At 37.7% G+C, this 284,304-nt stretch overlaps 31 protein-coding genes, 1 long non-coding RNA gene and 4 pseudogenes across 39 annotated transcripts; 9 read left to right on the plus strand and 27 right to left on the minus strand.

Moving 5' to 3' along the window:
• Positions 1–962: 962 nt before the first annotated feature.
• On the minus strand, positions 963–3,571 carry LOC145906974 (amine sulfotransferase-like). Its single transcript, XM_082994421.1, has 7 exons — positions 3,334–3,571; positions 2,843–2,956; positions 2,672–2,769; positions 2,451–2,595; positions 2,056–2,171; positions 1,250–1,472; positions 963–1,072 (listed from the first exon to the last, which is right to left on the minus strand). Exons 1-7 carry the CDS (start codon positions 3,569–3,571, stop codon positions 963–965), a joined length of 1,044 nt encoding a protein of 347 aa, XP_082850547.1.
• Positions 3,572–7,195: 3,624 nt separating this feature from the next.
• LOC145906975 (uncharacterized) lies at positions 7,196–11,598 on the minus strand. Its single transcript, XM_082994422.1, has 18 exons — positions 11,490–11,598; positions 11,373–11,423; positions 10,852–10,938; positions 10,451–10,665; positions 10,062–10,086; positions 9,695–9,843; positions 9,296–9,428; positions 9,139–9,230; positions 8,913–9,075; positions 8,689–8,846; positions 8,545–8,624; positions 8,384–8,489; positions 8,160–8,309; positions 7,923–8,044; positions 7,761–7,846; positions 7,504–7,678; positions 7,357–7,445; positions 7,196–7,299 (listed from the first exon to the last, which is right to left on the minus strand). Exons 1-18 carry the CDS (start codon positions 11,596–11,598, stop codon positions 7,196–7,198), a joined length of 2,094 nt encoding a protein of 697 aa, XP_082850548.1.
• Positions 11,599–15,018: 3,420 nt separating this feature from the next.
• LOC145905399 (CCAAT/enhancer-binding protein gamma-like) lies at positions 15,019–16,339 on the minus strand. Its single transcript, XM_082992589.1, has one exon. The coding sequence runs from the start codon at positions 16,198–16,200 to the stop codon at positions 15,706–15,708; it is 495 nt and encodes a 164-aa protein (XP_082848715.1). The 5' UTR covers positions 16,201–16,339; the 3' UTR covers positions 15,019–15,705.
• A 1,023-nt stretch (positions 16,340–17,362) lies between these two features.
• Positions 17,363–25,650, minus strand: LOC145905372 (RNA cytosine-C(5)-methyltransferase NSUN2-like). 2 transcript variants are annotated; one of them, XM_082992556.1, is made up of 19 exons: positions 25,528–25,650; positions 25,412–25,462; positions 25,136–25,189; positions 24,637–24,731; positions 24,293–24,397; positions 24,049–24,154; positions 23,905–23,976; positions 23,466–23,550; positions 23,129–23,265; positions 22,575–22,708; positions 21,880–22,043; positions 21,391–21,553; positions 21,055–21,186; positions 20,480–20,581; positions 19,985–20,120; positions 19,140–19,223; positions 18,584–18,722; positions 18,115–18,154; positions 17,363–17,704 (listed from the first exon to the last, which is right to left on the minus strand). In XM_082992556.1, exons 2-19 carry the CDS (start codon positions 25,460–25,462, stop codon positions 17,419–17,421), a joined length of 2,085 nt encoding a protein of 694 aa, XP_082848682.1. In that variant the 5' UTR covers positions 25,528–25,650; the 3' UTR covers positions 17,363–17,418. The 2 variants fall into 2 exon arrangements, with proteins under 2 accessions (XP_082848682.1, XP_082848683.1); XM_082992557.1 differs by having other exon boundaries at positions 25,534–25,645.
• A 59-nt stretch (positions 25,651–25,709) lies between these two features.
• LOC145905378 (di-N-acetylchitobiase-like) lies at positions 25,710–27,263 on the minus strand. Its single transcript, XM_082992564.1, has one exon. It carries the CDS (start codon positions 27,238–27,240, stop codon positions 26,134–26,136), a length of 1,107 nt encoding a protein of 368 aa, XP_082848690.1. The 5' UTR covers positions 27,241–27,263; the 3' UTR covers positions 25,710–26,133.
• A 343-nt stretch (positions 27,264–27,606) lies between these two features.
• LOC145906976 (di-N-acetylchitobiase-like) lies at positions 27,607–28,732 on the minus strand. Its single transcript, XM_082994423.1, has one exon. It carries the CDS (start codon positions 28,730–28,732, stop codon positions 27,620–27,622), a length of 1,113 nt encoding a protein of 370 aa, XP_082850549.1. The 3' UTR covers positions 27,607–27,619.
• Positions 28,733–28,769: 37 nt separating this feature from the next.
• Positions 28,770–29,759, minus strand: LOC145905402 (uncharacterized protein C14orf119-like). Its single transcript, XM_082992592.1, has 2 exons — positions 29,625–29,759; positions 28,770–29,388 (listed from the first exon to the last, which is right to left on the minus strand). The coding sequence occupies exons 1-2, from the start codon at positions 29,754–29,756 to the stop codon at positions 29,179–29,181; spliced, it is 342 nt and encodes a 113-aa protein (XP_082848718.1). The 5' UTR covers positions 29,757–29,759; the 3' UTR covers positions 28,770–29,178.
• Positions 29,760–29,820: 61 nt separating this feature from the next.
• Positions 29,821–31,760, minus strand: LOC145905386 (zinc transporter ZIP11-like). The gene has a single exon (XM_082992574.1). It carries the CDS (start codon positions 31,734–31,736, stop codon positions 30,768–30,770), a length of 969 nt encoding a protein of 322 aa, XP_082848700.1. The 5' UTR covers positions 31,737–31,760; the 3' UTR covers positions 29,821–30,767.
• A 3,034-nt stretch (positions 31,761–34,794) lies between these two features.
• Positions 34,795–36,871, plus strand: LOC145905384 (uncharacterized). The gene has a single exon (XM_082992572.1). It carries the CDS (start codon positions 35,262–35,264, stop codon positions 36,249–36,251), a length of 990 nt encoding a protein of 329 aa, XP_082848698.1. The 5' UTR covers positions 34,795–35,261; the 3' UTR covers positions 36,252–36,871.
• A 270-nt stretch (positions 36,872–37,141) lies between these two features.
• On the minus strand, positions 37,142–46,441 carry LOC145905370 (DNA repair-scaffolding protein-like). Of its 6 annotated transcripts, none has more exons than XM_082992548.1 (21): positions 46,237–46,441; positions 45,915–46,019; positions 44,980–45,063; positions 44,812–44,904; positions 44,399–44,511; positions 43,995–44,120; positions 43,332–43,573; positions 43,080–43,177; positions 42,634–42,707; positions 42,053–42,174; positions 41,719–41,821; positions 41,374–41,534; positions 40,638–40,805; positions 40,384–40,480; positions 39,556–39,782; positions 39,042–39,247; positions 38,766–38,963; positions 38,509–38,572; positions 38,033–38,105; positions 37,605–37,655; positions 37,142–37,509 (listed from the first exon to the last, which is right to left on the minus strand). In XM_082992548.1, the coding sequence occupies exons 1-21, from the start codon at positions 46,358–46,360 to the stop codon at positions 37,384–37,386; spliced, it is 2,655 nt and encodes an 884-aa protein (XP_082848674.1). In that variant the 5' UTR covers positions 46,361–46,441; the 3' UTR covers positions 37,142–37,383. The 6 variants fall into 6 exon arrangements, with proteins under 6 accessions (XP_082848674.1, XP_082848675.1, XP_082848677.1 ...); XM_082992549.1 differs by having other exon boundaries at positions 37,143–37,509; positions 38,033–38,102; XM_082992551.1 differs by having other exon boundaries at positions 37,144–37,509; positions 44,980–45,105; positions 46,395–46,434.
• Positions 46,442–50,505: 4,064 nt separating this feature from the next.
• LOC145906977 (carbohydrate sulfotransferase 11-like) lies at positions 50,506–53,213 on the minus strand. Its single transcript, XM_082994424.1, has 5 exons — positions 53,084–53,213; positions 52,594–52,733; positions 52,092–52,317; positions 51,651–51,819; positions 50,506–50,713 (listed from the first exon to the last, which is right to left on the minus strand). Exons 1-5 carry the CDS (start codon positions 53,211–53,213, stop codon positions 50,506–50,508), a joined length of 873 nt encoding a protein of 290 aa, XP_082850550.1.
• A 2,615-nt stretch (positions 53,214–55,828) lies between these two features.
• LOC145905396 (calcyphosin-like protein) lies at positions 55,829–57,118 on the minus strand. The gene is made up of 4 exons (XM_082992585.1): positions 56,931–57,118; positions 56,641–56,761; positions 56,441–56,582; positions 55,829–56,166 (listed from the first exon to the last, which is right to left on the minus strand). The coding sequence occupies exons 1-4, from the start codon at positions 57,044–57,046 to the stop codon at positions 55,919–55,921; spliced, it is 627 nt and encodes a 208-aa protein (XP_082848711.1). The 5' UTR covers positions 57,047–57,118; the 3' UTR covers positions 55,829–55,918.
• Positions 57,119–72,627: 15,509 nt separating this feature from the next.
• LOC145905377 (uncharacterized) lies at positions 72,628–75,702 on the minus strand. Its single transcript, XM_082992563.1, has 8 exons — positions 75,491–75,702; positions 75,124–75,244; positions 74,775–74,903; positions 74,232–74,345; positions 73,927–74,044; positions 73,595–73,691; positions 73,146–73,419; positions 72,628–72,894 (listed from the first exon to the last, which is right to left on the minus strand). The coding sequence occupies exons 1-8, from the start codon at positions 75,700–75,702 to the stop codon at positions 72,628–72,630; spliced, it is 1,332 nt and encodes a 443-aa protein (XP_082848689.1).
• A 798-nt stretch (positions 75,703–76,500) lies between these two features.
• On the plus strand, positions 76,501–77,253 carry LOC145906978 (uncharacterized). Its single transcript, XM_082994425.1, has one exon. It carries the CDS (start codon positions 76,501–76,503, stop codon positions 77,137–77,139), a length of 639 nt encoding a protein of 212 aa, XP_082850551.1. The 3' UTR covers positions 77,140–77,253.
• A 1,318-nt stretch (positions 77,254–78,571) lies between these two features.
• LOC145906979 (uncharacterized) lies at positions 78,572–81,774 on the minus strand. Its single transcript, XM_082994428.1, has 9 exons — positions 81,753–81,774; positions 81,396–81,612; positions 81,032–81,152; positions 80,714–80,842; positions 80,177–80,290; positions 79,872–79,989; positions 79,539–79,635; positions 79,090–79,363; positions 78,572–78,838 (listed from the first exon to the last, which is right to left on the minus strand). The coding sequence occupies exons 1-9, from the start codon at positions 81,772–81,774 to the stop codon at positions 78,572–78,574; spliced, it is 1,359 nt and encodes a 452-aa protein (XP_082850554.1).
• A 3,173-nt stretch (positions 81,775–84,947) lies between these two features.
• Positions 84,948–87,074, minus strand: LOC145906980 (uncharacterized; annotated as a pseudogene).
• A 798-nt stretch (positions 87,075–87,872) lies between these two features.
• Positions 87,873–89,857, plus strand: LOC145906981 (uncharacterized). Its single transcript, XM_082994429.1, has 2 exons — positions 87,873–87,938; positions 88,105–89,857. The coding sequence occupies exons 1-2, from the start codon at positions 87,873–87,875 to the stop codon at positions 88,774–88,776; spliced, it is 738 nt and encodes a 245-aa protein (XP_082850555.1). The 3' UTR covers positions 88,777–89,857.
• Positions 89,858–89,928: 71 nt separating this feature from the next.
• Positions 89,929–93,012, minus strand: LOC145906982 (uncharacterized; annotated as a pseudogene).
• Positions 93,013–94,172: 1,160 nt separating this feature from the next.
• LOC145906983 (uncharacterized) lies at positions 94,173–94,811 on the plus strand. Its single transcript, XM_082994430.1, has one exon. The coding sequence runs from the start codon at positions 94,173–94,175 to the stop codon at positions 94,809–94,811; it is 639 nt and encodes a 212-aa protein (XP_082850556.1).
• A 1,432-nt stretch (positions 94,812–96,243) lies between these two features.
• On the minus strand, positions 96,244–99,691 carry LOC145906984 (uncharacterized). Its single transcript, XM_082994431.1, has 9 exons — positions 99,595–99,691; positions 99,104–99,320; positions 98,740–98,860; positions 98,391–98,519; positions 97,848–97,961; positions 97,543–97,660; positions 97,211–97,307; positions 96,762–97,035; positions 96,244–96,510 (listed from the first exon to the last, which is right to left on the minus strand). Exons 1-9 carry the CDS (start codon positions 99,689–99,691, stop codon positions 96,244–96,246), a joined length of 1,434 nt encoding a protein of 477 aa, XP_082850557.1.
• Positions 99,692–100,128: 437 nt separating this feature from the next.
• Positions 100,129–104,411, minus strand: LOC145905391 (uncharacterized). Its single transcript, XM_082992579.1, has 9 exons — positions 104,285–104,411; positions 104,102–104,227; positions 103,423–103,541; positions 103,072–103,259; positions 102,231–102,390; positions 101,665–101,797; positions 101,466–101,569; positions 101,089–101,162; positions 100,129–100,925 (listed from the first exon to the last, which is right to left on the minus strand). Exons 2-9 carry the CDS (start codon positions 104,121–104,123, stop codon positions 100,805–100,807), a joined length of 921 nt encoding a protein of 306 aa, XP_082848705.1. The 5' UTR covers positions 104,124–104,227; positions 104,285–104,411; the 3' UTR covers positions 100,129–100,804.
• A 738-nt stretch (positions 104,412–105,149) lies between these two features.
• Positions 105,150–106,624, minus strand: LOC145905403 (uncharacterized). The gene is made up of 3 exons (XR_014402735.1): positions 106,510–106,624; positions 105,698–105,783; positions 105,150–105,538 (listed from the first exon to the last, which is right to left on the minus strand). It is a non-coding gene; the product is annotated as an uncharacterized LOC145905403 (long non-coding RNA).
• A 7,454-nt stretch (positions 106,625–114,078) lies between these two features.
• LOC145905389 (uncharacterized) lies at positions 114,079–118,017 on the minus strand. The gene is made up of 6 exons (XM_082992577.1): positions 117,841–118,017; positions 117,412–117,642; positions 116,976–117,094; positions 116,620–116,748; positions 115,611–115,770; positions 114,079–115,487 (listed from the first exon to the last, which is right to left on the minus strand). Exons 1-6 carry the CDS (start codon positions 117,950–117,952, stop codon positions 115,306–115,308), a joined length of 933 nt encoding a protein of 310 aa, XP_082848703.1. The 5' UTR covers positions 117,953–118,017; the 3' UTR covers positions 114,079–115,305.
• Positions 118,018–121,669: 3,652 nt separating this feature from the next.
• Positions 121,670–124,432, plus strand: LOC145905398 (uncharacterized). The gene is made up of 3 exons (XM_082992587.1): positions 121,670–121,829; positions 122,595–122,752; positions 123,234–124,432. The coding sequence occupies exons 1-3, from the start codon at positions 121,735–121,737 to the stop codon at positions 123,575–123,577; spliced, it is 597 nt and encodes a 198-aa protein (XP_082848713.1). The 5' UTR covers positions 121,670–121,734; the 3' UTR covers positions 123,578–124,432.
• Positions 124,433–126,491: 2,059 nt separating this feature from the next.
• Positions 126,492–127,278, minus strand: LOC145905401 (neo-calmodulin-like). Its single transcript, XM_082992591.1, has 2 exons — positions 126,967–127,278; positions 126,492–126,668 (listed from the first exon to the last, which is right to left on the minus strand). The coding sequence occupies exons 1-2, from the start codon at positions 127,276–127,278 to the stop codon at positions 126,492–126,494; spliced, it is 489 nt and encodes a 162-aa protein (XP_082848717.1).
• A 6,862-nt stretch (positions 127,279–134,140) lies between these two features.
• LOC145905400 (neo-calmodulin-like) lies at positions 134,141–134,870 on the plus strand. The gene is made up of 2 exons (XM_082992590.1): positions 134,141–134,452; positions 134,694–134,870. Exons 1-2 carry the CDS (start codon positions 134,141–134,143, stop codon positions 134,868–134,870), a joined length of 489 nt encoding a protein of 162 aa, XP_082848716.1.
• A 1,455-nt stretch (positions 134,871–136,325) lies between these two features.
• LOC145906985 (uncharacterized) lies at positions 136,326–142,189 on the minus strand (annotated as a pseudogene).
• Positions 142,190–147,922: 5,733 nt separating this feature from the next.
• LOC145905371 (NACHT, LRR and PYD domains-containing protein 3-like) lies at positions 147,923–155,240 on the minus strand. Of its 2 annotated transcripts, XM_082992554.1 has the most exons (10): positions 155,130–155,240; positions 152,182–152,291; positions 151,969–152,065; positions 150,572–151,891; positions 150,139–150,219; positions 149,809–150,041; positions 149,104–149,265; positions 148,419–148,580; positions 148,117–148,167; positions 147,923–148,049 (listed from the first exon to the last, which is right to left on the minus strand). In XM_082992554.1, the coding sequence occupies exons 1-10, from the start codon at positions 155,203–155,205 to the stop codon at positions 148,020–148,022; spliced, it is 2,322 nt and encodes a 773-aa protein (XP_082848680.1). In that variant the 5' UTR covers positions 155,206–155,240; the 3' UTR covers positions 147,923–148,019. The 2 variants fall into 2 exon arrangements, with proteins under 2 accessions (XP_082848680.1, XP_082848681.1); XM_082992555.1 differs by lacking the exons at positions 147,923–148,049; positions 148,117–148,167; positions 148,419–148,580 and having other exon boundaries at positions 149,111–149,265; positions 149,814–150,041.
• Positions 155,241–165,033: 9,793 nt separating this feature from the next.
• On the minus strand, positions 165,034–165,978 carry LOC145906987 (uncharacterized). Its single transcript, XM_082994432.1, has 2 exons — positions 165,436–165,978; positions 165,034–165,267 (listed from the first exon to the last, which is right to left on the minus strand). Exons 1-2 carry the CDS (start codon positions 165,976–165,978, stop codon positions 165,034–165,036), a joined length of 777 nt encoding a protein of 258 aa, XP_082850558.1.
• A 5,158-nt stretch (positions 165,979–171,136) lies between these two features.
• LOC145906988 (uncharacterized) lies at positions 171,137–171,955 on the minus strand. The gene is made up of 2 exons (XM_082994433.1): positions 171,720–171,955; positions 171,137–171,548 (listed from the first exon to the last, which is right to left on the minus strand). Exons 1-2 carry the CDS (start codon positions 171,953–171,955, stop codon positions 171,137–171,139), a joined length of 648 nt encoding a protein of 215 aa, XP_082850559.1.
• Positions 171,956–187,576: 15,621 nt separating this feature from the next.
• On the plus strand, positions 187,577–188,110 carry LOC145906989 (uncharacterized). The gene has a single exon (XM_082994434.1). It carries the CDS (start codon positions 187,577–187,579, stop codon positions 188,108–188,110), a length of 534 nt encoding a protein of 177 aa, XP_082850560.1.
• Positions 188,111–207,754: 19,644 nt separating this feature from the next.
• LOC145906990 (uncharacterized) lies at positions 207,755–218,319 on the plus strand. Its single transcript, XM_082994436.1, has 10 exons — positions 207,755–207,767; positions 209,108–209,230; positions 209,338–209,479; positions 211,511–211,855; positions 212,130–212,303; positions 212,371–212,529; positions 212,823–212,993; positions 216,125–216,197; positions 217,800–218,090; positions 218,230–218,319. The coding sequence occupies exons 1-10, from the start codon at positions 207,755–207,757 to the stop codon at positions 218,317–218,319; spliced, it is 1,581 nt and encodes a 526-aa protein (XP_082850562.1).
• Positions 217,979–221,877, plus strand: LOC145905376 (G-protein coupled receptor GRL101-like). The gene is made up of 8 exons (XM_082992562.1): positions 217,979–218,090; positions 218,291–218,422; positions 219,974–220,138; positions 220,212–220,508; positions 220,804–220,984; positions 221,053–221,230; positions 221,288–221,493; positions 221,551–221,877. Exons 3-8 carry the CDS (start codon positions 220,109–220,111, stop codon positions 221,868–221,870), a joined length of 1,212 nt encoding a protein of 403 aa, XP_082848688.1. The 5' UTR covers positions 217,979–218,090; positions 218,291–218,422; positions 219,974–220,108; the 3' UTR covers positions 221,871–221,877.
• Positions 221,878–225,188: 3,311 nt separating this feature from the next.
• Positions 225,189–228,576, minus strand: LOC145906991 (toll-like receptor 7). The gene is made up of 3 exons (XM_082994437.1): positions 228,339–228,576; positions 225,743–227,936; positions 225,189–225,402 (listed from the first exon to the last, which is right to left on the minus strand). The coding sequence occupies exons 1-3, from the start codon at positions 228,574–228,576 to the stop codon at positions 225,189–225,191; spliced, it is 2,646 nt and encodes an 881-aa protein (XP_082850563.1).
• A 6,640-nt stretch (positions 228,577–235,216) lies between these two features.
• Positions 235,217–235,659, minus strand: LOC145906992 (uncharacterized). The gene is made up of 2 exons (XM_082994438.1): positions 235,548–235,659; positions 235,217–235,446 (listed from the first exon to the last, which is right to left on the minus strand). The coding sequence occupies exons 1-2, from the start codon at positions 235,657–235,659 to the stop codon at positions 235,217–235,219; spliced, it is 342 nt and encodes a 113-aa protein (XP_082850564.1).
• A 43,322-nt stretch (positions 235,660–278,981) lies between these two features.
• On the minus strand, positions 278,982–279,934 carry LOC145906993 (uncharacterized; annotated as a pseudogene).
• Positions 279,935–284,304: the final 4,370 nt, after the last annotated feature.

Genomic DNA, 284,304 nt, shown 5'->3' on the forward strand with positions numbered 1-284,304 from the left:
CTTAAGGTCATGATTGTTTTAAAAGCAAATTCTGTAGTAAGAAATCAACGATAGATGCAGTACTTGACATGCTGTACAATACAGCGATAGATGAAACTTCGATCAAATAACTCAACATGGAAATGTAATATTAGTCAGTTTCTAACTACACTTGTACTTTTAAGCGAAAGATTTGTGTCTAGAATCGACCAAGATGAAACGACTAATAGTCACCAACATGTTGCAGTTCCGTGATTTTTTTCTTTACAAAACATACAGATGTTGGTCGGCATTCTCCCATTGCATTCTATATTTTGATTTCGTATAAATGTAAACAACATATGGGCGACACAATTTACGTCTTGACCTGCAAATAGTTTTCCAACTATAATGTAAACTGAATCCTTGCCACTAAAATGTAGAACGTTTAATTCGATCTTTCGAGAACCCGATGATTTTTAACTAGATAGGAATTTTTGGTTCGCATTTGAATATAAGCACATCAGCATTTGTAAAAGTAGCGAATATACAAAGAAAAACAAGTTAAAACAACCACTGAGTTTGTCTATGTGAAGTTTGGTGATCTTTGTTTTCGACCCTCTGTTATGTGGTAGTGTTGTGTGTCACGTGACACATTGACGTCAGCACCGGCACACACTGGCATGCATGAAAGATGTCTAAACTACGCCGAATGTGATTACTGGTTATTCGCTTAACCACCACCTCCATTACTGAAAAAAAAACTGTTTGATAATTGACTTGGAAGTGAGCATCGAAACGCGAGCGAAGTAAATTCTTTCAATTATCCGATAAAATTGTATTTTTTTATAATCTAACTTGGGACATGCCGAACCGAATCCGTTATTCGGATTGGTCCGAATAGCATGATTATTTTTTATTTGTTGGCCGTGAATTGGAAGGTGATCCAATCGTAAACGAACAATTAACAGTGCGTAAACTTGGTGCTTTATTGAAAATAGATATTATTCGTAGATAAATGTAACATTTGTTTGTCCAAGTATTTCCTCCACTTTTGCGTCAATCAGTTCCGATTGCTGGACTGTCACGTGATTTTTCCAGTCTCCATTTTGTCCTGATCATAGTAAGCTCGTTTTAGAAACAACAAAAGTTGTAGAAAACAATTTGTCTAAAGGCGAGCGAGGAGAAAATTACAACATACTTTCAATAAATTTTGATAGCATGATTTTTTCATGTCCGAGTGCTCAAGATTGGTTTGTAGAAATATTGACGTTTGCGAGATTTTTGATACCTTGCTGACTTGTTAAAAGGTAAAGTTCGGTCATGAGACACCGCTCATATAAATTTCGTAAAAGTAACATCATGATATGACCTTTTCTAAGTTTCGTGTTGTACGATTCTTTATCAGCAAACATTTGTTCAAATGACGTCATTTCAGCCACCTTGTTTACGAAATCGTCGTCAAGTGACACCCCAAGAAATTCGGCTATCCGCCGTATCTCCTTCAAGGGATTCTGAAAACAGATTTTAAAACAAAAGCCTAAAACTGTAAATTTGTTGTAAGCGTTGGTAAGAATCTCGCTCCAACATAATATTTTTTGCCATATTTGCAACTTGACATTTACTAAAGCTGACAAAATATGTTTGCAAATATCTTATCAGAATGAGTCGTGACATTATCAAAGTAGAACATTATTGAGTGCATACATAATGGTTTGAGTTTCAAACAACGTTGTCTGAAGATTTACTCACTGTTTCGACCTGTTAGGAATCAGAAATGCAGATGGGTACTGTGGCACAGGGCTAGGTATATCATGATAGACTAGCAGGCACACATAGACTAGCACGTCTCTGTTGATTGGCACCCAGGGAACCCAACGCACCGACGATTGACCGTGAGGTAGCAAAAAGTGGTAATCTGTGTACCTGCTGGTCTACCAGCTGGCCCAATGCCACAGACACTAGTTGCAATGATGACACCTTACAGGTCGAAACATTGCGTACACCTATAAGCAGCTTTCATTGATTATTATCGTCCTTTGCACAAATATTGTGTCTAAAAAATTTCTTCAAAATCCAGTAGCAACATTTTCTTACCTTAATCATTTCTTCGTAAACCAGAAACAATATATTTTTGGTGGGTTTGTGCCGATACCAACCCCTGACGTGCTCCAAATAACCTTCACATGGTTTAGCAAATGCCTGTAATTTGCCTGGAACAAACGAAACAGGTTATATAAAGTGACTGCTAGGACTGGGACTTGGGTTATTATACAATCTTCACACCTTATTATGAGCATAAATATATTTCGCCCTGAGGGCATCATAGTATTCTGAAAACATAAAAGAAGTGAAAGCACTAAAAACAAAATCAAACACTTATATCTAGACAATTTCACGAAGCGAACTTTTTTATATAAAGAAAAATATACAAACATTATTGACATAACATGTATCCGCTTGGTAGAAAATACGGGAACTAATATAATCACCTGCAATAAAGAGGTCAATGAATTCCTCTAAGTTACAATCCTGTAGAAGTCGAAGCAAGGAACAGTATTGTAAGAAACGGTGTTTTTTAACGAAACAAAACCAAGAAACAAGCTGATCTTTGGGGTTTCGTATAACATAAATAATCTGTTGAAAATACAACATATGTCATTAAATTAACGTTCTTTCAAACTTTACAAAAAAAAGCATTTTTTGTCCGAACTTTTGCAAACTTTTTCAAGTTGACCAACTCAGCTGGGAGATGAGTCGCAAACGTACGTCGCGGAAAAGGAAGATTTTCCACGACCTCGTACTTAGAAACTGCAGTGAAAATTACAATGCGATGAACACGACAGTGCCGACCTCTTGAAACACTTCAACTAGTTTTTCTTACCAGGACCGAATTCAAGGTACAAGTAAAAGTATGACAATGACTTGAGAGTTTCACACAGTTTTCTCTCGTCTTTGTAAAGAAGATGCTGCACAATCGATAACGTCCATGTCGTCCCTTTAAAATAGCGCATTTAAACAAGTGTTTTAAGCTAGGCGCAAATTAATTTCCAAAACACGAAAAATGTTGTGTCAACTAACACAAATGAACGTCGAATACTATTTTCCCAACAACTGACAATAATATTACTTTAAATGTTATGTTCTCTCGTTGACAAAAGCATTTCGGTAAACTATTGTAACCGAACAAAAATATGCCCAGGTTCGTGAGTTCGAATCCCACCGATTCCCCGAACTGTGTTATTTGGTGTCTTGCATTTACTAGTCTGGTAAAATCTTTTAAATCTACTTGTCTTGAGGTTTGATGCAGGATATTAAATTTTAATATAATTTGGAGATTTCCTGGAACACTAATGTTAGGAAAGAGTTTTTTACCTGTTCTGGGGTATGACGCAATCAAAACATCTCCTTTGTTGGGTGCGAAATTTTTGAAAGCGAACTTTGCGGTTTCGGCCTGAAAGCCTGGCCATAAACTGTATCCACTAATCTCGCTTAGTTTATGGTGGTGCAGTTTGAAATACTCGCGGAAGTCAGGTCTGTGATCTTCACTTACCAAGTTGAGACCTTTTGTCACTAACCTCGATATATACGAACTTATTTCCGAATCATTCATTTTAAATAGTTTGTTTTACAAGACAGAAACTACTTGATGTACATTCAAGAGAACACAATTACACTGTGGAATAGCACCGGAAATTGTTGAAAGGAGGCAAAAACACATAATTCATCTCTAGCCGTTGATGCATCTTTGAGTAGAACGATTGCGACCAGTAAAACGTAGGTTAGCACTTACTTAAAAAGTATTTATTGTAGTTATCTTGTTTAAAGTGATAGAAAGTGCTGTCTGGGCTGTCAGATACAAAGTTACATCAATATATTATTGTGAATGCTGCTATGTGACTACCAGCCCTCTTTGCAATACCTTGATGGAAGCATTTTATAAATATCAGCATGTTACTTTACACCTTATATCTGCAGAAACAATCTAACAGTTAAAACATCAACTCATTCAAAACTAGTTGTAAAATCCAATTGTTCGAGCATTAAAATAAGTAAACATTGCTTTTATTTACACACCCTTATGACCACATACTAATCAGTCAACTACTGCCGCGAGCCACTGAAGCGAGCTATGTTGGTAAACTGTCTGCCAAGAAGGACTGCATCGCTTGCGTAAATTTTTGCGTTTTTCTGTTTGGGTTCGTCAGCAGAATTCGGTATGAAACAGGTCAACCATGCAAATTTTGAAGCAATTATATCCACCATTGCAAGTTTTTACAAACGACGACTGTAGACTAGTTGTTTAACAACAATAGCTGTGCATTACATCTGGGCAAACTCGGAAATGATAACCCTACGCCGTTTAGTAAGCGTGCGGTTGTCACGTGATTGAGACTGCTTGATGTTTTTGCTCACTGTATGTGTTCGCTCGTTAATGATTACAGCGTTAATGGTCAGTCAGTTACTGTTTGCACTTTAGTGAGCAACGTGAGTTTTTCTTGAACAAACAAAGTCATGGTGAATTGAAGTACCTGAACAATCGGACGTAATGAAAGTGGAGCACCAGCGACTTCTTCTACGCCTTCCTCCAAACCCACAAGTTTTTGAACAAGCTGTCCATTGCGACCATTGTGATCACGTTGCAACTAAAAAACAAATATATTTTTACGAGGATTATCAAAGATGGTAACTCTTCGCTCCACAACCAGCATGGACTTTTTTCGAATAGCAGTTTCTCTGTTAAAATTACAAGGTTGTTAGCATGGTGCGATGTTTAAATAAGGTTCATGAATATAATAGATATTGCAGGATTCCTTCAATGACCAAAACACTGCTTGTTGTTTTCCATTTGTATTGCTTACAACTCACCTGCTGGAGTTGGGCGCCTTTTTCTAGCTGGATTGGTGCAGAGATTGTCAACACAAGTATCGTTTGAATGACATTTGCTACACACTGGCCCAGTAACATAGGGAACACTGCAAGGTAAGAATTTGTCCAAATGGATTTTTTTCTTGAGTCTATGATTTGATTTTGATGTTTAACATCACTACCTTGATATCCTTGCTGGCGGAACGTAGTTACACACCATAATTATAGCGACCTGTCAAAAAGCTACGTTCACTTGAATAGACGAGCACTTACTGATGCCACAACCCAATTTAAACGTACTTGCCCCTACAAGCTGCAATGTACTGTACAACATAATTTAGATCTTAATTACCCTTTTGTGTGTGTCATAAGCATAAAAATTATCTTTAAACAGCAAACAGAAATTTGCGACCTCTCGGTAGCGAGCGCATCTGTTACCCGCGCTGCAAGTGTTTTGGGTGTAGTTGTAGTACTGGCCTTCTTCATTCCAGCTTGTAACAGCTTGTAGCTTGTAACAACTCTGGCTGTAACTGATGCCTTGCGAAACATAAAGCATTTCTCCAATGCGAATGAAACGGGGTAATTTTTGTCCTACGATCATCATTAAATTAAAAAATACCGAATTTAAAAAATCTGACTTGTACTGTCGACCCATCACGGGCGATGGGCAAGAAACGACAGTCAAAATTTTTTTTAATCAAATGTTTGAAATTCGTAGCATCCACGTTACATTGTTAATAGCAAAAGTGGCGAAATTTTTTGGCATAGACGACTGCAATTGTTTCCATCGATGAATCCCACGATATTTTGCGCATGTCTGCTGCTGGTGGTAAAACTGACCTCCTTACATCGTTGTGAGATTGTACTATGGCTGTCTTTAAAGCGTCTACAAAGGCAATTTCCGGAAAACTGGTTTTTACTGATGAATTCAAGAACTGCCCCCTGTTTAGGCCACTTCCGTGCAACGTTCTGACGTTGTGAGGCCCTTAAAGTAATTCAGTGACCATTGCGGAACTGCATGTTTTGTCTCATACAGCAAGAAAAACATGCATTTTCCACAAACACGCTCTCATGTATAGTTATTTCAACAGAATATTTCAGTAGTGTTTAATGTTGTTGATGATTTATTGACATACATGGAACCATTTATAATGAAGGAACCGCTGGAAGTGCGTCCCGGAACAACATTTTTGAATTTATACTCATTGACGTATTGTTCGTATACCCCGTACGAAATCATTTCAATTTGTGGTTTGTGCAGTAATGACGTAAGCAGTACTAGTTTGTAAATTTTTATTTTATTTAAACAGACTTACTTGTCATTGAAAAAGTCCTGATCAACTGTCTTGGCGAATATTGTCTTCTGACGTTGGGAGCTTCGATTGACCACCTGGTATAACCAGTGAACAATGTTTATGTTAAAAATAAACAAAGACTAAAAAAGTTATGTAAGCGATGACAAACCTCAAAATCTTAAATGCTTACCTCACGGTCTGCGACGATGCTTTATCTGTATACATCAGTAACATTGCAATGCACATGGAAATGCTTTTGCACCCAAAAAGCATTTTCATATTCATCATCGGTAAAAATTAGTATAGTGTTTCAGGTTTGTATTTTCAAAAAATGTCACATACAATAAACGCAATTCTTCTGACAAATCATGGATATTCATTTACCACAGTACAATTTTTACATATTTCTTGAAGCTTTATTCCTCGCACATTAAAACGGAACATACACACGATTCCGGAGGAGGAGCGCACTTTTGAAAAACACTAAAGTAGTAACTCTCGTAATGAAAACTATAACAAGAGACAATAAAATTAAAACAAAAATAACAAGGAAATTGATGGGTAAAGAACGTGCACCAACAAAGTTAGTTCGAGTAAAATAAAACTTCCCTCAAAAAAATTAAGTATTTTGCACTGAAGTATTTTCGCAAAGTTACCCAAACATGACAATTATTAAGCGCGTTTGGCCGAAATTTTACTAACATGCAAAATACTTCTGAATGCTACTACAATTACGCGTGACGTAATGATTGACGCTTCTGAGGAACTGAAATTTATCTTAGCGCTACTGCTCAAGTGAGAAACCATGTCAGTTAACTTGTTATTTGTTTATCCACAAGCTAACATTCAAAATCATAATTTGAGAACTTGATAATAGACAATAATGAATAGACACAAAGCAAGTAAATTAGAAACATCACAGACTGCAAAGTCAGCGGGTTCGGTGCATAGTCTTATTATAATTATTATTAAATACGATTGAAATCACAATTTTGAGTATTATAAAATTGGTGGTTTGAAATTCGTATAAATTATTATTGTTTGGTCATGTCATTGTTCTTTTTACGAGTACTCTATTTGTAAAATATCATAATGGTGGAATCGAGATCCCTTTCTGAATGAGAGAATTCAACTGGGAAAGTTTTATTTGTTCGTGTACCTGGCATTCCGTTCCAATCTACGGTGAAAAATAAAACAGATTGAGTATTTTTCGAGAATCTGTTTAAAATCTTACGAGTAAAATCGTTGCAATCGTCCACAAGAGAATTAGTCGGATTCTTCATTCCTCCAATGCAGACGTATTCACTTCTCCAATCATTTACTCTGAGGAAAAAGTTCTCTAACAACAATTTACTTTTTGTCAATGTAATTTTCCAAGTACCTGACAGCAGGACACATGGCATATACGCTTCCAGAACTTCCGTAAGCTCGAAACTGAATAAAACCAGTTGGAAGAGGTTTTACGCTAGGTGGCAGCATCGAGTCAACTGTCGCATTATTACCAATGGAATACTGAACTGGTACAGCAAGAACATTTTGATAAAAGCAATCTGGACCTATATGCGGACGATTAATATCGTTTAAAAATCGTGGCAATAACATGCGTGAAGTTATGTGCAGAATGTTCAATTATCTTACAGAAATCGGATGATTCCGCCACTATTTCAAGTATTTTCGACATCGATGCTTGCAGTTCACTTTCCAGCATTATTTTTCCATCCTTTCTGAAAGGTTTATTTGGACATCACGAAGTTTGCGTTGGGAGTTTTAAGATGGTTCGAAAAACACAGCAATGTTTACCGGGATAACATGGTATATCCAACAATTATATTGGACATCGGTTCGTTTGATCGCATGTACACATAATAATCACTTGTGGTGTAGGAAGCATTAACATTCAGATTGCCAACCGAATTCCAAATCTGTAAATTCCGGTTTGTGAAAGCTATTTACCGTTGTTCAGAAACAATTTTATATCAATGCAAATAAGTACAAGATATATAATAAAATTATTTATAAATTCGACAGCATCATTACTTTGTTTGTGATGTAAAACATGACGTCACACATGCTCGGTGACGTCATATCATATCGACATCTTGCGTCATAATGCAAAGTAAATTCATTGATAGTTTGGTTTCCAGCGAGGATTATTTGAATGTCGCTGGCAGGTCTGTGAGAATGAACCTGAAAAAACGTCACGTCATCACACAAAATATAAATGTGTGATGACGTGAATTGGTCGAAAAACGGAAATTTACTCTCAGTTCGAAAGTTTCGAAGCAACCGTCAAAGTTTCCTACAGCAAGTAATCCAAAAAATGGATGAGTTTTTCGGCTTGACCAAATTGTATTTCCAGAGCTGCACCTAAACATTACTCAAAATAGAAGTATATTTGTAAACTATCGCAGAAAGAACTAACGTGTAGTCTGTGGCGTATTTCAGATACTCTCCAAAACAGTTTCTTCCGGAAACGCATTGTTGATTGAAATCCATGTGAAGCTGGGAAGAAATAAAAAATACAAACTAGAAGACATGTAATTTTCCCAGATAGTAACCGCCACACCTGCATGCCGTATGACGTAAACATTCCATTCCCTCCGTCTGCAAGTTGGTCATCAGCACTTCCGTAGTCATAGAAATAAAAGTCGGATAATAATCCTGAGATTTCCGCAGATCTGGCAGCAAGTCGGTACAGAACAGAGCTCACATCAGGGTAAACAACTGCGAAAATGGAAGACTTGCTTGAATTGCCGAAAAATCCAAGCAAGAAAAGTATTTGTAACAAACCGGTTGACGGGTTCAGTTGGAACTGGTCAGTGAAAATTTGCTGCAAATTTCCTCCGTAACCGAACATGAATTGATTTTCTGTTTGATATTCTAGAAAGCTCCTCTCTCTACTGACCTCCACTGGTGTATGATTGGGAACATGACGTATCATGACGTCACCACCCTGTGAATACGTAGTTTCAAATCACGCTTGAAATTGCTGGAGACCACATGCAACTGTAAGTACCTGATACTCAAAGAAGCCTTCGTTCTTGTAATCCATGCTAGTGCAAGTATCAATTGTCCCAAATGTGTAATTGTTCACCCAGTTCATGAAACCTTATACCACGTGATCAACACTTATTAAAACACAAAGGATTCCTTAACTTTTTAAGTTTATTTACTTAGAGCATTTTTTGTGCTGTCAGTGTAGTCAATAAACCAGCTATCGTCGTAATTCACTGAATTAGCAAATGTGTTTTGGTTAACAGTAGCAACCAACATCCAACCACCTCCCCCTGTCATATCGCAATAAACCTGAAAGGAAAAATAGAATGTACAAAAGGTTTATTGGGAATCAAACTAGATGCAACCCGCCGGAGACAGACGGAGGTGAAAATATTATGGCACAGCTATTAGGTCGAAACATTTTCTCTGTCTGCAACTCAATACAAAAACAGTGTCTATTTGAAAAAGAAACTAATGATGCTTACAGCGAAATCAGTTTTTCTAAACATAAATCTGCTGACATAAATTAGAGGCATGTTGCTTCATAATACATAAAATCTTTATATATTGCTTACCTCATGCAGTTTGTTACTAAACTGAACGGTGTAAGTTCCATTTCCATAGCCAGCGTTATAAAGTTCAATACACGAACTTGCTGGTTTACAGGGAGTTCCCCAAGATGGTTGGTCCGTTGAGACGATCGCGGTGGTTATTGATTGCGTTGCTAATATTATTCACACCAGTAATTTTAACATTGTAAAATACAAGAATTATTCATTAGTTTAAGAAGGAAGTTGATTTTGCCTCTGAATTGTTTGAACAAGACATAACCGTAACGATGCACAAGATTGCTACACGCATTCATGCCCAATGCTGACAAACACCAGTTAATTAATATCAGTATGTTTGAACTGACTTTGTTGGGTCAAAACAATAACTTACTTTCTTCAATACGATTTTCTGGATTCTAAAAACAAAAAAAATTGTTATTAACGACAAAAACTGTGTTTTATGTATTATTTTGGTAACCGCAGAACATGAAATTTTGCAAAAGATATAAAATAACACGCACTCATGGGTTAAAACTATGTGTTGATGTTAAGAACCCTATTGTTAAGACAATGAATACCTTGCTAAGACGATTCAAGACTTACACAGTGAAATGAAACAAGTTCTGTTGTGCAAGCAACCAACACTAACTAGAATGCAAATGAAGACACTCTGTAAATAACTAAAAAACTGAACGCGGTGACGTTCAACCTAAAGTCTACAAATGGCTTGGCATAATGTTAAGAAAATTCCAACATATACTGGTTTAACGCTACGCCTACCTCTTGTACGTTAATGTTGATGAAAGTAATGATACAAAACGTCAATGTCACGGAGACCAAAGCAACTAACAAGCAAATTAAAGCGGTGTTAATTGCTGCTAATTTGGGGCTAGGAAATTTGAATCCATTGTTTGTTGATTTGGGCATCCGAGGTATGATTTCGTCTGTTGAGAAAAGCTGTAAATTGTAAGTCCGAATGGTGCTTATGTTAAAGTCTGAAACATTTATTTAATTATTCATGTTATTTGTTATTATTCGAGATATGTTAGCAACAATTGCCAGTTGTAGGGCTTTACTTAAAACGTACTACACATTTAAATACTGTAAACAAAATTATTATTTTTAAAATTATATGCTGTAATATTTTCCTTTGTTAAAATGACCTCATTGTTGTCACCTACTTGTGTTTTTCAACGTTGTTAAGTCCTCTGGCGGTTTGTCGTTTTCACGAACGCTTTTGGAAACCCGAGTCTTAGTGTCTGAAAATCCTAAAATATTAAACCAGTTATTTAATCTAACGATACTTGTTGATCTGCCGGTTTATGTGAACGCAACCTTGTAAGATGCATAGGCAGCTTGATTCATTTCTACATATTATGCTGAAACTGATATATAAACAAAAGTATAGACTATAGGCTAGACACATCCATGTACAAAATATTGTTGTTTTCAAAAGGGTTACAATGGCATTGGTTCTTCGTAACGGCAATAATAAGGTAAACAGTTAAGTAACTTTTGAAAAATACTATATTGGATTGTCACTATCCGTAATTTATGAATCCAACTTAATTTCACGAAAAAGTGTCACTGAAACGAAACATAGGCTATTTTTGATTACATTTTATTTCATAAATAGCACTGAAAATATTAGTTTCCTGTAAGTTATGTCATATGGTGTCCTATATTTGTCAGCGATATATACCTTCTGTTTTTTGTGAAGGCACTTCATAGCTGACTTGCTGATATATGGGTCCTGGAAAAAGAACATTAGAAATAATGGTAGTTTTAGTTCCCGGGATTTATAGCAATTATATTTTACCCGAGTTGTCTTCAGTGATTGGATGCAGATTTATGTCTTGGCGTGTCGGTTGCGTGATCGACGTCTGGTAAGATTGACCAAATCCTGGATTTTTTGTAGTTTTAGCCATATTAGGTTAAAAGGTTACTGAATAAACAAACCAAGATTAAACTTCACTACACTTAGAAGCTACAAGAGCCCGTCACAAACTTTGCTATATATTTGTTTTGAACAATTCATTATTCGTAACCATAACAATCATCAGTGCAGAAAGTTTTGCGATTGTGCTCAAATTCACAAACTGAAAAATATTACTATATTAGGTTTCTGGTCATATCCTACACATCTAACTTAAATTACATGATAAAAGTGTTAATTCTACTAAGAAACGTATATGACCACAAAAAGTAGGTTACCATTAATAATGTTCAACGTGATAAACATATTTTTTGCACAGATTCTAAACTTCACAAACTATAAAAGCAATATTGCGTATCATCAGTATCAGGTAAAGCGAAAATGATTTGAAGTGTTGAGGAACCAGTACATGCAGTTATTTATTTATTACCACTAAGCAAACTTTGTTATATCCACGCGACGTCAAAATCCTTATCTTGCGCACATACCGTGAAAATAATTCTTCGAACTATACGAAATGTTAAGGGAAATGTCTTTTTATTTGGGAGGTAAAATCTTTCATCTTTTACCAAAGGGCTAAAATACGTTTCAGGCAAATCGCCGTTTGCCAAACTAAGTGGTTCCCCTCCTTTCTGTACTATTGTATCGCTTTAATAAAATCATCTGTTGTCACGAAATAAGTTGTACATTTCTTACAATAAAACAGGGATGTGACATTAGGTAATGGAAAAAAAATTTTTTTTTTGCATTTACGGATTCTCTGAAACGATCCCACGGACCCATTGTGTGCACGCGAACCACAATTTGGGAACCGCAGGGATTGCTGTTTGTCAGCTCATATGATGTTATTGCTGTAGACTCTCAAACTCCATTCGTTAATTTTTTGTCCGTGTGATGCTCCAAATGTGTTGCCTTTATTACACGACCTGCGCACATATCTGCGTTCCAGCGTTTTTTTTTGTTCTTTCGCAAACATTTTAGGTCAGAAAAGAATACAGGGTGATCCTTGCGCAATCAGTGTTACTGAAGGTAGTTGCTACTAAATTATCTGTGTACTTATTGGCTTGTGGCCTTTAATTCGAATAACAGTTTATTAATAGAATATAATGCAATGAATAGAATCGTATTTTTAATATCATCGAATAGGTCAAATAGAATCGAAATTGACTGGACAGAAAGACGAAAATATTACCGTATGAAACAGTCAGTCACGTGATATGCTAAACTTTTAGAGAAATACAGTGCGGTCATGAATAACTCCCTGAATGATGGGATACGAGCACAAATTCTTGTTAAAGCAGCTTCCAGCGGAGGCGATGCACGTGCGGCTTTGTTATGCAATTGCGCGCACATTTTCACTTCTTATTTCAATTAAATGTCAAGGGCGGTTCACATCACACGACCGAAATTAAATTTTTGCGTGACGCTGCAATTTCAATTTCGATTTTTCCTAATTGAGCATCGCATTTTTATTTGGGCAAAGCAGCCTAATGTGTCGTCCGCCTGTAAATGTAGCGAGGGGCAGACAATGCAATATTTATTGACATTTATTGACCAAACCCGCTTAACCAATAAAGAAAAAAACACCCAGGGCTTAATTAAACCAGAACATGCAAAACAGTGCCTGTCTTGAGTAAACACCACAATAAATTTTTTTTGGGTCGTAAAAGAGTGAACATATATCGGGGTAATAACCCTAGCGTAATTCATATCATGCTCACTACCCTATATCAGAACAACGCATGAATCATACACATGAGCGCAGACAGATCCTTGTTGTCCGATATCGTGTCATCCACGACGCTTAATCTCCAGACATGTTGTCTGTCGCAAAAGACAATTTTAGCGACCAACACGAGACGATACAAGGCCGCGGGGATTCCCCGGACAAGGTATTTTACGTCACAATTCGGTATTGTTAAAATACTTTTGCAAAAGTTTTACGTCTCCATCATCACAACAGGAAGTTTAGTATTAAGTTTTGTCGGTATAGAAAATTATTATCGAAAAAGTTAAGTTATTAGTGAAACAAGGATTTTCACTAATAATAAAGTTATACAAAAACAAATATGTGTATGGTTATATATTCATTAAATTCAGTAATTGTTGGTTGATTGTATATTTAACTATATGTATTCCTGGATGGGTTAATGTTGATTTTGACTCACTATACGTTGATTCAGCAAAGAAAACACTTTTTTTGTTTTTGTCACATAGAAGGGATGAAGAAACAGGGGCTGGATGAAATGAATGAATTTTGGCAGTAAAACAGCCCCAATTCAATGCTGACCCACAAACCCTGCTGTCGTAAACAACATACGATCTGCTCAAAGGCGTTGGGAAAATCCAGTACGTGTGGAAGAATCCAAACGGCAAGTGGCCACGTCCTATGATTCCTGCAAGCTTTTGGATAATATATCATGCGCTCATGCCCCAATGCTGATATACGTTGTGCAAACTTTGATCGCGGTTGTTTGTGAATCTTTAACTATTGTACAAGCAATCCCCAGTCATGTCCAATGTCCCCCCGTTACCTGGATGACTTCAAGCACCACGCATGTTTCCTGACATAAATTGTCACACAACCGGAACACAGACGGAAGGGAGGATGTAGTTGTAGACGGAATTAGACTTTCCTGTAGAACTACCACAGCCTTCTGGCATTCAGCTCGACGATAAAACCTTTTTATCGCACCTTGTTTTTGATACATACTGTTCCCGTTCGCACAATTCACTCTGCCACTCGACTAGACTTCGACTTTTACTAAAACTGGCACGCGCGACAGAAGTAGAAGTTATTCGCTTACAGACACTTCACGCGCTTGGAAAATTTAATGCAAACAAACTGATATTTGCAATGTGTCAATCTATTCAATAAAAGTCTGTTTCACGTAGTCAATTCAGAAGCCTACAGCAAAGAACACGCAAAGTAGACTTTCAGTTTCAGTTCAACATCAAGCAAAACTCAATTAAACGCTGCAACTTTTCGGACATTTGAGACCTGTTCAATAGACGAGCTTATATTAGCATGTTTAGTGCGAAACACCTTTTTTGGGCAATGCTTTTGATTACAACAAAAACAAATTGAGACAAATTTCAAAAAACAACCGAGCTATCCCCGGTCATCCTAATCCATAGCGGGGGATTTTCCAATGTCTGAGCTACCACACTTTTGAGAATGTGCCGCCAAATGTAATGGACTGCTGTTGCTCAATGTGAAAAAGTCCCGCAAACAATTTTCTCGGACTGAATCTGCCCAAGCAGGTTCAAAATGGCCGTAGCAACTGTACCACTGTCACACGTAATTTCACTTTGTTACATAGGAGTTCCACGAGAGCATTTCCCACCAAGTAAACTTTCTTTCACAGAAATCCACAGATTCGGTTTTCACATTCATTGTTTATTTGCTACATGTTAAGGGCAGGTCCGTAAAAACACCACCTTTTTCGTGGTGCAAAGAAGGACCTCTGCCTTAATCAAAAATTTTAAAACTGCTCCGGGGCCAAGAGAGCAACCAAAACTTTGCCTAAAATTTTTCCCAAACACATTGATGAAAGAATCATAAACTTACATTTAATGTTTGACTCATTGATGGAAAAACGTTTGTACGATACACATGTACAGCAATGCATCCGGTGATTGTCCCATGCAGTCACTGGATTGAAAGGCACATAGCTTTAAATATTGCTCATGGTGGAGTCAAGTGCAAGATCATTGTGAAAACAAACAGTCGCTGATTGATGGAAAATATTTTTATGTTTGAAGAAGCTGTTTTTGACAAATTCAGCAAAAAGCAGAAACACAGTAAATACTGTACATATTCTTTGACCATTGTGATTTCTGGATAACATTACACCAACACTTTTTAAACAAGTATAATATTAAAACAGAGACATAGCAAAAACTTTAAAAACCTGGTCTTAAAATGCAAAATTAATGCTGCAAAACAAATAGAATATATTAATTTGTGAAACTCCAGGTATTCAAAATTAAAAACTTGACAAAAGTAAGCAAAAAGATTACATGATTTCAATCTTGGATTTTAACAAAATTGATTTGAAACAAAATAATGTTGCTGATTATGACCTATGAAACTTTTTCATGATTGTTTTGAACTAGAAGTCGTTGGCCCTTCAGTCAATTTATGACCCAACAACTTTTCCAGTTGCTCTATATCAGGTACTTCTTCACCGCCAGTAAAACCCTTTGCATGGTCCATGAAAATTTTTCTTAGTGTCGTTAATTCCTGACTGAGCACCTCCACCTTTTGTTCAAGGTCCACATTTTCTCCTTTAAGTCTTTCAATGTTTTCCATTGTTGTCGTGGTTTTTTCTTTAGTTTTTTCCCGGCTCTTTTTTACCGCAACATTGTTTCTTTTCCTCCTTGTCGCGTATTCTTCAGTTATCTCCTGGGCATTGAACTTTGCTTTCTCTTTACTGGGAGCCATTGCTTTACCACCTCCAACATGGGGGACAGTGTCTTGTGGCAACTTGAACTCGGGCTCCAAACTTTGCCCATTATGACTTGTTGGGTTAATTGATTGACTTGAAGTTCCTACAAAGAATTCTGGCATTTCATTTATGTTTGGGTCCATTTTGGTGTATTTTGCCTTGTTGTCGGAGTAAAAAATTGATCTTAGTTATGTTGGGTATATGAATTCCAAGTGCATCAGACAGACAGTCATTTTCGATGAGTTCGTTACTTTTGTACAATTTTATCAATGGAGTTTTGCTTTTTCTGTGAAAAAATCAATGTTAGTTAAAATCACATACCTATAATACAGAAAACAATCCTACAAAAAATCCAAATGCTGTGACTGTCCTGGGCCTGTTAATATGTTTTCACAAATATAAAACATATCACCATACTTGTAATTTATAGCGTAAGAAATATTTGCGTTTTTTTCCAAAGACACTTTTACAAAAACGTAACAAACCGCTGATTGCATAACGTTCGGGTCTAGTGCGGAGTCGTAAGTACCTATGTTCCTGGAACATTATGCAATGCAATCAACGCTTTGTTACGTTTTTGTAAAGTGTCTTTCGTCAAATGATAAACAATCACCCCACAATCACAGCTATAAGCCGGCATTTGTGATTCTCGAATTGTGTTGATTCACTGTAATTTTTATCCGGTGCACTGGAGTAATATTAAAAAATCCCCACTCTGGTGTTGGCATTGTGACAAAGAGGTACCGGCACTAACATTTTGGAAAAAAAAATTGTTTCCTAATTTTGGTAAAAATGACGCCATGCGTTTAGCTGTACGTGGCGAAGATAAATACATGATTTGCACCATGTTGATTAACTGTTTAGAGCGGGGTTTCCCAAACTTTTTTATTTCACGGACCCCATTTTGTGAACCATGAATTAGCCTACTGCAGTGATTACTGCTTACGCACGGTATACAACGTACTAATTTTTTTTTTAGTATCATTACGGACCCCCTTGCAGTCGTTGCGGACCCCGGTTTGGGAACCCCTGGTTTAGAGCACACCGTAACAGTTAAGCAAAATTTTAAATTTTTTCTAAAGTTGCATAAAACTATCACTGAATAATCCTGAACGTTGACCTATTCCTTTGCAACGCTAACAAGAAAAGAACCAAGAAACACTGCTCCCAATTGTAAACTAACATAACACAATAGCAACTCAGAACAAACCGATCAATACTTGTTAGTGCTCAACAGATGGATAACTTGGTGTTATTTTACAATCGTTTGGATGAAGGTTAAAAGTAAAAGCCCGTCTTGGTGGCAGTGGTGTTTATTTCAGTAAAACAAAACATCAAAATGCACCATTTCAAACAAGACTTCACGCAGTCGATTCAGTTTCCAAAACATCATCATTTTGAATACGTCCAACATCCTCTACCGCTTCAGATATTTTGCCTTTTTCTTCGTTTTCTTCATCATTTTCTCGTTGTTCGCTCGCCTCTGCCCTCGTGCGGCGATTACTTTTATTTGGAAGCAAGTATTCTGGAACCTCTTCGCCAACCATGTGTAGGAAGTGCATGCGTTCGTTTCTACACATATACAACCTGGCGGACCGACCTCCCTTCCAACCGCACATGAGAAGATCGCACGAAACTGCAGCATCACTGTGACACACAAGATTTGTCAAATAGTGAGGCTGCAACTTTGTCAGAATACAGTTGAAAACGCATTTACAAGTATGGAACACTGATAACGGATTTACTCCGAATTCTGAAAATACAGGGACTTGCCTATATTTCAAATAACAATAAAACTTTTATTGCATAAAAACGTTTCGGTAATAGCTTGTCATTATGAGTTTAATAAATGGATTGTTTAGTCTAGTTCCACAGTTATATAGAGCTGAGTTGATTGAATGACGTCACAGACCGTGGATAATGCTCGCGTGGGTGGTGACGTCATGTACGTCATTTAAATACATAAAACGCGTCAATGTTTTTGGCAGTATGGGTCAATCTCTTTATTTTAAGTATATACAGGTAGTTTCGATTCCCTCCCCCAAAAAAATACTCACGGGCTCAATGGGACGTATTTGAACATCAGACTTCCAGGATCTGAAATAGTAAACATAGTAGATAACAAGAGCGGAAAGCATTGAAATAGTTAAAAATTGTGCTTGTCGCAGTGTCGTGCATTAGAACACAAAATATTGGGCACTATTCCCAAGGAAATCTGTACCTTTTTTCCAACATAACTGCTGTCCCGCATTTAAATCGTTCAGTGTTTTAATTCAGTGTAATTTACACCAAAACTGTTTGAATAAATCATTTGGATCTTTGTTCAGGTTTGACTATTATGCAACCTAATTTTACATCTTACGAATTACAATTTCTGTCCGTACATTGTTAACTATATATCAACAGGTTCACTAAATAGTTTCATGTTACTTCTTGTAACATTAAGTGAACGGGTAGGTTTTATCCGGATTACACGTTCACCAGCAGTAAAAACTTCTAAACCACACAATTTGTTGTTGGGCGTACCGAGTTTCTGAAGTCGATCTTGAAGTTCTTCAGTTAGTTGTTCAAACTTGGGTTGTTCTTCTGATAAAAGCGCCTTCGCGTCTTCTATTGTTATTTCCACGAGTCGATCGTGCATAAATTGTTCCATACACTCACTACCCTGCAACAACAGAAACATTGTTTTTTGTAAATTTAATAGTGAAAGTCGAAGCTGATACGCTAAACATTATAAGCAAAGGTTTCGAATACTTCTGTGCTCAACATTAGTTCTGTGAACTCACTTCGAAACATTTGCTTATAATGATGAGCATATTAGCATTGGCTTTTCTATTTCGTTTACCAAAGAATTTCGTACCTAATGCATAGTTTCATTTGTTAATGTTGATTGTACACCAAACGGGGTGACGTCACAAAAAGTAAAAAAAAAGTTTTGAATTTAGAGCAAGACTTCACGTTTGGATAAAAATGTTTCAAAAGCTGTGCTCAGATAAAATCACGTAAAAATATTCCACATACAAGAATAATGTGTGCAAAAAAACTATAGAAAACACACGAAATGAATTAAGGAAAAACTTACATCGTGTACAAGTCTGAACGCACACTTAAGTCCAGCCTGAGTGTTGGCAGCTCGACTCAAAACTCTCACTCCAGTGTTTATCAACTGAAAAAAAAATGGCAAGAAATAAAAAAAAAACACTAACAAAAAAGATAATGGAATCGTGTTTCAAGGTTACGTTGCTGGTTATAGAGATAAATTTTCCAGGATACTCAAGTAAACTTGCAACACCCCATAGAACAGTGCGTCGCGACGGATTATGCGGAAACTTTTTATACAGTGTTTACCATAGGCGCCTAGTTTTCATTTTTCCAGGGGGGGGATATATTATGACGTCACAATGTGTTACTATGACGTCATCAAGTATCGAAAAACTGTGTATGAATTTCAATGCATGAGGCGTATTAACCAAAAGGGCGACGTTAACGATGAACACACGAGGTCGGTCTACGACACAACCAATAAGTACCAGTTGGCATATCATACTGCGAGACTGACGTTGCAACAACCGATGTTAGTTACGCAAGCGAAACTAGGTCAACATGTTTTGTATGCGTTGTGTTTTTAGGTCTTTTTTTCTTAGAACGTTACGAATGCGACGAGTTACATGGTGCGGACAGACGCGCGTAATAGTCACTCGTTGTTTTTTTTGGAAAACCTGGGGGGGCGCCGCCCCCCCTGCCCGCCCCGGACTGGGCGCCTATGGTGTTTACAACACCGTAATTACTCCGTGTTGACTTTTCTCTGGCGAAAGTCGAGCGAAACTTCAAAATCCACACTAAGTTTTCAAAAACAAACGCTATATACGCCGTCAGTTTGAGGAGTTGAAGCATTCCTTTGACAAATATCATTAAACATAAAAGCACCTTCAACGTATCCTCATTATTAACCACAATATTCCGTACTATCTCCGACACAAAGTAGACGTGACGTTTTTTGCCAGTTTTTGTTCGACACATGAGTTGGTTGGATGGAAAGTCGTCACCCAGTCCGTAGAACGATCTAATAAACATGTTTACGTTTGCTTTACTATCTACAAATATGCATAGTTTTGAAAGTCCCTATAAGTTGTAACGCAAAGAAATGAGCGATAATTTTTGGACGAAATAATTTCCTTTTTTATTTCACTGGTTTCGGCAAAACTGGGGCAAATTTAACTGAAACATTTTAATTTCAATGCCTTCATAATGTGTACTGAATACAATACATTTAAATACAAAACCTGTTTAAATGAACTTTAATTATGATGCCTACTTTTTAAATCTGTTACTATGTCTTTATCGACCATAGAGCCAACAGAAGAGACTGACAACACAATGTTTTACATACAATAACACAATGATGAAATTCATATATCTCACTTTACTTCATCAGTAATGTTTTGTTCGTCTTCACCAAAAAATACGAACGGATCTTCTTTGAAGCCCGGACCCCATCGCTTCTTCTTCTTAGCTGGTGGAGGCCTGTTGACATAAAAACACATACTTTATATTTAAATGTTGTAAATAGGGGAAACTTGTTATCATAGTTGCAATGATAATCATCTATTTTGTTTTCCTAGAAATAATGCAGCAACATAGCAGAATCATGATTTTTATTTGCAATACATTTTGTTTGTAGATTAGTTGTAGAGAAATAAACAGTTGCATATTAAACAGTTGCATATTGACAGGTTTTACACATTGAACATTAGCTGTAGAGTTTATCGCTCTTGTCAAACCAAACAGGACCACTGTTTCGACTTAATAGGCCTTGTTAGTGCAGCTTAGATGCAATCTTACCAACTATATTAAAGGATGTGACTTACCTTTTGTATTATTCTATTTTTTGCAAAAAAAAGATTCAGCACATTCAAAAACATTAACAAAATAACAATGATTAAAAAGCAAGCACAACAAATATCCTGCAAGCATTTTTACATCAACACTCTGCTTACTTTGGTGAACCAGTTTGACCGTTTGCTTCTTTACTTTTTGTTTTTTCGTGTTGCCATGGAAGGTTGGATTTTTTGCGCAGGACAGCGACAAAAAATCCCCCTGTGTCTTGATGATGGGGCAACAACCTCATACTGAGCAACAAATAGGAGATAAATTTCCCGAATATAAATTTTGCACCTCAATATTAAACAAAAACATTATTACCGACATTATGAGCATTTTTATCTCAACTAAAATGTACAAATAATGTTGATTATTCAGTTGCACAGAGACATAAAATATGACGTAATGGCAATGAATTCAAACCAATGTAGATAAAATATTAATATTCTCACCATCTTTCCAGATGCATTTCTTTAACTTCCTCCGGATCCTCAGGAGGAAACATGGTCTTTGTGATATTCTTCACATTATCAGGAAGTTCTTCATGTTTTTCAAACCAATTCTGAGCTCGATCCATAACTCTCCACGATGTCGTGCCTGGACTAACTTTCAGACCTGGTAGCAACAAATATATTGCTAAAATCTTAAGAAAATTGTAAAATATTATAAAGCCTTTCCTTTGCTGTACAAAGAGGAATTGATTCAAATCGAACAGGCATAAATAACATGTGGTTCCAAGTGAAAAAAGTATATTTCATGTGCTGACAGAGCTACATATTTTAAAGCATTTAAAGACAAGGCTGGTACCAAGTAATCTTGATAGTTAATGTCCAACTCTTTGTTTGAATTGTTTTTCCAAAATCATGCCAGGCTATGATGGGAATGTTCAAATATATTTGTTTATCAGAACCAAATGAAAAATATCGAAATAAAATGTAAACCTGGCAGTTCCGCATTGATTAGTTCTACAGCACCAGCACATTTATGCAGTGCAGACGCTACAACAGCTTCATCCTCAATAGGATTCAGAGAACATGTTGAGTAGACCAGCTGACCACCAGTGGCAAGCAACTCAAGACCACGAATAAGTATACGAAGTTGAATTCTGCAAAACAACAATGTGTTATAAATGTTATATTTTAAAAATTTAAACTTACATTTAATTGTGGCAGATGGACAGAGCAAAAAATGCCTGACAGCAACAGCAACATAATATCAATGTTCTAATTAAAAAAAAATATATTGAATGCAAGATTGGAACCCTTTGTTGTGTTGTTAGTTGACTTAACTGAAAGCCGACATTCCAAATGCAAGTTAAACCTCAATTGATTGACTGAGTAAATAAACGACTTGCTTAGTAGCTGTAGAGGAATCTAGCCCTCGGTTAGGCATTGTTTTATTATAATAAATAAACATAGAAACAACCGGAGTTAATCCTCTGTATTGGGAAGTTAATTGCATTTTTATCATCCTCAAGAATATTGTAAGCACATACTGAAAGCTAAACACCAGATATACCAATGTCGGAAATATTTTTTTTCCCACACAGAACTTAACTGATTAAGACTTTTCAAAAAAATTTTTACAGGAAGCTAGGGAAGAAATTTCTTAAAATAACAATTGATGGAAATCTTACCCGTGCAAATAAATACAGTTTGCAATATTCCACTTGACCCAAACATCAGTGTTTTTTCGCAAAGTTCCGTCACCAGAACATGGGACGTCGCATAAAACTCGGTCGTAACGAAGAACTTCCTCCCCACCCTCCGACTTTAATAAAAATATTTGTCCTGCAAAACTGTGTTTCTTGCTATATTGTTTCTACTACATGCACAAAACTACATGCCATACACAAAAATGTAATTGTGCAGATAAAATAACCATAAAGCATGCCTGTAGCCAAATGTATTCTAATACAAATGAAAGCTGTACTTGACATTACAAATTGTGCCTTGTTTTTTTCACAAATTAATAATTAATGTTGTAAGTGAAAAGTATGGATCTTCACCACCTTGATCTAAATTTATCTATTTTTACATTATTTTGATAAGCTGCAGACAGGACAAGTGCAACTTTAAAATGCTTAATTCACTACTAAACATTATTGGCTCAAGAGCTTATAAAATTTTTCAACCGTTGATAATATTTACTGTTTGGTTGAATACTTTGTTTCCTTTCACAAAAACTTACATTTTTTAAATAAATATCTGGAAATGTTGCAGCGTCATGATTTACAATAATTGAAGATGGTGAATTGAGTCGATTGATTTGATGGACGAGCATGTAACACCTCTTGTTGTCCTTGTCATTAGCAACACACAAACCATCTACGACAAAAATGAATATCAAAATAAAGTTCATAATTTTAAATAATTGAAAAGTATAATTTGATGATCATTAGGTTTACAGGCTTCGCAGCCCAGGCCTTGCAGCCTACCTATCCACTTTTTATATTTAGATGAAGATTTAAGGAAAAGATATTACTATCACAGCCACAATGCTTTTTAGTGTTAATCTGTGCTGTCACCTGGAATGGGTTTTGTGTCATCTTGATGTAAAAGTTCAACAATTTGAGCAGTTTTTGAACCGGGAGCAGCACACATATCCAAAACCTGCAATATAATCATATACTGGTATCAAACTGGTAATTAAGTCTTAAATAATATGATTGCAGTCATGGTAAACTAGGTTATTAACTGATCTATTTAATCTTCATTGACAGATTTCTGTATTGCTTATCATTGCATACAAACGTCAACCAAAATATAACATTGATAGAAAAATATGCCCCCCCAAAAAATGGTCAGTGGAACCAACATTTTTTGGTAGTTAGCAGGAAACTCAGTGGTTTGGGTAAAATTAAATTTGTTGCTATCACACTTTGTTGATGTGGCTGAATTTAAAGACGTTGCAACATTATTTGACAGGATATCCAGCATTATTTTAAAAAAATACAGAAAATTCACCTTGTGATGAGGTTTTACATCCAGTAGAAGGGGCGGAATCATGCTTACTGCTTCCTGTCTGCTTATGTGACCCTATACAAACACAAAAATGAAAGTTTGGCGCATAACATCAGTAACTTAAAAACAACATGTATTTAAACTCACACTCTCCGTTTCAGCAATTAAAAATTGATGGAATTTCTGTAGTTGTGGATTTTTTCTTATCTGGGTTCGATTTAAATCAGTTTGCCATGCAAGTTGCTCGGGGTACCTAAAAACAGCGGAGTTTTAAAAATAAAGCAACCAATATTTATTTGGTTAAAAATCTCAATTTTTTGAATGGTTTCTGGTGGTGAAAAACTTATTTGTTGGAAAAAATTCATGGTATATATATTTTACCAAAACTCACCATGGCAAGGCCACAGGTGTCTTTATAACTTCATCTTTTATTGTAAGAGCAGCCATTTCCTCAAAGTGTGTTTGTTTCATATTTTTTAACAGTTGCTTGGCATGTCTGGCAAGATAATTACAGTTAGCCCAGCAATTTAACCTAGTGCTTAACAGTTACTTTTTTAGTTTATTTACCTGAAATGCATATACACCTATTTCCAAATATAGTATTTATAATAGCAAATCAAAACGGAATGTGAAGTTGTTAATATCTACTGACTGTGTCTTTTAACTACAGTTAGCATCAAGTTTAAATGACTTCAATATTTAAACAATAAAGCATCCTGTAAACATGATACATACTTCTTGTATCCTGTAATTCTGAACACAGCTGGTAGGGGTTTCTGCATAGATTCAATAAACTGATCCAGTTGACAAACATCAAAACATGCTTGCTCCTACAAACAACAAGATTTCTTGTTGAGGACAGTGTATTAACACTTAACAGTGGCAATATTTACGAAAATGTATACCGGATATGCAAGCTACAAACTGATGACGGAGGCAGTCATGTTCGCAACATTTCTACATAATGTATAGCAGAATATATTGGCTTTATAGTTTAAAAAACAAAACTGATAATTTAAAGTTGAGAAATTTTTTTTTCATATCTACCAATATTCTGGTTGATAATAATAAAAACAGCCATGTTAAATTTCAGTTTCCGTAGCATTGATCACAATACAACAAAATTGTTTAACCTTTGTTCGGACCGGTAATTTTGAAACCAATTTGAACCAAATCTAACTATCATCAATCTTAATGCAAACATCCAAAATAATGTAATTCCCAATCAAAATACCTTGTAATAGTTTTTGTAATTGGCATTTTCCCGCACAATGTCTTTATAATGGCCCTGGAATAAACATGCAATTAACAAACATGTTTAAAAATGAAATATTTATTTCCAAAAATTAACAAAATTACATAACATTCTTAACTTTGATAACGAGATTAGTGAAAATGTTTAACACAAAAATGCTGGCAAAAATTACAATAAAAGAAAAACTATTTTAAATGGATTCAGTGATTTCCTTTGCAAACATGCTTTAATATAACTAAGTAGATATTTTCTTACCCTATCTTTCCTTTCTCCTTTCAGTTGAAATTTTTTCCTGTGCCTTCCCATCTAAACACATACAAAAATAAACAACAATATTATAAATAAATCCTTTACACTCTGACAAAACTTACCCTCACATTCGAGATTAGGAAATGTTGAAATATATTCCTAAACACGATGATTGTTTTTTCCCAAACAATTCAAGTACTTGAGATGTTCTTTTCAACATACAATTGTCTACCATTTCCTAATATGGAAAGATAAAAATTAGAGAATGGAAGTATCGTTATTAATAACTGCAATAAGAGGCAATGCATGTTTTGCATAATCACATATAATGGAAAAATACAATATTTATAATATCCAGCAAAAAATCATCCAAAAAAATCCATTAATCATGACCCTGTATATAGCTTGTAAATGCATGAAAACACATTGAAAATGACAATAAATACTATATAATATATATGTAAATGTTTCAGTATAAATTTAATTGCACAGGAGACTAAACAGTGAAACACAATCATATGAATTTTCATAATTATGTAAATAAATAACATTTTTTTTGGTTGACGTCAAAAAATTAGGTTTTTATGTTGGAAACTTGTCATAATTAAATTTACAACCTTTTGATTAAAAAAAACAATATTCTGACAGTATTATAATTTTAAACTTAGGAAAAAATTTGCAGTCAAAGAATGTGAGGTACATATAATCGAACATCCTGCAAAAATTGATCACAGCATTTGTAAATATGCAACTAGTTGGTTCCACATGGCTGTGGTTTGTTGCACAACAGCAGGATCTGTTGACACATAATCCAAACTATCGGCAGTCCACATACCTAAACCCCGAAGACCAAGTTTTCTGGCCAACTGGTATTTAATGGTCAAACTTTCAACATTGTCGAACCACAGTTGGTGGAAAACTTCACTTTCTTTCATGGTAAAAAATGGTGATGCTGTGTTGATGTCCCATTTCAAACCACCTATGTTTTGCGGAAACAATTTCATGATATCTTTGAAGTTTCGTTGTGAATTTGGACTTCCGGCAATTACACAAAGATTGTCTCCAGTTCTGTTCAGAAACCACTTACAGGTGTAATCGTAACCATACCAAGGAATAGCCATGACCAGTAAGTTTGGGTCAATGGACAGGTTGGTGATATACAAATCATAAGATTCAATGAGTAGATTAATTGGACTGTTTGCACTTGCAACCAATACATCAATTGTTGCATCATAATCCATTACAATCATGTAATCTGTGCATTTTGAAAGTGAGACATAGTCATAACAATAGCCATCGAAGCAACCAACCAAATAAGGTGTGTAGGGGATGTCGAACGTCACCAAGTAAGATGGGTTGATTGCTTTAAGGGCAATGTTAGACTCATTTGTTAAGTCTGTGATTCCTTGTTTTACATCCACAGTAAAGGCAGCACCTTCAATGTCAATGTTAATACCATCCAAACTGTAATTTTGTACTAGCGTAACCCAACTTTTTGTTATTTGTTGACGATAGGTTTTGTTTGACAGTTTTATAAAATCGTATACACCAACGCCCACAAGTCTAGTGACTCTGGCTTGTTTAGAATGAGCAAAACAGTAAAGTTCCTGACAGTCTGCTGTATTCAGATCACACAGGGCAACAACATTGGTAATCTCCGTCCAATTCCATGCCTTCCACCCTGGGGCACCACCGAAAGCAACCAGTTCTTTTTTGTACTGCTTAGTTATTGGTTTGCAAAGATCAGCATTTGAACATGGGCACTTCACAAATCCAAAAGCAGTTTCAAACAACAGAATAGTACAAAACATAAAAAGCACTACTTTCTGATCCATGGCTGTAGTTCCAGTCTATAATGACAGATAAATTTTAAAAGTTTTCGTGAAAAAGAACAACTATTCTACAATAATAAACTGCAAATAAATTTTTGCTCACAGTAACACTTGATTATTAAACAGCAATGTCCATAAACAACAAATTTGCATAAAATTTACAAGTCGACAGAAATTTGGCATAAACATGGTTTAGATTTGATAACCACCAGGGATTAGAAGTTGGGCAGTTTTAGCAAGATAATCTGATGATATTAATTATACCTAATCATTGCAATAATAAAAGAAATACATATTTAAAGTAATTCCAATTAATTTAACTTTTAGATCAGTGCCCAAACATGCGGCTAAATCTAAAACAGTTAAGAAAACACACTTGTCTTTAATTATTCCAAAAGTAATTTCTTTGCAACAAGAAAACATAATCTGTTAAAGCATCCCACATAGATACGGTTTGTTTTTTTACAACTGGATCAGTCCATGTGTAATTCAAATGGTCAGCAGTCCACATACCCAACCCGTGCAAACCCAACTTAACTGCAAGTTGGTATTTAATGCTTAGACTTTCCACATTATCAAATCGCAACTGATGGTAAACACCATTTTGTTTAATGGTGAAATAGGGAGATTCTGCTTGTCGGTCCCACTTAAGGCCACCTATGTTTTGTTTAAAAAGTTCCATCATGTTCATAAACCCCCTTTGGATGTGACTTTGTACAACACACAAGTTGTCACCGGTGCTGTTAAAGAAATACGAACAAGTGAAATCATAACCATACCATGGTAATGCCATGACCAGGTGATTGGCATTTATAGACAGTTTATTGATGTAACTGTCGTATGCTTGTGGAAGGAGACTGTATGGGCTATTGGAACTAGCAATAGCACCACCAGCTAGCATGTCATAGTCCATTAGGATCATATAATCTGTGCATCTCGCAAGTGAAACGTAATCAAAGCATGAATTATCAACACACCATGAAGCAACTGGATTGTACGGAATATCCCATGTTACAGAATAGGATGGATTGAGTGACTTCAGAGCGACGTAAGTCTCATTTGTCAAGTCTGTAATTGCCTGTTTTACTTCCCTTGCATGTGTAGATCCTTCAATGTCAATGTTGACTCCATCAAGATCATAATTTTGCACCCATGCCAACCAACTTTTAAGAACTTGATGGCGAAAAGTCGTGTTTTTGAGTTTAACGAAGTCATTGACACCAACACTGACTAACTTGGTGACCCTCACATTTTTAGAATGAGCATAACAATACAGAGCTTGACAGTCTGGAGTGGCTAAATCACACAAAGTAACAAGATTGGTTATTGCCGTCCAATTCCACTTCTTCCATTCTGAATTGCCACCAAAAGTAACAAGCTCTTTATCATATGTTTTGGTAACTGGCTTGCAGAGTTCTTCTGTTGCACAAGGACAGTTCCCAAAAGCAGAAGCAGCCAGAATCACAACCAACCATATTAAAACTAAATATTTCATGCTGAAAACAAAATGAATAGGAAGTTATTTGTTTTAATAACACATTCAAAAGAAAAGTACAAGAAAAAACAGCGGATGAGCAAAATAGGAGTCTGTAAATGTCTCAAAAATGGAAAAAAGTCCATTCGATCAGAAAAAATGATAAAACAATGCAATTGAACAAATATAGCCTATGTAGTGCAAAAAGGTGTTTTTTACCCTTACACAAAACAGAACATGTAAAACAATATCGAGTATTCAGTAAATATTTGTAAGTAATAAAGACAAACAAAACCAAATTTAATTGCAATTGATCATTTAAGTGGCGAATAACATTGGAAACTGCATATACATAGATAGATTTATTAAACATTTGATCAAGGATTTAGTTTTTAAGATAAAAAGTCACTTAAAAAATGGTTCTTCTGGCGACAACAATTTTTGTTTCAATATTTTAGAGATTTCTGTCAGGATTGGTTTCCACGTCTTCTCACATTATCATAAAACTGCTCGATGAACACAGGGTCGAAAGACCTCAGTTTTTCTACAAAGTAGTTTCTTTCTGGTATCGACCACTCCTGAAACCACTGAGTGAACAAACGAAGTTGGCATTCGAATATATTTGGAGCTTGATCTCTTACATTCATTCCACTGACGGCATCAAGGAGAAGATCGACCTGGAATAAAAACTTACATTTTCAAGGCAATAAAATTTGGGCAGAAATACAAATCAAACTGAAGCATTCCCAACATTTCTATATTTTAGTTTTTAATTGTTCTTACTTCCAAATTGTTTTTTTTAAGTTTGAAGACATGTATGTACATATTAAGCAAAAGAACATTTGAAAGAAACTTCGCCATGTTAAGTCGGACAATATACAAATATATTTCTATCCAATTGCAATTAACCTACTTGACTTGGAAGTGCCTTGGCTAGCAAATCATTCAAAAATATTCCTCTTTGTCTTACATTCCAGTGTTGAAACCAGTGAATGGTGCAATTAATTTCTCGAAGCGTTGAAAATTCAACCCCTTCATCCCCCATTGTCAGTACACATTTCACCCGTATAATATGTTATTTAGCACTAAGCACCATTTTGTCTGCATCACTACAAGATATAAATAAAATCTAGGGCACTGATAAAGTAATGGGTGCAAGAATAATAGCAAAGGCAACATGATACCGTGTACAATACAATTAAACACTATCAGCTACATTGGAATTCAACCAACAAAAGGAATTGTCACTGGTCAAATTTAAATTGCACATAACCTTAGTTGGCATGAAGAAATTCAACCGCTTGACATCAAACACACAGAAGTAGTAATTTTACAATGGATGTAAATGTCTTATTTTGTTAGAAAGCTATATAGCTACCAAAGCACCATTCAGAAAAACTCTATAAGGACACTGCATTGTACATATAAGTACAACCTATGTATGTACCAGAAATGCAAAATTAAAAAAGTGTAACTCAACAGAATTGTAGATAATTGACTAATTGGTGACAATATTGCAGTGAAATCACATATAATAGAACTCACATATAATAGAACAGCTGCACTAAACAACTTACATTGCAAGTCAAGCATCAACCAATGCTTCATTGCCCCGCAATCCCAAAATGTATTGACAAATGTATGGTTGTAAAAGTTAAATAAATATTGACAGCAAAATGGCCTGATAAAGATGTACTTGATTGCTGCAAATAATTCTATGTCGTGTACATAATAGGTGATTGCACAATGTGTAGCAAATTTGAAGAGAAGCCAATAATGGTTAAGGAGGTAATATTCATAAGTAAAATCATTTACAACAAGGACCCAATGTAACAACATGACATCTGGTGTAATTCATAATTCTGTGAAAACCTTTTTCTTGGTGAAATATTGATGCCTGATACCATTCTTTAGAAGATTACCCAGGCACAAAAATTATGTGAAACAGCGTAATAATGTATAATTTATGAAGAGCTACAAACTCTTTCCTAACAATAATATTACACAACAGCCCGTTCAACTATGATGTGAATGCATCACTGTACCGGACAACACTTTAGCCCAGTCCAACATCCATAGACATCATAACAATAAATCCCACAATGGACATCATAGACGCTAACTTTCCATTGCCACACATCTGAGCTTCTGGTATGATGTCATCATTGACAACATATATCATAGCCCCAGCAGCAAAGGCAAGAGCGTATGGCAGAAGTGGCTCAGCAACACTTACTGCCAGTGCACCCAGGATTCCAGCCATTGGTTCAACCATTCCACTTAGCTGTCCATACCAAAATGATTTCCAAACACTTAAACCAGATCCGCGGAGAGGGAGACTTACAGCAAGGCCCTCAGGAAAGTTCTGAAGTCCAATACCAATAGCCAGGTTTCTCGCATTTTCAAATGTGGCCAGCCTTGATTTTCCCACTGCACCGAAGCCAACTCCAACTGCCAGACCTTCTGGAATGTTGTGAATGGTGATGGCAATGATAAGCAACAGAATACGTTTCCATGACAACACTTTGTTCTTTTGTTCGCTGTTTTCTTGTTGAGTTGTTGCATTTGCATAGCCATTGGCCTCTCGATCTTTAGTACCATGTCGTTTTTTCAATGACCCACCACTTTCCACCTCTATGTCATCGCCAGGAACAATAAAACTTTCTTCTTCCAATTTTGGGTTTTCCCCCAATGCAACAACCACATTGTTTGGCGTTCCAAGCTGCTGTAAAACGATGTCAGCAAAATACACAAAAGCTGCTCCAAGGCAAAATCCAAATGCAACTGGTAGGTATGTATGATTTCCATAGATTCCACTTGACTCAGCCATATCAAATGCGGGGGCTAGAAGTGACCAGTATGATGCTGCCAGCATGACACCAGAAGCAAAACCTAAACTACCATCAAGGACTTTTCTCTGTCCAGAATGGAAAATAAAAACTAGCGCTGATCCTGCCGCAGTGACACCCCAAGTAAAAAGTGTCCCAAGGGCAGCTTGTTGAACTGGACCTAACCCCCTTATCATTATTTTAAAATTTCAGCACAACCAATCACTGAAAAGCAAAATCTGGTTCAATAGTTGCATGTAGAGAAGTACCCCACAGAATTACATTTCTATTTATGCGCATATTGAAAGTAACCAGCTAAAATTTCACAATAAAACCTTAGTGGAACTTTTTCAGTAAAATGCTGGCTCTACTGACATGGGCTGCAAAATGTTTACACTTTAGAATGACTTGTACCCTCAAAAACGTGGCAAAACACCAGTATGAATGCGAACCCGTTTAAATAATAACAAAAGCAAAGCAGTAGGCTATAATGTTACGAAAAGTGTAAAGGCGTAAACCGCCTGTGGTTCGTTCTCAATCTGTGCTTGGTTTCTTTAGAGTTTCCAATACAATGGCATTGCGTAACATTTTGAACAAAAAAAATAGTTTTTAGGAAAAATAAAGCAAATAATACGTTAGGTCACACTTTTGTGATCCTGATAACCATATAACCAGAAAACGGAACCACCCACGTAAACATAAACAAATCCACCTGGCCACATGTCGCCTGGTCAGTGCTATTGTCATTGTGGCAGATTCCAAAAAAATCGTAATATCCGTTCTACATCAATAAACACCATTTCACAAAGATGTTTTACATACACATTCAAGCAACTCCTGGATTTTTTGTAACAATAGGGCATATCAAATAGAAAAAAAGTATCCAGCAGGACAATTTTAAATATTAACCACGAATAATTCCCAAGTACTGCATCAGAATGACTTCAAACGCATGCCTTTCAACGGCTTTTGCTTAGGGGTGACTTCATATTCGAGCAAGTCTCAAACTACTTTTCGGAACGATCAATTATTTGAAACTCTCTGTATCTGTCAAGAATTCATTGCTGCTTGTCGTTAAAGTAATTAAAATAGGTAGATGTCCTACGTATATTATCAAAATGACTTCAAACGTAGCGGTTTAAGGGGTTTTACTCGGACATTTCATTGGCGTTGTTGCAAAGCGGATTAAAAAAGCGTCAAAATTTCAAAGGATGTTGTGGAGAATCGCATCAAAATAAATTTCGCCATTTATCATTTGCGTTCGTCAACAACACTACTTATCTACACACCAATGAAAAGGAGCAACATTGGGCAATTTGGTTCCGGAAAGTAGTTTGGGACTTGCTCGAATGTAAAGATGACCCCAATAACAAATAGCGTGCTAAGGCCAGTGTTTAAAGTCATTCTGACAGAATACCTAGGTTCTCTACCGATTTTTATTACTGTCACGCTAAATAGCACTAAATTCTTGAAAGATACAGAGAGTTTCAAAATATTATTAGTTCCGGAAAGTGGTTTGAGACTTACTCGAATGTGACGTCACCCCCGAAGCAAAAAAGCGTGGAAATGCTGGCGTTTAAAGTCATTCTAATGTAGTACTTGGGACTTGTGCGCATAGTTAGTAATTTAAAATATCTTCCCAGGTGTTTTTTTTTCAATAGACGTATCCGGTTGTGATATAAACCAGGAGTTGCTTGAATGTAAACATCTTTTTGAAATGATGTTACATGATATGTGACGGTTTTGGCAATTTTTATTTGCAGTCTGACAATAGTGCCTTTTACTTTCAATCATCCGACATACGTGAAAAAAACAAACGAATGTTAAGTTTGATTGACTGATTTTCAATATTATGCTATTTTATTTAATTTATTGATTTTCTGTTAACGTATGTTTAAAAGAGATCGATGGTTTGCTTTTTCACAGGTAATTGCCTAACACCAATCATTACTTTTAGTTTTTGAGTTGATTAACCAACGGAATTGCAGTGCAGCCAAAATAGTGGTTTTAAGTGTTTGAAAATATGTAAATATATTCTGGATGTAGTCAAGTGGGTTCAATGCATTTTAGTTTTATTTGAAATAATCTTGCTTTGTTAAAGGAATAACATATTTTTTCTGTGCTACTGTTTTTCGACCTTCCACAAAAACAAGAAAATATCAGAATGTTTTTTGAACTACATGTAGGCCGGCCTACTTAATACTTGCTTGTATACTTTCAACAAGTCTATACATCTCTTGATAAAACTAACGGTTAGATATTGCACCTTGCAACTGGTTTAATTAGGTTATTTAAACCTCCCAGTATTTCACCATCAACGGTCGAAAGACGGGTAGTGCGGACGATACTATCGGGGTGGTCATAGAGAAAACAAGGGAGAAATAAGGAAATCACTAGGCCACATATATTAATGACCATCCGCAATTGATGAAAGAGCAATCACCTTTCAATAAATTTTTCATCACGCAAGTCCAAAATCAGAACGGGTTTTCATAATTGACAATGTTCATAAAAATAATCACAAATCTTTCTTCGAAGTAAGCGACGTATGCAACCATGCAGTAATCATGTGGTTTTGTAAAGAAGGAGTATTTTTTATGGCAAACGGACAAAACTATCTTTGACCGCTTGCGCAAGAATGAGGTAACATATTTGACAGAGAGAAACTGGTTTCTCCGAGGCAGCAGGATAAATTCGATAATACTCTGATCACGGAGCGAATGCAATTTCTTGTCTTGTATCAAGAATATTTTTAAATGTTACGCTGAAGGAAAAAAAAATTTTTTTCAACGGTAACCACAAAAGAAAAATCGTAAAGTATTGTTACTATAAAAAGCATCACCACGTCGCAGTTTCACCTTTGACAATGAATTGTTTATAAATTTCTATCCATTGCGTGAGTAAAAATAGGACAAGTTTGGGCTTGTCCGAGGTGCTGTTCAAACGGGGCTTCCCCCGCCGCGATGGATTGCGCAACACTTGCATGATATCCATTCCGGGCCTATTTACAGTCGAATATCTTAAAAATGCAACATTTTTCTAATTTGTAAATAAATAGATATTAAATGTTTATTTAAAATAATTTCTGTGCAACGAAATTATTTTTATACATAAAAATAAGCGTGAAAATTTTGTTTTTTATTTGGCGGAAGAATACTGCACTCGGGGTGACTTAATAGTTTATAAACTGGAACTTTCCAGATTTGGACCCATGAAATAATATTAATGTGGGTGAACAAAGAGCTGCTGAGGTAGTTTTTGCTTGCTTCAAAACTGGACACGTGTACCTGCACAAAGTACATTAATAGAGTGCGTTGGTTAAAATCGACAGTTTAGTTGTAATCCTGCGTAAAAAGTGCTTTGAGGTGATGCCAAATTTCTCGCCAAAAAATTGAGTCATCGAAGTCATGAGATACCAGTCATGTGTGCGTAGGTGTTATACTGCCATATAAAAACAAAGTTTATTGTCGTCACGCCTTTATTCCGAATAGATTAGTGTTGAAGTGCTTAGACCCATCCAGTATATCTTGATACTTCAAGTTTAAATATTGTGAGTTGAGTTCAAGCAAGATATGTCAACAAGATATTTTATTGTGTTTTAATTCGAGTGCAATAAAAATGCATGTTATTATGTTTCCTCTTAATGCTTCATTATTGTAAATTTGTGTTGTACAGAAAATTAAGAAGTTGTGGGCGCATTTTTAAAATGATGTCAGCCAACAATGGCATCTGACCCAAATTTAAACAGAGGAGGTGCATGCCGTAATCCTATGTCTTTGGAACAACACAACGACTTCACTGATTTATATCAGAATGAAGAGTCATTTGACCTTACACGTTTTGTAAGCGGCAACCTTGAACTGTGCAGCGACGATCTTTTCGAGAACCTTTTCCCACCCAATTCCCCACTGGGCCAAGATCCAAAGAAAGAAGACCCTGTGCTTGATTTTGACGAAGAGCTAAACAGTTGGTACAGTGCTCCACCAAACGATCTGAAATCGAACTGTGAGTCGGCGTGTTCATCAGCTGCGTGCTCTCCTGTTCCGTTTAATTACTACAACACACCACCTGTGACTCCACAGGGTGATAAACTTCGTCCAGTTTCTCCGCATCACCTGCAATTTGACAGTTTAACAACTCCTATGTCTGCCTCAAGGTTTTCGACAATGAGAGGGGAAGAGCCTAAAAACAGTTTTGCCATCCCCAAGCAATGGGGTGATGAATCCAAAAACACATTTGCCACCAACAAATCTGTTGCTGTTCACCCTACAGGCAATCAGCAGTTTCAAAGTGGGCCTGTGATTATCAAGCCTGACCCAGAGGCTATGCAACCTCACCCTTCAAATGCTCTTTTTGTCAAGGAGGAATTGCAGAATTCACCAAAGCCATTTGTGCCTTCGAGCCAATCTAGCAGTGACTTATCAACGAAATCCCTCAAACGATCAAACCCAACTATGAATGGTGGTGGAATCAGCAAAAAGAACAAATCTGTTATGAAAGGAACACTGGAGTATGTGCAGAAACGAGAGAGAAACAATGTGGCAGTTCGCAGAAGTCGCGACAAGGCCAAACAAAAGGCAGTTGAAACACAACATAAAGTCGAAGAATTAACATCTGAAAATTCTCGCTTACACGAGCGAGTCAATGAACTTAGCCATGAATTGACTACATTAAAAAACCTTTTAAAATCACTGCATCAAGTTACTGCGTGAATTTATTTTGTTGTTGATTATTTACAATGTGGACAACATTTGTCTTCTTTTAAGTTCCGTTGGTTGACGCAGAATGTTCCAATTTAAATACTTGTATCTTCGTTTTTATGTTCCATCCTGGTTGACTGCATGTTTGGAAAACAGTTTTATATTTAATGTTTTCTTTTATGTAACCTTTTGACTCTAAATGTTGATTCTTTATATTATGTATAGGCGCCAATATGGCCATAAAAAAAGCAACACAAATTGTGAAAAACTATTTCACTTTGACAATTGTATCATATGAACTTTGTTTTCAGATTTTTGTTATTGTGCTTTTATTCATCTTTTCAAAAAGATGTGTTATTATAGTTAGACTTCTAGTGCCTTTTTGCATGGGTGTTGTGGCTTTTTGCTAATTGTTTGTGAAAGGTATACATAACTGGTGATCTGGTTATAAATGTTTCACAGAAGGATTGCTTTTTTTGTTGCAAGTTTTTTTGCCCCACTTTTGTTAACAGATATGCCATGTGCTGTTTTCTTTTCTTGTTAGATAATTGTTTTAATACTATTTCAAATCTTCTTCTTCGCCTGTAAATGCTGGACAAGTAAAGTAAATTAAAACCTGGTTGGGTGTTTGACTGTTATTTGTGGGAATAATTGGAGAAAATTCGGAGGAAACTAGAGTTCATTAGCAAAAGTGCAAGCTATTCGTGCACAGGCAGTTGAGTCAACAAATACCACCAATAAACCTTTCATAGTAAGTTGGAAAAACAAGACCACAGATCAATTACATATTAGTTAAACATTACCAGCGTACACCCACATTACTGGAGAGATAAACCTCTCTGTGTACCTGGTACAAAGTTCAACCAACAGTAAAAAACAGCACATATGGGAGAATGTCTTTGTTCCCTGGGCTCCATAACAGATGGCTTACACCTTATATGGGGTGATGTGTGGTTCTACACTGAGGTGATATGATGACACAGCGGTAACTATGTTTTCTATTTATGGAAATAAAACAACCGTATGCTTCCCCTTTAAAAACTGACTTTTCTTTCTAACATACAAAACACAAAATAGAAAAGAACATTTGTTAATAAAAGAATAAATTCAATCAATTGGAAGTTCATGAAAAAAAAATAATATATCAAAGTGTGACACAGGAAATCTCTTCGGCATAAAACAGTGTCATGTTATCTTCTTGCTTTTTGGCAAACACAAAACACGTAATTGGCCCAAATTTTGAGCCGAGAACATCTTCAAGGGGGTGTTCCTATAAAATACACAAATAATTTCTGTTTTGTTTCAATTTGTTACACTTACCACAACAAATAGCTGTGTTAAATATTATAAAGCACAATGCATTACCTGAGCAAAATTTCCGTCAGTTACCAGGTTCCAGTAGGTATAGTTTGAAAGCTGAAAAACCAGGTAGAAATATTTATATCTTTTTTTGACAAAACAAACAAATTTATTTGAAACTGGAGGTATACAGTTGAACCAGGGTGCCCAGGGGATTTGTAGACCATGCACTATAGTTTTAAATTTTATATGGAAGCAAACTTATTTCACACAAGGGCCACAAAGGTCTGCAATACTATGCTTTCTCTAGTGAAGCATAGTGTCATTGCATTGAGTTTTTCTACTGTTACTGTAATTTAACTGTTGTTTTTTAAAATCATGATAAAATAGCCTAAAGTTTGTGTTGCACAGAAACAAGGTGTTGACTGATTTCCCGTTGCTTGGCAGCAGGCAAGACAGTTGGGAAATTACCAGGTTGTTAAAAGTATTTGTACCTGGGCCACTAGGTAGATTGATGGTGAAACTTCAATCGTAACTTCAGGTTTTAGTTCCTCAAATCCGGTCCTGCTAAACAGTGTAATAGTTAATGGCACAAACATGTCAGGTTATAAATGCTTTGTTGCAACATAAGTGTAACAAAATTATATAAATATGACAGTTTGCATGGAAAAATACTGTCAATGCGTGTAAGTTTTTGGCCAAGAATATGCAAACACAAATCTAATGTGCTCTGTCTGGTGCATAATATGGAGCTGCCAAAATAGGATATGCAAAAATAAAGAAAAAAACAAACAAAATTGTCCTTTTGACCACCAGGTCCCTCTGTTTAAATGCCGCTCATGTGACTTGCGCAATGTTTCGTCGACCAAACAATTGAGTCATAGCAGCTTCCTATAGGGCTGGGGAGGGGGACTGTGTGGTGCGTGATTGTGATGTAATAATCAGAAGTAACAATTGGCCAGAAGCTCACCAAGTCACTTGACCACTTGATTCAGTTGACGTTTCTTCAGGTCGCACAGGTTTTCTTATGACTCCTTTTGACAACAAATAAAAAGCTTTATTGCAAGTGCAAAGTGCACAACTGCTTGCACACTGCTGGTTTATAATGTTTGAATGGCAGTGAATTTGAAAGTAGAAATGAATACTGCTGTTTCTACAACATTGATTTAAAACTTATAACAGAAAATTAGAACAAATTTGCACAAATGGTTTTCTGTAAAAATTTACCCTGAACAAAAACCAAGCTTCCAATATTTGTGTTTTCACACAAGTCATTGTAGGAACAAAATTCAATGTTTTTCAACTGCAATATTGATTGTAGGCAGGATTGGGGATTAGAAACACTTTTCAATGCTATTTCACAGTCATGCCTTCCAGGGTTCAAATGTGTCATGGTGCTGTAGGTATCAAAGTACATCTGACCATCTAAAAATTTTAAGCTATTTGAAATATGCTTGGTGTGCATTTAGAGGAGTATTCATACAATAGAATAAGGTGTTATACCATTTGAAATATACAAATCTTTCAGCAAAAGGCAATTGTCCTTCATGATTTTGTGTTCAATTCCATCTGGATTTTGTATGTTAACAAGTAACAACTGTTGTTTCACAGTCACCACACAGATGAGGTTAGGAGAAATTACTTGTGTGCTTTTGTCTGATGCTGTGTTGTGCGAATGATGATGAATAACTTTTCCAACCAGGGACAATCTGTAAAGACCAAAGACAAGTGAAAAACAATTGACAATAATTGAAATCTAAATATTTTTGTAAATATTAGGATTACATTTATAAAATTCTTCAATGTGTAAAGACCAGGTGTTTCATTGACTTATCTGTCAACTACTGTCTTGTAAGCTAGCAAACAAGGGCCATCTGATTAAAATTGTAGCACAAATGCTCAAGCTTTTAAAAAAAATACTTTTTTGCATTTAACAATTAGCCACTAATACACACAAGCAATCTGACAAAACAACCCTAATGTGTGTTGTCATTAATAAACTTGCCACAAAAAGTACCTTGATTTTTTGTTTGTTGAAACTTGCACAGTTGTTTCGCACAAATTCTGCACTGGAACATACAGAATATCACATGTAATTGATCCTTCAGCATTTGGTCTGTTCAGGCTACTTTGATGATGTGTGTCAGCATGATTTATTGATGAAAACACAGGTTTTGAACTGCATTTGGCACACAACACGTAACAAAAACTTGGTGGTTGTAAATTGGTTTGTGAAGGTTGGTCCTAAAATAAAAGATGACCGATGTGATGCACTACATATATTTCAATACTGATGACAGTTCTGTTCTAGAATTGGAATAGGAAGGTTAGTTCATCTGGCCGGTTGAGCTTTGGCCCCAAAACAGTTGTTTACATCACACTGGTAAATCATGTTTCTTTACGTCACTATAGTTTAGGCACCTTTGGCATTGCATTTATATCACGTTTTGACCGTGACAAATCACAACTATAAACACACTGTACATACTGGAATAAACTATCTTGCCGTAGATAGTTAACCTGGCCCCAATTTTCATTAGTTAGATGTATATATGTGGTACTTTAGGAAAAAAGGTTTGGAGACCCTGTTCTAGAACATAACGTATGAACCAGATTACAGTCCCAGCAAATCTTATATTAGAAACAAAATACAAAGTTCTCTCGCATATTTTAAATAAGCACACAATGTTTTTGTACAAAATGTTTCAATGCTGTTTAGTTTATTTAAATATTTTGTTTCTAAGTCTGTCCAACAATTACTAAGGTGGATATAAACCAACAGTTTTACTATAACAATTTTACACAAACTTATATTTTCTTAAAATGCCGGATAAAGTATTTTTACCAATGAATCAGATTGTGATTGACTACTTTGCACTTGAAGCAATCCACAACCTTCACAATTCCAAATTGATGAAATTAATGAAAACAACCTCGGTGACCTAAAACAGAATGGCAGTTATGGGTAAAAACCTTGTACAATTGTAGTAAGTTACAAGTGACTACTTATTATTTCATTCATATAAGGAAAGACAAAAAGGAATTGCCTAATGACAGAAACTCAATTATTATGGCCACAAACAGGATTGCTGTACATACTGTGCTTTTGTGGTTCTTCCTTTCACAAAAATATTTTGAAACAAAACTCGTTGCCCTTCACCATGTTCAATCGACCGCGACCAAGGTGCACAGTCTGCAAGATTTTGTGCAACTTCCAATTCGAAGAAAACTCCAAATGCATCTTGACACAGTAGAGTCACCAGATTTCTAAATCATACAGATATTAAGTTTGTACACAATGTAAAGCCCAAGTTCCTTTGAACTGATTAAAATCATACTGCAAATAGATGTTTAATTATAACTTTTCCAAGTCACTCTTTACTCTTGGCCATTAAATACATAAAATGCAATTAACCTCCATACAACTGCCATATGGACCGTCATTTCACTCCTATTTGCCTGTTTTGGTGACCAACAGAGACGATTTGCCAGGTTTTCGCACTTACACAAACCCCGGGAATTGACCAGCGAAGTGTGAAACACTGTTATGCTTGAATGTGTACGCGACATGGAAACACGACCCGTTTTTGGCCACGAACGTAAGACATGGACCAAATACTTTGGGCTAAGCCAAATCGTGACATGGAAACATAATATTACTGTCTCACCCACTTTGCCAGTAATCACCATAGGGCATTCCTCCATGATCTGACTTCACACAATTTGTTTTAAATTCGGCGGCACATTTTTACAGATTTGTAAGAGTTATGACGTGATAGTGAACTATGGATGACGTTAATCCAACGATATTGGCCAAAGTAATTGAGGGGCATACCGTGACATGTTGTTGTCCATTTTTTGGTAAATTCTTTGAACAGTGGCTGCCAAACAAATATTTTTTTGGTCAGAAGTATTTTCCAAAGCTTGTAGCAAGCTCTCACAAGCAAGATTCAGGTTGATGTCATGGGTGGAACTAGTTTCAACTGATCCTGTTTTCTGCGAAAATTAACTTCAGAATTAAGAAATTTAAGTCTACAACTTTTATTTACAAACATTTCTATGTCAGGGTAGAATGTGGCTGTAAAAATCATAGTAAACAAAACTTTACAAACCATCAATCTCAATACAACAAATGGAAAAACAAGCAGTGCATGATTTGCTAAGCAATGACAAAACTTACAGGTGGAGAAGTTCCTTTATTCGTTACAACATCTTTTTCCAGACGAATGTGGTTTGCACATAATAAAACAGGATGTAAATGCTGTTCAAGATGGACAGTTTTCCTATACATATTCAAACAAATAAAACTTCACTGAGGATCGTAAGGTTTTTATGTGGTTAATGTATGTACTTATTAAGTGTTAACAAAACAGCTATATAATATCTGGAGCAAAATGACCCCAAACTCAACTGATGAGCTCATTCTTGTCACTAGGATAATTTTGTCACACCAAATTTGCCCCATACAATTAACGTAACCAACAAGATAAAATGTAACAAACTATAATTTGCACCAAGGAGGATGGATGATAAACTGGGATCGTAGATTAATGTTCGCTTCCACGACAACTTCATGCTGAAGCAGAAGAGTCACAAAATTATCATCAATCTGAACTTGATTTCCTTTTTCTGCAACCTAGACATTGACAAGAGGCCATGGTATTAATATTATTTTGAGTTAAGTGAAAACCTGTACAAAGTCTTGAGTAAATTTTTACATTGCTGTTTTAACATTAGGAAGAGAAAGTCAAATAAACTCGCCTGTAACACAAAAGAGTACTTTGGTATGGATTAATGAATGTTAAGAAGGTAAAACAAGTAACACATTTACATATAGGCATCCAGTTCTGGGTGTGTGGACCAACCATTATTTTACCAAAAATTTCAAAGAGCTGGAAGCGAATACACTGTCTGTTACAAACAGCGCCATGCAACATACATATATATATATATATAACACATGGTATTCATCAAGCTGATAGGATAGCCCGCACACCTGACCAAAATTTGCTCTGAAAATCCGCATGTTACAATTGCTAATGGTTCAGTAGCCTGTTGACACCAATACACTACAAAAGTTTGATACAAAACAAACCTGACATTCCAAAATATGAAGTCCCCCTTCTCTGTGATGTGACAATGCCCGCAACTTCAAACAACAACGGTTTACTGCAACACATAAATACCATGAGTAATCAGTAGAAAAAGTATAAATGCCGTTAGCATACCCTGTGGTCTTGCCAGAGTTATCTGCGTTTTTACGTTTTTAACAGTCTGCAGCAACTGACAGGATCAGGATGGATACTAGTGTGAAGTCATAAAACCTTTATGTCAGTTTATGTATTGCTTTACTTATTTTGTTCTAAAGCGCGTTGTTTTTCAGTGAAACTAACAATGCCTAATTGGAGGTAAAATACATATATCGGAGAAACAAACACAGTCATTGCCACAAATGACTCGGGTTTTTTTCTTACAGAACAAGCAGAAATCCATTTTAGTTTAGTTGTAGGGTCGGCAAGTTGCAACAAACAGTTTATTTACTTTGGCCATCTTTGTTTTCCTTTGCTTGATGCTGAAACAAAACCTTGGAGCTCTTTTCCTGACGTAAAACATGTTGGAGTTGCTCAGCCAAGCCACCTCTATAATGTACACAAAATTATTACATATATACATTGAATGCACGGAAAGTGTTACAAGCTTTTGTGGACCAGAAACAGAAAGTTCCATTAGTTCATGTTTTTATTGGGAAATCAAAGATCTGCACACATTAATTAGGAACATTTAAATATTTACTTGATAAACTTCTGCTTCTTGCTTGAATCATAACAACTGGTTTGGAGAAATCCATTACAGTCAGTTGCAGAAATGTTAGTGTTGTTTTCATCAATTTTTTCAACCAGAGACTCAATCCACGATGAACCTTTCTGTCCAGCACACATCCTATTACTGCATGTTGGATGAGGCGTTGGCATAGCATCTTCTAGGGTGGAAGTGTCTTCAGATATTGTTAGGTTTAAACTTGTTTCACTTCTTTCCTAGAAAAAGGGTGGAAACATTTTACATTGATAAGAGTTTTTTTAGATTTGAACATATTAGATTGATAACAGAAATTCAAAACAACTGATCAAGCCACAAATTTATTTGAGATTGGATTATGATTCGGAACTATTTCATATCATGCACTCACAATGGCAAGGGTAGAACACAAGTCTTAAAATGTAAGATGTCAATGCAAGCATAATAGTCAAGTCAATAATAAAAAATAAATATCTCCCTCCAGGTTTCAACCCACAACATCCAAAATCTATTGCTTTACTGACTGTGCTACAGAGCTCACCAACAAAACTGGCCGAAGTATTAAAGTTCCACTTAGGAGTACAGGAATTATGACATTATAACATGAATATTATGCAGTCTTATCTATATAAATAGGCACCAAAATTCCAATGGTCATACACCGTGTTTTGGAGATTGATCGGAGGTTTGAGTTGTGACAGCTTCAATGTCATCTTGTGTCAGTGTTTCACCTTCTTGTGTGTGGTTGTCGTGGAATTCAGAAACATTTTCTTCATCGCTGTCGTCCTGGCAATCACAGTGATTAAATTGTCTTTTTAGGGTCAGCATTTTGAGCACTGTACTTTTTAGACATTATAATCAAACCATTATTTATTTAGTTCCAATGTAATTTTATCCTTCAGCATGTAATTTGTACAAATCCTGAAACAGAATGTTTCAAAAACAAGCATGGTTTGCAAATTAGAGCTTTAATGAATGACAGCACTTTTAATAACCAGTTATAACTTGCACTGGTAAATTGCTGGAACTACGTGTTGGTAAACATCTCAGCTTGACAGACTTACCAGCGGTATTGCTAGCGGGGTAGCATCAAATTCAGATTGAACAAATGTGCTCTCATCATTTGCACATATTGAAATGTGACTTAGATGTGCAAACGAAATGTTGTCCCAAGCACCTGGACCAGAAAACAACATTTTTATTTATTTAATTAGCTACAGACAAGATTTTAATCTGATATTTATAATTCTATAGACAAAACTGATGATGTTGTAATATATAAGTTAAAAACAACAAAGGTTTGTTGGTTCCAAAACTCATATGAGTGGAATTTTTATCATAACGTGAATGTCACACATCATGATGGATGTTTTCATGTGAAAGTTTTTGGCAATAAGCTTTATCTGATTTTTAGAAGAGTGACTGATAGATTTTTACCAGAACTCCTCATATAAATAACAACCAATTCAAAGGTAACCTGGTGTAATAGGACTTAGAGGGAGAAGTGAAGGCCTTCTTTTCGATTTTTTTTGAACAGTTGAAAAGCGTGTTTGGGTGAGCACAGGGCTTCCTGCAACGAAAGCAGTCTCAAGTTAAACCAAAAATACCACTAAGCAACATGCACCATTAGGTTTCTTGTACAAACCTGAAGGTGTACTTTTTAGGACACTTCCATGAACAGCACTGGACATCTTGGTGGAACTGACAATTACTGGGCTGAGTCTGCCATCTGCAGCAATGCACACATAAAATTGGGCAAATTATCGACTGCCTAGAATAGAAATATTTTTTTAAGACACACGGGTTTCAAGTATATATATACAGTGACAGATCGAGAAAAAATATGAGGGGGGGTGTTTGGTTTTGGTATACCTAATTGATGAAAACCCTTAGATGCGGTTATAATTTTTTTGGACATATTTGCTATGCAAATTCAGCTTTAAAAAACAGGTAGCGCACAGTAGTTAAGCGAAATATTGAACTACTTTTCTCTACAAAAACACAAGACTGTTTAGTTGCTTATGTATACGTATTTTACGATAAACCCTATATTATGAAAAAACAAACCCAATATTAAAAAACAATGTGATTGTATATGTATTCTCAACTATTTAAAGTAATGCGTTGGGATTGTTTTTTACCTTTCAAACAAGATGTTTCAGCGGCAGAAGTTAAATATTTGCAAAATATATTAAAAACAGGTTGAAATCAAAATACTCGTTTAGCTACATATATTTTGGTGGAATGTTGTCAAACAATTATAACACTTGCAGCATCTGTAAAGAGACACCAAAACTGCAAAGCCAAAAAAATATTTTTGAAGAAAACATTGTGAGAGTTATGGTTATACTCATTTTGTTGTTTAGGAGAACAAAGGAATAATTAATGTTTGCCAATTTAGGTCTTGTGGCTTCGAGTATGTTTCAGCTTACATTATGTGAACTATGGTGAAAATGTTCTTTTGATTATTTTGTGTGGTCTTCACTTAAATCATGGCCTATTCAACATGCTCATGTATTTTTTCATCATTTTTTATGAGTACATTTATAATCTTAGTTCTTTAAAACCATAACAATTTACCAGATAAACTTCTCTTTGACAAGTTGTTGTTTTCTTCTTTGTTTTCATCTTCACTTGAACTCCATGTTATACTTACATCTTGTGATAATGAAAAATCAACGCAATCTATAATAACAAATATCCACTAATTATTAAAAAAAACTAATATCATTGCTTATGTACTTACGTGATTGAAAAAAATGACAAATTTTCGCATTTTATCGGAATATACAACAAAAATAAATACTTAAATATCAGTTTGTCTGTGCAATTCACCAAAAATCATCTGTTACATTACCATACAAAAACTATGTACACAACAAAAAACAAGCTGTGTGGTTACCATTATGTTGGCGTTTTGTTAACTTTCTGCAAGGTGACTCTGACCTTGACAAAAGGTCAGAAAAATTAATGCTATAATTTTCCCATGATGTCTTCGATATATCTTGAAATGATCTTTTCTTCATAATAATAGTTAATTAAACCTATTTGATGAGTCACCTGAGATTGATCTTCATCAAATTCATTTATGTTATTGACCATGCCTTATTGCCTGCAAGAGGAAAATAAGGATGACAGCTTGAACAAACAACTGCTACTTTCTGTTTGATGTGTGTTACTTGCACGGATTAGGCCAAAATATATGTTTGTGGATGTTGGTTTACTATAATTTACAATAAATTTGTATATTTTATTTTGCAAACTTGTCAATCTGGCATGTTCACGTTGGCGACCGCCAATGGCGATTGGGCCGAATTGGAAAAAAAATAGGGAGAGATAAGGAATAAGGATGTATCATTTACTGATTATATAATTTAATTGATGAAAAAGCAAACACACAAATCGAAAATATGCAGAAATCTGGAGAAGATGACCAAAAAAAAAGTCTGCACTACTACTGTCCTAGTGTCCTGTAGCAAAAATAAAAACATGAAACCAAAACACAAACAAACAACAACAGAAATTTCGCGCCACTTCCTTGTTTGCTTAAAATTTCTATGACAAGACCGATTCAGGATTCAAATTTCTGGAATACCGTGCAGCTTTTGTCTTTTCAAATGAGTTCGCTTGATGCCGTTCTACAAAACCAAGTTTCCCATGTGTGTTCCTTACAATAGCTACTGAATTGACTCCATGAGCAGACTTTTTTAATTGAAAGACAACTTGCAATATCAGGCGGCGTAAAGTTTAAATTATCCTAAGCGCGTGAGTGACTGTCCACTAATCTCTATCAGTGGTATCACCCAGCAAACATTTTGACGTAGTTTCGACATAGATTTCGGGTTGCGTTATGGTCTATACGTAGTGTCGGAATGTTTTTTACGTAAATCTGTCGACTCGAAACTACGTCTTCAAAAACGTTTTCAAAAACGTCAACCACGTAGGCCTTACGTAGAAATGACGTTCTGTACAGTAACGTTTAAAACCAACGTTTCCTAGACATTTATTATAACATTATGTTTACGTAAATCTGTCGACTAAAAGCTACGTCTTCAAAACGTTTTTCAAAACATCAACCACATACGTAGAATTGACGTTGTGTGCAGTCACGTTCAAAACCAACATTGGCTGGACATTCGTAATAACGTTATGTTTACGTAGAAATGTCGACTCGAAATGACGTTATTGTGACGTAACTGCTTACGTCGCGAAAGGACATTTTGTTTTACGTTTTTTACGTCACAGGATTCGTCTATAAAACGTTCACGCGAATGTTTCTTTTACGTAAAAACCTTGACTAGTGCGACGTAGTTTAGCCAAGGTTTCGGAACGTTAGGATAATGTTGAAATCAACGTCTAATCTACCAACGATCTGACGATTTTGAAACGTTACTTTCAACGCCAGATATACCTTACAAAAAATTTAAATTTTGTTAATTAATAATTTTTGGTTTATCTTGCCAACGCCTGCACAATAAACACTACCTGTTGGAACCAACGTAACTCGACATAAATTATGAAAAATAGCAATATATACAATATACGATGTTAAAGTTTAATTACCTTTTCTTTCTGTAGGTTCCTTGTCCTGCTTTTTAGAATCATTTTGCCTTGGAACTTTTGAGGTCAACTTTACCAAATAATTTTTTTAACAAATAATTTCACACAAAACAAAACTTTGAAAAACTTTCCCGCCAACCAGTTTCACTCCCACTAGCCGAGGCAAGGCCAATTACGCCAAATTTTATTTTGCGAATATGTGAGGTATGCGGTACGTTGTCGACTTGCCAGACTTTGACCACACGATGTTGCAAATCCACAAGAGTCGAACTATAGCGATGTCGGTGGACAGCCAAGTAAGAGCGAAACAACTAAGCATTTCTACGTGCCAGTCACATAGCAAAAGCGCGATGGTGGTGTCTTGTCTTCAAACAAGTTGTCAGTCTCTCATAAGGGATCTTCATATTGCAATCAATACACATTATTTGACACTGAATACCAAGAAATCCGTATACCAGTAAAAATAAATGAATTAAAAGTTGGTAGCCTTGGATAAATCGTGCCAAATCGTGGAAAATTCAATGACTGCCCTGGAAATTACCAACAAACTATAGGTTGCGTAGTTAGCAGTGGAATGCCCAGTCATAGTGTCAACAGTATAGTTGGGCTGGTTACAATCTTAAAGTTCATGTGACACGGTCATGGCAACTTAGTATAAAACTAATGGAAAAGTAGCGGGGACCAAAAATCATAAACCTTTTTCGCTGTGGCGAAATTGACATCACACAAGGCACTCGCGCCCAAAAAATGCATTGTTTAGATAGGAGATGGCGCCATATATTGCAGATATCGAATAGTTTCAAACATAGGAGAATCCATAATTTACGTCACCTAAAAGGTCAGGACAAGGTTTTACATCATACAAAAATACGTCACTGTGACGTCACAAACCAAAGGCTTATTTGTCCCTGATGGTCGGAAGACCAGCACCAATGGCATTACTCTGTGCTTCGATAAGACGGTGATGGTGCGTTTCTTTGCTCAGTGACATTACATGACGTCATTTTGGGTGTGATGTCATAACTTTAACCTCAACACTTTTGTGCTGACTTAATTGGTCAAAACAGCGGCTATTTGGTCAGCTCAAATTAACATCATAATCAGTTTGTTGCACTTGTTCATTTTTTGTGCCTAGTATAATGCAAAACCATACTAAACCAGTTTTACAGTGTTTTCCATTCCTACGCATAAGGCTTGTTGCCAGCACTCGCACGACTAAAGCGCCTTCTATGACGTCACGCAATAATAATGTCGCTTTCACATGATTTCGTTCGCAGCGATTTAAAACGCAACTTTGATCAGAAACCAGTCCTCGTATCAAGCTACTTTTATTTCCGAAAATGTTTCAAAGTTGTGACCATCTCTTAGTTTAATTATTAATGTATCAAATTTGCTTAGTATCCAATGTACAAGACAGCCAAATTCCTGTGTTGCTAACTTTTTCTTTAAATTGTGTCATGATTTGTATTCTGTGCAGTTCCATACAATAGACGTGATTCTTAGCAAGCGAACACTTGCAGTGGGCAAAAAAACATGAAGAAGTGATAACCGCATGCTTGCGACAAAACGTTGGACTATGACGTCATCTTTCACAGTGCACAACCATTGTTGTTTCATATTTGGTCAACAGTGGCTTACAACTGTCGTCTATAGTAAAAGCGTGCAATGGAGAATAGAATTGCTTGCCAAAGGCCAAAAATGTGTTGACCAAATTTACATCTTGTTTCCAATCGAATTCTTCTGACGAACCTAAGCAGATAAACGTAAAATTTACCTCGGCACAAGCGATGCAGCCCTCCTTGCGGTTAGTTGGCAGACAGTTTACCAACATAGCTTGCTTCAGTAGTTTTCGGCAGTCGTTGACTGATTATTATGTGGTCATAAGGGTGTGTATATTAAAGCAATGTTTACATTTGTAATGCTCCAACAATTAGATTTTACAACTATTTCTGAATGAGTTGATTTTCTGATTGTTAGAGTGCAGGTTACTGCAGGCATAACGCGTAAAGTTAAAATGTGTTCCGTTATGTGGGGGTATTTAATGTACATCAGGGGTGTATGTTAATGACATGCTGATATTCCTTGGGGTGTCAGTTGACGACGATTTCGTAAATAAGGTGGCTGAAATGACGTCATTCGAAGGTTTCAAGAATCTCGCAAACGTCAATATTTCTACAAACCAATCGAGCGCCACTGACATTAAAAAATCACGCTATCAAAATTTATTGAAAATATTTTCTCCTCGGTCGCCTTTAGACAAATTGTTTTCTACAACTTTTGTTGTTTCAAAACGAGCTTACTATGATCAGGACAAAATGGAGATTGGAAGAATCACGTGACAGTCCAGCAATCGGAACTGATTGACGCAAAGTGGAGGAAATACTTGGACAAACAAATGTTACATTTATTGACGAATAATATCTATTTTTGATGACCGAGCCTTCGCATTGTTATTTGTTCGTTTTCGATTAGATCACCTTCCAATTTACGAGCAACAAATAAAAAATAATCATGTTATTCGGCTCAATTCGAATAACAGATTCGGTTCGGCATGTCCCTGGTTATAATTGGAAGAATTTACTTAATTCGCGTTTCGAGGCTCGATTCCAAGTCAGTTATTAAACAGTTTTTTCAGTAACGGAGGTGGTGGGTAACCGAATAACAAGTAATCGTCCAATAACAAGTTGTAGAGCTGCATCACTCGCTCACGTGGTTTCACGGTTGAGTAGTAGCGCAGAACCATGTCGTCATCGGTTTTATTTTGGTATGGAGGCCTGAGTTGCAATTCTTCAGATGCTCCAATCATTCGCAAAATGTATCTGAAGAAAGTTTGCAGCATCAAGAAATGTCACAAAAAATAATTGTTGCAACTAGCTTTCTATATTAGTGTTGCTCTTTGTTTTCCTGTGTTAATTTTGTAATACATCGCAGATTGTTCAAAGAAAATTGCTAACTAACTGGTAGAGAAAGAAAATATATTCTGACTAAACAACTGTTTTTTTACCAACATGCCTCTGATTAACTTAATATAGTTTATCGTAGCTAAGCTGTCTCTATGATCAGTGTTTCGACGTCACATAGAAATATAATTTGCGAAACGATGCTGATCGACTACATACCGGGGTACCTTGGTATCAACATCCTCTAGTTCAGTGGTTCTTATCCGGGGGGGGGGGGGGGGGGGGGGCGCGCGCCCTCACCCCATGGGGTCGTCAACCGATTCTCATGGGTAGCGCAAGCTCTATACCAAAACTTAATTTTTTGTAGTGACTTCTATGTCCTATGCTGTCTGTTATATTTTTCTTACAGTTTCCGAACAAAAGTATTTTGCTTTAAACGAAAAATCCGCCAGTGCAGTTAAGTAACTGTTACGTCACAAAGAAACTATTGCGTCACAAAATACCTTTAGTGATGATTAATCTGTTTCGTCACAAACCGTTTATTGGTCCCGTAACTTTTAATTTAAATAAGAAAGCTTAAATTGATACAAATTATGTTTTTATCGTGTTGCAGTGTTTATCTAGCTAGCTTATTTACGTTGATCGACAAAAACACAAGTGCTTTTGGTATGAAACTTATTTACAGTTTGGAGGGGCGTAAGGCACAAGTCCGTTACTAAAAGGGGGCGTGATAGAAAAAAGGTTAAGAACCACTGCTCTTGTTGAATACTTTACAAAACGCTTCAAACATTTTACACTTTCACTAAACCAGGACCCTTCTACCAAATGATGTCGTGACTAAAAAAACGAATCGTACTTGGAATCTTCATCAATTGTTTCTTGATGTCCTATGACGTCATAATCAAAATCACAGGGCTGGCAAAGTGATGAGTATTTTTCCCAGTGTTGGTTGTCAGAGTGTAGAGAGGCTGGGTAGTTGAGAACCAAGTAGTTGATGAATGTGTTAAAATCTGGAGCTTTCCTTTCTGTAACAAAACGATTTTTTTGCCATGTCATGTTTGAGTTGTATAGATGTGTTTTCCATGAAGTATAGAAGCTCATATTTTTTTTTCACATTGATACATTTTTGTAGGAACTTTTGTTAAAGTAAATGCAAATCTATAGACTTTAAAGTATGAAGTAATTTGGCGAAATATCGTTCAAATACTGCTTAGCTTAAGAAAATAAGTTGAAGTTAATGAAACATTCATTGTCGAAACGCACCACATCAACTTATTGAGAATTTACTGAAACTTACTGTTAGAAACCAGGTCGGATTTATCCCCATATTTTAGTTGAATTCTTTCGGCAATTTTTCGCATGCTTCCTGCAGGTCCTTCCAATTTTGATCTGTACGCCGAAACCAAACGTTCCATAGGTTCGCGAACCACCGTCATTTTAAACCAATCTTTCTTTAGAAACGAATCTTTTTCAAATCTTTTCGTCTGATATAACTTCTTAAATTCTGAATTAAATTTTCTGCCCTGTAACAATCATAAATATTTGCAATTTCAATTATTGAAAACATTAAACAAATATTTTTCTTGCTGAATGCTAAAAAAGATTCTGGAACTCTGCAATATTTGAGGTTTTAATTAAGTTTTGGACAGAGGGTTTTGTATCATTTTAGGCGAGGTTTTATGTGAGCTGCACAACAGATAGCGAAATTTATTTTGAAAATCAAAAAGTTTTTTATGTAATAAATTTGGAATAAACTTAGCTGTCCCAAATTTTATGTTTGGCATAATATTGAAATTTACCGTTAGATTTACTCCAATCATATTCGTAAACAGTTTTTTCCAGTTGGTTATACCAGTTTTGGGGATTTGGCAGAAAATGGTTTTGTATTTTTCTGAATATATCAGAGCTTCTCGTATGTTGCTCTTGTTATGATGAAAACCTGCAAAAAAGAGAAATGAGAGAAGTGCAGGTAGAGATATTGCACGATAACTATGAAATTTGAATGCGTACGATATTCGGTGAACTTTGAAAATACAGCAAATATTGTGACATTTTGTGAATTTCGTACAAAATGCAGTTTAAAATTATACAAACATGTCGACATCTACCATTACACGAACTATTATTCCAACTCAGAGAGACAACAAAACTTGTGTACTGAGTAAAATGTATGGTATCTACTTAATAACTTACTTAAATTCGCACATATGTCTCGGAGATGTGATTTCCTTTCGTGCATTCTTGACCGAACTTCATCAAGTTTTTTGTGAAAAAAAATCGGTGGCTTACTTTTGTTGACTAGGACGAACAGAGAGTTTTGTAAGGATTCAGGAATATGACGGCGGGTTTCAGTTGGGACATTGTATATTTCCATGCTGATTAAGGTAAGCATGAAAAGGGCACAAAGTGCAGCAGCCATATTACGTTTGGTCACAAACCGCAATCGTTTAAACATTTTCGGTTGATGCTGCAATGGTAAAAGCATGTTCATTCCCAATACAGTAAAGCCATTGTAATAATTATGACAGTTTAGCAGGTAACTGTGTATATCGGCATTTAACTCCATCATTTACTACAGCCAACATACAACCACTGGCCTTCTTGCTTATGGTTAGAAAACTGACTAATATTACATTTGCATCTATCGCTGCATTGTACAGCATGTCAAGTAGTGCACGCATCATTAAATGCTTACGACAGCGTTTACTTTTAAATCAATCATGACCTTTAACTTTAGGCAAAGCATGTTTTGTACACTGCCACATGAACAACTCGAAAAACTAATCATGGTTTCTAAACTGTAATAGTCTCTAGAAACTAAGGGTGGTGTTTTCATCGCCCACGCATCCCGGGAAGTCATTCATCTCGGTCCCGTTGCTTTAATATTTCCTTCCTGTTGCCTCATTTTAGACATCTGAATGGCGCAACGATAGGTTTTAGCTATTGTTATACAATTTAATAGAAATATCGAAGTCTCTACGATGTTTGTTGTGAATATACTAAGAGTTACCAGAATGCTTCAATAACAGTTTGTTATCGCAAAAACTTTAAACCTTATTTCAATAAAATTTATTTGTAGTAACTGAATGGTTTTTGTTTAAAACTCATCGAAATGTTTGTATTTCATTGGTACATTATTGCCTTTATTACGCCCGGGCACGTCCAAATTTACGGTTCGTGGTTCTTGTCAGCAAACGTGTCCCCTATCACCGTTCAATCTCTTATGGGTTGCATTCTGAGACGACCAACGAGTGGCAAACCGATTTTTCTTCTGCACGTTAAGTGTTGGACAAGTTTAAGTCTGCCAGTATAGGAGTTTTGTCATGGTGTAGAAAATTTAACCATGCTGGTTTGTAACGACCGTGGTTACACAGGGTACAATGCCCGCAGGGATAAGACCCAGGTATTTCGACTTTAGGGCAAATTGCCTCAAATGTAACAGCAGGTCTGTTTGTCACCATCCAATTGGGTTTGGGCTGTTTTTCTTTGTCTGTCAACCTTAATAGCATTGGGAACTGCGAAGGCCAAGTAATTGTCTTAGTTTTATCCGTTGTCCGCCTACACATATTTTGGAAATCGTCAGAGTTACTGCAACAGAATGGGGAATGATAACCAGAATCACTTTAATGAGGATCAAAGAGTAAACGAAACCTTCGGTTTACACATACTAATATACAGGGATCCAGAAGTATGGAAGTGTCACTCTCTCTTTACTCAAATAAAAGACAGATCCGCTTAATTCTCTCATGTAAATATTAACCTCTTTACTTCCTTGTTTCCATGTTCGCAGGAATATTACATGCAATGGCATGATTGGCAAGATCGCCCCACTGCGAAGGTCCTTGCTTGGCGATCACAGCTATCGTATCGCGATCATTAGGTTTGCAGGGTTGGCAACCCAGGCAATGCAGCCTAGCTGTTTTATGATCAATCGCACGTGTGATGAAGTACGCAGGATGGGCAACATTACTTTCAGGCGTAAAAAGGATAACAAACGAAAGTGCGAACGTACGACGAAAATATCGGTGTACATCGAAACAACCACTTTTTCCTGACATGTTGGAGCAAGATTTGAAAAATCAAGCTCCCGGTGACTTTTGAGCTCACGATCCTGGGCTAACCAGGCCCAACGCTCTACCAACTGAGCTACAGGAGCTCAGTGGTTTCACGGGGTATATTGTGGCCAAGGTACACTGGTGCGCAAGTGCACAACTGGCCAGGCAACCTTCACATATACGTAGGGGATCTCTACCACCGTATCAGATAACGCAGTAATATTTCATGCAATGGCATGATTTTTCAAATCTTGCTCCGACTTGTCAGGAAAAAGTTGTTGTTTCGATGTACACCGATATTTTCGTCGTACGTTCGCACTTGCGTTTACTCGCACTTTCGTTTGTTATCCTTTTTACGCCTGAAAGTAATGTTGCCCATCCTGGGTACTTCATCACACGTGCGATTGATCATAAAACAGACGGTGATTACGTTCTGTGATCAGTGATGCTGTTTGCTGTTTAAAGGGTTTTGCTTTGGTCATAACGGTCAGGTCGCAACCTGTCTTTTCGCAACCCATCACCTCCCAGTGCAAAAATGTCCTTTATTTGGGAACCTCATGTGTGGTTTTATTGGTGTCCATGCTGTTTTTTGTTTCCATGCGTTTATATACATAGCATAACCGTTGCATGCAAAGAAAATAATAATTGATTTAGATAATTCTCACCACTGTGTTAAGTCCGATATTAGAATATTGTATTGAAATCAACGAGAAACAAAAAATGCCTGTTTAGGTTAGTTTTAGAGAACTTATTGTTTGCGATCACACGGAATCATATTTATCTATTGTGTCGTGATTAAACTACTTTAAAATGTCAAATTTGGGCTGTGTTTCAAAACTTTCGTGTCTTTTCTTGTATTATTTTACTTGTTACACCTTCGTATCGTAGTTAGTGAATTCTGGGCTATTTTATGTTGCAATTTTGAGTTTGGCCTTCTTAGAATGTGGATTTTAACTTAATTACGTGTAAATAGCCGTGTTTGAAATATACTTTATTTGTCTTTTAAATACAAGCATACGAAAATAATTTCGCTCGGCCACACATAAAAACCAAACACAGACATTTCTAATTATAACTTCCAAGCTTTGCGCATCATGACGTCAAAATATATGTCATTATCAATAGAGGCACTGACTCCTACGTAATAATTATAAAACTCCTCTTGCGTCACAACGCCGTCTGGATCTCCAGGGGTATCAAAGTTTTCAAGAAACTTTAAAAACACTTGGTCTTCCGTCCATTCTCCGTTCATGTATTTAGGATGATGACGAACGTCGTAAACTCCTTTGAGGTCTTCAATCGTTATTACACCATCGGCTTTAAACATATAACTTTGTTTCCCCATATTTACGAAATATTAGTAAATTCTGCAAAAAGTTATAGCTTCGGCTCTGAGGTCTGGGCGTTTAAAATTTCGTCAACTTTTTTAGTTTTAGTTTTGTACAGCAGGAACGAAATGCTTTTAGATATTGCATTGTAAAAGGATATCTACTAATTTCTTTATACAAGCTGCCACAATTCGCATACTGTTTGTAATAATGCCGGAATTAACGTTATTGTATAGCATTAAAAATGGGCCTATTACATTTACCCGTTCTGTCAAGTTTTCTGAACGCTTTATTAATGAGATTTCTTCTTGATTGAGACAAGGGGGGACGAAGTTTCACAAGAAACTCATCGAAATCTATTGTTCCGCTTTTGTCTCGATCAAAACGTCGAAACATGTCTCGAATCTGGAAGAAAATGCATTGCTCGGTGATTTGTGAATTCCCTTATGTTGTAGACCTATACCTCATCGGTTTCCAAATCCAATCCAAAATCGTGAATTCCCTTTTTAAACTCGTCGAAATCAAGAGATCGACTTCTGTTGTCGTCCATCACACGAAAACATCTCCCAAGTCCTTTGATTCCGCTGTAACAATATCGAACATTAGGTTTAGATCCCAAATATTTTTAACTGATTTCATCATTTAGCTCAAATTGTGGAGACAAGATTTCAATGTCAAAATTTGAATTTAATGCTACGTCCTAAGCGGGTTTGGACCAAAAAGAAAAGTTGTTCGAATGTTGTACACTCTTACCTGGAACCGCGAGACAGACACTGCAGTCGCAGTTTTTCTATTGGGTCCTTAGTGCTCCGGATTAAGGATTGGGCCTTGTCAGCCATTTCCCTGTCGTGTCGAGCAGTTCCAGCCATCACAACTTTCCACACTGCACTTTTTGTTTCAACAGCAAAAAGTATTTAGCATCACATCGATATGACTAAAACGTTTCTGATTGCATAACAAATATACTGTTATTGTGCTGGCAGACTCGACACTGACAAACGTTTACATCTTGCAGATAAAACAAAAATACCCAATCTGTTCTTCCAATCACTTTCAAGCTATGCTGGTTTTGTTTCCGCCATAAAAGCGTATCAAATATTTATGAGCATATCCCACTATCATTTCCACCAGCCCACGACTGCAGGTGTCCTTAAAAAGCTTTAGTACGTGTATTGTGAGGTTGGAAACATATATCTATTTGGTTTGGTGACTCGTTTGTGCATTAAATCAGAGAAAGTAGACCTGCATTAGCAAAAAAAGAATTTAGTAGTATTTATAACCTCAAACATATAGCTAAACATGATATTTTATGGTCGGGAAAGTCGTCTAAGAGTCACACCAAGCTGCACTTATAAGACCCTATAGGTCGAAATAGCGGCCATCTCTCTGCAGCTCACAGAAATGATATTTTATGGTTGGTTAAGCTAATAAAAGTGCATGTTTTCAAGACGTCCTGATAGTCCAGCTAGCCCTGATTAAAAACACTTCTGCTCCTGTCTAATTCTCGCCTATGTTGAGTTGTTACTACCATCTGAAATACAAAACACACTAAACAGATTTGTGGCGAGAGACTATCACCACCATTCAATAAGCTCGTCCCATTGAAACGAGTTACTGCGCCTAAAACCTTTGAAACTTGATTCGTTTTCACGTAACTTGATATAGTTGCTATCAGGACGATTTCAAACAACAACAACCCAGAGTCCGGCATAAATAAATAAAGCACTGACTGTTTTATGGTGGTTGGAAACAATGCCCTCCTGCAGGGCACTTATGCGGGCATTTGCAAATGAACAAGCGCTGAAAGTAGATTACAGGAATTAGAGGCTCGTGTTACACAAAAGGGTTGTAATTACATAAACCACAGTTTGCAGAACAAACTGGTTCCAAATTGCAATGTGTTTCATAAAGTCCATTAGCACAAAGCAATTATTATGTGATTAACACTTACGTAAGTTTTATTTATTAATACTGTGATTATGCTGATCATGTGATTCAAAATCAAGTCAGGTTTTCTATTAGTCTCGGACAGGGGTGTTTAATCATTGACCAGCGCCACAGTTTCCGAATTGAAATTTTCTTCTCATCTGTTTTTGGCAAAACAAATATTTTTCTTGTTTTTATCTAAAATGTGCTTGTATGAACGATCCGTTGTCAAACAATTATGCAGGTTAAATTCTGCAAAAAGTTATATCTTCGGCCTGGAGTCTGGAGGTTTAAAATTTCGTCATCTAATTCAGTTTAAGTTTTGTTGCAGGAAAGAAACGTTCGTGGGCTGCCTTCATCTCAAAGAGAACCATAGCTGCCGGGGGGAAGGTTTTCTCAAAGGCGCCACACAAACTCAGTGGTTGTCTGAAAGTGATTCCAATACCATTCTACCAGAAGCACTCAACCGGAACAGATATTGCGCTAATCTTTAGAATGAAGAATTCAAAACAAACCCGAAGAACATTTCGTCAGTGGAGAAGACGTCGGTCGCATGCATGGGTGGCGTTGAGAAACGTCTAATTCGTTGCAGAAGATTTTTCAAAGTGTTGTTGGGACAACAAGTGCCATCCAACGTAACGTGAAATATTACAACTACGTTGGACGACACTGGTGCCAGGTCCAATACTTGGCCAGTTGAGGCACATTTTAATGTTCCTTTGGCATTTCCTTTGCTGCCCTAAGCCGTGTTGCCAAAAGCAATGCACCAATTTTAAATTAGTTACAAATAAGGCTATATTTTAGAACCACATTGAGCAAAATTAGAGTCAAATATTTGAAATTGTTAGGACAAAAAAGTTATCACATATTTTTATATTCCGCTCCACTTATTTATGTTTACCTTTAATCGTACAACATATATAATATTCTTAAAGTATACAGCAAATTAGATATCTTGATTACGTTGATATCGAAACTGGAGAGAAACCGCTTTTTCTTTTAAGAAAAGGCTCAATTACTTACATCAAATGTTGTCCAATAAAAAAAGCGCACTTCAACAGTTTTGTGCAATTTCAACAGGATAATTGTTCCGCGATTTTAAACATTAACAACTCTAATAAGTGATGAGAAATTTTGTTGGTGAGATTTTGTGCACTTCGTGTAAAGTGGCAACACGAGAAAAGGTGAGAAAACGTGAAAAAAATACACACTGCACGCTTTGGTGCACACCACTTGCACCCCACAAGGTGGATATTATTATGTTATTCTTGTTGCTTTCAATAAAAAACATTCTAATGGTATAAGGAACAAAACCTGTCCCAGGTAATTTTTACTTCAAGGGATATTCTCCTAACATAAATTTATGCCCATGCGATGTCGCTGTTGCGGTGCAAAAACAAATTAAATTTTTCAAGGTTTTTTCGCGTTTAAGTGTCTTTTCTCACTTTTTTGAGTTCAACAAAATAAGTTAAGTTGCGCGTGTCAATGCTGAGTTAACACAAGGTGAAAAAGATATACATGATAGATAAAGGTTAAACTACTGATGAATGAAGATAATTTCAACGTCTATTCGCAATTAAACAAGTAATGGTTTTGGATGTTTCCGCATGATAACCTTGTTTCCGCATGATCTGTGAAGCGGAAACAAAGGGATAGTCAAAATTCAAAGACCAGCAAACATCTGATGGAACATAGGAAACAAAGACAAGTTGACAAAGGATTGTGAATACGTTGCGACTAAACTACTGTCACGGAATTATTTCCTACTTCGGTCCAGACCCTGCAGTAACGGCTCACCACTAAAACCAAAGTCTCTCACGCTGGTTCTCTAAATAGGCTTCTCTATAATTAAAGGGCTAAAACGATGCTAAGACGCGCATACATTCAGTGAAAAACAATACAACCATAGATACTCTTCTCGTTCGGCGATTACCACCCGTACAACACAACGCCCATCTCCAAAACTAACCGGGTCGTACCGAAAGCTTTGCCCGGCCAATCAACGTACACGGAAATCAATGGGGCGTTACGGGACGACGTGGCAAACATAGAAAAACGACAATTTGTGAAAATAACGTGCGAGAAAAGATGGAAACATAAACTAAAGTGCGATGGGATGTGCGTATAAGTAACAAGAGTGATTTAAATAAACAACACAGGTGAACAAAGAAAGCATAAAGAAAAGAATTAGTGTCTGTGTGTCGTGTGTCGTTTTCGCTACACTACTAACCGTTTACGCTCAGCGTGCAGTTAAACGTGGATATAAAGTATACACGATATTCGATATAGTGATTACGTTGATCCCGAAACTGAAGAGAAATCACTTTCCGGTTTTTCTTCAATTCATAAAAAGGTTCAGTTGGTTTCTCGAAAGTTGCTAGAATATAAACGCGCACTTTGAGGGATTTTGCTTGCATGTAACGGAATGTGTTATGTGTTGGTATGCCAATTTCAAACAACAAAAATAATGGCAAGATTTCGGGATATTTACTTTTTCGTTTCACATCCATTTTCAGCCCACGATATAGTTATCATACTCTTTCGCTTGTTTGCTTTTGTGGGTGTTTAGTCGCCACTTAAGTCAGTATTGACGTTTGTTCACGCACTGAAGATGAGCACAGCAGTATTTGGAACGTTTGCTTTGTTACACATACGTGTCTATTAGGCATTGACGAGAAATAAACGTGGAGATAGTTCCGTATCAAAGTTAGTTATTTGGGTTTTAAATATTTGAACTGCATAAATTACAACAGTAAATGACCAAGCATCAAAAAGCTTGCAAGCCGAAGCTGTGATATGTTTGTGAGCAAACACAACTTCGTGAATTATTTACCACATGAGGTCAAACTAACTTCCAACCGTCGAGAATCGCCTCATGTTGCGAACAACAGCAAACCAGTGGAAGGTAGCACAATGATTGCTTTACGCCTGATTAAAATTTATCTCCATAAACAGCTTTAACTTGTATGGGCAACTGAACAAGTAATGACTGTGGAATGGAAAATGTTTCTATCTGTTTTGGTTTAGAAAGGATTTATTTGTCAACAACGCATGGCGCGATTTCCGGAAATTCGCCACGTATTTAAAATCAGTGAAGCGGAACGAACCCGCATGACCAGTGTAAACGTGTGAATGTTGTGTGAAAGCTGAAAACAAACACACACTAAGAAAGTTGTCAGTGAAAATGTGTAAAGCAAATTATTCGATACAATATACGGTTTTTACTTTTTTTAAGAACTCTGTTAATCCGGAATCGGTTTATTCGGAAATTCACTTATTTCGCACAAAGCTGAAGGTAAAAATGATTTTTAATCTCTTTCTTAACAAAAATCTGGGTACATTTTCACTCTTTAACTTTGCATTAGTACACAAAATTACGTTTCTGTTGCATGTTTATTTATAATTAACTGAGGTTATATTTGTATTGCAAATCGAATGACTAATCGCCGTTACTGTTGCGCATATGATATGTTATCACAATGCTTTTTGGTAACCAGCGCGTAACATGGTTTTTGGATCTTAACGATGTTTAACGCGATTTTCGTCGAAGTCACACTAACTACAACACGTCAGACTTGTAACAAACTTTTTCGGACAAATCAGATAATCGCCTAATCCAAACAAATTTATCGGACTAATTGCATTAACCGAGTTCCATTGTATATCCAACCACGACACATTGTTCGCTATTTCTAAACCTGGCCAACATTGCTACACCAGGTAGTATTACAATTTTACATTGCATCAATCAAATGGATTTCATCTGCCGAAAGTTAACTATGGATGACGTACAAATCTGTCATCACATGATACAGAACTATTACCTGAAACATGCCCCTCACATAAAAGCATTCAAAGTCGATCCATCAGAGTTGGATGATATTTACAAGGAGAGGGTAGAAATGATGATCAAAGCTGGAACATCTTTTGGTTATTTTCACTCTTCCACGGGTGAACCTGCATGTTTGGGATTCTGTAAGATTGTTGTGAAGGAAGATGAGTTAGTTCTTCCATTGGATCCAAATGTCGAATATTCGAAAAATGCCAAACGCTGGATGCGATTTCGTGATGTATTGAAGATGGACCTATTCACTCTTTTGGAAACTGAAAAAATATTTCACTAAGAAGTAGCTGTTTCAGCACCAAAATTTAGCAGACTTGGTTTGTTTGGTGAATTGGACAGTTTCATCGACCTACAGGCTGAAAAGCTGGGCTGTGAATACATTGTAGCCGACACAGTATCCGTTTTCACGCAACGTGCAGCACTCAATCGTGGATATAAAGTTCTTCACGGAATTCGATATTGTGATTACGTTGAACCTGAAACAGGAGAGAAACCGCTTTCCGATTATTCATCAGTTCATGAGAAAGCTCTGTTGGTTTATTTGAAGTCGCCGATTCATAAAAGCGCACTTTAACGATGTTGCTCATTATGACTGTAATCGATACATGGGCATTTTTGTATAAAACATGTATATATTCGCCTTTATCTTAAATTTTTTCGTCGTCTTGTGTGGTCCAGAAGGTAAATGGTAAATGAAATAAACTCAAACAACCTTTTGCTGTTATTGCATTTCGTTACGAAGTATTTGTGTTTTACTAAAAGTGGCGATGTTCTTGTTGCGCAAACACTAGAATCTTGTTTAAACGACGTTAATCATTTATAACGCGAAGTTAAAGTAGCTTCCGACAGGCGAAGAATACATTTCATTCCAGGGCAGGTATATCAGGTATTAAACTAGACTCTAAACTACCGACCTACAAAACTGAGCCTCGCGAGGGAGTTTGCGACGTTTCTTAATCCTATTCCAAATAATGACAGGTGACGAAGACCTTTGGTGTAATGACGTCACAGCGACATCAGGGTGCCACCACAATGTCAATAAACGTTCACCAGTTGCGTTTTTCCGGACATAAGTATTTATTCAAGTCATTAAATACAAACTTTACCCAATAAGGTGTCTCTGATACTCTACAGAAAGTAAATTACCAAAAACCACAGCAAGCAAACCTAACTTCGCCACGTCGAGTACCGCATAACCCAAAATATTACGAGGCCAGGTTTAAGGCTGATGCGGTTGCCACCGTACACCTTTCAGAAAAAAGTTAGACGTCAGCATATTTGGTGAAGCGAGAAGCGGAAAAAAATGCTTAAGTCTTTTTTTGACCAACCGGCACGTACAAGTGAAGTCTGATGAACCTAGGGCTAACATAGTCTATCAGTCTCTTGGTTAGTGAGTCAGTTGGTGAACACAAGTTTTGTTTGAAATGTTTACATCAAATGATAAGTAAATTTTCAGTTCTTTATTATGTGCTTTATAATCAAACCAAATGATAAAGAAAGTATTTTAGTCGTTAATTGTGATTTTTATCGTCTGAATTTATCGTTTCACCTGAGTTCTATATACCTGATGAAGTCTAGCCGCATGGCAGACGAAACGTCGAAGAAATGCAGCATGTATATTTTATGCCAGAATAGCAGTATAGATTTTAAATTGCAATAGCCTGGCAGCAACAGGATTTTTTTAGGAGTTCTATGCTCAACTGCCAACCTTTGTGCTATCGAGTAAGTACAGCAGGCAAAAAGGAAACTTGGGTAATTAGAATTCACTTTGTTTCCAATCAGGACAGAAATTTTAGTTAAATACATAACCCCTCATTTCTCTTCCTTGTCAAGCTAATGATACAAACTGCCAATAAAGAAACCTTCATTATCACGCTGTTACAGTGCTGTAACATTCGTACAAAAACTATCTGCAGAAAATTTTTATATACGTGAGGACCTGTGGTTGCACAAGCCACGGTCACAGATCAACGTGCAGAGTACGATTACACCTGTATGCAAATAGTTTATTTGCACTGTGCCACGTTTGGTTTCGATTGCTTTTGTTGTTTTGCTGTGACTTTATGTGTCGTCACGGTTGTGTGGCACTACCAACATACAATGATTGTGCGCCTAAAAGTTGCATTCATGGCGTCTCGTATCGTTCGATGTGTACATTCAGATATTAGCCTTGCTCGAGAGATTTGTCAGGCTTTGTGCGATACATTTTTTGTTGGAATTTTATTGGCAGTCAGTTATCATTTCGTTTCTTACATATCCAGATTTTTTATTTGTATATTTTTAATATTTTTCAAGGTTACTTTCCCTTATGTGGCAGACCTTCGCTTGTACTTAGTTAATTAATTTATACTTTTGATTTTTTTGCAGATTGTTTACAATTTATGGGATGGAAGGATTAAAAAATTCCAATAACAACAAAGAAATCGTGGTAGTGCTTTCCAACACGTAAGACTGGGACGGAGGGAAAAAACGTTGAAGGCCATGCGCCAGTACAAGCGGTAGTTCTACGGAACCTCTTGACGAGGTCGACCGCGACTGATGCCAAAAACACGCTCATTTGTCCGGTTTAATGCAGTCGGTCAATGTCGTTGTGAGCTCACATGTTCGTTTTGGTTCTCAATAAAGTCATGAAAAACTATATTGTGTGAGCATGTCGTTTTTTCAAGCAAACGCAGCAGAATTAGGTTATACCCAACATTAGCGTGATTATCCATGAGCAGTATATGATATATGCCACATTTTCACTCATGACGGTCAAGTATAGTCATTCATGATCAGGTGTTACCTTTCATGTATTAACATGGGGATATATCCCAGAACTATTGCCGAATTTAGGGGTGCAAATCTATAATGATAATTAATGATCGCTCGATAACACATGAGTGATACCGGGATAATTTTCTGACTGGGCAAATGGTACAGAACTTTTACCTGAAACATGTTCCTCACATAAAAGCATTCAAAGTCGATCCATCAGAATTGGAAGATATTTACAAGAAATACGCGGATATAGTTCGAATTTAAAAAATCGTAAGTGATCCCAAAATGTTCGTTACTTCATCCCCTATAGGTTACTTTTTAACACTCAACTAGGTGGTACTCGTCGAAATTGTTTTACCTCCAAGAGGTAGGCAACCACAAAAAGGTTGGGAATCACTGTATTAAACCTTTGTTTAATATTGACATTCTGCAAGCTAGGAAAAGCGAAATTTCAAGAAACTTGTTAGCTTGCACCTGTAAAGTTTGATTGATTTTCGGAATCAAGCTCTGGTCCCTGCTCAGTCTGTAAAGTTTCGATCCCAGCAGGAGAAATTAAGCGTTTTCTACTGTTTGCTTTCCAGCTCTCATCTGACCAAAAGATCGTAAGTTTTGATGTTATGCGAGTTCGTGACAAACCCGAGTACGACTAGGTTTGTGATGCGTGAACAATAATATACTTGCATATACCCAAGAAATATGTCTACTATTTTTTTACAAATGCACTTTGCAAAAACAGTAAATACGAGTGCTGATATCGCCAAATATAGAGGGCCTGGGCAGTGGGGCGATCCTGCCTTGCGAAAAGGTATTTCGCTATGCGAAAGCATGGTAATACTTCTGTTTTGTGACAAGGCGTGTTTTAATCAAAAGTAAAGTGCAAAGTTAGGTATATTATATCGCACGCATTTACTTTCTGTCATATGCAGTACGTGTACGCGAACAAATTGCACGTTTCGAATAATGAGCTGTGAATAATAATGGAAGTGCTTTTTGGTAACCAGCGCGTAACATGGTTTTTGGATCTTGACGATGTTTAACGCGATTTTCGTCGAAGTCACACTAACTACAACACGTCAGACTTGTAACAAACTTTTTCGGACAATTCAGATAATCGCCTAATCCAAACAAATTTATCGGACAAATCGCATTAACAGAGTTCCATTGTATATCCAACCACGACACATTGTTCGCTAATTCTAAACCTGGCCAACATTGCTAAACCAGGTAGTATTACAATTTTACATTGTATCAATCAAATAGATTTCATCTGCCGAAAGTTAACTATGGATGACTTACACATCTGTCATCAAATGGTACAGTAATATTACCTGAAACATGTTCCTCACACAAAAACATTCCAAGTCGATCCATCAGAGTTGGAAGATATTTACAAGGAGAGAGTAGAAATGATGATTAAAGCTGGAACATCTTTTGGTTATTTTCACTCTTCCACGGGTGAACCTGCATGTTTGGGATTTTGTAGGATTGTTGTGAAGGCGGGTGAGTTACAACATTCAATATGCGCTACTTCGCCATTTTCAGGCACATAACCCAGCGACGTTCTACAAAAGACCTGATTTGGCTACATGCTACTCTGTGGTGTTTCTTGAACAACCCCCTATGGAGCATTTGGACATTTGTGAATATATATGGCAAAAAATTAAAAACGCACAAATCAAAAAAAAGGTACTACCTGCGATCACGTGATATGCCCAACGTTTTACATGCAACGCATGCTTGCGGCTGCGGCGCTACACCACGCAAGTAGGTCACCAGACATTGCTTTTAGGATTGTCTTAGAGGTTACCACCAGTAGCCCATTTGTTCGGCCAGTTTTTAGCATTTATTTTTCAACATTTTATTACTATTATTTTTGTTTTCCGTTTTTTTTTAGAACTGATGATGCTTATTTTGAGCGAATCATAAATTCTTAACTATACATGCGTTTGACACAAGGTTATTTTATATTGTAATTCTGCAAAAATGGAGGGTGAGTTAGTTCTTCTATTGGATCCAAATGTTAAATACTCGAAAAATGCCAAATGCTGGATGCGATTTTGTGATGTTTTACAATAGGATAAGTTCACTCTTCTCGAAAGCTCAATCGGTACCATGCCATGTCATCAAACGATAGCTGGGGACAATAGGTTTCAAGCAGGCTGTACACATCTCTTAGAGATCCTGCCACAACTGATTTGTACCTGAGATGTATCTACTGATCATACACATATTTAAAAGGAGGGTTTTGAGAGGACGTTGTTTTCCTTTTGAAGTAGTTTTGTAAAAATTCACAAACGTCGAAACATTTAAGCTGTTTTGATTCAAACTGAGTTTTATTCCTCAGGTGATTTGATCAAACGATAAACAGTCACGTACTTATGTAACCATTATAAGGTTTGTTAATTTTTAGAAAGAATCACAGTCACAAAATCTTCTGTCGAATACTTACATTGAGTTATTACAATAGGCGTAAAGTTGTCCAGAGTCTCCAGGACTACACCATCTTGCCAGAACCCGTCGAAACCGTTCCAGGTTTGATAACTGAACAAACCAGCTATGGGAGACGGATACCAGTTGTACTGCAACGCGTACGCAGCCAAGCATGACCGAAATGCTTTCGTGTCGTTTCCGAACGCTTCCTAGTTACAAACTTCGGTCATCGGAACTGCAAACAATATGCCGTTGTTAGGAATAACAGTTCGTTATAGTAGAAAATCATAAAACTGTAGGAATCAGCCTGGTCTCCTTGTTGGTAAGTGATGGATTACTCTATAGCACAAGATCACACGCATAGTCACACTCTATGAACGTTTATTCTATGCTCGATAAACTTTGCCTGTATTTATTTCGTCTGCGTTAACTCAATCCACGCCAATTTCATTTTCTGCTTTTTAAACGCAAAGGAAAATTTGTAGTTGATTTTCATGTTTTGCCTCCACGTTAGACTTTGGGGCGCATATAGAAAACTCATACAAATGCCACCGAACATATTTTAGTAATTGTTTTCGCCAGCAAACCATCATTCCTAAGAACAGGAGATCATTGTTTTTCCTGCACCGCTATACTGTTGAGTCAACAATCGTAGGTGAGGTAAAACTAACCAATAATCCAACTAATATACGCTAAAGTACGACGAAAGGAATCCCTATTTAACACAATAAGGTTTGGGGTATTTTTGGCTGGCAACGTTTTCAGTTCAGTTGCCGAAATAACTTATTTTTCGATGACCCAATGCTCAGGGCAAGGTTTGTACAAAATTATGAGATCAGCTTCAAGGCTCCTGCGGTTGCCACATTACCGCTACGTCAGCCGTATTTAGTGAAGCGGAAAAGCGAAGAAAAAGGGCTTAAGTAAACATGCTGGACCAAACCGCATGTACTGGTCAAGTCTGAAAACCGTAGGTCTAAAAGAGCTTATCAGTCTCTTGGGTAGTGAGTCAGTTAGTAGTGATATGAACAAAAGTTCTGTTCATAACATTTACATGTTCAATGCTCAACTGCCAACTTTTGTGCTATCAAACAAGTGCATCAGAAGGAATAAAAAGATAAGTTGTGTAATTTTAATGCGCTTTGCTTGCAATAGACATTAGTATACATAGGACAGAATTTTTACTTAGATACATGACCCTTGATCCTCACCCTTGCCAAGCCAGTGGTACTAACGCAAGTAAAATTGACACAGGTTCAAGAAAAAATACTTTTTCAGCTTTTGTAAAAGGTCGCCATGAGTTTCATCTACCGAAAGTTAACTATGAATGACGTACACATGTGCCACCACATAGTGCACAACTATTACCTGAAACATGTTCCTCACATAAAAGCATTCAAAGTCGAACCATCAGAGTTGGAAGATATTTACAAGAACAGAGTAGAAATGATGATCAAAGCTGGAACATCTTTTGGTTGTTTTCAATCTGACACAGGTGAACCTGCATGTTTGTCATTCTGTAGGATTGTTACGAGTGACGACGAATTCCTTCTTCCATTAAATCCGAATGTCGAATATTCGAAAACTGCGGAACAATGGATGCGATTTCGTGATCATTTGAAGAAAGATCTGTTCACTCTTTTGGGAACTGAAAAATTTTTTCACAAAGAAATTGGTGTAACAACACCCAAGTATAGCAGGCTTGGTTTGTTTGCTGAATTGGACAACTTCACCGACCTACAAGCTGTTAACATGGATTGTGAATACGCTGTGGCTGAACTACTTTCCGTTTACTCTCAGCGTGCAGCAGATAAGCGTGGATATAAAGTAATATACGAAATTCGATATCGTGATTACGTTGATCCCGAAACTGGAGAGAAACCGCTTTCCGATTTTTATTCAGTTCATGAAAAGGTTCAATTGGTTTATCGAAGGCTGCTCGATTATCAAAGTGCACTTTGAGGGAATTTGCTTTTGCTTTGTATTGACAACCATATTCTAAACAACAATATATATCTCCAGATTTCAGGATATTTACATTTTTTGTTTCACATTCATTTTCAGCCCACGATATATGTAGCCATTATACTCAATAAATTTGTGGTTAATTTTTATGTTTTGTCTCCACGTTTGACGGGCTTTTGCGTAGAAAACTCATAAAATTGCCACTGAATATATGTTAGTAATTGTTGTATTTCGGTTCGCAAACCACCATATCTTATAAGAGGAGTTCTTTCTTTTTTCTGCACCACTAATGATTTGAGTAAACAAAAGGTAGTTAACCAATAAACCAGCTAATATACACTAAAGTGCGACGAAAGGAAATCTCTATTAATATATCAAGGGTTGACGTATTTCCGACTGGTAACGTTTTCAGTTCAGTTGCAAAAATAACTTATTTTACGTTGAACCAATGCTCAGCACAAAGCTTGTTCAAAATTATGAGGCCAGGTTTAAGGGTGATGCGGTTGCCACATTACCGCTACGGCAGCCGTACACAATTCGGAAAAAAAGTTAGACGTCACCATAATACATGGCGAAGTGGGAAAGCGGAGAAAAAAATACTTCAGACAGGAAAAGTCTGAAAACTTAGGGCTAAAATAGCTTATCAATGTCTTGGTTACGGAGTCAAGTTCACAGTAATTTTCCCGTTATGTGATTTATATTCAGAATTTATGTGTGCTGCTGTGTCATTGTGTTCAAATCATAAAGAAAGTATTTTCACTAGGTAAAAATGCTTTTAATGTCTGTTTTTATCCTTCCACCCAAGTTCTACATGCTTAAGCGTCAACCTTTGTGTGATCAAATAAGTAAAAAGTGTACGTAGTAGTTCAGAAATGAACGAACTATCATCACTTGATAACGCGCCTGACGCCAAATTGTTTGAACGACACATTGCGCCCTGTTCTTTAAACTTCTCACACCAGTTTCAACATTCACGCACCGTCGGTTCTTTGGTATGCAACTGAATAAAAGCGAATATTGGCTCCAAAGCTGGATTTTCTGTTCGTTGTTACTGAGCTTGTATTACTTACCTTGAACCCAATTAAAGCATGGATATAAAGTTACAAACGAAATTGACTACGTGAGCCCTAAACCTGGAGAGAAGCCCCTTTCCAATTTTTCTCCAGGGAGGTTATCAAAAGCCTATTAAATAATAGAGCGCTATAAAAGCAAGTGGTTAGCAAATGCATTTGTCTGCGATATACACACAAACAAAGACCTTTACCTATTTTACCGAAACAAAATATTTAATTGTGGTGGAAATCTATTTTGCCTGATAACAATTACATTGACAATATATCAGGCACACCTCGACTTTCCAAATATTTATTCTGGAATAACACTGATTTCTTATAAAAAGGTAATTGACATTTTTGCATTGTATCATATATTACACACACTCTCCATTTTTGCATGTATGCGTCGATTCACAGCAAGTGTAATAACCCTCTTCCTACGTACAGCATGGTTGGTCTGGAGGACAGGGGTTATCCTGACAAGTTAGGGGCTAGGTTGGGGTATCGGGGGGTCGTATAACTACAGTCACGGTGAGATCCGGTGTATTTTACCCCATATTGATGAAACAAACAAGTCGAGATACTGTTTGTTGAATGGGTGTAGAACAATTGTATGGGCCCGTATAATGAATGCCAAAAACCTAATATCAGTTAAAAATATTCGTTTCAAATTGCAGAAATTTACCCTGAATTAAAAAAGGAAATCCTCAAGGCTTATTGTAATGTTAATATGATGTGAGATAAGAGCTTTTCAGAAAACTCTCGCCTATTGGGAAAATGTAAAATGGCAAAAATCAAACCTTGAAAAAGGGGTTTTATTGTAATGAGGATTACCTATTTGTATTTAAAGTTCAGTAATTAGTTTATATTGTAAGGTAACTTAGCCTACCGGGCCCAATGTATTGTTGTGGAAGGGTCTCCCATCTGTGTAGAGAACAAGGCATTTCTCTTTACTAGGCTCACATCGATTTTGAGACCACGCGATGTCGCTATTGTGCCGCAAAAAATTGCGGTAGATTTCTATGTTTTCAGTCCACGTGTCAGAGTCTTCACTGGCATCTGTATAGTCAATGAGGTAGCAGAGATGAAGCATAAAAAAAAATACATTTTTTCGTCGTCGTTGCATTTCGGAGCACAATATTCCACTAAAACACCGTTCCTAAGAAAACACGATTTTTTTTCCATTATACCCCTAAATGATTACTTTAACGACACTTAACGACACAAAAATGTAAAATGATTTGTGTTTTGTGACAAGGCGTATTTTAATTAAAACTCACCTAATTTAGAACATAAAATGCAGGGCAACACTTGGTTCTTGATTTATTTTACCAACGGAATAAGTAAAGTGCAAAGTTAGGTATATCATGTCGCATTTACTTTCTGTATAACTTGCAGCACGTGTACGTGAACCAATTGCACGTTAATAATGGAAGTGAATAATTGGACAAACCTGGTCAAACCAGATGCCTCCACCACATGTTCCGAACCAATGCTCAGCACGAAGCTTGTTCAAAATTATGAGGCCAGGTTTAAGGCTGATGCGGTTGCCACATTACCGCTACGGCAGCCGTACACAATTCGGAAAAAAAGTTAGACGTCACCATAATACATGGTGAAGTGGGGAAGCGGAGAAAAAAATACTTCAGACAGGAAAAGTCTGAAAACTTAGGGCTAAAATAGCTTATCAATGTCTTGGTTACGGAGTCAAGTTCACAGTAATTTTCCCGTTATGTGATTTATATTCAGAATTTATGTGTGCTGCTGTGTCATTGTGTTCAAATCATGAAGAAAGTATTTTCACTAGGTAAAAATGCTTTTAATGTCTGTTTTTATCCTTCCACCCAAGTTCTACATGCTTAAGCGTCAACCTTTGTGTGATCAAATAAGTAAAAAGTGTACGTAGTAGTTCAGAAATGAACGAACTATCATCACTTGATAACGCGCCTGACGCCAAATTGTTTGAACGACACATTGCGCCCTGTTCTTTAAACAACTCGCACCAGTTTCAACATTCACGCACCGTCGGTTCTTTGGTATGCAACTGAATAAAAGCGAATATTGGCTCCAAAGCTGGATTTTCTGTTCGTTGTTACTGAGCTTGTATTACTTACCTTGAACCCAATTAAAGCATGGATATAAAGTTATAAACGAAATTGACTACGTGAGCCCTAAAGCTGGAGAGAAGCCCCTTTCCAATTTTTCTCCAGGGAGGTTATCAAAAGCCTATTAAATAATAGAGCGCTATAAAAGCAAGTGGTTAGCAAATGCATTTGTCTGCGATATACACACAAACAAAGACCTTTACTTATTTTACCGAAACAAAATATTTAATTGTGGTGGAAATCTATTTCTCCCGATAACAATTACATTGACAATACATCAGGCACACCATGACGTTCCAAATATTTATTCTGGAATAACACTGATTTCTTATGAAAAGGTAATTGACATTTTCGCATTGTCTCAAATATTACACACACTCTCCATTTTTGCAAGTTTGCGTCGATTCACAGCAAGTGTAATAACCTTCTTCATATGTACAACATGGTTGGTCTGGAGGACAGGGGTTATCCTGGCAGGTTAGGGGACTGGGTTGGGGTATCGGGGGGTCGTAATCACAGTAAGATCCGGTACATTTTACCCCATCTGGTATTGATGAAACAAACAAGTCGAGAGATGCTGTTTGTTGAATGGGTGTAGAACAATTGTATGGGCCCGTATAATGAATGCCAAAAACCTGAACAATTAAAAATTCGTTTCAAATTGCAGAAATTTACCCTGAATTAAAAAAGGAAATCCTCAAGGCTTACTGTAATGTTAATATGATTTGAGACAAGAGCTTTTCAGAACACTCTCGCATATCGGGAAAATGTTAAATGGTAAAAATTAAAACTTGAAAAGGGGTTTTATTGTAATGAGAATTACATACTTGTATTTACAGTTAAGTAATTAGTTTATTTTGTAAAATATTTAAGTAACTTCTCCTACCGGGCCCAATGTGTTGTTGTGGAAGGGTCTCCCATCTGTGTAGAGGACGAGGCATTTCTCCTTACTAGGCTCACATCGATTTTGAGACCACGCGATGTCGCTATTGTGCTGCAAAAAGTTGCGGTATATTTCTATGTTTTCAGTCCATGACTCACAGTCTTCACTGGCATCTGTGTAGTCAATGAGGTAGCGCAGATGACGCATAAAAATTCCCTTGAATATTTTTTCGTCGTCGTTGCATTTTGGTGCACAATATTCAACCAAAACACCGTTTCTAAAAAAAGACGATTTTTCCTATTATACCCCTAATTAATTACTTTAACAATACTTATACCTGACAGGAACCCATTTAAATCTATGTAATAATATTGAATTTAGAATCTAGTAAAAATATCTGCTGAAGTTTCTTGTACAACAAATGAATTGATTTTTATTTTTGCAAAACTTACTTTGTGGAGTTGTGAATGGTTGTTAGCGCGATCTTGTGGGCAAGCGGAAACAACTCACTCGTCATGTTTAAAGCATTCCCAGCTTCCACCAACGCAGCTAAAGCAAGTTGCACTTATTGCACAAACATAGGCAAACACGTTACAATTCTTTATTGGTATTTAAGTACATTAGACATGACCTAAGAAATGGACCACAAAATTGTGATGCCGAGTTGTCATTCTGCCAAGGGATTTACGTAAATGTTTTGTAACTTTACAATTAAAACCGCACTTTAGGTTTCCAGCACTGCTCGAACTCGCTAGCAATAGTTTCTTATATAAACCTCACATACTCATCATTAATCCCATATTGTAAGTTGGACCATAAACGTCATTGCTTGAACAGTTCGCGCTGACTCCGTCCGCAACCCAATAGTTTGTGGAGTTCACTATTTTATTGGAAAGTAGAAACTGCAAACATCACATTGGAATCGATTATTGGGGCTTAAAGTTTAAATAATTATCTCACAGAAATGCAGTTGAAAAATTATAGAGACCTACACATATTAAACCTTTGTTCAATATTAACATTCTGCATACTAGGAAAAGCGAAATTTCAAGAAATTAGTTAGCTTGCGCCAACATATAAGTAGGTTACCTGCAAAGTTTGATTGATTTTCTGAATCAGGCTGTAGTCCCTGCTCAGCCTGTAAAGTTTCGATCCCAGCAGTAGAAATTGAGCATTTTCTACTGTTTGCTTTCCGGCTCTCATCTGACAAACAGATCAGGAGTTTCGATGTTATGCGAGTTCACGACAAACCCAAGTTCGACTACGTTTGGGATGCGGGAACAATAATATACTTGGATATACCCAAGAAATATGTCCACTTTCTCGTAACAAATGCACTTTTCAAAAACAGAGGCTGTTCACCGCCAAACGTAACGGCACAAAAATGTAAAATGATTTGAGTTTTCTTCAAAAACCCGCCTAATTTACAACATTACAAATACCGCACAACACTTGGTTCGTGAAGATCTACGATAGCAAAATATTTTACCAACGGAATAAGTAAAGGGCAAAGGTAGGTATATCATATCGCACGCATTTACTTTCTGTCATATGCAGCACCTGTAGGCGAACCAATTGCACGTTTCGAATAAGAAGCTGTGAATAATAATGGAATTGAATAATTGAACAAACCTGGTCAAACCAGATGCCTCCACCACATGTTCCGTTAGCATCCCAACCATTCGTCCAAATCCAATCGTAAATCTGCCGAGCTTCGTAAAGGAATCCAGTTGTAGGGTCGTCTTCCCCTGGACCAAGAATCTGTGCAAAAATTCACATGGCCATGTTTCAACGCGTGAATGCATTCGTACCCCAAAATTAACGTGTTCTGTATTGAATTTCAAATTCTGTCCTCAATCCACACTATTGTGTTCCAATGCAATCGCAAGCCAATCAATACAACGTCCTACGTATTTAAACGTTTGAAATATGCAGACCATTTTGTGCATGGGTGTATTTGCTTTGTTTGTTTTACATTTACCTCATGGATTCTTAGGTATCTCAATCCGTACCATGCCATGTCATCAAACGATAGCTGTGGGTAATAGGCTTCAAGCAGGCTGTACACATCTCTTAGAGATCCTGTCACAACTGATTTATACCTGAGATGTATCTACTGATCATGCATAGATTAAAAGGGAGTGTTTTGAGAGGACGTTGTTTTCTTTTTAAAGTTGTTTTGAAACAATTCACAAACGTCGAAACATTTGATCTGTTTTGATTCCAACTGAGGTTTGTTCTTCAGGTTTGATCAAACGATAAAAAGTCACGTACTTATGTAACCATTATAAGGTTTGTTTATTTTTAGAAAGAATCACAGTCACAAAATCTTCTGTCGAAGAACTTACATTGAGTTATCACAACAGGCCGTAAAGTTATCCAGAGTCTCCAGGACTACACCATCTTGCCAGAACCCGTCGAAACCGTTCCAGGTTTGATAACTGAACAAACCAGCTATGGGAGACGGATACCAGTTGTACTGCAACGCGTACGCAGCCAAGCATGACCGCAATGCGTTCGTGTCGTTTCCGAACGCTTCCGAGTTACAAACTTCGGTCATCGGAACTGCAAACAATATGCCGTTGTTAGGAATAACAGCTCGTTATAGTAGAAAATCATAAAACTATAGGAATCAGCCTGTTCTTCTTGCTGGTAAGTGATGGATTACTCTATAGCACAAGATCGCACGCATAGTCACACTCTATGAACGTTTATTCTATGCTCGATGAACTTTGCCTGTATTTATTTCGTCTGCGTTAACTCAATCCATGCCAATTTCATTTTCTGCTTTTTAAAAGCAAAGGAAAATTTGTAGTTGATTTTCATGTTTTGCCTCCACGTTAGACAAGGGGGCGCATAGAAAACTCACACAAATGCCACCGAACATATTTTAGTAATTGTTTTCGCCAGCAAACCATCATTCCTAAGAACAGGAGATCATTGTTTTTCCTGCACCGCTATACTGTTGAGTCAACAATCGTAGGTGGGGTAAAACTAACCAATAATCCAACTAATATACGCTAAAGTACGACGAAAGGAATCCCTATTTAATACATTAAGGTTTGGCGTATTTTTGGCTGGCAACGTTTTCAATTCAGTTGCCAAAATAACTTATTATTCGATGACCCAATGCTCAGGGCAAGGTTTGTACAAAATTATGAGATCAGCTTCAAGGCTGCTGCGGTTGCCACGCTGTACCACTACGTCAGCCGTATTCAGTAAAGCGGAAAAGCGAAGAAAAAAGCTTGCATAAACTTGCCAGACCAAACCGAATGTACGGTCGGAAAGTCGGAAAATCGTAGGTCTAAAAGAGCTTATCAACTCAGTCGACATGAGTTTTATCTACCGAAAGTTAACTATGAATGACGTACACATCTGCCACCACATAGTGCAGAACTATTACCTGAAACATGTTCCTCACATAAAAGCATTCAAAGTCGATCCATCTGAGTTGGATGATATTTACAAGAACAGAGTAGAAATGATGATTAAAGCTGGAACATCTTTTGGTTGTTTTCAATCTGACACAGGTGAACCTGCATGTTTGTCATTCTGTAGGATTGTTACGAGTGACGACGAATTCCTTCTTCCATTAAATCCGAATGTCGAATATTCGAAAACTGCGGAACAATGGATGCGATTTCGTGATGATTTGAAGAAAGATCTGTTCACTCTTTTGGGAACTGAAAATTTTTTTCACAAAGAAATTGGTGTAACAACACCCAAGTATAGCAGGCTTGGTTTGTTTGCTGAATTGGACAACTTCACCGACCTACAAGCTGTTAACATGGATTGTGAATACGCTGTGGCTGAACTACTTTCCGTTTACGCTCAGCGTGCAGCAGATAAGCGTGGATATAAAGTAATATACGAAATTCGATATCGTGATTACGTTGATCCCGAAACTGGAGAGAAACCGCTTTCCGATTTTTATTCAGTTCATGAAAAGGTTCAATTGGTTTATCGAAGGCTGCTCGATTATCAAAGTGCACTTTGAGGGATTTTGCTTTTGCTTTGTATTGACAACCATATTCTAAACAACAATATATATCTCCAGATTTCAGGATATTTACATTTTTTGTTTCACATTCATTTTCATCCCACGATATATATAGCCATTATACTCAATAAATTTGTGGTTATTTTTTATGTTTTGTCTCCACGTTTGACGGGTTTTTGCGTAGAAAACTCATAAAATTGCCACTGAATATATGTTAGTAATTGTTGTATTTCGGTTCGCAAACCACCATATCTTATAAGAGGAGTTCTTTCTTTTTTCTGCACCACTAATGATTTGAGTAAACAAAAAGTAGTTGACCAATAAACCAGCTAATATACACTAAAGTGCGACGAAAGGAAATCTCCATTAATATATCAAGGGTTGACGTATTTCCGACGGGTAACGTTTTCAGTTCAGTTACAAAAATAACTTATTTTACGTTGACCCAATGCTCAGCACAAAGCTTGTTAACAATTATAAGGCCAGGTTTAAGGCTGATGCGGTTGCCACATTACCGCTACGGCAGCCGTATACAATTCGGAAAAAAAGTTAGACGTCACCATAATACATGGTGAAGTGGGGAAGCGGAGAAAAAAATACTTCAGACAGGAAAAGTCTGAAAACTTAGGGCTAAAATAGCTTATCAATGTCTTGGTTACGGAGTCAAGTTCACAGTAATTTTCCTGTTATGTGATTTATATTCAGAATTTATGTGTGCTGCTGTGTAATTGTGTTCAAATCATAAAGAAAGTATTTTCACTAGGTAAAAATGCTTTTAATGTCTGTTTTTATCGTTCCACCCAAGTTCTACATGCTTAAGCGTCAACCTTTGTGTGATCAAATAAGTAAAAAGTGTACGTAGTAGTTCAGAAATGAACGAACTATCATCACTTGATAACGCGCCTGACGCCAAATTGTTTGAACGACACATTGCGCCCTGTTCTTTAAACTTCTCACACCAGTTTCAACATTCACGCACCGTCGGTTCTTTGGTATGCAACTGAATAAAAGCGAATATTGGCTCCAAAGCTGGATTTTTTGTTCGTTGTTACTGAGCTTGTATTACTTACCTTGAACCCAATTAAAGCATGGATATAAAGTTATAAACGAAATTGACTACGTGAGCCCTAAACCTGGAGAGAAGCCCCTTTCCAATTTTTCTCCAGGGAGGTTAACAAAAGCCTATTAAATAATAGAGCGCTATAAAAGCAAGTGGTTAGCAAATGCATTTGTCTGCGATATACACACAAACAAAGACCTTTACTTATTTTACCGAAACAAAATATTTAATTGTGATGGAAATCTATTTTGCCTGATAACAATTACATTGACAATATATCAGGCACACCATGACGTTCCAAATATTTATTCTGGAATAACACTGATTTCTTATGAAAAGGTAATTGACATTTTTGCATTGTATTATATATTACACACACTCTCCATTTTGGCAAGTTTGCGTCGATTCACAGCAAGTGTAATAACCTTCTTCATATGTACAACATGGTTGGTCTGGAGGGCAGGGGTTATCCTGGCAGGTTAGAGGACTGGGTTGGGGTATCGGGGGGTCGTAATCACAGTAAGATCCGGTGCATTTTACCCCATCTGGTATTGATGAAACAAACAGGTCGAGAGATGCTGTTTGTTGAATGGGTGTAGAACAATTGTATGGGCCCGTATAATGAATGCCAAAAACCTGAACAATTAAAAATTCGTTTCAAATTGCAGAAATTTACCCTGAATTAAAAAAGGAAATCCTCAAGGCTTATTGTAATGTTAATATGATTTGAGACAAGAGCTTTTCAGAACACTCTCGCATATCGGGAAAATGTTAAATGTTAAATATAGATACTTGAAAACTGGTTTTATTGTAATGAGAATTACATACTTGTATTTACAGTTAAGTAATTAGTTTATTTTGTAAAATATTTAAGTAACTTCTCCTACCGGGCCCAATGTGTTGTTGTGGAAGGGTCTCCCATCTGTGTAGAGGACGAGGCATTTCTCCTTACTAGGCTCACATCGATTTTGAGACCACGCGATGTCGCTATTGTGCTGCAAAATGTTGCGGTAGATTTCTATGTTTTCAGTCCATGACTCACAGTCTTCACTGGCATCTGTGTAGTCAATGAGGTAGCGCAGATGACGCATAAAAATTCCCTTGAATATTTTTTCGTCATCGTTGCATTTTGGTGCACAATATTCAACCAAAACACCGTTTCTAAAAAAAGACGATTTCCCTATGGTACTCCTAATTAAATACATTAACAATACTTATACCTGACCGGAACCCATTTAAATCTATGTAATAATATTGAATTTAGAATCTAGTAAAAATATATGATGACGTTTCTTGTACAAAAAATTAGCTGATTTTTATTTTTGCAACAACTTACTTTGTGGAATTGTGAATGGTTGTTAGCGCGATCTTGTGGGCAAGCGGAAACAACTCACTCGTCATGTTTAAAGCATTCCCAGCTTCCACCAACGCAGCTAAAGCAAGTTGCACTTATTGCACAAACATAGGCAAACACGTTACAATTCTTTATTGGTATATAAGTACATTAGACATGACCTAAAAAAATGGACCACAAAATTGTGATGCCGAGTTGTCATTCTGCCAAGGGGTTTACGTAAATGTTTTGTAACTTTACAATCAAAACCGCACTTTAGGTTTCCAGCACTGCTCGAACTCGCTAGCAATAGTTTCTTATATAAACCTCACATACTCATCATTAATCCCATGTTGTAAGTTGGTCCATAAACGTCATTACTTGAACAATTCGCGCTGACTCCGTCCGCAACCCAATAATTTGTGGAGTTCACTATTTTAATGGAAAGTAGAAACTGCAAACATCACATTGGAATCGATTATTGTGGCTTAAAGTTTAAATAATTATCTTACAGAAATGCAGTTGAAAAATTATAGAGACCTATACATATTAAACCTGTGTTCAATATTAACATTCTGCATACTAGGAAAAGCGAAATTTCAAGAAATTAGTTAGCTTGCGCCAACATATAAGTAGGTTACCTGCAAAGTTTGATTGATTTTCTGAATCAGGCTGTAGTCCCTGCTCAGCCTGTAAAGTTTCGATCCCAGCAGTAGAAATTGAGCATTTTCTACTGTTTGCTTTCCGGCTCTCATCTGACAAACAGATCAGGAGTTTCGATGTTATGCGAGTTCACGACAAACCCAAGTTCGACTACGTTTGTGATGCGGGAACAATAATATACTTGGATATACCCAAGAAATATGTCCACTTTCTCGTAACAAATGCACTTTTCAAAAACAGCCAAACGTAACGGCACAAAAATGTAAAATGATTTGAGTTTTCTTCAAAAACTCGCCTAATTTACAACATTACAAATACCGCACAAAACTGGATTCGTGGCGATCTACGATTGCAAAATATTTTACCAACGGAATAAGTAACGTGCAAAGTTAGGTATATCATATCGCACGCATTTGCTTTCTGTAGAACTTCATATGCAGCACGTGTACGCGAACCAATTGCACGTTTCGAATAATGAGCTGTGAATAATAATGGAAGTGAATAATTGAACAAACCTGGTCAAACCAGATGCCTCCACCACATGTTCCGTTAACATCCCAACCATTCGTCCAAATCCAGTCGTAAATCTGCCGAGCTTCGTAAAGGAAACCAGATGTAGGGTCGTCTTCCCCTGGCCCAAGAATCTGTGCAAAAATTCACAAGATGAAGCGTGTTTCACTGCGTCAATGCATTTGTGCCCCAACCTCAATCCACACTATTATGTTCCAAAGCAATCGCAAGCCAATCAATGCAACGTCCTACGTAATTAAACTTTTGAAATATGCAGACCAGTTTGTGCATGGGTGTATTTGCTTTGTTTGTTTTACATTTACCTCATGGATTCTTAGGTAGCTCAATCCGTACCATGCCATGTCATCAAACGATGGCTGAGGGTAATAGGCTTCAAGCAGACTGTACACATCTCTTAGAGATCCTGTCACAACTGATTTATACCTGAGATGTATTTACTGATCATACACATATTTAAAAGGAGGGTTTTGAAAGGAGGTTGTTTCCCTTTTAAGGAGTTTTGTTTTTACAAACGTCGAAACATTTAAGCTGTTTTGATTCAAACTGAGTATTATTCCTCAGGTGATTTGATCAAACGATAAACAGTCACGTACCTATGTAACCATTATAAGGTTTGTTTATTTTCAGAAAGAATCAAAGTCACAAAATCTTCTGCCGAATACTTACATTGAGTTATTACCATAGGCCGTAAAGTTGGCCAGAGTCTCCAGGACTGCACCATCTTGCCAGAACCCGTCGAAATCGTTCCAGGTTTGATAACTGAACAAACCAGCTATGGGAGACGGATACCAGTCGTACTGCAATGCGTACGCAGCCAAGCATGACCGCAAAGCGTTCGTGTCGTTTCCGAACGCTTCCGAGTTACAAACTTCGGACATCGGAACTGCAAACAATATGGCGTTGCTGGTTGTTAGGAATAACAGCTCGTTATAGTAGAAAATGTTAAAATTACAGGAATCAGCCTGGTCTCCTTGTTGGTAAGTGATGGATTACTCTATAGCACAAGATCGCACGCATAGTCACTCTCTATGAACGATTTTTCCATGCTCGATATCGTTTGCCTGTATTTATTTCGTCTGCGTTAACTCAATCCACGCCAATTTCATTTTCTGCTTTCAAAAGCAAAGGAATTGCTCAACAATTATGTCACTTTTTATTTCTTACCCAGTTCAATGGCGTTATGTATTGGTATCCTTATTCTAAACAACAATAAAAATTTCCAGATTTTGGGATATTTACTTTTTTGTTACACATTCATTTTCAGCCCACGATATATAGCTATTTTACTCAAAAAATTTTTAGTTGATTTTTATGCTTTGCCTCCACATTAGACAATTGGGCGTAAAAAAAACTCATACAAATGCCACTGAACATATTTTGGCAATTGTTGCATTTCGCCAGCAAAACACCATTTCTAAGAACAGGAGATCATTGTTTTTCCTGCAACACTATAAAGTTGAGTCAACAAACGTAGGTGAGGTAAAACTAACCAATAATCCAACTAATATACCCTAAAGTACGACGAAAGGAATCCCTATTTAATACATGAAGGTTTGGCGTATTTTTGGCTGGCAACGTTTTCAGTTCAGTTGCCAAAATAACCTATTTTACGTTGACTCAACGCTCAGGGCAACGTTTGTACAAAATTATGAGATCAGTTTCAAGACTGCTGCGGTTGCCACGCAGTACCACTTCGTCAGCCGTATTTACTGAAGCGGAAAACGAATAAAAAGGGCTTGAGAAAACTTACTAGACCAAACCGCATGTACTGGTAAAGTCTGAAAACCGTAGGTCTAAAAGAGCTTATCAGTTTCTTGGTTAGTGAGTCAGTTAGTAGTGATATAAACATAAGTTCTATTCATAACATTTACATGCTCAATGCTCAACTGCCAACCTTTGTGCTATCAAACAAATGCATCAGAAGAAAACAAAAAGATAAGTTTGGTAATTTTAATGCGCTTTGTTTCCAACAGACATACAGCGGACAGAATTTTTAACTTAGATACACGACCCTCAAGTCTCTTCCTTGCCAAGCCAGTGATACAAACGGCCAATAAGATTGACACAGGTTCAAGAAAAAATATTTTTCAGCTTTTGTGAAAGGTCGACATGAGTTTTATCTACCGAAAGTTAACTATGAATGACGTACTCATCTGTCACCGCATGGCACAAAACTATTACCTGAAACATGTTCCTCACATAAAAGCATTCAAAGTCGATCCATCAGAGTTGGATGATATTTACAAGAACAGAGTAGAAATGATGATTAAAGCTGGAACATCTTTTGGTTGTTTTCAATCTGACACAGGTGAACCTGCATGTTTGTTATTCTGTAGGATTGTTACGAGTGACGACAAATTCCTTCTTCCATTAAATCCGAATGTCGAATATTCGAAAACTGCGGAACAATGGATGCGATTTCGTGATCATTTGAAGAAAGATTTGTTCACTCTTTTGGAAACTGGAAAAAATTTTCACAAAGAAATTGGTGTAACAACACCCAAGTATAGCAGGCTTGGTTTGGTTAGTGAATTAGACAGCTTCACCGACCAACAAGCTGTGAAGATGGATTGTGAATACGCTGTGGCTGAACTACTTTTCTTTTACTCTCAACGTGCAGGAAATAAGCGTGGATATAAAGTAATATACGAAATTCGATATCGTGATTACGTTGATCCCGAAACTGGAGAGAAACCGCTTTCCGATTTTTATTCAGTTCATGAAAAGGTTCAATTGGTTTATCGAAGGCTGCTCGATTATCCAAGTGCACTTTGAGGGATTTTGCTTTTGCTTTGTATTGACAACCATATTCTAAACAACAATATATATCTCCAGATTTCAGGATATTTACATTTTTTGTTTCACATTCATTTTCAGCCCACGATATATGTAGCCATTATACTCAATAAATTTGTGGTTAATTTTTATTTTTTTTCTCCACGTTTGACGGGCTTTTGCGTAGAAAACTCATAAAATTGCCACTGAATATATGTTAGTAATTGTTGTATTTCGGTTCGCAAACCACCATATCTTATAAGAGGAGTTCTTTCTTTTTTCTGCACCACTAATGATTTGAGTAAACAAAAGGTAGTTAACCAATAAACCAGCTAATATACACTAAAGTGCGACGAAAGGATTCCCTATTGATATATCAACGGCTGACGTATTTCCGACGGGTAACGTTTTCAGTTCAGTTACAAAAATAACTTATTTTACGTTGACCCAATTCTCAGCACAAAGCTTGTTTAAAATTATGAGGCCAGGTTTAAGGCTGATGCGGTTGTCACATGACCGCTACGGCAGCCGTATACAATTCGGAAAAAAGTTAGACGTCACCATACATGGTGAAGTGGGGCAGCGGAGAAAAAAATGCTTGAGACAGAAAAAGTCTGTAAACCTTAGGGCTAACATAGCTTATCAATCTCTTGGTTACGGAGTCAAGTTCACAGTAATTTTCCAGTTATGTTATTTATATTCAGAATTTATGTGTGCTGCTGTGTAATTGTGTTCAAATTATAAAGAAAGTATTTTCACTAGGAAACAATGCTTTAATGTCTGTTTTTATCGTTCCACCCAAGTTCTACATGCTTAAGCGTCAACCTTTGTGTTATCAAATAAGTAAAAAGTGTACGTAGTAGTTCAGAAATGAACAAACTATCATCACTTGATAACGCGCCTGGCGCCAAATTGTTTGATCGAGACATTGCGCCCTGTTCTTAGTAAACTTCTCACACCAGTTTCAACATTCACGCACCGTCGGTTCTTTGGTATGCAACTGAATATAATCGAATATTGGCCCAAAAGCTGGATTTTCTGTTCGTTGTTACTGAGCTTGTATTACTTACCTTGAACCCAATTAAAGCATGGATATAAAGTTATAAACGAAATTGACTACGTGAGCCCTAAACCTAGAGAGAAGCCGCTTTCCAATTTTTTTCCAGGGAAGTTATTAAGCTGCTAAATAATATTAAGCTGCTAAATAATAGAGCGCTATAAAAGCAAGCGGTTAGCAAATGCATTTGTCTGCGATATACACACAAACAAAGACCTTTGCCTATTTTACCGAAACAAAATATTTAATTGTGGTGGAAATCTATTTTGCCTGATAACAATTACATTGACAATACATCAGGCACACCTCGACTTTCCAAATATTTATTCTGGAATAACACTGATTTCTTATGAAAGGTAATTGACATTTTTGCATTGTATTATATATTACACACACTCTCCATTTTTGCAAGTTTGCGTCGATTCACAGCAAGTGTAATAACCTTCTTCGTATGTACAACATGGTTGGTCTGGAGGACAGGGGTTATCCTGGCAGGTTAGGGGACTGGGTTGGGGTATCGGGGGGTCGTATACGAATGTGACTGCAGTCACAGTGAGATTCGGTGCATTTTACCCCATATTGATGAAACAAACAAGTCGAGAGACTGCTGTTTGTTGAATGGGTGTGGAACAATTGTACGGGCCCGTATAATGAATGCCATAAACCTCATATCAGTTAAAAAAAAATGCGTTTCAAATTGCAGAAATTTACTCTGAATTAAATAACGAAATCCGCAAGGATTATTAGGAAAAATGTAAAATGGCAAAAATAGAAACTTGAAAAAGGGTTTTATTGTAGTGAGAATTACATATTTGAATTTAAAGCACAGTAATTAGTTTACATTGTTAAGTAAAATGGCCTACTGGGCCCAATGTATTGTTGTGAAACGGTCTCCCATCTCTGTAGAGAACAATGCATTTCTCTTTACTAGGCTCACATCGATTTTGAGACCACGCGATGTCGCTATTGTGCTGCAAAAAGTTGCGGTAGATTTTTTGTTTTCAGTCCATGTTTCAGAGTCTTCACTGGCATCAGTGTAGTTAATGAGGTAGCGGAGATGACGCATAAAAATTCCCTTCAACATTTTTTCGTCGTCGTTGCATTTCGGAGCACAATATTCCACTAAAACACCGTTCCTAAGAAAACACGTTTTTTTTTATTATACCCGTAAATGATTACTTTCACAGCACTTAACGACACAAAAATGTGAAATAATCCGTGTTTTGTGACAAGGCGTATTTTAATTAGAACTCACCTAATTTAGAACATAAAATGCAGTGCAACACTTCGTTCTTGAATTATTTTACCAACGGAATAAGTAACGTGCAAAGTTAGGTATATCATGTCGCATTTACTTTCTGTATAACTTCATATGCAGCACGTGTATGCGAACCAATTGCACGTTTCTAATAATCAGCTGTGAATAATAATGGAAGTGAATAATTGAACAAACCTGGTCAAACCAGATGCCTCCACCACATGTTCCGCTAACATCCCAACCATTCGTCCAAATCCAATCGTAAATCTGCCGAGCTTCGTAAAGGAAACCAGATGTAGGGTCGTCCTATCCCCTGGCCCAAGAATCTGTGCAAAAATTCACAAAATGAAGCGTGTTTCACTGCGTCAATACATTTGTACCCAACATTAAGGTGTTGTGTATATATTTGAATTTCTGTCGTCATTATATTCCAATGCAATCGCAAGCCAATTAATGAAACGTCCTACGTAATTAAACAACGCAGAAGTAATGCCATGCTTACGCATAGCAAGGCGGGATCGCCCCACTGCGCAGGCCCTTTATATTTGGCGATCACAGCTCTAATATTCTGATCATAAGGTTCACAGGCTTCGCAGCCAAGGCATTGCAGCCAAGCTGGATCAGCCACTCAGCCACTACGTAATTAAACGTTTGAAATATGCAAACTGTTGTGTGCATGGGTGTATTTGGTTTGTTTATTTTACATTTACCTCATGGATTCTTAGGTAGCTCAATCGGTACCATGTCATGTCATCAAACGATGGCTGGGGACAATAGGTTTCAAGCAAGCTGTACACATCTCTTATTTGAGATGTACCTACTGATCATGCACAGATTTAAAAGGAGTGTTTTGAGAGGACGTTGTTCTCTTTTTGAAGTAGTTTTGTAAAAATTCACAAACGTCGAAACATTTGATCTGTTTTGATTCCAACTGAGTTTTGTTCTTCAGGTGATTTGATCAAACGATAAAAAGTCACGTACTTACGTAACCATTATAAGGTTTGTTGATTTTAGAAAGAATCAATCTTCTGCCGAATACTTACATTGAATTATTACAATAGGCCGTAAAGTTGTCCAGAGTCTCCAGGACTGCACCATCTTGCCAGAACCCGTCGAAACCGTTCCAGGTTTGATAACTGAACAAACCAGCTATGGGAGACGGATACCAGTTGTACTGCAATGCGTACGCAGCCAAGCATGACCGCACTGCGTTCGTGTCGTTTCCGAACGCTTCCGTGTTACAAACTTCGGTCATCGGAACTGCAAACAATATGCCGTTGTTAGGAATAACAGTTCGTTATAGTAGAAAATCATAAAACTATAGGAATCAGCCTGTTCTTCTTGCTGGTAAGTGATGGATTACTCTATAGCACAAGATCGCACGCATAGTCACACTCTATGAACGTTTATTCTATGCTCGATGAACTTTGCCTGTATTTATTTCGTCTGCGTTAACTCAATCCATGACAATTTCATTTTTCATTTTCATGTTTTGCCTCCACGTTAGACAAGGGGGCGCATAGAAAACTCATACAAATGCCACCGAACATATTTTAGTAATTGTTTTCGCAAGCAAACCATCATTCCTAAGAACAGGAGATCATTGTTTTTCCTGCACCGCTATTCTGTTGAGTCAACAATCGTAGGTGAGGTAAAACTAACCAATAATCCAACTAATATACGCTAAAGTACGACGAAAGAAATCCCTATTTAATACAATAAGGTTTGGGGTATTTTTGGCTGGCAAAGTTTTCAGTTCAGTTGCCAAAATAACTTATTTTTCGATGACCCAATGCTCAGGGCAAGGTTTGTACAAAATTATGAGATCAGCTTCAAGGCTGCTGCGGTTGCCACGCTGTACCACTACGTCAGCCGTATTTAGTAAAGCGGAAAAGCGAAGAAAAAAAGCTTGAATAAACTTGCCAGACCAAACCGAATGTACGGTCGGAAAGTCGGAAAACCGTAGGTCTAAAAGAGCTTATCAGTCTCTTGGGTAGTGAGTCAGTTAATAGTGATATGAACATAAGGTCTGTTTATAACATTTACATGCTCAATGCTCAACTGCCAACCTTTGTGCTATCAAACAAATGCATCAGAAGGAAGCAAAAAGATAACTTTAGTAACTTTAATGCGCTTTGTTTCCAATAGACATTAGTATACAGCGGACAGAGTTTTTAACTTGGATACACAACCCTCAAGACTCTTCCTTGCCAAGGCAGTGATACAAACGGCCAATAAAATTGACACAGGTTCAGGAAAAATTACTTTTTTAGCTTTTGTGAAAGGTCGACATGAGTTTTATCTACCGAAAGTTAACTATGAATGACGTACACATCTGCCAACGCATAGTACAAAAATATTATCTGAAACATGTTCCTGACATAAAAGCATTCAAAGTCGATCCATCAGAGTTGGATGATATTTACAAGAAGAGAGTAAAAATGATGATCAAAGCTGGAACATCTTTTGGTTGTTTTCACTCTTCCACGGGTAAACCTGCATGTTTACATTTTAGTAAGGTTGTCATGAAAGAAAGTGAACCTATTCTCCCCTTTGATCGAAATGTTGAATTTTCGAAAAATGCCAAACGCTGGATGCGATTTCGTGATGTATTGAAGATGGATGTTTTCACTCTTTTGAAAACTGAAAAAATATTTCAGAAGGAAATGACTGTATCAACACCTAAATTTAGCAGGATTGGTTTGTTTAGTGAATTGGACAATTTCGTCGACCTACAGGCTGCAAAGCTGGGATGTGATTACATTGTAGTCTACACAGTATCCACTTTTACCCAACGTGCTTTACTCAAACGTGGATATAAAGTTCTTCACGAAATTCGATATCGTGATTACGTTGATGCTGAAACAGGAGAGAAACCGCTTTCCGATTATTCATCAGTTCATGAGAAAGCTCTGTTGGTTTATTTAAAGTCGCCGATTCATAAAAGCGCACTTTAACGATGTTGCTCAATATGACTGTAATCGGTAGATGGACATTTTTGTTTAAACTTGTAAGTATATATTCGCCTTCATCTTCAATTTCTTCATTGTATTGATTGCAACTTCGCCACGTTGAGTATGCATAACCCAAACATTACAATGTGCAAACAATGGTCTTGATCACCGCAATTGAACTTGGATGCATAGCACTTGTTGTGTTTGAAAATAACCTTGTATAGGGTGTGGATTACAGGATTTTCTGGCCTGTGTGATCTCATGAAGATTTCAATTTAACCACAGCATTTGTTATTTGTGCAGAGAATCACCAAAATTAATTTGTGGGTTATTTTGTTGTTTCAACAATTGTTTTTTCACAAGGTGAATGTAACTTTCGAGATGTAAATCAGCGCTTATAAATTCGAATTCAAAGATGAGTTGAATTAAGGCTTAGTATTTGTAGGAAAATTATGTTCCGTTATCTACATTGCTGTGATTGTTAACTTTTTCTCCAAACGTAACTAAATTACTGATGCGTAGCGACAAGTCTTTTTACGTGACTGAAATGCTATCACCTTACTTGTTTCAACTTGCTGCATGCGTTAGGGGACATACTGTCGGTTGAAATTGTTTGTTCAAAACCATGTATGTTTTTTTTGCAGAAAACTTTTTCATGTCAGTTTCACATTCCTCTGCCTTTGTCATTTGCTTTCTATCGCTCGCTTCGCAACTGCTGCATCTGGCATTCTGTTCTGCACACTTGTAAGTAATTTGTGAGGTCAAATTTTACGACCAACAAATTAGCATTGACGAAAATGAAGCGCCGCCTACTGCGTTGTTCGTTGCAGCACTGTTGGAAACCAAAAAGGCGATAATGCGCTCCAATGTGATATGTCTCTGATTGCTTGGTGTGCAGTGATACAGTCACCACCTGCATTGACAGTTGATGAGAAATTACCTTCGCCAGTCGAAGAAACCAAATAAATGACAATACATTGGTCGTTCGCTACTTGATGTTATTCTATGTTAATTGACAAAATCTGCTCTCGAACAACTTCACGACGCGTATTTGATTTATCCACTATCACTAATAAACTGTTTGCAAATATTTATTCTGGAATAACACTGATTTCTTATGAAAAGGTAATGTACATTTTTGCATTGTATCATATATTACACACACTCTCCATTTTTGCAAGTTTGCGTCGATTCACAGCAAGTGTAATAACCTTCTTCATATGTACAACATGGTTGGTCTGGAGGGCACGGGTTATCCTGGCAGGTTAGGGGACTGGGCTGAGGTATCGGGGGGTCGTAGTCACAGTAAGATCCGGTGCATTTTACCCCATCTGGTATTGATGAAACAAACAAGTCGAGAGATGCTGTTTGTTGAATGGGTGTAGAACAATTGTATGGGCCCGTATAATGAATGCCAAAAACCTGAACAATCAAAAATTCGTTTCAAATTGCAGAAATTTACTTTGAATTAAAAAAGGAAATCCTCAAGGCTTATTGTAATGTTAATATGATTTGAGATAAGAGCTTTTCAGAACACTCTCGCATATCGGGAAAATGTTAAATGGTAAATATAAATACTTGAAAACTTGTTTTATTGTAATGAGAATTACATACTTGTATTTACAGTTAAGTAATTAGTTTATTTTGTAAAATATTTAAGTAACTTCTCCTACCGGGCCCAATGTGTTGTTGTGGAAGGGTCTCCCATCTGTGTAGAGGACGAGGCATTTCTCCTTACTAGGCTCACATCGATTTTGAGACCACGCGATGTCGCTATTGTGCTGCAAAAAGTTGCGGTAGATTTCTATGTTTTCAGTCCATGACTCACAGTCTTCACTGGCATCTGTGTAGTCAATGAGGTAGCGCAGATGACGCATAAAAATTCCCTTGAATATTTTTTCGTCGTCGTTGCATTTTGGTGCACAATATTCAACCAAAACACCGTTTCTAAAAAAAGACGATTTTCCCTATGGTACTACTAATTAAATACATTAACAATACTTATACCTGACCGGAACCCATTTAAATCTATGTAATAATATTGAATTTAGAATCTAGTAAAAATATCTGCTGAAGTTTCTTGTACAACAAATGAATTGATTTTTATTTTTGCAAAACTTACTTTGTGGAGTTGTGAATGGTTGTTAGCGCGATCTTGTGGGCAAGCGGAAACAACTCACTCGTCATGTTTAAAGCATTCCCAGCTTCCACCAACGCAGCTAAAGCAAGTTGCACTTATTGCACAAACATAGGCAAACACGTTACAATTCTTTATTGGTATTTAAGTACATTAGACATGACCTAAAAAAATGGACCACAAAATTGTGATGCCGAGTTGTCGTTCTGCCAAGGGATTTACGTAAATGTTTTGTAACTTTACAATTAAAACCGCACTTTAGGTTTCCAGCACTGCTCGAACTCGCTAGCAATAGTTTCTTATATAAACCTCACATACTCATCATTAATCCCATATTGTAAGTTGGACCATAAACGTCATTGCTTGAACAGTTCGCGCTGACTCCGTCCGCAACCCAATAGTTTGTGGAGTTCACTATTTTATTGGAAAGTAGAAACTGCAAACACCACATTGGAATCGATTATTGTGGCTTAAAGTTTAAATAATTATCTTACAGAAATGCAGTTGAAAAATTATAGAGACCTATACATATTAAACTTTGTTCAATATTAACATTCTGCATACTAGGAAAAGCGAAATTTCAAGAAATTAGTTAGCTTGCGCCAACATATAAGTAGGTTACCTGCAAAGTTTGATTGATTTTCTAAATCAGGCTGTAGTCCCTGCTCAGCCTGTAAAGTTTCGATCCCAGCAGTAGAAATTGAGCATTTTCTACTGTTTGCTTTCGGGCTCTCATCTGACAAACAGATCAGGAGTTTCGATGTTATGCGAGTTCACGACAAACCCAAGTTCGATTACGTTTGTGATGCGGGAACAATAATATACTTGGATATACCCAAGAAATATGTCCACTTTCTCGTCACAAATGCACTTTTCAAAAACGGAGGCTGTTCACCGCTAAACGTAACGGCACAAAAATGTAAAATGATTCGAGTTTTCTTCAAAAACTCGCCTAATTTACAACATTACAAATACCGCACAAAACTGGATTCGTGGCGATCTACGATTGCAAAATATTTTACCAACGGAATAAGTAACGTGCAAAGTTAGGTATATCATATCGCACGCATTTGCTTTCTGTATAACTTCATATGCAGCACGTGTACGCGAACCAATTGCACGTTTCGAATAATGAGCTGTGAATAATAATGGAAGTGAATAATTGAACAAACCTGGTCAAACCAGATGCCTCCACCACATGTTCCGCTAACATCCCAACCATTCGTCCAAATCCAGTCGTAAATCTGCCGAGCTTCGTAAAGGAAACCAGATGTAGGGTCGTCCTCCCCTGGCCCAAGAATCTGTGCAAAAATTCACAAGATGAAACATGTTTCACCGCTTCAATGCATTTGTGCTCCAACATTGACGTGTTCTGTATTGAATTTCAAATTCTGTCCTCAATCCACACTATTATGTTCCAAAGCAATCGCAAGCCAATCAATGCAACGTCCTACGTAATTAAACCGTTGAAATATGCAGACCAGTTTGTGCATGGGTGTATTTGCTTTGTTTGTTTTACATTTACCTCATGGATTCTTAGGTAGCTCAATCCGTACCATGCCATGTCATCAAACGATGGCTGGGGATAATAGGCTTCAAGCAGACTGTACACATCTCTTAGAGATCCTGCCACAACTGATTTATACCTGAGATGTATTTACTGATCATGCACAGATTAAAAAAGAATGTTTTGAGAAGACGTTGTTTTCCTTTTAAAAGTAGTTTTGTAAAAATTCACAAACGTCGAAACATTTTAAGCTGTTTTGAATGTAAGTGAGTTTTGTTCCTTAGGTGATTTGATCAAACGATAAATAGTCACGTACTTATGTAACCATTATAAGGTTTGTTATTTTTAGAAAGAATCACAGTCACAAAATCTTCTGTCGAATACTTACATTGAGTTATTACCATATGCCATAAAGTTGGCCAGAGTCTCCAGGACTACACCATCTTGCCAGAACCCGTCGAAACCGTATCAGATAACAGAACAAGTCAGTTATGGGAGACGGATACCAGTTGTACTGCAATGCGTACGCAGCCAAGCATGACCGCAAAGCGTTCGTGTCGTTTCCGAACTCTTCCGAGTTACAAACTTCGTCCATGGGAACTGCAAACAAAATGGCGTTGTTGGGAATAACAGTTCGTTATAGTAGAAAATGTTAAAATTACAGGAATCAGCCTGGTCTCCTTGTTGGTAAGTGATGTATTACGCTATAGCACAAGATCGCACGCATAGTCACTCTCTATGGACGATTTTTCCATGCTCGATATAGTTTGTCTGTATTTATTTCGTCTGCGTCAACTCTATCCATGCTAATTTCAATTTCTGCTTTCAAAAGCAAAGGAATTGCTCAACAATTATGTGGATTTTTATTTCTTACCCAGTTCAATGGCAATGCGTTATGTATTGGTATGCCTTATTCTAAACAACAATAAAAATGTCCAGATTTTAGGATAATCCCTTTTTTGTTACACATTCATTTTCAGCCCTGCCACTGAACATATTTTTGTAATTGTTGCGTTTCAGTTAGCAAAACACCATTCCTAAGACCAGGAGATCATTCTTTTTCCTGCCACACTATAATGTTGAGTCAACAAACGTAGGTGAGGTAAAACTGACCAATAATCCAACTAACGCTAAAGTGCGACGAAAGGAATCCCTATTTAATATATTAAGGTTTGGCGTATTTTTGGCTGGCAACGTTTTCATTTCAGTTGCCAAAATAACCTATTTTACGTTGACTCAACGCTCAGGGCAACGTTTGTACAAAATTATGAGATCAGGTTCAAGACTGCTGCGGTTGCCACGCAGTACCACTACGTCAGCCGTATTTCCTGAAGCGGAAAACGAAGAAAAAGTGCTTGAGAAAACTTACTAGACCAAACCGCATGTACTGGTAAAGTCTGAAAACCGTAGGTCTAAAAGAGCCTATCAGTCTCTTGGTTAGTGAGTCAGTTAGTTGTGATATGAACAAAAGTTCTGTTCATAACATTTACATGCTCAATGCTCAACTGCCAACCTTTGTGCTATCAAACAAATGCATCAGAAGAAAACCAAAAGATAAGTTTGGTAATTTTAATGCGCTTTGTTTCCAACAGACATACAGCGGACAGAATTTTTAACTTAGATACACGACCCTCAAGTCTCTTCCTTGCCAAGCCAGTGATACAAACGGCCAATAAGATTGACACAGGTTCAAGAAAAAATATTTTTCAGCTTTTGTGAAAGGTCGACATGAGTTTTATCTACCGAAAGTTAACTATGAATGACGTACTCATCTGTCACCGCATGGTACAAAACTATTACCTGAAACATGTTCCTCACATAAAAGCATTCAAAGTCGAACCATCAGAGTTGGAAGATATTTACAAGAAGAGAGTAGAAATGATGATTAAAGCTGGAACATCTTTTGGTTGTTTTCAATCTGCCACAGGTGAACCTGCATGTTTGTTCTTCTGTAGGATTGTTACGAGTGACGACAAATTCCTTCTTCCATTAAATCGGAATGTCGAATATTCGAAAACTGCGGAACAATGGATGCGATTTCGTGATCATTTGAAGAAAGATTTGTTCACTCCTTTGGAAACTGAAAAAATATTTCACAAAGAAATTGGAGTAACAACACCCAAGTATAGCAGGCTTGGTTTGGTTAGTGAATTAGACGGCTTCACCGACCAACAAGCTGTGAAGATGGATTGTGAATACGCTGTGGCTGAACTACTTTCGTTTTACTCTCAACGTGCAGGAGATAAGCGTGGATATAAAGTAATACACGAAATTCGATATCGTGATTACGTTGATCCCGAAACTGGAGAGAAACCGCTTTCCGATTTTTATTCAGTTCATGAAAAGGTTCAATTGGTTTATCGAAGGCTGCTCGATTATCCAAGTGCACTTTGAGGGATTTTGCTTTTGCTTTGTATTGACAACCATATTCTAAACAACAATATATATCTCCACATTTCAGGATATTTACATTTTTTGTTTCACATTCATTTTCAGCCCACGATATATGTAGCCATTATACTCAATAAATTTGTGGTTAATTTTTATGTTTTGTCTCCACGTTTGACGGGCTTTTGCGTAGAAAACTCATAAAATTGCCACTGAATATATGTTAGTAATTGTTGTATTTCGGTTCGCAAACCACCATATCTTATAAGAGGAGTTCTTTCTTTTTTCTGCACCACTAATGATTTGAGTAAACAAAAGGTAGTTAACCAATAAACCAACTAATATACACTAAAGTGCGACGAAAGGAAATCTCTATTAATATATGAAGGGTTGACGTATTTACGACTGGTAACGTTTTCAGTTCAGTTGCAAAAATAACTTATTTTACATTGAACCAATGCTCAACACAAAGCTTGTTCAAAATTATGAGGCCAGGTTTAAGGCTGATGCGGTTGTCACATGACCGCTACGGCAGCCGTATACAATTCGGAAAAAAAGTTAGACGTCACCATAATACATGGTGAAGTGGGGAAGCGGAGAAAAAAATACTTCAGACAGGAAAAGTCTGAAAACTTAGGGCTAACATAGCTTATCAATGTCTTGGTTACGGAGTCAAGTTCACAGTAATTTTCCAGTTATGTTATTTATATTTAGAATTTATGTGTGCTGCTGTGTCATTGTGTTCAAATCATAAAGAAAGTATTTTCACTAGGTAAAAATGCTTTTAATGTCTGTTTTTATCGTTCCACCCAAGTTCTACATGCTTAAGCGTCAACCTTTGTGTGATCAAATAAGTAAAAAGTGTACGTAGTAGTTCAGAAATGAACGAACTATCATCACTTGATAACGCGCCTGACGCCAAATTGTTTGAACGACACATTGCGCCCTGTTCTTTAAACTTCTCACACCAGTTTCAACATTCACGCACCGTCGGTTCTTTGGTATGCAACTGAATAAAAGCGAATATTGGCTCCAAAGCTGGATTTTCTGTTCGTTGTTACTGAGCTTGTATTACTTACCTTGAACCCAATTAAAGCATGGATATAAAGTTATAAACGAAATTGACTACGTGAGCCCTAAACCTGGAGAGAAGCCCCTTTCCAATTTTTCTCCAGGGAGGTTATCAAAAGCCTATTAAATAATAGAGCGCTATAAAAGCAAGTGGTTAGCAAATGCATTTGTCTGCGATATACACACAAACAAAGACCTTTACTTATTTTACCGAAACAAAATATTTAATTATGGTGGAAATCTATTTCTCCCGATAACAATTACATTGACAATATATCAGGCACACCATGACGTTCCAAATATTTATGCTGGAATAACACTGATTTCTTATGAAAAGGTAATTGACATTTTTGCATTGTATTATATATTACACACACTCTCCATTTTGGCAAGTTTGCGTCGATTCACAGCAAGTGTAATAACCTTCTTCATATGTACAACATGGTTGGTCTGGAGGACAGGGGTTATCCTGGCAGGTTAGAGGACTGGGTTGGGGTATCGGGGGGTCGTAGTCACAGTAAGATCCGATGCATTTTACCCCATCTGGTATTGATGAAACAAACAAGTCGAGTGATGCTGTTTGTTGAATGGGTGTAGAACAATTGTATGGGCCCGTATAATGAATGCCAAAAACCTGAACAATTAAAAATTCGTTTCAAATTGCAGAAATTTACCCTGAATTAAAAAAGGAAATCCTCAAGGCTTATTGTAATGTTAATATGATTTGAGACAAGAGCTTTTCAGAACACTCTCGCATATCGGGAAAATGTTAAATGGTAAATATAAATACTTGAAAACTGGTTTTATTGTAATGAGAATTACATACTTGTATTTACAGTTAAGTAATTAATTTATTTTGTAAAATATTTAAGTAACTTCTCCTACCGGGCCCAATGTGTTGTTGTGGAAGGGTCTCCCATCTGTGTAGAGGACGAGGCATTTCTCCTTACTAGGCTCACATCGATTTTGAGACCACGCGATGTCGCTATTGTGCTGCAAAAAGTTGCGGTAGATTTCTATGTTTTCAGTCCATGACTCACAGTCTTCACTGGCATCTGTGTAGTCAATGAGGTAGCGCAGATGACGCATAAAAATTCCCTTGAATATTTTTTCGTCATCGTTGCATTTTGGTGCACAATATTCAACCAAAACACCGTTTCTAAAAAAAGACGATTTTCCCTATTATACTCCTAATTAAATACATTAACAATACTTATACCTGACCGGAACCCATTTAAATCTATGTAATAATATTGAATTTAGAATCTAGTAAAAATATCTGCTGAAGTTTCTTGTACAACAAATGAATTGATTTTTATTTTTGCAAAACTTACTTTGTGGAGTTGTGAATGGTTGTTAGCGCGATCTTGTGGGCAAGCGGAAACAACTCACTCGTCATGTTTAAAGCATTCCCAGCTTCCACCAACGCAGCTAAAGCAAGTTGCACTTATTGCACAAACATAGGCAAACACGTTACAATTCTTTATTGGTATTTAAGTACATTAGACATGACCTAACAAATGGACCACAAAATTGTGATGCCGAGTTGTCATTCTGCCAAGGGATTTACGTAAATGTTTTGTAACTTTACAATTAAAACCGCACTTTAGGTTTCCAGCACTGCTCGAACTCGCTAGCAATAGTTTCTTATATAAACCTCACATACTCATCATTAATCCCATATTGTAAGTTGGACCATAAACGTCATTGCTTGAACAGTTCGCGCTGACTCCGTCCGCAACCCAATAGTTTGTGGAGTTCACTATTTTATTGGAAAGTAGAAACTGCAAACACCACATTGGAATCGATTATTGGGGCTTAAAGTTTAAATAATTATCTTACAGAAATGCAGTTGAAAAATAATAGTGACCTACACATATTAAACCTTTGTTCAATATTAACATTCTGCATACTAGGAAAAGCGAAATTTCAAGAAATTAGTTAGCTTGCGCCAACATATAAGTAGGTTACCTGCAAAGTTTGATTGATTTTCTGAATCAGGCTGTAGTCCCTGCTCAGCCTGTAAAGTTTCGATCCCAGCAGTAGAAATTGAGCATTTTCTACTGTTTGCTTTCCGGCTCTCATCTGACAAACAGATCAGGAGTTTCGATGTTATGCGAGTTCACGACAAACCCAAGTTCGACTACGTTTGGGATGCGGGAACAATAATATACTTGGATATACCCAAGAAATATGTCCACTTTCTCGTAACAAATGCACTTTTCAAAAACAGAGGCTGTTCACCGCCAAACGTAACGGCACAAAAATGTAAAATGATTTGAGTTTTCTTCAAAAACCCGCCTAATTTACAACAGTACAAATACCGCACAACACTTGGTTCGTGAAGATCTACGATAGCAAAATATTTTACCAACGGAATAAGTAAAGGGCAAAGTTAGGTATATCATATCGCACGCATTTACTTTCTGTCATATGCAGCACCTGTAGGCGAACCAATTGCACGTTTCGAATAAGAAGCTGTGAATAATAATGGAATTGAATAATTGAACAAACCTGGTCAAACCAGATGCCTCCACCACATGTTCCGTTAGCATCCCAACCATTCGTCCAAATCCAGTCGTAAATCTGCCGAGCTTCGTAAAGGAATCCAGTTGTAGGGTCGTCTTCCCCTGGACCAAGAATCTGTGCAAAAATTCACATGGCCATGTTTCAACGCGTGAATGCATTCGTACCCCAAAATTAACGTGTTCTGTATTGAATTTCAAATTCTGTCCTCAATCCACACTATTGTGTTCCAAAGCAATCGCAAGCCAATCAATACAACGTCCTACGTATTTAAACGTTTGAAATATGCAGACCATTTTGTGCATGGGTGTATTTGCTTTGTTTATTTTACATTTACCTCATGGATTCTTAGGTAACTCAATCCGTACCATGCCATGTCATCGAACGATGGCTGAGGGTAATAGGCTTCAAGCAGGCTGTACACATCTCTTAGAGATCCTGTCACAACTGATTTATACCTGAGATGTATTTACTGATCATACACATATTTAAAAGGAGGGTTTTGAAAGGACGTTGTTTTCCTTTTAAAGGAGTTTTGTTTTTACAAACGTCGAAACATTTAAGCTGTGTTGATTCTAAGTGAATTTTGTTCTTTAGGTGATTTGAGTAAACGATAAAAAGTCACGTACTTATGTAACCATTATAAGTTTGTTTATTTTTAGAAAGAATCACGGTCACAAAATCTTCGGCCGAATACCTACATTGAATTATTACCATAGGCCATAAAGTTGGCCAGAGTCTCCAGGACTACACCATCTTGCCAGAACCCGTCGAAACCGTTCCAGGTTTGATAACTGAACAAACCAGCTATGGGAGACGGATACCAGTTGTACTGCAACGCGTACGCAGCCAAGCATGACCGCACTGCGTTAGTGTCGTTTCCGAACGCTTCCGAGTTACAAACTTCGGCCATCGGAACTGCAAACAACATGCCGTTGTTAGGAATAACAGCTCGTTATAGTAGAAAATTATGAAATTATAAAAATCAGCCTGTTCTTCTTGCTGGTAAGTGATGTATTACTCTATAGCACAAAATCGCACGCATAGTCAGTCTCTATGGACGTTTATTCTATGCTCGACATCGTTTGTCTGTATTTATTTCGTCTGCGTTAACTCAATCCATGCCAATTTCATTTTCTGCTTTTAAAAGGACAGGAATTGTTCAACAATTGTGTGGGTTTTAAATTCTTACCTTGGTAAAAATGGAAGTTCATTTTCGCACGGTTGATTTCTATGGATGCAGAAGCAAATATAAGCAGTGTGAAGATAATTAACACACGAATCTCCATTTCGGTCTTTCCGCAAAAAGCAAAGTTGTTACTTTAAAGTCCGATGACAGGCATGGGGTAAAGATTGCCAAAAAATTGTTGATATCGGCCTGTTGTTTTTGTGTAGTTCGACCAACATAAGAGCTACCGTTTTAAAACTTATTTGTTATTGATCGAAAAAGAAAAATAACACAATATAACTGGTAATGTAACAATGCTCTACTGAACTACATATTTTGTTGGTAAATTTGCAGATATTTTCACTTTACTTGGGTTTGATACAATCTTTAAAACAGTCTTCACAGCCAGTCTCTTGAATATTACAAGTTGAATTTTTGTTTCGACTTGCTCAAATGTAACAAGAAAGCGATCATAATTGCCCTTGTACTGCAGTAATATTCTCGATGTAAGTCCTGTTAAGCAAGCTCTACGTCATGATATGCTAGATTCTTGACAGAACATGATTGCCACCATCGATTACAGCACAGTACATGTTATATGCCGCTATTAAAACAAAGCGCAACTGAAAAGAACTTCGCGATGATGAGCGTATGCAATAATCGCTTGGCAAACAATCTTGTGTACATGTGCCACAGAAAAGCAAATACAACTTGTTAATCATTACAGCCCAGCAGAGATCATAGTTTGACCAAATTCGTCACAGCACCACTCACCAAATACAGACGCGAAATAACAGACTGTTACGTGCGCGTACCAATCGACAGGTTTAAAGGTCAGGGGTTAAAGGTTAACATTTTTCCTCGCACAAATAAAAGTACAAATGTTATCGCAAAATACGTAAAAGAAAGACTATGTACACCATCAACGTAATTGCAATATTCTTGCAAACTAAAAAGGGCAACTTATATAGTCACAAACGAATTTGCTCTTCGTGTACTGAACAAAAATACTGTCCTTCATGGAATATACCAATATTCAAAACACAACGCTTGAAAAAGGCAGCATCAAGATTTGAATCAAACTGATTGATAAATTGATGAAAGTCAACATTGTAAATGCGAAAAAATCGGCTTCGATAGTTCTGACTTATAATTAGTGCGTAATGAAATGTAACAAAATAATAATACTCTATATGGATAGAAGTAGAAAGTGTCTTTGCTCAAGTTCATCTCGTTACAAAACGCTTGTGTCTTGTTTAGTTTTTTTGTTCACCGAACTGTAAACTGAGCCGTCTTCTGCTTCGTATTTTGGTTGCGGAGAACTTCCGCTAGATGACACTCCAGAGTCGCAATCACTGAAAAAAATTGTGACCACTTTAGTTGTTTTGAAAATAGAACTCGCACAATGGCCATATTGCCTTGCTTGATCTAAACATTAACAAAATGGAGCTAAACAATCATCTTAACATTGTTTCATGCAAACTAGCAAAATTTAAAAATGTTTAACCACATTGTTACCTGTGATTATCGACGTCAAAATGGGTAATTGTTCCCACCAACACAGGGGTATTGTAACCTTTCTCTTGTGTTTTCTGTCACAAACAAAGCAAATATAAAGCTAAACCACGACACGCAACTTGTCAGGCAACCAGACAGCATCACATTAAACAAATACTCAGTCAAACAATAATAAAACACCCATTAATAGACCCCCTAAACAGTCAAATTAAAAAAAACAGATGAATTAGCAAGATCAACCTATTAAGCCTAATGACAAAAACGACGTTCAGTCCTACAAATACAAACAATATATTAGGCCTAATGGTACATTTGCCAAGCAGTCGCCCGAATCCAAACTAATACTGGTAGCTAAATGATATAATGTAGAAACTTACCCTCATATACAAGTCTTCGCACTTCGGGTAACACAGGCAGGCAACAACAAGTACAAGAAGAAAGAAAATCAATACAGAGAGAATGATGATGAGAATGATCAGAACTGTAATACAGCAAGCGCAAGATCATACAACCTATAGCTATATATGACCATCCAGCCATGAAAAGCACTGTGTTTGACAAGAAACGGTGCATTACCTTGGTTGCTTATAAGAGGTTCTTCGGATGTGGGGGAGACAACCGTGGTTGTTATTTCTCTTCTGATTGGGCCGAGTGTCAAAATTGCGGCCGATACAGAGTAAGTCCTTGGAATAGATTCAGTTGAGTCGCACTTTTGGAAACAAACAACGTGCATTCAGTTATTGGGAATAACATAAGAGTGGCCATTTAATATATAGGTGCAAAGTTGTATCGAAATTTATGAGAATAACAGTATCACCCATATATCTGCTGTAAAATTCAAAAGAAAACGCAGCAGATAAATACGAAAAAGCGAACGGATTTAACATTGAAATGGGCTAACATAAGTCTATGTACTAAGAAAAACTTTCTGCAGTTCAACAGTCTGAAACGCCACAGCGCCTTATAAACCCTGTCTTAATTCGCACACGCCCAACGCAGAAATAGGCTTGTCGTAGAAATATTTTCGATAAACACATCGTTTTCTTTGTTCCTGTGTGCGGAGGAATATTATGTGGCAAAAAAATATTTAAATATTATACACAACACAACAATAAATTTAGTATTCCCAGCCGAATACTCACCACGTCTTTCAAACAACCGTTACAAGTTCCGATGGAGCAGTGAAAATAAAATTCCGGCGAGTCAGGCAAGAGATAGAATGTTGGAAAACTGACTGTTACAACTTTTGATAATCCGTTGTTTGTAACCGGTGTAATTGACCCCCATTGCTTTATAGGACATCTGAAGCAAAAGTAGCATATGCCAATTACCTTTTGTATGTTTGCTTGATGCAGGGCATGGTGAAACAGTTATTTTAGACCTACATACAGCTCTGCGAACAGGGAGTTTTTTTATGACTGCCATACACATCCTCATGGCAACTGCCCAGTTTTCAAAAACATATAGAAATCTGACCAAGTCCATACGCGAGCAGGTCTTTATCGCTAAAATGATCGGAACTGTTTACACAAGGATTTGTAGATCGAAAACATTGCGGTGACCAGATATTTATTTTAGAAAAACTCTCGAAATCAAGTGGTATATGTTGTCATGGCAACGAAGAATGACAAACTTAAGTGATTTAAAGTTCCACAAAACTTGTAAACATTCAAGCTAACAATAATCATATGCTAAGCAATATGGAGCCAATAATATGACACGGGGCCTGACGGCACTATTGATTGAGCTTTGCTTGGTCATAGTGTTTCCACCTTGTTTTCTCCGTTTTGGTTGCACCTAGTTTGGTGCCCAACGGTTGACGGTGATTGTATAGTCATCACAAAGTGGAAGTCTTTGCTTGGCCGTTTGGTCAGCAAAGTCGTCTTATAGTCACACCAGCTGCACTGACGAGACCTTTTAGGTCGAAACGGTGGCCATTTGTCTGCAGCTTATACACAATTCAAGCTAACAACCTGTACTTACCCAGGAAATTCGACGACGGTGAAGTTGTAGAGTAATGGAACATGGTCGGCAGTACTTGTTGCCCAGCATGATTCAACCAACAGGTTAACACCGGGATAACTCGCATTAAACATTTCAACACGCAAATACATGTAGGTGTTTTTGTTGATTACAGGAATCGGATCCAGAACATCGGTAAAATTAGCATTCTGCATAAACCATTTACTTTAAAATCTTCCAAGAAAATTTGCACTTGACCAGAAACCTCGTACAAACTTTAAGGTATCAAGTAATCACACAAAGTAATTGTGACTTATTTAACACCTTTACTTGCGGCCACAATTGTTTCATGAGCAGTAAGAAGCTGCTTACCGTGTAAAACTCCATTTTTCCATTGATTTCATAATCGCACGGTTCATTTGAAATTATGATGCCAGTGACTGCGCATTGACACGTCACAAAGGGTATTGTGGTGATCAGAATGTATAACCCTGCGAATGTATTATTCACTATTAAGACACAAGTAAGTTGTCCATTACCATAGATACAAAATATATTATGTTTTTCTGGTAACCGGTGGGCTATATAGCAGTGGTTTCCCTTTTTCGTCCTGCGCCACACTTTTACTGGTAACTTTTTGGGCTATACTTCAAGATATTACAGCAATTGCTTTACCACAATGAGATTCAATTTTATAAAGGTGCCTCTTACAGGATTAGCTTTATCCACATCTGGAATATAACGTTAACATTTATGACTTTAATGGTGCGTTTGCACGAACAGTGAACCTGCTGCTAGGGCGTATCCGTACTATACATCATAATATGTGGGCGGAAAACTTCGCTGTCCACTGTCTGGAAAGCTCCAAGTTAACGTGTTTCCTAACTTTTATTCACACAACACCATGTCTTGTACTAGAGTAATTTCACCAAGGAGTATTTATTGTCGTCTGTCATAAGTTTTCGTCTGTCATAAATTTAAGTAGTTGCGCTAACCAGATTCCCAAGTACCGAACAAAACGTTCCAGAAAATGCAAAGGAAAGTAGTATACCTATACATGTAGTTGTCAACATTGACGCTTCTTGGGCAATCTTCACTTCGTGTAGAAAAAAACAGTATTTCTGCAGTTTCAGGCTGTTTCAAAAATCGTTAACCGAAAGCACAATCTAAGGCTACACTGCGCAATAATAATAAGAAATAGGATCGTGTTAAACAAATAAATGTGTTTAAACACCTCAACGAGTTGAAATCTTATTCGACTTTCTCATCATAACCCTTACGGTTACCGCAATTCCCAGAATGAGGCGTGAGTCGATCCTTCATACTGTGTCTCCCACTGAAACGTCACAATACCACACCCGTTCACGGTGGGTGAACGTTAAAGTATGACGTCACAGACGGGCTTGTAACGCTAAATGCGTAAGAGAAGCGGGTGTGGTGCTGTGTGTGACTTTTGGTTGTAAAGTTCAGCTCAAAGAGATGAAACCCAGACAAAAACGTTTCTCGTGGCGGTGCATTTTAGATGTAGCCTTTCACAGCCGTTATTCTGTTGTTGGACAACTTACACCATGCGAAACCGATACCCGATTTGTGTAAACAACGTTTTTTGATGGCAATAATTGGTCACACAATACTTATACTGCCGGCTTTCATGTCCATTTCGATTTTTTCGTATTTCGCAAATACCCTTGATTGTACAAACGTCCTTTTTTCAGTATAAGTTATCTATGAAACATTTCGGTATTGGTAACATTGTTTATATGACACACGTATGAAAATTAGATAAGGTTTCGTTTCATCATGCGAGACTTATCAAAAAAATAATCTTTGCATTACTTTCTGATCTAAATGTACGGATGAACACGATTCCAAATGAATTTCCTCGTACAGCGATTTCGTCATAAATATCTTTGACGGACTACAAAATCATCGTCGATTGATGAGATTTCGCAATGGCTTGTAAAGCTACAAATATTTTATATCAGACATTTCTGCCCATTTTGTTTTATTTTGAATAATCTTTTAAAATGTAATTTTTAATCAATCTTTTATTTTCCATTTGGTGATAAAATAGATTTTGTTCATGAAACGATGGCAGCCATTCCAACGACAATACGGTGTCTGGCATTAAAGACCAAGGAAGGCTTTTAGCAAAAACAGCTAAACCGGGTCAAACCACGTACAGCACACTGTCCCCCCTGCAATATGCGCATAAAAACAAGCAGAAGCTTTACTTTGTACCAAAAAAGAGAAATTTAACTTGAAATGCCAAGCGGTTTGTCTATCCGGTCACCCCACAATAACATTCAAACTCATACTCAAATCGTTGTAAAGACAACTAATCAGAGTCAAGACGCAAGAAAATAGCAACGAGAGAAAAATGTAAAGTTAATGTTCAAATTAAACTTCGTTTGATTTCATTGTGGAAGTGTTGTTTGCAGGTGGGATTTCATCTATTGTCTCATATAATGGCATCGGCATCCTTCCGCTAGATGACAACCAAGAGTTTTTTTAAGTTGAATTTAACGAAGACGAAATACGTATACTCCCCACATAACTTGCCTCGAAACGTTTGACCGTTTTAAAACAGATCAGAATTTTTGAACATAAACAGGATGTGAAACAAATTCACAAAACTGCTTCTTACCTGCTTGATGTGAGCTGATCGTTCTCATAAATACAGGAGTTTGTTCCATACCGTGGTAAAGCGTTGGGATTGGTTTCCTGTATTTTCTGCTAACGATAAAGAAAACTAAGTTTAAATTCGTTTAAATTTTGGAAGTTACCTCATACTTCTGCCTTGCGTTGTTGACATTTTCGGAACCAGAGACAGGCGATAATCAAAATTACAACAACACGACTGAAGAAACCACTATACTTATAATCACAATTGTAAAACTTATTGGAGGTTCGGATGTGGGACAGACAACTGTGGTTGGTATTTCTCTTCTAATTGGGCGGAGTGTCAAAATTGCGGCCGATACAGAGTAAGTCCTTGGAATAGATTCAGTCGAATCGCAATGTTGGAAACAAACAACATGCTATAAGATTTATTAGTTTGTGGATGATGGCACAACATATAAAAACATATAGAAATCAAAGCATATCGATGCACAGAAATAAATTGTTTCTATATACTGGGAAATACATGTTAAGGGTTAAATAACCAAAGGTCAGATGTCAACATACAAAGATAATAATATTATTATACTCACCCATCTTTCAAACAACCGTTACAAGTTCCGATGGAGCAGTGAAAATAAAATTACGGCGAGTCAGGCAAGAGATAGAATGTTAAAGCAGTAACACAAAACCAGTATGGTAAAATATTTTTGCAGCAAATATGTTGTCAAATAGATTGATTTAAGCGCAAAATGCAGGCATATTTAACGGAGCCACAGTAGTTTCAACACCGAAAGCAAAAATAGTAAATAATAATTGGGCCGGTTTATAATTTACCGTGTAAAATTCCATTTTGCCATTAATTTCGTAATTGCATGGTTCATTTCCAGTTATGATTTCACTCACTGCGCATTGAGTCGTCACCAAGGTTATTCTCAGGGCCAAGAAAAACAAATCTGACAAAAACAAAGGCCGCAAGTTTTAATAAATTACCGTAAATATTCATTGGAATATGGCACGTATTTTTGTTTAGCTCCTTTGAAATTCGCATAAACAGAGCACTCAGCAAAGCATAAAGAATTGAACATCATGACATTTTTTTTGACAAAAAAAGTCTAGTTTACTAATTTAATCAAAACGTGTTTATTCACTGTGATTTGAACTAATTTCCCCCGCGAATTGTCACCGTAATACTAACATTCTGTTGACTTTTAGTTTCGACGCAATTCTACACTAATCTACTTTCTTGCTGACTTATACTAAGCTAATCTACTGATGTAAAGAAGTACTGCGTGTCCCTTATGGTTTATATCAATTTGAGACATACACAAAAATGAACAACAACAAACAATTCCAATCCATGTCAGACTATTACAATAGCACGCCTGGTTATGGTGACTTCACATCAATAAATCTTTTTCAGGTATAAATTCGTCAAAAAGTAGATAATTTGAAGAAATGAGCTACGTGTGCATAGATGCGTGACTGAAACAAGATTGGATTCAAAGTCGTGTGCCTATTGGCGGTCATGGTTCAGTGAGCAAGACTTTTCCTGTTGAGTAAACAAGCGACTAAGTTTGGATACATGATGTAAAATAGTACAAATTTATGTAATAAAAAGCCGTGACTAGTTTTACTGATTTCCCTGTAGATAAAGATTAACCTTTAAATGAAAACGCTACTTTTGAAATATGGTAAGAATACTCGAATTTGGTAAAAAATGCCGTCGATACTTCAGACTTGGCTTTGGCATTTTGAGTGGGGTTTAAAACCTGGATCGAAAGGTAACATAGTTTTGGACTTCAAAGCCAATGAACTCTCTTTGATAGTGTGATGAACAAGGCAGGGTGAAGTAATTCTTAACCCAACATTACCTTTCTTGTTTGCACAAGTCCAAGCCATATTGGTATTGTGAGAAGATGAACGTCACCTGCCACGTTACAGTGTATTCCGTTTTAAATAAATGTCTACTGAACGGATAAAAACCTTGGTATTTTATTACAATACAAAAGTTCCCTTGCAAAGTTAAACAAGGTTCGAAAAACTGCTTTAATCAAATTACGTGCAAAACGGGCAGACTGAAACGAAAACCGATGTCCTCATGACACAAACCTTTGATAACTTGGATCAAGGGGCAAAGTGCTTGTTCCTTGTGGTGATATTAAAGTCTGTGTTGTCAAACAGGGCTGCTCTCTGAAACTACACGCCTTCATGTCAATCAATTTCGGCCCTCTGGTCTGCTGTGACCGCAATATCAACAGCTATTGTTGGCACACAAGAAATCCCGTGCACACACCATTGTACTGTTTCGTCACAATCAGCGCTAGAGAATTACAAGGCACGCTTTATTTTGAGTTGTTTAGCAGCGTATCCATGACTTTTACAGCGGAGGTCTGTGGCCTGTGGTTTTTCTGTCGTCGCAACCGAAGCGCAGTTACTCAGAAGCTCACGGGGGGTCCACGGAAAATCAAATAGTCGCAATAGCACAGCAACCACGCTTAGATCGTCATCGAGGGCTAAACCAACTTAACCGATGTAACCAAGCAGTTAATATAACTTAACCCGGACCCACTTCGAACAAATGGACTTCCGAATTGACTCAGAAACATGGACGTTATCTTAAAGCTGACTGAATGTGAAGAAACAGGAAGAATTAGATGCGTGTTTTCAAGAGGTGGAATTGAAAATGCAAGGCAGAATAGTTTAGGATACTAAAATGGAGTCGCGGGTTTGTGGCGAAGGCAAACATATGGTGCTTGCGCACTAAATACATGCGTTACTTGAATATTTGCAAATGTTTGCCGGTTTTTCTTTGCGATTTTAGTACGCAACAAAAAGTTAAAAACAACAGGAATTTCATCACTAGCTTCGCCATGAAACAAAGCATACACGACTGCTTTGTTCATGTGTTGTAGAAGCTTTCGTGAAAAAGTGACTGCAGAATTTCGCGCTACATTTCATCTTTGTATGATGCCATTCAGGTTCATTACCTGAACTCGAGTAAGTTGAAACTGCAGAGTATGAGGGTTTGCTGCTGTCAATGCATCCATGACGACACACCTTATTCTTACATGCTTCGGTGGACGTGGCATTTATGAATCATGCAAACGACCAAGCTTTGGGGTCTGAGGCTGCGGGTGTCAAGTTTAAACCTGCAGACCAGCTCAGCTTGGCACGAAGATAGGATGCATAATTCAAGCTTTGTTTAGTCAAATTGTAAAGTCGCCTGGAGATATAGAAAAAATTAATAGCAAAAATTAATTTTGTCGATAAATGTTGACTGACGTAAAAGAATCAGTACCACACTCTATGTCAATGGTATCAGTCGCGATTTTTCTGAATAGACGCCAACATGACTACAAATACCCGCCAGTTATGTATTGATGAAGTTTTGCTGCCGCCTTACTATGTCAACTAACTAAGAGGTCTAATATTGTTGCCACTTTAACTTTACTGCAGATTTATCATCATAACCTCTCCATAGAGTAAGACCATTATGCGTAATCGATCTTTAATTAGAGAAGACTCCAGTCCCTAAATAAAGTGATTCAATTAACTTTGCTTACTGTCTAAAATGCGTAACTTTATTCGCATCTTAAATTCGATCAAACGATCCGCCCAATTGTAGCTACGTGAGCTAGTCGTCTGAAACGCATCAGGGTACGTGACATAATGCGTTGGCTAGAAGATGTTTTAACCTTGCTTGGTGAGTGTAGAATAACACAAGTGTGTTGTAGAATCAAGTAGGCATTTCGTAAAGATAAAAAGGCCTTATTTTATCGGTAATTCATTCCTATTTTCACGTGTTAAAACCTGTTGGCAAGGTAGGCGTAAAGTGAATGTTTCTTAGGGCAACTGTTTGTCTTTATTTGTGATGTGTGTAGAGTTATACCCACACATATTGTTGATGAGAATACAAACTGTCGTAAATTTTACATTTTTCCCGAGTTTGTTGAACCAACATTCGTCGAGAGGCCGTGAAAACTTGCGCAAGAAACCGTAACAATGCCATATTGGATTTTCGCTGTCGTAAAATCGTGTTCGAGAACATGCCTTTATAATTACCAACAGAATACTGCATAATGCGTTTCTGAGCGAGCTTACATCTGTTAGTATCGGCATGCTAATACACACCCCTGCCGTCTGTCGCAATACCAGCGGTAATTGCATTTCCCCAACAGAGGTAAGGTGTGACGTCATTCGGGATTGCGCGCGCACACCTTGTCGCTTAGCAACGGGACGGTCGATTTCGTCCCCGCCGATGCCCGCTGCCAGGTCGCACTTAAAAATTTATGAAGGAGTGGCGTTGATTATAAAGGCGTGCTCAGCAATGTTTGCATTCACTGAACGTGCAGACGTTGTTGTTGGGTTATAGACTTTGCTGAGTGAGAAGAACCGGGATATTTGGGATAAATTTGACATTCAAAAGGATGCGAATCTACCAGGTGGTTGGCTGCATAATCGCGATTGTTGCCCAAATTTTTTGTCCTTGAAAGTCTACTTGTTGTAGTGAGATGTTGTCGACTTGCTACGGAGGAAGTAGCATTTTTTTGTTTCCGCGTAACTACTGTAAGACATGCAGTTTTGCAGATAAACGTTGCAAATATGTCTGACGCAGAAAATGCCTATTAATCGTTCACGTAAAAAGTCGCAGTAGACCCCCAGCAATATATATTTGTAACTGTAAAGGTATTCAGACTAATATCGGGAAGGTACATAGTACAAACATCCCATACGCACCTCTAAACTATTGTGTGTAAGCATTCCGTGTTTAGCTACAATTGTTCGAAATGCCATGACACACTTTTAGATTTTCAATAGATTGTGACGTCACTGAGCGCTTCGCTTGCTTGTTATGAAACAGGACAGTTGGATGACAGTAGCCCGCTTTTTGTTGACAACTGGTTCTAATTTCTTGCTTGTTTTTGTGTCAGAGAAGAGGGTCTTTTAACTTGATAGCCCTCGAGCCGTTTACTGTGGTCGCAACCTAAAGAGACAATGGTCGTGGAATCATTTGAAGTGTTGCTATTGAAGTGACCGTACTATACGTTACTCGTAAGCTGGACAACAGAAAGTCAGAGGTTAGAATTTTTTCAGAAAGATTATTGCACAGGAATGTTGGCCAGGTGTTATTTCCACTGGACGTTACAATGCTTGGTTTAATGCTGTGTCTATGTGTAAACTCAAATGCGATTTTTAACGAAAACAACACGCACATGGTCACGCTTGATTGACATGATACGACTGACTAGTGGTAAACGCGGCAGTTACTTTTGCATCAAATTTTATAGTCTCTTGACTTTGTGAAGGGTTGCGTCTCTGCATGTGCGTATATAGATGATAATTTTGCAAAATATTGTTTTGGAAACGTACAGTTGGCTTCTGTCGTTTATTGTTGGAAATCAGGCGACGAGTGGTTTGAATTAAACGCTAATTTCAAGCACTTTTGCAGACAAGCCTAAATTGTTCAAGGGGTTACGTCGCTTCGTCGCTGTTTGCACAAACATTCGACTAGCACTTAGAACATATTCAAGTCGAGACTCGGTCTGTTTTTACAGGATCTTGAGTTGACGCTGTCATGCCCAAAACGGTGAAAGTTAAGTCCCTTGACAACGCATTGATAACAAACACGGATGAATTAGAATTTTTGAGCGTTCTCAAGTGGTGTTACTCACAGTGATGTGATTCAGTCAGGGGGGTGTAAGATGCACATATGGGTTATGGTTGATGAAGTTGCTTGGACTTGTCAGGCCGTTGTGTTTGAAAAAGAGTATTAACAGTAAACAGCTGTGCTACAAAGGTATTGTACTAACCGCATGATATGAGCAAACCATTTTGTTAGCTGGTCAGAGCAAAAAAAAAATATTGCAATATTGAGACCTGATAGTTTATTGTACATACAAACAACGTTTTATATTTGCAGATTGTTTCTAAGTCCACATAATCTTTTTGGCATTTACGCCTCTGCAAATAGAAAATGGGTTGTTCCAACACGAAGCAAGTCCAAACCAAAGAAACGGCCAAAGCCGACAAAGCGGACGCAGGAAGCACAGGGGAGGCCGACACCAATGGTGACGTCACCGCAGTAGAGGCGGCAGAATCAGCCCCAGAAGAAACCAGCCCAAATGCGGAACAAACTAACGACAACGACCAGGGAGCCGATGGACAGGCGGACTCGGGGGCAGACGCCGAATAAAATGACTTATTTTTGTTCGAATGGACTACACAGTGACGCAACAAAGTCGCCTTTGTGACGTCAAAATGAATAGTCCTGTTTTTGTGGTTTTGTATTTCATGCAGTTTTGCAACAAATCGACCAACATTTTTGTGTGTAATTTGTTACATAATATATCGTTAAAACTCTACTTCCTTAATCTTGATTTCCTCGAGACAATTAACGTTGCTTAGACGTCGTTAAACGGGGCAAATTCAATGCACGTCTGTATAGTACCACCTATTTAATGAGGTAGATGGGTAAAGAATATTTTATCATTTATTGAAATGTTATTGCGCCTGGTGCATCAGGCTGAGGCCAAATCACTGTGTTTTTATTTTTGAGCCACCATCTTTACTGGTGTTTCACGTCATAATATAAGGGTACAGTTAAAGAAGGCGCGAGCCTTTAATAACAAACAAAGCATCTATTTTATCTGGAATTCACGCGATGCGGTTGGACCAAAACTGTGCTGGAATTTTTCTGATGATTTCTATGTAATTTTTACCCAAAGCAATTTTATTCAATATGTTTTTCAATGCGTAAACAAATATTATGTGCTTCTATGGAAACGGCATTTTATTAGACTCCAATAAACAGGTTTTTGAATCGCAGACGCCCGTTTCTTTTGTCCGGTTAAGTGCTCATGTAATTCCTTGTCTGGTCGCGCTGTTCTCTGCTTGGCAGCGTTATGTAAAGAGCTCCTGGAAAATCGAATGTGCCGCAAGGCGTGTCAGGTCATGTCTGGAGTTATACCAGGTGCTACATGCTCTTATGTTCCAAGGGGAGGATATACGTATTTAATTAACGTTTATATTGTCCTGCAATATACTCCTTTCAAAAGTTTTCATAAATACTTCATAGTGATATAACCCCTTTGACAAAGGGAATAATGGGTTAGGCCTTATCCCGATGTACTTGCAACTTCAAAGTATCTGTCGAGTAACTGAAAGACCAGTTGGCGCCAAACCCTGAACAACAAAGGGTCAATTCATCGCAACAATGCTCTTAAATGACGTAATACATCTTCTAGAAAAGACGCACACCAGCATAAGCGGAAACCCAATTTTAAGAAATCTTCTCCATTGATTGTAAACGCCACACTGTGCAAGGTGCAAACTGAAATCCCTCTTTTCTTTGCTCTTAGAAAGAAGGAACAAAATGCCTTGCATTATACATGAGCAAGGGTTCCTGCATGTCTAAGCAAGCTATTTAAAGTAAGAAACAAGCCTTTGTAACAAGATTAGTGCCGGGGCATTTTTGCGAACTCAAACGTCTGTAATGCTTCATTACGTAATGCACCCGCTAGGTTGACGTCATGCCCTGGGCGGGTGAAATAACGGAGGCGGGACAAAGAACTCTAAACCAGATGGAGAACACCCGATAATTTGCATTATTTCGTCACAAAGGAGTTTTGCGAAAGTTCAACCTTTTGTTATGCGAAACTACGCAAAACGCGCGATCCGCATTGTTGGAATGTGGCATGGTGACGGACTGTTCGCGCTTGTCTAAGCCTAAGGATTTCTATAATGGGTTTTGTCTAGTTTGTCGTCACGTTCAACCACGATGTTGAAACCGAGAAAGGATGACATCATTTTCAGTGCGAACAATGGTTGAAAGAATTTTACGACAATAGCTGCGTAAAAATCCTTGATTTATGTTGACAAAAGAAATTACTGGTAACTAGAAAAAGCAAACTTTATGTTAATATGTTGGTGTGTGCGTTACTCTTCAATACGGTAAATGAATACATGTTAATTGACCAAATACAGCCAGAGTGGATCATGGGTTAGGCTGCATTCGTACATAAGGGGGACAGTTTCGTGGGAAAATGACCTTCACTTACCCCTTGACTCCGGTTTTATCGGTTCCCGAACCATTTTACTCAACTTTATTGTTCATACGAGTGGTAGCTTTTTGTGCGAAACAAAATTGATTAAATGCACGACCATAATAACTATGGAACTTATAGTATATGGATTTTCGGTATCCAAGGAGATTTTTTAGAAAAACAACACAAAATGTGTCTTTTATAGTGAGCTGTATAGTGAGTTGCTTCCACCTAAAGGTCTCATCAGTGCAGCCATGTTGTGACATACGAAACAGTCTGCAGCTCACTATAAAAAATATTATTGGCTCCATTGCTTATACAACACAATGGGTATATTAAATTTATTAATGAATGTGGTACCATCACTAATTAATCTAATAGGACAGAGAAACAACTATTGCAGCTGGTAGACTTAATGGAGGGAAAACAAGAAACCGTTTATGCGAAACAAAATGTAATCACCAACACATTATAGAATAGGCGAGAAAGGGTTTGTGGTTGACCACACACGATGACACACAAAATATGAATTGTTGCATATAAAAACTATGCAAGGACTGTTTGGGAATTAGCGTTCACTTAACAGCGTTAATGTCTTGTACGTGCAATAAAAACCATAATAATATTGCAGGTTATTTTCTTGCTCCAATAACAAACAAAATGCACGAGTGGCTGCTTCGACAAGGATGTGGTTACAACGAACACCGAGCTGTATTACAACGCACAGTCCGAATGTATTAAACCAGCTTCATACTGTAAATCGACATTCTTGAATTTTTAATAGGTTGTAAAGTGCACAACAAACATAACATGGGTCTGACTTCGCAAGCGGTAATTGCTATTTGCACGTGATAACGTGAGGTTATACGAGATAGGAATGTGTTCAAACATACCAGACCGCACATACAGGTTTATATATTTAACTGCTGGACTATAGTTCTTTCAAATGACAATTGCTTTAATAGAATCCCGCTTTAGTTTGAAAAACATTTTTTTCACAATGATTGTCTTTAAGGCAAGATGACAAAATAATTACGGCTGGCAAAGTACAGTATAGATGTAGGACAGCTTAAACCACATATACATCAGGTTTGCCAAATCGAAATGAGAAAATTACATGTGGATATGCGAAACCCGACAAATGAAACTACACCCACCGCTATTTAAAAAATGACAAATTCAGCAAATGCTTTGCAAAAATACAACATGTTTAAACTATAAATAATGCAGGAATGTTTTCGGAAACCAAACATGTGAACATGATTTGGGCTCGTTAAATTTTTTTAAAAACTCCAATTGGCACCTTTAATATTGATAGTTAGTTGTTTAGTAAATACTCGGTACCGCTGCCGTGTGTGAACCAAGCAAAGGCATTTACTTTAAATGAATGATTCATGTTGTTTAACATTTTTGTAAACCTGTGCAGGCAGGGAGTGGTCGTATATGTTCATAATGGTACTTGAGGAACGGAGAAAACATAAACTCAGTCGTCATCCATTCATGTCGTATTGCTCAGGTGATTTGTTTAAGTAGAAAAATTTTGGAGGCTTTATTCAATTGCAAATTTATAACCTGCGATTAACCGACTTTAAACCGAATATTTGGCCTCTTTTTTGGACCCGCGCCAAAACATATATCCCGCCGTTCCCAAGAAAGGTCCAATGACGTAGACAAAGGTAAAGTTGAAAGTGCTTGTGACGTCATTAAGGCAGTTGCGTTGCAGGGTGTAGGCAAGAAATGGGTTTGCGAACGATCCTGTCACGTCCATAACTACAAAGACAAACAGTGCTCGATCACACATTAAACAATACCTAATTCCACATTATACGTCTATAAGAGGAATGCAACTTTACTACAATTTTGTATCAAAATGAAGAAAAAATATCCACTTACATAAATACGTTCCAAGAACCACCGCGATGCTTTTCAGCGAATTTTTAAGAATTTTTGTTCGAAGTGGCTCTTTACCGACATCTGGCGACGGAACGCGTTTCTCCACAAATTCGAAGAAAAACAGATAAAAGAACGTCACCGAAGCTTCGATCAGAATTCCCTGCGAAAAGCGTAAAATACAATCTAGGATTTTTGTAAATTCACAAATTGCTTTTGATACTTCACCAAATCAACCCCTTTGTAAGGCATTTACTTAGTAATTTAAGCATACTTGGCACACAGTTGAACCCGTAATAACCATAGTATGACAAAGCTTACAAGACCCAGCGTGGAAAGTTAAGCGCACTAAGTAGAACTGTCTGCTTGCATTAGGTTTTATTGCTTTTTGTGTCGCTGTTACATATAGCGAGGATGCCCAGTAAATTAATTTGTCATGGTCAGAACTAAAGTATTCCTTATTAGGACTTGAAACCAGTGGTTACTTGGGAGGCGTAAATTACCACAGCAAAAAATTGGACTGAACTTCAAAGTTTGGTAATTGTTCACGGGAGAAAAGATGAAATGGATTGGGCGCCAATAAAACTGCGAGGGGTGATTTACAAAGATTCTACATGATATTAAATTATAATATTATAATCTGACTCTGTCAACCACGGTCTTAATAGAGACTGGTGCTTTATGAGCCGCTACATCCACTAAGACGCCACGGGCACTAAGTGACCAACAGTGATCACCTCTTCGTGCGCTTTTTCTTTCTTGTTTTTAGCGCCATAACCGCATTTTATTTGTCACGTCACTTGCAGCACCAGAGGAAGCGAGTTCAAACTCGCGAAAGCTCGTGCTAATATAAATGTAGTTAAAAACCAGATACAAACAGTTGGTCTCTTATCATTTTAGTGCAGCAGCAAGTATATAGTTAAAACCAGACATAGCGCATTGAAGAAATTATATTATAATGTAAGTTTAACTTGGCCACAATCTGTCGAGTTTCCACCTACAAATAACTCACCAACATCAAGCTTGTGTTGAGACAATCTAAACATTGGTCAAGAACCGGAAGTTGTTCCATGTGGTGTGACGTCATAAAACCGTTCCAGAAAAACTTTAGCCATTGGATTCCGGCAAAAAGTCCCACGCCCTGTGACAAAAAAACATGAAGTTAGTTCGCTTGTTTCCAAACACGGTTGCACCCAACGAAGTTCAAACTTTTTCTGCGATCAAGAAAAATATTTTTCCAAGCATGTTTAAAAAGATTGTTTGTTGACGACAATACCAAAAACTTTTTAAGGCATCCAAGAAAATAGCCGAATTTTGTGGAATGCTAAAACTACAATGAACCTTTAAATATTCGAAATTTATTCTCACCAAGCCAAGCAGGGTGGAAAACCCATGTTGTAAGTAAGTTAACAGAGGAGATCTTATTCGAGATATAACACCAGGTGACTGCGACTTTAATCCCTGAGTAAGTTTCTTTAAGCTCCCACCTGAAATTAGTGCAAACGTTTGTTGAAAGTGTTTCACATTAACATTATATCAAATGTGGTTATAATTCGATACAAAGCAACAGGATTCCTATTAATATCAGCTGCAGTTCATTGAAAACACTTAAAAAGGTTGATTTCGTCTGTGCCAGACATCATCTTATTTATATCAAAAGTCATTTTCAATGTTTAAAATAAACAAATATTGGTTAAAACATTGCCTGTAATACGACCAAATACAACACAAATTAATGTCAAGTGTGTAAAAGTCACGGCTTACTGAACATTTCTACAAAAATATAAGAAAACTTATGACTTACTTCTGGTGATCTTGGGCCAGTGATCTTCAAGCGGTTGGCATGGCGACGGTGCATAAGACGAAAAAACAAAGAAATAGAAAATGCAGAGGAAGAAGGTAAACACGAAAAATGTCATGCGGAAATCTCCCCACAGTGTAAGTGCTTTCTCAAATGTACAAACGACCAAAATGAAGGCAGACAACGCAGTGTTCACAAAATCGCTGAGGTAGTCTTGCGCCGAGCTTGATGCGCCTGATCAACACAAACGCAGAAGTTTTGTCAACATGCAGAAATCCAGGTAAATTCTTATAGTAAATGTTAGCTCAAGCAGCATTACTGCTATAAGCATCCCTGCCATTAACTGGATTAGGTATAACATGGCCTAATATATGTTTTAATTAAGACCTTTATTTATATACACGAAGGCTGCCAAAATTAGATATTACTCACCTGGATGTGATTTGACGAGTTTTCTAAAAATCCACCTGGTAATTTCCGCCACAGCCATCCCAACTGCGCATGCGCAGGTTGTCATTTGGAGCAATTCTACGATGTCGTCCATTGTATATAGGGTTAAATAGTGTCCCAAAGCACTCGAAAAACCCTGGTTTTAAGTTTTACCTCAACGTATCTGAAAAAAATAACATTATTATGTCCTTCCATCTTTTGCAACCTCACAGCGGAATACATAACGGCAACACATGGAGTACGAGGCTACCAGAGACCATATTGGTATCAACATGTAAACGTATAATTGAGGTATACGTTCTTATATTGTACGAGCCAACGTTTCTGATATAATTACACTTTTCGGCCTCCATTGCACTTATAGCACAGCTGCATGTAATATTAGCCAACGTAAGACGTGCGACATTCTCCAAAACACCCATTTCCCAAACAATAGTTTTCCTGCAACGCAATGAGTACGGGCACGATTTATTTGCATGCTTGTAGGCCGGTTAATGCTGTTCATGACTCAAGTCGACTGTTCAAATGCGTTTGACATTTAGGTCGCTTTTAGGCAAACATTCGTCAGCATTATCCGATAGTAGTCTGCTGCTAAGCAAAGCGTTGGCATATTTAACAACGTCGTGAACTTTGACCTTTTAGCAAGCATTGTAGGCTACATTAACCCAACACATTTGCAGTTTGAAATACCACAGCGTCACTTTTCAACACAAGTAGGCTACGCTGCAAACAACTTTCTTTTTGTCTTTTGATTCTGATCCTTAAACTATCTGTTTTACGCTAATGCTGCACGCGTAGCATAATGTATGGGCTTCGTAATACATATTTTTCCACGTAATGTTGCACGCGCAGCATAATGATATTTTGAACTCCAACACAATAACATCCTGTTCGTTTTGGTCGTTAAAATGCGAGTTTGCAACAACATACAAGGGATCTCGTGTAGTTAGACACGTAGCACCGATGCTCAATACACCCTCGACTGGTGACGTATCGTACTCAAAAATACAAGAGAGCCATCAGCCCTGAATGCCGGAAATGTGATAACCCTCACGCAGTTGTTGTTGTCTGTATGCGTTTCAAACGAAACAGCACCCTTTGATCAAAACACTTACCTTAGAACACTTCCTCTTGCCTAAATACTACGAAATGAATGCCGTAAGCTTCACAAAAGGCACAACTGAGATTTTATTCCTTAATTCCTGTTCATCAAACCTTCACTAATGTTTAATTCAGTTTCATCCATTTTTACACTTTTCGGTTGCCAGGTTACTATGGTGACACAGTTTCAATCACGCAGACAATGAACTTTTTTTAGGTTAAACCAACATGTTGTTTGCATAACTTGTATCACTGCATTTACGTTTAGAAGTAGTTTTTCAACAGACAAAATTTCTGACCGATGAGCTAGCTGCACGAAAGCCACGCAATGCGTGTACAAAACCCCTTTGGTATTTGTTTACTTTTAACAAATTAGGCTACATAAAACTAACAGTGAATAAGCAACTTCCAAAATGATTCCATCTTGGGCCAAGACTAGTTGGTAAGACCAGTTTGATCGATTTTTGACCCCAACTTATCTAAGCGGTTTTGATACGTTGCTGCAACGTAGGCTGTAGCATGAGTTGCATGTTTGCATTGACGATTCATATTAACATTATATATAATACAGTTCTTACAGCCGATCCGGAAATGTACTTATTTTAAAGTTCCTGAGCTCATATGCACATAAATTATCCTACCATTATCATTGTAAGTACTTCACTGGAGGCAAGCAAGCAATAGCCTCAAGCGTGATCGTTCAAGCGCGCTGAACCGTGAACCAAGTGACGTGCAAGCATAAAAATCGTCCAAAGAAAATGGAAACAAAATAGCTTCGAGAATTTTTGTCCACAGTACATATTAGCACAGTATTTGAATTTTTCTGTATTTTTTTGGTTTCTTAAAATTATTTGCGTCAATTGAAAATGCGGATGATGTTTGTTTTTCTCATAAATTTCTTGACGAAAGAAAAGCATGGCTGTTGTTTGTACGATTGTTGTGATTGGCGTGCCGAGCTCTACATAAGTACGGACAAGTGCCGCACTGCAGGACGCAGAAGTAAACAGAGGATTACGTTCTTAATCCCCGGGTTGTGTTTGTTTTCTGGTCTTTGACATTGAACGCCTGATTTGTTTGTCGTTTCAGTCGATAATTCCGACGGTGGTGCACCGTCATGGGCGCTGTCGCCGTACTTGCAACTTTCTTTCGATTAACATATGTAGCTTATTTAATAAGCCTTACTACATTACATTGAAAATGTATAAGCAGCAAGCAGCATTGGAAAGGCAATTTACGATGTAAAATATATAGACCACGTTCACTTTCGTCGAACATGTGACGTAGCAGCACATATCTTGCTTGCGCCCTGGTGATAAGTGATGATGACGTAACAATGTCAACTTTTGCGCAGAATGTTGTATTGACGTGTGGCGAAGGTGCTGAAACCGTATGTCCAGAATACTTACAAAATAATGTAAACAAAGTAATTTGAAATTAATGTTGGAGATTTCGTGTAATTATTTAATCAGTGACCAACTTTGTCTGAAAGAAACTGTTTCAAAACTTCATTGTCAGTAGTTTGTACAAGTTCATATCCTGCACAGCATGCAATATATTGTCGTTAGTTAAAAATGCAATGCACAAAAATTGTAAATATAGCAAACAGTGGTTTGTATGAATTGTTTGGACTGCAGATCACGATCTTGCCAATCAATACTGCAGTCCATGATGAAGCTTACAAACATTTAATAATGCAAAACCTATGGGATTTTCATTATTATATTGGATTTTATTCCCAAAGGGTTTTCTTTTTTCAATGCCTACCTGACTTAGCCCAAACACTACAATATACCAGAAATGGCAAATAAAAAAATGACAGTGTGATTATCATGTCATGTGTCATGTTGATTCTGGAAAATCGTTTAGCCTACCATAAGCAAAAACTTTTTTTCTAAGGTTTGATGAAAGAGGTAGAGGTGAATAAAAATATTACTTTAAAAAGATAACAATCGTTCTGCAGAAAATCTAACCAGGAAAGTTCATTAGCAAGGTGGTTACCAGTTGGCAAATATGTTGCTTTATGTTTGTACTTTGTTTGCACAAGTGTGAGTGATGTGATTGAGTTGAAATGATTTTAACTTTTAGATAAAATGAATATCAGCTTAAAAAATTGTGGTGCACAAAGTAAATAAACTGCCTTTTAACTTGAGTATGGTTGAACATAACGAAAATAGTTGCCCTGTCATAGTTTGAAATTAAAACTTGCCCAAAGTTGTTTTTTATTGAAATTGTATATATATCTATTCGGAATAGTACTAGAATATAAAAAGTTAGCAGACATAGAAATAATGCACACAAAGAGATAAAATCTTAGGATCAGAAAACCTACCGAGGTTATGTTTATAGGCTGTGAATTGTGGCGAAAATTGATCAGTGACTAAACATATTTTTCACTTTTATAATTGAAGATTTGTGCATGTCCCACTTTCACCAGTGGTTGCTGCAAGTGTTTTTATGTTTGTTATCCACTGTAATTTAATTATTTTCAGGAAAACCAGGTTTCCTTACCTGTTTTCTTTAAGGCATGGCAGTGTTAGTTTTAAATTATGCATGACTATAATGTGTGGATCCTAATAAATTGGTGTCACAGTGACACTGGTAGAAGGACAATGCTCAGTTGAGGGATAGATTCTGCCAAAGTTACGAACCAGTGTTACTCTTTTAAATAAAATGTATATAATGTTTTTGTAAATATTATCTATTTAGTTGCAAAGGTTGCTGAAGTCATATTGTCTATTGCCAAACTTTGTAACACTGCTGTTACATTTTTAAAATATGACATCTTGCACATCAAACTTGGACTGTCCAGGACTTGAATTTTGCTGTGAAGGCATTTGTTGCGATGATCCTTCAAGTTATATAGACCTTGGGTAAGAGTTTCTCATCATTATTTAATGTGGAATGGCATCATTTTACACTACTAACAATATATACATAGTTAGTTAATTCACAGCACTGATGATGAGCACAGCAGTGTTCGAAACGTTTGCTTAGTAATGATTAGCATATTAGCTTTGGTCTTTACTATTCCGTGTAATTTGCTCTCAAAATTTTCGCACCTGAGTATATATATACCACAAATGGCACCTGTATACTGGACAACAGTGATAATCATTAATTGTTAATATTGCTTTCCAATACCTTGGAATATAAATATTATCACAGCTGATATAATTCAGTATTATAAATATGATAAATTGTGCCCAGAAGGGTTGTGGCCTACACTGAATAGCAAATGGGTATGACTATTTTTGTGGTTGATTTTTTCACAAGACAAACCTGCATTTTTTGCTGCTTGTTGAGCCAAAATAATGAACAAATGATCCCTAGAGGCAACTAAAGCAAATAACCAGTAAACAAATTTGACCTAACTACATAGACCAAAGGTGGAACCATTAGAAAAACTTTATTGAATGGCAAGTTTGTGATTCATTTTTCCACTAAATCTGTCTCAACATTCTGGCACTTTTTTAAACAAAGCTTCAACAATACCAATCGACTAACAGACTATAAACCCTGAAAATCACAACAAAATTGCCCAAAACGCGCCAACATTTGCATTAGCAACAATCTTTGCACCTGTATCCATATATCCGCAATGCGGCTTTTTCATATGACCAATGCATTTTTTGCAGGATTGGTGTGATCATTGCAATTGTTGTTGTGATATTTGTCTGTATCACGGGTTGTGTTGTGGCGGTATGCTGTTGCTGCAAACGACAAACCAACCAAGGTTATGTGAGAAGACCAAATGTTGCCACCACCACTGTACACAACACACAAACAGTTCAAGGTAATAAAATAAAGGGTTATAACTTTGCTCATTCCAGTCGATATAACTATATGGTGGTGGTTTCAACATCAGGGCCATATACAATGTAGCTTAGCCTTTCTTTAAATGTTCATTACGGTAATTTTTTGTGATATTTATTAATGGTAATATTAATAATGTGGACATTTTTTAGTTTACTACTGGGTGCTGCAATTGTTTTTTTCTTTGGAGTGCCGTAAGCCCAAAACAGTTTGCTATAGACTGTAGATATATTCAATTCATATGTTTTGTGCCACAAACATCATTTTGCACTTGTGCTTATAACTATTTTTGGGATACATACATAAGTTTTGAACTTTACCTACAATTTACAGCGTTCAGGCTGGAGTTATGAATTATTCATACACGGCATAATTATGAGAATGCCAAGTTTTCAACAACACATAGGCCTTTGTACTTAATATGTTGTATTATATTAAAGTTATCATTGTTCACATTTCAGCTGTTCAGTATCCACATGCATCCTACCCACCAGCCCAACCTGCTCCTTACGCTCAAACCCAGCCTGCTCCTTACCCTCAAACCCAACCTGTCCCTTACCCTCAAACCCAACAAGCCCCTTACCCCAATGTTCAGCCCACCCAGTATCCAGTTGGTCCTTCGTACCCTGATCAACAACCGCTTGTACAGCAGCATGGTCTTGGTGAAGCCCCACCCATGGGACAGGGCTACTCCTTGGGTCAACAGCCTTACCAACCAGGTTATACTGCACCACCACCAACTAACCCACATTACAGTGAGTCAAAGTTGGATCCAAATGCTCCACCACCCCCTTATACTGGTTGAGGGTCTCCACAGTTAATCTGTTTGAACTTTCGTTAATCATTCAAATGTCTTCATGCATGATTATGTAGCAATATATTTTTGTTCTGGTTTTGGTATGAGTACAATTGCGAAAGCCGTATGTTTTGTGTTAACATTGCAGCTATGCTTACACAGTATCTTCTGTTTATAATATTGCCTTTTACTTACCTACACTTAAAAAGTTTTTGTAATATTGAAGTGTAAAATGGTGTTGTGTACTTTGAGTGTGAACTTTGTTATGTTTGTGCTTATTTCTTGAATTTTGTATGTAAGTATTTTTAATTTTTTAAATCAATTTGTCAGATGCAAAATCAACAAAACGTTATGTGATTTCTATGAATCCTTTTAGAAGCCTCTGTAGCAATAAAATGTGGGTGTTTACATAACACTGTCAGATCAATCTTAGTTTTATTTTGCAAATCACCTCACAAAATATACTTACTTTTCTGGTGGGCTTTGATTATCATTGGCATATTTGCTTCTGATTTCTTTTTCATTTCAATTTGGGTGCATCTTTTTCCCCAAGTGAAGGTGCATTTTTATGAGTGGTTTGGTAAACTGAGTGGAAACTTGATGTTTTGCTTTTGTTTTACCCTCCTGTTGCATCTTTTACTGTTTCAACATCAATCATGTGCTTCTGTTTTTTGTGCTTCAAATTAATCTGAAGTGTGCTTTACGTGGATGTGTGGTTGATGGTCGATACTGGAAGTAGAAAACCTTCACTTTATTTCTCTTAGCATTTTTTGCGTTCACATCCACTGGATGACACAAATTATCCTCGAATACGAAATTACATTTTTGTTTGATGATATGTCACCCTTTTAAATAAAACTACTGCAGATACATTTGATGCACTATGAGTTGGGGAGACTAGTAGCAAAACCTTGTGTCACTTTGTGAATCTGCAAAAAAAGTTAGGGAGACTTGTAGCAAAACGTAGCAAGAGTCACTTTGTGAATCTGCCAAGGTCGTTAATTTCGCATGTTTTATACATTTTGGCAGCTGTCAAAATTAGGAAACCGAGTTTAACACGTTTTATGAATCACTACGAACAAAACTTCCACAGACTTGATGAATATTTCACCACCAAACTGAAACAGATCCAAAATCAATGGTTGCAACCAGGGGCGTATCCAGGAATTTTTAAAGGGGGGGGTCCAAATTTGTTTAGGGAATTCCCCGATTTTCAAGTACAAACTAAGTATAAACTATTGTGGGCGAGAATCGCAAAATACGAACGCCGGTGTTCGCGTCAATCGTCACATAAACGGTGGCTTTCTGGCTCGCGCAATTGTGTAACGCTATGGAAAGTTTAACAACTAAACTAATTGACTATCACGCAAATAAATCGCTTGTCATTACAACGTGGCCACTGAAAAACAACGTTTCGTCCATGAACTGACGAAAAATGACACTTGTTTCGTAACAATGCAACATGTTTGGTAACAATGCCAAGTGTTCGGTAGCAATGCTCCCTGTTTGGAAACAATGGCGAATGCAACACGATGCGGTTTTTACGTCAACGTCAAAGAAAATTTCTGGTTTTCACGCAGATTTTCACAAAAAATACAGTGGCGTTTGTTTAGTTATCAAAAAAGACCAAAATATTTCACAAAAGGGGGGGGTCCGGACCCCTCGGACCCCCCCCCTGGATACGCCCATGGTTGCAACCATTTTGATCTAATTTCCCACTTTCAATCATTTTTCCCACCAGTAGCATACCAGTGTTAAAGTTATGATTATATTCTTGCACTGCGCTTTATATCTGTTGTAATTTTGTAGCATTTTTACTACATTGTATTACCAATTGCATGACATGTAGTGAATACGGAACATAACAACTTTTGTATAATTTGGTGCCGATTTAAATACCTATAATACAACCCCATAATTTCCCACAAGTAAAAAAATATACTGTAATGATTGACCAAAAGACAAAGCTTATTACATAAAATTCAGTTGCAAAATGCAAGAAATTTTGTTGAAATTTTGCGTTTATTTATTGGACTTGGAAAACAGAGCAATTAAAGTCTTATTGCGTCAATAGCATTATGATAGGCCTATATTTTATCAATTTTATGGTCTGCAGGTTGTGTGAAAGGAAGTGGTTTTAAAGATAATGGGTTGGGCGACCAACGTCATGTTAACGGTGTTCAGTCGTATGTGCGTTTAGTATTCCACACAGAATTCTTTGCATTGCTGGGAAAAAATAATTGACCGCAATTACCTTCGACTGGATTTCTGTATTTTTGCGAAGGGCAAAATTATTTACAAATCAACTCGTCAGAATGTTCGTGTTAAAAACAAGCCGAAAATCCAACAACTTATCGGTACGCAGGTGCCAAAAAATTTGCGTGATCGTCAAAACAAAACAAAGTATATTTCTGCCTCGGATGAAACTTGCATTATTGACGTGCAGCTTATGTAGAGTATAAGTGAGACTCCTGCGTCTACAATACATTTGCTGGGTGACGACTTTTTGATTTTAGCGATTTGACTTCATTGGATGTTATTCAAGGGCGAAATCTGTACCTTATTGAGAACTATTTTCATATCAGGCATTCAAATTGCATTATCCGTGCATTTGATGCAACTTGGGCAGGATAATTTTTTAATTTACGAACACCTGTCCCAGCGTTGGCAAACTTGTCTCAATTTTTTATTTTTTTTTTATTTAAAAAGAAACAGTTTCCACATAAAATATCATCATGTAAACACACAATAAAATAATCAGGACTTGCAACTCAACATTTCACTCTCCAACCAAAATGCTGATGCATCACGATCCTTACCCCGCCTGGTTGTTACAAGCCATGCAGTCTTAAACCAGACTACATAATAATACACAACACAAAGGTCACTTATATCGACGATTTAAAACACAGTAAAGCATATGTCACGTTGCTGTGATGGCAGCTAGGAACTCATGAAAATCGATTAAACCATCTCCGTTCAAATCAACTTCCTGCATCATCTCGTCCAATTCCTCTTCACTGGGCTCACGTGACCACTTGCACATGACGTCACGCAGGTCTTCTCTGGTGACGAAACCATTGCCGTGACGATCGAAGAGCTGAAAAGATTGTGATACGCTGTTGTAGTTTCACGATGAAAAGCAACGTAGATGAATTTAGTTGCAACAAATATTGATACACCTAGCTTCAATACTTTTTATCAACCACATTTAACCCTTGTTACTTAAACTTTCTTCACCAACTTCCATCTGTAATCGAATAAAACACGTAAATTATAATACAAAGGACAACAAAAGAATGCATTGTAAAATGGCTGAACAACAATTAAGTTTATACAGTTTAACTCTTTGTATGGTTTAAAAACATGGTAAAATCCTCACATGAAGGAATGCAAACCTTAAACGCATTTTTCAAATCGTCGTCGTTCAAACCTCCAGAGCAAAGTTGTTCCACGAAGAAAGAAAACACGTCGGTGTCGATACCGATATCTTGTTTCTTCTCTTCCATGAACTTACAAGGTTCCGTCAAGTCAGCGAGTTCCTTGTTAGTGATGTGCATCCCAAAGTTGCGCAATACAGACTTCAAATCTGATTCCTCAATATGACCCTTGCCGTTCGAATCAAAAAGTTGAAAAACATTTTCCAATTCTTTTTCGTGCCATTGTACTTCGAATTTAGGAGAGAACGAATTGAGAATGTCGATTTTCATCTTTTTGATATTTCTTGCTTGTTGAAGAATTTCTTGAATATGAGTTGAACTACAGATTTGTAGATCGACTTGTTCCTTCTGCTTTCACCGTTTTCAGTTGGTGCAACAGAATGAAGGTTGAATGATCGTAGGAGGTATTTATAAGAAAAGCACTGCAGAACGTGGAAAAAAGGTTGGCTTGAGGCAAAGAAGGAGGGTGTCCTTTTTTTTTAGGTTGGGAAACAAAAAAATTTAGTTTCAAGTCGTGTTAAGTGTTTGTTTGCATAAACTATGTGCTCGTAACCTACGTATAGTTTGGAGCATAGTTTTATAAAGTTTGTTTCGTGTCGTTTTGTGTTATGTTATTGCTTCAAATTGTTTTGTTCTTTTCTTATTTTACGATACTAAATGTATAGTTACGTAAATCAAAACTTGCAGCGATCTCAGAATAATCGCACTATGATGCATTGAACGAATACAAGGCTTTTAACATCCAAGTCGCTTGTGCATTATTGCTTAAACTTAGAATGTAACTAAACAAGCAACATTGGTATCGTAATCTTCTTTTAACTTATTGAAGGTGGTTGATAGCTGGGGACAATCTGCATCTTTATTAGCGTGAAAATAATTTGCTTTGGGCAAACAAAAAACATACATTATGTCGGGAATAAATATCTGCTACCTCTTTATGGTTGAAATACTTTCAGTAGCCTCAGGTATAAACAATCAGATGACAAAATCAAAAGTCGACAATTAATTGTTGTCTGAGTTTTAATAACAATGATAATAAACACAGCGGCGTTTGAAATATCTGCTTCGGCATTAGTAGCATATCAGTTTTGGATTTTTCTTTATATTGGTGTCTGTTGTGCGTAAAAAACGCACTAATATATTTCATTCACTGAAGATAAGATCTCCAGTATAAAAGTCGTTTACATATAGCTGCTTACAAGGTAGAAAACAACGAGCCCTTGCATCGCTCATTTCCACTGATTGACACTGATTGAATTTGGAATGGTTTATTTTTGGTCGAAAATACAAAACATCAATTTTTTGGGGGGGTTGTATTGATTCATCTTTTTTTATCCAAATCAATAATTACATGCCCTCAAAGGGGATATTTTTGGTAAGATTTTATTTTTAGCACATTGAAGGAATTAATCAATCCAAAAATACTACCCATGTGGTAACCTACTGAAATCGAATGACTGCAAATCTATTTTAAGTGGAAATTGATTTCTGTTTTACAGCAAAACAGATTCTAATATCAATTTTCCTTACAAGAAGGTCGTAATGAGGACATTTCGGGACAAAGTTTGTTGGAAGTTTGTATAATAAACATACATTAAAATGTAAAGTTTTGCCCAGCAGTTATCTGTAAATTACCCACCGGAAAAAGACATTTTATGCAGCATACACAAATCACTATACCTACATATTTGACGCAACTTGCGTCAACACAAGCCGATATCTAAACATAAGAATTGATTTTGCTGCTGATATCTCGTCAATTCCATTCCATGATCTTACAAATTGTCCGTCTCAAGAAAATTTTAATCAATTTTATAACCAGCATGACGTAAATCGATGGGATTTCACTGGTAATGGGAAGGCAGTCAACGTCACTCCGACCGTAATCAGTCATGCGGATAATATTCAGTAAAGGTTTACTTGCATAAGTCCTACACGTCCCCGTCTTTTTGTTACATGATGTTATTATTAAGATGTCACGGAACAATAATTGATAATTTATTCGCAATGATGTTTTGCGGTCCCTATAGTTGAACTTCCCAATCCACGTCACGAAGATCAATTTGCCCTCATGCAATTCGTTTGTGTGTAATTCCCGTTGAGAACCTTAAATACCTTGTGTCATAGGTTTGTTGGGTTTAAAATGCGCCACTTTTAACAACTTTATTTAAATTTACATTGAAGGCTTGGTAAATTAGAGCTGGATAGAAAGAGATACGTAAAAATGATCTAACTTCGTATGATACATAAAAAAAAATGTTGTTACGACGCTTGTAGAACACACTATATGTTATATCGGACCATCAAAAAGGAAAAAAAATATTAAGATCGAACAACAACACAGTTTAGTACCGCGGCCTGAAATACAGATCGGGACATTGTGAGTCACAATACACACAAGGATATTGAAATTGTTCTGAAACCAGTCTGCTACAAGAAGTGCACTACAAACAAAAAATGTTATATGTTTAGCTGTTTGTAGTAGGTGCTTAAAATAAAACGAACACCTACACGACAAAAAAGACTTCTTACAAACATAGAATCTATTTTAGAAATGTTTATTTATTTACTCTTTGTTATTAAATTTTGTTAATGGCATGACAGGTGTATTTTTTGTTCTTTTTACTGAATTCAAGTAATCGATCAACACCCAATTTGACCATCGCGTGGCGTCCTGACTGTGCGTCTCGTTTTAATTATTTTTTAGATGAAAATCGATTTCTTTTTTCTTAGGTGCATAAATATTTCAATTCAAATTTTTCGACAATCCGCACAAATCGACGTTTTGCAAGCAAAGGTAGAGTATGTGATGTAAATGTAACTTCGAGACGTTTGAATTTATTTTCGGTGTCAAAAACGCACCGTATAGCAGTTGAATTTAGATATCTCCCACCAAGTGAGATATCTCTATAGGTAACATTTATAACTACAAATGAAAAAATGGAAAACATATAGGAGAAATTAAAATGTAAACAACAACCCATTTTTAGGATATATCACTGAAAACGGGTAATGCGTATCAAAGAAAGTTGCAGTGGGAAAATGCAATTGCAATTTACATGACGAGTTAACATGCGTTACCACAAGTCTAATCTTGGGGAAAATATTTTTAAATTGTTCGTGCCACATTACCGACACTTGCGTCACGCCGCACAGTTTAACAAACGTAATTGACTTGTATGGAATGTGAACACCGTCATGAGTTAATTTACGAAGGATGCGGCCACAAAAAATCTCATTGAGGTCAATTAGATTTCTGCAGCCACGTAATAACATCACGGCATAAAATATTATGTTATGACTCATAGTCATGAACGGATCCTGTCCGCATGACTTAACAGCGAACAACTAACGTTGGTCAACATCGTATTGCAAGTGAAATCCCTTTGTTTCACGCCATGTTGGTCATGAAATTGATGTAAACTATCATGAGATGAAGGTTTTCAGGGTATCATGGTTTGCAACTTACGTAGCATGGCCTGCAAGAAATCAATGATGTCTTTTCTAGTTGGCAATGACGCAAGTTGTATCGCTTGCTTGGTGACGGATATATGCTAAAAAGATGTATTTCTTTCATACGTATTTTGCAGATAGCTTACAGGTAAACATTTGGTCTTTTTGCATCATGTTTTATACAAATCTCACTTATTTCTCTCATCTTTGTGATTTTCTCTTGAGGGAATTTTGGAATTAAAATATTTATTCGCTTTAAGAAAAAATAAATTGATTTGCGTTCAAAATAGAATTACAATCACACAGTCAGGACGGTACACGATGGTCAAATTTTGTGTTGATCGATTATTCGAAAACAAATACACCTGTAATGCCATTATTAAAATTCAATGACAAAGAGTAAATTAATAAATATTTCCAAAATAGATTCTAGTCTTTTTATCGTGCAGGTGTTCGTTGTATTTTTTGCACTTACTTCAGACAACTATACATTTGACATATATTGTTTGTATTGCGCATCTTTGCATATTTCTAAGCAATTCCTGTAGCACGAGATGACGTCTAACAAACTTCATGAAATTAAGCTTCAAAACATGTATTAACGCGTGTTAAACGCTACCACACAATTGGAATGTATATATGACAGAATGAATGTAGAAAGTAACGTCACGACATCAGCATTCCTTGACGCCGTCCCGAAGGCACAAAGGTGCAATGAAAGGTAAACTCCCGGTTAGTGTCTCTCTTTTTGGTCTCATTTAGCGCAAGTTTTGCAGGCAAATGAACTGCACACTTGACAAAGAAAAACGTCCGCAACTTACACATGCGGCACTTTGAATAATCACGAACATGGCACTTCTTTGAATAAATATTACACAGTTTATATTAAAATTTGCAAATCGACACAACTTGCGCCAAGACAAGCTTGATCAACATTTTGTGAGTAGTATTGGCGTTACGCACATTTTCTGGTACATGCGTCACATCACCTAGTTTAACTGCCGAGCAATTTTGATTGATTACAAGTCAATCTTAAAATGAACTTTGTCCACTATGAAGCCATAAGTCTGGTCCCGCGCAATTGTTGTCAATTATTGTTCCGTTTCATCGCAATAACATTATGTAACAAAATGGCAAGGACGTGTAGGACTTATGCAAGAAAATTCTCTTAAATAACTTCCGCATGACTGATCACCGTCGGAGTGACGTTGACTGCCTTCCCATTACCAGTGAAATCCCATCGATTCACGTCATGCTGGTTATAAAATTGATCAAAATTTTCTTGAGACGGACAATTTGTGAGATCATGGAATGCAATTGACGAGATGTCGGCAGCAAAAAAACATTTCTTATGTTTGGATATCGGCTTGTGTTGACTCTCTGGTGCGTATTTACCAATAACTTCTGGTGAAAACTTTCCATTTTAACGTATTTTTATTCTACAAACTTTGTCCCGAAATGTCCTTATTACGACCTTCTTGTAAGGAAAGTTGATATTGCTGTAAAACAGAAATCAATTTGCACTTAAAAATAGATTTGCAGTCAGTCGCGTTCAGTAAGATACCACATGGGTAGAATTTTTGGATTGATTAATTCTTTCAATGTGCTAAAAATAAAATCATACCAAAAATATCTCCTTTGAGGGCATGTAATTATTGATTTTAATAAAAGAAGATCAATCAATACAAACCCCCCCAAAGGTTTTTTTTATTTCATTGTACGGAAAATCAGAATTACGATATGGGCGTGCACCTTTTGAAGAAATAAAAGAAATCGATTTGCGCCTAAAATAGAATTGCAGTCAAACACATTCCGGACGCCACAACGCCATCTTTCCTGTATTGAATATTTCTTTCAATATATATTAAAATATATGGAATCCAACAGAAATTAACCTTTTATGTTAGTAATCGATTTCAAGAGCAAAGTCATAGAATATCAAAAATAGATACGTTTTTGTGTTTAAGCCAAATCAACATCAAATCAATCAGCTTCAATCAAAATAGAAAGAAATGTTGCTTGTTTAGTTACTTCTTAAGTTAAGCAACAATGCACAAGCGACTTGGATGCTAGCAACCTCGTATTCGTTTAATGCATCACGTGTTTTGCCAATTTATCAAGATTTTGGCAATTATACATTCAGTATCGTCAATTAAGAAGAGAACAAAAAAAATTGTAGCAATAACATAACACAAAACGGCTCGAAGCTGCTAAATACGTGGGATAAGCGCATGGTTTGTGCAAACAAACACTTAAATAATTAGACGACGCAAACATAAAAATGCAACTGGTAATAGGTGCTACACCTCATTATGGCAGTGTTTAGTCGTGCGTAATTTCTTGTGGTAACGATCTTATTGTGTTGTAGATTATTGGTGGCGGTTTCGATTGACCGGTTTCTTTGTGGAAAAACTTTGAAGAAATGTAATTGCAATGCAGACATGCGTTTATATTTTATGATATGCACAACATAGGAGATAAGCGCTTTGACAAATAGCCTGCACGAGTGACAATCAAAAAGTCTCAAAACTAGCAAACAGGTAGCACAAGACTTGGTTTCCTTGAGGGAATGTCACGCCTATTGCCTTCCATGATAACCCGAGACAACCCCATGAAAATTTTGGCCCGCATGGCAAATTAACGAAAAATTTGAACGATCAACGTCACGTTTGCGACATTTAACCCATATGATGTAAAACGAAATAGGATTCCACTGGAAATGGGAGGGGGACCAATCTCTTAAGTCATGCGTATAATATTCGTTGAAGTTTTCTAGCGACATAAACCTTTTTGCAATTTTGTTGTATCCCATTATTACGATGTTTCGGAACAATAATTGACCACAACAGCGTCTTCGCCGCCCGCAAATGCGTCGTTATGGCCTCACAGTGAAAAAAATATTTTCGAATTAACTGGTAATCATTCGAAGCAGCTCAATTACGACAGTTAAATTGTGTGACGCCGATAACATTTACAAAATGTTATTCAGAATTATGGCTTCTCTTGACGCAAGTTATAAGTGTTTTTTCTCCAGACAGCATCTTTGTTGACATGCTTTACGCATTTTTGCTGATACGTAATTGTATTACTTTGGTTGATTTCTGGTCAAAAAAGTGTATTGTTTTAGAAAAGTATTTTCTTATATTAGGACTGCGTTGTCGCAAATTATGTTTTTGATGTAATTAGATTGTAGTACTTTTTAAATATATTTTTTTGTGCATAAACAAATCAATCATGTGACAACAGTTCCCCTGCTCACCTCGCTTTCGTTTGCTTTATTACGAAGTTACACTTAATAAGTATTTTGCACCTAAGGAAAAGGGCTAAATGAAGAATTATTTGTAGTCCACCATGGGGAAAACATTTTAAATGCTGGTTTTTCTTTTTTCTATTATTAAATATTTGGGAACATTTTCTCACAAACTGTGAAATAGAAATCGATTTGAAATTCGATGCATCTAGAAGAACACAAGAACCTCTGCCTTTTTTGCGTCAAGCCAACCTTTTTTTCACGTTCTGCGGTGCTTTTCTTATAAATACCTCCTATAGGCTCATTCAACCTTCATTCTGTTGCACCAACTGAAAAGGGTGAAAGCAGAAGGAACAAGTCGATCTACAAATCTGTAGTTCAACTGAACATATTCAAGAAATTCTTCAACAAGCAAGAAATATCAAAACGATGAAAATCGACATTCTCAATTCGTTCTCTCCTAAATTCGAAGTACAATGGCACGAAAAAGAATTGGAAAACGTGTTTCAACTTTTTGACTCGAACGGCAAGGGTCATATTGAGGAATCAGATTTGAAGTCTGTATTGCGTAACTTCGGCATGCACATCACTAACAAGGAACTCGCTGACTTGACGGAACCTTGTAAGTTCATGGAAGAGAAGAAACAAGATATAGGTATCGACACCGACGTATTTTCTTTCTTCGTGGAACAACTTTGCTCTGAAGGTTTGAACGACGACGATTTGAAAAATGCTTTTAAGGTTTGGATTTCTTGATGTAAGGATCTTTGTATGTATATATACCATACAAAGAGTTAAAATGTATAAAGGAAACTGTTGTTCACCCACTTTACGATGAATTCCTATTTGTACTTTTTTTAGTATATTTTATTCCTAATTGTTGTTAAGTGTTGTAATTAAATGTAGAACGTTTATAAAGGATGTCTTACTATCATCCAAACCTATTTGTCACATTACAAGTTAATTACCACATTGTTTTCAGCTCTTCGATCGTCACGGCAATGGTTACGTTACCAGAGAAGACCTACGTGACGTCATGTGCAAGTGGTCACGTGAGCCGAGCGAAGAGGAGTTGGACGAGATGATGCAGGAAGTTGATTTGGACGGAGATGGTTTAATCGATTTTCATGAGTTCCTAGCTGCCATCACAGCAACGTGACATATGCTTTACTGTGTTGTAGAACGTCGATAGAAGTGACCTTTGTGGGTGGTAGTGTTGTTATACTTAAAACAAAAATAAATGTAAAAACAGTCTTTTTTCGCACAAGGGTGGTTAACGAAAGCGTAATGGTGAATGACCATTGTTTTCAATATTTTATCATTAGTTTAACGTTTTACTTAATATGTTCAATGTTTGTGTATTTTTTGTTGTTCTTTCGTTTTTATCTAAATACAAGTATATTGATATTGAAGAGATGGAAGTAAAAATTTGACAGACGCAAGTTTTGCAGCGATTTAAAAAAACGTTTTGTTAAGCATGAGCCAGTCACACGCTACTCGTTGCAACGAGTAATAACCAATTAAAGTGGATGGATGACGTGCAGACAAAGAGTGAGTCGAAATCCACTTCTAATATCATGCAGCTGTTATTCCAATTTTCACATACCGCAGGTGACTTTCAACGTCATTGCACCGATCTGTACATGTGCAGGTGTGCCACATTTAATTTACTGACCACACTTCTCTGAACGTGTTTGCCCCCCACGAAGCAAGAAAATTCCGTCACAATCTCTTTTGCCCAAACATCTGAGGAATGAACATCGACTCACAAAATCAATGTTATGCCAAGCACTGTGAAATGCTCATGAGAATAGTGTAATATTCGTGAATGTTAAGCCCATTAGCTCTATTAAAAGTTGTTCTGAAAAAATAATGCGTCGCATAACTCTGGCATAAAGGACAATTCAACAGATTATGGATGAGTTTGAAAATCCCAGTTCTTCCGACAGATGATTCACGAACTTTACATATAAACTTACAAAGAAAGTGTTCAAACCTGGTGTTCACCTGACGTTGTTTAGATAAAAATTTGTAAACTTAAGGTTCATGGCATTTAATGCACTGAAAGTTAAAGGTTAGCTTTCTGAAAATCCTGGCTCACGGTGGGAATTTTCGCTATTTATGGTGTTGTGTGAGGTGAAATGAAGCTTGTATAGGTTCGGTGTAATTACTGTAAAATATGTAGTACAGGACATATACGGCTTTCGTGGTAATAAATTAAGGTAATATGTGTATCCTCTTTCCTATTTCTTCCTTGGTTGGGTTTATACTGCAAGAAAACGGGGCAAAGTCGTGTAATGACATGTTTTATTGATTCGTGACTAAAATAACTTAAACCATTTTCGTTTAACAGTTTAAATAAACATTCTTCATAACAAGAGACAATCTAGATATATTGTTGTTTGTGTGGCAGACGTTAACGATCAATATAATACCGTTTTCATTGCGTTTTAATCGGACAATCTAATTTTCTGCAATACACACTTTCAAAACTCTTTCCTGGAGATACTAGTGATTCGGAATTGAAAACGAGCTAATTCTAAATACATTATGTTCCGTAAATTATTTTAGTTTCGCAATTCAAACAGCAAACTAACAACAATCATGGCGATGATTATATTGTGTCAGCAAAGATTGCGATGAGAATTGCAATGTGGAACACGATGAGGAGAAAGATGTAGATCCTCATACAAAGAATATCAATCCTTCTGGCCACATCCTTCCACTTTTCCTCCATTATATTTGACCTCTTTGTGTCCTTCAACTCCTCATTGTGAAACCGCAAGTAACCCGTGGCGGATGTGACGTCGGTACGCAGATTGGTGACATCACCTTGTATGACGTCAAATGCCGTTCTAGCGCCCTTGTGTGGTGATAGAAGAGGTGTGGTGGAATTCGGGTTCTCTGTGAATTCGTTTGATAAAACAATTCAACAAACTGTTTGTTGTTTTGACATCAAAAGTATAATTTTTAACATTTTTACTTCTGTGTTAACACAAAAAACATCCGAAAAAAGTATAGAACGTGTAAAACAGTAATGTCACATTATGGTATTGAAGTTGAAACTTATTTTGCTTTTAAAACATTATTAAGAAGACATTACCTCCGTCGGTACTTGTGTTAACTGTACCGGGAATATGCAGAGGTTGAGGGTTTCTTTTCCGCACTTTCTCGCTTTCTACGCTTAAATATTCACATTTCATAACGAGTTCCGGTTGGGAAGAAGACGCGTATTCCGGATCAGGTCCTTTTTCTTTCTTTCTATTCCGGAAAATCCTTTGTTTCCATTTGTTGAAAAAATTTCCGACCAAATTTCGAGATATTCTCTGTTAAAAGTTTTTAATTTTAAAGAAGAGTCTGTTGGGTTTCTAAAAAATGATTTACATGCTTTCAAAAGAGATGTTTCGATTACGAATAATAATTTTGACAAACCTTTTCTGTCGACTCCATTGGAATGACGTCGTCGGAAGATAGTTTAAAATTCTTTAGTTCTTCTGTGACTCCGGTAAAATAAAGGAAAAGCCTAATCCAGTATGGAACCGGGGTGATATCGATGCTGTATTGTGTCTATAATTAAACAGGCTTTGTACGAATCATTTAAATTAGCCGGACACTTTAAACCACGCAATCCATCAACCCATCACATGTAACTTTCGGCATGGTAAAGCTTAACAATCTGAAACAAATTTCTTACCGAAACCCACGCAATAGAATACAAGTAGAGCATTCTTACATTGTCATCTGGTCCTTGCATGACTGCAGCAGAAGGCATATGATGGAGATGAAGAACCAATACGGTCATTATCATGTTAATTCCAAGTAATGCCATGCATAGGACGAAATACAGGCCCAGAAAAGGTCCAGTTGATGCAGGGAACATATCTCCAACAGTCAACAGAAAAACCTGGGACGTAAGTAGGTCGAAAGGGTTTGTTAAACAAAGCCTGGTTGCCTTATTTTTAAATTCATATAAAACTGTGTAACATCTATGAAATTAAATTCAAAACAAACTTTAATTTGCCTAGCAAACGCCATTGTGAGCTTTGTAGCGTCACCGAGCGTACCATGAAAGTAAGCATGATCGTGATTTGGAGTCCAATCCTTTCTCCGCTGTCAGGAGGTAGATAAAATCCAAGCAGTGATATTGTGGTTAGAAGGAGAGCGGGGAAGAGCATGCTCTGCACCAAAACCAAACAGAGTCACGTGATAAGACTGTTTGCCTAATTTCGCCAAGATAGAAATCAAATTTCATGAAACGTTTCGAGGCTTTGTGTCAATGCAAAACCATTACTTAATTTGGGTCATAAATTTAGAGGATGTTTGATGTAAGGTAGCAATCATACCTGCATGTACAGGGAAGAATTTCTTCTAAACACCAACTTAAATTGGACTTCTGACCTGTGAACATTATTTGAATAAAGAACCTCATAAAGAACTCTGGTTTTGTGGAAATCTTACCAGTGTAAACTACTAAGTCTGTTTCTGGCAACTTCAGCCACGCTTTTCTGTGGATCCATGTAATAGAACTGCTGTTTCTTGATATCTTCCACATTTGCGGTGGCGTTGGTGATCAAAACTGCCGCGTAGTCTTGAGACTATACATAGAAACAACACAAATTAAAAAAAAAATGTTAAAGGTCCTACTAAAGTCACAGTATTCAGTGGTTCCGAATACGCGTATCTTCTCGGGGAAAATCTTTATTGATTTATGCACTGACCAATAACCAACAAGTTAATTATATTATTGAAAATATTGAAAGCATTTTAACCCCATAATGCAAACAAAAATAGATTTGCATTAATCCTGGCTGATGATTTACGTTATTTTCACCCACATGGTAAAAGCGATTGGGAAATACAATATCTAGAAAAATTTATATTAAAACGTCCAAGCCAAAGTCGTTAAAGAAAACTAAATGAAAATTTGACAGGAATATTAAATTATTCATAGAGTGGATTTCATTGATACACATTTTTGTTATTAAAAGCAAAGAATAAAATAAACAATAATGGAGAACTAACCATCTTCGTGATGTTAATGTCCTTTAAAACCCATTCCCCTGATTTTACAAAGTAAATTGGAATGTCCTTCTGAAGATCACTTGCAGATCTTCGTGACTTTAGGTCGAGTTTCGAAGTTGGGAAAGTCCACGAAAGAAACGTCATCGTGCAAATCTGCCACAAGATTGCGTTTTAACTTTCGCCCAACATAGAAATTAAATTTTTAAAAATCTGTTATTTTCAGCTTTACGACATTAGCGTATAAATCTCACACTGCTTGTGTCAAAAACATGTTCATTTGCAGTGAATCAGAATAAACATTTAACATATTTGGTTAAAACACATGTTCCATACCTACATTAGATATGGGGAATCTGGCCTGTTGGGCCATTAAACTTGACCCGCCAGGTTCTGATACGTATTAGTGTAACTCAGAAAATTGTCCAATACTGCAGTTTAATGCAATTTTATCAGACAATTGTATTTTAAAAACAAATAATATAAATGGGATAGTGTAAAATTGTAAATAGATTAAACTGCATTTTAAACACTCTTTGTCCACTTTTACTGATGTGGTCGGCCCTCCTGTCGAACATTTCACAATGATCCATGACCCGAAAGGTTTACCCCCCGGCCTACACCCTTTACGAAACGAAATTTGAACGGTAATAAATTAAATACATCTGTTGCAAACTCGATTGGGCAAGGTTTAGGGATTTGGTTTGTAGATGAAGTTTTACCTTTAAACCTGTGTCACTTCCAGTCAATTTCCCACGAAAAGACATCATTAATATTGGATGTGGGTAATGAGGCGTTTATGTGACCAAGTGCTTGCCAACATTTGAGGTGAGGATTTATTACCGCGTGCGAAAATAATTAAAAATTGATCAGGTCATTGTTTCTTGACTCGTTGAAACCGCTACTGACTTAATGCGTCACACACACCATGGTTTTCTACTTCTTAACACTTTCAATATTTTTATTGGAATCATTCGCGCAATTTAATTTGTGTTTATCACAAAATTTGTGTTCACCTAGGATCAATTTCGTCCCATTTAATCGATTCAAATTCCTTTGATAATAGCCTTCTAAACATGTGGAAATTCTAATGCATTTTTTCGACTTCTAATAAACATAACAAACATCTACCTGTACATCGAAGGGAAAATGCGCAATGTCGATGCTGCATGTTGTTTCATAACTAACAGGTTCCAGATAACGAAGAGTTCCATCATATCGTATCTCAGCATACGGAAGTCTCGGGTTGTAATCTTTAATCCCAATCTCCTCATACATCACTATATCCGGCATCCACAGCATATTCGAGGGCAAGCGGACTAAATGTAACATGTAGCTAAAACGTTACGTTACAAATACTGTTGTTAAATAAATAGTATAATGCAGGACTATACTCGAATAGGTAGTTCATGCTTTTTCACATAACATTCGCATGTTTGTTGTTGTCACAGATTTCGTGTCAACTCACTGTCAGTTATTCCTTCGTATTCGTCCGGGTTCCAGGTTAGGAATTCGTCTTTCCAAAAAAGTCTGTAGCGAAGCAAACTTTTCAAGGTCTGATCTTTCTCGTTTAAATCCAGAGTCTGTAGAATGATCCGACTATAAGGCAAACGCCCAATTATACAAAACACGCAGACATTACCTGGGTATAACTGAGGTCGATATCCACCAAAACCTGGTGTGTGTAATTGATAACAGGTCGTACAGCTTTATCATAACCTGCAAATAACATAAAAGTTTCGTCATAAAAACAATACTTCAAAGTTCATATTAAAAAAAGGTAATTTTGAATGCTTTATAAGCATATGCTTTGTCTTATATCCAATGAGAAAAAAATGTGATAAGATATCGACACAAATAAAAAAAAGGTTTGCTTTCGTTACATCATTGTCTTTGCAGTGCAACAGAAAAAATAAAGCCTCAATGTTCAAGAAATAATTGTACGGGTTTGTGTGCAATACTACATATTCAGTTACTAATCTGTAGAAGCAGTCAAATATACAATTGGAACAAATTAAAGTTTTCTTGACTTCTCTTTTTTAATTACGTCACTACTGTTACCTTGCCTAACAAGAAGATCGAACTTTAGACGAGCTGTCACTGCATTTTGGGCTTTGCTCGAGTTTGACTGAAAATTGTTCGTAGTTCCGGATGCATCGGAGTTTTGGGCCTGATTCCCACCGCTTGATCCAACCTTAAAACCAAAAAGATGTTGCGCATAACTCGTTTGTTACTTAAACCTAAACTTGGACTGCGTATTTGTATATATACAGTTCTGTAAACCAAACGAACAAAAATTTGGAAAAAAAACTTGTAGTTTCTCCTACCTGGGATATTCCAACCAATCCAACTTTGGCAGCCGTTTTCCCACCTTTCCCTGCTTGACCCGATTTGATAAAGAGGATAGCGAGAAGCAATATCGTAAACTTCAACATTTTATCCGTAGGTGAGACAAGCCAGTGTGTGAATGACTCAGCAACCATAGGTTCGTTATATACCATTCGGCTTTCATAAATATTAATGATGTGAGCCTCTCTCCCTTGGCCTGGACCATCTTCATACGATGCTCAAAGGGAAAAAAGGAGCTTACATTGCATCGTTAATAATATTTTCCTAAAGTGAGTGCTTCATTATATTTGAAAGGTGTCTAGCCTATTCATTAATTTCATGTGACATTTAACTACGTGTGTATGTTATAGGCCATTGTTGACAAACTCACTTTAAGGTTTAATGCTGCATGTTAATGTTTTATTTTCAATACGATTCACAAGCCAGTTTAATACACGATTCATTACAAAATCAAGGCCAAGACAATAAATTTTTCGGTTTAAAGTAGGATATACCTACAGAATTCGACAAACAAGTTTACAGTAGTATTCGAATTTTCAAAAAGTCAACATACGAAGCGCAAATGAACAATTAATATGAAGCTAAATTGTAAGATTAACCTCTTATCTCGGCAGAAGTAAATCGAATCTAAGAAAAAGAACCAAAATAAAACATTGTCGTAACTAATTTTCTTACTACAACTATTCGCATGTGTACAATGGAATATGTGCCGTCAACAAACCACTTGCCATTGTAAAGTAGCAAATTCCTTTGCACCAAGGATAAATTTATTTTCTTGGGAGTGAGAATGTGTTGTTTAAATGATTTTGGTAAACCATTTTGTTCTTCTGTATGCGTGCGAAAGTGTAACGAGTTAATGTGGCAAATTCTTACTTGTGATAATTGTCTTCAGTTTGCTTGTTTTGTTTTCAGCGTGGGTTCGAATGTGTCCCTGCAAATGACCACAAGTAGTAAAACGCTTTTCACAGATCTCGCGTTTGTAAGGTATTTCCACAGTGAGAAGCCTCATATGAACCTGGAGGGGAACATATATTCTAAAGATTTTTTCACAGACCACACTTTTTTGAAGTTTTTCTCCTGTGTGAGCGAGGAGTTTAATTTTAAGGCCATGTTTTCCGAAAAGTTTCTTACATACGTTGCACTGTTGTTTCTTCCCCATCGTGTGGGTTGCACTGTGGCCCTTTAAACGTCCCCCAATACGCGAACCTGTTTCTCGCAAACATTGCACTGGAAAGACTTTTCTCTGGAAGGGAAACAAAAGTAATTTGGAATTAAAACGAAGCTTGTAATATGAAACATGACATAAAGGCAATGTTATAAAACTATCAGAAGTTTCAAACTGAAGTCAGCTGATTTATTAGAAATCATGAAAAATCGATTTCGCCTGGACGGACATCCTCAGTTTCCGCAAATACGAAATTTGCGTCATTTACCGACAAAAAAAGGCATAGCAACTAGCGACAACGATTCTTGCCATAGCACTTCACTATGTAATACAATCAGTCGCTATGATTCTTAATACCGCACATCTTTTCAAGAGGTTCATTGACGATATTATTTGGGTTTCTACGGGAGAAGACATAACCTCAAATATAAAACTCACGAAAGCATTTTCTACTGCAGGACTGCAGATTGTGTTTCGTCAAATGCGCATCAAGGATGGTAACACTTCTGTAGAGTTTCTGGATGTGTGGCTTGCGAATCAAGTTTTGGGTTTGTCACCAAAAACTTTGTTAAGGAGACAGCAAAAGAGCGGTGTTTCCTTCATGGAACATCTTAGCACCCCGGACACATTTACAAGTCCATTATTCTAGGTGAAGCATGTCGTTTGCGTCGCCTGAATGAAAGACGAAATCACTACCAACAAAGCCTGGATCCACTTCAGGATAAGTGCATAAAATCGGGCTTCTCGAAGAAGGTTATTAGTGCAATTATTACACAGGCACGAACTTGGATACAACGCTTTCGCGATGTCACCGAAAAGGGCAAAATCTCAATGATTGCTTGGGGCACCTCCTTTCCTCATGTGCTTAAACCAACGCATAAAAGGAAAGAATTAAAAAGCCAAGCAACAATTGTTTACAAACGACCGCCGCCTTTGGGAAATATTCTGACCAATTACTATTAACTGGCATTGCAAACAGACTAAAGCAGCCCCGCGGGGAGTTACGCTTGCAGACGGTGCGCAATGTGCGGTCACCATGGCAACCATAAATCTATGGTTATTAAACGACTAATTTAACGACGAAAACAGGTAAAGAATACAAACTAACGCAACACCTAACCTGTGCAAGTTATGGGATTTACGTTGCGATGAGCAGTACGTTGGTCAGACTAAAAAACGTTTCTCAAAACGATGGCCGCAACATAGCCCAGGCTGGAACATGACAATAGGCAAAACGGGGTGTACCGACAAGACGGCCCTGTGCCACCGTTGTTTAAGCGCACACCCCTCGTCAGGTCAACACCAGCCCATTGACAACTGTTTTGCAGTGACATTTGTTCAACAAAACTGGATGTTTCCGAAGCCAAATGGTTAAACCTTACGCAGGCCTCAATAAACATCCAAAAAAATGATCATTCCCAGAATTCGGTGAATAACATCTTGTTGACGGTTTATTGATGTGTTCCACGGTTGCAACGTAATTCTGTTCATTGGTTTTTATCATTGCTCTTATCACGTTCTGTGTTGTGTTGGTGTACGTTCCAGCTGCAGGTGTTGTTGCGTTGCGTGTTATACGTCATTCGGCTTATGTTGCGTTGCGTGTTACGTCACATAGTCTTATCTTCGCGCCACTGAAGAACGACTTCCATTGCAGTGTAGTGAATGGCACAGGGAAGGCAGCAGTACAGGACTTCTTGCTTTTTTACTTTAGTAGTTTTATTTTATTTATTTGATCGTATCTTTCTGTGTTTACTTGCAAATTTCGTATTTGCAGACACTGAGGATGCCCGTCCAGGCGAAAAATAATAAATTAGCTGACTTAAATTTGAAACTTCTGTTAGTTTTATAACATTGACTTTATATCAAAATAGAAAATTGGTGTCGCTGATAGAATACAATGCCAACCAGAGGGCTAGATTCTGAAAAAATTAAGGAACCATAGTCTTTATTTGGTATATAATTTAAAGTTAAACTGACACAACAACATAATAGGTTGAGGACAAGAAATATAAAAATCGTAAGACTTCCTTAAATTTCGAAAAACAACTGAAACTTTAGTCACGAATTCGACTTTAAATTGTGAACTATCTTTGTATCCCGAATGATGCTAAAAACTATCCCGAATGATGCTAAAATTGTAGAACACTCAAAATTCACTCAGTAACATCAAAATGTGTGATGCAAATTTGTTAATACTTAAACAAGACAAAGCGCCATGCAATAGTTATATAGTGCGTGTACACACTTTGTCAATTATTGTTTGACAGATATATATTTTAACAGCCAAATCGAATTGATTACATGAAAATTTATCTCCGAATAAATTTGCGCACACCGCTGGCAGCTGCAATAGCTTTGTGCAGTTTTGTGTTTCAAAAAATAACCAAATGTCTGGCAATTATCCGTGGATTAAACCAATAATATTCTCTCTATTTCCTTTCAAGCTTCATCACAGTTAAAACACTCACTGCTGAGTTAACTGTCACTGTATGTGGTCAATCATATCTTTGTGCTGGCGATCACTATTTTGTACCGGGGAAGGGGAAAAACAATTTAATGGTGAAGAACAATGCTTGGCTCTAATATAAAGATAACGCTTGCACCAAATAATCGTTTTTGTAGCTAATCTTATCTGACGATTATTCTCAGTTTTGCACCAATTGATTCACTGCCAAAGTAATCAATGTTTGCAAGTTGGAAACCAGAGCAAAGTAAGCTTGACCGAATCTAATGAAACGATCTATAAAAAGTATGATAGAAAATGACACAAGAATCCTCCAATGAACAATCATTTCTTGATACGTGTTTATTTGCAAAGGACACAGTGTAACACGCATGTTTCCCAACCTAATTGCTTTACAACTGGAACGCAGACGAACTTTTAGGCTTTCCTGTAGCAATTATTCTTGGGTTTGTTATTACCGGGCCAACCTGGTAAGAGATATTTTGTTTTATCTACCTCACAATAAACGTGTTGTGCTTTAGTAATAATAGTTGGGCAGTTAGCTTACATAAACGCGCTTGTGTGGTAGTAATAGAAGTATCATTGGAATTTTGATCTTTGTGAGAAAGACATGTAAGCAACTTAACACAAGCGCTTTTGTGTTAGCAAACTGCCCAACTGTATTTTAAAATAGATTGTTAACCTTATAACTATTACGTGTAGTAGCTATATGCGTACAGTCAAATACAAATGCCGGCAATTTTTTGTTTATAAAACTGTGAAAATTGCTGTTGAATTTAAATGGGGTCTCACGTTTTTGACAAAGTTTGACGTTCAAATACATATCCTGCTGCTGAAGGCCGAAATATGATTATAAAAAGATAAATACAACAAGTTACATCCTGAGCCAAACACCAAACAGTCTAAATCCCACCACATGCAATGCTTGTGAAAAGATACAGGGCAAAGGCTTCAAAACTTTTTTGATATCTGTGTAGAGCAAGTTGTAAAAGTTATAAAAGATATAAAGAGAAATGTATTTGGTATGTGGCACCACATGAAAATTTTAATTCGTATACTGCATTGCAACCATGGTGTAGATGCTTTGTGTTATTTCAAGCTAAAATTAGGCGAGACGTTTCTTGAACCATATACGCATGAACCAATATAATGGTAATTCAAGCTGTAGTATTCAAAACAACTAAAATAAAACAATGCCAATAAACAACGTTTTTACCTTTTTAACGTGCATTGTAACACGGTTATTTTCGTGCAATCAGAAAATTCGCATATTCCGACGAAATTACTGGTACAAATGATGTATATTTTTATAAGGACATGAAAATCACGACATGATGCACATTATATACATATGGTTTTAGGAAAGAACATACCTCAGTCGTTGTGGTGTTCCTGGCACCAATGCAACAATGGATTTAGTACGTAGCGCTTAGCTTTTGTTGTTAGTCACAGCCCAGCTAACACACAACGTAATTTCGACGTTCCCAATGTCGCAATAAGGTCGTAAACACGTGTCACACTCATATTTTATCAAAGCAAATGTTGAAAAATAGGTTTCAACCAACGTTGAAAAGCAACGTTAAGAAAAACTTTATTTCTACGTTCCATATACGTAAATTGCAACGTAACTGCAAAACCAATATGCCACTGCTTTGCAATGTTCAAAGTGACCTATTTAAAGGTTGTCTGTCTACTTAGAGAAAGAGAAACAACAACATGTGAAGCTGAAGATGTACCATCCTGTTCCCGTACACTTCTTTCAACTTAATCAAATATTGCTGGTACCGAGAAGTTTCGCCAGAATAGTTTGCGCACTAACGCCAATACGCAGAGGCCGTACGGTCGTGCATCAGTAGTTTGTGATGATGTACGTCGGTATTTTTTTTATTGTTTCTCATAATGTCATGAAATTTTTTACACATGACCTACATGTCATATCGAAACGGCGTTCTGCAATAATTTTTTGTTAACTGTTGTCCATTATTCGCTAGAATATTTTTCGGGCTTACACTATTCGTAGCCGCCATACGGTCGTTCTTTTACGGTTTGTGACGATGTACATTAGTTAGTAAGGATACCTGCAGTGTTGCCAGATTTTTTTTATCAAAAGCGCCAATTTTTTTGTTTCAAAACGCCCAAATGCGCCCAATTTATTAAAGTTTACATATGTCAGATGCGTACACCAATCGTCATTTTATGCCTATGGTTGGCTGCACTCATCTAACAAGAAACACTTAAACGTAAAACTAAGACCGTGAGCATGACACAAGACTAGTGATGTTCCCAGTTCCAAATTACCCGGCCCGGCCGGATCCGGATAGTTATCAATCAAATCCGGCCGGATAATATGGATCCGGCAGTTTGTTAACACCGATTCAAGCGTGTATTTTACCGGTATGGCAAAAATGTTTGATTGCCAAACAGAATGCTATGTTATGGTTAGCTTAAACATGAGTGGAACAAATCAACGTGGGCATTTATTAATATGGTACAACCCGTCACGAAAAACCTTAATAACAAACAAGCGAAAATCGTTAGTCTAGCATGACAGCTGGGTCCAAAAAACGAGTAATTTGCGAATTGTTTGTCCGTTTTTAGGACAAAAATGCTTTCCCAACTATCCGGTAAAATAAAGGGGAATATCTGGCCGAGTCCGGGTATTGAAAATTGGTCAATATCCAGCCGGGTCCGGGTACCCGGATCCGGGGCAAGACATCACTACACAAGACCCGTAAAACTGCATTATTTTCATCACAGTCGTCAATGCAATATGATTATGACGTCATATTTCGTTGTGTGGTCAGATTGTTGTATTTGAAATAAGGCTGAAACAGCGTTCTGTCACATAATTAATTAAATTATTCAATTTCCAAAACACGCCCAAATGCGCCCAAAGCGCAAGGTGCAACAAAAAACGACCAAGTAGACAGGCCCAATTGGGCGTAAAACCAGGCCTCAGAGACTATTGACCGTTTTGTGCTAATATTTTGTGCAAAAATAGTTAAAAAGACTTAGTTTCTGTTACCTACTTCAGTTATAATATATTTTCTGTCCCTGTAATATTGACTAGCACTTGACAGTTCACATGAAAAAAAACGGTTTTGCTTATCACACACGTGCAGAGAGCAAATTACACGACTAATTAGCTGCCTTTGTGGTTGCAACGAAGAAATTTCACCTTATTGCACTCATTTGCGTTGGCAATTAAAAAAAATAAGTTTATTTACACATTTAAGACCCAGCAAAAGCACCCAGGTGTTGTTACAGGTATTACAGGCTCTTTAACACAAAATTGAAAGAAAATTCTTGATTCAGTATCGTGATGGGACGTGTTTCATTCTCTGCAACAAAAATGCTTTGTAACGTTATATAGGAAACTAATTCACTTTAATAAATCAAAAATATTACCAGAACCATACTTGGCTTAATTCCGTAACTATCAACAATAAAGTTCCGCTCCTGTAAAACAAAAGTTTATGAACATTATTGACGGTTTTGTAAATCTTTAATACAAACGAAATAGCCAAGTCGAGAATTTCATGATACAGACGTTTCTATTGTTGGGCTACAATCGTTTTCAGTGTAAAATGTGATTGTGTTTTCAGTAATTGTCGTAGTGCTACTTTTTAATCATTCTAAACAATGTTTTGAACCCTTAGTCTCCGAAAATTGCATTGTTATTCTTATATATTCAACACAGCGTTTCTCACGGAATATTGGCGTCTTCTCAGTTCTTTTGTGAGCAAATTTTTTCCATAATTAGAAACACCACAATTCGTTAACACCAAACTTTTAATTTTGTGAAAACATTTCAACAACATTTTAGCTCCTTCATCTCCGAAAATATTTTTCTCCAAGTTGAAATATTCCAACTGCGAATAAAGTCAAGGTAATCAAAAATATTACTTAATAGTTATGACCGGTATACATAACTACGAACAAATTTTCGGAGTAAAGTGTTTGCAAATAGTTGGCGAACACTTTTAAGATATATGCTTTCGATTCGATCGTAGAGACAAAAAAAGAAAAAATCGATATTTCGTAAACGACTTGAAAGGTTTTTGGAAACACACGTGTTTGGAAAATGTTTTGGACATTTTTCGTTGATCGTGTGGAAATTTATGGGTAATGCAGTGAATACATCAAGGAGAACATTTACGTATGTCCTGCTAACTAAACAGCATTAAGCCAGAAGCGAACATGTTCCGGCAATCGTGAGCTTTGCTTATTCTGGACAAATTGAACCCTCATTTATTCATGTTCTTCTCTTCTTGTTCATATTGCACTGGGTAGATGTAAGAATATTGCTTTATATTTTTTTGTGCCTTTGATTAGTATCAATTTTCGTAAAAAACAATATAACAGAATGTATAAAGATTGTGAAAAAATACATACTGGCGTATCTAGTTCCAGTAACGCATCACTGAGAATTTTAATTCCGTCCTCGGTAATTCCACATGATCCAATCTCCAAAACTTTTACTTTGTTCAAACATCCGCAAATCAGCTTTACTCCTTCATTTCCGAGGGCATTGCCATTCAAATTGAGGTAACGAAGCTAAATTGGATATGTTTTAGTGTCATTTGCAGAAATCAGTGTCGCAAACGATGAAAATCTAGCTTGGGAATTCTTGACAGTCGTATGTCAATCTTAATACGGTAGACTGAAGGTAGTCTTGTACAACAAGTTTCGTTAATCGAAACCAAAGCACATTTAAAGTGTTTGTTTTGAACTTGAATCCTATTGTAAAAACAAATTGATAAATCTAACCACGATGAACAGTGGTTTAAATCAGCTTGTGTCGTGAGACTTAGCGACATTGCGACATTGGGTTTCATTATGATGTGCGTGTCACATATATCTTTCAAAAATGTTTTCAGTAAAACGTACAACGATTGTACAGAAGCACACGACATTCAGAAATTTGTACACGAAATGAGTGAATAATTTTTCAATATTTTTCGTACGTTTGATTATGTAAATTCTACCCAGTTAAGTATAGGAAGCTTTCTCCACAAAAAGATCGATTAAAGTAAATTTCTCTGCAAATCAATCTGTTATCTACAAAATATTTTGTGATTTATTCTGCTTTCAACTAACCTTACTCTGCATTTTGTTGATTCCTTTACAAATCCATTTTAGTGAAACAGAGTTCAGGTTGCAGTCATCTAACCACAATGTGAAAGGTTGGCGGATTCTTGGCAGGACATCGAACAGTGAATGGCATGCACTCAATGATAAGGGGAATCCCCCCAAATTCAATGTCCCAGGTAGCTTTGGTGCAAGTAAATCCTTTATGTCATCGGAACATTCTTGTAGATCAATCAAAAAATCTATAATTAGGAATGTAAAATTAGCGATTAATTGATGGTGACTCTTTTCAAGATCATTTTTAAAATTGCCCCATGGTGAACACATGACAATAATTACCGGCTAATATTTTGAATCGTATTATCCGTACTTCTTCCGTAATAAAGTTGACAACTTCGTCATAAAATATTTGTGACTTCCCTGAAAAACAAACATTGCTTTACACTTCTCCTATGACATGCGTGTCAACCAATAAGAAGGCGAAGAAATTGATCGGTTACACCAGGAGCGCCCAAACTTTTTTTAAATGAGGGAAAGTTTTTTCTTGGTAAATTAATATTCTTCGTTTTATTCTCTTTCATCAGATTAAGACCTCTTTTTTCAAAGATCTTTTATTGGGAGTAAAAATGCCTAATCCGAACTTTGGCGGGGCATGTGCAGCACAATTTAAAACCACAGTCGCGGGACACATTAAATTCCGCGGCGGACCACATTTGGCCTGCGAGACACAGTTTTGGACACCCCTGGTTTATATCTATCATCAAATACCTACCAACATGCTTGCCATTTCCTAAAAGTAGGCCGCATAAAAACCGTTTAACCATAGACCAGTGATCTTCCTTCACTACATTTTTCACAATTTCCACAAAAGACTCAAGTGGCATGTGCGTTGAAATGTAAATCGCTGCAAAAAATTCTTGGAGCATTTGGTGTTGAAAGAAAAAAGTCATGTCTCCTTCAAACAGTTTTTGAGCAGGAAATCCTAAGTACTGTGGGGTTTTGATCACAAAATCTTGCACGTCCACATCGTTCAGACCAACCTTTGTCAGATCAGCAGTTTCGAATAGAAGTTTTTTATTTTGCATGCCATTATAAGCCATTTTGCCAAGAAGTGCTTTTAACTCATTAATTGGTCGACCTTGAGCAAAGCGGGAGCGTTCAATTTGAAGAGATACAACGTTAAAGACTTGTACAATGGTTTTTAGACCAATTTTTTTGCACAAGCCAGCACTTACAATAAACTGTAGGAGCATGGGATTGTGGCAAAGATCAAACAATTGAGGAGATTTATTATTCATGCTCTCCCACAGCTCATTTGCACTGTTTCCTGCAAATGCTTTAAACAACTTTTCCATGTTCTCAGTTGAAAGATCGTGGACATTTATGGTGACATCCGGACGTTGATCAAAGGAAAGTGAAAGAATGGAATGCTGGCGAGATGTGAAAACTAAGTGGGCTTGTCGGAAAAATTTACCATAGCAAAGATTCGCGATAATCTGCTGAACTGACAAAGGAGTGTCCAAAGATGTGGCCAGTGGTTTTATGTTTTTGAGGGTCCAAGCAAATTGATCATATCCATCGAAAACAAAAATGCATTTACTTTGATTATGTATCATCCATTCAAATGCATTGTCGTGTATATCTTTGTCAAGCTCATTAAACTGATTAGCAAGTAAAAGAGCTTGAAGAGTAAGCCTAAAGCCAGAGGGGTAAGCTAGGTCCATAAAATTGATCAAAATGACAAACACGTTCATATTTAGTAAAGCTCTGGTCAATCTCTTTGATAAAGTTGTTTTACCCGAGCCCGCCGGACCAATCAAAGCAAGAAAATGAGTTGTCAAAATAGTAGACAACAAAAATGCAAAATCAATAACTTTGCCATCAAACTTTGTTTTTACTTTCCTTCTTGTGGAAGGAACTAATTTCTTGTTTAGATCAGATTCTTGCTTTTCGTAAATATTGGTTTCAAGCAAAGTGGGATGGACCATAGGAATTTCAGCTTCACGTATCTGTTTATCGTGAGGCACAACAACCGGCTCCAGTTTTTGCAACTGAACTTCCATAATTTTATCGGCAGCTTTTTTAAGGGGATCTGTGAAAATCATACATTTTTAATTATTCTGAATCATTTGTTTTGCGGTTGCTAGTAGTTTAAACGTATTTTTGTACCTTGTTGGTGTTTGAAGGACTGGGAAAAACTGAGAGCTGGATTTACATTTACGCTATTTTCTTCGCTTTTGACTTCCCTTGTGTAGTAATGGTAATTCTTTTAGAAAAGTTCAAAAATTATTCAACCCTTGTAACACAGCAGTTAATTAATAGTTTCAAAAAACGTAGAAACAAAATTTCAGAAAATGGAATGATTGTCTATACTTTTCCTACCTGTGTTACTGTTACTGGGCCTTCTTGATAATTATGAACATCACCCTGCACACCAACTACACTGTTGTTTATGTTCGATTGTTGCGCCTGGATTCTCTGAGTTTGATCTGCTGTAATCATATACAGTATTATTAGTAAATATAGGTCGGTATTATTAATAAATAGTTCGGTATTGTTAGTAAATAAATCGGTATTGTTAGCAAATAGTTAGATATTGTTAGTAAATAGTTCGGTATTGTTAGCAAAATATTTCGGTATTGTTAGTAAATAGTTAAATTTTGTTGTCTATATGCCGTTGTCTTTTCTCTGTGCCGCGGTTGCCGCCTCCTATACGCGTGTCGTGTATTGCTCGACCTTGTTCACTTTGCGCAACTCCCGCTATAAATCACCAACCGCATTGCTGGTGATACCGACGCTCCAAAACGTTGTTTGGAGGTCACGGCATTTGCGGACAATACGTAGCCCTGCTAGGCTACCATGCCTGAGTGTAGTAGGGTGGTGCAACAGGCAGATATACAGTGCGTTCTCGTATTCAAAACGACGGATTTGCTATCAGAAAGGCGCAACAATTTAAGCCAACTCGACGCCGCACCGACAAGGCATGTGTAGCAAGGATAGTGACGATAAAGTATCGCCTTATAACATGTGTGATCGTCTTTTACTCCCTTTGAAGTTCCAGGAATATATTGTATCGTTTAAGTATAAGTCCATTGGTGGTTTTATGGCCCATCTCTCCTCTACACAACAGCACCAAAATTAGCTGCTGAAAATCTTACGCAACCCCATGAGCTGTTCACAAGATCTTCCGGGTACTCAACAAGTCCTTGCTGTGTACAATCTCATCCAGAAGCAATAGTTTATTTTACTCTGGAGAATATTAGGTTCCTATATAAGTCATAAGACCCAGCAACGGTCATTGTGAAACAAGCTGAACAGTCGCCAGATGCATTATTGCAGAGGGCCCTGAAAACAAGATTTCTTTGGTTTAATTGCCATACAGGTCCGCCACTTACGACTACAGAGCTGTTACACATCTGAAGTTTAGAAGTGGAAGCGTGGTGGCTGATGTTTTACGGCCACTGCTCGGTGCAGACTATCTTCGCGCTAATCGCCTGTTGGTCGACAGCTTCGCACTCTCGAATCGTGCTTTGCCATAACGAGAATTTGTTGGAGAAGTTTCCATTGGTAAAAGTACCTAGTTTTATGATTCTTTGCATAAGCATGGTGTTCAGCACCACATTTGCCAACATCATGAAACACCACTGTACGGTTCCTTAGCGGACAAACCGAAACAATTTCTGTGGTCGGTCAACTGCAAAAGGCTTCAAAAAGGATAAAGACGCTCTCGCCAATGCTACGTTATTGCGCCATCCACAGTGGAGAAGTCTGCATCGCGCTCACGGTAGATCAGTCCGCTGTGGGTGCAGTCCTTGAACAATTTTCCGACGGTCATTGGGCCCCACTTGCTTTTTTCAGCCGTCAGTTGAGAAATCCGAAAACGAAGTACAGCGCCTTTGACCGCGAGCTTAAGCTGCGTTGCACATGGCACTTCTGTAGTTTCTGGAAGGGCGCAAGTTTACTGCGTGCACCGACCACAAACCCCTCACGTTTGCATTCAAGAAGGCTGCCAACCCTTGGTTTGTTCGCCAGCAACGTCAACTCTCTTCTATTTCAGAGGTGTCAAACAAGCCTCTTCTGCTGAAGATTGTCCTGTTCATGATGGCACTCTACCGCCAGGTTTTGCCGTCATTGCGGGATACCCTACAACGAATTTTGCCGCAGCCGATTGCACGTCGTAGTAACCTTCGCGCGTCGGTCCCTTCATCATTGAAGCCCAGCCTATATGTATTTGTTCGCCGCGACGTTCACATCTCTATTGACCAGGCCATGCAATGACCCGAACATGGTTCTTGAATCCTCAAAACGTTCACATAGGATATGGGAGGTCGTCCTCAAACGATTTCGATCAATCATCTCAATCCGGCCCATGTTGACTCAACGATGCCAGTTCCGGTTGTGGTACCTTCAGAGAGAGGAAGTCCACGACGCAACGTACGACCCCAGCAACGTTATCAGCATAAAACTTGCCCGATTCAGGTGGGTGGTCCTATCGCCATCGCACTATTCGTCCGCCTTTTCTTTGTGTCGCGGTTGCCGCTTTTAGTACGCGTGTTTTATATTATTCGACCTTGTTTACTTCGAGCAACTCCCTCGATAAAGGACGTTTGAAGCGGGTTCGCGGCACGCTTCTTACCCGCTTCCCGCCATTATCGGAAAATCGATACGCATCACAGCCCAAGCTAGTTCGGAAGCGGTATCGGCGAACTAGCTAATAGGGGAGGGTTTGGAAGCTAGTTGAGCGAACTAGCTTCTTTTTTTGTTTATCAGCTGATCGAAAAATATGACGGCCAAGTCAAGCTTGGTTAGGTTTCCATCACGAATTTGTAATGTAGTTGAATATTTAATGAGGTTTTATACTTTTTTTCTAAATTTTGAATAAAAAAACTAATTTAAATCTAAGTAAAATGGGCTGTGACTTGGACATTTAGAATGAATCATCTGAAGACAATCAACTGCAAAAGAATGCTATGATAAAAAGACTATTTTTATGAAGTCTGTGATGCGTTGCTATGTTTTTGTGTTTCACAACTTCTCTAGCACACATACAAAACAATTCAATTACCGCTTTTGAAATAGTGCTTTTCATTAACTATTATATATGTCCAAAAGCAAGCAAAAGGAGTTCATAAAAAGTATTGAACAAATATCTTGGTGATAAATTACAGTAAAGCACCACGAAGCTCGCTCGTTATGTTTGTTTTTCACGGTTTAACAGTGCAAGCTCGCTCGCAAGCCATTTTATGTAAACAGCAAGTCAGTGACAAATAAAGCATCATGTTCTAGTGCTTTCACCAAAAAATGCACCCAGTAATTAATGTTTCACTCACCTGAAGATTTTTGTTGCAGTGGAGCATCACTTTCAGAAGATGATTGAAAATCAGACAACATTTTACCACTTTCCATTCGGTATCAAAAATATCTATTACGTATTACATCTGTTTAACAGAATTTAAAAATAAAGTTTCGAAGTAAAAGAACTTGTACAGATGTCCAATGCGGGTTGACGGCACCATTCTTGCAAACTTCTTAAAACTGAAACACTAATAACTATTTATTTTTGCTGTTAGTTGTCACCAATTAACTTGCCACGAAACATATCAACACATGTGTATCTCTCCAGTTACAATAAAGCACTTTGCGACCTGAAATCTCTTCCGCGCTGTTCAAAAAAACATTTCTGATCAATCTGCTTTCCTAAAGGTTGAGGTTGACTGAGTTGGTGAAGAAAACAGAGGTGTGGTCAAGATAATAAAGAGAGAAGCAAGAGCGCTCCACAGCTGCTCATAACCCTAGCTCGATGCTGTCGTTAATAGCAAGCACAACGTTCGTTGTTTACCCAAAATGCTTCTTTTTTCCACAAATCTGAATCGTAAAAGCTTCGGTTTGATGTTTGATCAAATACAGGACCCTGGCATGAATAAAACAACAAGTTTAAGCAACCGACTGAAAGACTTGAAGAGAAGTATATTTACTCAAGCGCACGAGCGTTCATGGCAAGCAAACAAACCCGCAGCGATTTGAGAAGACTTAATGGCGACATAAAAACTTTATCTTGACAGATGTCCTTCGGGCAAGGGGCATTGTCTATTTGTGTCTGGACAACGAACGAAAGCGATCAGGATAAACTTTAGCTGTATAGTCGCTCGCTATGGTTTGCCAGCGACCGTTTCAATTTATGACCATACTTGCAGAGGGTGAAATATTGCTGTAATTCCGTGGTAGTGAAAATCCTTTGATTTTTTTATGTTTTATTTTCACCATTTCTTCGTTGCTGCATCAAAATCGTATTCTAAGTTAGTTTCAAGAATTTGTGGGTATTCTAAGTTAGTTGCTAAATAATTGCCTAAGCAGCTCCCCGGGACTGTTTATGCCCTCCAATAGGTCACAAGATCTTCCGGGAGGTCTACAAATCCTTGCTGTGTACTGTCTCATTTTGGTGCAGTAATTATTTTTTTGTAACTAATCAGGTCTCTATGTATACGTCACAAGACGTAGCAATGGTGAATTGCAAAGAAGCTGAACAGCAAGTTCAAGATTGTGAATATATAACAGGGGCCTTGAAAACAAGATTTCTTGGTTTAATTACCCTATATAGGTCCTTTATTCAGCTGCAAATGCTTTAAATGTTAGGTCACGTGACATGGCTACAACAGCGACACATAGTAGAAAAAAGATAATATTGTACAGTTACAGTTGGGGCATGCCATTTTTCACTCCAAAACTCACCACCAGTTGTATGGACACTTTGCAATATAAGATATGTGTCGGATGACAAAAGTATTTAGTATACTAATCTAATAAACTCATAGCATGATTACACATGTTTCCGAATAAAACAAAGCGTAGTAAATGTGGAATATGCCTGAAAGTTTAATTTGAGGGAAGCTCGTGTTACAATAAAGTATCCCAAGTGGTGGAACCATACTAGAAATTGGCCAAGCAGAATCAAGTAGGTGAAACAACATAGAACTAATGCAAGGAGTTTTTGGAACGGAGTGTATTAAAAAGATGCAATTATCAAAGTAGAGTGGGGAATTTTCAAGCAGTAAGTGGAATAGGTCTATCTGTGTGTCTTCTTGGTGCGCTTTGTAAGTATGCAGTTTGTTAAGGCCTAATTTTGGCCTTGCAGATGTCAATTACGCACGAAAAACATGCGAACTTTTGGTAACAAGACCTAATGCGAAACACAGCGAAAACGATCATTTTGTTTACAGGAGGTTAAGTATATCAACGTTGTGACTGATATAGTAGGTAGAGTACACAGTCAAACGTTTCTATATAGATAACGAATTAGACATAAGCATAAAACCAACTGCATAGACACGCTAAGCTGCATTGATCAGCCATCGGTAAGCAGCCGAAAGAAATTATATTACTGTCTCTACTTTGTTTATACTATTGTGACGCGGGGCCCAACGGCACCTATGGGTGAGCATTTGCTTGATCGTATTGTTTCCACCAAGTTTTCTCGGTAAACTTGCACCTAATTTGGTGCCCAACGGATGACGGCGATTTCATAGTCACCACAAAGTGGAAGTCTTTGCCTGGACGTATGCTCGGCAAAGCCATCTAGAAAAGTCACACCAAGCTGCTTTTAATGTGAGACAAATTTAGGTATTCTCCATTAAATCAAATTGTTTACTCTTTTAACCGCGTCTCTAGCGCGCTTACGGTTTCACCGCTCCACCACAGTCCTTACAAAACAATTTTTTTAGTAAATTAACAGATACAAATTTCGTAACAACGCACACTTGCATTTTCAAATCAAAATATCATTTTGAATTTTGTTTATTTTGAAAACAAAATTTTAGTTTCGGAAACAAAATTCTGATCGATTTGACTAATCATTTCAATGTTCCAATTAATAGCAAATCGTGACTCACCTACCTGGTCGTCAAATAAGTGCTCAGTGTTTACGATAAACCCCTCTGGACTTGCGTAATTCTCTAGTGCCACCATGCGAAAAATTAGGTGAACTAAAACAAAATTTTAAAACTAAAATGTTATCGCACTGCCTGAGTGTTTGCCTCTAGTTTAGCGTTACACTGACACAGCAGCATAATTTGTTAAGGGTTTAAAAATGATTGTAAAAACCGTGATACTTGATCTGAACTCCGACCGTCGCTGTCATATGAAACTTTGGTCACGAATTCGCCTTCAACATGTGGAACTGATTACATGAAAAATTATCAGTACCGCTGGCTATTGGAATAATTTTGTGCAGACTAATATGGTTTAAAATTTAAGCAAATTTCTGCTTATTAGCCCTGGATAAAACTAATGATATTCCCTCCACTTCTTTTCAAACTACGCATGAATCAATAAAAGCAATAATTCCTGCAGTTGTCAAAACGACTGCAATAAAACAATTCTAATCAATAGAAGTAGTCATTGGTTCATTGTTTATTTTTATTACGATCGCCATAATCAGTGTAGTTACGAAAATAGTTGCTTGTTTACAATACAAGCCTAATTATGTGTGAAAAAAGCCAAGCCTAATTATGTTTATTATTTGAAACGTTTTGTCAACATATTTTTTTTTTTTTTTTCAGGTACGTGATAAAGCAATGTCGAGCATTAACATTAACAGGCGATAGAAACAACAAGTACAGGTGTGTAATAAAGAAATATCGTTAACGAACGTTAACAAAAAATAAACAACAACACAACGAGTGCATGTACGTAGTAAAGAAAAGTCGAACATTAACAGGAGATAACAATAACACAACAATATACAAGAAACAAGAAAGAAAAAGGGGTATCGATCATTAAGGAAATTCGCGATGACACAACAAATACGGGTACACAAAAAAAAAGTTGACGGGTACTGACACAAGGTGGTCAAATGGCTCTTACAATAAGGTCCGCAAGTGGGCGCTGAGGCGAGATTTTGTTCATTTTGCCGGGAGAGTAGTTTTCATGTAGTTACAATTAACAATTTTTACAATATACAATACAAAAGAAAACAGGGAGGTGTAATTTTGGGGTGTCATCCGGGAGAGGGCGGTAGAGCACGGTTTTTGCGATTCATTGGTTGGGTATGGCGTTACAACATCAGCCAAGACTTCCTCGAGAAAAGGGTTGCCCCTGTTCCGTTGGATAGCTAGCTTAAAGTGTACAGAGGTTTTGAAGGATGATACCAAATGCCGGGAAATGTCGTTGATGGGTCGTATGTCGTGTTTAATTCTGTTCCGTGTTTTCCAAATAGTGTGTGTAAGTGAGGTGTTAAGGAATGCTGCTAATGTTTTTGTGTATGGTGTTGTGTTATGAAGTTGAGGAAAGACGATGTGTAAAGGTGTATCAAATAGAGAAGAGTTTGAGTTAGTTAAAGTTCGGAAAATATTTTTAATTTGGGTGAGAAGAGGTTGAATGGAGCGACAGTTGTGAAAAAGGTGAGAGAAAGTTTCTAATGAGGAATTACAAAGGTAGCAGTGGGGTTCTTGATCCAGGGCAAGATAGGTTCGTTGGCATTTTAGCGGAAGAATTTTAAGGGTAAGGCGATAATTAAAAGTTTTAAGGTAGTTGGGGAAGATAGGGTGGTGGATTTGGGACCAGTCGTTGAAATGATGGGGTGTGGTGGATTCGTCCACGATACGGTGATAGAGGGGCTTTAGTTTATGGGTCATGAGTTCAGTTTCGGTAAGGTTTAAAGATTTGAGGAGGTTTAGAATATATAGATAGTGGGGAGAAGGTGTTGTTGCGTGTGGTAGGTAATTTCTAGTACGAAGGTTGAAAAGTTTGCTGAGGGGGAGTCCAAGATTATATTCTATGAAGGAAAGTTGCGGAGTAGTTGGGGAATCCAAAAGGCGGTGATTGTAATATTGTTTGATAGAATAGAGAAGTGATAGGTCAGCGTAGAGGGGAATGTTTGCCGCGCCGTAACCACCATGGTTACGACGGGCTGCCAGGATGTTAATTGACAAGGTTGGATTATTTGGGCCGACGACGAACTTTACCACAATGCTGTCGATCCGTTCTCGTTGCTGGGGTGGTAAGGAGTAAGTTTTAGCAAGGTATGAAATTTGGGGTAAAAGTATAGTTTTTGAAAGGATGCATTTAGAGTCAAAAGTAAGAAAAGGGTTGCTGATAGATCTGGCGCGGGATTGTAAAGAGGTGATTGCTTTGTGCCATGTCGCGGTGATGTCTGATGGTGCGCCTATTGGGGTATTTAACGGGCTTATCGATTTAGGGTTCCACTTTATATTACACAAGGTTGGGTCGTCAAGGGGAGGTCGAAGGATGGCAATCGCTTCGGTTTTGGTGGGGTTGAGTTTTAAACCAGAAAATTTAGCAAAATTGTCAATGAGACCGAGGGCTTTGGTGAGGGAGTGCCGATGAGCCACCACTAGGGTGACGTCATCGGCGTAAGCGATTGCCTTGGGTGTGTTGCGGCATGGCACCGGGGTTGAAGTGATAGCAGGGTTGTTTTGAAGGGCAACGAGAAGCGGATCTAGGGCAATCAGGAAGAGGTTCAGACTAAGGGGGTCACCTTGTCTGATACCTCTCCTGATCGGAAAGTCCGTTGTGGCAAAGCCGTTTACGAAGGCCCGGGAGTTGGCGCTAGAGTGAAGGGCAGAAAGGTAATTAGTAAAGCAAGTGGGAAAGCGTTTAAGATTTAACTGAAGAAGTAACCAGGAGAATGAAACAGAATCGAAGGCTTTTTGAAAATCTAGGGAAATGAAGAAAGTGTCCGAATTGATGGAGGATGCGTGGTGGTGAAGATCGCGTAAGAGTGAAGTTGCGTCGGATGTGGATGAGCCGGGGGTAGCGAATTGGTTTGAAGAAAGAATTTTGGGAATAAAGGGTTTGAGTCTTAGGTTCAAAAGTTTGTGGAGAATTTTAAGATCAGTATTTAACAGAGAAATGGGTCTATAATTATTAAGGAGAGTGGGGTCATTTTTCTTGAAAATTAGGGTAAGATGGCCAAGGTTAAATTCTGTTGGGGTGTAGGAATTGAAATATGCGTAGTTGAGAGCTTGGGTGAGGTCGGCCCCGATGAGGTCCCAGTAAAGCGAGTAAAACTCGATGCTGAGACCGTCGGGGCCGGGGGTTTTGCCTGAAGGAAAAAGGGAAAGTGTTTTTCTTACTTCGTGCAGTGTGATGGGGTTCGATAAGGTTGTAAGGGGTTTTAACAAATAAATTAGAAGGGTCGGGTAATGGAAGGTGTTGATCAGAATAAAGAGTTTCAAAGAATTGCCGGGTGTGGGAAAGAAGTTCCTTGGGGGTAAAAAGAGGGAGACCATGAGTGTCTTGAAGCTCGAGTATAGGACTGTGAAGGCGTGAGGGGAGCAATTGGGAGTAAAGGAGTTTATCAGTTATATTCTTAAAGTGGGCGTCGGAGGAAAGAGATTTTAGAATTAAAGAACGGGATTTAGAAAGGTAAAGAGAGTTTAGGTTTTTTTTGATAGATTGGAAAGTACGGAAGTTATCGGGAGAGGGATTGTCGTTGAGAATTTGGCGGGCGGTGTCGAGTTGTTGCTGTAAGGTGTAGGTTTGGTCGCGGGATTCTTGAGCCAGGCGTTTGGAGTGGGATTTTATCAATGATTTAAATTTAAATTTAAGAGTTTTTAAGAGTTTAAGAGTCAAAAAGTCCATGGGGTTAGAGTGGAAAGGAGCGAGAGTTTGCCAAAGAGGGTAATAGCGGTGAAAATCGAGGCGAAAAAGAGGGTCGTTAAGGGTTTTAGTGTTGTTCTTCCAGGTACCTCGTCCCCTGGTTGGGGCAGAGATAAGGTTGACGGAAACCGAAACTGAATCATGATCCGAAAAAGGGCATGGGATGAATAAATGTTTGCTGGGGATTAACGAAGAGGAAAGATAAATTCTATCAATTCTGGACTGTGTATTTAGGGCACGACGGGAAAATTGGCGGAGGTTTGGGTGAAGAAGCCGAAAGGAATCCTGTAGGTTAAAAGTTGTTAATAATTTTATAAGGTTGTAGCTGGGCTGTCGATTGGGTACTGGGGGGTGTTTGTCCAAGGTAGGGTCAGTTACACAGTTAAAGTCACCAGTAAAAACAATGGGATGGGTAGAAGAAATGTAGGGGTAGAGAGAATCGAAGAATTTATTATTGAGTATGTAGTGATTTGTGCCAGAGGGTGCGTATATATTAATTAAGTGAAAGGTGTGGGTCAGGGTTGAAATGTTGGCCGCAATGATGCGACCGTCAGAGTCAGAAACGGAGTTAAGAATTCGAAGATTGTAGGAGTTTAGAAGAACTGCGACACCCCCGCAGGCTGGGCCTTTTAGAGGTGTCGAGTTTAAGAGGATGGGGCCAGAAGTCCATTCGGACTTCCACAGGGATTCGGTTTGGGGGGTAGGATGAGGTTCTTGAAGGCAAAAAATGTCAAAGTTTAAAGAGGAAAGGTACCGGAACAGGGCTTTTCTCTTGGGGGCTTGGCCAAGGCCGTTAACATTAAGGGTACATATCTTTAAATACGACGCCATTATAAAATTAACACAAGAAAACAAAAAAAAATAAAGTGGGTGCAACAGAAAGTAAACAAAGAACGGGACAAAATTAATGGGGTTGTGGTTGTTTAAAAACACGATGCATTAAAATCATCTGGTATCACTGCTTTACAATTACACACTAATTTCTCTCCCGGCGCAAGGTTGTAGCATGATCCATAAGTACACGCTATCAAAAGTCGCTGACATTTGATGTTCAGACAGCGTGAAGGGCTGAGGTAAGCCTCTTCTGAGGCCCAATTACCACATCTGCACTTAAGGTGCAAGTTGTTACAAAGGCATTTAATACTCTCGCCTGTTGTGTATGCTGTACTGCAGCAGGGTGTCTTCTTCGACTTTGGGGTGGTTGGGCTCTTCTTCCGTTTGCGGGAGCGAGCTTCCGTGAATCCTTCGTTGGGGTTTGACTTGGGGGTGGATGTTGCTGATGGAGTTGGTTGCACGCTGTTGGTTTGGGTTGGGGCGGTGTTAGCCAACACTGGCTTCGGCAAGCTGTGAAGCACCGCCTCTGGTGTCTTCAGTTGGCCTTGCACCGTTGTAGCGCTAGAGGGTTGCGCCTCTGATGGCTTCTTGCCGCTTTTGGTGACGTCATCCTTCACAGTCGGCGGCTCAGAGTCACCGACTTCAGCGGTCATTTCTTTGTATTGACCAGGTGTGACGTTAGTCACCACAGTTGACGGAGGGGCGTCAGCGATATCAGCTGTCACCTTACAATTAACACCTGACTTAATGTTATCAATTGCCGTGTCTGGCACATGCAGGTGCACAGGTGGCACGACTTCAGCTGATACTTCTGCGATGGGGTCTGGGGTAACATCACCTGCCAGACTTGACGTTGTGGCGTCGTGCGCTTTCGCCTCTGGCGCCTTCTTATCTTTACTTTCGTTGGGGTTGGCCGCGTCGGCTTGTACGTTCTGCGCGTTATCGTCGGTGTTGCCACCTTTTGCAGCTGCGGCCCGTTTACGGTCTTCTACGTGCTTCGCGAAGCTGGGGCAATCGCCTTTCGTGTGGCCCATTTCAGCGCAAAATTCACATTTTCTGGGCTGACCGTTATATTTAATTTCAACAAATGTTCTACCGAGGCGTAGACGCTCGGGAATCGGATTCTCCCTTAACACTGAGGCCTTCATGACAATAACTCGTCTGCCTCCATATAGACCGAAGTCATCAAAAAGCTTCCATCCGCGAAGTGTCGGGGCGTATTTCGAAAAATATGCAAGTAGAGATTGCATCGTGGCGCGCGGGGGGACCCTCGTTAAAAAAACCCGTTCCTCGTCCTCGCAGTGCGCGGTTGCGTAAACCGGTTTGCCACTTGCTCTTAACGTCATGGCTAAACTTCGGGCTTTCTCCATCGTCGGGCAAAAAAATTTGACTCTGCCATTAGGGTATTGATAAATACCTTCTAGGGTATTTCGCCAGCGAACATTCAATTGGCGTAATAGTAGGTGTATTTCTGGACGTTTCAGGCCCGGATTAAAGCGGGCGTCCACTTCAAGATTTTCGTCTGTATCGAACGGATTAGTTCCTGGCACAGAAAGAGCCGCCACACTTGGCCCGGCTACAGCTCTGGCAAAATCCATCTCGCAACAAAATTGTGTGTCAAATAAACAAAACACACGCTGGCCACTTGCCGCTCACCGCTACTACAAAGCAATATAGTAGCCCTAAAAAGGGCCGGGCTAACTAAACAAGTGACCTCAAGCCTCCTCTGCACTTTCATATAACGGTTAGCAATTCTCGTCTCGAAAGGAGTTCCAAATAATATGGTAAAGTCCTTTGATCACTGTCCTTCACCAACCAGAATATTAATAAACAGAAACGACTCGTAGAACAGAGTATACCTCGGAAAAGGCAATCTTTAGTAAAAGCCGAAAGATTTATGCGTGTGAAGAGAAACCAGAGTTTTACTCATAATCAATACAAATCATTTTAAGAAGGGTGGTCTATTTGTCGATGAAATACGATAAACCACTACGGACTTACGTAGTTCGATAGTGTTACATACGAAAAATTATGTGAACTAAAACAAAATTTTAAAACTAAAATGTTGTCGCACTGCCTGAGTAACACAGCAGCATAATTTGTTAAGGGTTTAAAAATGATTGTAAACACCGTGATACTTGATCTGAACTCCGACCGTCGCTGTCACATGAAACTTTGGTCACGAATTCGCCTTCAAAATGTGGAATTGATTATATGAAAAATTATCAGTACCGCTGGCTATTGGAATAATTTTGTGCAGACTAATATGGTTCAAAATTTAAGCAAATTTCTGCTTATTAGCCGTGGATTAAACTAATAATGTTCCCTCCACTTCTTTTCAAACAACGCATGAATCAATATAAGCAATAATTCCTGCAGTTGTCAAAACGACTGCAATATAACAATTCTAAACAATAGAAGTAGTCATTGGTTTATTGTTTATTTTTATTACGATCGCCATAATCAGTGTAGTTACGAAAATAGTTGCAACGTGCTTGTTTACAATACAAGCCTAATTATATGTGCAAAAAAGCCAAGCCTAATTATGTTTATTATTTGAAACGTTTTGTCAACATATACAAAACAACAAACAAAACATAATTTAAAGGATTATGATGAACAAATGAAAACTGAGATAGAAAAGAACAGAAAATAAATTAAAAATTAAAATTTTCGAATTTAACTCATCTCCTGTTTGCTGTGGAATGTGTTCTGTTACCAAAACTATGTAATGCCGATAAGATAGCAAATTTCTTCTCACAAATCAAGACATTTATTTAGGTTTTATTTTTTGTGAGTAAGTCGGTGCTTTTTAAGTCCTCCCAACTGAATAAATGTTTTTTGGCAAACAAGGCATTCATATGGTCTTTCTCCGGTGTGGATGCGAACGTGTAGCTTTAAACTTGTTGATGTGGAAAATTGTTTCATGCAAACATTGCATTTATATGGTTTTTCTCCTGTGTGTGTCCGAGTGTGTATCTGCAGGTTACCCAAAGTTGTAAAATTTTTTTCGCAAACCTTGCATTTATGAGGCTTTATCCCAGTGTGAACTCTCATGTGATTTTTAAGATGAATTTTTAACCTGAAATCCTTTTCGCAAATCTCACATTTATTTGATTTCTCTCCTGTGTGAGTGAGGAGATGAACTTTAAGGCCATGTTTTCTACCGAAAAGTTTCTTACATACGTTGCACTGATGTTTCTTCTCCTTCGTGTGGGTTGCAGTGTGGTCCTTTAACGTCCCCGAATATGCGAACCTTTTTTCACATACGTCACATTTGTATGGCTTTTCTCCTGTGTGTGTCCGTAGATGTAGCCTTAAGCCTTCTTTTGTAAACTGTTTCTCGCAGATATTACAAGGGTATTTCTGAGACTTCAATCCAGTGTGAATCATCAAATGAGTCTTAAGCCTCCCATGTTGTATAAAGCTTTTGTCACAAACATCACATTTGTAAGGTTTTTCTCCAGTGTGGATTCTCATGTGAGTTTTGCATTGCGTACTTGTAGTGAATCTCTTTTCACAAACTTCACAATGGAAGGGTTTCTCTTTCGTGTGAGTACGAAGATGTTGCCCAAGGCTTCCACTTTGACTGAATGTCTTTTCACAAACATTGCATTCAAATGGTTTTGCTCCCGTGTGACTTCGAAGGTGAACTTTAAGCGAACTTTTCGATTTAAATTGTTTCTCGCAAACATTGCACTGGAAAGACTTTTCTCCGGCATGGTTCATCTTGTATATATGAGATTCTCACTGGAAACAAAAACATTTTGTTTGCAATTTTGCACACATGCAAATTTTTGAAACACTCTTTTAGATTCTTTACCTTTATATCTTGCTCCAAGTGCGCAATTAGGAATTTCAATGATTTTTATTAACACGGATTTTATCTTTGCGAACTTTAAAAACACTCTGGAAGGAAAGTAAGGAATTTGCTGTGAAAACCTAGCTTATCATATATAGCATGACTAGTACTGTCAAGAATTTTAGTCTTGCTAAAGGCGATCAAATTATAGATTAAAAATGTACTGATCTTCTGGCATAAACGTACTGTATTCTTACGACGTTTCGTCTGCCATGCGTTTCGTCTGCAATACCTGATGAAGTCTCGCCGCATGGCAGAAAAAACGTCGTAAGAATACAGTACGTTTATGCCAGAAGATCAGTACATTTTTAATTGCAATATGCCTGGCAGCAACAGGAATTTCCGATTAAATTATAGATTAAATAGTTGAAAACATTCACATGTTTTGTTTATTCGTTTCGGTAAAATCTAACGTTTCGGTAAAATCTTATGCCATCATCAGTTGAAAATAACGCATTTGGACGGGAATATATCCAGGAGTATATAGAGCTGGACTAACTGACGTCATAGATCGCAGAGAAGTCTTTCGTGGATGGTTGCGTCATGTATTATTGCTATCAGTCACCCAGAGGCGGAAAATACGCAGCAAACGGTGCAGAACGGTGTTTTTTGCGTCATCTCTACAACTGATGATGACAAGTTCTTGCCGAAACGTTTCAACGGCATGGGCATGTCTTTTTATTCTCAGAATTATGAGTAAATCCGTTAATAATGTTCCTAACATAGATTAAATTTCTTACTAGCACAAGTGAATTACCTCATGCCAAACTCTTTGGAAAATCAGTTTAATTGGGTCAGACAGTGCAGTTTGTTTATTTCAGTAACACCAGTCAAATTATGACATGTTATCGCACTGCCCGGGTGTTTGCCTCTATACAACAACATAATTTGTTCAGGGTGTCAAAATGGATATCCTTGTTCTCAACTTTCAAATGACAGTTCCTGATGCAACGATCTTATAATGACGAAGCAAAAATATTGCTACGTCATCACCATCAAGGCAACGGCTGAGTTGTGGAATATGTTCAATGCATGTGTGTGTAAGAAATTCCTATTTCCCATGTGATAAGTTAAAGTGCTAGTTCATGTTATAGTGCAAATTATATCCTCTGGTCTGGGCTGCCTGCATTACAGTCTAGCGTTTGGTCATTCTAGTCTTACTACTATCGCGTGACAAGTGCACGCTTTGCCTGCTTCGGTCCATCGTAAGGAACGGTTCACATGGGACAGAAATTGCTTACACACACATGCATTGAACATATTGTACAGCACAGCTGTTTCCTTGATGATGAAGACGTAGCAATATTTTAGCTTGGTAATTATAAGATCGTTGCACTGTCACCTCAAACTATGGTCACGAAATCGCATTTGACTGATTTTCGCCCGTAGATTAAACTAGTAATATTCTCTCTACAATTCAAACTTCATCACTGAGTTAACAAACACTGTATGTGGTCAAGCATATCTTTGAGCAGGCGATCACTATTTTGTACCGGGGAAGGGGAAAAACAATCGTCTTTCTTATTTGTAAAGAACAATGCTTGGTTCTAGTATGAAGATAACGCTTACACCTAACAAGCGTTCTTGTCACTTATCTTACCCGATGATTATTCTCTGTTCCAATTGATGTATTCTTATCAACCGCTGCCAAAATAATCAAGTTTTGCACGTTAGAAACCAGCACAAAGTAAACTTCCAGTTACAACATTGCTTTTGTGCAATACATAGAGTGTTCAACATTGCATAGTAAACTTTCTGCAGCATTTTGGGGTTTACAATATTCTAGACTGTTATTATAGGGTGACTATTATATAGGAAGTAAAATTTATACAACTTACATCGAGGCAGCAAATTTTTACAAACACCTGTAGTGATGCACGCTACACCACGATTCTACAAGGTAAAACATGACTTTAGCATAACACAACAACATAACCTTTTCATGCTTTGTATATAACACAAAAATCATTGCAAATTCACTCAACCTTCAAAAAACCTTTACTTTGACCTAATAAAACGATCTTTAAAAAGTATGATAGAAAAGAACACAAGATTCCTCCAATGAACAATCATTTCTTGATACATGCTTATCTGCGATGGCCACTGTGCAACACGCATGTTTTCCAACCTAATTCCCTTCACAACTGGAAAGCAGACGGATTTAGGCTTTCCTGCAGAACTCCCAACAGCTTTCTGGCATCCGAAACGACGACAGACATTTTTTGTCGCACACTGTTGTGAACGCCTACTGTTTTCCGTTTGCTCATGACGCCCAATTATAGACGATTTCGACTTTAACTAACTAACTAACTGGTACTTAACAGAAGTAGCTGTTATTCGCTCAATCACTAACGCGCTTGTTCACTTTAATTCCCGCCGCCTGATGGTCATGACCAGCGGGACTCCACACGAAACGGCGCATTGAAACGCCGTTTCGTTCAGATACTTTAACACTTTAAAGACCAATGCAAAATGCGTCGGACGGTTGGAGTTCTTATGGAAAACAAAGGGGTTTAAAGGCTGTAGTTCAAACAGACCGATACGCTATTCCAAGCACACACGAATACTTCACTCAGATATCAGTTACATGTAAATTTTTTGTCATTTAACGTAGTTTATTTTTACCACAGGTAGCTGGTATTCATTCAACACCAGATGATCCCAGCTTTTATGCGTTTGACGTTTAGTTGAATAATCTCTGAGGTAATTTGTGTTTGCGATATAATAAATACTGCATGTTGTTTGGTTGCGCAATGCTGTTTACATATTCAACCAACATTATAACAATGGGCATAAATACGATACGAACGGATGCTTGTGCCATGGGCATTGTTCTAATATCCTGCAGTAGTTGTTGTTTACCGGGTTGTAATACGGGATATGATATATACAATAATAATGCGTTGCTTCGGTTTAACATAGCTGTGGTTGAAAGAGACTGCAGTCACAGGCACCTCGACAAGTTTAGACAACTTGATACGAATATACGAAGAGCGTAACATTGAATGGCAGAATTAGAACGCGACAATAAGTACATAACTTTTAGTGAGACACATCGTAATGACTGCATAAACGAATCTTAGTGTTTAGTTTTGTGTTGAGGGTAAGGTTACACTCATTGTAAAGGTAAATTTGGTTCAAATTATCTAGAATATGCGTTTGTTCAATACTTGCGCCGTTGTCTGGTGCATGTTGTTGGTTTGCTGCTTTGAGACGGAAGCATCTGGGAGGACTTGTGCTGTGTCGTATGCAAGAAGACAAGCTTGTGCGAGCAGCTTTATCACCCACACACAGTGTGAAAGAAGGTGGGAGTTGTCATGATTGCTTTGTCGATAAAATATTCAATAATCTGAATAACTTGTTTCAAAACTCAATGTTTATACAAGCAGAGATTGCTGCTTTGACGAACAACCAAACGATCCGTTCATGCAATGTTACCGGAAAGGTAAGAAGTCTTAACATACGGGGTAATATATAAATGTGCTTGTGTGTGATATTGTTCTGGTGGTGGGTTATTCATATTCTAACCGGGCACCCTGCGTCATCTTTCTTATATATTTGATTCTTTTGGGGATTTTAGTTATGCGCAGCTATACGACTTTATTACCTAACTAGCTAAACAGAGCTTTTATGGCGAGATATTTACGTGAGGGAAATTGTTGTTGAAATTTATGTGAGCTTCTCGCACGAACGCGCGATGGTAAGACAGCTTTGTCATTAATTTTGATACCTATGGTAATGTATGTTTCTGATTACTTTGAACATTTGCCGTATTGCGAAAAAATCAGATAAGACGTTTTTGCTAAAACAAATGTTTGTTGTTTGAATATTTTTTCCGAGTAAAGGTAAATAAGGCTGCAACAATAGCTGCGTGGCAGCGGTAAAGTTCTAAAATTCGTGCAGATGAATGACACCAATCATCACAACGTTGTTTGTAGCCTTTGCCAATTCACATATTATCTGTTAAGCTCAGGCCATGACCCAAATATAAGTTTTTGGTTTGAAAATTATTCTTCGCATAGAACATGGTCCACCATTTTTGACTAATTGTTTGTCCCTGCAGAACATTTTCCAATAGCCTATCAATAGTATATATCTTGGCCACTCTATACAAATAATCCCGGCACAACACACATTTTTGGGTATCAATACATGCCTTCTTGCTCTAACCACCTCAGGGACGGGTGATAAGGGATTACACCTTATCATGTCTGGCTACTAAACCTAAGTTTTCACAAAGACTTAGCAATGATATTAACTCTAATATTTAGTTTATTTTTAAAAAAATTTAGGACGTGTGTAGTATTGTCGATGCAGACAGTGAACGAAACAAACGCTTCGTTTAAGTAAGATGTTTTGCATGCTTTTAAAATACCTCTGTGTAAAGCTTTGCTAACCATTTTTGTTCGGAAAGAAAGATATTTCCAACAAACATGCCCGAAACGCTAGTTTAACCATGTCACGCATGAGGGAAATCCCCCTCATGAGAAAGGGCATCGGGGAGATCCCCATCGCCCTTCCATGAGGTGGTTAGAGTATGTACATTGTTTTCGACATCTTTCCGTGAAAATGTCTCCTTTGAATGCAAATTATGACATATTTTTGATGAAAACTTTTTTTTTTTGCAAATACTATCAATAAATTCATGTTTAGATTCAACTTCCCTGCGATGTGAGGAAACAAACGTTCTGTGCGGTTCATTCTTTTTCCCATCAAGGTAATATGTGCAAAACTTGTTGTGTATACGTGGATTCCAGAATTCTTTTTGCAGGCGATTATGCCAGCTTTGGGGATGTTGTTGGAATGATGATAAAGAAGTCTGTAATTATCCTTCAAAATATGGTAAGATATTAAAAAAAAACGCTTTCTGACCTCGCCTAAAATAATTTGGAAACAACCTTCAGGAGACGATGTTTGTCCTACTGTTATGTCGCAATAACACGTTTTGTGTGTTTATCCAGTGTGTGTTTCTCCTCCAACAACTGATTTTGGAATATTTTCAGTGAGTCTCCACATTTTTTGCATTTATATGGTTTGTTTCATGCAAACATTGCATTTATCTGGTTTTTCTCCTGTGTGTGTCCGAGTGTGTATCTGCAGGTTACCCAAAGTTGTAAATTTTTTTTCGCAAACCTCGCATTTATGAGGCTTTATCCCAGTGTGAACTCTCATGTGATTTTTAAGATGAAGTTTTAACCTGAAATCCTTTTCGCAAATCTCACATTTATTTGATTTCTCTCCTGTGTGAGTGAGGAGATGAACTTTAAGGCCATGTTTTCTACCGAAAAGTTTCTTACATACGTTGCACTGATGTTTCTTCTCCTTCGTGTGGGTTGCAGTGTGGTCCTTTAACGTCCCCGAATATGCGAACCTTTTTTCACAAACGTCACATTTGTATGGCTTTTCTCCAGTGTGTGTCCGTAGATGTAGCCTTAAGCCTTCTTTTGTAAACTGTTTCTCGCAGATATTACAAGGGTATTTCTGAGACTACAATCCAGTGTGAATCATCAAATGAGTCTTAAGCCTCCCATGTTGTATAAAGCTTTTGTCACAAATATCACATTTGTAAGGTTTTTCTCCAGTGTGGATTCTCATGTGAGTTTTGCATTGCGTACTTGTAGTGAATCTCTTTTCACAAACTTCACAATGGAAGGGTTTCTCTTTCGTGTGAGTACGAAGATGTTGCCCAAGGCTTCCACTTTGACTGAATGTCTTTTCACAAACATTGCATTCAAATGGTTTTGCTCCCGTGTGACTTCGAAGGTGAACTTTAAGCGAACTTTTCGATTTAAATTGTTTCTCGCAAACATTGCACTGGAAAGACTTTTCTCCGGCATGGTTCATCTTGTATATATGAGATTCTCACTGGAAACAAAAACATTTTGTTTGCAATTTTGCACACATGCAAATTTTTGAAACACTCTTTTAGATTCTTTACCTTTATATCTTGCTCCAAGTGCGCAATTAGGAATTTCAATGATTTTTATTGACACGGATTTTATCTTTGCGAACTTTAAAAACACTCTGGAAGGAAAGTAAGGAATTTGCTGTGAAAACCTAGCTTATCATATATAGCATGACTAGTACTGTCAAGAATTTTAGTCTTGCTAAAGGCGATCAAATTATAGATTAAAAATGTACTGATCTTCTGGCATAAACGTACTGTATTCTTACGACGTTTCGTCTGCCATGCGTTTCGTCAGCAATACCTGATGAAGTCTCGCCGCATGGCAGAAAAAACGTCGTAAGAATACAGTACGTTTATGCCAGAAGATCAGTACTTTTTTAATTGCAATATGCCTGGCAGCAACAGGAATTTCCGATTAAATTATAGATTAAATAGTTGAAAACATTCACATGTTTTGTTTATTCGTTTCGGTAAAATCTAACGTTTCGGTAAAATCTTATGCCATCATCAGTTGAAAATAACGCATTTGGACGGGAATATATCCAGGAGTATGTAGAGCTGGACTAACTGACGTCATAGATCGCGGAGAAGTCTTTCGTGGATGGTTGCGTCATGTATTATTGCTATCGGTCACCCAGAGGCGGAAAATACGCAGCAAACGGCGCAGAACCGTATTTTTTGCGTCATCTATACAACTGATGATGACAAGTTCTTGCCGATACGTTTCAACGGCATGGGCATGCCTTTTTATTCTCAGAATTATGAGTAAATCCGTTAATAGTGTTCCTAACATAGATTAAATTTCTTACTAGCACAAGTGAATTACCTCATGCCAAACTCTTTGGAAAATCAGTTTAATTGGGTCAGACAGTGCAGTTTGTTTATTTCACTAACACCAGTCAAATTATAACATGTTATCGCACTGCCCGGGTGTTTGCCTCTATACAACAACATAATTTGTTCAGGGTGTCAAAATGGATATCCTTGTTCTGAACTTTCAAATGACAGTTCCTGTTGCAACGATCTTATAATGACGAAGCAAAAATATTGCTACGTCATCACCATCAAGGCAACGACTGAGTTGTGCAATATGTTCAATGCATGTGCGTGCAAGAAATTCCTATTTCCCATGTGAAGTTAAAGTGCTAGTTCATGTTATAGTGCAAATTATATCCTCTGGTCTGGGCTGCCTACATTACAGTCTAGCGTTTGGTCATTCTAGTCTTACTACTATCGCGTGACAAGTGCACGCTTTGCCTGCTTCGGTCCATCGTAAGGAACGGTTCACATGGGACAGAAATTGCTTACACACACATGCATTGAACATATTGTACAGCACAGCTGTTTCCTTGATGGTGAAGACGTAGCAATATTTTAGCTTGGTAATTATAAGATCGTTGCACTGTCACCTCAAACTATGGTCACGAAATCGCATTTGACTGATTTTTGCCCGTAGATTAAACTAGTAATATTCTCTCTACAATTCAAACTTCATCACTGAGTTAACAAACACTGATGTATGTGGTCAAGCATATCTTTGAGCAGGCGATCACTATTTTGTACCGGGGAAGGGGAAAAACAATCGTCTTTCTTATTTGTAAAGAACAATGCTTGGTTCTAGTATGAAGATAACGCTTACACCTAACAAGCGTTCTTGTCACTTATCTTACCCGATGATTATTCTCTGTTCCAATTGATGTATTCTTATCAACCGCTGCCAAAATAATCAAGTTTTGCACGTTAGAAACCAGCACAAAGTAAACTTCCAGTTACAACATTGCTTTTGTGCAATACATAGAGTGTTCAACATTGCATAGTAAACTTTCTGCAGCATTTTGGGGTTTACAATATTCTAGACTGTTATTATAGGGTGACTATTATATGGAAGTAAAGTTTATACAACTTACATCGAGGCAGCAAATTTTTACAAACACCTGTAGTGATGCGCGCTACACTACGATTCTACAAGGTAAAACATGACCTTAGCATAACACAACAACATAACCTTTTCATGTTTTTTATATAACACAAAAATTATTGCAAATTCACTTAACCTTCAAAAAACCTTTACTTTGACCTAATAAAACGATCTTTAAAAAGTATGATAGAAAAGAACACAAGAATCCTCCAATGAACAATCATTTCTTGATACATGCTTATCTGCGATGGCCACTGTGCAACACGCATGTTTCCCAACCTAATTCCCTTCACAACTGGAACGCAGACGGATTTAGGCTTTCCTGCAGAACTCCCAACAGCTTTCTGGCATCCGAAACGACGACAGACATTTTTTGTCGCACACTGTTGTGAACGCCTACTGTTTTCCGTTTGCTCATGACGCCCAACTATAGACGATTTCGACTTAACCTAACTAACTAACTGGTACTTAACAGAAGCAGATGTTACTCGCTCAATCACTAACGCGCTTGGTCACTTTAATTCCCGCCGCCTGATAGTCATGACCAGCGGGACTCCACACGAAACGGCGCATTGAAACGCCGTTACGTTCAGATACTTTAACACTATAAAGACCAATGCAAAATGCGTCGGACGGTTGGAGTTCTTATGGAAAACAAAGGGGTTTAAAGGCTGCAGTTCAAACAGACCGATACGCTATTCCAAGCACACACGAATACTTCACTCAGATATCAGTTACATGTCAATTTTTTGTCATTTAACGTAGTTTATTTTTACCATAGGTAGCTGGTATTCATTTAACACCAGATGATCCCAGCTTTTATGCGTTTGACGTTGAATAATCTCTGAGGTAATTTGTGTTTGCGATATAATAAATACTGCATGTTGTTTGGTTGCGCAATGCTGTTTACATATTCAACCAACATTATAACAATGGGCATAAATACGATACGAACGGATGCTTGTGCCATGGGCATTGTTCTAATATCCTGCAGCAGTTGTTGTTTACCGGGTTGTAATACGGGATATGATATATACAATAATAATGTGTTGCTTCGGTTTAACATAGCTGTGGTTGAAAGAGACTGCAGTTACAGGCACCTCGACAAGTTTAGACAACTTGATACGAATATACGAAGAGCGTAACATTGAATGGCAGAATTAGAACGCGACAATAAGTACATAACGTTTAGTGACACACATCGTAATGACTGCATAAACGAATCTTAGTGTTTAGTTTTGTGTTGGGGGTAAGGTTACACTCATTGTAAAGGTAAATTTGGTTCAATTTATCTTGAATATGTGTTTGTTCAATACTTGCGCCGTTGCCTGGTGCATGTTGTTGGTTTGCTGCTTTGAGACGGAAGCATCTGGTAGGACTTGTGCTGTGTCGTATGCAAGAAGACAAGCTTGTGCGAGCAGCTTTATCACCCGCATACAGTGTGAAAGAAGGTGGGAGTTGTCATGATTGTTTTGTCGATAAAATATTTAATAATCTGAATAACTTGTTTCAAAACTCAATGTTTATACAAGCAGAGATTGCTGCTTTGACGAACAACCAAACGATCCGTTCATGCAATGTTACCGGAAAGGTAAGAAGTCTTAACATACGGGGTAATATATAAATGTGCTTGTGTGTGATCTGTTCTGGTGGTGGGTTATTCATATTCTAACCGGGCACCCTGCGTCATCTTTCTCATATATTTCATTCTTTTGGGGATTTTGGTTATGCGCAGCTATACGACTTTATTACCTAACTAGCTAAACAGAGCTTTTATGGCGAGATATTTACGTGAGGGAAATTGTTGTTGAAATTTATGTGAGCTTCTCGCACGAACGCGCGATGGTAAGACAGCTTTGTCATTAATTTTGATACCTATGTAATGTATGTTTCTGATTACTTTGAACATTTGCCGTATTGCGAAAAATTCAGATAAGACGTTTTTGCTAAAACAAATGTTTGTTGTTTGAATATTTTCTCCGAGTAAAGGTAAATAAGGCTACAACAATAGCTGCGTGGCAGCAGTAAAGTTCTAAAATTCGTGCCAGTGAATGACACCGATCATCACAACGTTGTTTGTAGCCTTTGCCAATCCACATATTATCTGTTAAGCTCAGGCCATGCCCCAAATATAAGTTTTTAGTTTGAAAATTATTCTTCGCAGAGAACATGGTCCACCATTTTTGACTAATTGTTTGTCGCTGCAGAACAGTTTTCAATAGCCTATCAATAGTATATATCTTGGCCACTCTATACAAGGGATTTCCCCTTACCATGTCTGGCTACTAAACCTAAGTTTTCACAAAGACTTAGCAATAATATTAACTCTAATATTTAGTTTATTTTTTAAAAACTTTAGGACGTGTGTATTATTGTCGATGCAGACAGTGAACGAAACAAACGCTTCGTTTAAGTAAGATGATTTGCATGCTTTCAAAATACCTCTCTGTAAAGCTTTGCTAACCATTTTTGTTCGGAAAGAAAGATATTTCCAACAAACATGCCCGAAACGCTAGTTTAACCCTGTCACGCATGAGGGAAATCCCCCTCATGAACAAGGGCACCGGGGAGATCCCCATCGCCCTTCCATGAGGTGGTTAGAGTATCTACATTGTTTTCGACATCTTTCCGTGAAAATGTCTCCTTTGAATGCAAATTATGACATATATTTGATGAAAACTGTTTTTTTTTGCAAATACTATCAATAAATTCATGTTTAGATTCAACTTCCCTGCGATGTGAGGAAACAAATATTCTGTGCGGTGTATTCTTTTGTCCATCAAGGTAATATGTGCAAAACTTGTTGTGTATACGTGGATTCCAGAATTCTTTTTGCAGGCGATTATGCCAGCTTTGGGGATGTTGTTGGAATGATGATAAAGAAGTCTGTAATTATCCTTCAAAATATGGTAAGATATTAAAAAAAACGCTTTCTGACCTCGCCTAAAATAATTTGGAAACAACCTTCAGGAGACGATGTTTGTCCTACTGTTATGTCGCAATAACACGTTTTGTGTGTTTATCCAGTGTGTGTTTCTCCACCAACAACTGATTTTGGAATATTTTCACCAATACAAGATTCCTATGACCCGTCAGAAACTGTTACGTATACCTGTGAGTCTCCACATGAGATTCCAGAAGATTCGGTATTAACTTGCCTTAATGATGGAACATGGAGTAAAGATAGTGCACCCGTGTGTAATGTAAATGGTGAGCGGTAATGATTGCGATTTAAAATCGTTTCTTCTGTGAAAAGAGTTTGTTTTTTCTAAGCATTGCTGATGCACAATGTATTTGGATTTGTGTTGAAAACTGTAATGTAGAATGAAGACTAAAAAAAAATTGCTCTATATCCTTTTTCTGTATTTCAATAATTTTAACCCACAAAGCCGTCGAAAAACTAATAAAACCTATTTTGTATGACCCAGCTTGTCCAACCCCGGTCAATATTCCTTATGCAACTTTCGCAATCACACGCCCAACAGGAGCCTCAGTAAATGCACCTGGCACTATAGTCCAATATACTTGTGACAGTGGATTCACAATAGTCGGATCAGACATCATGACATGTGGGAGTAATGGAGATTGGAATGCCAACCCACAGTGCAATGAAAATGGTAAACGTTCAAGAATTGCTTATAGTCGTGGCAGCATATTCACAAGACTTAACATTAAAAATATATTTGGTTTCAGGTTAGCCGCTTAAATACTTTTTACTCTCAAGGACTATCCGCAGCAAGTGTGAAACTAATATTTAAACTTCGCTTTCTTACGTTTTAGAATGTTGTCCGCCTCCATCAATTGATCGTGGTTCTTATTCACCGGTGACTGACATTTATTCGAGAAATTTCCAAGTTACTTACTCATGTGATGATGGTTCAACACCGACTGGTACAAGCATGAATACTTGCCAGGATGATGGTACATGGTCTGTAACTGGCCTTTCTTTGCCAACATGTCCAATGGGTGAGTGTTTGCATTAGTCCAGCATTTTTGTTTGATCTAATAGAATTCCTCAATTTACCATATAAACCTTGAACAAATTTCATCAGAACAGTATACCGAACAAACGCTGTGTTACATGCATGTAAACTCATGTAAAGCTCTCTTGAAGCTTTCCACAAATATTTTCAATTAGCAGCCACGCTTCAACCCACCACGACTCTTTCAACAACCCCTCAGTGCGACAATTCCCCACCCATCTGTTGCCCGGGTTACACAACATCTGGGTCTCTATGCGTTGGTAAGAATATCGGGATGGAATGATATTGCCATCACATAAATTGGTTGTGTAGTTTATCACTGTCACGATGGATCTCGAAGTTTCAAAGAGCTTTAGACACGCACGACATCAATCATTTTTTACTTTTACAGATGTCGACGAATGCGCTCTTGGAAACCACTCTTGTCATGTGGAAGCTAATTGCAAAAATACTGTTGGAAGCTATAATTGTCAGTGCAAGGAATGGTTTGTAGGCAATGGTTACAACTGCAGAGGTATGTCCAACAAAGATGGCTTAAATCTATCTAAATGTGAACACTTACTCCTTAGGAATAGTTAGCAGTGTTTTATAAGAAGCAAAAGCCTTTAGAAGTTGTCGGACAAACGCAACTGCCAGAAACTCTGTTTGTACAGTGGTTAGTTTGTGTAGCAACGTTTTGTTTTGTGATTATTGAAGGTTTTTGCAATGAATCTTGTTCTGGCCGCTGCGATGAAGGACTAAATGGTTACACTTGTTTTTGTACTCATTCGTCTACTGATGGGTGTCCTCCAGGCAAGTCCTTTACATACTTTTTTTCTCAATGCAAAAAAAAATTCTGATAATCCAGAATATGTAATCGTATCATGGTCACTTTCGGATAATTGTTGCGTTTTTGACATCGCCTAATCCGGATTTTGGTACATTTCCTGCATTACTTTTGCATTTGTGTTCACAAAACCACGTTTTGGTTAAAATTTTTTTCTTTTTAAACTGATATTGTGGTTTACTTGTTGCGCGTGTGACGATAAAGCATTTTAAATCAAAAACTACACTCAACTTTGTCATGTTTTAAGGCGCACCGGTGACAAGAGATTTAAAAATTTTGTGGAAAACTCACAACAGTGCCTTTGTCACGTGGGAGGCAAGCAACGCTAATTGGGCTTACCCTTCAATAAACGGTGGAATATTTTATCACTCCAGTGGCACCAGACAAGCTGGATTTTTGTACCTAAATTCTGACACTAAATACTCTGTAACGTTGACTCTTCACAACAGTTTAGGTTCAACTACATCCCTCCTACAATTCGAATCACGTAAGCTTCGACAACCGTTTATCCTTTTAACTTTGGATTTTATTTTACTACTTAAATTAAGTTAATCTGCTCACAAACTAAAGTTCTGGTTAGCCACTTAGTTACTGAAATACCGACAAAAATACGTAAAACGAACATAAACAGATGGTCTTGCTGTTGAATTAAATATTTTATCCTGTAATTTATAACTACTTTCGAAACTTACATATCGCCCAAGTCCCATCATATGTTGACCCCACCACGCCCCCTCCTACAAACTCCAATTGCGTCAATTCTCCACTAAACTGTTGCCCTGGTTACACAACATCCGGGTTACAGTGCATTGGTAAGTCTGTCGACATTTAACAAATATGAAAAAGAATGACGCGTGTTTTCATTGATAAATTGAGGATCGTTTATATCGTAACTTTTCGCTACCAGGCTCCCGCAAATCGCTATGACATCAATTTTACCTAAACTACTTTTCACTGTTAAAGATTTCTACAAACAAGGCTCTACAAGGCTACACCCCAAAAAATATGGAAGTTATGCTAACTTATTTCTGACAACAAAAAAATTAAATAATCATGCAAAGTTGCAATATAAATTTGCGAAAACCAACTTATCCTGTTTGAAATATATTATGTGAAATGTAATAATTAAAGCTGTGGTGTTCAATCCTTAACACGGCCATCAGCTCCTGGTAAACCCAGTTAATAGGTTTAATAGCGTCAATAGCGCCGATATCGCCAATGAGCATTTTAGAAACACCATTTTTTGGTATCAAATCCAGTTCCAGTATGCACCAGATGACTACACAAGTAACTCTAAAAACTCACTAAGAAAAAAAACTAGCATAAACCAATTTGAACATCAAAATGTCAAAACTACCCCTTCGTTTCCAGATATTGATGAATGCACAAACGGCTCATCAGGTTGCCATTCAAACGCTCAATGCAACAATACCGATGGTGGATTTATTTGTACTTGCAACGAATGCTATGTGGGAAATGGGTTTATTTGCTCACGTATGTATGTTTGCTTAATAAAACCAATGTGGTGATGAAATGTTATGCAGGTGATAAAAAAATAGTCCACAAGCTTCGTTTAAGAACGTAAGCGAATAAATAACTTTTAACAGTTAGATTTCTTAAATTCAGAACATTGTGGAGGTGTAAATTGCCATGACCGTGGAAATTGTTCGGGATATATTGGATTTTCGTCAGCTACTTACTGTATGTATAGTCCACGTAAGGTATAGCTTTAAGTAACAAACACAATTTTAGTTGATCCTCCTTCTATTTCCAACCTTACATTGCTATGGAGATCTAGCACTGGTCTCAGTTTTTCCTGGGAGCGCAAGAGAGTGACATTTAGCACAACGTTTTTGATTGGTGCATGGGTTTCCTATGACCAGCACATAGACGGAGAGGCTGGATTTTCTTACCTTCAACCCGCCATGACGTACAATCTTACTGTAATTGTTTACAACTCGATCGGATCGTCCCATGCAAGTATTGTGGTTCAAACAGGTTGGTTTCTATTAACAACAACATTATTTTATCCAAATACATATAAAGCAGTTTCACTTGCAAACAGAACCTGATGTATTTCCTTCGACCCATCCACATTCTACAAGCTCAAGCATTGGTTGTAGATATGGATATCATTTAGTGGATTCAAAGTGCACAGGTACTTTATATCAATTATCATCCTACTTTAGTCCCGGATGAGGGGATATTTGGTCTTTTCAGATATTGACGAATGTTCCAATGACTTTCATGTGTGTCACCCCGAGGCGCAATGTATCAACTCCAATGGAAGTTACAGCTGTTCTTGTAACTTGGGTTATTTCGGTGATGGTGTAATGTGCGTAGGTTAGTAACGTTTTGGGAGGATTTTAAATTAAACAGGAAATTTATTCCCGTCTTGGCCAGGTATGTGTGGATCAACGTCCATTTCAAAATGTGCAAACGATGGTATCTGTTCAGGGGGTGAATATGGCAGCTTGTGTTTATGTTATCAGGATAGATGTTTATCAGGTAATTTTCTGGGCGCTTATTTCAGCCAAATACTTGTGTCAACATCTTGAATCTCACAGAAAATAAAAACATCACTATAAGTGTCGTGAACAAAGGTCCAAACTTTGTCATCATCTCGTGGAAGAAAAAAGTCCCCTCATTTATCGAATTCTATTATGACGTCACGCTCTGGGAAGATGGAAGTCAGGTCACCACCTACAGCTCTCTAGCAAATAAACGTGCAGCATTCGGAAACTTAAAACCAAGTACACAATACCAAGTCACTGTCGATATTCGCGGGACAAATGCTACTCACAGTATTGACTTTTTTACTGGTAAATATTCAATTTGCGAGATAATAGCGTATATCTACTGTTGCTTGTACTTTCGCAGAAAACAATTGAAATTTGACAACAGTAGAGGCAGTAAAGTTTTAAGAAGCAAAATATTCAAATGTGGACTTCGAATGGATTCTGATTGTTATCCTGTCCTGAGTTTGTAAAGCGGCTTTTGTGTGTAAAGTGATTGTAATCACTGTTCCTTGTCGTACTCTTCAACTTATTTTGGTTAAAATTCTGTTTGAATAAGTGGCACTGGTGATGCCTCCAAGCACACGCGAAATACACACATGTTTATATATCCAGGAAAAACGTCTTCTTTGGATTACTTACAGTCGTTGTTTAAAAAAGCTGTTGTTCAAAAATTAGGATTATGTTTTAGCAACAAGAGAAATTTCGTATTTGTAGTGGACCGGATATTTTCCAATAGGCTGAACATATTAATATGCTGAACAATTTTTACCACCTTTGCAACAATTTGGACCACCCAGTTATTTTTGACCATATACTTCGACTCAATACTGCTGTAGTTAAATGCGACTAATATAATGAACATAAACCCAGGCAAAGAGCGGTCAAACAACTCGTATCGAAATATGTAAGAAGCCTGGAATAACTTTCAAGATAGCAAGCTTGATGTATGATTAGTAATCAGGTCCCGCACAATCTGAATACTTGGTACAAATTATCTTGAATATGTGTTTGTTAAATAGTTGCGTTATTGTCTGATGCAGACAAGTTGTTGGTTTGCTTCTTTGAGTTGGAAGCATTCTCCACTTTTGGGATACTGTTAAAACCAACGGTCAAGATTTAAAAAAATTGCTCATTCAAAAACATTTTAGGATGCCTTGTATGGTATAAAATACATAAAATGTCGTTTAAGTAAATTAATTAAGTTTGTTTGATATTCTTAAATAATAGGTCTTCATATTTCTTTACTGTTCGTTGCATACAGAGCCTCAAATTGAACCATTGTAGTCCGATCATCCGAAACGTCTAATAATGTAACGGTGTCTACACCTTATCATACTGAACCAATTGATTGTATTGGTCATCGCCGAGGAGAACTCGCCAATAGGTGCGAGCGAACTTGGTCTCATCTGAAAGGGATAACGTTTTCGAAGCCAACGTATAATGAAGTGTGGCTTTTGATTGGTTTGGATGTTCCCGAAGTGTTTTGGGTTGATGAGGAGTGAAGAGGCCGGCGCGAAGATGCCAGTGCTGTGAAAACGATTCTGGGTTGGTCCCTGCATCATCTCTTGCTGTACAGAACGTCCAGGTACATCATTTTTAATTGTCGTGTAACTTATTGCATGAGCAGGTAAAACACATGTGGGAAACAGAGTTTAGGAAATTGAGTCTGCAGCAGGAGGAAGCTGCCGTAAGCCCTGTAGGGTATTTGCCGCATCATCCGGTTGTTTATTCGCAAAAGCCTGGGAAGGTAAGATTCGTGTTTGATTGTGCGACTAAGTTTGCAGGGTAGTCACTGGACGAGCAATTAAGGACCTGATTTGATGAACAGTCTGGTAGGGGTTCTTGTGTGATACCGTCAGGAGTCGATCGCATTGGTTGCCGATGTGGAGGCCACGTTTCACCAGGTTAGGTTTGACTAAGCAGACCAGAATTGTCTACGATTCGTATGGTGGTCTCAAGGGGTCATGACAAAGGAGTCGGTTGATCACAAAATTTTGGTGCACTTATTCGGCGCGACGTCATCGCCGTGTTATGCAAGTTATTGTTTGCGACGAACCGCTGAAGATAATTGCCATGACTTTAATGCAAAGATCATTTCAACTGTCAAACGCAATGTTTACGTAGACGACTGTTTGAAGTCAGTGACAACCATTACCTCAGAACGATTGGAAGTCATTCGCAAAGAGCCTGACTAAGTAATTAGGAAATCGGTATTCTGGACAGATTCAACAAGTGTATTGAGATGCATCAATAATTCGTCTAAACGATTCCCTGTTTTTGTGGCCAAAGGTTAAATAAAATTGATAAGGGATCGAGTCCAGCGCAGACCTGAATCCAGCAGATGACGCCTCTCGATGATTAAGTGCAAGGACCATGTTCGAATGCCATCGCTGGTATACAGGAACGAAGTTTCTGAGTGAAGCCGAGGACGCATGGCTTGCGGACCCGTTGGATCGTGGTGAGCAGCCTGAAGAGTTTGTAGCACCGACGGTGGGTGGCTTGGACAGAAAATTTCAGCGCTGCTCGTCACGGTGGAAGTTGGAGAAGGCAATAGGATGGTTTGCTGCGGTTGGTGAGTTACATTCGAAGCAGGAAGAAAGCGCAAGTGACTACTCCGCTGAGCCTCGACGAGCTTTAACAGAATACAATGCAATCAAATAGAATTGAGATTGAATAGACTAAAATGGAATCGAATGGACAGAACGACAGCGTAACCGTAAAAACAGACAGTCACGCGATATGCGAGAGAAGCAGGGACTCGTAAATATCACGTGGATATAAAAAATTTTAGGCATTGGAAGAAACCGTCCTGATTGATTTGATAGTAGATTTGGTACATCGCAAGTGCGGTGAATCTGTGTGTCACGAGTAACACTGGTTAAAACTTGCCCAAAAGTATTTATTCTGACGTAGTTGATAATATATAGCCTCCAACATCGAACGAAAAGCAGACTTAACATTTTTTTTTAACTTTAACATTAAAACGTTTCAATGGGTGCCAGTAAAGGAAAATGCTTGATATATTTATGACGTAACAGTCAACAAAGCAGCTGTACTTGACTTCATTTTGATGAAAGGCTTCTATAAGCTAATAATTACTTGACATCGCCTAACTCAAAGATCGCGCTTATCTACCAGTGTAATTTGGCATGTTCGTTATTTTGTACCGTATTATTCATGGTTTCGATTACGCATCATCAATGGGTCTGACGTCACAATGCTGCAGGTACAGATTGGTTGAAAATGCATTGGTTTGAAATAGGAGTTTTTCAATTAAACGAGTGTAACACTGCGGTAAACCATTTTGTGAAAAAAAATACGTTTAAGCAAAGCAGAAACTGTAGAAGAATGTGAGTACCCAAGCACCAAAAACGAAAATTTCCGCTTAGACGAAGAAAAATCTTTGGAATTAATGACAACTAGCGCGCCTGGCAAAAATTTTGTCTGTTGTGTGCGTTTTTACTGCGGCGAAAAGTCCTGATGATAACTAACTGCAGACGGACACTAAAGCTTATCAAATATGTTTTTTGTCAGAGCGTAGGCTAGGAAAATTTCGTAAATTATAATATATTTTGCAGAACTTTATAAAGTGGCCTAGAGAATTAGGAGAACACGTTTGTAATTGATTTAGAGCCTTTTATATCATATGCTGTGATTTTAAACACTCCCGAAACAGTAAACGTTCATATCAATGCAATGCAGCTGCCAGACACGCTAGATGCGGTTAGTTCCAGATTTAGTTCTTCGGCTAAACGTATTTTTTTGTTTTGGGGTGTTTGGCACATATATTCGAACCATGAATACCAACAAAGTGATTTTAAAAGATATATTAGTGCGGAAAGTGTTCAAAACGTTTGTGCAATTCGTTTCGTTGGTAAACGGCGCTTGTCACCATTTGATTTCGACATAAGCATCTAACTAATATTGTTCTCTACCCATAGAGAGAGAACAATATTAGTTAATTTTTTTTTTAGAAAAATATTAGTTCCGGAAAGTATTTAAAATATAACCTCATTGCTATTAGCTCTAGTTCATTTTAAGTCCATGACAGTGGAAGCTCGAGTTTAATGCGCCTATGACATAACAGTATCTGTGTTATCCAAGCCAAAATATTGTTGTTACATTAAAAGTTATTTCGTTGGTAAACGGCCCTTCTATGCCAATCACTTTTGATATGAGCGTTTAGCTTATGCTGTACTTTGGCGATTTTTGTAAAATATTAATCCCGAAAAGTGTTTATAACGTCCATTGAATTACCATCATTTTTTCTCGGATGCTCTGTAAAGTGTTGTATGAAGAAATGTTTGGTTTGACATCGCATTTAAAATGATTTTCTTTCAGCCAGATAGACGTTTTGGCAATTTGTTTGCCGAACAGGAGCAAATTACTGCAACCAAGCAGTAACGACTCAAATCATTATTTGAAATTTGTTGCAAATCATGCGGAACGCTTTTTTAAAACATTTTTTATTTCGACAGAATGACAATAGTACAAGTAGCAGCATTGTGTCACGTTGTGTCAAACGCATTTATTGTCAAGAATACATGTTTCGCTCAAAAAAATGCGTTTGACACAAGGTAATTTTGTATTGTAATTCTGCAAACGTGAAGTTTCCACCTGTGTCACGCACAACAAGTGGCGTTAGAAAAGGTCGATTTTTCCTGCAGCGGCTAAACACATCCTTAACATCTGCATTAGTTTATCATGCCAATGAAAACAAGTCACGTAGTATTTACAGACTTATTGCTAAATACTGCTCTTCTGGCAAACTTTATTTTATCGACGTTTCGGCTGTTATGCAGCAGCCTTCATCAGGAGGTATGAAATGTAAATCAAGCAATGTGGACAATGTTGTGGCACATAAACAAAGAAAAAAGGCTACAATAGAAAAGAAGAAGTGAAAAAACGACAAGAAAGGGGCGAACCCGCCTGCACTGTACAATTATCAGTAACCACACGGGATATCATGGTTCATGGGGTGCGCGAGGTTTAACTGAAGAATTTCGTAGCAGGTGTCGATACACTGGGGGAAACAGAGTTTGCTTTTTGTCATTGAGTGATGATGCTTGCGTATTAATGTTCAATGTCTCTAAAAACATCCTCTTGCACTTGTCCGACTCGCGTTGCAAAATGATCGTTCTTGTAAAGTCCACCGTATGACATGTTTCGGACGCATGATGAGAAAGAGCTGCCCCTCATCACTTTTCCGCATAAGCTTCGATTAAGCCGGAGAAAGGAACGGGAATAACCGTTAGCAAGAAGCGCTTCACAAACATAACCCACCTCTTGTTCTCGTTCAGCGTCATTAGTTATCAACGATTCGGCACGAGTACATAATGAGCCTACTACCGCCCTCTTGTGTGCGATCGAATGCGCCGAACGAAACGAAAGATACCAGTTGGAATGGATGGGCTTGCGGTACACCCTTGTATAGAGAGAGTCCCCTGAACCAGAGCAACTAAAAATGACAACTCAACTCTTTGCTCGCGCTTCATGTACTACGTTTCCATGGCCACTTTTCAGGCGCAGTACTCGGCCCGAAGGCCGAAAAACGGAAGTGACGTAGTAAAACGAGGCGCTTTGTTGCGCCTCAACTGCCGATCGGTCGGGCGGTCTAGAAGGGGTTGCCTGACCGAGTTGAGGCGTAGTATACTCGGCCCGACGGATTTCGGTTTCGTTGACGTTGTAACTGTGGAGTCGTGTGGTGATAAGAATTAGAGTAGTAACAATTTATTGAAAATATTATCCTTGCAGGGAGACAAAAGCCACCTTGCAAAAATGCTATGAACCGGATTGTGACAGACTCACTGTACAGCAGGTTGTCACAGCTTCACCATTTATGACTAATTATTTGCAATTTAATTCTTTTTTGTCATGTAGCTACTGGCTTGAAACTTCAGAATTCAAGTTGTATTTGAAGAAACTTCTCATCATACAAATGCTCTGTGAATGAATTTGTGCATTATGTTTTGTTACAATTCAATAAATAAAATCACAAAGTTTTGTGTGGTTTATCAGGACTTCAACAGTTATATGTTCCACAACATGCACAGGTCTTAACGGTCGCGAAACGGACATGGAAACGCAAGCCGTTTTGCGCCTGTTCGTTCGGGCCTAGTATATGATCGGGCCATGTTTTCGGGCTATGTACGAATGTGGCCATGGAAACGTAGTAATGGTGAACCCGATGCTCGGTTCAATGGAGTTGAGATATGAGAGCAGTAACTGTATGGACATTGTGCATTGCCAGCCTGGATGCAACCTACCTTACCTTTAGAGGTAAATTTTACAAACACATTTTCGATACTGCCATGGGATCCCCACTTTCCGTTGTGGTCGCGAACATTGTCATGGAATCAGATGAAAACAGGGTGTTGGCAACGTTTGCTAACCCTCCTAGATTTTGGAGGCGTTATGTGAACGACACATTCGTGGTCGTGCAACGGGATGACGTACAGTCACTTCTGTCGTATCTCAATTCCATTGAACCGAGCATCGGTTTCACCATGGAGCGCAAGCGAGGGAGTGAGTTGACATTTTTGGATGTTCTGGTTCGAAGAGAAGAGGGGACTCTCTCTACAAGGGTGTACCGCAAGGCCACCTATTCCAACAGGTATCTTTCGTTTCGTTCGGTGCATTCGATCTCACACAAGAGGGCGGTAGTACGCTCATTATGTACTCGTGCCGAATCGTTGATAACTGATGACGCTGAACGAGAGCAAGAGGTGGGTTATGTTGATGAAGCGCTTCTTGCTAACGGTTATTCCCGTTCCTTTCTCCGGCATAATCGAAGATTTATGCGGAGAAGTGATGAGGGGCAGCCCGCGGGTATAGTTGTATTATAGTATATTTCTGGACTTTACGAAACGTAAAAACGACTGCTTGGCGACTTTAACATTCAGGATTTTGAACGGCCGGCCGCTACCATGCGTTCCTTCATATCTCACCCGAAAGACCGCATGCATGATAAGCTCGACAAGAGGGGTGTTGTCTACAGCATTACCTGCGGATGGTGCAGCGGCTTGTGTACATTGGGGAAACCGGCCGTGCACTAAAAACGAGGTTGAAAGAACACCAAAGGGACGTAAACAACCATGAGGAGAAATGCTGCATAACAGCCGAAACGTCGAGAAACGTCAATGAAATAAAGTGTGCCAGAAGAGCAGCATTCAGCAATAAAACATGCCTGTCAGCGTCAGTAACAATGTATTTACTGACACTTAACACACCTTACACTATTGCAAGTCATCGATTTCTGGTATCGGCTTGGATGTCAGTGGTTTCAATCCAAAGAACAAACTAATACTTTATCACTTACTAATGAAACTTGCCACAATCTTTGGTTTTCCCAGATAGACAAAAGCATTCGTCACTTTTATCGGGACAGTCGATGACGTCATCACACACACTTGACCTTGAGATGATCATGGGGTCATTTGTACATTGAAAACATGAACGATGATTAAATGGCTGAGAACTTCGAACGTCTCTACAAATGGCATATGTCAATTCTGTCTTATCTTAACTGAAAAGTACTTTTAACCAACCACAACAGTTCACAAATACCTGGCATCTCCATTCTCTGAGGTGTAACACAAATCGGATTTATCATCACAATCGGCAATGCCGTCCCATAGAAACAACTGCGGAAGATTGCATTGCCTGCCATTACGAACACATTTGAATCCATGACCATTATTCCTGTGTCGGAAACCTGGACAGTCATTGCAAGGATCGCCATCACAAACAGTCGAACGTTTCCAACAAGCTGAATTCGGACATTGGAAGTAGGAGGGACAGTTGTACTCACATGGGGAGTTCCCCAGACAATGAGCAAGCTTGTCGCAGATTTCATTTTTTGAGTTACAGGAAATGTTGGCTTGATCCAATGTGTTGTAACAAACCACATTAGTGTCGAAACAATTGCAACGTGGTTTTGAACTAAATAAAATTAATAGTTTATTTGCATCAATTAAATAAAAGGTCTTTTTAAAACTACCCAAAATACCCTTTATTGTTATGGCTGCACTGCTCATGGAATTTCCCATTACAACTGCATTCATCACTCATATCAGGGCAATCTATGAAATCATCACATACACTTGACCTTGAGATGATCATGGGATCATTTGTACATTGGAAACACAATCGTTCGTTCAGGGATGAAGAAGTACCAATATCTCTGCAATAACGAATTTGTTTATAGATGCAATATTTTACCAGAAGCAAGCAGTTATTGCCGTTCTTTTTTAACATTTATCACCATTAATATAAACAAAGTTCATTTGACTAAAACTATATTCATCTTTGCAAACGTTTCATTTTTGTCGTTGTCACAGCAATAGGAAGAGCGACGCCGAATAATAGTAAAATTGGGAGCACAGAGTGAGAGGAGAGTCTGGGGCAGAGCTGGCAAGTATGCATATGCAAAAAAAAAACAATCAAAAACAAAATACCTGACATCTCCATTCTCCGAGGTGTAACACAAATCAGATTTATCATCGCAATCGGCAATGTCGTCCCATAGAAACAACTGCGGAAGATTGCAATTCCTGCCATTCCGAACACATTTAAATCCATGACCGTTATTCCAGTTTTGGAAAGCTGGACAGTCATTGCAAGGATTGCCATCACAAACAGTCGAACGTTCCCAACATGCTGAATTGGGACACTGGAAATGGGAGGGGCAGCTAAAGTCACAATATGTTTTTCCAACACATTGGATTATTCCTTTGCAAAACTCCACCACTCTTAGGGCGCAAACTTTATTTGAATTGTGGACGTCAAACTTGTTGTCACAACTGTAACAAAAGTAATGTATTACGTCATATAACAATAGTTTCGCGAGATTTGTGTTTGTAAATGTTTAAACATGAAGAGTCGTCATGGCTGATAATCTGTAAATGTTAGGTTTGGTTTTAAATAAACCTCATTAATGCCAACTGGTCATACACAACTAGGTATGCAAATGTGTGATTAACAATGCACTTAAGTGGCAGAAGAGCCACTTAAGTGCATTGTTATTATGAGGTTTATTTAAAACCATTGTTCACTTAAGTGCACAATTTTCATTGTTTGCATTGTTCACTTAAGTGCACAATTTTCATTAATTACTATACCTGGCAGCAAAAAGAGCAGTAAATATCTTGTACTTTTGTTGCTGTTTTGAACACCTCTATGTTGCCATACCATTAGGAAAACCCGTAACTGAATCCGCAATGACCCCCGCCCCTTGAACAACATCCCCCAACACCTCATCCAGTCCCTCAAAAAGTGTATAAACTTTAAGCTCGCTGTTCAGCGGAACAGGGACAACACCATTCCTGAAGGTGTCCTGGTCGATGTCAAACACTCAATAAATATAAATTAATCAAACTTCTCTCCGCTCCAATCTTAAATCCGAAAAACTTAATCCTGTACCATTAATTAATTTGTTTTTTTTTTGCTCTTCACGTTTAGCATAACTTACTCTTTCTGGTGTTATTTTCCTATCCTGTTTACTCTTCTTCCACATTTTTCTTTCAATTTAATTTGAATATTATGTAGCAGGTGTGTTCCGTTTTTTTTTTCTTGGTATGGATGGGAGGCCAACTTGTTAGCGAAAGCAATCGAGCTTCTGAATAATCGTGTGACGGGAATATTTAAAATGTGGGTCGAATTTTGGGGAAGTTTTCTGTATATTTTCGCAGAACCATGTTTGCTGTTTGAGTTCGAGTTGGGCAGAAAACATACGCGGGTTTCTGTGGCCATAAGGTTTGCAGGCTTGGCAGCCCAGGCATAGCAGCCTAGCTGGACCAGCCACTTTTTCCTGACAGGACGGGGCAAGATTTGAAAAATCAAACCTGCGCAGTGGGGCGGTCTTGCCAATCAAGCCATTGCATGTAATATTACTGCGTTGTCTGATACGGTGGTAGAGATCCCCTACGTATATGTGAAGGTTGCCTGGCAAGTCGTGCGCTGATCCAGGCTGCAATTCCTCGACTGCCAAGCCTGCAAACCTCATGATAGCGATACGTTAGCTGTGATCGCCAAGGAAGGACCTGCGCATTAGGGCGATATTGCCAATCATGCCATTGCATGAAATATTACTGGGTTTCTGCGGCGTCGCATTTGAGGTAGTTTACGTAGTTGTGTTGAATTGCCGAAGAACTAATGTGGTGCGCATTTCACAAACAAAAGCTTTTACTTTGGTATGTGCGCCAGGTATTGAATTTATAAGAAGTAAATCAGAATTATATTAAATAAGCGGTGGTTGTAAGTGGGTGTACACTTTCGTGCGCTATAATAGTCAATACCTTCACATAAAGTTTTAGAAGTAAATGCTTCATGATTGTAACGTATTTATACCACCTGCATAACGTACTTATACCACCACAAATATTTTAACTTTCGTTCTGCGCCAAAAATGTTTTACCGAAGAAACTAGTAATAAAGGCACAGAATGTTGCTTCTTCGTATTGCCGAATAATACCACATGCGTAGTAATAATGCCATGTGTTACCTAACAATGTGCCACGTGTTCGGTAACAAAGCTCAATTTAGAAACAATAGGTTTTACTGGCGAACATGAAATTTTTAGTTTTCTCGGTAAATTATGCAAAAAGATTGACGATTACGTTTATTTAAAATATTGTAAAGTCAACGCCAACTGTGATACGTTAGACGTGTTTTGCCACCCCTGATATACACCTTATCTTAGATTCACTCTTTGTGCCTTCCACTGGCCACTTACCTCAACAACATTATTGTTACGTGTGAGTGTTTCGTAATCAATAATTCCCTTGAAACATTAAAGTAAAAACACTTCTGAACGCGCGGGATTTTGAAACTGTCTTTTTTTCTCTTTATAATAAACGGCTCAAAATTCGTTATTCTAATTAAAGTCAAACCCTGATAACATCGTCTATAGGTTGGTCTTATTTAAGTGCTTTCACCTCATGTGAGGACTGGTGAGGTTTTCAGGATAAGTGGGAAAGTTGGCCGGTTTCTCATCACTTCCGTCCCTGCAATCGGGATGAGGAAAACCATCACAAAACCTCGCAGCGGAGGCCCGCTCCCCACCATCGCAAGTAAACGCTGCACAAAACACATGAGCGTAAATCGATATGAAATCATTCATAATCTGTAAAAGTAACCAATATGTTTAATTAATTGGGAGTTTATAATTTGTAACAAAATCCTTACCTTCGCCAGGTTCATACAATGCCAAAGTAATTGTGATGAAAGAGAGCAGGATTCCAACCACCTTCAACCAATACCTGATAAAAACACAAAGAGTTTGTATCTTACAATGATATATTTCTCTAACTCAGGGGAATGGCGTCATCATTGCTTCTAGTGAAGTTTTCCAAACTTTATATCTAAGAAACATTGCAAGGTTATTTAACTAGCTATTTAACCGCCATAATTTCATTGGCTTTTTACATAAACTGTCGTTACTTTTTTTCTTTTTTATCTTTACTCTCATTTGCTTGTTGATCAAACGCTTAGAAGAAATATTCAGTAGTTTTCGCCAAATCTCGACAGCTCACAGAACCCATCATACTCAAAAGTTTAAAAACAAAGGTTTAATCAACACACTGGTTCAACCATATGTCTGATTTAAATCCGTCGTGTTTCCATCTCTCACAAAGGCCCGGCAAATATTGTAAGCATAATAACGGACCAAAATTTCGTGCCGGGCTTAAAAAGCGACTGACGAAGCGTAAGACACCGTGCAAGTTAATGACACCTGTAAACTAGATCACAGACTTTTGCAGGGAAACAGGAATTCCTTACACACACATGCATTGAACATATTGTACAGCACAGCTGTTTCTTTGATGGTGAAGACGTAGCAATATTTTAGCTTGGTAATTATAAGATCGTTGCACTGTCACCTCAAACTTTGGTCACGAATTCGCATTTGACTGATGTTTGCCCGTAGATTAAACTAGCAATATTCTCTCTACAATTCAAACTTCATCACTGAGTTAACAAACACTGTATGTGGTCAAGCATATCTTTGAGCGGGCGATCACTATTTTGTACCGGGGAAGGGGAAAAACAATCGTCTTTCTTATTTGTAAAGAACAATGCTTGGTTCTAGTATGAAGATAACGCTTACACCTAACAAGCGTTCTTACCACTTATCTTACCCTATGATAATTCTGTGTTTTGCACCAATTGATTTATTCTTATCTATCACTGCCAAAGTAATCAAGTTTTGCATGTTAGAAACCAGCACAAAGTAAACTTCCAGTTACAACATTGCTTTTGTGCAATACATAGAGTGTTCAACATTGCATAGTAAACTTTCTGCAGCATTTTGGGGTTTACAATATTCTAGACTATTATTATAGGGTGACTATTATATGGGAAGTAAAATTTATACAACTTACATCGAGGCAGCAAATTTTTACAAACACCTGTAGTGATGCGCGCTACACCACGATTCTACAAGGTAAAACATGACCTTAGCATAACACTACAACATAACCTTTTCATGCTTTGTATATAACACAAAAATCATTGCAAATTCACTTAACCTTCAAAAAACCTTTACTTTGACCTAATAAAGTATGATAGAAAAGAACACAAGAATCCTCCAATGAACAATCATTTCTCGATACATGCTTATCTACGATGGCCACTGTGCGGTACGCATGTTTCCCAATCTAATTCCCTTCACAACTGGAACGCAGACGGATTTAGGCTTTCCTGCAGAACTCCCAAACAGCTTTCTGGCATCCGAAACGATGACAGACTTTTTGTCGCACACTGTTGTGAACGCCTACTGTTTTCCGTTTGCTCATGACGCCCAACTATAGATGATTTCGACTTTAACTAACTAACTAACTGGTACTTAACAGAAGCAGCTGTTACTCGCTCAATCACTAACGCGCTTGGTCACTTTAATTCCCGCCGCCAGATGGTCATGACCAGCGGGACTCCACACGAAACGGCGCATTGAAACGCCGTTTCGTTAAGTTACTTTAACACTTTAAAGACCAATGCAAAATGCGTCGGACGGTTGGAGTTCTTATGGAAAACAAAGGGGTTTAAAGGATGTAGTTCAAACAGACCGATACGCTATTCCAAGCACACACGAATACTTCACTCAGATATCAGTTACATGTCAATTTTTTGTCATTTAACGTAGTTTATTTTTACCACAGGTAGCTGGTATTCATTTAACACCAGATGATCCCAGCTTTTATGCGTTTGACGTTTAGTTGAATAATCTCTGAGGTAATTTGTGTTTGCGATATAATAAATACTGCATGTTGTTTGGTTGCGCAATGCTGTTTACATATTCAACCAACATTATAACAATGGGCATTAGTACGATACGAACGGATGCTTGTGCCATGGGCATTGTTCTAATATCCTGCAGTAGTTGTTGTTTACCGGGTTGTAATACGGGATATGATATATACAATAATAATGTGTTGCTTCGGTTTAACATAGCTGTGGTTGAAAGAGACTGCAGTTACAGGCACCTCGACAAGTTTAGACAACTTGATACGAATATACGAAGAGCGTAACATTGAATGGCAGAATTAGAACGCGACAATAAGTACATAACGTTTAGTGACACACATCGTAATGACTGCATAAACGAATCTTAGTGTTTAGTTTTGTGTTGGGGGTAAGGTTACACTCATTGTAAAGGTAAATTTGGTTCAAATTATCTTGAATATGTGTTTGTTCAATACTTGCGCCGTTGTCTCGTGCATGTTGCTGGTTTGCTGCTTTGAGACGGAAGCATCTGGGAGGACTTGTGCTGTGTCTTATGCAAGAAGACAAGCTTGTGCGAGCAGCTTTATCACCCGCATACAGTGTGAAAGAAGGTGGGAGTTGTCATGATTGTTTGTTGATGCAATGTTTAAATAATCCGAATAACTTGTTTCAAAACTCAATGTTTATACAAGCAGAGATTGCTGCTTTGACGAACAACCAAACGATCCTTCCATGCAATGTTACCGGAAAGGTAAGAAGTCTTAACATGTGGGGTAATATATAAATGTGCTTGTGAGTTTTCCGTTGTGGTGGTGGATTATTCATATTCTAACTGGGAACCCTACGTCAACCTTCCCATATATTTGATTCTTTTGGGGATTTTAGTTATGCGCAGCTGTACGACTTTATTACCTAACTAGCTAAACAGAGCTTTTATGGCGAGATATTTACGTGAGGGAAATTGTTATTGAAATTTATGTGAGCTTCTCGCATGAACGCGCGATGGTAAGACAGCTTTGTCATTAATTTTGATACCTATGGTAATGTATGTTTCTGATTACTTTGAACATTTGCCGTATTGCGAAAAATTCAGATAAGACGTTTTTGCTAAAACAAATGTTTGTTGTTTGAATATTTTTTCCGAGTAAAGGTAAATAAGGCTGCAACAATAGCTGCGTGGCAGCGGTAAAGTTCTAAAATTCGTACAGGTGAATGACACCAATCATCACAACGTTGTTTGTAGCCTTTGCCAATCCACATATTATCTGTTAAGCTCAGGCCATGCCCCAAATATAAATTTTTAGTTTGAAAATTATTCTTCGCAGAGAACATGGTCCACCATTTTGGACTAATTGTTTGTCGCTGCAGAACATTTTTCAATAGCCTATCAATAGTATATATCTTGGCCACTCTATACAAATAATCCCGGAACAACACACATTTTTTGGCATCAATACATACCTTCTTGCTCTAACGACCTCAGGGACGGGTGATAAGGGATTTCCCCTTATCATATCTGGCTACTAAACCTAAGTTTTCACAAAGACTTAGCAATAATATTAACTCTAATATTTAGTTTATTTTTTAAAAACTTTAGGACGTGTGTAGTATTGTCGATGCAGACAGTGAACGAAACAAACGCTTCGTTTAAGTAAGATGTTTTGCATGCTTTCAAAATACCTCTGTGTAAAGCTTTGCTAACCATTTTTGTTCGGAAAGAAAGATATTTCCAACAAACATGCCCGAAACGCTAGTTTAACCCTGTCACGCATGAGGGAAATCCCCCTCATGAAGAAGGGCACCGGGGAGATCCCCATCGCCCTACTATGAGGTGGTTAGAGTATGTACATTGTTTTCGACATCTTTCCGTGAAAATGTCTCCTTTGAATACAAATTATGACATATTTTTGATGAAAACTGTTTTTTGCAAATACTGTCAATAAATTCATGTTTAGATTCAACTTCCCTGCGATGTGAGGAAACAAACATTCTGTGCGGTTCATTCTTTTGTCCATCAAGGTAATATGTGCAAAACTTGTTGTGTATACGTGGATTCCAGAATTCTTTTTGCAGGCGATTATGCCAGCTTTGGGGATGTTGTTGGAATGATGATAAAGAAGTCTGTAATTATCCTTCAAAATATGGTAAGATATTAAAAAAAAACGCTTTCTGACCTCGCCTAAAATAATTTGGAAACAACCTTCAGGAGACGATGTTTGTCCAACTGTTATGTCACAATAACACGTTTTGTGTGTTTATCCAGAATGTGTTTCCCCACCAACAACTGATGGAATATTTTCACCAATACAAGATTCCTATGACCCGTCAGAAACTGTTACGTATACCTGTGAATCTCCACATGAGATTCCAGAAGATTCGGTATTAACTTGCCTTAATGATGGAACATGGAGTAAAGATAGTGCACCCGTGTGTAATGTAAATGGTGAGCGGTAATGATTGCGATTTAAAATCGTTTCTTCTGTGAAAAGAGTTTGTTTTTTCTAAGTATTGCTGATGCACAATGTATTTGGATTTGTGTTGAAAACTGTAATGTAGAATGAAGACTAAAAAAAAATTGCTCTATATCCTTTTTCTGTATTTCAATAATTTTAACCCACAAAGCCGTCGAAAAACTAATAAAACCTATTTTGTATGACCCAGCTTGTCCAACCCCGGTCAATATTCCTTATGCAACTTTCGCAATCACACGCCCAACAGGAGCCACAGTAAATGCACCTGGCACTATAGTCCAATATACTTGTGACAGTGGATTCACAATAGTCGGATCAGACATCATGACATGTGGGAGTAATGGAGATTGGAATGCCAACCCACAGTGCAATGAAAATGGTAAACGTTCAAGAATTGCTTATAGTCATGGCAGCATATTCACAAGACTTAACATTAAAAATATATTTGGTTTCAGGTTAGCCGCTTAAATACTTATTACTCTCAAGGACTATCCGCAGCAAGTGTGAAACTAATATTTAAACTTCGCTTTCTTACGTTTTAGAATGTTGTCCGCCTCCATCAATTGATCGTGGTTCTTATTCACCGGTGACTGACATTTATTCGAGAAATTCCCAAGTTATTTACTCATGTGATGATGGTTCAACACCGACTGGTACAAGCATGAATACTTGCCAGGATGATGGTACATGGTCTGTAACTGGCCTTTCTTTGCCAACATGTCCAATGGGTGAGTGTTTGCATTAGTCCAGCATTTTTGTTTGATCTAATACAATTCCTCAATTTACCATATAAACCTTGAACAAATTTCATCAGAACAGTATACCGAACAAACGCTGTGTTACATGCATGTAAACTCATGTAAAGCTCTCTTGAAGCTTTCCACAAATATTTTCAATTAGCAGCCACGCTTCAACCCACCACGACTCTTTCAACAACCCCTCAGTGCGACAATTCCCCACCCATCTGTTGCCCGGGTTACACAACATCTGGGTCTCTATGCGTTGGTAAGATTATCGGGATGGAATGATATTGCCATCACATAAATTGGTTGTGTAGTTTATTACTGTCACGATGGATCTCGAAGTTTCAAAGAGCTTTAGACACGCACGACATCAATCATTTTTTACTTTTACAGATGTCGACGAATGCGCTCTTGGAAACCACTCTTGTCATGTGGAAGCTAATTGCAAAAATACTGTTGGAAGCTATAATTGTCAGTGCAAGGAATGGTTTGCAGGCAATGGTTACAACTGCAGAGGTATGTCCAACAAAGATGGCCTCAAATCTATCTAAATGTGAACACTTACTCCTTAGGAATAGTTAGCAGTGTTTTATAAGAAGCAAAAGCCTTTAGAAGTTGTCGGACAAACGCAACTGCCAGAAACTCTGTTTGTACAGTGGTTAGTTTGTGTAGCAACGTTTTGTTTTGTGATTATTGAAGGTTTTTGCAATGAATCTTGTTCTGGCCGCTGCGATGAAGGACTAAATGGTTACACTTGTTTTTGTACTCATTCGTCTACTGATGGGTGTCCTCCAGGCAAGTCCTTTACATACTTTTTTTCTCAATGCAAAAAAAAATTCTGATAATCCAGAATATGTAATCGTATCATGGTCACTTTCGGATAATTGTTGCGTTTTTGACATCGCCTAATCCGGATTTTGGTACATTTCCTGCATTACTTTTGCATTTGTGTTCACAAAACCAGGTTTTGGTTAAAATTTTTTTCTTTTTAAACTGATATTGTGGTTTACTTGTTGCGCGTGTGACGATAAAGCATTTTAAATCAGAAACTACACTCAACTTTGTCATGTTTTAAGGCGCACCGGTGACAAGAGATTTAAAAATTTTGTGGAAAACTCACAACAGTGCCTTTGTCACGTGGGAGGCAAGCAACGCTAATTGGGCTTACCCTTCAATAAACGGTGGAATATTTTATCACTCCAGTGGCACCAGACAAGCTGGATTTTTATACCTAAATTCTGACACTAAATACTCTGTAACGTTGACTCTTCACAACAGTTTAGGTTCAACTACATCCCTCCTACAATTCGAAACACGTAAGCTTCGACAACCGTTTATCCTTTTAACTTTGGATTTTATTTTACTACTTAAATTAAGTTAATCTGCTCACAAACTAAAGTTCTGGTTAGCCACTTAGTTACTGAAATACCGACAAAAATACGTAAAACGAACATAAACAGATGGTCTTGCTGTTGAATTAAATATTTTATCCTGTAATTTATAACTACTTTCGAAACTTACATATCGCCCAAGTCCCATCATATGTTGACCCCACCACGCCCCCTCCTACAAACTCCAATTGCGTCAATTCTCCACTAAACTGTTGCCCTGGTTACACAACATCCGGGTTACAGTGCATTGGTAAGTCTGTCGACATTTAACAAATATGAAAAAGAATGACGCGTGTTTTCATTGATAAATTGAGGATCGTTTATATCGTAACTTTTCGCTACCAGGCTCCCGCAAATCGCTATGACATCAATTTTACCTAAACTACTTTTCACTGTTAAAGATTTCTACAAACAAGGCTCTACAAGGCTACACCCCAAAAAATATGGAAGTTATGCTAACTTATTTCTGACAACAAAAAAATTAAATAATCATGCAAAGTTGCAATATAAATTTGCGAAAACCAACTTATCCTGTTTGAAATATATTATGTGAAATGTAATAATTAAAGCTGTGGTGTTCAATCCTTAACACGGCCATCAGCTCCTGGTAAACCCAGTTAATAGGTTTAATAGCGTCAATAGCGCCGATATCGCCAATGAGCATTTTAGAAACACCATTTTTTGGTATCAAATCCAGTTCCAGTATGCACCAGATGACTACACAAGTAACTCTAAAAACTCACTAAGAAAAAAAACTAGCATAAACCAATTTGAACATCAAAATGTCAAAACTACCCCTTCGTTTCCAGACATTGATGAATGCACAAACGGCTCATCAGGTTGCCATTCAAACGCTCAATGCAACAATACCGATGGTGGATTTATTTGTTCTTGCAACGAATGCTATGTGGGAAATGGATTTATTTGCTCACGTATGTATGTTAGCTTAGTAAAACCAATGTGGTGATGAAATGTTATGCAGGTGATAAAAAAATAGTCCACAAGCTTCGTTTAAGAACGTAAGCGAATAAATAACTTTTAACAGTTAGATTTCTTAAATTCAGAACATTGTGGAGGTGTAAATTGCCATGACCGTGGAAATTGTTCGGGATATATTGGATTTTCGTCAGCTACTTACTGTATGTATAGTCCACGTAAGGTATATCTTTAACTAACAAACACAATTTTAGTTAATCCTCCTTCTATTTCCAACCTTACATTGCTATGGAGATCTAGCACTGGTCTCAGTTTTTCCTGGGAGCGCAAGAGAGTGACATTTAGCACAACGTTTTTGATTGGTGCATGGGTTTCCTATGACCAGCACATAGACGGAGAGGCTGGATTTTCTTACCTTCAACCCGCCATGACGTACAATCTTACTGTAATTGTTTACAACTCGATCGGATCGTCCCATGCAAGTATTGTGGTTCAAACAGGTTGGTTTCTATTAACAACAACATTATTTTATCCAAATACATATAAAGCAGTTTCACTTGCAAACAGAACCTGATGTATTTCCTTCGACCCATCCACATTCTACAAGCTCAAGCATTGGTTGTAGATATGGATATCATTTAGTGGATTCAAAGTGCACAGGTACTTTATATCAATTATCATCCTACTTTAGTCCCGGATGAGGGGATATTTGGTCTTTTCAGATATTGACGAATGTTCCAATGACTTGCATGTGTGTCACCCCGAGGCGCAATGTATCAACTCCAATGGAAGTTACAGCTGTTCTTGTAACTTGGGTTATTTCGGTGATGGTGTAATGTGCGTAGGTTAGTAACGTTTTGGGAGGATTTTAAATTAAACAGGAAATTTATTCCCGTCTTGGCCAGGTATGTGTGGATCAACGTCCATTTCAAAATGTGCAAACGATGGTATCTGTTCAGGGGGTGAATATGGCAGCTTGTGTTTATGTTATCAGGATAGATGTTTATCAGGTAATTTTCTGGGCGCTTATTTCAGCCAAATACTTGTGTCAACATCTTGAATCTCACAGAAAATAAAAACATCACTATAAGTGTCGTGAACAAAGGTCCAAACTTTGTCATCATCTCGTGGAAGAAAAAAGTCCCCTCATTTATCGAATTCTATTATGACGTCACGCTCTGGGAAGATGGAAGTCAGGTCACCACCTACAGCTCTCTAGCAAATAAACGTGCAGCATTCGGAAACTTAAAACCAAGTACACAATACCAAGTCACTGTCGATATTCGCGGGACAAATGCTACTCACAGTATTGACTTTTTTACTGGTAAATATTCAATTTGCGAGATAATAGCGTATATCTACTGTTGCTTGTACTTTCGCAGAAAACAATTGAAATTTGACAACAGTAGAGGCAGTAAAGTTTTAAGAAGCAAAATATTCAAATGTGGACTTCGAATGGATTCTGATTGTTATCCTGTCCTGAGTTTGTAAAGCGGCTTTTGTGTGTAAAGTGATTGTAATCACTGTTCCTTGTCGTACTCTTCAACTTATTTTGGTTAAAATTCTGTTTGAATAAGTGGCACTGGTGATGCCTCCAAGCACACGCGAAATACACACATGTTTATATATCCAGGAAAAACGTCTTCTTTGGATTACTTACAGTCGTTGTTTAAAAAAGCTGTTGTTCAAAAATTAGGATTATGTTTTAGCAACAAGAGAAATTTCGTATTTGTAGTGGACCGGATATTTTCCAATAGGCTGAACATATTAATATGCTGAACAATTTTTACCACCTTTGCAACAATTTGGACCACCCAGTTATTTTTGACCATATACTTCGACTCAATACTGCTGTAGTTAAATGCGACTAATATAATGAACATAAACCCAGGCAAAGAGCGGTCAAACAACTCGTATCGAAATATGTAAGAAGCCTGGAATAACTTTCAAGATAGCAAGCTTGATGTATGATTAGTAATCAGGTCCCGCACAATCTGAATACTTGGTACAAATTATCTTGAATATGTGTTTGTTAAATAGTTGCGTTATTGTCTGATGCAGACAAGTTGTTGGTTTGCTTCTTTGAGTTGGAAGCATTCTCCACTTTTGGGATACTGTTAAAACCAACGGTCAAGATTTAAAAAAATTGCTCATTCAAAAACATTTTAGGATGCCTTGTATGGTATAAAATACATAAAATGTCGTTTAAGTAAATTAATTAAGTTTGTTTGATATTCTTAAATAATAGGTCTTCATATTTCTTTACTGTTCGTTGCATACAGAGCCTCAAATTGAACCATTGTAGTCCGATCATCCGAAACGTCTAATAATGTAACGGTGTCTACACCTTATCATACTGAACCAATTGATTGTATTGATCATCGCCGAGGAGAACTCGCCTGTTGCTCCCAATAGGTGCGAGCGAACTTGGTCTCATCTGAAAGGGATAACGTTTTCGAAGCCAGCGTATAATGAAGTGTGGCTTTTGATTGGTTTGGATGTTCCCGAAGTGTTTTGGGTTGATGAGGAGTGAAGAGGCCGGCGCGAAGATGCCAGTGCTGTGAAAACGATTCTGGGTTGGTCCCTGCATCATCTCTTGCTGTACAGAACGTCCAGGTACATCATTTTTAATTGTCGTGTAACTTATTGCATGAGCAGGTAAAACACATGTGGGAAACAGAGTTTAGGAAATTGAGTCTGCAGCAGGAGGAAGCTGCCGTAAGCCCTGTAGGGTATTTGCCGCATCATCCGGTTGTTTATTCGCAAAAGCCTGGGAAGGTAAGATTCGTGTTTGATTGTGCGACTAAGTTTGCAGGGTAGTCACTGGACGAGCAATTAAGGACCTGATTTGATGAACAGTCTGGTAGGGGTTCTTGTGTGATACCGTCAGGAGTCGATCGCATTGGTTGCCGATGTGGAGGCCACGTTTCACCAGGTTAGGTTTGACTAAGCAGACCAGAATTGTCTACGATTCGTATGGTGGTCTCAAGGGGTCATGACAAAGGAGTCGGTTGATCACAAAATTTTGGTGCACTTATTCGGCGCGACGTCATCGCCGTGTTATGCAAGTTATTGTTTGCGACGAACCGCTGAAGATAATTGCCATGACTTTAATGCAAAGATCATTTCAACTGTCAAACGCAATGTTTACGTAGACGACTGTTTGAAGTCAGTGACAACCATTACCTCAGAACGATTGGAAGTCATTCGCAAAGAGCCTGACTAAGTAATTAGGAAATCGGTATTCTGGACAGATTCAACAAGTGTATTGAGATGCATCAATAATTCGTCTAAACGATTCCCTGTTTTTGTGGCCAAAGGTTAAATAAAATTGATAAGGGATCGAGTCCAGCGCAGACCTGAATCCAGCAGATGACGCCTCTCGATGATTAAGTGCAAGGACCATGTTCGAATGCCATCGCTGGTATACAGGAACGAAGTTTCTGAGTGAAGCCGAGGACGCATGGCTTGCGGACCCGTTGGATCGTGGTGAGCAGCCTGAAGAGTTTGTAGCACCGACGGTGGGTGGCTTGGACAGAAAATTTCAGCGCTGCTCGTCACGGTGGAAGTTGGAGAAGGCAATAGGATGGTTTGCTGCGGTTGGTGAGTTACATTCGAAGCAGGAAGAAAGCGCAAGTGACTACTCCGCTGAGCCTCGACGAGCTTTAACAGAATACAATGCAATCAAATAGAATTGAGATTGAATAGACTAAAATGGAATCGAATGGACAGAACGACAGCGTAACCGTAAAAACAGACAGTCACGCGATATGCGAGAGAAGCAGGGACTCGTAAATATCACGTGGATATAAAAAATTTTAGGCATTGGAAGAAACCGTCCTGATTGATTTGATAGTAGATTTGGTACATCGCAAGTGCGGTGAATCTGTGTGTCACGAGTAACACTGGTTAAAACTTGCCCAAAAGTATTTATTCTGACGTAGTTGATAATATATAGCCTCCAACATCGAACGAAAAGCAGACTTAACATTTTTTTTTAACTTTAACATTAAAACGTTTCAATGGGTGCCAGTAAAGGAAAATGCTTGATATATTTATGACGTAACAGTCAACAAAGCAGCTGTACTTGACTTCATTTTGATGAAAGGCTTCTATAAGCTAATAATTACTTGACATCGCCTAACTCAAAGATCGCGCTTATCTACCAGTGTAATTTGGCATGTTCGTTATTTTGTACCGTATTATTCATGGTTTCGATTACGCATCATCAATGGGTCTGACGTCACAATGCTGCAGGTACAGATTGGTTGAAAATGCATTGGTTTGAAATAGGAGTTTTTCAATTAAACGAGTGTAACACTGCGGTAAACCATTTTGTGAAAAAAAATACGTTTAAGCAAAGCAGAAACTGTAGAAGAATGTGAGTACCCAAGCACCAAAAACGAAAATTTCCGCTTAGACGAAGAAAAATCTTTGGAATTAATGACAACTAGCGCGCCTGGCAAAAATTTTGTCTGTTGTGTGCGTTTTTACTGCGGCGAAAAGTCCTGATGATAACTAACTGCAGACGGACACTAAAGCTTATCAAATATGTTTTTTGTCAGAGCGTAAGCTAGGAAAATTTCGTAAATTATAATATATTTTGCAGAACTTTATAAAGTGGCCTAGAGAATTAGGAGAACACGTTTGTAATTGATTTAGAGCCTTTTATATCATATGCTGTGATTTTAAACACTCCCGAAACAGTAAACGTTCATATCAATGCAATGCAGCTGCCAGACACGCTAGATGCGGTTAGTTCCAGATTTAGTTCTTCGGCTAAACGTATTTTTTTGTTTTGGGGTGTTTGGCACATATATTCGAACCATGAATACCAACAAAGTGATTTTAAAAGATATATTAGTGCGGAAAGTGTTCAAAACGTTTGTGCAATTCGTTTCGTTGGTAAACGGCGCTTGTCACCATTTGATTTCGACATAAGCATCTAACTAATATTGTTCTCTACCCATAGAGAGAGAACAATATTAGTTAATTTTTTTTTTAGAAAAATATTAGTTCCGGAAAGTATTTAAAATATAACCTCATTGCTATTAGCTCTAGTTCATTTTAAGTCCATGACAGTGGAAGCTCGAGTTTAATGCGCCTATGACATAACAGTATCTGTGTTATCCAAGCCAAAATATTGTTGTTACATTAAAAGTTATTTCGTTGGTAAACGGCCCTTCTATGCCAATCACTTTTGATATGAGCGTTTAGCTTATGCTGTACTCTAACTATGGAGCGTTTTTTTGAAAAATATTAGTCCCGAAAGTGTTTAAAACGCAAATAGAATTTTCGGCGCATACATTATTTCTGGTTCCTATTGTTAACGATAAAAGTCATATCGTTGGAAACGACGCTTCTCTAACATTTTATTTTGATATGAGCGTTTTGCTTATGCTGTACTTTGGCGATTTTTGTAAAATATTAATCCCGAAAAGTGTTTATAACGTCCATTGAATTACCATCATTTTTTCTCGGATGCTCTGTAAAGTGTTGTATGAAGAAATGTTTGGTTTGACATCGCATTTAAAATGATTTTCTTTCAGCCAGATAGACGTTTTGGCAATTTGTTTGCCGAACAGGAGCAAATTACTGCAACCAAGCAGTAACGACTCAAATCATTATTTGAAATTTGTTGCAAATCATGCGGAACGCTTTTTTAAAACATTTTTTATTTCGACAGAATGACAATAGTACAAGTAGCAGCATTGTGTCACGTTGTGTCAAACGCATTTATTGTCAAGAATACATGTTTCGCTCAAAAAAATGCGTTTGACACAAGGTAATTTTGTATTGTAATTCTGCAAACGTGAAGTTTCCACCTGTGTCACGCACAACAAGTGGCGTTAGAAAAGGTCGATTTCGGAATGAAAATATTGAATATTGTTCGTCACGTCACAGCTCAGTCAAGCAAATAAATTTAGAAACAGTTTTGGGTTAAAATTGATGTTAGATAAAACCTCGCTTAACCTGTAGATCACAGTAGCCTTAACGTTTTCGCGTTTTACTTACACTAAAATGCCCTCAAAAACGTGTTAATATTGTTATGCGTTCCTTGTGGGTCCGTTTTTTGAGGTCATCGTTCAGGTGATTCACAAGTCTGTGTGTGAAATTTATCGCCGGAAGAATTGTTTCACCAACAAATAAAGTGCAAACGGGGAAACCACTTTGGCCCTAACGCGTTGTTACTTATAACGAAACTGTTAAAAGAAGACGGGCCCACATTAGAACACCAGTGAGAAATAGTGATAATGAACATTATTAACTGCGATTGCTGTGGAGATCAAGTGCTTCTAACCAATGAATAGTTTGTGATTGGAAAATAATTGGAAAGTAAAAACAACAGTTAATTACTGACGTGAAGAGTGATGTTTCAAGTGCGACGAAACGGTTCCGGAAGATAGCGCTGTTTGGCACCGGTTGCATTATCCGGTAACACACCGGCAGAAACCAGGAAAGGAAAAAGCTGTCTTTATTTGGTGGCCTGACGACGATTTGTCGCGCGAACCTAATGACTACCATTTGCTGGTATCTATATTTGGCGCAACCTCGTATCTATGTGCTGAGATTTTGTTTTCGAAAAATTGCTGAAATTGCTGAAAAAATCTCAGTTTTGACGTTTGTTTGAAATCCGAAAGAAGACGTTGGCTTGACATGCTTCTAAGGAGCGTTGTTTGTTTCATGGTTTGATTTACAAATATTCATGAAAAAATCATAAAAACCAGACACGAAAATTTAAGTGTGACGTAATTGAAACTAGTCTGCGGATCGCTGCTTTATGTCTAATTCACTGTGAAATCATAATCAAATACCCGACTAATCGCCATTATTTCTGTGCTTATTTAAATGTCATGTTTATCTCACAATGCTTTCTGGGTATTAGGTTTGCAGGCTTGGCAGCCCAGGCATTGCAGCCTAGCTGGATCATCCACTTTTTCCTGACAAGTCGGAGCAAGATTTGAAAAATCAAGCAAGGACCTGCGCAGTGGGGCGATCCTGCCAATCATGCCATTGCATGAAATATTACTGCTTTCTGGGTATTCTGTAAGTTCGCCGAATGTTCATCCAAACCCGAATGTTGCCCATCATGTTGATTTTGCACAAAAGTACTTGAACGCACATGAACAATAAATATAAAAAAGTAAAAATGCCATGGGCACCGATAAAACCATAAGTGTTATCCAGTCAAGAAGCTAACATTAAATTTGCCAGACTGGCAGGCGAGGAGCGCCGCGCACCAAGCTATCAATCAACTTGCAACCATGATTGTGGAAATATTTAAATGCTCAGCAGAAAATCAGTCTTCAAGCTGTTGAAAAGGGAGACTGAGAGTTGAAACAAAAATCTGCGGGAAAGCGGAGCGGGAACTCCGGCAAGGTTAATGTTTTTTTTTAAAACATTTCAACAGCACAAGTTTTTCAACATTATCCTTTTGAAGGGAAGAAGTCAACACAACACTCTCCGACTGTTTATTCCGCGATATTCTATCACCATCTCCTTCGGATATTTACTTCATGTCTAATTTGGTTCAGTATTTGATGCGTGCATCTCAATGTACACATATTACAGCACTCTAGTATACGAACGAGGTGGGCTTCAGATAAAGATATTTGGATTTTCAACATATATATATATATATATATAACGTCGTATCAAATGTATCAAGATGAAGAATACCGTTTCAACAATATAGTAATATGATGATCGCAAGTAAGCAAAACACAATGGACGATCAAGGTAAGCATGACACAATGGATGATCGCAAGTAAGCAAAACACAATGGATGACCGAAAGTAAGCAAAACACAATGGATGACCGAAAGTAAGCAAAACACAATGGATAATCGCAAGCAAGCTAAACCTATTGGACGATTGAAAGTAAGCAAAACACAATGGACGATCGCAAGCAAGCTAAACATAATGGACGATTGAAAGTAAGCAAAACACAATGGACGATCGCAAGCAAGCTAAACACAATGGACGATTGAAAGTAAGCAAAACACAATGGACGATCGCAAGCAAGCTAAACATAATGGACGATTGAAAGTAAGCAAAACACAATGGACGATCGTACAAAAATACCACACAATGCTAATGGCAGAGCTTGACTGACAACAGAGAGATAACTCTTAGCGTTACGCAAGGTTACAACATCATATCAGACAAAGTCGTTAAATTCTGGTTACTTTGGGGGGATTTGTTAAACTGAAACTGATCACAGGAAGGATTTAAGACGGATCAGGGGAGTGTCCGACGGACTAAAAATGGGACCAAGGTTTGTGAGCTATTTAAATTTTCTACATGGTGGAAAATAGCAACAATTTTGACGGAAAAACAATTAAAAGGCATAATATATTCGCGTGATAATAATGAACATAAACACCTTTCCGCGTGTAACTAAGCGTGGACATTTTTAACTATAATCTTGTTATTTCTATGCAAAGTCGTAACATGATTGGAGCTACGGTTTATAGAGTTAGGTTAAAGTAGGTCTAGTCTGTGATCTAGTTTACAGGTGTCATTAACTTGTACGGTGTCTTAGGCCGGGTCCACACTCACGCTTTGCGCCGGCGGATTCTTTGTTTGTTTTAATGTCCCGAGCGTACGCCCGCACGCCGGCGTATAATGAAACAAACAAAGAATCCGCCGGCGCAAAGCGTGAGTGTGAACCCGGCCTTACGCTTCGTCAGTCGCTTTTTAAGCCCGGGATGAAATTTTGGTCCGTTATTATGCTTACAATATTTGCCGGGCCTTTGTGAGAGATGGAAACACGACAGATTAAAATCAGACATATAGTTGAACCAGTGTGGTGATTAAACCTTTGTTTTTAAACTTTTGAGTATGATGGGTTCTGTGAGCTGTCGAGATTTGGCGAAAACTACTGAATATTTCTTCTAAGCGTTTGATCAACAAGCGAATGAGAGTAAAGATAAAAAAGAAAAAAAGTAACGACAGTTTATATAAAAAGCCAATGAAATTATGGCGGTTAAATAGCTAGCTTAAATAACCTTGCAATGTTTCTTAGATATAAAGTTTGGAAAACTTCACTAGAAGCAATGATGGCGCCATTCCCCTGAGTTAGAGAAATATATCATTGTAAGATACAAACTCTTTGTGTTTTTATCAGGTATTGGTTTAAGGTGGTTGGAATCCTGCTCTCCTTCATCACAATTACTTTGGCATTGTATGAACCTGGCGAAGGTAAGTATTTTGTTACAAATTATAAACTACCAATTATTAAATGTATTGGTTACTTTTACAGATTATGAATGATTTCACATCGATTTACGTTCATGTGTTTTGTGCAGCGTTTACTTGCGATGATGGGAGGCGGGCCTTGGCCGAGAGGTTTTGTGATGGTTTTCCTCGCCCCGATTGCAGGGACGGAAGTGATGAGAAACCGGCCAACTTTCCCACTTATCCTGAAAACCTCACCAGTCCTCACATGAGGTGAAAGCACTTAAATATGTTCCACACATTAGATGGTATTGACCAACCTATAGACGATGTTATCAGGGTTTGACTTTAATTAGAATAACGAATTTTGAGCAGTTTATTATAAAGAGAAAAAAAGACAGTTTTAAATCCCGCGCGTTCAGAAGTGTTTTTACCTTAATATTTCAAGGGAATTATTGATTACGAAACACTCACACGTAACAATAATGTTGTTGAGGTAAGTGGCCAGTGGAAGGCACAAAGAGTGAATTAAGATAAGGTTTATATCAGGGGTGGCAAAACACGTCTTACGTATCACAGTTTGCGTTGACTTTACAATATTTTAAATAAACGTAATCGTCAATCTTTTTGCATAATTTACCGAGAAAACTAAAAATTTCATGTTCGCCAGTAAAACATATTGTTTTTAAATTGAGCTTTGTTACCGAACACGTGGCACATTATTAGGTGCACATGGCATTATTACTACGCATGTGGTATTATTCGGCAATACAAAGAAGCAACATTCTGTGCCTTTATTACTAGTTTCTATTGACTATTATAGCGCACGAAAGTGTACACCCACTTACAACCACCGCTTATTTAATGTTATTCTGATTTACTTCTTATAAATTCAATACCTGGCGCACATACCAAAGTAAAAGCTTTTGTTTGTGAAATGCGCACCACTTTAGTTCTTTGGCAATTCAACACAACTACGTAAACTACCTTAAATGCGACGCCGCAGAAACCCAGTAATATTTCATGCAATGGCATGATTGGCAATATCGCCCTAATGCGCAGGTCCTTCCTTGGCGATCACAGCTAACGTATCGCTATCATGAGGTTTGCAGGCTTGGCAGTCGAGGAATTGCAGCCTAGCTGGATCAGCGCACGACTTGCCAGGCAACCTTCACCTATACGTAGGGGATCTCTACCACCGTATCAGACAACGCAGTAATATTACATGCATGGGCTTGATAGGCAAGACCGCCCCACTGCGCAGGTTTGATTTTTCAAATCTTGCCCTGTCCTGTCAGGAAAAAGTGGCTGATCCAGCTAGGCTGCTATGTCTGGGCTGCCAAGCCTGCAAACCTTATGGCCACAGAAACCCGCGTATGTTTTCTGCCCAACTCGAACTCAAACAGCAAACATGGTTCTGCGAAAATATACAGAAAACTTCCCCAAAATACGACCCACCTTTTAAATATTCCCGTCACACGATTATTCAGAAGCTCGATTGCTTTCGCTAACAAGTTGGCCTCCCATCCATACCAATAAAAAAAAACGGAACACACCTGCTACATAATATTAAAATTAAATTGAAAGAAAAATGTGGAAGAAGAGTTAACAGGATAGGAAAATAACACCAGAAAGAGTAACTTATGCTAAACGTGAAGAGCAAAAAAAAAACAAATTAATTAATGGTACAGGATTAAGTTTTTCGGATTTAAGATTGGAGTGGAGAGAAGTTTGATTAATTTATATTTATTGAGTGTTTGACATCGACTAGGACACCTTCAGGAATGGTGTTGTCCCTGTTCCGCTGAACAGCGAGCTTAAAGTTTATACACTTTTTGAGGGACTGGATGAGGTGTTGGGGGATGTTGTTCAAGGGGCGGGGGTCATTGCGGATTCAGTTACGGGTTTTCCTAATGGTATGGCAACATAGAGGTGTTCAAAACAGCAACAAAAGTACAAGATATTTACTGCTCTTTTTGCTGCCAGGTATAGTAATTAATGAAAATTGTGCACTTAAGTGAACAATGCAAACAATGAAAATTGTGCACTTAAGTGAACAATGGTTTTAAATAAACCTCATAATAACAATGCACTTAAGTGGCTCTTCTGCCATTTAAGTGCATTGTTAATCACACATTTGCATACCTAGTTGTGTATGACTAGTTGGCATTAATGAGGTTTATTTAAAACCAAACCTAACATTTACAGATTATCAGCCATGACGACTCTTCATGTTTAAACATTTACAAACACAAATCTCGCGAAACTATTGTTATATGACGTAATACATTACTTTTGTTACAGTTGTGACAACAAGTTTGACGTCCACAATTCAAATAAAGTTTGCGCCCTAAGAGTGGTGGAGTTTTGCAAAGGAATAATCCAATGTGTTGGAAAAACATATTGTGACTTTAGCTGCCCCTCCCATTTCCAGTGTCCCAATTCAGCTTGTTGGGAACGTTCGACTGTTTGTGATGGCAATCCTTGCAATGACTGTCCAGCTTTCCAAAACTGGAATAACGGTCATGGATTCAAATGTGTTCGGAATGGCAGGAATTGCAATCTTCCGCAGTTGTTTCTATGGGACGACATTGCCGATTGCGATGATAAATCTGATTTGTGTTACACCTCGGAGAATGGAGATGTCAGGTATTTTGTTTTTGATTGTTTTTTTTTTGCATATGCATACTTGCCAGCTCTGCCCCGGACTCTCCTCTCCCCCTGTGCTCCTAATTTTACTATTATTCGGCGTCGCTCTTCCTATTGCTGTGAAAACGAAAAAAATGAAACGTTTGCAAAGATGAATATAATTTTAGTCAAATGAACTTTGTTTATATTAATGGTGATAAATGTTAAAAAAGAACGGCAATAACTGCTTGCTTCTGGTAAAATATTGCATCCATAAACAAATTTGTTATTGCAGAGATATTGGTACTTCTTCATCCCTGAACGAACGATTGTGTTTCCAATGTACAAATGATCCCATGATCATCTCAAGGTCAAGTGTATGTGATGATTTCATAGATTGCCCTGATATGAGTGATGAATGCAGTTGTAATGGGAAATTCCATGAGCAGTGCAGCCATAACAATAAAGGGTATTTTGTGTAGTTTTGAAAAGACCTTTTATTTAATTGATGCAAATAAACTATTAATTTTATTTAGTTCAAAACCACGTTGCAATTGTTTCGACACTAATGTGGTTTGTTACAACACATTGGATCAAGCCAACATTTCCTGTAACTCAAAAAATGAAATCTGCGACAAGCTTGCTCATTGTCTGGGGAACTCCCCATGTGAGTACAACTGCCCCTCCTACTTCCAGTGTCCGAATTCAGCTTGTTGGAAACGTTCGACTGTTTGTGATGGCGATCCTTGCAATGACTGTCCAGGTTTCCGACACAGGAATAATGGTCATGGATTCAAATGTGTTCGTAATGGCAGGCAATGCAATCTTCCGCAGTTGTTTCTATGGGACGGCATTGCCGATTGTGATGATAAATCCGATTTGTGTTACACCTCAGAGAATGGAGATGCTAGGTATTTGTGAACTGTTGTGGTTGGTAAAAAGTACTTTTCAGTTAAGATAAGACAGAATTGACATATGCCATTTGTAGAGACGTTCGAAGTTCTCAGCCATTTAATCATCGTTCATGTTTTCAATGTAAAAATGACCCCATGATCATCTCAAGGTCAAGTGTGTGTGATGACGTCATCGACTGTCCCGATAAAAGTGACGAATGCTTTTGTCAATCTGGGAAAACCAAAGATTGTGGCAAGTTTCATTAGTAAGTGATAAAGTATTAGTTTGTTCTTTGGATTGAAACCACTGACATCCAATGCGATACCAGAAATCGATGACTTGCAATAGTGTAAGGTGTGTTAAGTGTCAGTAAATACATTGTTACTGACGCTGACAGGCATGTTTTATTGCTGAATGCTGCTCTTCTGGCAAACTTTATTTCATTGACGTTTCTCGACGTTTCGGCTGTTATGCAGCATTTCTCCTTGTGGTTGTTTACGTCCCTTTGGTGTTCTTTCAACCTCGTTTTTAGTGCACGGCCGGTTTCCCCAATGTACACAAGCCGCTGCACCAACCGCAGGTAATGCTGTAGACAACACCCCTCTTGTCGAGCTTATCATGCATGCGGTCTTTCGGGTGAGATATGAAGGAACGCATGGTAGCGGCCGGCCGTTCAAAATCCTGAATGTTAAAGTCGCCAAGCAGTCGTTTTAACGTTTCGTAAAGTCCAGAAATATACTATAATACAACTATACCCGCGGGCTGCCCCGCATCACTTCTCCGCATAAAGCTTCGATTATGCCGGAGAAAGGAACGGGAATAACCGTTAGCAAGAAGCGCTTCATCAACATAACCCACCTCTTGCTCTCGTTCAGCGTCATCAGTTATCAACGATTCGGCACGAGTACATAATGAGCGTACTACCGCCCTCTTGTGTGAGATCGAATGCACCTAACGAAACGAAAGATACCTGTTGGAATGGGTGGCCTTGCGGTACACCCTTCTAGAGAGAGTCCCCTCTTCTCTTCGAACCACAACATCTAAAAATGTCAACTCACTCCCTCGCTTGCGCTCCATGGTGAAACCGATGCTCGGTTCAATGGAATTGAGATACGAGAGAAGTGACTGTACGTCATCCCGTTGCACGACCACGAATGTGTCGTTCACATAACGCCTCCAAAATCTAGGAGGGTTAACAAACGTTGCCAACACCCTGTTTTCAACTGATTCCATGACAATGTTCGCGACCACAACGGAAAGTGGGGATCCCATGGCAGTATCGAAAATGTGTTTGTAAAATTTACCTCTAAAGGTAAGGTAGGTTGCATCCAGGCTGGCAATGCACAATGTCCGTACAGTCACTGCTCTCATATCTCAACTCCATTGAACCGAGCATCGGGTTCACCATTACTACGTTTCCATGGCCACATTCGTACATAGCCCGAAAACATGGCCCGATCATATACTAGGCCCGAACGAACAGGCGCAAAACGGCTTGCGTTTCCATGTCCGTTTCGCGACCGTTAAGACCTGTGCATATTGTGGAACATATAACTGTTGAAGTCCTGATAAACCACACAAAACTTTGTGATTTTATTTATTGAATTGTAACAAAAACATAATGCACAAATTCATTCACAGAGCATTTGTATGATGAGAAGTTTCTTCAAATACAACTTGAATTCTGAAGTTTCAAGCCAGTAGCTACATGACAAAAAAGAATTAAATTGCAAATAATTAGTCATAAATGGTGAAGCTGTGACAACCTGCTGTACAGTGAGTCTGTCACAATCCGGTTCATAGCATTTTTGCAAGGTGGCTTTTGTCTCCCTGCAAGGATAATATTTTCAATAAATTGTTACTGGTCTAATTCTTATCACCACACGACTGCACAGTTACAACGTCAACGAAACCGAAATCCGTCGGGCCGAGTATACTACGCCTCAACTCGGTCAGGCAACCCCTTCTAGATCGCCCGACCGATCGGCAGTTGAGGCGCAACAAAGCGCCTTGTTTTGCTACGTCACTTCCGTTTTTCGGCCTTCGGGCCGAGTACTGCGCCTGAAAAGTGGCCATGGAAACGTAGTACATGAAGCGCGAGCAAAGAGTTGAGTTGTCATTTTTAGTTGTTCTGGTTCAGGGGACTCTCTCTACAAGGGTGTACCGCAAGCCCATCCATTCCAACTGGTATCTTTCGTTTCGTTCGGCGCATTCGATCGCACACAAGAGGGCGGTAGTAGGCTCATTATGTACTCGTGCCGAATCGTTGATCTAATGACGCTGAACGAGAACAAGAGGTGGGTTATGTTTATGAAGCGCTTCTTGCTAACGGTTATTCCCGTTACTTTCTCCGGCTTAATCGAAGCTTATGCGGAAAAGTGATGAGGGGCAGCTCTTTGTCATCATGCGTCCGAAACATGTCATACGGTGGACTTTACAAGAACGATCATTTTGCAACGCGAGTCGGACAAGTGCAAGAGGATGTTTTTAGAGACATTGAACATTAATACGCAAGCATCATCACTCAATGACAAAAAGCAAACTCTGTTTCCCCCAGTGTATCGACACCTGCTACGAAATTCTTCCGTTAAACCTCGCGCACCCCATGAACCATGATATCCCGTGTGGTTACTGATAATTGTACAGTGCAGGCGGGTTCGCCCCTTTCTTGTCGTTTTTTCACTTCTTCTTTTCTATTGAAGCCCTTTTTCTTTGTTTATGTGCCACAACATTGTCCACATTGCTTGATTTACATTTCATACCTCCTGATGAAGGCTGCTGCATAACAGCCGAAACGTCGATAAAATAAAGTTTGCCAGAAGAGCAGTATTTAGCAATAAGTCTGTAAATACTACGTGACTTGTTTTCATTGGCATGATAAACTAATGCAGATGTTAAGGATGTGTTTCGCCGCTGCAGGAAAATGCCCATTCCTTTACTATCGAAGACGTTTTTGACCTTGAATACAAAGTATTGTAGTCGAAAAAGACTTTAAATGCAAGTCATCGCTTATCTCAGCACTACAAGCAAGCAACCTTTGTGGCGCAATAGTGTTTCAATAATGGGCGACCAAGCATAGGAAATTTGCTTAATGCTAAGTTGACAGTTTTAGTTGTTGGGTTGAAGCGGTTCCAATATGTTTGTTTATTCTTCAGCTACCGTGGTTTAAAACCAATTGGGATACAGCGAATCTTTGGTATTGTTTATATTTCTTGACACACTATTGATGTTATGACAAGATGTTGTAGTAATTTTGGGTCAATTTTGAGCTCAATTCCCATGTATGGGTTTTAAAGACGTTTGATTAATTACTACATGTGTCGCAAGTAAATATCATCTGCATTCAATTTGAGTTTGTATTTATAAAATAAACGCAAAACATTCAAATGTTTTCAGTGTTGATGAGGAAGTTATGAACGACTGCTCAACAACAACAACCAACTACACACAGGGGAAGTGGAGATGTGAGGTAAGAGGGAACACATAACTTATTGTTTAGTCGGAAATAAGTGGTTTCTAGATGATTACGTACGTTTGTAGGTTCTTGCCAACACAATGTACTTACTCACTTGCTGGACAAACTCCAGTTTAAAAAAACGTTTGGAACAATGCTTAAGCAGTCGAACGTAATTATTACACGAACTAACAAAGATTTTGACTTACTCCGCCAAACGTGAATATTTGTTACCTCAATCGTTTGGTTTCTGTAATTTTGTAAACTACTGTTGAACAAACCAACACTCAGAGACATGAAGCGAGTTACAGGAACGTCACACTGCGCAGAAGATTACGTTGTACAGACGTTGTTATATACCGGTGGGAAACATTCAGTGACACCATACAAAATATCCACACTACACCTAATTCGTTGCTACAAAACACATTGTTCAACTAATTCCTCCAAAGCGCGTTGGATTAGGTTGCTCTAGGGTGGGTATGGTTTCCGCCACATCTTACTTTCCAATATCTTCATGGACGATATACGAACCCGGTGCCTCATGAGGTTGAGCCACTTCGTAATACCAAACTTCACCGTCGTAGCGGACAAAGATTCCCGCAATATCCTTACGGATTCGTTTGAATACTTTTATCGCGAGTTATAACCTCTTAGATATTTTCAATAAGATTCCTTATCATCATGGAAGATTGTTCGCTCTCTTTGACATATTGCACATTTGTCAACTGTTTGTAATGTACCTCTCAAAAGCTCGAAGATTGGAATTCCATCCCATTGTTTAAAACCAACTAGGGGCGAGTAAAACCAGCTTCGCATGCAAGATTGTTCATTCTGAATCATTAAAAAAACATTTCAAAAGTTTTATTTTGCAAACATTGGAACAATTATACGTGATGACAATTAGTTACAAAATCCTATTAACTTACAAAAGAAATACCTTCAATGTCGTTAACAGTTGGAATTCGTGCTTGTATCGAGTTCACCAGACGTTTACTGTGCAACATTGAAATGTGTTGAATTAAGGTGGTATTTGGGTTGCACTAAACCACCCAACATGGCATGTAGTACTGACTTGTGATACCTACATTTTTAACAATTTGCACAAAAATGACAGCAGACATATCCCTTTTGTGGACACTTAAAGTACTGCGACGACCACGGCGAGAGTTTATGAGAAGAGTTGCATGAATAGTCAATTTTGTCGTCACATTCCACACGTTTAAGAGTCAATTCTCGCTTTCGTCACAAATTGTATTTGTTCGTCAAGGTTATTTTGCTATTTTCTTGTTTTTTAACTAGTTAATAAAAAAAACTTATAATTATAAAAAAGTAAACATCTTATAATGCATGACAGGTATAAAAGTCTCGAACAAGTTTGCTGTCAGGACGTCTGTTGCTGTCGATGTGTTGTTAGACGTTTCTAGGTGTCCCACATGGGCACTGTTACCTGAAAAATTGAGTTTGTAAGCAAAAAGTTTACGGTCACTGCTGGTCTGTCGCCACCGGATTCACAGATTTTGTTGCAGAGAAATCTGTTTCAAAACTTATTTATGATAAAACCTCATGTAACAGCCACAAAATCATACTAAGAACCACGTGACGTGTTTTACACAGGAATGGAGGAGCTCGAGGTGGGAGATGTTCGACAACAAACTACTGTGCGATGGGAGACAGGACTGCGTTGGTCTAATCCGCAATCTTGACATACCTCGACTCTTCGACCACGATGAAGATCCTCAAATTTGCAAACATCGGAAATACTGCGAAACAATTGAAGGACTTCTCAATATTCCTTTGTCCAAGGTCTGCGACGGTTTTATCGATTGCAAGAATGAAAGTGACGAATATCCAGAATTGTGTACAAAGGAAGGAAGATTCTACTGTCCAACGTTAAATGGAGCCAAAGTAAGTTATTTCGTCAACATATTCACGAAAAGTTAAAGACACCTTAGTAAAATCACTGCAAAGCTGTATTTTAACTGTAAAAGGCAAAAAGGTATCGGTGTCTGTTGTTCATTATTGTTTGTCATAATGCTCTTTATAGAATCTTTCGCACACAGTTAGCCACGAATACGGTTTAAATATTCACCAGATTCTTGTAACAGATCTCTGTCAACGAATCGGATGTTTGTGACCTCACAATTAACTGCGATGATCAAAGTGACGAAATAAACTGCACAAAGGACGGAAGGTTTTACTGCGAAAACGAAAATCCATTGTTCGTTAAGAAGGAGAAGGTTAACACATATTAATAATATGTAAAGTTTTGTGTCCTGTGGCAAAGATGTTTTGAATCTGCACATGTTACTATTGTGACCGAAATTAAGTCTGCGATCCCGAATTCGTTGACGGACTTGTGGGTGAAAATGTTCACTGGGTGAAGTTACTTCACTTGAGCGGTGTTTTCGGTGCACACACTTCACTCGGTGCAGTAACTTCGCAGTGACATCACTGAAAAGTGCTTGCCCCTATAATACATGCACGTCACGTCACTCTGGTTTGATTGCGTACAACATCAAATGCAAATCAAGTTTATTTAAATTGTTTGCAAAAGATGCAACAGAAACTTCTTTTTGGAGAGTTTGGAGCACATTTCATGTGTGTCCATGTCTTGCAAAAATCACATGAAATCTATGAACACAAAAACAGCATGAGTTTTGAATTATGAAAACAGACAGTGAAAATATGCCAAAAACACATATTTGAGTAGTATCTTCAATTTTCAAATGTTTTTTTTTACCCCCGGTTATAATGTGTCGATGAAAGACCTTAGTAGTTATTTAGAGTATACAGCATTTCAAAAAGCAAATAACAGTGATGGGTGCAGTTGCTTCACTCGGTGAAGTTGATTGAAGTGACTGCACCGAAGCGCACATTTTTACACACAACCCCTGTTGCGAATTCGGACTAAAGTTATTGGGAGGGCGGGTATGGAAGTTTTAGAACCGATTTAGAAAGACCTTTTCTTCGTTTTCTAGCGCTTAATTTCCTAACCCTAACTATGGTAAACGCTCAGTTCACACTGCACTAAAGGCTCAACGTCAAAACAAAAGTTGGGAGCTTAACTACAGAGGCGGCTACTTTCAAAACTAAATAAAATGATGTGATTAGTAAATCAAATCTGGATCCAAAAAACCAAAGGCCCCTGGCAGGCTGTCGATCGCACACCGTATCAATAATAATGTATTAAAATCCAAACACAGCGATCTTCAGACAGCTCAGATCGATTTATTTAGAGAAAAATATATTTCGCCTAAAACGGCATCATCAGTTTCTCCATTTACCAAAACTTATTCAAATAGATTTGAATAAGTTTTGGTAAATGGAGAAACTGATGATGCCGTTTTAGGCGAAATATATTTTTCTCTAAATAAATCGATCTGAGCTGTCTGAAGATCGCTGTGTTTGGATTTTAATACATTATTAATACTAAATAAAATGACGTCAATATGAATAAAACTTTTGAAGCGCCCAATGTTAAAAGAACGAATACCAAACAATTGTGCGACCCACTGCACAAATCTAATTTTGAAAAGTGCGACCCACTGCACAAATCAGGTTCTTTACAAATATGAGAACTGCTAGTTCACCTTTCTAGTCAATTAGTGCGTCACACGCCCTTCCCGTACCCAAAACTACACGTGCATATTGCAGTACACATTTTTTGCCCAATTACCTCAGTCACGTTGTTTAAAAATTACACACAAAACAGTAATTTCGCATTATGCTGTTTACGGATGCCAATATGACCAACTTAACTACAAAGATTATTTTAATTACCTCCATAGAAATTTAATGGAGTCGGCGACTGCTCTGATTGGTCAGACGAATGCCCAACAAATACAAAAGTGATCAACGAAAACATATTTTCATCACGATACGAGTTGATTGCGAACCCATTTCTACGAGCCATTGTGTGGATAATGGGGATGCTCGCCATTGCCGGAAATTTGGTAAATTAAACTAAGTTTGTTTTTTCTTGGTTGCAATAAGATAATGTGTTATATTCCTCCAATTTGTTTTGAGGTTGTCATGGTGATGGAAGGCAAAACGTTGGCGACAGGAGAATCACAATTTGCTGCATTTCGCACAAACCATCTGCTCATTTTGAATCTATCCGTATCTGATCTACTCATGGGAGTTTATCTGATCATGCTAGGAGCCGCTGGTGTCAGATATTCCGGAAATTATTGTGCCAATGACCTTATTTGGAGATCAAGCGGAAGTTGCACCACAATGGGGGTATTGGTTTTGCTTTCAAGCGAAACATCGGTGTTTACAATGGTTCTGTTGACCATATTCCGACTGTATGCTGTGAAAACCGTAAGTGAAACAATTGTAGTTGGTTACGTCAGTAAACCGGTGACGGCCCTTTCCAAAATGTTATGTGACAACTTGCTCTCTGGAAATCTTATATCTCCGGAAACCTATTTATTATCACTCTCACAGCTATCGCTAGATTCTAAGCCTGACATGAGAAACGAAAGAGGAAACAATTTCCACTCCGATGGAATTCGATCTGCCAACTGCATTCCCCGTCTCTCGATTTGAAATAACCACCGAGCTTTCAAACTTATTACTTTTAATGAAAACACGTTAATGTTCTCTTTTGTTTCAGCCACTCAATGCATCCTTGAAACAGGAATTGAAAACTGTCATCCTTTCCATTATCCTCTCCTGGGCATTCTCGTTTACCATTGCTTTTATTCCTCTCACAACTCAACTTCAACATTTGTTTGAAACCAAAGCTTGGATGAATGAGAATCTGTTTTTTGACAATGTTGCAGTCGACTTTTCTAGTAAGATATTGTCGTAGATGTTGGTGGTCAAACCAGTTTCGAATGACTTTAAAGCGTTGCGTATACAGGCATGAATAACTTCATGAATCGATTTGTAACTTTCCAACACAACTTTACAAGCAACGATTCCCAAGCACCAAACAATGCCCTCATGCGTGTGAATGATGCTAATTCCTGGATGGATTTTATGGAGATTCTTGAGGATTACAATTACACTGAGCTATTTAACATTTCTGGATATTTGGGGTTCGTTTGTATTCGCGCATAATGTTCAATTTTATCGCCGAAATTGTTTATGTGTAGATATTACAGTAGCAGCAGTGTTTGCATCAGCAAAGTATATGTAACAACCAAAGACAAGGCATGGGGATATTCAATCGCCATTATTACTCTTAACTTTCTGGCCTTCATGTTTGTGGCAATTGCGCATTTTTGGATATACAAGAAGACAACTGCCAGGCAAGTGAACGAGAGACCAAGAGATGGAAGGGCAGCAAAACAAAACAAAGGTAAGAACAATCGTATTTGAAGACATATTATTCCATTATTGCTGTTTGTTTCGGCAGAAATTCAAAAGAAAATCCTTCGACTGATAATTACCGATTTTCTTTGCTGGGTTCCAATTTCCGTCATGGCATTTGTTAACTTCGGTGGAGTTCCTATGCCTTCAGTGATGTACGCTCTGTCAGCAATTATCCTACTCCCCATCAACAGCTCTCTAAATCCCCTCATCTACTCCAACGCACCGAAACTGCTTAATGATAGAATCCGGGATGGCCTACGTGCCGTTTTCAGGCGTCAACCACAGAAAGAGCAACAGGAAATTGTTTTTGTAGTTGCTAACCTAGAAAACGTACATGTGGTTGAATCAGAAACCACTCTGTAAATAAACCTTGCACTCAGCTTGTTCAAAATATGAAGTGCTTTTTTCTGGCATCGAATTGACAGAACCGATTCATTATTTGACTCCATACGTTTAGCTTCTATTTGTAGAATTATATTTGTGATGGCAGAGTAAATCGAACAAAAAAGTGATATTACAAATGTCTTTCTAATCCAACGTCTCTCAAGTGTGACAGAGTAACATTATAGACGCCAGATCTAGTATGCCCAAACCGTTTGGTGGTTTCCCTGTCTCTATTAATGCCCGGTCATGCTTTTTGGTTGTATTTTTTGAGTCATCATTTTATGTACCATAGTATATGAGTGACGTGATGAGTTGGTCGGACTTGTCGTCCACGTCACACGTCATCCAACACCAGGACATTCTTATCATGCGTGAGTGTTGGAACGCTTGACATCAACTTGGGTAGAATCACATTGGACATTTCAATGATGCGGTGATTCCCTTGCTTCCAGTGACTTCCCCACTTTATTTTGCTTTCTATCGAATTGGAGAAATATTTTAGTGCATTTCTGGCGTGCAAAGTACTATCCATCGCATGAGATGAAATATGACGAAGTTGGAACTTAATTGGGATAAAATCAATGTGTTTGACGAGGATATGAACTTATTGTGTTGCTGGATGATAGTTCACTTGTAAACACGATGTTATGATATTGGAAACATTCCATGCAACAAACCTATGGAATACAAACTTGATTTTTCAGATCTCGCTCCGACTTGTCGGAAAAAGTGGCTGAACCAGCTTGGCTGCAGCTGCGAAGCCTGTGAACCTTAAACCAATAAGAACTACGTTTTATCGTTAACGTTGCATTAAACGTGCTGCAACAAGATCTCTGTTTGAAGATTTCCTTCTTACTATCAATTACCGTTTGGTACACAGTAGCGGCTAGTTTAATCCCTTTAAAAAATTTTCACTCAAAAATATTTAAACTTTCACCAAAATATAACAATTGTTTTGTCAAATGTTTGTTGATTGTCAATATATTGTGCCCTTATTCTCGTCATCAATAAATCCAGTCTTGAGAAGGTAAATGTTTAAGATAGAAGTTACAACCATACGTGGTGAGTTTGTAAAGGAATCTGAATCCATTCATCACCCGTCTCGCCTGAATTTCGTCTTCATCGGCGCCACATAGTGCTAAAGCAATGAACATCAACACTTTTCCATCATGACGTGATCGGTCCTCATTCCGTTTGGTTTTGCATATTTATTATTCATACAGGTTCAGTTCTTTTTGTGCGGAAATAAACTTGAATTTAATTCCATTGTGGAAATTCAGCAACTAACTGTGGTGGTATTGTGTGGATGAGAAATTGATCTTGCATTGAACCGCAGTAGATGGGATACTTAAACGACTAATTTTTTGTTGCTCTTTTACCATAAATAATGTCCAACCGGGGGACAACAAATGCACCCAGGGGTCATAAACACGACGTCCGACAAGCAATTTTGACTAGAATGCGTAGAAGATGGATGTATCTTGCATAAAAAAAAATAAAGCCTTTTTCGTCAGATTTATGCCTTTTTAAACAAGTGTTCGACACGCGACGCCACTGTTCGAAACGGATGGCGTGAATAAATGTTAAGTTAACGGTAAGCAGTAGTACGAACAGACAAACGCTATTGTTATCCACAAATGTCCATAAATTAAATTACTATAATAACTTAAAGTAAGACAAGTTGGCCGCACCAGCGTAGGCATTGCGGGCTGTTTGGGGGAACTGTATTTGCGAAAACAATAGAAACCAAAGACAAAAAGTTACAACGACAAACTTACTGCTTCGACCACGCAAGCATTTTTATGTTTCTGTTTTTTTAAGTTTAAGAGTTTTTTTTAGGCCTCGTTTATAAATTTTACAGACAATAATCTGTCACAACTTAATCTATTTATATGCAATACTTCAGATTGAGTTAATTCCACATATTTTTCGAGTGTCTACATGGGGAATATTATGTGAATACTTTGTTTTAGCAGCATAGCGCCATCTACTGAATTATTTATCTTTGCCGGTCAGTCTGCACATGCAGTACCTTGCTCGTCCGTTTTGCGTATTGGCGTTCGGCTATTATGGAGTTTGTTTATTTAACGTGCGCATGTACAAACCAACCTTTTCTTATCAACTAGTATAAACGGCCAATATACGAATGTTTTAAAAGCACAGTATGTTGCTGTCCTTGGAAAACACAACAAGCACTTTAATATTTCTGCAGGATATTTGGCGTGAGATAAGCCGTGAAAAGTAGCCTCTCAGAAATGATCAAGGAACATTTTCTCTTTAAATATCCAAAAGCTTTTCCAAACTTGCAAGCTGTAATTCTCGTCATAAAAAATCCCTTCCGTGCTTTTGTTGCCCTGGGAAATTTTGAGACAGGTGGACAATTCGTTACTCTGTCCGAAAAAGGTTTGAACAAAAGTAGGTAACTTTTATATTAGCTCAAAAATTTCTGGTGATTGAAAATGATTGTTAGGAGCGAAAAAGTAATTGTTACGCATTAAAGGAAAATCATTTAACGTATCCAATTTGACAAACACAACTTATGGATGTGGAAAGCCAGTGCTAATACGCTATCATAATCACAGTAGAGCAAACCTTTTCTAATACCGCGATTCTGTGCGCGTCTACTTCCAACTCAGTCACCGCACAGCACTGTTGATGAGCACGGCAGTGTTGGAAAGACTTGTCCTACTATGATTAGCATACTAGCTCTTTTTATTCAATGTAAATAACTGGTAGTTTTTCGCAACTTCAAATGGTTTAACAATCGTCTAAGTGCAGATACCACCTCTCGATACACAATAACCATTCCTTAACTATTCAATCAAGACTGCTTTAATGGTATAACAATTGGAAATCGGTGTTTTCTCTCATTCTAAAAGCCCACGTGACGTGTTAATTACTTCGAAGACATGGTCGCCGGCCAAATTTCCAGTGCGAGGAAGATGGTTTAATTCATTCCCATCTCCCTACATCATTCCCACGACCTCGAGGGGCGACTAGCTTGTTTAAGTCAAGACACGCCTGGGTTGGCTAAACGCAAGTCCAACTCACTCCGTTTAATCTGTTACATTTCTAGTATCCATTTATACATTTTCATGAATGTTTTGACGTTTCAACAAAACACCCGCAGATGAATTGAAACCAAAAAACAAAAAATACCACAAAAATTACATTAATCATCGTGACAAAATGAAGCATCATGTCCAGTTTAAAAAAACATTGAAAAAGTCATTTTTTTTTCGGTGAAATTCGTTTCCGTATCACCCAGTTACGTTTGATATATAACTCCTGTTGGATCTAGCACGCCAGTGCGGTGCGTAGAGCTTCAAACAACAGTTGCTCATCGTCTTCTTCCGCGTTGAAAGCCAGGAAGTGATGGGGACACGTCACTTTCCTTCTCTGCCAGAACAATGGAAGTGGAATGGTTGATGCGCCGTCCGCATAACTGAGCACAACCACCTTTCTTTGTCCTTGCGAACATTCAGCTTCTTCAATGGCCGTTATTGCAAATCTTAAAATTAAATAATTGCAGTTTGGTTTGCTATTGACGATTTATTGAAACAACATGCATTTCGCTATTAGCGTATCAACTTCGGATCACTATTAACAGACTTGTCCATAATTATGATAACAATACATATTACTGTTGTTAGGCAAACAACGGAATTTGATTATTGCATATTTACAAAACCATCAGTTATGTTCCTAAGGTGTATGATTGAATTGATGATGACATGAATTATTGACGGAACGTTTAAATAAATAAAATATGTTTTTTAACGCAATTATACGTCTGCTAATTTTTTTTGCCACGCATGATGCAAAAAGTAACCTCTGCAAACCGAACTTACCGACACGTTCCTGTAGCCAGAAAATCGCGGGAGAGCAAGAGAAGAGTTTTTCGACAATTTCCGATATTCTCCGCAATCTGGCGAACCCGACCCACTCCACACGACACATCTCTACCCAACAGTTTGAAATGGAATCGAGGAGTTTTTCTGAGCATGTTCGGAAGCAGTTGATGGTCGACCCAAACCCCAACCCCGTCGTTGTAAGTATCGAATATGAGGAAAATATCGGAGTCTTCTGGATCGAAGTTTCGCTGTTGTGGTATTCTTTCTCGTGATATCCAGGTGGCGCGCAATTCGCTGTGAATTCCGCGGAAAATCGCTTCTTTGAATCGCTTGCTGTTAACCACCAGCCCGACAACGAGGAAAGTAAAAACAGCCGACGAAAATGCAACACAGTAATTTGTCACAAGTAACAGATCGCAAGAGGTGATGAAGCTTTCAGTCATTGGTGAAAGGCCTGAATAAGCAACAGGGGATTGACAAGATACACACCCGCCATAATAATCATCAATCAACTGTGAACATTTGGGATATAATCCAGGCGTAGTAGCTTTACATTTTGTTGCATACCAGTAATATAGAATGTCCCACCTTCCACAAGAGCATTCGAACACATTAAATCTGATATCCAAGTACTGGAGTCCGGATAGAACATTCATGGGTAATACCAGCGTCACGAGGCGATTGTTACTAAAATCTAAATACTTTAAATGAGTGGATACGTCAAAATATCCAGGTCGAATATATGTGATTTTGTTTGATGAGATTGTGAAAGTTTCCAGTCCTGGCAACCAATGAAGAAGGTCATCAGTAAGGCGTGAAATTATATTATGATCCAACTTGAGCTCAACTAACGCTTCGAGATATCTAATTTCCTGTATCGGAACCTCAACAAGATTGTTGTGAGTCACATCTAAGCGAGTGACCCCTTCCGCTCCTTGAAAGAAGTTGTTCGGAAACTGTGAAATTTTGCAGCCGCGGAGAATGAGCTTTTTTAGTCCTGTGAACATCTTCAGGTTTTTATGCTTTGTATACGCAGTGTTGATGTCGTTTTCAGCCAAAGAAAGTTGATCGATTTTGGCCTTTTTGGACGTTTCTAACGAGTTTGCCCGAAAAATAAATCCAAAAGCACTGGTAGATGAACTTTTCATTGTCAGTGAAATGGGCAAATCCTTTTGCAAGTTAAAGGCGAATGATATGTTGAAGATTTCCCCGAGAGCTTTGCTCATGTCTATTACTTGCAATCTTCGCAATTTCATAAATGCACCAGGATCCACGGCGGATAATAAATTGCCTGAGAGAATTAATTGAACCAAATTCTGCATATTGTTGAAATCAAAAGTACTGATGTCATTTATTTGGTTGTTGGATAAATTTAGAATAGATACATTGGGAAGAAATAGTCCAATTGTTTTTCCTAAGTCTTGTATTACGTTACCTGCATAGTCGTTTATTGCAACAGGGTTATCTTTGTGGAGATCTTTGTGGTGCGTTTTACTACTTATTGCAAGGGAAAATAACGTTGGTGTTTGAATGACTTCTTCACCAATAACGTTGTGGAAAACGTTCACGTAATCTCCTATATTATTTCCGTTCATAAGAATAGACTTCAGTCCCTGCAAGCCTTTCCACGTGCCAGGATGAACGTTTTCAACACCGCTGTATGCCAAGCATATTTCCATAAGATGTGGCAGTGATCGCAATGATTTAAAACTTTCACTGTCCAAACTTGTGTACTTAACTGGAACAATGCCAAATTCTTTCTGATAATTTTCCCTGCTTGGACCAAGGTAGAGTCTTTCTAGTGAAGTTAAATTCTTGTAAACATTACCAAGGCGGATTTTTTTATAGATGACTCCATGGGTATGCTTCTGACATTTCAAATTGTAGTAGAAATAGAGGGTGCGCAGATTAGATAGATACATTAGAAAACGTGGCTCCTCAATGTATGCATGCAGGCAGTTCATACTTAAATCCAAAACTTTTAGTTTTCTGTTATTTCGGAACAAGTTGTCTGGAATATACTCAATTAAATTAGAGTGCAAAAACAAGTACTGCAAATTGGTAAGTGGGACAAACACTTCTGATTCCAACTTTAGATGTGATAAAAAGTTCAAATAATTAAGTCTCAAGTGCACTAAAGACCCAACATTATTGAAATCTCCATTTCTTAAAGTTGCTATGGGGTTATAGCCTAAATCCAGATAAAAAAGATTTGAAGAAAGCAAATGCCTGGGAATTTGATTCCATGCATTACCATTTAAATCTAAATACTGTGTGGAATTTGGAAGACCTTTAAAGGAAAAATTGCCTGAAGGGCAATATTCTAAATAAACAAGCTTTAAGCAGTTTCCATCGGCCCTAAATGCTTTTAGATTTGGCAAATTTGTCGCAAAGTCAAATGACAACTCTCCAAGGCCAACAAATGATACGTCAAGATACTGCAAAGACTTGGACAAACGACGTGGAAATTCCAGCAGAAAGTTGTAACTTATGTCTAAGAATTTTAAGTTTAAGTAGTCATCTAATTCAATTGTCAATGCTTTAGTGCATATCGGGGCTCGAAAGAATAACAAATTTCTTAAATGACTGTTACTTTTCACACAGTTTCCTTTCAAAAAAACCACCAATAAATGGTGAAACTGTTCAAGGTCTTTTGATTCTATTCTTTTTATTACATTCCAATTTAAATCAAGAATTTCAATGTCCAAATTAAGATTTTTAGGCACAACCTGAAGACCCTTCATGCTGCAGTTAATGAAAAGGTAGCTCCGTTCAATTAATTCTGACTTTAGTGGGAGCTTTGTGTATTCCGACAAATAATTTCCTTTCATTTCTCGAATTCGATCACATGGGTTCGAAGCATCGCATCCACCAAAACTATTAAACCAAATAAGAACAAGTATACAGCTCCACAAGTGCGCAAGCATATTTTCTTCCGATTACAATGTTAGCTTGAAAATATTTCTGCTGGCAATATAAGGATATTAGCTCCTTCAACTTAAAACATTTTGTCACAACTAATGTAAACAATAAAAAATGGCTTCTGATCTGACGTCATTTAGACATCACAATGACTTGAAGAATAGGGTTTGCCTCGGGGAATTCGAATCTCCAGTGTAATTCATATTTGCATAAGGAATAATTGAGGTGTTGTTGTAGATTCTTTGAAGTGCTTGATTTAGACCATTATTTTAATTTCGATTCATATGAGTAGTTGAAGTGAAGCGTGATCACGTTTGCAGTATAGGCTGCACGATTTGCCTGAGTTCAGTCGAGGTTGCCAATAAAACTATTCAAATAAACATGCAAATACGTCACGAAAAAGGTTAGCTGGTGGGTGTTTTTATCAGAAGAAAGATTTACGACAGTGTTTGATTTTTGTGAACGTTTTAAGTAATGATGAAAAGGCTACTGTCAAACACAAAATCAATCATTTATACATTATACATCATCAACAATTGCACGACGAGTTCGTAGCATCACAAAGTACATGCAAAATCTGGCACTGTTAACATAAGGCCACACACACACAATAGTGCTTGTCTATTACACAACCCTTTTACTTTCTGTGTCTCTCTTGGTATCTTAAAATGCCTCTAATAATCTTTTCAAGTTTGATTTTATGCAAAGGGCATGTGCGCTTATATGGAAAACAACTGAAATGGTCACCGTGGTGAAAAGAAACTATGAACTGTTTTGTCACAGACTCGCTTACAAACATTTCAATGTTGTCAAATACTGCAGATGCACAACACTGAATCGACCTGTTAATGAACTGATGCTCTTAATCCGGTCCGATTCGCCCAACAAGGAGCCACACACTGTATAAGGGAAAACGTTCCGCTTCATGGACATTATCGAAGAGCCATGTCACTGCAGCGCACCGGATCATTGTTGCTGCGGTGCGACTTTCTTTGATCGCCCTTTTTTCGTTTTACGCGTCCCTTGTCTTTTGTTTTGCTTCATTAATTTTGTATTATGATTTCTACAACTTCTCATTTTAAGGGCAACGTCAGCATATAATCGCGACCTTTTCATTTCATTTTATTTCATTTTATTTCTTAAAACGCGTACAAAAGATAATCACATAAGGCATTTTTGTTATCAACTGTAGGTGACGTGTGTTTATTTATTCGTTACGTTATTTTCTTTGCGTTTTATTCTCATTTTTCAGTTTCCACATTTCTCAAGAATACAAACAATTTATGAAGAGTGATTTGTGCGTTTAGAAACAGACGTTGATTAAAAGCAGTGAATTTTTATTTTTCTTCTGTGGCAGGGGGCCTTCTGGTTGTGTTGCGCTGCCACCGCAACACCTGATAACCACTGAAATAAGTCATCAGTGAGACGTTAAACCAAATTATGATCCAACTTCAGCTAAACTAAGCCGGGGAGATTTTTATTGCTTATATCGGAACCTCAATACAATGAATTTTCTTCTAGTTGTCGACCTATGAGGTAAATGGTGGTATCATTTTCTTTAATGAGGGAATTCAGTGATGCATTCTAATCGTATTCGTTGTTGACGTTAAATTGCTGACGTTGCCTTTCGTTGTGTGAATAAATGTTGCTGATCAATTGCATCAAGCAGCTTCCGGCTGAGAGCATCCGCGTTTGAATCCTCCTTTCCGGGCCGATAATGCAGTTCGAAGTTGCATCTAGCCAGATCGATCACATGCTCTTTACCGTCGATTTCCTGACCGAGAACAAATCCTAATACTGTATCTGAGGATTGGTGTCTACTATTAAGCTGGAAAAACGCCTGAAATCTTTCGTCCAGACGAAACAACGTCTCTTTTCTGTTAGTTTGTGTAACAGCAAAGCGATGCGAAAACAAAATTTGACAAACTTTCGGTCATTCCGAGAGACACACGAATTAACGTAAGCCTTTTGTAGATTTTGGTACTATGTTCCCTTTAACTGGTTGTACATTATCCGGGTCGCATCGTATTCTATGTTATGTAAAATATCGTACTTCTTCTTTGAAAAGGTTGCACTTGGTATGCTTTAGTGTAAGTGCAGCCTGCTCCAGAATGATGGATATTTTTAAGGCGCTTCATGTGCCACTTGGAATTTCTGCCATAAACAATCACACCGTCAAATCATGCGAGTGTTCCTTGCCACTTTAAATCCTACAATACAATGCGAGTTAGGCGCTGTAAGCTCGCCGTACAGCTGCACAATCCCATAGGTATTACGGTGAATTTAAACAAGCCCAGGTGACTGGCAAAAGCTGTTTTTCCTTTCATTGTTCATCCATAAGGTTCTGCGGCCGGATTTCAGGTCGATGGTGAAGAATACATGGACCGGGAATTTCAGTGAGACTGTTTCATGTAATTTAATTTGCAACGCATCAACAACAATCAAACTCACAACGAAAGGTGGATTTCAAGGTCGTGTAACACTGAAAATTTTTACAACAGACGTTCGGTTTTATTGCGTGCACTGAAAGTAAGAAGTTAAGAGTAACTGAAGATTCTCTTTTTTTTAAATACGTTTGCGCCACGATGTGATTGTTCGAAATATTATGCATTCTGCAAATAATGAAAATGTGTATATAGCTAAACACTAGATCTACATAACAAAGAATGGATGTTTCCATTAACTACTGTTTGTTTTTAAACAACAACTGCCGAACATTCCGTTAAGACTGATGGCAACAGCCTCATCAAAGCAAAACCGAAGCAAGAAAAACCTCAAAACAAAATTAACCATGTCCACTGTTGTCTGTATTTCTGTCATCAAAATGTTCGCCAGCGATTCATCCATTGGATAAGTCATTTGGGTGATCATCTCAAGAAGCATTACAAGAAGTTTGTATCTTTTGTAAACGTTCACCGCATTTCCGCACTAATTAAACAACCAATGCTGTAGGTGTTCATGCTGTAGCCGCAAAGCTTCTGTGGTGCAGCGTTTTCTATGTGATCGTGAGCCAGCTTAAAAAAACACGACAAAGAATATTGTCGCCAGTACAGACAAAAGCAACAAAAAAACATACATAAACGCAACCGATGTTGCGACGGTTTAGTGGTCGTCAAACCACAGTTTTTTGTCCGTTTGGTGAATTCGTTTTCCGAAAATACAATGTTGGAGGGCAGAAGGCAACCGGGGCCGTCGCCGAAGTACAACACGATAATATTTACTGCGATTGCGGTCCCTACCTCGTTTTCGGGAAACCGGAGCGCTCACTCCCACGACGTCTCAACAAATGAAAATGGACGGTTGCATCCAACTACAACGGTGATCATTTAAGTTTATGGACGATATTTGTAAATTGACCACTATCGCACATTTTGATTTATACGGAAAATTTATTTTCGATTTACTATTTTTGTTGTGTGTTTCTATGCGTAATTTTCTTGCGTGTTTCTGTTTTGCTTTTATGTGTTTTTTTTTGTGTGTTTCTGTGTGTGTTTCTCGAAGTTGTGTATTGTGTAGTTCTGAGATAAATTATGGGAAACGTTGTCAATTGAAGACCTAAAATTTTAACAAAAATATTTTTGTTTATTTCCAGATACCGAGAATGAAATTCAGATATCAAACCTTTTTTTATTGCTGAATAATGCCCTTCTGGCAAAAGGCCACGAAGAAAGGTTTGCCAGAACTGCATTATTCAGCAATAAATATGCCTGGCAGCATCAGTAACAATTCATGTTTTTATTTCCAACAGAATTTACCACAACGTGATGTCACAACAAAATTTGTGACCCTTGTTTGCGATTAACGTCACAATTAAAAGTGACAAGCATTTTACTCACTACAAAAGTAAAAGGATGTAATTAATAATTTGCTGTAAACAACAAAAGTAGAATTGACATCACAGCAATGACGTGTTGTGGTGACGTCATGCCACCGGTTAAACGGCAAAACTAACAGTGAAAATGTCATTATTACGATACCCTATGTTTGATATTTCAATAATTGCTTTACTTTTGCCCTGAACAGACTAAATTTCCCTTTTCTCGTAAATATTACTTTTTCATCACAGAATTCTTTGGTGGCTATCGCTAGACAAGGCACAATTGCTCCCTACAGCAGACCCTACTTGGAAATCACATCCAGCCGATTGAGATCATTCGATTTTCTGGCTAAACAAAAATTTCAGCCATGCCTCCAGATTCTATTGTTGTTAAAGCGACGATTATAGCAGTTATGTTCACATACTGCTTGCTGATTTGGCGACAACTTGGTTCAAAAAGGAGCATATATGGCGCATTACCCAAATCAAAACTTACACAAGAAAACTAATACATAACAATACTCTTTTCAAATGCACCACTTGCACATTTTGATCTCCCACTTCACTGGGCATCAAAGCCATCCACATTCTCTACACACACCAATATAACGACGCGCTTATATTTAACATCAATTTGCAAAAGAAGGACGAAGTTTGTGGTGTTGCAAATAAAATGCAATATATTATGACGTGACGTCAATACATGAAAATATAATTACACAACTCAATGGCGCACGTTGCGGTTTCAGTTAATGCAGAAACAGAGCGGTGTTATGGCATCATTTTTCTTCCGTAAATTAAACAATTAACGTGCAAATAACCATGATAAACTTGTGAGGATATTTTCAATAAACAAATTTGCGAAGAATACTACAACACATTTGTAGCAGTCGATTGTCAAATGCAGTCGAGCCTGCTTCAAGCGAATAGTTTTATATAAACGGAAGTGGGTATGTGGAAATTTCTTCATGAACTAAACAATCTCGGGACGCTTGAAACACCGATGCAACACTTGACAAAGTTGAATAGAATTCGTTTGTGATAAAAACATCGCAAACCTATGGTAAAATGTGTGAAAATTATTTTCAGTTTGCAGCATTTTGTGGCACCGAAAACATTTCATAACGCCGATTAAACCAACCCCTCAGCGTCTCCCGAGAAAACAGTCTAAATCAAACGCGACAATAATAATTCCACACACACTAATAGAGATTTTTGTTGAATTCATGACAGCATGCGCATTTACCCAACGTTCATTTTCACCGAACGTTGTGATCAAAACACAGAGAAGAGCGTTTTACCTACGCACGGCAATATCCGGAATAATTACAACGGTCTTACTGAGGAACCATGAGTGTGAGCTTCTATTACTTTGCTAATGTTGCCTCACATTTACTAGTTGATAAGATGCTTCATTACTATTTGGTGTGTGAAGTTATTGAACACAACCAGGCACACAAAGTTACTATGCACTTATGATCAATTAATTTGATGCATAAATTTGCGTGGCCATCAAAATACCATGAAGGTTATCGAATGGGATGCCATGTGAAGGTGATCTCCTAACAGAGAACCACTGTCTGTCGTAGGATCGCACCCGGTCGCACTGGGGGAGTGATGGGTTGCGATAACTGCACGGCTCCAAATCATGAACCTGTCATCGCCATTTTAATGTGACAAGCATCTGCAATTGTTTATTGTTTCGTTCGCATAATCACAATTCCATAAAATGTGATGGAATATCATGGCTGCAAACAACAGCATTCGTTTCCATCGTAATAGTGAATGTAGAATATTTACAACGAACGCAATGAACGAAGCAAGAGCTTCCTTTTACTAAACACCTTAACACAAAGACACTGTAAAAATGTTTCCACTGCAACAGTATTGTTTATTTCGTTTACGTCATCATAATTCAACAAAAATTGATGGAAATGTTCAGCTGCAGCCATAACAACATATGCGCTTAGCCAACGTTCATTTTCACCGAACGTTCTAATCAAAACATGATGACGAAGACTCGCGCTAAACCTATGTGCCATGTCCGAAACAGTTATTACGAATTTACTGACGAAATAGCTTTTATACACATTCCATTGCTGCCTTGAATTCAACTGACAGTGGCGTGTGTTAATAATGCATCAATATTTGGAATGGGTATATTGCAAAATGTGATAGTTGCATGAAAATTGATCGATCAATTTTTCTTCGGTTTACTCACAAAGAAAGAGTGATTTTTCGGGCAACATTAATTTATATAAACTTATATCACTACATCTCGAATTTTCAGAAAAAATACTCTATTCTTGTTAACTTGGTGATACATTCGTAACTATTACTGTATTATGGAATGTTTCTACCTTATGAGAAACGTAGATAACGGAATGTAATCATACTTTCATTGACATTTAATGAGTCTACACAAAAATTGATCAAAAAAGTCAAAACAAGGAAAACACATTGTACGTTCAAATTATTATAATTTTTAACATTCAAGCAACATGCAAAAACATTTTATGTACAAATGAAACATAATTGACTCGACAGAAAGTTACAAAAATAAGCATTTTCGAACAGAGACGACTGTTATGTGTTTTGGCTGATCCAGCTCAGTTGCGATGCGAATAAGTCTAACACAAAACTATAACATACCGAAATTTACAGTTTCAAATTCCACAACCGATTGACAAAATACGGTAGGGTACAAATTTCTATACACACTCATATTAAATCTACTCACTGTTAATGCGTTGCATCACCTTTAAATGGACATGCCTATCTTCCATAGCAACGTTTCCTCCACTTCTATAACAACGTGTCTGTCTCTTTATGTCGGACAGAAACCTCATTCTGATAACGTCATCCATGACGCAGTAAATGAGGAACAGAACGAATCCTTGCATTCCGTTCACCAAGCTGTGAATGTAAGTGAAAACCTCGTTCGAGATTTCGTTTCCGATTCCTGAAACAGATTAAGATTTTTTTTTGGCAGAGGGTGAGCATTTCATAAGACGGATTCAATTAGAGCAAAGTTAACGATAAAGTATATTTATCGTAACTTACCAGTGAAGAATGCCAAGCTCCAGGTTCCGCCGAGCATCAAGAAGAGGAAAATGAACGTCTTTGCTGCTCTCTTTGCATCTTGTAGATCAACGTCGTCTCCTCTGTTCCGCATCCTTTGGGAGGTTAATGCTATGTATGATGTTTTGGCGATAATGAGGAGGTTAATGACGAGGACGAGAGCAAGAGGAGTGATGACGGAAATGTAGAAAACCGGAGTGTTGGGAGCCAACCAGCATCTGTCGTACTTGGGAATTGGTGTAGTGTTGTTTTGATAATGGTGGCACGCCTCGTAATAAGGCTGTGGTTTCATGTAGACGCCGAAGTGGAATCCCACGGGTGCGGATATTCCCACAATCAAGACGGGAAGAAGCCATCCAAAGGTCATAAAGTACTTGAGTCGATCTTTTGAATCCCAGGTTTGGAAGTCTATTGGATTGGAGGTAGCCATGAAAAGTCGTATTCCCTCGATCAGAAACCACATTCCTGTAGCAAAGAAAAACCTGTGCAAATATTATGAACATTGTTACCGTAAAATATTCACCTGAACACATCAAGAAGAAATGGTTGATCACTGTAAAAGCCATGCAAGACTGATCATGCGAGACCATAATATCGTGCAATAAGTTGACGACATGAAGAAACAGAAGTGATAACGTCAAACATATCTGGATGTAAATTCTGTCTCCGCCCTCATTGAAACAGAGTAGGATGATTGCGGTGAGCAGGAGGAAGAAGACGGATGTTGATTCTGTCACGTATGTTGTGATCTAGAAGAAGAAATTTGAATATATTTCACGTTTTGGACAGAACTGTATGCAAGCGCCATGACATATTCATAAAAAAATGTATGTGTACTTACCTTAACACCTTGGGGAATGGCGATGGATTTTACCGCCAGGAGGACGGAGAAAACAGTGAGGTGGTTGCAACTGCACGTCACGTGACCAGGGTTTGCTTCGGTGGTACAGCCCTCATCCGAATATAAAGACGCTGCTCCGTCGAAGAATGTGCATCTGGGCGAAAGTTGGGAGATTTTCTGGTTGCTTCCGTTTTTCTTCATGTTTTCAATTTCGTCGCAGGCTGATTGTGTTGACGTGGTAGGAAGGTCGAATCTCACAGTGCCTTGCAGTTGATTGTTATGTTTTACTTTCCCAATAGGTAAAAGTGTAGGAATTTCGTTCACATTCAAACCCACAATAACAAAATGGCTCGTATTATTGTTGGCTATGTAACGTGTTGTGACGAGGGAGCCAACTTGGTCAGTCGGACCATCGACCTTCACATCCTCTGGAATCATAAACTGGAGAACTGAAAATGCGACTTGGTTTGCTCCGTTTGTTTCCAACATTAAGTCAATGCGAGTTGAACCAAGCAAGATATTGGCAGTGAGTTGAGTCTGAGGACCATTCAATGTTGTATGATTGAAGTATAATTGGATATCACCATTGTGAAAAGTCATTTTGATTGTAGTTTTTGAGCTTCGGGTGATATTCTCGATAAGCTGGTCCATATGTATCAAATCTGCCGGGCTCGCCAGTTTTATGTTCATCACATTAATTGGCAAACCTGCGCGTATGTGTTTTGAGTTTTCATAAAATGTTGTTTAATTTTGATCATTTCTAAACAAAGAAAACAAGTCTTTATTTCGAATATTACATGCTATACAAGAAAACAAGTAGGCAAAACTTCTTATTGTGTATTTTCATGGACTTAAGCTTACTGTGAACAAGTTCATTCCAGATGTTGTTTGTAGTTAGCGTGGTCGTCAGTTGTTTGGTTGTTGGGGTGGTTAAAATATTTTGTTCGTTGGTGCTTTGCGATGCTGGCGTTTGTTTTTCTGGATTGGTGGATATCGTTGCCGCTTGTTGAATGGTAGTAAAGAATTTTGTTGGTTGTAAGGGTTTTGAATCTTCTGGAATTTTATAATTACAGATCAGTTGTTACATTTTTGTTTGTGCCAGTGTTTCTAGCATAAATGTTTATTTAATTTCCCTTTTTACTTAATCTTAGGAATTTGTATGGCAGGTATTCACTTACTGCAGTATATTGACAGATTAAGGCAGGTGTTTGTTTCTGTAATTAATTTTTCTGCATTTCCACCTGGATCACATTTTTTTATGAATGGTTCTGCATACATTTTGATTCAAACAAAGTATTGCAACGAGGTGTGCAAAAAGTGCCTTCACCAAATTTTTGTTATTACGATTTTAAGAAACTCACTTACATTTTTCGTATCCTACTATTGTGAATTCAAAATTTAAGCCAGCAACTGATGGTGTTGGTCCTGCACAAAACTCATGTTGGAAAAACGAAAATCTCACACAAAGCAAATCTAGTTGTTCAACATAAAAATATACAAAAAAATATAGGGTATGACACATTCCACCTGGTTGAAGGAATTGAATCTTGGCATTAATAGATGACGAAACGATTGACGTCATACAACAATCAGATGCGTTGCAGTTTTTTTCTGAATATTAATGTAATGACCTTTGCAAGTTTTTGTTTTATAAGTGTAAAAACTGCAAAACAGGAAAATTATTTATCTCACTACACAGTAATTAAACAATTTATTTATTTTGTGGAACCTTTGATATAAATGGAGGTCACTCCCACGACGTCTCCTGACCAGGACCCTACAAATAAAACCAAAGTTCAGATAAATCAAAATGTTAGTTAAAGAAAGCAGCAAAAAGATTAATATCTTCTCGTTTGAGGAAAGTGTAAAGATGTTATTAAGTTTAAAAAAAGTCAAACAGAAATGCAGCTACTTTTTGTTTGTAAAAAGACTTATTGGCAGTAAAAAAAAATATTTTTCATATTAATCTGAGTAAACTCACATCCTCCACCCGATCCAAAGTAAACTGGTTGTGATTGATTGCGAGGGGCAAAAACTACAACACAGAAAACAAATTTTGATGTATTTTATTCAACCGTAATTCTACAACGAATGAAGACGGAAGATTGGATTAAATTGACGACTAACACATATCTTGAATTTTACGATAAATTGTTTGTCATTGTCAGCTTCAGATAGCTGTAAAATCTTATCGGTGCATCCCGTTATTTACTATTTTTTTCTTGTGCTTGTACGAGTTTTTCGTCGTCATGTGTTTCTGTGTGTTTTTGTTGTTGGGCAACTCTGACGCGTGATTTTTTGAAAACAGTTACCACTTAAAGAGTTGAAAGTTTCACAAAAATTATTTTATTTAATACAAGATACAGAGATAGTAAGGTAAAAAAGCACAAACTTATTTATCAAATACTTCGGTATTTTGTTTGTAAGCATGGACGAAGAAAGCAGCAGACAATTGGCTTTTCTGTATACTCAAATTTGCCTTTAACTTATTATACCGAGTTATGCTACTTACCGCATGATTTCGATCCGTAGTTGCACAGAAATGTCACACAGTCACGAGGTCCACGATCTGAGCCAAAATATTTTATGTTGCTTCAGAATTTTTTTGTTTTTACCACACCTGGCGATTTTGCTAATCGCCCGCCCTTGCAATTTTACTGATATTTTAAACGTCTCAATTTGCAAGTGCCACAAATTCACAAGTAATTTTCAGAAGCAATAAAATGTGGTGACACTTGTTTAAGATAAACGTCACAAACAAACATTAAACGTCACAAACAAGCGCATTGGTCGTATTTAGCTCACCACAATAATCAGAAGATTCCATCTGATAAGTAGCTGTGAAAAGTACCAGCAGAAATGACATCACTACAATGTGACGTGCCTTAGTGACGTCACGGCACCGGTTAAACGGCAAAACTAAAATTCGGAACTTCATTTTTTGTATTTCCTAATTTTGTTTACAGATGTTTTAGCGAGGAACTGTATCTTTTTTGTCAATTGAATGATTTTAAATACGCCTAACAAATCTTAAAAATAAAAGATGGTGACTTACAAAACCAAACATTTACAAAAACAAACTTGTATTACAATTCCTCTTCCTAGCTAGCACTAATTGCCAATCGACATCACACTGACCTCGACACCAACCCAGACTTTGCACTTAAATTTATATTGATGTAACTGTATAAGGATGGTGGAATAAGACTGAAGCAATGAGGAAAAAATGATAAACAGGATATTGCGTTAAACAAACTGTGACGTCATTACTGGAAACGAGTGAGAGAGTATATATGCTTAACTGCGCCATGCAGTGGCCGAAGTTGTTTGCTTTCATATTAGCAAATGAACATTGTTACGTCGTTTTGTCTCTGCCTTGATATAGTCCACTATAATAAAGTGTTAATGATGAAACAAAAGAAAAAAAACATGAGTGCATGTCATATGGGATTATCATGGATATAACTTAGCAAATTCAATGCTATTTTTGGTCATCAATGGTAGAAAAATACCTATATTTTTTACACATTCTGAACACAAAAACTAATATTGTTTGATAACGCAGGTAAGTACTGTAAAGTAATTAAATAATATTTTGTATCAAAACAATGTAATTTATATACAAAAAAATTGAATGAGAGTAGCTGAATGGACCAAATTAACTAAAATAGCAGTGTAGATGTATCTTGTTTTTTTGCTGATCATTTCTAATCATTTAGTTGCATCACCCAAAACCGAATTATCCTAATAATATCTTAATGAAAGCACTTCCACAGCTCAGTTTTCCAAATTACGCGAAATCTTTGACTAGTTGATGATTTTAAAAATGTACTGCTCTTCTGGCATATACTTACTGTATTTTACGACGTTTCGTCTGCCATGCGGCGAGACTTCATCAGGTATAACGCAACAATTGAATCACACTGAAACACGCAGGGGCACAAAAGAAAAGGAAAAAAAGGGGAACGTTGACACCGCTTGTAAACTCACGTGCTGGAGGCAGAGGCACCAAACATTGCGGAAGACACAACCATCACAACAAATTATTGTAAACTGCCGAAAAGAAAACACATTGTTATTGACGCAACCACTATTTTTGGGGATGTGCAACGAGTCAAGAAATGACCGCTTGGCGTGGTCCAGCTCCATTTCCAGGACTTGGGCTCTATCGAAGTCAACTTTATGTCGCAATGTTACCGCATGATTGGCCAACGCAGTCTTGCTGGCATCTTTCGATGCGACATCACGGCGATGCTCTTTCTGTCGCGTTTTGAAAGCCCTCCCGGTTTCGCCGTTGTATACACCACTGCAATCCTTGCATGGTATCGAATAGACCACCCCCTTTGGTTCGAAAGCCTCCGTAGCAATGGGTCATGAAATTAGATTGCCAAGCGTTGTATGAGGCTTCGTGTAAACTTTTATGCCGTAATCCGACAATGTTTCGGTAAGGCCAGGTACGTAGGGAATTACAACTGTTCCGCTAGTGGGCGTTTCATGCTTCTGGGTTAATGCCGTTCTCGCGCTTAACATCCAGGCAGGATATTGTTTGTTCGCAGCGCATTTTTTACGACACTAATCTCTTTTGCTTGGTCTTCTAGCCTTGAAATGTGGGTCTTGGCTCTATCCATAAGCGATCTTACAACCGCCCTTTTATGTTCTATCGGGTGTGCCGAAAGAAACGAAAGGTAGCGATTCGTGTGTGTTGGTTTTCTATGAACACGAGTATTGATAACTCCATCCTTGCCCCGGTAAACTTCTACATCCAAGAAGGGTATTTTGCCACCACTCTCCTCTTCCAACGTAAACTTGATGGAATCCTCGATGCTGTTAATGTAGGTCAGGAAGTCTTGCACTTTTGCTGTATCAAGAATGGTAAACGTATCATCCACATATCGTCTCCAGTAACGCGGAGGATGCGCAAAAGTGGTAAAGGCTCTCTCTTCGATAGTTTCCATAACAATATTAGCCACTACAACGGATATCCGGGTTAGCAGGTTATATACACTTCACCCTATTTTCCAATCCTGCGCAGATTGTTCCATTATTTCAGGTTTCGGTGGTAAGAAAGGATTTGAAGCTTTCATAACAATGCTTGTGTCAAAATTGTACCATTGTCTTAAGATATCTTGTGTGGTCGATTGTTGGTATTACACATGCAAAACCACGTTTAAGTCAGTTACTATGTTTACAAAATTTTTTGATCGGATTTTGCAACCTACTACTCACTGCGAATACTTTCAATCCAGCTGGCTTTTGTTGTGGTCGATGGTTGGTTGGTTGTCGTTGCTTGTAGAGTTGTCAGTTGATTTTGGTTGTTTGTGAATTTAGTTAAAAATCTACAATATTGTAAATGCTGAATAGCCGTGAAAATTGCATTGCTTCGAAACCACCCCTTTAAAATCCAATTATTTGCATTTTGTGTCTTTGGAAATCACTTACTGCAGTAAATTGTTAAATTAAGGCAAGCGGTTGGTTGTAGTGATAAGGAAACTGCGGCAAATGGGTCGACTCAATTTTAAACTTCATGTAAGAAATAGATGTAAAATAATGACATCTCGTTTCATCAAAAATATGGTCTTTTTGCATTACATATAACTTAAGTTAACGGATAGATTTGTTAAAAACACTGCTTCTAAACCTTAATATCCATGAAAACATGAGTGGAAACACTTGAAATAAGAAGTGACGTATTCTGAAAATATAAAAAAATTATGGGTAGTTTGTATTTGGGAAAGCAACCACGAATATTTTACCCATTGTCAATTACTTACTTGGGGTTTTCCCGACCTAAGCGCGTGCTTGTTATTGGAAAATTCCGTGATAAATTTTAATATATTTTAGGTGTGATTTTTCGACCTTTATGATCAACCGATAATAATTTTATACCTTAATACATGGATACACATAGGGATAACACTTTGAAACATTGTAGTGCTTATTTCACTCATGGTGTTTGTGTGTTGCCACTGTAAACTTGTTATTGGCAATATTTCCAATTTAAAGATCTCGTATGATCTGGTCGAACTATATTTGTACGGAGATATTTTGTTGAACTAGTTTCTTCTGTTGACATATATTCAGAAATTAATTGCCTAACTCTGCAGCATGAAAACTCACTCACATTTTTTGTATCTTATACCGAGACTGTAGCCTATAATCCAAACCTGGAATAGAGGGAGTTGATCCTGCACAAAAAAAAAACAAGGTGAAACAAATGAAAACTCAAGACTTCTATGAATAGTATGATTAGCGATAAAATTGAAAAAAAAATTAAAAGTGCAACAAATTTCACCTGGTTGTAGGAATTGGATCTATATGTTAACAGGTGGGGTGGGGAATGCAAATTCACAAATTTTTGCTTTCCTTGCACAAAAATATCACACAATCTTTCGGTCCACGATCTAATGCAAAATAATTTTGTTTTAGATTGAAGTTATGCGAACATTGTTTATCTTCAAAAGATATCCTATTTCACGTCACAATCAATGCGACCAATATATTAAACTCACCACAATAGTCAGAAGGATTCAATTGATAAGTTGCTGTAAACAACAGAAGCAGAAGTGACATCACTGCAATATGACGTGTTGTGGTAACGTCATGCCACCGGTTAAACGACAAAACTAGCATTGAAACTGTCATTGTTACGATACCCTATATCTGATATTTCAGTAATTGTTTTACTTTTACCCTGACTTCTCAATTGTCTTTTTTTCCTAAATGCTGCTTTTCCAACGCAAAACTCTTTCGTGGTAGCATGACAAGGCAGACATGCTCCCTAGAGCAGCACTTACTAGGCAATCACACCCAGTCAATTGAGATCATTGCATTAACCTAATCAAAACTTACACAAGAAAACCAATAGATCACAATACCCTTTTTAAATGTACCAATTGCATATTTTGATATCCCACTTTTCTGTGCATTAAAGCTATCCTCAGACTCTACACGCAACAATATAACAACGCGCTCATATTTATCATCGCGTTACAAAAAGAAGGACGAAGTTTGTTACATTTCGTATAAAACAAAATATATTATGACGTGACGTCAACACATGAAAATATAATTACACGACTCAATAGCGCCACCATGCGGTTTAGTTGATGCAGAAACGAGAGGTGTTCTGGCATCATTTTTCTATAAGTTAAACAATCACTGAGCAAATAACCATGACAAAATTATGAGGATGATAAAAATGAAAAGTTATGAACAATAAACACAAGAAATAATAAGCCAAGGATCGACAGCTATCCGGACAACAATTTTGAAACCAAGAATATGAATTGAATGCTGTTACGTTGCTGGTTGTGCAAAGATGACAACACTCCGCCGAACATCAGAAAAAATATAACACTAAACACATTGCTCTTGAACTTAAATATGTTCTCGCTTTAGTTATGTAAAACTTCAACAACTATCTACATGGCTGCTTCCTCAAATGCATTAGAATCTAGTCCTCGATAAAGCAATATCTTCATACCATCGATATCAATGTAATAAGATATGAATTTAATTGTTGGAAACAAAATATTTCACATTGAAATGAGCTACAGTTTAATAATACCTATTAAAAAATCAATTCGTCTGCCTAGTCACAATCGATCCCAAAAAACATAACAATTCGTTTCTCTCATCTTGACAACAAAACGCAAACGATGATGATTCCGATAAACCAGAAAAAAAGTTGGTGATTCTATTTGCAGTCCTGCTAAGTCGAAATATATGTGAAATGTTATATCGACAAATATATTTTCACCACTAGGTCAATCTTGTGCGAATTATCTGTAGCTTCCAGACATAGTAAATAAACTATTCTCGCTGCCAGGCATAGTAAATAAATAGTAAACCAATGAAGTTCCGCCGGATGGTGGACGAAACGTAGTTACAATAAAAAACACTTGTAACTTATGTGCCAGAAGAACAATTCTTATTAATTGTGTTCCTGTCTTAGTAAATTGGTGTCGTTGATATTAAGACAATGCACAATCGATTACCGATGAGCTACAATTAAGAAACACGTCTCAACCTACATAATACATGTAATATCAATCAAATAGTTTTACAAAATTAAGTATGTCTTTGTTATTTGTTTTTCTAACGTTGTATGCGTCGGATAAATCCACAAGCGTAACTGTTTCAACCGTTAGGTACCGCACAAGAACACATTTGCAGCAATCGGCTACCTGCTTTATGTAAGTGGCTTAGACGAAACTAGGTACATGGAAATATTCTTTATAAAGTTAAAAAGACTTAAACACTTGAAACACGAATGCAACACTTGACAAAGTGAAATAGAATTCGTTTGAGAAAAACCTATGGTAGAACGTGTAAAAATTATTCTCTGTTTGAACAATAGTTTGGATGTGTAGAGCGGCATGGGCACTGAGAAACCATAAGGCGCCCATGTGAAGGTGATCTCCTCTCTGAGAACCATTGTCTTCCTTAGGATCGCAGCCGGTCGCACTGGGGTAGTGATGGGTTGAGATAACTGCACGGCTCCAAATCATTGACCGGTCATTGCGATTTTTACATGACAAAAAATTGTCAAAAACACATTTCAATTCTGTACTTTGATTGAAGTAGTGGTGACAATAAAGCTGACTACATTCTTGATCGAACAAACAAACATTACACTTCCTATACCTTGAATTTTTTGGTGGATGGTTAAATTTTGATGGATGGTAAAGTAGACGGATAGACCTTCTACACGATGCATCAACCGACCCTATGGGGTCCCTACTTTTCACGCTACGACCCAACGAATATGTGGTGCTAAAAGTACACATGGTCAGTTTCGGCCTTTTTCGTGAAAACGAGCGAATGAGGTGGGGGTCTTTGATGGGGTCCCAACTCAACAGTAAAGGTTGCTTCACGTTGAAATTTGATACGCTTTGTCACAAAGGACATGTCATTCGATCGATGCAAGTTTTGATTCGATTAGTAGTTTGCTTGTGACGTCACAATGTCCTTTGTTGTAAACGACATTAGGTGTCGTACAATTGAAAGATATCTTTAAAATTAACTTAGGTGTAAAGGAGAGTGTGAGGCCTTTCTGAAAATGTCGCAATAGATTCAATTGGAGCAATGGTTTTTGCTGTATAATCCTGACAATTTGTCGTGGTAAGAATAGTAGGCTACATGTTGTTTGTTGTGTTTTTTTCTCGTAAGAACTGCGAGTTGCTTTGGCGTGTTTGTGTTAGAAGACATTTAACCAATCAGTGAAGATCTCACGAGGCAAGGCAGGTTACTTATGGGACGTGTAAATTTTCATAAAATAATATTTTGGTTTTTTGGGTGTTGTACCTTATGGAGTAGGCCATTGCAGTTCGTTGTCGGGCGTAGCGCGTAAAGAGAACAAAACTTCAGAGTCTTGTAAATTTCGTTACGTCATAGGTGATGGCGTCATTTTATTTTGCATAGGTACTCGTAAGGTGTCATTTAACATCTGTGTAAAGTTTCAAGTTTGTAGTGCTAGGGATAGCCGAGATATTAGGTGTGGTGCTAAAAGTACACCAGACACTCTGCCCCTTTATTGAGCATTTTAGTTCCCGTCAACAAGTGATGCATAGCGATTTCATTTGAAACATTTTGTATTGTCTCTATTGTCCGACAATGTTTGACTTAAATGGCACAAAACGCCAGCAATAAAAGTCTAAATGTGCTCTTGGTTATTTAATTGATATTTAAATTTATTGATGATATTCACGATATTTCGTTTGTGCTCATAGATCGATCCAAATACATCGATTTACAATATTATTATAAGAAACATTTCTGAACATGAAAAATAAAGCACAGTGTAAAAGTATGTGAACAATCTTCGGAAAATGCAAAAATGAATATGGAGTAAGTTTATGGTATTAGACACTGACTGAAACATTTAAAATTGTTTAATACTGTATAATTACCGATGTCCGAAAATCACCAATTAATTAAAAACGAGAGCAGACTGGCTGTAAAAGAAACTACCAACACCAAGACACTACGTGGGCGCAATTGACTTATGGCGTCGCACTTGTAACTTCCATCGTTGTTGAAACATTGAGCGTCACCGCAGGGATATGGTGTTTGATTGCATTCGTTTACGTCTGTTTCAAGTGAGAATAAATGCGTTGTTTTTAGAATGAAATCCCTGAACTTAACATAATGTGAAACTACACATATTTTGACGTAGTACCTCCACACGTAGGCGATAGAGAGGACCAAACGGTTGTTCGACCAGCAGCAGTGCAAGTGCTTGTACCCGACCCATTTAATGCAAAACCGTTTGGACAGTTGAATGTAATTTGTTCTCCAACATTGTAAACATTCTTGTCCGGTGTTAAGGATGCTGATTGGACATTCGGTTTGTTGCATGTTGTACCTTAGAGCAATGTACTCCAGATAAATGTAAATGTGTCATGACAAATATGCAGAATTCCTTCAGTATCAGTACTTTGTCTCTTACTAAAGTATTGAAAACAAAATAGCAAACCGACAAACGTCGCTCTTTGCATTTCGTGAATGTTATGTGAAAACATGACATCATCTCACAAAAGCTATATTGTTCGATGTTTCACTTGTTATCCGGCCAACTTTCCTCGAGATACTAAGAAATTTTGCGCCAGATGAGCTTTTTTGAGTTGAATTAACGTTATGCCAGACAACGTCAGCAACAAGAATATTATATTCAGAAAAAAACATGTTTCAAAAACCTATGCATATGGGTGGTGCCAGAGGATTCCAATCTCCGGTGGCTAAACAAGTCATTGTTGATGTTCCGTTCAACAGAAACCCACTTTTGCAAGTGAAATATATTTGCTCACCAAGATTGTAAATAATCTTGTTTGGTGTCACGGATGCTGAAGGGACAATCGGTCTTTCGCATATCACTGTAGAAAACAGAGATATATAATTTGTGATCGATCGCATCTCACTTAAATGATAAGCAAACAAAAATGTACCAAGATTATTGTTTGTTAATTTATGAGTTCACCTTGACAAGTTGGTGGGTTAGGGATCCAAGTTCCTTTATTTTCAGTTGCTGTGCAAGTACTTGCTGATGTTCCGTTCGGAGGGAACCCACTTTCACAAGTGAATGATATTTGAACACCAACAGCATAAACATCAAAGTCAGGTATTATCGCACCAAACTTCACAGTTGGTTTGCCGCATGTTCTTACTAAAAAATGCACATTTGTTTGATAAAAATTGTCCATTTTAATAAATTTCATTGTGTCATACATACACACAAATTCAAACTGCACTTACCATCTGGTTCTGGAAAGCTCAATCCAGTCACTGCAAAGTTACAAAATAATTGTATTTGAAACAAGCCATCTAAGTGCTTGGTTTTGTAGAATACAACTTCCAACTGTCGCGTGTTTTCATATCTATTTTGTAAAAGCATACAACGAGGTTGTATCGCTCACCGTACTCAATCCATCCCGATACTTCCGTCACTTTAACGAAGAAACTTGGGCTTCTTCTACACCTGAAGTCACTAAAGCTCTTTACCCCATACTGATACCACGTGTCATTGCCGACGTCACAGATTAAAGGACCTCCATCATCAACCTTTACATGAAACAAGAAATTATATGAAGCATTTTATCAGTTAATAAGTCTCATCGTATGGTTGCCATTGGGTCTCTAACATCTACTTTGTCTCATTGGTAAAAGAGTCACATTTATAAATAAAATATGCTTCAAATCAGTGTTTCCAATATTTTTTACAAGGGGTTTCTTACAGTGCTAACATTATGCGTTTGTGAGTTGTTAGAATTGTGCTCTATTAACGGACTGGCGAAGATTATGATAATCTTATTACTCTGGTTATGTTATTACTCCGGTAACTGCAGGTAACAAGACATATGCGTAGTTTCAAAATACGATTCAGTTAACTTACTGAACACGTAGCTTTGAATAATGAGCCAGCACACATAATAGTGGAAGGCATTGTTTTTGAAGAACCGAAAAACTTGCGGTATTCGTCGTCACAGTAAGATCGACTCTTGACATTTAATGTGGTTTGCTGAAGATCATCAGGTTTGCTGCTGTCTGAAATCACGATTTGATAAATCTGATTTCAGAGCCAGTATCTAAGATCGTTAAAAAGCTTACCATACGTTCTCCCCCACCCTGCAAAGTGGCATTTTGTCTCGGACGGTACATCATAGTTTGGTCCTGGTGGAAGGCAAATAGGCCTCACGACGTCGTTGAATTTAATGCTGATCGTTAATTTGAGTAAAGCCAAGTCATATCCTCTCAGCTGATCACTGTAAAAGTCATATATCGTTTGTTTGTGAGTGCGTAACATCATACTTTCATGGGAAGTCTCAGTATTTCGCAACGTGAAAGCTTCGGTTACGACTCATTGTAGCCGTGAGGCTTACATAGGTTTAGTCGTTGAATGTTGGCTGACCAAATATTATTGGTTTGTATGTGATGGTCGTAACTGTAGCTGTATGTATTGTATGTATTGGTTTGTATATACATCAAAGTGCAACATTGCATCAGTTCTTCATGACGCAAATACTGCAGTTATGGTGTAAAACATAGGTTCCCAACCGAGGATACCCATGCCAATGTGGGAACAAGATTGCATTCCAAGGGGTACTCAGTTGCTTGGTTAGCTGATATAGCAATTCCTTTTTACTTTGGTAGTGAACTGTGCAGTATTTTTTAATATTATGTACTTACGATTATTTTCTGATTTAACGAGAAAAAGGGATAGATTGCATGATTTCATTCTTAACAAAACATCAAAGTGGTCCGGCGAATGTTTAGCAAAGGAAGTGGTTCAAAGCACTAAAATACTTTGTAAACCCAAATGTTTAGAATATAAACCTCACCTAAATTTGGGATGTTCGTGTTGACTTTCGACAGCAATTTTTTGGGTGGTTGATGTCACTGAACTGTTGCGAAGATTAGTTCCAACTAAAACAACGAGGCTAAAAAATATTTCTCAAAACTATTCTGGGTAATTCTATAAACAGCACCAGCTTGAATGCTTTTTACCTTCCAGATCCACCATACAGTTGGTCTGCACTTGTGAGAATCCATCGATCAGACAAAATGCTTCCTCCCCCCAATGTAAACTGTAGAAACGCTTGTTCCTTAATAACCATAGCCATCCATGGCCATGAACCGTTAGGAGCTGTTGATCCTCCGTAAATTCTGGAATTCTTTTCAAATAACATGCAATCCAGTTGATTAAAACATTTAAGCCATATAAGGCATCTAAAAATGTTTCTTTGACCAACAAAACATAAATAATTACTGCTAACAAAATTAACTTACAGTCCCATGAAATCCTGATCTTTTTCCACAAGTTGAGAAGTTTCCTGTAAAAGATTGATTGCTTACTGATAACATTTTGCTGAATCAGTTTAGTCATTGAAGTTACCACAGCTGTGAAAATATGTTAAGAAAATACAACAAGCAAACTTATAACGATACTTTACGAAAAGAAAAATTATTGAAAAGAAAATGCCAAGCAGACAACTGTGGCTCTTTACATTTATTAAATATTGTGTTAAAACATGGTATCACCTAACAAAAACTATATTGTTTGACGCTTCATTCATTATTCAACCAACTTTCCTCGAAATACTAAGAAGTTTTGCGCCAGATGAGCTTTTTGAGTTGAGTTAACGTTATGCCAGACAACGTCAGCAACAAATCAAAGATTATATTCAGTAAAAAACATGTTTCAAAAACCTATGCATGTTGGCGGTGTCAGAGGATTCCAATCTCCGGTGGCTGAACAAGTCATTGTTGACATTCCGTTCAACAGAAACCCTCTTTTGCAAGTGACAGATATTTGCTCACCAACATGGTAAATATTCTTGTTTGGTGACACGGATGCTGAAGGGACAATCGGTTTTTCGCATGTCACTGTAGAAAACAAGGGTTTATTATTGATGATTGGTCGTGTTACGCTTCTTAAAATAAACGCTTTCCTTGGTTCTCAGGACGCTGCATTCACGGCTAACCACAAGCCTGTTCCAGCACAACCGTTTAGATAAAATCTTGTTCATAAAACTATAAAAATTGCACCGACGAATCACAATCTCCCCAAAAACAGTCTGCCCTCGATTTTTCTTAGCGTCTCGTGTTCGTCCGGTTTTATCTTTTCTCTCGCCAGTCATTGGCCCAACCGTGTCACGTAAGAGGAAGGGAGCTAGCGCTACGAAATCAAATCAACGTGCGGTGACTGGTGCGTTCGAGACACTTAAATAATAAATACAAAAATATAAATCAATACAAAACAATTAAATGAACAGGTGGAAGGTGAAATAACAAAAGGTGAAAAAGAACGTGGCGTAAAAGAATACGTGATTTAACGAAAGCGTGAAACTTGGAAATGAAACGCAAACAAGTGGGCAAATTATTTTGCGCTACACACTCCCCCCTCTATGTCGAGGCACTCCCGTGCAGACTTATGGGGAATAGCGCTGAGTGGGACGGCGATTTACGCGAAGGCGACTGGCAATTCCGTTGTCACCGCGAGAGTTCGGTGCCTGCGTATTTTCTTCGTTTTCGGTGATATTGGTCCAGGTCACCACTTGTGTCGTGGGGTCTCCCGTAGGTGGCAATGTCCGGACTTCCTCTTCCACGGTTGGTCGCCCCTCCGTCTTGTCCGCCCCTTCACCTTGAATTTGTTTGAGGCGATTATAATGGACGACTTTTCGGTGTCCTTCTTCGTCCTCGATCTCATACGTCACGGCTGACTTGATGTCCACCACTTTGTACGGGCCTTTGAACGGAAGGTGGAATTTCCTCGCCATCCCTGGCTTCACCGCGGGGTCTGTTAAGAGAACAAAATCACCCACATTCAGCGGTTTGCCCCTCTTATGTCGGTCGTACTGCGACGCCATGCGCCGTCTTTGTTTCCGCAACGTTTCACGGGCCACCTCTTCAGCTAACTGGAGCCTAGCGCGTAGCCCTTCCAGTGGTTCCGGGAATGGATCGCGCTGGGCGGGAGCACCGAATAAATCTGCTGGGAGTCGTAGAGCGTGGCCATTTAACAAATAATGTGGTGACACACCTGTACTTTCATGGACACTCGCATTATAGGCGGCGACCACCGCCGACAGCGCCTCATCCCAGCACCGTTCATCGCGCTGTACGTAATTCCGTATCATGGAGAGTATTGTTCGGTTGTTGCGTTCGCACGCACCGTTTCCTTGAGGATGATACGCGGTCGTCTGGGTCTTTCGGTCCTCCAACCGGGCCAGAAGTGTCTTTCTTCGATCTTCGAACAGGTTTTTGCCATCCCGAGATGGCCACCGCCAAGTGGTGCGTCGTGCAAAACGGACATAATCGTTTCTCTGGTGGTCTGTGGAGTGATAAGGCGGTACACACACGCGCCCGGTTGATGTAAGGAGTCACTCGTTTGATACAACAAGTTGTTTTGAACGATTAACCGCCCGAATTGCCCCCAAAGGTGTTTGGTCATCGTCGAGGCAGACCTAACAGTTCGGTAAGGTGGTCTCTTGCCAAGGTTTAACCACCTAAAAGCCGGGGAAATTTCGGGGTCGTCGTGTTGGGCTTTACTTATTTCCTCGTATGGCAGTCCAATGGAGCGACGCAAGTCCAAGGAATAAACTTCTCCTCTACCGTTGCGACGACCGTGTGTGCCGTAAGAAGTGTTGGCCCGGAATGGCAGTGTCGGTCTTTGCTGGGCTGTGTTCACCACCTGCGATGTGGGTTGTTGACTTGGTCTAAAAGGTATGGATTTGAACGTCCTATCGCCACCGCGTGGTCGACAACAATCTCTTGCCATATGGCCACGTACACCACAGTTGTAGCAAACACTTGCGGACTTACTTGGGCGCAACCTCTGTGGTGCGGGTCGTTGGAGACCGTCGAGACCACGGCGCATGTCATCGAGCTCGTTGCGAAAGCTATCAATAGATCGCTGCACATTCGAATTAAGCTCGACCAAAGTGTTTTTGAGTTCGATTAGCTCGGGATTTCGGGTTAAACTTATTGATGTAACGGGAAGAGAGCCGTGTGACACATCGGACTCGACGACCATTTTAGCCCAAACGCTGAAATTCCGCTGTGGGCACTTTTGTCTAAATGAGTCCACTAGTTGGCGGTCCTTGAGACCCCGCAATAAAGCGAGAAGCATCACCTCATTTTTAATGGCGGCCTCGGCTGCCCTCGGGTATGCACGGGCAGCTAAAGCTTCTATGGCATACACAAAAGTTCTACCGTCTTTTTGTTGCCCTTGGATTCGGTTGACCAACTGGCTTCTCAGCGCGCATTGGCCAGTGGGGTTTACTCCGACTGCTTTGGCTTTAGTAACTATCTCTTCAAATTGCATTTCGTACAGATTATCGGCCCCGTTTTGAATATCCCATATAAAGTCTTTGTCAACATTTGTTAAGAAAAGGTGCTTCTTAACCTCTTCGGTAGCTTTTATGCTGGCGCAATAAGAATTAAAAACTTGTAAAAATGAGGTAAAATTGTCTCCGTTTCTGAAATGCGGGGGAGTCATGCTGATGTTAAAAGCCATCTTCCGGATCAAGAAAAACGAACCTTAGTCCTTTCTCGTGTGACAGGAACTCTTCTTCTGTGGTTGCAGCGTCCTGGCGTGCTCGCCAATTTCGTGTTACGCTTCTTAAAATAAACGCTTTCCTTGGTTCTCAGGACGCTGCATTCACGGCTAACCACAAGCCTGTTCCAGCACAACCGTTTAGATAAAATCTTGTTCATAAAACTATAAAAATTGCACCGACGAATCACAATCTCCCCAAAAACAGTCTGCCCTCGATTTTTCTTAGCGTCTCGTGTTCGTCCGGTTTTATCTTTTCTCTCGCCAGTCATTGGCCCAACCGTGTCACGTGAGAGGAAGGGAGCTAGCGCTACGATATCAAATCAACGTGCGGTGACTGGTGCGTTCGAGACACTTAAATAATAAATACAAAAATATAAATCAATACAAAACATTTAAATGAACAGGTGGAAGGTGAAATAACAAAAGGTGAAAAAGAACGTGGCGTAAAAGAATACGTGATTTAACGAAAGCGTGAAACTTGGAAATGAAACGCAAACAAGTGGGCAAATTATTTTGCGCTACAGTCGCACCAAATTAAATGATAAGCTGACAAAAATGTACCAAGATTATTGTTTACTAAATTATAGTGTTCACCTTGACAAGTTGGTGGGTTAGGGATCCAAGTCCCTTTGTTTTCAGTTGCTATGCAAGTACTTGCTGATGTTCCGTTTAGTGCGAACCCACTCTCACAAGTGAATGATATTTGAACGCCAACAGCATAAACATCAAAATCAGGTGCTACAGCACCAAACTTCACAGTTGGTTTGCCGCATGTTCTTACTATAAAATTGATTTTGTTAAACAAATCTTGTCCATTTTAGCAAATTTTATTGTGTCATACATACACACACACAACTTCAAACTGCACTTACCATCTGGTTCTGCAAAGCTCAATCCAGTCACTGCAAAGTTATAAAATAATTGTATTTGACAAGTTATCTATAAGTGCTTGGTTTTGTAGGATACAACTTTAAACTGTTTAAAATTCGCGGTTTTTCGTATATATTTTGTGGAGGCATACAACGTGGTTGCATCGCTAACCGTTTTCAATCCATCCCGATACTTCCGTCACTTTAACGAAAAAGCTTGGGCCACTTCCACAGCTGCTGTCACTGAAGCTCCTTACGCCAAATTGATACCACGTGTCATTGCCGACGTCACAGATTAAAGGACCTCCATCATCAACCTTTACATGAATCAATAAAGTATATAAAGCATGTTATCAATGATCCAGCCTTGTCGTATGGTTGCCCATACCTCACTAAAATCTACTTCGTCTCATTGGTAAAAGGGCCACGTAGTTTCAAAATATGATTCACTTAACTTACTGAACACGTGTCTTTCAATATTGAGTCAGCACACATAACAGTGGAAGGCATTGTGTTGGAGGAACCGATAAACGTGCGGTATTTGTAGTCACAGTAAGAATGACTCTTGATGTTTAATGTGGTTTGCTGAAGATCATCAGGTTTGCTGCTATCTGAAATCACGATTTGATAAATCTGATCTGATTTCAGATTTAGCATCTAAGATCGTTAAAAAACTTACTATGCGTTCTCCCCCATCCTGCAAAGTGGCATTTTGTCCCGGACGGAACATCGTAGTTTGGCCCAGGTGGAAGGCAAATAGGCCTCACGACGTCGTTGAATGTAATGCTGGTCTTTAATTTGAGTAAAGCCAAGTCATACCCAGTCAGCTGACCACTAAAAAAGTCATTTATATTTAGTTGTGAGTGACGTAAATCATTCGTTGGAAGTCTCTGTTTTTCGTAACGCGAAAGCTTCGGTTACGGCTCATCGCAACCGTGATGCTCACTTGGGTCTAGTCGTTGAATGTTGGCTGACCAAATGTCATTGTTGTTATGTGAGAGTCGTAAACCGTAGCTGTATATGTTGTATGTATTGGTTAACATAGTTTTCAAAGTGCAGCAGTGCATCAGTTATTCTTGATGTAAATGCTGGAGTTAAGGATTATGCTGTGGAAGAGCGGTTCCTAACCGGGGGTACTCATACCACTGTGATGAACGAGATTACATTCCAAAGGGTCCGGCGAATGTTTAAACAAAATAAAAAGGTGCAGACCACAAGAATACTTTGTAACCCCAAAAGGTTAAGAAAATGAACCTCACCTAAATTTGGGATGTTTGTGTTGACTTTCGACAGGAATTTTTTTGGCGGTTGATGTCGCTGAACTGTTGCGAAGATAAGTTCCAACCAAGACAATGAGGCTGAAAATATTTCTCAAAACTATTCTGGTAAATTCGATAAATAGCACCAACTTGAATGTTCTTTACCTTCCAGATCCACGATCAAGTTGCTCTGCACTTGTGAGAATCCATCGATCAGACAAAATGCTTCCTCCACCCAATGTAAAATGTAGAAACGCTTGCTCCTTTATAACCAGAGCCATCCATGGCCATGAACCGTTAGGTGCTGTTGATCCTCCGTAAATTCTGGAACTCTGACAAAAGTAACATGCAATCCTGTTGAATTAAACATTTAAGTTTCATAAGGCATGTTAAAAGTTTTTCTGTTGACGAACAAAAACATGCATCAAAAAATAAATAATATATTTTAACAAAATTTACTTACAATTGCAAGAAATCCTGATGTTTTTCCACAAGTTGAGTAGCTAACTGCAAAAGATTAATCATTTTTTTTCAACTTTTTCTTTTTCAGTTTAGTCATTGAACTTGCTACTGAAGTTAAAGCGGTGAAAATAGGTTGTGAAAGTATCACAATCCGGCTTACAACATTTCTTTATAAATGAAATATTAGCCTGTCTAAAAGCGACTTACTCGTGGTTTGAATTGAATCAGATAAGGAACATAAAAAAAAATCTAACTAAAACAGACCCTGGAAATATTCTTACCCTGGCAATGAGGTGTACTGTTGTCCCATCCAATATCTGTGCATTGAGATTTATTTTCCCCTACAAGTTGGTAACCAGCATTGCACGAATAGGAAACAGTTTCGTTGATGGAGTATTCCGTATTGTTCGGAATCACGGTCATATATTGTGGAACCACAGGCCGGGAACAATTGTTTGCTGCAGCTTCGTTGATAATCAACAATGCAACTACCAATATCTTATGAGTCATGATTTGCTTTAAAAATGGTCGACGTGATATCTAAGATCGACAAAAACTGTAACTGCTGGTACACTTTTGTACCAAGAAGTCAGAAGTTGGAAATTTGGAATATTAAAGGTCTTACCGAAGTAAAAAGTACAAATAAAAGACAGCAAAGAATTGTCCGGCACTGGTCAAGTTCTTTGCCTCTAAACACTGCATCCCTTCTTACAAAGCAAAATTTCTCCCCTTCTTACAAAGCCAATCCAAAAAAAGTAATATGATACAAAGTTACGATGACCTGTTGATTTTCTTTGATGAAATTTCCAATACTAGCACCAACAATATAAGTAAAGTTAGTTTTAACTTTCATTTCGAGCATCACCCACTTCTCTTGTGTTTTTCTGCGCTACATTGTTACTTTGTTAACCCAGGACTACATTTAGCATGAAAACAAACAGGCCCTGACACACTCTAACCAATGAGTAATTGTGTTTCAGGTTCCATTTCTGTTTACCGTTGAATCAGCATAAACGCATTGGTGTATATATTGACTCCAGACAAACAATTTGCGTCTCAGATCGCTTTAAGTTTGATGCCTTTAGATCGCTTCCCTGCGCACGACAAGAACGGGATTCCAGGAAATCTAAAAAGGAGAGTTTTTTTGGTCAAGTTCTGTTGGCGTTTTTAACGTCTCCATAACAAACACAGACTGTTATTAAGTCTGAGTGCCAAATAAACACTTCCATTCGAATGACTAAGCGGGAAGCAGGAAACGACCGTTGCGCAATACGTAATCAATGCGGTTGGTGGTTGCTCCATTAGCTGGGGTGGTGGTGTTAGGCTTTGGGCAATTTTATGACGCGTGTACTTTTTCAAAAGCCTAATTGCCAGCCAAGCTTGTCGACAGCGTTGATAATCTCAATAAAGTTTTTGTGATGTTTGTGCACCCCGACGAAAAACGAGTTTACGAAAGTTCGCAATTGAAACAAAATCCACACATATTGTGTTATCTTATCCCACGTGAGGCCCGTTTGGTGCGTTCTGCCTGCACCCATTCCAAACTAGTTAAACCTTAACTCACAACAGACTTGCGAAAAACCTTAATAGTAAGTTATTGTTGCCGTTTGTCACAAGCCTATCTTATGACACATCGCTTTGCGTGGATCCTGGAAGCGTTTCTCATGCAATCATGCTTGGGTGTGCCAATAGAGAATTGTATCCTTTATTCTTCTCGTTGTAAGTAAAGCAGTGGACATGCATATTTAGTGTAGTGCTGCTTTTCGATGTATAATACAACGAGATTACGTGCACGAAGCATTGTTGATGTGAACCTTGTTTGTTACTTTTAACGCTGTTATGAAACATAACGGCATACCAGCAAGCGAGCAGCACGTCCATTACGTCGTCACCAAACCATTCCAGTCCTAGCTATTACAACAACATCGCAATGCCCCCAGTTATAAATATCTCACCTTGAACGCAAAGCCTCATGTTTAAAACTTAGTTGCCAAAAACGCTGAATAATGTGGATATTGACGCTTTATTCAATATGTTTGTTGCATTGGTGGAAGAAATCACAACACAAGTTTCCCCCTGGTCTGAGAGGTTTGTTTTTAGTTGGGGTTGTGCCTTTTCTCTCGAAAACCCAGCACTGAAAAAAATCAAACAGTTGAGTTTTGATACGTACAGTGACGTCATGTCAGTTACAATGGGTCTCGAATATGTTGTTGTACTGAATACTTTCGAAGTAATTAACCAGGTACATTGATGCGAATTTTGTCGTGTTATTGTTGTGGGGAAACCTCAGGTGAGTGTTGTTCGTCTGTAGAAATTTAACACGTAAATCCGTTCACGCCTCGAAAAATTATTTGTAATTCAATAATACGGCGCCAATCCACAGAGTCGTATAATTTTTTACTATTTCTCTTTTAACAATGGCGTTTGTGAAGCAAAGTTCAACATTTTCCAACCGACCCTGGGTAGAATTATTCAGTAGAGTTCATGGATCCAAAGGACTTGTGTCAATAAAACATGGAATGGATTTTAAGTCTCGAAAGCATTTGGATTAAAGTGCATAGGAGGGTAAAAATACCTTCATGTATTGTTTCCATTGGTATAGAAAAAACAAACATTGACAACTAGCTGCAGTCATGTGGTTACATTTGGCACGTATTTGACAGAAGAGGTTTGGGAAAAAAAGAATTGGAGGAAATCATTAACCAGGAAGCAGATCATTTTGCCCAATTTTTTGAAACGTCTGAAGGGAAACTCTTGGACGCTACAAATAAGTGTGTCGGGCGTTGCGAACAATGTTCTGCAAAACTCTCTGAACAAATCTGCTGGTAAAAAATCTGCAACACACTATCTTGATAGGCGCAGTTTTATGGTTGGTAAACAACACTTTATCTCTTATCATCATTCGAAGGAGTTACGATTACTGGGATGCAATCTTTAAGCCACTGCTGGATAATCTAATATCGTTGTAAGTAAATATATATATATTTTAAGTTTAATTGACTTCAATTTATTACCTTCTTCAAAGAAAGAAACATAAATTTTACAGACAAAACGTCAGACACAATCTTTTTTAACCTAAAGGTGTAGCCTACATTTGTTGTTTTTCACCAGAAGAACGTCAGATTCGTATTTCATCGGTTATCTGGTGCTCAAAACCTATTTTCAGTTTTCAGTGTTAGCACAAAACAGAAAATCGACGCTCTTAGCGGCTCGAAGGTTCGACAAAGAAACATGCACGATTGAAATTGAGTACAGTCATTTACGGTTCATAGATGTAAAGACCTTATGTTTCTTCCAAAAAGGTTAGAGATGACTCCTCCAAAAGGATCAACCATGCATTTAAACTTGTGAGAAACTGCAGTTGGCAATTGCTAAAATGTCGCATTGCAAATTCTCAGCAAAAAATCGCGCAACAAAGGAAGTCATCGGAAAATTGGAAGAAACACCTTCAAATACATCTTTCCCCGAGTCTCGTGGAATCTCTGGTTTCATACGCAAACTTTCGTCGGCAAGCAGGAGCAAGTTTATGTGAAGCAAGACATGAAAACAAAATGAAGCTTTTGGATAATTTCAACAAATACAGACTACAGGGTTCCGATGAAAAATAAATTTTGATTTAAAAACATTTCTTCCCGTGTCTTAACTAATGCAGAAAAATCAGTGTTAGAACAGGGACAAAGTTTCGCCATCACTCCACGCAATTTAACCACCATTGATTTGATCAGTGCCTCTGAAGCAGCCTCGGCACAGAGAAACAAGCGGAAGCCGACCGTGCAAGCAGCAAAATTTCTAAAATTTTAAAAGAAGTCAAATGCCACCATCAAACTTCTCTAAAGAAGAATGGAAACCATAGAGTTTAAGGAACGAAACCAACATCATCATCATATCCAAGGCAGACAAAGGAAATTGCACTCTGGTCATGGACAGACAAGATTATGACAATAATGCTCTCGGATAACGAAACTCATAAGAAACTTGCCAAAACACCGTGTACCAGACTGGAGGCGAAACTGAACAAATTTGTGTGGAATTACAGCCAGAAGACTGCTTATCCTAACCGAAGTATCGAAGAATACATAGCAGCTGCGGGGTGCTCCCTAAGTTCTACGGGTTACCCAAAATCCACAAGGAAGGTATTCCATTAGTAGCGATTGTTTCTTTTGTTAACTCGCTAACCTACCAGATATCTAAGTTCATCAGTTAAATTTTATCGCCTGTAGCTGAAAAGACTAATTTTACTGTACAAAATTCCAGTGGGTTTGTCAAGATTATTTCTGTATAAAAATTACTTCCGCATAAGTGTCAAGTATCGTTCGATGTCATTAGTTCACACTGAATTGACAACCAATGCAATAGCAGTGATTGAAAAAGCAACTCTTCCATGTTTAAACATTTGGCGTATGTTTTTCTGTCGCCACTGTCCAACAACTAGCAAACTATCATCAACGTGACAAATTAAGGATAGTTATCGCATGAAAGGAGGCAGTTATGGCATTTCGAGTTTTCTCCCCACCATCCAGCACGTCACCTTATGCAACGCACAGAGTGTATCAGACTTGGGTATCTTTACAGACGTCACGTTCTAACTACCTTCATTTAATGTTCTGATGAAAAGCCGTAAATAACCAGGGTGTTTTTATTTATCATCGCAACGACTACGTCAAATTTAGATGACTTTATAAACAAAGCGCTTGTTGTTTTACTTTTTGACAAATTCACCACGGGAAAAAATGCTGCATTGTGCCATGGTTCGGCAGGGACAATAAGGTGGGAGCCGTTAGCTTATAATACAACTGGACCATTCGATCAGTTTTTTGAAAAGTTGTTTCAAATTTTGATGCTTTCAAGAAATCGAAAATATGAAACTCAAGCGTGAGTGTTTATATCTAACATGAAGCAAATTTTTATTGTCACTTACTTCATATTTTGGTAATCCCCATAAAAGAACATTAATTACCCAAGGTTTTCGGATCGCTTCTCGAACAGTTACAGAAAGTGTAAATTGTCTGTTGTCTGCAATTCTTCAATGATGAATAATCTCACTCTTCTAAATTATATGCTCGAATATATTCTTACGAGGTGTCGTTTTTCTGGGTACAAGGGAGGCACTAGTATTTGCCTCTTGTTACATAACGGTTGACGTGACAACCTTGAAAGATAGAATGTCAGGCACAGCACTCGCAAAAGCAAAGAAGAGAAATGAAATGAAAAAACCGGCATATCGTGGGAATAGAAATTAGAAAAAACTGCACTAAGTTTTCAACAGCGTTAGGAAACTGGTCTCCAAAACATTATAGCGTTGCAAAGTTTAAATTGATTCCACGAGTCATGGGCAAACGAAAGACAGTAATTATGCTCCACGTTTAGATCTTTGAAAAATTGAGAATGTTCTTTTTTGCCAAACACCGGTTAAGTTAGACTTATTTTATCTTAAGAAAACAGCAGGTGTTTAAAGCGAACTTTAATTTTGCATCTAAAAAGACATATAGGAATAGTGCTTCATGCAAGACAATAGCGGTACAGCAATACTTTTTCAAGTTATTTATCTCGATTATGGTCGCTTGTTTTGTAACGGAACAGTTACCGACGACGGCAAAAACATACGATTAGGAAAACTACAAAACAATTGTTACATTTTTGTTTGTGCCAGTATTTCTAGCATAAATGTTTATTTAATTTTCCTTTTTACTTAATCTTAGGAATTTGTATAGCTGGTATTCACTTACTGCAGTAGATTGACAGATTAAGGCAGGTGTTTGTTTCTGTTATTAATGTTTCTTCATTTCCACCTGGATTATATTTTTTGTAAATGGTTCTGCATACATTTTGATTCAAACAATTATTGCAATTATTGCAACGAGGTGTGCAGAAAGTGCCACCACCAAAGTTTTATTGATTACTCTTTTAAGAAACTCACGTACATTTTTCATATCCTACTATTGTGAATGCAAAATTTAAGCCAGCAACTGATGGTGTTGGTCCTGCACAAAACTCATGTTGAAAAAAAAACATATCTAAACAAAATTTTTGATATGCTGAAAATCTCAACATATCTAAACAAAATAGCCAATACAATACTAGAGAACTTCATGCAGACATTTCGATTGTTTTCTTTAATCATTTTCAATGCAAATCTACTTGTTCAACATAAATATAGATATAAAAATAGGGTATGACACATTCTACCTGGTTGAAGGAAATGAATCTTGGCATTAATAGATGACGAATCGATTGACGTCATGCAACAATCAGATCCGTTACAGTCTTTTTCTGAATATTAATGTAATGAACTTTGTAAGTTTTTGTGTTGTAAGTGTAAAAACTACAAAACAGAAAAAATGTTTATCTCACTGCAAAGTAATTAAACAATTTATTTATTTTGTGGAACTTTTGATATAAATGGAGGTCACTCCCACGTCGTCTCCTGACCAGGACCCTACAAATAAAAACCAAAGTTCAGATAAATCAAAATGTTAGTTAAAGAAAGCAGCAAAATGATGAATATATTCACGTTAGAGGAAAGTGTAAAGATGTTATTAAGTTTATAAAAAGTCAAACAGAAATGCAGCTACTTTTTGTTTGTAAAAGGTCTTTATGGCTGTAAAAAAATATCTTTCATATTAATCTGAGTAAACTCACATCCTCCACCCGATCCAAAGTAAACTGGTTGTGATTGATTGCGAGGGGCAAAAACTACAACACAGAAAACAAATTTTGATGTATTTTAGTCAACCGTAATTCTACAAGGAATGAAGACGGAGGTTTAGATTAAATTGACGACTAACACATATCTTGAATTATATGATAAATTGTTCGTCATTGTCAGCTGCAGATAGCTGTAAAATCTTATCGTTGCATCCTGTTGTTTACTGTTTTTTTCTTTTCCTTCAACGTGTTTTTTGTCGTCGTGTGTTTTTGTTGTTGTGCAACTCTGACGCGTGATTTTATAAAAAAGTTACCACTTAATTTGCAAGTTGAAAGAGTTGAAAGTTAGTTTGTTTAATATAAGATACAGAGATAGTAAGGTAAAAAAGCACAAACTTGTTTGTCAAATACTTCGATGTTTTGTTTGCAAGCATGGACAAAGCAATCAGCAGACCATTCGCTTTGGCTTTTCTGTATACTCAAATTAGCTTTTAACTTATTACACCGATTTATGCTACTTACCGCATGATTCCGTTCCGTACTTGCACAGAAATGTCACACAGTCACGAGGTCCACGATCTGAGCCAAAATATTTTATGTTGCTTCAGAAATTTAAGTTTTTTTAAACGCCTGGCGATTTTGCTGATCGTCTACCATTGCAATTTTACTGATATTTAAAACGTCTCAATTTGCATGTGCCAAAAATTCTCAAGGTATTTTCAGAAGCAACAAAACACTTGTTTAAGATAAACGTCACAAACAAACATTAAACGTCACAAACAAGCGCACTGGCAATGATCAGCCCATAAAAAATGCATTTAGCTCACCACAATAATCAGAAGATTCCATCTGATAAGTAGCTGTGAAAAGTATCAGCAGAAATGACATCACTACAACGTGACGTGCCTTAGTGACGTCACGGGACCGGTTAAACGGCAAAACTAAAACTCGGAACTTCATTTTTTGAATTTCCTAACTTTGTTTACAGATGTTTGAGCGAGGAACTGTGCGTTTTTTTGTCAATTTAATGATGTTAAATACGCCTAACAAATCTTAAACATTTGCAAACTTGTGTATTGCAATTCCCTGGACTAGCTAGCATTAATTGCCAATCGACAACACACTGACCTCGGTACCAGCCCAGACTTTGCACTTCAATTTATATTTATGCAACACTATAAGGATGATGGAAAAACACTGAAGCAACGAGGAAAAAATGACAAACAGGATATTGCGTTAAACAAACTGTGACGTCATTACTGGAAGCGCGTGAGAGAGTATATATGCTCAACTGCGCCATGCAGTGCCCGAAGATGTGTGTTTTCATATTAGCAAATAAACATTGTTACGTCGTTTTTTCTCTGCCTTGTTGTAGTCGACCAAAAACTGTTAGTGCAAAAAAAAAAAAAAAAAAAAAACATGAGTACATGTCATATGGGATTTCATGGATATAACTTGCAAAATCAATGCTTTTTTGGGTCATCAATGGTAGAAAAAGACCCTTTTTTAAAAAAATTCTGAACACAAAAACTAATATTTTTTGATAACGCAGGTAAGTACTGTAAAGTAAATCAAAATAATATTTCGCATCAAAACAATGTAATTAAAAAACAACATAAATTAAATGAGAGTAGCTGAATGGACATAGCAGTGTAGATGTGTCTTGTTTCAAAAATCAGATTCTAAAATGTGTTTTGTTCATGATTTCTAATCTTTCAGTTTCATCACCCAAAACCGAGTTATTTTAATAATATTTAAATTAAAGCACTTCCACAGCTTAGCTTTTCAAATTAAGCAAAAACCTTTAAGTCGTTTATGGTTTTGATTAAATACATGGTACGCTACGGAACAGTTGCATCTTATTGTCACTGTTTAATTTCAAAAGCTCTGAGAAAAGGGTAACTCTAATATGTTTCATGTTTTTGTTGCCGAAGTGCGTCTGGGCGTTGTAGGATGGACGAATCTCACGTTGCCTTGCAGTTGATTGTAGAGTTTTACTATCCCAAGCGGAGAAAGTGTAGAAATATCGACCATTCAAACCCACAATAACAATGTTGCTCGTATTTTTGATGGCTATGTAACGTAATGTGACGAGGGATCCAACTTGGTCAGTCGGACCTTCAACCTCCACATCCTATGGAATCTTAAACTGGAGAACTGAAAATGCGACTTGTTTTGCTCCAGTGTTACATCGATGCGAGTGGAACCAAGCAAGATATTGGCAGTGAGTTGAGTCTAAGGACCATTCAATGTCGTGTGATTAAAGTAAAGTTGGGCTTCACCATTGCGGAAAGCAATTGTGTTTGAAGTTTGATAGAAACGTGTGATATTCTTCACAAGTTGGTCGATGTTTGTTAAATCATCCGGGTTAGCCGGTTGTATATACTTCAATCCATTTTCCAATCCAGCGTTGATTGTTCGATTATTTCAAGTTTCGGTGGTAAGAAAGGATTTGAAGCTTTCATTGCAATGCTTGTGTCAAAATTGTACCATTGTCTTAAGATATCTTGTGTGGTCGATTGTTGGTTGTAGATTCCCAAACCCAATTTCGTTAATTCTTTCATGTTATGTTCTCTATGTTTGGCACAACTCACGTTATTTTGTAACAAAGGCTGCGCAGTAGAATTTCGCGTACAGACCGCATGGTTATGTTTTTTCTTTGCTAGTTGTGTTGCCAGTTATTGTGGTATTTTTAATAATAATGATTGTATTTGAATAAGGTCTTAGTTGCGAAACCGCGAAATAGTTTGTTGACTGTGCCTTGCAACAATATAAAAGTTTACTGGATAATAATAATGTAACTGATAGATGTGTTGTCACAACGGACAATTTACTGAATAAGATCGGTCGCAAAACAGTTCGGTAAGTGCGATTGATTTTGCCATAGTGTGAATTTGTCTACATGTTTATTGTACAATTGTGTTGCTTCAATTAGAAACCCCTCTTGTTCCGGCGCATTGACGTTGCGCCCGTCATTCCTTTCATATTGAATACAACTGTTTTGTGTTCGGTGCTTGGTGACTACCTATGGGAAGCTAGGAGCGCGTTTCGAGACATTTTGTGCTGAAGTGCTGTGCAACGTGTAGCGCTACCGATCGACTGGAAAAAGCATGTTACATTGGTGTTACGCAGGCAAAACCACGTTTAAGTCAGTTACTATGTTTATACAAATTTTTAATTGGATTTTGCAACCTATTATTCTCACTACGATTACTTCCAATCCTGCTGGTTTTTGTTGTGGTCGATGGTTGGGTGGTTGTCGTTGCTTGTAGAGTTGTCAGTGGGATTTTGATTGTTTGTGAATTTAGTGACATATCTACGATACTCTAAATACTGAATAGTCGTGAAAATTCGAAACCATCCCTTTAAAGACCAATTATTTGCATTTTGTGTTTTTGGAAATCACGTACTGTCGTAAAGTGATAGATTAAGGCAAATGGTTGAATTGTACTCTTGTATTCGAAAGAAGCATGAGGCAATTGCACGTGCAGGGATTTACGTTTGCAGAAAGAAAACACACTGTATATCTGGCTCCTATGACTTTAACATCTGCCAAGGACTACCTTTGCGACCTTTTAATTAAAATAAAACGATAACAAAACATACCTTGGATACGAACATATAACGTTAAGATGCAGCGACGAGAGCGATGCTTCAATTGCTTTTGTCTTCTGTCTTAGTCCTCTCGACACGCCGGATGGTGGACGAAACGTGGCTACAATAACATACTCTTGTAACTTATGTAACAGAAGAACAATTTTTAATTTTATTTTTTGAAAAAATATTTTTTTTTGTAAATTGGTGTCGTTGATCTTAAGACAATGCACAGTCGATAGCCAGATCGCCTACAATTAAGAGACACGTCTCAACCTACATAATAGATATAATATCAATCGTATAGTTAGACAAAATTATGTATGTCTCTGTTATTGGTTTTACAACGTTGTATGCGTCGGATAAATCCACAAGCATAACTGTTTTAACCGTTAGGTAGCGCACATACCACATTTGCAGCAATCGGTTACCTGCGTTATGCAAGTGATTTAAACGGAACTAGGTATGTGGAAATATTCTTTATCAAGTTAACAAGTCTTAAACACTTGAAACACGAAACACTTGACATAGCAAAATAGAATTCGTGTGAGAATAACCTTGGGCGGAACGTGTAAAAATTATTCTCTGTTTGCAATTCTGAATAATTCTACAAGTTACGTAGTTGAAGGTTAACTTACATTGTCTTGTGTAAGCGGTTGCGACGTCATTGTTGAATTGTAATGCGTGAATTACCGCACAGTAAAAAGGGAATTACTATCAAAAAGTGAGCTGGCAATCAACATGATTTTGTGGCACCGAAGACAGTTCGTAACGCCGATTAAACTAACCCCATAGCGTCTCCCGAGAAAACAGTCTAAAGTCAAACGCGACAATCATAATTCCACGCACAGTAATAGAGATTTTTGTTGGATTAATAACAACATGAACATTTACCCAACGTTGATTTTCACCGAACGTAGTGATCAAAACGCAGAGAGGAGCGTCTTACATACGCACGGCAATATCCGTAATAATTACAACGATCTTACTGAGGAACCATAAGTGTGAGCTTCAATTACTTTGCTACTGCTGCGTAGGATTTACCAGGTGATAAAATGCTTCGTTTTGAGGATCTAATTAAGACTCTTGCTGTTATCGTAAACATTTCTATTGGTTCCTTGATTTACCATCTAATGTATTGCATAACACTTTTCATGGCAAAATTCAAATCAAATCACTCTTATTTTGCGCACAAAGTTACTACGCACATGAACAATAGTTTCAACAACAGAGAACCACTGTCTGTCGTAGGGTCGCAGCCGGTGGCACTGAGGGAGTGATGGGTTGCCATAACTGCACGAATCCAAATCATAAATCGGTCATTGCGATTTATACATGACACAAATTTGTCAAAAACATTTCATTTCTGTACTTTGAGTGAAGTAGTGGTGGCAATAAATATGATTACATTATTGATTCAACAAACGAACATTACACTTTCTATACCTTTTAACATGAACAATAAATGAATTATTTGATTGCATAAATAATTTAAACACTACAACATAAACACATTTTTACTCGCAGTTCTATGAAAAGTTGTCCAAAGAAACAAGTTCAGCTGCTTTCTCGACCATTATTCATAACGTATCTGTCCCTTTATTGAGTAATTTAGTTCTCACCAATAAGTGATGCTGGACAATTTCATTTGGAACATTGTGTATTGTCTCTTTGTCCGACAATGCTGACTTAAATGGCAGAAAGCGCCAGCAATAACAATCCAAATGTAATCGCTGGTTATTTAATTGAGAGTTAAATTTATTGACGATATTCGCGACATTTCGTTTGTGCTCATAGATCGATCCAATTACATTTATTTACAATATTTTTCAATAACACATTTCTGAACTATTGGCTACATGAAAAATTAGGCTCAGTGTAAAGTACCTATGTGAAAAAACTTCGGAAAATGCAAACATGAATATAGTAATTGAAACAAACTGAAACATTTATAATTATTTAGTACTGTATGATTACCGATCTCGTTGTCCGAAATTTACCAATTTAATGAAAACCAGAGCAGACTGGCTGTAAAAGAAACTACCAACACCAAGACACCACGTGGGCGCAATTTACTTATGGCATCGCACTTTTAACTTCCATCGTTGTTAAAACATAGAGAGTCACCGCAGGGATAAGGTGTTTGGTTGCATTCGTTTACGTCTGTTTCAAGAGAGAAGAAATGTGTTGTTTTTAGAATGAAATCCCTGAATTAAACATAATGTGTTAGAAAAATTACACATATTTTGACGTAGTACCTCCACACGTAGGCGATAGAGAGGACCAAACGGTTATTGGACCAGCAGCAGTGCAAGTGCTTGTACCCGACCCATTTAATGCAAAACCGTTTGGACAATTGAATGCAATTTGTTCTCCAACATTGTAAACATTCTTGTCCGGTGTTAAGGATGCTGATTGGACATTCGGTTTGTTGCATGTTGTACACTAGAACAATACACTCCAGTTAAATGGAAATGTGTCATGACAAATATGCCGAAAGTAGTAATCAAGACGCAGAGACGAGCGTCTTACCTACGTACGGCAATATCCGGAATAATTAAACGATCTTGCAGAGGAACCATGATTATTAGCTTCCATTGCTTTGCAATTGCTGCCTCGGAGTTACCAGGTGATAAGATAGTTCGTTAATATTTCGTATGTAAAAGTTGTTGAACACAAACAGGATCTAATATGTCTGATGCTGTAATTGTAAACATTTCTATTTGTTCGTTGATTTACCATCTAATATCTTGCATGCCATTTTTCATGGCAAAAATCAAATCTAATCACTCTTATTTTACACATAAAGTTACTACGCACATGAACAATAGCTTTGATGTATGGGCACTGACAAACCATAAGGTGCACATAGAAGGAGATCTCCTCACAGAGAACCACTGTCTGCCGTAGGATCACAACTAGTCCCACTGGAAGAGTGATGGGTTGCGATAACTACACGGCCCCAAATCATTAGCCGATCATCGCGGATTTTACATGACAGAAATTTGTCAAAACGACATTTCTCGTCCTTTGTTCATAACGTATCTGTCCCTGAATTTTTAGTTCCCGCCAACAAGTGATGTATGACGATTTTATTTAAAACATTGTGTATTGTCTCTATTGTATACAATATTTGACTTAATTGGCGCAAAACACCAGCAATACAAATCTGAATGTGCGCGTAAATTCTTCTATTTATTTGAGATACTATATTGCGCCTTCGTATGAACTTTACAGAATAGCTTTACTCTGTCAATTTATTTAAATTTATTGACGATTTTCGTTTGTGCTCATAAATCGATCCAATTACATGGATTTACAATATTATTCATAGAAACATTTCTGAACAATTGCCTACATGAAAAATTAGGCACAGTGTAAAATTATGTGAACAATCTTCGGAAAATGCAAAAGTGACTATGGAGTAAGTTTATAGCAATATATTTACTGAAACCTTTTTAATACTGCATGATCACCGATCTCCTTGTCCGACAATCACCAATTTATTAAAAACGAGAGCACACTGGCTGTAAAAGAAACTACCAACACCAAGACACCAGAAGTGCGCAACTGACTTATGGCGTCACACTTGTAACTTCCATCGTTGTTGAAACATTGAGCGTCACCACAAGGATAAGGTATTTGGTTGCATTCGTTTACGTCTGTTTTAAGAGAGAATATATGTGTTATTTTTGGAATGAAAACCCTGAATAAAACCTAATATGTCAGAAAAATTACACATATTTTGACATAGTACCTCCACACGCGGACGACAGAGAAGACCAAACGGTTGTTCGACCAGCAGAAGTGCAAGTGCTTGTATCCGACCCATTTAATGCAAAACCATTTGGACAATTGAATGTAATTTGTTCTCCAACATTGTAAACATTCTTGTCCGGTGTTAAGGATGCTGATTGGACATTCGGTTTGTTGCATGTTGTACCTTAGAGCAATGTACTCCAGATAAATGTAAATGTGTCATGACAAATATGCAGAACACCTTCAGTATCAGTACTTTGTCTCTTACTAAAAGTATTGAAAACAAAATAGCAAACCGACAAAAGTCGCTCTTTGCATTTCGTGAATGTTATATGAAAACATGACATCATCTCACAAAAACTATATTGTTTGACGTTTTACTTGTTATTCAACCAACTTTTCTCAAGATACTAGGAAGTTTGGCGCCAGATGAGCTTTTTGAGTTGAATTGACGTTATGCCAGACAACGTCAGCAACAAATAGAAGATTATATTCAGTAAAAAACATGTTTCAAAAACCTATGCATGTTGGTGGTGTCGGAGGATTCCAATCTCCGTTGACTGCACAAGTCATTGTTGATGTTCCGTTCAACACAAACCCACTTTTGCAAGTGAAATATATTTGATCACCAACGTTGTAAATATTCTTGTTCGGTGTCACGGATGCTGAAGGGACAATCGGTTTTTCGCATGTCACTGTAGAAAACAAGGATTTTTTATTTGTGAACGGTGGTATCTCACTTAAATAATAAGCAGAACAAAAATGTACCAAGATTATTGTTATTTAATTTATGAGTTCACCTTCACAAGTTGATGGGTTAGGACTCCAAGTTCCTTTATTTTCAGTTGCTGTGCAAGTACTTGCTGATGTTCCGTTTAGTGCGAACCCACTCTCACAAGTGAATGATATTTGAACACCAACAGCATAATCATCATATTCAGGTATTACAGCACCAAACTTCACAGTTGGTTTTCCGCATGTTCTTACTAAAATATTGAATTTGTTTAAACAAGCTTGTTCATTTTAACAAATTGCATTGTGTCGCACATACACACAAATTCAAAGTACACTTACCATCTGGTTCAGGAAAGCTCAATCCAGTCACTGCAAAGTTATAAAATAATTGTATTTGAAACAAGCCAACTAGTTGCTTGGCTTTGTAGGACAGAACTTTAAACTGTTCAAAATTTTTTGTGTCTATTTTGTGGAGGCACACAACGTGTTTTCATCGCTCACCGTTTTCAATCCATGCGGATACTTCTGTCACTTTAACGAAAAAACTTGGGCCACTTCCACAGCTGCTGTCGCTAAAGCTCCTTACCCCATATTGATACCACGTGTCATTGCCGACGTCACAGATTAAAGGACCTCCATCATCAACCTTTACATGAAACAATAAAGTATATGAAGCATGTTATCAATGATCCAGTCTTGTTGTATGGTTGCCAATACGTCGCAAAAATCTACTTCGTCTCATTGGTAAAATGGCCATACTCACAAATAAGGTATGTTTTAAATCACTGTTTCCAATATTTTTTGCAAGGGGTTTCTTACAGTGCTAAAAGTATGTTTTCCATAAGTTGTTAGAATCGTGCCCTAAGAATATCATAATCAAAAAACAATGTGATACATTGAAACTTAGCGTTGTTTGTGTTATTACTCTGATAACGGTAGGCAACATGCCAAGTGCGTAGTTTCAAGATACGATTCAGTTAACTTACTGAACACGTGTCTTTCAATAATGAGTCAGCGCACATAATAGTGGAAGGCATTGCGTTGGAGGAACCGATAAACCTGCGGTATTCGTAGTCACAGTAAGATTGACTCTTGATATTTAATTCAGCTTGCTGTAGTTCATCAGGTTTGCTGCTATCTGAAATCACGATTTGATAAATCTGTTTTTAGAACCAGTATCTAAGATCGTTAAAAAGCTTACTATGCGTTCTCCCCCATCCTGCAAAGTGGCATTTTGTCTCGGACGGTACATCGTAGTTTGGCCTAGGTGGAAGGCAAATAGGCCTCACGACGTCGTTGAATGTAATGCTGGTCGTTAGTTTGAGTAAAGCCAAGTCATACCCTGTCAGCTGACCACTGAGAATTTCATATATCGTTTGTTTGTGAGTGACGTAAATCTTTTGTGGAAAGTCTCCGTTTTTTTGTAACGTTAGTGCTTCCGTTACGGTTCATCGCAACCATGATGCTTACATAGGCCTAGTCGTTGAATGTTGGCTGACCAAATGTTATTGTTTTTTATGTGAGGGTATTTAACTGTAGCTGTATATATTGTATGTATTGGTTTGTGCATACATCAATGTGCAGCAGTGCATCACTTCTTCTTGACGTAAATGATGCAGTTATAGCTGATGCTGTAGAACAGAGGTTCCTAACCGGGGGTACTCATACCACTGTGGGGACCGAGATTACATTCCAAATGGTCCGGCGAATGTTTAAACAAAATAAGGTGGTACAGACCACAAAAATGCTTTGTAACCCCAAAGGTTTTGAAAATAAACCTCACCTAAATTTGGGATGTTTGTATTGACTTTCGACAGCAATTTTTTGGGTGGTTGATGTCGCTGAACTGGTGCGAAGATAAGTTCCAACCAAAACAACGAGGCTAAAAAATATGTCTCAAAACTATTCTGGTAAATTTGATAAACAGCATCAACTTGAATGTTCTTTACCTTCCAGATCCACGATCAAGTTGTTCTACACTTGTGAGAATCCATCGATCAGACAAAATGCTTCCTCCCCCCAATGTAAAATATAGAAACGCTTGCTCCTTTATAACCAGAGCCATCCATGGCCACGAACCGTTAGGAGCTGTTGATCCACCGTAAACTCTAGAATTCTGATAATATATCATGCAATCTAGTTGAATTTAAACATGTAAGCCACATAAGGCATGTAAAAAATGTTTCTTTGACGATCAAAATTTAACATGCACAAAACTAAATAATATCTTCTAACAAAATATACTTACAATTGTAAGAGATTCTGATGTTTTTCCACAAGTTGAGAAGCTAACTGCAAAAGATTAATCGTTTTTTGACAATATTTTGCTCTGTCAGTTTAGTCATTGAACTTGCTACTGGTGTTTAAAGCGGTGAAAATAGGTTGTGCAAATATCACAATCAGGCTTACAACATTCCTTTATAAATGGAATTTTAGCCTGTCTCAAAGCGACTTCGTCGTGGTTTGAATTGAATCAGATAAGAAATACTTTCTCGTATTTAGTTTGATATTTTGCACAACTAAAACAGACCCTGGAAATATTCTTACCCTGGCAATGAGGTGTATTGTTGTTCCATCCAATATCTGTGCATTGAGATTTATTTTCCCCTACAAGTTGGTAACCAGCATTGCACAAATAGGAAACAGTTTCGTTGATGGAATATTCCGTATTGTCCGGAATCACGGTTCCATGTTGTGGCACCACAGGCCTGGAACAATTATTTGCTGCAGCTTCGTTGATAATCAACAATGCAAATACCAATAACTTATAAGTCATGATTTGCTTTAAAATGGTCTACATCTATATAATATCTAAGATTGACAAAAACTGTAAATGCTCTACACTTTTGTACCAACGCATGGTATACTCCATGGTATATATATATTTTCTAGCCTTTAGATGCTGCATAAGACCAGAAGACAGGTCGTTTAATATATGCAAAATTCGTTAAAATTTTATGCCGTTTGAAAAGAAGATTATTTTCTAGCTCTGTAGTTGGACATTTGGAACATCAAAGGTCAATGTACCACAGCAAAAAAAACTGTCGGGCATTGGTCAAGATTTTAGCATCTTAAACTGCTGGTTTTTCACTTCTTACCAAGCCAATCCAAAAAAGTAATATGGTACAAAGTTATAATTACTTGTTGATATTCTTCGATGAAATTACCAAAACTAACACTCGCAATACAAGTTGGTTACAAGTTAGTTTTATTTTCAATTTCGAGCATCACTTATTTCTCTGTGTTTTGCTGCACTACATTGTTACTTTGTTATTCCAGGACTACATTTAATATGATGTCAAACAAGGCCCTGACGCACGAAACCAAATGAGTAATTGTGTTTCAGGTTCCATTTCTGTTTACGGTTGAATCAGCATAAACGCATTGGTGTACTTATTGACTCCAGACAAACATTTTGCGTCTCAGGTCGCTTTAAGTTTAGTGTCTTTGGATTGCTTCCCTGTCCTCGAAAAGAACGAGGAAACCAGGAAATCCGAAACAGCAGGGTTTTTGTGGTCAGGTTCTGTTGGCGTTCATTAAACGTCTTCATAACAAACACAGACTGTTATGGAGTCTGCGTGGCAAATAAACATTTCCATTCGAATGACTAAGCGAAGCAGGAAACTGTCGTTGCGCAATGCGTAATCATTGTGGTTAGCGGTTGCTCCATTGACTGGTGTGGTGGTGTTAGGCTTTGGGCAATTTTATGACGCTTTGACTTTTTTGAAAGCCTAATTGCCAGCCAAGCTTGTCGACAGCGTTGATAATCTCAATAAAGTTTCTGTAATGTTTGTGCACCCCGACGAAAAACGAGTTTACGAAGTTCGCAATTGAAACAAAATCCACATAGTGTGTTATCTTATCCCACGTGAGGCCCGTTTGATTCTGTCCGCCTGGGCCGTCATAAAATTGCCCAAAGCCCAACACCACCACCTTTACTAAAAACAGACTTGCGATGAACCTAAGTGGTATGTTATTATTGCCGTTTGTCACAAGCCTATCTTATGACACATCGCTTTACGTGCATCCTGGAAGTTATTCTTATGCAACCATGTTTTGGTGTGACAATAGAGAATTGTATTTATTATTCTTTTCCTTGTAAGTAAAGTTACGGTCTACGTGCATACCTGCAAGTGATCAGCACGAGCTCATCGTCACGTCGTCACCAAACCACTTCAGGCCTAGCTATCACAACAACAGCACAATGCTCCCAGTTATAAATATCTCACCTTAAACGCAAAGCCTCATGTCAAAAACTTAGTAGTCAAAAACGCTGAATAGTGTGGTTATTGACGGTGTGTTTTATAATTTACTTGCAGTGTTTTAGTGGAGTTTTTGCGTTTTCACTCGAAAAAACCAGCACTGAAAATCAAACGGTGAAGTATTGATATGTACGGTGACGTCATGTCAGTTAGAATGGGTCTGACGTCAAGTCAGTGAAAATCGGTCTCGAAGATGTGGTTGTACTAAATACTTTCGAAGCAATTAACCAGGTACATTGATGCGAATTTTGTCGTGTTATTGTTGTAGGGAAAACCTCAAGTGAGTGTTGTTCGTCTGTTGAAATTTAACACGTAAATCCGTTCCAGTCTTGAAAGAATTATTTGTAATTTAATAATACGGCGACAATTTCTTTAAATATGAAAAATCGATTTCGCCTACAAACGCAACATGAGTTTCTGCAAATAAAATGCAATAAAGTACTCGAAGCTACCTGTACACAAAATAGGCAAGCAATTAAAACAAAACTAAATGGTGAACACTGTAGGCCCCTACCACTGCATCTACACAACTACGAACTGCACTGCTGTGCAAGGCTCTCTAAAACCGGTGGCCAAAATATAAGGGAGTGCGAAAACAGTGTTCAAAGATGTACTATATCCATAAAACCACAACATCAAGCAAAACTATCAGCAATTGCTAACGAATTCGTGGGAGAATTTGTAGAAACTGATGATGCGTTTGTGGCCGAAATCGATTATTCATATTTAAAAAAAAACAGACTGAAGGTAATCAGAAACACTTGGTTTCAAACCTTTAGTTTCCATTAGTATAGAAATAACAGTCATTGACAACTAGCTGCAAGTCACATGGTTACATTTGGCACGCATTTGACAGAAGAGGTTTGGGAGAAAAAAAGATGGAGGATATCATTAACGAGGAAGCAGATCATTTCGTCGAGTTTCTTGAAACGTGTGAACACTCTTGGATGCTAAAGTAAGTGTGTCAGGCATTGCACATAATGTTTTACCTTCAAACCAACATCTTTAAGTTTGGGTTTTGATAGTTAATTTACGAAACTCTCTGATTAAATCTGCTAGTAAAAACTCATTAGTAGTTTCTACCGTTATTACTCTTCTTTAACAACACACTATCTTAATAAGAGCAGTTTTATTGATTGGTAAACAACATTTTGTCTCTGATCGTCATTCGAAGGAGATACGATTACAAGAATGCAATCTTTAAGTTACTGCAGGATTAAATAAGGTCACTGCAAGTAAATATATATATATATTAAGTTTAATTGACTCCAATTTATTAACTTTCTCAAATTTGCAAAACAAATGCGCGCAATTGTATTGTGATTAAAGATTTAAATCCCGCGGGAAGGCAACAGATTGTCCACAATACTTCTGTACGAATTTCTGGTAAACGTTCAGCCTTTTTAAAGAAACTGCCGAGAGGTTTGATTCCAAGACTCGGTCACTTTAACGTATTTTCAAACCATTAATAAGTTACATTAGGTTTGCAGCCTTGGCAGCCCAGGCATTGTAGCCTAGCTGGATTGGCCACTTTGTCCCGACGAGTGAGAGCAAGATTTGAAAAATCAAGCTCCCGGTGAGGTTTGAACTCACGCCAGGTTCTTATTTCATCATGTTATCTGGTGGTCAAATCCTATTGTCGGTTTTCTATCGTTTTTAGTTGAAAAGACTAACTTTACTGTACAAAATTCCAGTGAGTTTGTTAAAAATATTTCTGGTGATAAATTACTTCCTATGTGTGTTTAGTATCGTTCGATGTCGTTAGTTCATACTAAGTTGACAACCAATGCAATAACAGTGATTCTGTTACAGCGATGGTTAAGTTTTCTATGTTTCCCGCCACTCTCTTTGTGACGCTTGGCGTCTATGACGTAATATTGCCCAGAACTGGCCACGCTTTAATGTTACAGTGAATGTGATGTATTTTGGACTGTTCAAGTAGAATTTACTGTGTCTCTTTGTATTTAGAGCCAGCTGTTAATGAAACTAAGTTGTTATAATTGTTGAAAATGATTTAATTTGGACCTGGACTCCGAAAAATTGGTCATTGTTGTTATGGTTGTAAACATTATGTGTTGTGTTGACATTCAGTGTATGTTCGTTTACAACAGAGAACCGATGTTGAGTCAAATCGTGTTCACTATAGGAAAATTCCTCCATGTTTAAACATTTGTCTGTTGTTTTTCTGTCACCACTGCCTAACGATTAGCAAACTATCATCAAGGTGACAAATGACGGAAAGTTATTGCAAAAGAGGAAGTTATGACACTTCGAGCTATTTCCCCACCATTAAGCACGTCACCTTATGCAACGAACAGAGTGTATCATACACATGGACGAATATAGCAGGCTTGGGTATTTTTACGCACGTCACGTTCTAACTACCTTTATTTATTGTCTTGATGAAAAGCGTAAAGAAACCCAATAGATAGTAGGATGGTTTTATTAATCATGACAGCTACTGCATCAAATTTAGTTGACTTTATAAACAAAGCGCTTATAGTTTTACTTCTTGACAAATTTACCACGGAGAAAAAAGCTGCATTCTAACCTGTTTCGGTAAGGACCATGAAGTTGAAGCCGATAGTAGCTCTTAATAGAACTGGCCCATTCGATCTGTTTTTGAAAGGGTGTTTCGAACTTTCGTCGCTTAAGTGAGCTAACAAGCCCTATGTTGTCAAACTTTTATCAAAACACACAAAAATTAGGATTAGCTTTCTGTATTCGAATTGGGTCGAATATCAAAATACCTACCGTTCGACCGAAATCAAATATTTGCATGAACCACACCATAGTTAATTGATTGAGATGTGTTGCGACCTATATGCCAAAAACTTGACGTTGGATATTAACAAGATTAATTAACCCTTAATAACGGAATCCTATTTGACTATTTCATTTGACATCAGGCCACTCGTGAGTTCTAACCGTTGTGTTCCTGACCTGCTTTTAATTGCAAACCTGATACCAAGTTACTTTATCATTTATTAGACTAAGGATCCGCGATTATATTGAATATGTCGAATCAAAATTTACAAGTAACGATATCACGAGATCAACTGATTACAAGCAACGCATAGCTAGAGTGGACAGATGCTGAGAGAGAGCGTGTGTTAGTCGAGAAAGCATGCACATATATACATAAAAATACAAGTCAGTTCTAAGTTACCACAACGAAAAAGTTGTTTTGAAATTTATCTTGATGGAGAGCAGCCCATTCTCTTCACAAAACAAGTACTTGAAAACCAAACCAGAACGATTGATGCATTACAACAATTACGTGAGAAGCGAACCTTCTGCAAACAATGGCTACAGAGATCTCGTGCGGACACAAAGCGTGCGTCCACAAAGACTGTAGGTCAGCAAAAATATCGCGTGCAAACACAAGTGGTGGTCAGTTAATGGCCACATGTCTATCAAACAAAACAACGAAAATCGCGTGAGAATAGCGTGGGATGTTTACAAAAGCACAATTCTACCATAAATCAGGATATAAGTTCACCAAAGAATGCGCATCCTGTTTTACCACAGTACAATCCGAATTTGAGAGGTCCCGAACTTTAATGACGTAATTTGGCTATTTGTGATCAATGTTCATGATATGCATAAATGTCCAATGTCCATGTCACGTGACCATGTATACATGATCACGTAACAAGATGTTTTATTAATTTTTTTTTTCAGTTTCTTTTTTGCCAAAACACTGGCAGTAAAACATGCAACAAATTTTTTTATCCTTCAAATAATCTTTTTGAAAATGGCGAAAATGTGAAACTCAAGGGTGAGAGCAAATATTTATTGTCACTTGCTGCATATTTTGACTATCCTCATAAAAAAAAGAACATTAACCAAGTCTTCGGATCGCTTCTCGAACATTTACAGAAAGTGTCAGTTGTCTGTTGTAATGTCTGACATTCTTCGATTATGATTAATCTCAGCCTTCTCAGTTAAATGTACAAACATATTCTTACCAAGTGTATGGGTACAAGGCATGCATGATAGATTTTCCCTTGTTACATAAAATAACGGAAATAAAACGACAAAACCGGCAAAGCGTGTGACCAGAAATTAAAACACACTACACTGAATTTTCGCAGCGTTAGCACGCTCATCGTCAGAACATTATAGCGTTGTTTGCTTTATAGCGTTGCAAAGTTATAATTTCATGAGTCACAGGCAAACAAAAGACAGTAATTTTGCTTTACGTATAGATGTTTGAGACATTGAGAGTGTCAATAAATTTGCCGTAAACCGGTTAATTTAGAATTATTTCCTCTTCAATATACATTGGAATCGACAGGCGTGTGAAGCGAACTGTTTTTTTATATTTAAAAAAATAGGATTTATAAGAAATTGTTTTCAATGCATAAAAATACATGCGATTACAGATCGTTTGAGGTTTGCCTTAATCTTGCAAATATCGTTTGCATATTTCCGGTTACCAAAATTTCCATGGGAACAGACGAACTGGCCAATCATTAAATGAACACACGAGGGCCACTGTGTTCAAGATCATGTTGAGGTTATTCGTCAACCACCAGATCACCATCCGAGCGTGTATCTTTGCCTCGTATATGGACACTCCTAAACACAGTGTGATGTCGGAAATTACTCATACAGCAGTGCTAATGGACAGACGAACAATGAGAACCTGAAAATCATTTGTTAGTGTGAATTTTGTTATGAAACTGACAAACACACAACCTAATAAAGGTTACAATAGTTACTAAACAGCCAAAATAAAGTTTCAATTTTCTCGAGCACATGAAAGAAATGGTTAGTTCCTTTGTTAGATCGTAAGGGAGGTTGTGGTCACTAATTTAAACTTACATTAATTCGTGCTCCTCGTTCTCTTCGTCCTCTGCAGCACAAACCATTGTGACGTATGAGGGGGTAGAGAATCAGTAGCAGCATACAGATTTGCACAGCCACCAATGACACAAAGGACATTATTCCAATAAATATGCCTAAAGTATCTTCGATTTCAACATATATGCAACCAGTTGGCGACGTCACAAGCTCAAGACCTACAAACACCAGTGATGTCACAACCACCATGCCGACAAGAAAAGTAACGATCACACAGACACCGCATACTCGTAGTGGTGTAGTGAAAAGCTGCTTTAGTGCTATGTTGTTGTATAGAGATCGCTGACGAGACCACAGGGTGATGTAAACAGCAAGAAGATTTAAGTTGTTGAATACCGTGTTTAACACGTGAAATATTACACAGGCTGTGTTGGTCTTTGCTCCCAAATTTAACTCAACTTGTAGAACTGCGCAACGCAAAAGAGAGAAGATTGCGGCTGCCAAACACATAGGATTTTCGCTGAACAAATAAATCCACTTCGTCTGATCTCCATTATTCTTCCTATTTGATCTCTTGGCGTGACGAACTTGAAAGCTTGCCAAAACCACGACCAAATACAATGAAATCAAAGTTAAAATCCACCAGCATGCTTGTTCCCCTGACATCGACATTAAGCCAGTGTGATTTGATGTTGTGAAGTTTTCAATTGCCATAGTAAGTGCTTTTATTTAACTACCAGTTGCAAAAAAATGTATACATAATTAATCCCAGTCTAAATTGTACGAATATCAACTTATTTTTTCTTTTAACATGCCTCAAATAAAGGCATGCCTTGTCAAATGCATGTGGGCATTGATACACAAACTTGAGCAAGCTTCATATTCACAAATCAGTTGAATGTTTATAATGCCGCGTTCCATTTAGTACATAATAAATCTTTCCATTTAGAAACGGCGAGCAGTAAAATCAAGTACATAATAAATCTTTCCTTGAACGTATCATGGCATGCCTGGCAGCGTTTTGCAAAACTTTTAACGCTTTGAGTTTTTCTCTGTTGAAAGTATACCGTACATTTTCTGTGTGACATTTTCCTTTCCTGCAAAATAGTGTGATTCTATGTTGACAACGAATGCAATGACATCGATTCGAAAAGGCAATTGCTCCATGTTTTTCATTTTGCTCTTGTTTTTCTGTCGCCACTGCCTAAACTATCATCAAGGTGACAAATGACGGAAAGTTATCACAAAGGAGGAAGTTATGACGTTTTCAAGCTATCTCCCCACCATCCAGCACGTCATCTTATGCAACGCACAAAGTCTATCATACACACAGCCCGAAAGAACGCAGCAGGCTTGGGTATTTTTACGGATATTAATCATTTTAACGACTGCGTAAAATTTAGTATGCTTTATAAACATAGCGCTTATAGCAAAACTAATAAAAATAGTAAAACTAACTAAATTTTACTCAGTCGTTGACATGAATAATGCTTGCTTTAACCTTGTAACGACACAATTCTACTCTAATGCCGTTACTTTGGGTCGTATTCGGTAGTTTCCTCATTGTACATTCTAATTTTCGTGAATAAACTCTCACGACAATGCGCCACGTTTGTTATTAAACTTTTATGGAAATACATTAAATTACCATTAGGTGTCGATCTTCGAATTGGGTCTAATGTCAAAATACCTAATGTTCGACTGAACACGAACATTTGCATGAAGCAAATCCCTGATAAATTGATTCAAATTTTTTATTCATTCTTTTGCAGCCAAATATGCAACAAAATATTTATTAAAACAAATAGTGCAGCATGCACGTTATCACAACAAACAATCACGACTTTGCTTTACTTAGAAGTAAAAACCCGTAAAGTTTCGCTTATTTAGTGTGTGGTGAGAATGTTATCACTGAAATAAACTGTTTTCTACGTAAACAACATCATTACACTTTACAGTCGCATCAAACAACTCGAGTATTTTAAAAATGTCACACAATTGTGTCGCGATGTCTTGTAATATTTCACTAATTTCTTGGGGGAACCCAAAAATAACTTGTATTTCGTTTTCGGGAAAAAGCTCACCTAATTGTCATTTTCAGCATGAATACAGACCGCGAAAGCGTGGCCTATCGATCATTTGGAACTTGCAAGTTTTTATCAAGAGTCAAAAAGAAGTCAAACCAAGTATATCGTTAAATTCAGCGTCCGGAAACATGCTAAATGCTGGGACTAGATTTGGTTCATTACCAAGCACACATTAATTTATTGTCCAGATGATTGCAAGAAGCACAACACAAAAACATAATAATCACACAGGAACACTGTAAAAAGTTTTTTCTGTTTTTTTACATAATTTCTTTGGCAGCACAGTCGCCATACGGCACATGTAAATTTACATCTGCAAATATGTAACTTACGCTAACATACATTGTATGTAAGGTTTATTTGCCTTGAAAAAGGCTTCTAACACCACAAGTTCAATGACATCGGAATTAAACTTATCATTTAGACATAAATTCATCCATGTATTTCAATCGCTTGTCATACTTTGCAACGCTGGAGGTGTTTGATTGGTTAAAACTGCCCTTTCTTACTTTTAAATTACATACTGTAAAGTACTGCAAATCAGTCATCGACTTCCTATTTAGTCCAGTGATTGTTGCAAGTGCTTCATGCAAGACAATAGCGGTACAGCAATACTTTTTCAAGTTATTTATCTCGATTATGGTCGCTTGTTTTGTAACGGAACAGTTACAGACGGCAAAAACATACTATTAGGAAAACTACAAATCTTCAGAAGTATTTGCTGGAGAAACATATACTGTGTTCCTAGTAAATGTTGGTTGTTGTTTACTGGTTGTTCACCAGAGGAATGCTATTGAAAAAAAATAACGCCAGTAAACAAAACTTCGGACGCGAGTAAATTCCCCATCTTACGAAGTGGCGGCTTTTTCACACGAAGTCGTTCTTGTGATGAACTTTCGAACGAGTAAAAATATGATAATAATACCTTCTCAAATTATTTGACGTGCCGTATCAGTCTTTATATGTATACGAGCTAAATTCTCATTCTCTTTGTTAGGCACTCTTTTGTAAAAGACTGACTTTTGTGTTACGATGGGCTCAACAGAGACTGGGGGTTTATGAGCCATTATCAACACCACGATGCCGCAACAACGATGCCGCAACACGGCGACGCCAACTAACGACAGCTTATCGTAACATACTAGGAAACATACTAGGTAACCAGACAAATACTTTTCACCATAAAATCTCTCAAGGCCCTGTTTTCATGTGATACCAAGTTTTACTCGATTATGCCGGGGACGCATGGTCAAATTAACCAAATATTAATCATAACTCAATATACGCTTATACGCGCTCTAGCCCTTATCGCCAGTTAACAAAACTTAGGACACGGGTAGCTCTGGTTAATTGGTTGCTCGCGTTGTACAATATGTGCTACTGCTGGTAGTGCGTTTTTAATTTCTGTTGGTGTTCAATAAAACGTGTAGTTCATAACAAAGAAAAGACCCACATGGTTCTACTGTTTGAATGTGTTTTCACTTATCCATAAAAACCTTATTTTTGTTTAAAATTGCCAACCTTGTATCTTGAATATGTTGATGTACTTGACTCATAGTTTGTTGCTTGTGGCGATAAAACAAAATTCCATGACCTGGTTTTTGATTAAACCACTGTGTTTGCTTTATTCCCTGAAAAAGCCTTGTCTTTCTTAAAGGCGAAACTTCTAAAATATACATTCCATTTTTTAAACAAAAGATGTATGTGTGGAGTTTTTTAAAAAAAACAACGACAAATTTTGATAATTTATAGAGCCCCATGTCGTGTCGTGCTTCTTCTTATCGTGCACAACCCATATCATTTATTGACTACAACCTTTAAAATTAAAAACTCAATATTACACATTCATAAACTGCAACCGTCTGGATATAGGCTGGCAAACTACACACACGATCAGTTGTTTTTGCGTTCATCAAAAGTTGAACCAAAATGGTGTCAAAAGTTGAACCACATTTCTTTCTTGTTTTATTACCTGGTCACTCAAGCGTAACCAATACCACATTATTTACTATTAGATGTTTTACGCTTGTGGTGTCTCAACAAAAAAATAATTTGGATTTTTTTTCGATAGCAGAACAATATATCAACTTTTAGATACAAACGCGCATAATCACAAACGTTTGATAACTTCATGTCCAGCATGGATTGTGATACAAATACACGCCAAACTATGTGAATGTTGAGCAGCCAACTGTGTGAACAAAGAGAAAAAACAGGGAAAGCAGTGTGTTTAAACAAACATGTGGATGATATTTAAGTTATATTCAAGTAATGGTTTGTACCCAGTTTTAGATGCGTGTTCGTTTTTCAGGAACATCCGTAGCTATAATATAATTTCAGAAAAAACTATCTTTTGTTGAAGTTGTACAGAACAACTTGTAAACAGTAAACCAAGAGTTAAGTTACAAATACGTTTGGTATAGAAATACAACTAGACTTAAACATCATGTTGTAGTTTGAAATCTTTTTTTAGACAACTGTCTTTTACATAATGCAACATCTAGTAAAATGTTGTTATAGTGCAGTGTAGGGTTCCAGACAAATCGTAGACACTGACACGTTGTTTTCTTGGTCGCAAACGATTTCATCGTTTCAGGGCGATGGTCGCTACTTTTGATAGTGGTTAGAGATACGTAAATGCGGGCGTCAACGCTCCAGGGAATAAATATTGCACAAGCCAGTAATACATCATCGTTGGATTAACAGGCAATTCTTGTCAACTACGAACCCTTTATTGTTTAACCAACAAGAGTACAAATGTTTTGCATTTATGATAGAATAAAAAATCGCCTCTTTTGCGAAATAGTTACTAACACATGCCGACGACAAGTGCCGCACGTGCACGGCTTCGAGTATCCTATAAAG

Source organism: Ascidia mentula, chromosome 6, assembly GCF_947561715.1.
Source record: "Ascidia mentula chromosome 6, kaAscMent1.1, whole genome shotgun sequence".
Lineage (NCBI taxonomy): Eukaryota > Metazoa > Chordata > Ascidiacea > Phlebobranchia > Ascidiidae > Ascidia > Ascidia mentula.

What these genes read in the sequence shown, in the direction of transcription:
- LOC145906989 (XM_082994434.1), top strand. Translation starts at nt 187,577, where the DNA reads ATGGGATCCCCACTTTCCGTTGTGGTCGCGAACATTGTCATGGAATCA.
- LOC145905398 (XM_082992587.1), top strand. Translation starts at nt 121,735, where the DNA reads ATGACATCTTGCACATCAAACTTGGACTGTCCAGGACTTGAATTTTGC. An exon ending in TCAAGTTATATAGACCTTGG is followed by an intron (nt 121,830 to 122,594) that starts GTAAGAGTTTCT and finishes CATTTTTTGCAG; the next exon opens with GATTGGTGTGATCATTGCAA. An exon ending in CAACACACAAACAGTTCAAG is followed by an intron (nt 122,753 to 123,233) that starts GTAATAAAATAA and finishes TTCACATTTCAG; the next exon opens with CTGTTCAGTATCCACATGCA.
- LOC145905389 (XM_082992577.1), bottom strand. Translation starts at nt 117,952, where the DNA reads ATGGACGACATCGTAGAATTGCTCCAAATGACAACCTGCGCATGCGCA. An exon ending in ACTCGTCAAATCACATCCAG is followed by an intron (nt 117,643 to 117,840) that starts GTGAGTAATATC and finishes TGTGTTGATCAG; the next exon opens with GCGCATCAAGCTCGGCGCAA. An exon ending in CTGGCCCAAGATCACCAGAA is followed by an intron (nt 117,095 to 117,411) that starts GTAAGTCATAAG and finishes CACTAATTTCAG; the next exon opens with GTGGGAGCTTAAAGAAACTT.
- LOC145906981 (XM_082994429.1), top strand. Translation starts at nt 87,873, where the DNA reads ATGCTCAACTGCCAACCTTTGTGCTATCAAACAAATGCATCAGAAGGA. An exon ending in GAAGCAAAAAGATAACTTTA is followed by an intron (nt 87,939 to 88,104) that starts GTAACTTTAATG and finishes CTTTTGTGAAAG; the next exon opens with GTCGACATGAGTTTTATCTA.
- LOC145906983 (XM_082994430.1), top strand. Translation starts at nt 94,173, where the DNA reads ATGAATGACGTACTCATCTGTCACCGCATGGTACAAAACTATTACCTG.
- LOC145905396 (XM_082992585.1), bottom strand. Translation starts at nt 57,046, where the DNA reads ATGGCTGGAACTGCTCGACACGACAGGGAAATGGCTGACAAGGCCCAA. An exon ending in TGTCTGTCTCGCGGTTCCAG is followed by an intron (nt 56,762 to 56,930) that starts GTAAGAGTGTAC and finishes ATATTGTTACAG; the next exon opens with CGGAATCAAAGGACTTGGGA. An exon ending in CAGAAAACTTGACAGAACGG is followed by an intron (nt 56,167 to 56,440) that starts GTAAATGTAATA and finishes ATATGTTTAAAG; the next exon opens with CCGATGGTGTAATAACGATT.
- LOC145906977 (XM_082994424.1), bottom strand. Translation starts at nt 53,213, where the DNA reads ATGGCTGCTGCACTTTGTGCCCTTTTCATGCTTACCTTAATCAGCATG. An exon ending in GTTCGTCCTAGTCAACAAAA is followed by an intron (nt 52,734 to 53,083) that starts GTAAGCCACCGA and finishes TCTTTTTTGCAG; the next exon opens with GTTTTCATCATAACAAGAGC. An exon ending in ATCCGACCTGGTTTCTAACA is followed by an intron (nt 51,820 to 52,091) that starts GTAAGTTTCAGT and finishes GTTTTGTTACAG; the next exon opens with AAAGGAAAGCTCCAGATTTT.
- LOC145906974 (XM_082994421.1), bottom strand. Translation starts at nt 3,571, where the DNA reads ATGAATGATTCGGAAATAAGTTCGTATATATCGAGGTTAGTGACAAAA. An exon ending in TGCGTCATACCCCAGAACAG is followed by an intron (nt 2,957 to 3,333) that starts GTAAAAAACTCT and finishes GCTATTTTAAAG; the next exon opens with GGACGACATGGACGTTATCG. An exon ending in CCTTTTAACAAGTCAGCAAG is followed by an intron (nt 1,073 to 1,249) that starts GTATCAAAAATC and finishes TACTATGATCAG; the next exon opens with GACAAAATGGAGACTGGAAA.
- LOC145906990 (XM_082994436.1), top strand. An exon ending in TCGGAGAATGGAGATGTCAG is followed by an intron (nt 211,856 to 212,129) that starts GTATTTTGTTTT and finishes TTGTTATTGCAG; the next exon opens with AGATATTGGTACTTCTTCAT. An exon ending in AGGGGAAGTGGAGATGTGAG is followed by an intron (nt 216,198 to 217,799) that starts GTAAGAGGGAAC and finishes TGTTTTACACAG; the next exon opens with GAATGGAGGAGCTCGAGGTG.
- LOC145906987 (XM_082994432.1), bottom strand. Translation starts at nt 165,978, where the DNA reads ATGAACCATGCCGGAGAAAAGTCTTTCCAGTGCAATGTTTGCGAGAAA. An exon ending in AGAAGAAACATCAGTGCAAC is followed by an intron (nt 165,268 to 165,435) that starts GTATGTAAGAAA and finishes CATAAATGCAAG; the next exon opens with GTTTGCGAAAAAAATTTTAC.
- LOC145905391 (XM_082992579.1), bottom strand. Translation starts at nt 104,123, where the DNA reads ATGTTGACAACTACATGTATAG. An exon ending in ACCGTCGTCGAATTTCCTGG is followed by an intron (nt 102,391 to 103,071) that starts GTAAGTACAGGT and finishes CTTTTGCTTCAG; the next exon opens with ATGTCCTATAAAGCAATGGG. An exon ending in GCGAAGACTTGTATATGAGG is followed by an intron (nt 101,163 to 101,465) that starts GTAAGTTTCTAC and finishes TGTTTGTGACAG; the next exon opens with AAAACACAAGAGAAAGGTTA.
- LOC145906975 (XM_082994422.1), bottom strand. Translation starts at nt 11,598, where the DNA reads ATGGCTAAAACTACAAAAAATCCAGGATTTGGTCAATCTTACCAGACG. An exon ending in TTACGTCATACGGCATGCAG is followed by an intron (nt 8,625 to 8,688) that starts GTGTGGCGGTTA and finishes ATTTCTTCCCAG; the next exon opens with CTTCACATGGATTTCAATCA. An exon ending in TGTTTTACATCACAAACAAA is followed by an intron (nt 8,045 to 8,159) that starts GTAATGATGCTG and finishes CGGAATTTACAG; the next exon opens with ATTTGGAATTCGGTTGGCAA.
- LOC145905384 (XM_082992572.1), top strand. Translation starts at nt 35,262, where the DNA reads ATGGCATCTGACCCAAATTTAAACAGAGGAGGTGCATGCCGTAATCCT.
- LOC145905378 (XM_082992564.1), bottom strand. Translation starts at nt 27,240, where the DNA reads ATGGATCAGAAAGTAGTGCTTTTTATGTTTTGTACTATTCTGTTGTTT.
- LOC145905371 (XM_082992554.1), bottom strand. Translation starts at nt 155,205, where the DNA reads ATGGAAAGTGGTAAAATGTTGTCTGATTTTCAATCATCTTCTGAAAGT. An exon ending in AGGAAATGGCAAGCATGTTG is followed by an intron (nt 150,220 to 150,571) that starts GTAGGTATTTGA and finishes TTTGTTTTTCAG; the next exon opens with GGAAGTCACAAATATTTTAT. An exon ending in TCAACAAAATGCAGAGTAAG is followed by an intron (nt 149,266 to 149,808) that starts GTTAGTTGAAAG and finishes TATCCAATTTAG; the next exon opens with CTTCGTTACCTCAATTTGAA.
- LOC145905400 (XM_082992590.1), top strand. Translation starts at nt 134,141, where the DNA reads ATGAAAATCGACATTCTCAATTCGTTCTCTCCTAAATTCGAAGTACAA. An exon ending in ATTTGAAAAATGCTTTTAAG is followed by an intron (nt 134,453 to 134,693) that starts GTTTGGATTTCT and finishes CATTGTTTTCAG; the next exon opens with CTCTTCGATCGTCACGGCAA.
- LOC145905372 (XM_082992556.1), bottom strand. Translation starts at nt 25,462, where the DNA reads ATGGGAAGGCACAGGAAAAAATTTCAACTGAAAGGAGAAAGGAAAGAT. An exon ending in AAGGAGAAAGGAAAGATAGG is followed by an intron (nt 25,190 to 25,411) that starts GTAAGAAAATAT and finishes TGTTTATTCCAG; the next exon opens with GGCCATTATAAAGACATTGT. An exon ending in TAATTGCTGAAACGGAGAGT is followed by an intron (nt 23,977 to 24,048) that starts GTGAGTTTAAAT and finishes GTGTTTGTATAG; the next exon opens with GGTCACATAAGCAGACAGGA.
- LOC145906991 (XM_082994437.1), bottom strand. Translation starts at nt 228,576, where the DNA reads ATGAAAGGAAATTATTTGTCGGAATACACAAAGCTCCCACTAAAGTCA. An exon ending in GAAAGGAAACTGTGTGAAAA is followed by an intron (nt 227,937 to 228,338) that starts GTAACAGTCATT and finishes ATCTGGATTTAG; the next exon opens with GCTATAACCCCATAGCAACT. An exon ending in CTGGCTACAGGAACGTGTCG is followed by an intron (nt 225,403 to 225,742) that starts GTAAGTTCGGTT and finishes TTTAATTTTAAG; the next exon opens with ATTTGCAATAACGGCCATTG.
- LOC145905376 (XM_082992562.1), top strand. Translation starts at nt 220,109, where the DNA reads ATGGGGATGCTCGCCATTGCCGGAAATTTG. An exon ending in TCGCCATTGCCGGAAATTTG is followed by an intron (nt 220,139 to 220,211) that starts GTAAATTAAACT and finishes ATTTGTTTTGAG; the next exon opens with GTTGTCATGGTGATGGAAGG. An exon ending in AACATTTCTGGATATTTGGG is followed by an intron (nt 221,231 to 221,287) that starts GTTCGTTTGTAT and finishes GTTTATGTGTAG; the next exon opens with ATATTACAGTAGCAGCAGTG.
- LOC145905399 (XM_082992589.1), bottom strand. Translation starts at nt 16,200, where the DNA reads ATGGACCCAAACATAAATGAAATGCCAGAATTCTTTGTAGGAACTTCA.
- LOC145905370 (XM_082992548.1), bottom strand. Translation starts at nt 46,360, where the DNA reads ATGAAGAAAAGATCATTTCAAGATATATCGAAGACATCATGGGAAAAT. An exon ending in CCTAAAAAGTACACCTTCAG is followed by an intron (nt 44,905 to 44,979) that starts GTTTGTACAAGA and finishes CTTTCGTTGCAG; the next exon opens with GAAGCCCTGTGCTCACCCAA. An exon ending in ATCAATCTCCAAAACACGGT is followed by an intron (nt 43,574 to 43,994) that starts GTATGACCATTG and finishes CCCTTTTTCTAG; the next exon opens with GAAAGAAGTGAAACAAGTTT.
- LOC145906979 (XM_082994428.1), bottom strand. Translation starts at nt 81,774, where the DNA reads ATGGAAAAATCGTTCATAGAGA. An exon ending in GGAAAAATCGTTCATAGAGA is followed by an intron (nt 81,613 to 81,752) that starts GTGACTATGCGT and finishes TATTGTTTGCAG; the next exon opens with TTCCGATGTCCGAAGTTTGT. An exon ending in ACAACAACACATTGGGCCCG is followed by an intron (nt 78,839 to 79,089) that starts GTAGGAGAAGTT and finishes TTAATTGTTCAG; the next exon opens with GTTTTTGGCATTCATTATAC.
- LOC145906976 (XM_082994423.1), bottom strand. Translation starts at nt 28,732, where the DNA reads ATGAAATATTTAGTTTTAATATGGTTGGTTGTGATTCTGGCTGCTTCT.
- LOC145905401 (XM_082992591.1), bottom strand. Translation starts at nt 127,278, where the DNA reads ATGAAAATCGACATTCTCAATTCGTTCTCTCCTAAATTCGAAGTACAA. An exon ending in ATTTGAAAAATGCGTTTAAG is followed by an intron (nt 126,669 to 126,966) that starts GTTTGCATTCCT and finishes CAATCTTTTCAG; the next exon opens with CTCTTCGATCGTCACGGCAA.
- LOC145905402 (XM_082992592.1), bottom strand. Translation starts at nt 29,756, where the DNA reads ATGGGGGATGAAGGGGTTGAATTTTCAACGCTTCGAGAAATTAATTGC. An exon ending in CCAAGGCACTTCCAAGTCAA is followed by an intron (nt 29,389 to 29,624) that starts GTAGGTTAATTG and finishes TTTTTATTCCAG; the next exon opens with GTCGATCTTCTCCTTGATGC.
- LOC145906984 (XM_082994431.1), bottom strand. Translation starts at nt 99,691, where the DNA reads ATGGAGATTCGTGTGTTAATTATCTTCACACTGCTTATATTTGCTTCT. An exon ending in GTTACCTAAGAATCCATGAG is followed by an intron (nt 98,520 to 98,739) that starts GTAAATGTAAAA and finishes ATTTTTGCACAG; the next exon opens with ATTCTTGGTCCAGGGGAAGA. An exon ending in GAGGCATCTGGTTTGACCAG is followed by an intron (nt 97,962 to 98,390) that starts GTTTGTTCAATT and finishes TCTGTTTGTCAG; the next exon opens with ATGAGAGCCGGAAAGCAAAC.
- LOC145906978 (XM_082994425.1), top strand. Translation starts at nt 76,501, where the DNA reads ATGAATGACGTACACATCTGCCACCACATAGTGCAGAACTATTACCTG.
- LOC145905386 (XM_082992574.1), bottom strand. Translation starts at nt 31,736, where the DNA reads ATGATAAGGGGGTTAGGTCCAGTTCAACAAGCTGCCCTTGGGACACTT.
- LOC145905377 (XM_082992563.1), bottom strand. Translation starts at nt 75,702, where the DNA reads ATGACCGAAGTTTGTAACTCGGAAGCGTTCGGAAACGACACGAACGCA. An exon ending in GCCTGTTGTGATAACTCAAT is followed by an intron (nt 75,245 to 75,490) that starts GTAAGTTCTTCG and finishes GATACATCTCAG; the next exon opens with GTATAAATCAGTTGTGACAG. An exon ending in ACAACAACACATTGGGCCCG is followed by an intron (nt 72,895 to 73,145) that starts GTAGGAGAAGTT and finishes TTAATTGTTCAG; the next exon opens with GTTTTTGGCATTCATTATAC.
- LOC145906988 (XM_082994433.1), bottom strand. Translation starts at nt 171,955, where the DNA reads ATGAACCATGCCGGAGAAAAGTCTTTCCAGTGCAATGTTTGCGAGAAA. An exon ending in AGATTCACTACAAGTACGCA is followed by an intron (nt 171,549 to 171,719) that starts ATGCAAAACTCA and finishes TACAAAAGAAGG; the next exon opens with CTTAAGGCTACATCTACGGA.
- LOC145906992 (XM_082994438.1), bottom strand. Translation starts at nt 235,659, where the DNA reads ATGCGGAACAGAGGAGACGACGTTGATCTACAAGATGCAAAGAGAGCA. An exon ending in GAGCTTGGCATTCTTCACTG is followed by an intron (nt 235,447 to 235,547) that starts GTAAGTTACGAT and finishes AATCTGTTTCAG; the next exon opens with GAATCGGAAACGAAATCTCG.